This window comes from Homo sapiens, chromosome 15, assembly GCF_000001405.40.
Source record: "Homo sapiens chromosome 15, GRCh38.p14 Primary Assembly".
NCBI lineage: Eukaryota > Metazoa > Chordata > Mammalia > Primates > Hominidae > Homo > Homo sapiens.
This window is the reverse complement of record NC_000015.10, coordinates 20,382,365-20,670,722: the sequence shown is the minus strand read 5'-3', so window position 1 is coordinate 20,670,722 and position 288,358 is coordinate 20,382,365. Positions and strand designations below refer to the sequence as shown.

Below are 288,358 nucleotides of genomic sequence, written 5' to 3'. Positions count from 1 at the left end.
TCACTTAAAAATAAATATATACATGAAATAAATATTTTTCCAGATAATAACAGAAAATTCTTATTATTTTGTATACCAGAATTTAGTCTTAGTGGAAATCAATAATGAGGGATATTTTGATTTTGAGCTATCTTTTACAGTTTAATAATATCTCCCTGAGTTATTTATTATTGCCTAAGCCCAAATCTTAATTTTGAGAACTCTTTTAAGCAAGATGTCTGACATGCCATCTCTGTGCTCACATGGTCAGATTGTGAAAGCAAACTATATATATTATGGCCACAGGGGAGGAGAATTTGAAATTGCATGAACTTTTAGGATATATGACAAAAATGTATAGGTTTTCAGATAGGCTTTAGCTGACTGATGTTCTGTTGCTATGAAGAAATTTATACACTGAAAGCTACTGAAATATACTTTAAGAGCTTTAGTTGACTTTTAAAATATTTTAATCTTTTTATCAGATTAATTTCAATAAATTAATCATTTTAAAATTATTTAATTGCCACAGCTGTTAGACTACCTTATTATAATAAGTTTATTAGAAAACGTTAATTGCAGATTATATATATATATATATATATATATATATTTTTTTTTTTTTTTTTTTTTTTTTTTTTTTTTGAGACGGAGTTTCACTCTCATTGCCCAGGCTGGAGAGCAATGGCGCGATCTCGGCTCACCGCAATCTCCGCCTCCCTGGTTCAGCCCATTCTCCTCCGTCAGCCTCCCGAGTAGCTGGGATTACAGGTATGTGCCACCGTGCCTGGCTAATTTTTTTGTATTTTTAGTAGAGATGGAGTTTCTCCATGTTGGTCAGGCTGCTTTCAAACTCCCGACCTCAGGTGATGCACCCGCTTCAGCCTCCCAAAGTGCTGGGATTACAGGCCTGAGCCACCGCGCCTGGCTATATATTTTTAAAATATAAATAATATTGAAGAAGAAAGTTATTTTTAACCTCTTAATAAATGATCATTTCTTGGCCTTTACTAATTTGCGTTTAAATTAAAACAATGCATATTTATAATATAAGCACTTGAGGCATTTTAAGTTCATTTTAATGATCTGTTAATATTCTGTATTAGGTTCAACTTTCCCTATATACATATTTGTCTGCTGAATTTATTGGAACTGCTACCATCTACACCACCATATGCAGAATAGGAACAGTTATTAAAGATAATGCACACCTTAAAATATTACTACTGGGTTATTAATCCTGCTGACAGTAGTGGCATTACACCTAAAGGATTAGGTATGTATAACACTTCCACTGTATTTACATTTGCCTATGAATATTCTGTATTCTGAGTACTGTTAAAGTGTGAGCCGTGTACATGACTATGAAATCACTGAAATGTTTTCTTTCTTATGTAGCAAACTGACATATTGAGAATTGTTTGTGGTAAAGAAGTTTAGGGCTTTTCAATATTAAATTATTTTGGAATAAAATCAGGTAAAAAGCAACAATAGTCTTTATTTTAGCCTGTATGCCTTTTTCCATTCAGGAAGACACATTTATAATATTAAAAACAGTTAAATGATATTGGTAAGTGTGTTCTAGTACATCAGTTGCTTTCAACATTTTCAGATTGTTACATGTTTTCATATTTTTATTCCAGATTTATCCTTTGTTGTGACTGTAGTGGAAACTAATTTAATTCTTCACTGTGATATCTTTTTTGTTTTGAAAATATAGCCAGTTTTTCTAATTATACAAAAAAAAGAAAATAAATAATACAGAAGAAGATATATATTTATGGCCCAAACCCCAAGAATAATTACTGATACGATTTTGGCATGTTTTCTTCCAGTGTTTCTCATTGCATACATATATAAAAATATTTAAACTTCTTAATTATAAATTGAGATTTTCTCAATTTTTCTATCTTGTCCTTTTCTCAGCTCAATGTAGTAATGTAAGAGGATGTACCATTTACATTGTTTCTAAAGTTTTGATTTTATACATATTAGAGGATTCTCTCATATATATATGTGTTTACCTCCATCTTTGATTTGTTTAAAATTACTGAAAAAGGGGCTAATGACAAATATTTTAAATTTTTTTCAGGAATGTCATATTATTTTAGTTTTACCAGTAGTATGTTAGAGTACTTCCTTTAGCGTGCTCACAATAACATTGAATATTATAGTTTTATAATAATCCCTTTGATAAGGAAAAATAGCATTTTCCAATTTTTTTTTTTTTTTTTTTTTGAAATGGAGTCTCCCTCTGTAACCCGGGCTGGAGTGCAGTGGTGCTATCTGGGCTCATTGCAAGCTCTGCCTCCCGGGTTCATGCCATTCTGCTACCTCAGCCTCCCGAGTAGCTGGGACTACAGGCCCCTGCCACCACGCCTGGCTAATTTTTTGTATTTTTAGTAGAGGGGTTTCACCATATTAGCCAGGATGGTCTCGATCTCCTGACCTCGTGATCTGCCCAACTCGGCCTCCCATTTTACTATTTTAATATTTATACAAGCTTACTTTTATCTCTTTTTATTTTATTAATGGGGCTTTAGAAGTTATTTATATTCAGATCTGTTATTTTGTCCTTCTATGGCTTCTTCCATTGCTTTTAAGTTGGTAATGCCTAAAATGTATTGGATTTTTCTGCCAAGCACTCTACCTGTTAATTTGTTTAGTAATATATATATATATAAAACATAATATAATTATAGATAAATAGACATATTCATATCCATACATAAGACTGCATCTATATGTAACTTTGTTTTTGATATCATCCTCATTTTAAAGATTAGGAAACTGAAAGTTGGTGCAAACCAACCAGCACCAAAATTTGGATCATATCTATCTGACTCAGAGATCTCATTCTTAAATGCTACTCTATGATAGAGTTTTCTCTAGTCTAAACAAATCATATATTCACACATAATAATTTCTGCCTTAAAATATTAATTTCTAATTTACAGAAAAGTTACAAAGTTGCAAACATTGCACAAAGAATTCTCATATGTCCCTCAGTAGATTCTCAATATTTTACATCTTACCACTTTAGGCTTTACTATTCTCTCATGCTCTTTTTATATATATATAAACACACCTACAGACACATGCCCATATTTTTTTCTGAATCAATTGATAATAAATTGTAGACATGATACCCTCTCACCTCTAAATACTTTATTGTGTATTTCCTGAAAGGTAAAGGCACTTTGTTAAATAACCAGAGGATATCCATTAATATCAGGAAGTTAGCATTAATACAATACTATCATCTAATTCAAAGACCCCCACTCAAATTTCACTAATTACAGTAATAAGGTCCTTTCTAGGAAAAAAATTCTTTTGTCCTAAGTCTGTTGAGGACCATATGTTGTGCTTAGTTGCCTTGTTACTTTTAATGTTCTTCAATGTAGAATAGTTTTTTACTATTTCCTTGTCTTTCAGGACCTTGACATTTTTGAAGAATACAGACCAGTTATTTTTTCGAATACCCTTAAATTTGAATTTTCTATTTGTTCATGATGATGCAGGTTTTTCATTTTTACAAGAAATAACACAGAAGTCATATTGTCTGTCTCCTTGTATTATGTCAAGGAGACACATGATGTTGAGTTGTGCTTTTACAAGTGATGTCAACTTTAAACATTTGATTAAGGTATTATCTTCCAGGTTTCTTCATTATAAAAATCACTTCTTTCTCTTTGGTAGTTAAGAAGTATTTGATGGAGAAATACATTGAAACTATATAAATATCCTGTTCCTCAACAAAGTTTCACCTGCCTGTTTTAGTGTGCTGATGATTCTTACTAAAAATTATCTTTATTATGATGACTGACAAATGATGTTTTCTAAGACATTGATTAAGTTGGCATATCTACTGTAAGGAAGAACTTGTTTTACTACTCCACTCTATCTGTCTATCTATATCTATCTATCGATCTGTCTGTTTATTGATCTATCTGTCTATCATCTTTTATATCAGTATGGACTCATGTATTCAATGTGTTATATCAACAGTTGGCATACTTTCTTTGCAAAGGGCCAGGTAGTGTTTTAGGCTTACGGAGCCATAAGGTCTCTGTTGCACATAGTCAGCTCTGACATTGTATTGCAGAAATAACCACAGACTGTATGTAAATGAATAGGTGTGGCTTGTTCTAGTGAAACGTACAAAAACAAGTGGCCTGATTGGTTTAGTCCTAGGGCTGTGGTTTATCTGTCTCCTGGGTTGTATCATTATTTTGATGCTCGAGATTTGGCCAGTAGGACCCTTCACATGGATTATGGGACAAATGCCCATAAGTTTATAATACTTTCTTACTTTCTGAAACAAGATGTTTTTGACTTTTCTTACACTTTCCTTATCCCAGCCCTGAAATTAGCCATTTTTCCAAGAAGCCCTGGTTTGCTTGGTGGATATGGTTTTTAGAAACCAAGATCTGGATGTGAGGTGTGCTTCTTGGTTTTTGAATGTCATTGCTTCTACATTCTCTTAGTGGACAGATCTAGGAAATGATGTTTGAATCTATGTATATAGGTACATCTCAACTGATTTATCTATATTAAAACCATGAGTTCACAGCAGTACCTTCAATTCCAGTCACATGGCTCGACCTAGCCTCAAACTTCTTAAATGTGTAGCTTTCTTCTTCAATAGTGAGAAGTCTTGCTCCTATTGTCTTTAATATATTTATATGTTTTCTTATTCTACTTTACAAAACCAATATTTTGATACACATGCCATAACCTTCTCAGCTTTAACATTGCTAGTCATCTCTAATCATACCCTCAGATTTGACTCTGAATGGTCCTTGTTGTCTCTTCAGCCCCAGTTGTTTCTTTGGCACTGGCCATCCTCCTGACCTCTACTGTCTCCTTGGCCCTCACCCTGAAAGTCCTTCCAGACTCACTTGCCTCTGGCTCTATAAGATCCTGGGTATCACCAGGGCCTCTGCTCCCTCCATAGAACCCGTGTCCCTGAGGCCTCACTGGCTCTAGCTACATCAAAGAGAGGGAAAGGAAGAGAACCAGTAGTACATATATTTTAAGTGAAAGTGACAGGAAAGTGGAATGAGCACTTATTTTTCTTTATCATTTAAATTATTACTTTAACATTTTAATACTTTGAAATTAATTTTGTTATATAGTAGAATGTAAGGTTCTGACTTGAAGTGTATCATTTTCTAAATGACAGCATTTTTCAATACCATTTTAAACAAATGCTTTCTTTTAAGGACACTCTAAAGATAATGTGCACTACACTAGTTTTCGTAGAACTGTTCATGTGTAGGCACTCACCTTGAGAAGTAGGATTTTTTTTTTACTTAACGCTTTTGTCTCAAATTATTATTATATATAGTTAACTGTAAAAACATTGAGATATATTAAAAATATTATAGGACAGGTAATACATATTCATGGTAGCAAGTGAAATAATACAAAGGTTTATGAATAAAAAGTTACTACTCTCCTAGGTAGCCAATGTTACCAGTCTTGCATATCCTTCTGCTGCTTTTTCTCTGCTCATACAAACATGAACTTACTCATGCATACACATAGGTGTTTCAAAGTTTTATTCTGAATACATCACGAACACAAAGTGGTATAATTACATATATCAATGTAATATATAAACATGTTATAAATATGAATATAAATGTAAAATGAACCCTATTTAAACATCAGTAAGCCTAAGACACAGAACATTACCAATGAGCCTGAATATTCTCATGCGTGGCCACATCTCTTTTCTATTCCCCGTCATAGAAATCACTCCATCCCAAATTTTACGTTATTTCTTTTCTTTACTTGGGTGCTTATTATTTTTTACTATGCTTTACTCTTTTGCTATTTATGTATGTATTATTAATTTATTGTTTAGCTTCTATATTTTACATAAATAGTATTATTTTGGGATTTGTTTTTTCATTGAGTTTCATATTTGTTAGATAAATCGGTTTGTATTTTATTTTGCAGAAATGGATTTATATCATACACAAAGCACACAAATATATATATTTCTTTGCAACATGCTGTTTGTATTGTGCAGTATACAATAAAAGTAATTATTGCTAACATTTGAGTGATTATGATTAAAATGGGCCTGGTACTAGTCTAATTTCTTTACATACGCTGATCCATTTAATCCTCACAAGACATCCTATGACAAGCAGTATTATTATTCTTACCCTAACAATAAAGAAGAAAACAAATCTTAGGTACAGAGATGTTATAAAACTTGTCCAATTTTATTAAGTGGTGGCAGAAATAGTAAGATTAAGGAAATTATTACTAAGACAGAATCTGTCTTTTCTTGGATGGAGTGGGGATGTGATCAGGAACAGGAATGTGGCACAGAGCTGAGGTCTGGAGCATGGTGAGGGCTTTGGCATGCAGGGCAGGATGGGGACACAATCAGTTGTTAGATATTCAGGAATTTTATGAGCTGGTTGTTAAACCATTGGTAACTTGAACTTGAAATCAGATTATTATTAATATGATAGAAATCAGAAATACGTAAATGCTCAAAATCAGGACCTCATCCCTCCACTCTGCAGATAATTCTTTTACCAGCACACCAATAGTTGACAGGTTTCCCTGTCAGGCTACTGTCAGTGTTCAATTTCTTGGTCAAAGAACTGTTTATACAGGTGTTCATTTTATGATAATTCATTAAGTTGATCATGTATGTTTTCTGTACATAGGCAATATTTTACAATGAAAAGTTTTTTTTAAGTAATACCCAGTGTCAGTAGGAGGGGAAGAGTACTCTGTGCATCTTAGTGGGAGTGGGGCAATAAAAGGTGGAGAGCAGTCTGGGAAATAGGGAAAATATTTCTTTTATTATAATAGGCAGGATGGATTTTTTGGATAATAACTTGCTTGCAGATGTAATAATCTTCATGTAAATATTAAGTGAATAAGCAGATGGTATAGATTATACATGAAGGGATTATGCTTTTAAAACTTGTAAAGCAGTAGATAAATACTGGTTGCTACAAGAAAGGCTTAATGTTAAAGGATTTTTATGAATCTAGCTACATTTCTTAAAAGTATACTTTATTGTATATTACGCATATTATATATTATTTTATATTTTCATTTTATTAGTAATTAGATATTTTGAAATTACTTTAAAATTTGTACATTATGATAGAACTGATATGTACATTTGAATATTTTATGCTCATTTTCACTTATTGACACAGCATTTATTAAATGCCCACCATAATATGTATTTTCTTTATACAAGTGCCATAGAAGAAATAGGCTGCAAAACAAATAATTAAAATAAAACAGTGTCACTTTTTCTGAGCTTTATTAAATAATGTGTGGGGTGAAAATGGAGACAGTCCTTAAATGAAGACAAGTTTAATTGAGAATGGAAGACATATTGGGAAACCTATTAATGTAATAAAAACAGAAAAAAGTATTCAAGTATTAATGTAAATACTTGGGGATTATACATTTATAAATGGATACTAATATATTACAACTTTTTTAAAAGTTCTTTTTTCCACAAAATCAGACATTGAGTAAATAATTTGAAATTGCCAAAAATTTGAAAGTTAATTTTTGGATACCCATATATTATTAAAATTTTATAGCATTAATGTAAATATTGTAATTTTAATAAATATAATTATTCAAGAATGCCATAGTATCCCAACATAACTGCATTAAGCTTATTTAATATCTTGTATTTTTTATTTTTACTTTTTTTTCTGTTTTGTTCTTGATGGTCCCCAGCCATCACAAAAAGAAATTATATCACTGAGGGCATTTATGCTACTTTTTCTGAAACAGCTCATACTAAAAGTAAAATAATTTTATATAATTTAGAATTACAGTATATAGGTAGAAAGGAATTTCTGGCATGTTTTAAAATTATTATTGTTAAATTAGTAATAGCTACCTTTAATTAATGAATTGCTTCCAAAATTCTGCACATCTTAATATTAACTTTATTGAACTTAACTAACTTCTGGTTAAATGCTCTCTGAAATCTTCCCTATTAAGGGATGTGACAGAAATGGACAAGGAACATATGAATAAGAATTGAGCCCTTATTCTTATAGTAATTGACCATTATTCTAGAAAATGGTCTGTGTGCCAGTTTAAGAAGGCTTACATAATGTATTTTATTGTAGTAGGATTTTTTAAATGTTAAGATGAAAACAAAGTGAAAATAAATATAAATTTTGAGGTAATACACAAAAATTGATACTGTATAGTCTTGCACTTGTATTCAAGAAAGAATGATTAGAAAATAGTCATAAGAATACTTCGATGGTCAAAATAGGCTAACTTTTTATAGTGAATGTCAATCAAATATTAATGACTTAAAAATTGATAAGATTTTCTAAATATTTACTTAATTAACTTGAAATAATATAGTCTATAAATTGTGAAATGTGTGGGGATTTTAATTCAAATATCACTACATTAAACTTACTCTTATTTTCTTTTAAAATGATTATTTTGATGTCTTTTAAATTAAAATTTTAATTTTAGATGTAAAATAATAAAATATTTTTTAAAAATTAAGATCAAAGGGTCAAAGAAGATGAACTTCAGAGTATATTAAATTACCTTCTTACAATACATGAGGTAGGACATGTTATGGACCTTTTATTTTAATTATTTAAGCCAATCTTTAGAGTAAAATTTAAATCAATATTGGTGATTTATGCAGGATGAAAATATTCATGATGTGCTACAGTTACTGGTGGCTTTAATGTCAGAACACCCAGCCTCAATGATACCAGTATTTAATCAAAGAAATGGAATAAGGTATGATTATAATATTAGTATTACTATTAGACGTCAATGGAGCACAGTTGTTCCTCCTAGAATAATTCCTATTCTATGAATATTTGAATAAATATAGCATCTTACACATAAGAGAGTATAAATGGAGAATGCTGCTGTTGATCCTCCAATACTCAGGAAACTGATGAAGTGTATAAACAGTAGTCTCAGGAATCAAGAAGAGTAAATTGTTTTTGCTATAGTAAGGACATTACAAATTGTGAATAGAGCAATTTTTTTTTCAAGAAGACACGAAAAAGCAAGGTATGTTTTACCAAAAGAGGATACAATGAAATTTTATGATATTAGGCCTGAGACAGAGATTACAGCCAGTTTTGGAAGGTTCATAGGATGGTAGTAACTTTAGTGTTTCGTTTTTTTTCAGTTGGTGATGAAAATTAAAGAATTTTAAATAGGGGAAATGTGCTCAGATTGCTATTTTGTTAGATTTACAATCACCAGTGTGAAACATGAGTTGAAGGACAAACTGATGTAGCAATATCCGTAGGTAGATTATTTTATTCATCAGTATTAAAAATGATGACCTGAGACAGTAGCAGTGCAATGGAAATAATAGAGATGAAAGATGTTCTGGAGTTAAGAGGCCAAAGCCTAAAGAAATTCAAAACCAACTTTTGTTGTGGCAATTGAAAAGTAACTTGGTAGACAGGTGAAATATAATTTCTTAGTTAGTATTTTTATGAACTTAACCCTATAATTTAGCTTCTTAAGGAATTCTTCCTTTTTATTTTTCTGGAGTTTTAATTAGTGGGATGAGCAGGATATCAAGGTTATGCCATGTATAACTCAGTGAATTTCTACAGATTTATTGTGAAAAAGAGTTTGGAAAGAATATATCAGTGACTGTCAAGGGCTTTTTTAAGTGCTTTTTTTACTTGGCCATTTATATCAATGGATAACAACTTTCTAGACTTGAAGAACTCCTTTTCAAATTAGAGAAGCGATCACTATCTCTGTATGCATATCTCCCTTGTGACATCACTATTACCTTTGAGTTTATAATTCAAAGGCCTGCCAATCTATTTGAAAAAGATTATACATTTAGTGATTAAAAACTGTTATAATTTTTTACTCTTGAGTTTGAACTATATGAAACTGTTGATACTTAACTGATTTTACCAAATAATGGCAATTTCATATGGTTTGATCTAATAAGGTAGTACAATTACACTCACTCTTCTGAACTTATATTTAGATTCAATAATTAGTGTCCTTGTCCTGAGATTTTGCTTTGTTTATTATATTATCTGATAAATTTAGTGAACCAGTTGAAGATATCCCCGTTACCCTTGTGGAAGATACTAAACTTAGATTGTCTAATATGATGAAATGCAGAAATATAATTCTATTGTTTTGACACATTGGAAATACGATCCTACATATGAGAGTGCTATTTGGTAAGATCTTTAGGATTGACATACTGTTTTAAATGTATGGTATGAAAGAATTGATTAAGCACAACAGATTAAAAGGCTTTGTGCTCATGGCTGACCATGAGCAGAACATTTCAGATTGTTGCCACTATGTTAAAAACAATCACAAAGATTAAAAAACGGCCTTTCCTTGACACTTCAGCTTTTCTACTTCAAAAATGGGGAGAAAGCTGGTTCAGAATAGTATAAAAGGTGAAAAAAAAGGCTTATTAGATAGAAAATATTGAAAGTGTCTAAAGCATTTATATGTCTTTATTCTAGAAAATAGCCATTAAAGGCTAACAGTTGTATATGAAGTATTTTGGGAGGAAAATTCTGGTCTGTTCTAATTCATACAATGGAATTCAGTATAACATCTGAACAAAAAGAATGAACTGAGTTTAGTTCTGATGGTATGCTAATTCAGCTTAAGGAAGCCCTTGTGATAACACTGAACTAAGCAGCTAAAAATGTGATATTTTTATATCTTGAAATGTTTAAAGAAAAGAATAGACAACTACCTGTCTTATATAGCTTAGATCATTTGCTGGCTGAATATAGTGAGCTTAAGCAGATGAATTAGGATTATTATTAATTAGTAACAATGTATATTACAAGTAAACATTCATTAACAAATTTCTTATTCATACTGTATCACATCTTTACATATATACATGTATGATGGCCTTAGACATTTTCATGTTTCAACATTAGTCGTAATTTCTCTTGACCCAGGGTGGAGTCTAATAACTTTTTTCCTCCTACTCAAAGTTATTCCTAGGCAGTAGAAACTCTGTGAGAACTTCCAATTCTATATTTGAGTGTAACCACATTTTTAGGCTGTGAGTGTTGTGTTTTGTTTTGTTTTGCTTTGCTTTGTTTTTTTTGAGACAGAGTCTTGCTCTGTTGTCTAGGCTGGAGTGCAGTGGCACCATCTCGGCTCACGGCAGCCTCCACCTCCTGGGCTCAAGCAATTTTCATGCCTTAGCGTCCCCAGTAGCTGGCACTACAGCCATGTGCCACCACACCCGACTAATTTTTTTTGTGTCTAGCAGCGACGGGGTTTCACCCTGTTGCCCAGGCTGCTCTTGAACTTCTGCACTCAGGCAGTCTGCCACCTTGGCCTCCTAAAGTGTTAGGATTACGGGCGTGAGCCACCATGCCTGGCCCAGACTGTGAGTTTTACTTTGGTTCTCAAGACTATTTTTGCTGTTTAATGTTGCTTCTTATGATTTCTTGAATGTATTTTTTTGACATGTCTGACTTTGCTATTCTCAAACTTGTCTTTTTTCATTACTGATCTTGGTTCCTAAAAGTTTTGAAAATGGATTTCAGTGTAAACCTATACATATTTATGAATGTGGGATTTGAAAAAAAAATCTTCCAAAGGAAATAATCACTTTTCTTGTAGTTTATTCTTTAATAGATGAAATGCAAAGCATAAAAGAAAAAAAGAGAAAAAGAAACAGTACCAATAACATCTTTTCTTTTTTAATAGTATAAGCTGTTGGTAAAACTAAAAATAATGACATTATGTTTAAGCTATTTGTGCCCCCTTGTAAGTATCACTGAAATTATGAAAATTATATTGCATCTTTTACTAGATTCTCTTCTTCAGCTGAGTACTTTACCTCAAAATATACCATGGCATTTTATTTTTTAAGAAACAATATTTAATAAAATAAAGCAAACTATAATTTTATAGCCCCTAAAGAACCTTATATTCTAGAATTAGTTGCCAGTGTATATAGTTGTCATTGTCCCTTCTACTTTATGGAAACAAATAATTTTTTTAAATAGAAAAAATATGGAATAAAATTTCTAAACACTTACGAATATTATAATGAATATCGCCCTACTTTTATGTAGTACTTGAAGTGATTGTATAGGTTAGGTTGTATATTAGTGGAGGCTATTTTGCTCCAAGTAACAGAAAACTTCTCAAGCTTTTAAAGTAAAAACTGAATAATATGTTTGTTTAAAAAATCTTAGAGTAGGAACCAGGAATTGTAGGGCTATTAGGAAACAAGTTTGCTTTCTCTGCTGCTTTCTGTAAGCTGTTTAATCCTTCCTTCTGTATGTTGACTAGCCTTTCTGAGCAGAAACAAAACGTTGCTGTTCTAGTTTCTGTTTTAAACAATTTTCGAATCCAAGAGCCCAGCAAAGAGGAGATATTGTTTCTTAGACCTCATTCCAAATTCTCAAAAAAGAGCACTAACTAGGCAGGTGCCTACCTATTATCTAATCAGTCATACCAAGACAAGAGGGTTAGGGTGCAGTGGCGCACGCCTGTAATTCCAGCACTTTGGGAGTCCGAGGTGGTTGGATTGTTTGAACTCAGGAATTCCAGACTAGCCTGGGCAATATGGCAAAACCTCACCTCTATATTAAAATTAAGAACAAAAAATTTAAAAAAAAGAAAGAAAATAGGGTTATCAAGTTTAAATGTTGGGGCCAATTCTTAGAAGAGATGTGGCCTAAACAAGCATGTGTCTTAAAACTGAAAATCGTGTTTAGTATGTTGGGAGGCAGTACTTATGAATACCAGTCACATTGCCCTTTTGAGTATATGGTTGAAGGACATGTTTAAAGAAAAATTATTAAAGCATGCCAGTTTTTAATTTTTCCAAGGAATTATAATCCTGAGAATAAAATCTTCAGAGAAGTTTTATATTTCACATATGTATAATTTATTTGTAAAGTATGTAGTGTATTTTTGTTTTTAATATTAGTAAGTTTTTAAACATTATTTATATATTTTTTAGGGTGATCTACAATTTATTGGCTTCTAAAAGTGAAAGTATTTGGGTTCAAGCTTTGAAGGTTCTGGGATACTTTCTGAAGCATTTAGGTCAGAAGTAAATTGATATTTGTTGTAATGCATTCTAGAAATAACTATTGAGATTATGTTTTTATGAGTTTTATATGTAATGTAACATGAAATTTGACTTGAATAATCTAACACTGGAAAATAATAGCTTTATGTGGTAGAAGTAGTAAGAGTGTTTTATAAAATTTATTAATAGTAGATTATGGAACAAGATTACAATTTAAGTAACAAGGTTTTATTTCTATATGCTTCCTGAAAAGAAAGCATTATCTATAGATGTAATAAAATATTTTGTCAAGATATAATGATGCACATATGACTATGATTTCAAGGAAAGCTTCCTTGACAAGGAAATATCATGTATATGTTGAGGTCTTTCTGAGAGTTGATCTTATGCTTACATGCTGAGTCAGTATTTTGTTATTAGTTTCTAACAGTAGGGCTTATTAATTAATTTTGTGACTTCAAGATGCTAGAATACTTCATTTCTTTCCCCAAATACAGAATTTGAATACTTTCTAAGAACAGTTTTTGTGTAAGAAACTACTGCTGGCTTAGTGATTGCAGTTCGTACTACACTATCCAGTGTATGAATATAGTTTTAAGAGTAGATTTCCTTACAAATGAAGCCAAGGAAGTAGTGCAACTGTAATTTAAATGTTACTAGATGGGGTTCCTATGAAAACCTCAGTGTTGCCCTTTTTTTTTGGTGCTTGCTTAAATATGCAACGCGCTTATTTGTAATAATCATGAAAACTGCACAAAATTCAGACAAGACATGTCTAACAAGCTGTATAGCCTAGAAGTTTAAATATTTTTAAAATTTTGGTACCAAACAATGATTAAGGGAGACTAGATATACTATGGATATAAGGAATAGTTCAAACAAAGCCAGGATTGTAGAGAAGGATATATTTATCTATATATATATGGATCATATATATATATATAGATATATATAAGTTCACTTGGTGATAGAGTACTGGGAGTGAAGAAGCATATGCCCTTTTTATTTTAAGAGATAAAGATCACTTACTTAACTTCAGTTAATTAAAATAAATTGATTGGAGAAAGTTAAAGGATTGTAGCCCAAGATGCAACCTCCTCAAATATCAAGAAAGCACATTAAAAAATGTACAAAAAAAACGAAAACTCAGTTAATACAAAATTAAAAATACATGCAGGCAATTTCCTGTGTAAACATGGTGTTTAAGATGTCCTATTTTCCCCTTTTCCTGTAGAATGTATAAATGATACAACAAGAAGTAAAAAACTGTACTCTCTTATCAAGATAGATGCAAATGTATGAACTCCAGAATATGGGTATCAGCTGCTTAAAGTTGCTAAGGTTGGGTAAAAGCTGTTAAGGCTAAAGAGAAGAGAAAATACAAAGAGCATGGTGAGAGAGTTCAATTATAGCAAATAGGAACTGTCAGTGAAAGTACAGTTTCTGAAGATGAGAGGCCCACCTTAAATTTCAAAAATAGATCATTTCTAAAACAACCCCATCAAAAAGTGGGCGAAGGACATGAACAGACACTTCTCAAAAGAAGACATTTATGCAGCCAAAAAACACATGAAAAAATGCTCACCATCACTGGCCATCAGAGAAATGCAAATCAAAACCACAATGAGATACCATCTCACACCAGTTAGAATGGCGATCATTAAAAAGTCAGGAAACAACAGGTGCTGGAGAGGATGTGGAGAAATAGGAACACTTTTACACAGTTGGTGGGACTGTAAACTAGTTCAACCATTGTGGAAGTCAGTGTGGCGATTCCTCAGGGATCTAGAACTAGAAATACCATTTGACCCAGCCATCCCATTACTGGGTATATACCCAAAGGACTATAAATCATGCTGCTATAAAGACACATGCACACATGTTTATTGCAGCACTATTCACAATAGCAAAGACTTGGAACCAACCCAAATGTCCAACAATGATAGACTGGATTAAGAAAATGCGGCACATATACACCATGGAATACTATGCAGCCATAGAAAATGATGAGTTCATATCCTTTGTAGGGACATGGATGAAATTGGAAATCATCATTCTCAGTAAACTATCGCAAGGACAAAAAACCAAACACCGCATATTCTCACTCATAGGTGGGAATTGAACAATGAGAACACATGGACACAGGAAGGGGAACATCACACTCTGGGGACTGTTGTGGGGTGGGGGTGGGGGGAGGGATAGCATTGGGAGATATACCTAATGCTAGATGACGAGTTAGTGGGGGCAGCGCACCAGCATGGCACATGTATACATATGTAACTAACTTGCACATTGTGCACATGTACCCTAAAACTTAAAGTATAATAATAAATAAAAAAATAGATCATTTCTTTGAAATAATAGATACACATATATCATGCCTGATAGCAGAGTTTTTTTGAATCAGATTGGTTTCAGAAAAGGAGAAGATATCACAAAGAATTACACAGATGAGCTGTATTTGTGGCAAGCAGTCTATCTCTGTGGCTATAGAGAAAGAGAAAGTTTTTGGATTATGAAAGCAAAAAGGTTACCCTTGTCCCTTTTACACATATGCATGGAAGCATCCTGTAGACTGATGGGCCAGGCAGATTAGACTGTATCAAAGAATTGGCACATCATCAGTGCATGTATCAGATAAAAAACACGGAAAAAAAAAGTTAAGGTAACCAGTACATGAATAGCACTTAGCATAAAAATATTGCTATGGAATATATAGCATTTTGATTTAGAAATTTACTGTCATAAGTTAAAAATAAATAAGTAGCTTCTGAGAAAGAACCACTAAACATAATTTGGAGAAGTAATCCTACTACTCAGGAGGCTTATGCAGGAAGGTTGCTTGAGCCCAGGAGTTTGAATCCAGCCTGGACAATGTAGCAACACCCCCATCTGAAAAAAAAAAGTTGTTAGAAATGTTAACATAGTGAGATGGTTTGGTTGTGTTCCCCCACCTAAAATCTCATCTTGAATTGTAATCCCCACGTGTGAAGGGAGGGACCAGGGGAACATAATTGGATCATGGGGGCAGTTTCTTTTCTGCTGTTCTTGTAACAGTGAGTCGCATGAGATCTGATGGTTTTATAAGCATTTGGCATTTCCCCTCCTTTCCCTTATTCCGTCTTGCCACCCTGTGAAGAAGGTGGCTGCTTCTCCTTGCCTTCCACCATGATTGTAAGTTTCCTGAGGCCTCCCCAGCAATGCAGGACTGTGAGTCAATTAAACCTCTTTCCTTTATAAATTAGCCAATCTTGGGTATTTCTTCATACCAGCGTGAGAACAGACTAAAACAGATAGCATGGAAGTATTTAATTATGAGCTAATAAAACATTGGACAAGTATTGGAGGAAAAGAACTATACACAAAAAAATAAAATTGGAGATTGCTCAAAGGCAAAACCCTGGCTAGTATCATAGTGAAATACACAGAAGATAAAACTGAAAAAAGCAAATCATATGAATAGGTGAAAATGTGAGTTTAGGATTAGAAAGAAAATGAGTGACATGAGAGAAAAACAAATTACAATAATGGCATAAATCGGCTGGGTGAGGTGGCTCACACCTGTAATCCCAGCACTTTGGGAGGCTGAGGCGGGCACATCACGAGGTCAGCAGTTTGAGACCAGCCTGGCCAACATGGTGAAACCCCGTCTCTTAAAAATACAAAAATTAGCCAGGCATGGTGGCGAGCGCCTGTCATCCCAGGTACTCAGGAGGCTGAGGCAAAAGAATTGCTTGAACCCAGGAGGCGGAGGTTGCAGTGAGCTGAGACTGCACCACTGCATTCCAGAGCCTGGGCAGTAGAGGGAGACTGTTTCAAAATTAAATAAATAAATAAATAAATAAATAATGGCATAAATGGAGTTCCCAAATAAAAGCAGAACAATGGAACTAGACAAATATTTAAATCTATAATTTAATGAAGTCTTGATGTTAGATTTTGCCATTCTTATTTAGAGGACATATTGTGTGCTAGGGAAAATTGACCTAGAGTGGCTAGCATCAAGGTGTATTACTGGACTTAAATATAAGAATACTTTGTATAACAGTGCACAAAATAAGGAGAAAAATGAGTCTGGCTTTAGACTCTAAAATAACCTTCAGTACAAAAAACTACCACAATCATCAGATACTTAAATGAAGAAAGTGGGAGCCAAACTATCCTTTAAGTAAAAAAAATGCCATCAAATATTTTTTAGCCATACAGCAAATTATTTCTGTGACTAAATCTTGAGGAAATTGCTGGGGATGAAGTCCAACCAACTACGAATGACTGGAGAAACTATTGCTAAGGACAGCTGGTGAGCACTGAATAAATTTAACCATAAGACGAAGAATAAAATACACGTTCATATTACTGTGACAGACCAGAATTTACTTTTTATATATGCTAATAATGTAGAAATGACTCAACTGTAATGAATTGGGAGAGGATTGAGAAAAGAAGGAAAGTAGAGCAAGTGCAAAGAGTCAGAATTTCCATGTAAGCGGAAAGATGAAATATTACAAATGTAGGCCTGTTGACTAAAATTTGATGATGTAGATGAAAGGAAAAAATTAAGAGTAAATATGCTGACATTTACATTTCTCATAGTAAGGAAATACCCTTTTTAAGCCGATGGAAGATTACTTATTCTTTCATAGTTAAAAAGATAAGCAGTTCTATAAAATTATAGAGCTTCCAAAATATTAAAGATCTGTATGGATAAAACTAAGAACAATATATGTAATGGAACCTTAAAAAATCTGTAAAGATCAGTAAGCATAACATAAAATATGACATATCTTAAGACCAGTCATGCTGTCATAAAAAATAAATGTAGAAGCTTTTATAAATCACCTGTTAAGAAAAATATCACAATTGATCACAGTAATAAAACCCAGTTCTATATGCAAGAAACATACAAAAAAACCAAAGTGGTTTTGAAAGGTTGAAAGTAAAAGGATGAGTAAAGATTTATTATGTAAGTACAAAGAAAGCAAAAAGTAGGAATCATGATCTTAATATTGGACAAATTAGAATACAAGCCAAAAAGCAATAACCGTTAGATAAAGAAGAATTCTTCATAATGATAAAATAGAAACATTCATAAAATAGAAATTACAGGAGAAACGGACAGTCACTTAAAGTTTAAAACTTTAAGACAAACTTTAATTGACCTATTTCAGTCCACAAAAAGCCAAGAAGTATCTGAAATGGTGGGATAAATCTTCTTGTCCTTAAACTTTTGTGGGTCGGTGTGTAGGAAGATTGGAGTGCTACGATGCTGGCTTCAGGGGCTCATGGTGCAGGACTTACAGCTTGCTAAGTTTTATACTACAAGTCAGTAAGTTTAGAGGGTGCTTTGCCTGACACCACCTGTGGGGATCTCATCATTTAAAATTCACAGCCATGAGATTTGACCTTGACTCTGTGGATAGTGAAAAATAGCAACTCATCTAAAGGGGCCTACTAGCCAGAAGCAGGATGAGAGAATCATCAAACTATGTACCCAATGAAGTAGAACTATGGTAGAGGCTATTGTGGAACATTTAAATTTCATTTATACAAAGAGCTTTTGAGATTCAAATAGAGCACGAAAGATAATAATCTACTCTTTTAGCTGATGATTTTTTAACCAGTTCACCCTGATGAGTGGACTGGAAGATCTCAAAGCATGGGTGAAAAATAGAGAGTGAGAGAAAAGATAAAGCCTTACAAAATAAGAGACTTCACATGTGACTATTAAGAGTTCTTAGAAGAGAAAACTGATGGGTGTAAAAACTAGATATCCTGAAACACTTTGAACTACTAAAAACTTACAAATGTTGGATAAAAATATGTCAAAAATCCTATTAAACATATAGGTGTGCACACAAAAGTAAAGGAAATTTTCATATGCCAGAAATGAAAATCAAGCATATTAAAAGAAACAAGATTTTAAAAACAAGGTAATTTTAAAATAAACCATGTAATTTAAAAATCGTAAGTAACTTGTGGAAATGAAAAGGTAATAATTACAATGAACACCTATATGGAAACAGTAAACAGATTCAACAAAGCTTCAGAAAGAATTGGTGAACTGAGAAATAGAACTGAAGAAATTACCTAGAATTCAATGCCAATAAACAAGATTACAAACATGAAATTCAGAGAGATGGAGAAAGAAGGAAAGGAAATATGAATAATAGGAGTTACAGAAAAGAGGAAGAGAGAATGAAGAAGAGGCAATATTCAAAGTAAATTACTGAAGTTTTACAAAATTGATGAAAGAGCTGATTTCTCAGATTTTGGAAGTAAAATCAATCAGGGAAAATTAGCATGGAATCTTATCACAAAGTGAAACTCCAGAACACAAGGTCAAGGGGAACAACAAAGGGAAGTTAGCTGTATAATATTAAAAGAAATATAATATTTAATAAAAACAATATAGTACATATTTGTGAATAAACAGAGCAAAGTGCAGTCCACAGAGTGACCCAAATACTTAGCAGATTTTAGTGCTAATAAAGGTGCCATGTCTGATGAATAGAGTGATGATACACTTAAAAAAATATGCTGTCTGTTAAAGAAATGGAACAAATGATGTATTTTTATTTGCATTTAAAAAGTCAATAGGCAGTTATAACAAATATACTACTCTGGTGAGGGATGTTGACAGTGGGGAAACCTGTGTGTATGTAGGGGTAGGGACATAGGGACTCCCTGCTTTCTGCTCAGTTTTACTGTGAGCCTAAAACTGCTCTAAAAATGAAGTGCGTTTAAAAGAGAAGGGGAAAGTGGTATGGAAATGCGAAATCATAAAGTGTTCACTTGTATGGGGGAGCTGTGAGTGATGTGTAAATGTAACGGATGAGTTGTAAAATCTCTCTGTGTATCTTTTTATGTCATCATATATTTTTAACTAAGTAAATGTACTACTTATTCTAAAAATTAAATGTTAAAAGCTGGTATTGCATTATTTAAATATATAAAAATTTTAAGGCAAAAAAATTAATGAGGATGAAGGGGGCACCATATTATGAAAAAGGTATAATTCACTAGGAACGTAAAACAGTTTCAAATGCATATACACTTAGTGTAGGTGAGTTATAGAAATCTATTATTGACTAAATTTGGAAGAGTATTTTACACATTTTAACATATTTTTCTCCTTAAAAGATCAGTTACAAAAAATCTCAAAAGTATAATTTGAAAAAAAAAAATCCATTGGCTTGAGTATCATACACATTCTTTTTAAGCACACAGAACTATAGAAATTATTTAAATGAGGCCATAAAGGAGGCTTAATAAATTTAAATAAATTGTCATGCAGATGACTTTCTCTGCAAACAGTGCAATTAAACAAGAAATCAATGACAAAAATTAAAGTTAGAAAATAGAAATATGTGTCTTCTAAATAACTATAACAAGAAGTTATTCATTATGCAAATTATAAAACGCAGTAAAAATGTTAAAAAATATGTATATTTACACTTGTGAGATTAGGTCTAAATGATATTAGAGAAAATTCATAGTTGTAAACATTTATATTGAAAGCAGAAAGGTACTTAGATTTTCATTTTTCTAGGTTCTCAGTTATGCTTACCTCATTAATTGTCAGCCTAAGAAGGCAAAAGAAATAATGAAGGGCAGAAGGGAATGAAACACAAAGCGAGACTATTAAACAGAGTAACGGCAAGGCCAAAAATCTGTATTTTCACTTATAATTTCCCATGCCTAGCTAGATAAAGAAGGAATCAGCCACTGTTTCACCTAATAAAATTAGATGAAATTTTATTCACCAAAATTGGATATGGATTATCCAATTACAAGGGAATTATAAGGGAAATTTATGGTCAATCTCCCCTATGAACATGAGTCTATCGGTTACTTTTTAAAAGTATACAGCTTAACCAAGTTGAGGGTAGTGATAGAATGTAAAGGTGGTTTAACATCAGGACAACATTTCCTCTATTTATTAACAGGAGAATGGCTATATAATTATGATGTGTGCAAAAAATTTTATAAAATTCAGTATCATTCATCATAAAAATTTTTAGCAAACCACAAATAGAAAATAATTTCTTAAATCTGGTAACATACATCTACTGAAAGCTTTCCACAGTCCAGTTTAGTAATGAAATGTTAGAAGCATCCCCTTTGAATAACTAACAAATAATGAAAGCCTGGTTTCACCACCCCTGTTCGACATCCTATTGGGCAATATTTTGGCATTTATAAAACACTCCACCTCAAGCTAGCAAAATTGTTTTCAAGTGCACATGCAGCTTTCTCCAAAATGTATTATGAGTTGGGCTATAAAACATAAAACAAGTCTCAGTAAATTTAAAAACTAATAACTCAAAGTATATTACCTGACCACACAATTAAATTTGAATGAAAGAGGTTTGAGAAATTGCAAGGTATTTGGAGGTAAAGAACATAACTAATTCTTGAGTCAAAAAAGAAATAAAGAACATTAGACGTTAGTTAGAACTGAATGAAAACAAAACCACAGCACAGACTACTTATTGAATGCTTATGTATTGCTGATGGAATGCAAAATCCTGCAGCCATGTTCCAAAAGGATTTCCTAATTTCTTAAAAAGTATTACAATACTTAGGAATGTATCCAAAAGAAGTGATAACATGTTCATAGCCAGACTTTGCATGAATATTCTTAGTACTATTATTATTATTATTATTATTATTTTGAGATGGAGTCTCACTCTGTTACCCAGGCTGGAGTATGGTGGTACAATCTCCGCTCACTGAAACCTCCACCTCCAATGTTCAAGTGATTCTCCTGCCTCAGTCTCCCATGTAGCTGGGACTACAGGTGTGCGCCACCACACTCAGCTAATTTTTTTGTGTATTTAGTAGAGACGGGGTTTCACTATGTTGGTCAGGCTGGTCTCGAACTCCTGACCTCAGATGATCCGCCCACCTCAGCCTCCCACAGTGCTGGGATTACAGGCATGAGCCAGTGTGCCCAGCCAGTACTATTATTAATAATAGCTCCAAACTAGAAACAATCCAAAAGTCAATCAGCTGATGAATGGATAAACCAAATGTTTTATGGCCATACATGGAATACTATTGTGCAATTAAAAGGAAACAAACTGCCGATGCATACTGTGGCATAATGAGTCCTAAAACTATTAATGCTAAGTGAAAGAAGCCAGATGCAAAAAAACTGTATACTGTATGCTTCTGTTTATATTAAATGTCCAGAATGCAAATAAGTGGTTAAATGGGGCTAGCAATGGGAGTGGGAATTAACTGCCAGTGGGCACAGGGAACTTTTTAGGATGATAAAAATGATCTACAACTCTATTGTAATGATAGTGGCATGACTCTATGTAATTCTTTAAAGTCAATTGTTCATTTACAAAGTGTGTGAATTTTGCGGTATGTGTAGTATACCTCAGTAAAGCTAGTAAAAATGTGAAAGCAAAATTTAAAACTCTTCGAAAGTGCAGGATAATAGTATTATCACCTTGGATTAAGGAAGGATTTCTAAAACAATAAGTACACATAAATCATACAGGAAAAAGATAAATTTGACCATTAGAATAAAAAGTACTTTAAAAGATACCATAAAAAGTGAAAAGACAAGGCACAAAGTGAAAGAAGATATTTGCAGTTTATCTAGGATACAATGGATTTGTATCCTAAACATATGCAAAATCGTGCAAATAAATTAGAAAAAGAATATCTGTTAGGATCATGAAGAATATAAACAGATGATTCACTGAAGAGGAAACTTGAGTTAGCAGTAAACATATGGGTAATATACTCAACTTCAGTAGTAATCAAGAAAGTGCAAATAAAACATGCATTTAATGCTCATCAGGATGGTAAATTTTAAAACTTGACAGTATCAGGTGTTTGACAAAGAATGTACATCAGTGGAAATTCTCTCCAACCACTGGTGGAATTATATACTGGTACAATCAGATTGAAGAATAATTTACAATTTTTAAAAAGGATAAAGATACTTACACTCTATGACTAAGGAACTCTCTCCTTGACACAGAGAAACTCTCATGTGTATGAACAATGTTCAATATAACATTGTTAATATTAATTAAAAGTTGGAAACAACACAGAACAGGAGAACAGATAAATAAGATATATTCATACAGTTGGATATATTCGGAACTGAAAATGAATGATGTAAACTCCCCTTCCACAAACCAAACATAAAGCAAGTCGCAGAAGGATACATAATATTGATGCAATTTATTTAAATTTCAAAAATATGTAAAGACAAAATTGTAGATTGTGTATGAATATTCATCTAATTAATTTTCATCTTCTGTGAAAATTAACCTCTTTTTGCACTAAAATCCAAGTTTATATTAGTCATGTATCTAGAATGTAGAAATGTGTCTTAAAGTTCCTTTATTTTTTAAAAGTTTATGGGGTTTCCAGAAGATGTGAGAGCCTTCCTTCCTTATACCTCATTCCACATTGTTCAATAGTTTCCTCTTTGATTTATCTATCTCCTCTCATTATATTAAGCAAGGAGAAATCAAAACACACCATCCACACTTTGCTTAGAAATCCCCTCAGCTAAGTTTTAAGTGTCACCTACTAATTCTAATTTTATCCAATATAACCTAATTAAGATACATTCTATAACCAGGTACACATGTTTTCCAGTATCCAATACAATGTTAGTGACAGAAACAAAGCAGGTGTGCTCTCTGCAATGTGGTCATCTGAGGCCTGAGATGACAGGTCACACAGGTATTTTTCCGGTTTCTAAGGGTGGAGGCAGCAACGGTGGTTAACGATTCTGAACAGCACTGGCTCCTACCTAAAACGTTACAGATAAAGTTACTGCTGCTATTTTATATTAACACCTTATTAGAATAAAGCTCTGAGGAAGAGACCACATCCTAGGTCACACAGTGTGGAGGAGTGGAGCTGTGCTCAGCTCTCCACACTAGCTACAAGATCCCAGGCACAAGCCCATGTCCCACAGATGCATGGCATCCAGAGGGCAGGACTCGGGATGATCTCAGGGCATCTGCTTCCTGGGGTAGAGTACTTGCGACCGTCAATTGTGCACTTGCTGCTCCTGCAGGCTCTGAAGTGAGCACTTGTATTGCCATGAATTATACATGTTCTCTCCCCTAACATGGAAAGAAAACATATTTATTTAATTTTCCATTTTATTGTCTCTGAAGCACGTTGGGTGAGAGAAAGAAAGAAATCATATCCTTTATCCTCCCACACAGCCAAAGATTCCTGAAGACAGAGCTGATGCCATGTACTCAAGTGGGTCTCTGCCTCTCAGAGGTGGCCTTGATCTTCAAGTTTCAGCAATTCTGGGAAGCCAAGGACACCTCCATCTCCTCCTCCCTGATCTGCAACTCATCTGAGAGCAGCTTTCTCATTGGAATGTCTTGTGTTTAAGGAACAAGAATCCCTGTTTCCGGTTTGGGTGCCCAAGTGCACCTACTGGATCCAACCCAGGATTGGAGATACTTTGCAGAACACAACATCATCTGGCACATGACCAGCCATGGTGTTTCACTTTCACAATTTCAGCTTCCTTCACTGATTGCAGCATAATCGTGGTTCAGCAGCCTCCAAGACCAGGGCTGATGTGGGCGGCTACAGGGAGAAATTCAAGAGGAAGTTCTTGGTGGTGCCCTCCATGAGTACAAAGAAGCCTCACAGTCCCCAGGACACCCTTCCGTGCATGGTGTCACTGACATCTTTATTTCTTTTGTCACGTTCTGTAAATCACAATGAATGGGGTATTCTTCCTCTATTATATATTTGTTAAGTCTTTTTTGGCATCTTTAAAAAAAACTGGTAACTTTATCCTATGTAATATCCCTGTTAAGTCCTAAAAGTCTTTTCTGATGTCTATTTTGTCTGAAATTTGCACAGCTACTATAGCTTTATTTCGGTTCATATTTTCATAATCCATGTTTTCTCATCCTTTTATATTTGTGAATGTGTAAAGTAACTTTCTTGTGCATAGCTAAGAGTTTGGTCTTGCTTTTTTAAATCGACTATAAGTTCTATTTTTAAACTAATATTTTCTCTTATTTTTTGTTTAAGATAGCATTTCATAATGATGTTTATTTCTCCATTAACATATTACCTAATTCACTTTTTATAAATATTATATTTGTTACCATAAGGTTTGCAAAAGGAGCGATTCTTCATTTTGGAACCCTTTCTTATTTTCTGGGTACCATGAGAAATTGTAGACTTTACTCCTATATTCTCTTTCCAAGCCCTAGGATTAGCCATTTTTCCAAGAAATGTTGCATACCATTCTGCTATGAAGGGAACCAAAACTCAAATCTTGATTCTGGGTGTATTTTTTGTTAATTTGCTGTCTTTTCTTGTAGAACCTCTCAGGTAATGACTCTAGGAGGTATGTGTTGTGTATTAACCCATATATATACATACATCTAAACTATTTTTATTTAATTTTTATACCTATATTATGCTAAACTTGCAAATATATTGACACATCTGCCCTAAGTTAATACCACATGAATGTTTATTACCTACCTTCTATTCCTGTCCCTAACCTCGCACTCCAACCGTGAGGAACCCCCTCCTGCCACACCCTGTCTATTCCCTTTGTAGTCCAGTTCCAGGATTTCTGTAGAGTGGAACCAGATTGTGTATGTTTTGCTCTTTTGTGGAACATCATCAGCTGGGGTACAGTTCTGACGTGCACTTTCTTTATTCTTTTATTGACTACACTATTTCTGAAGTCACTTGGCACCTCTTCTGATTTCATACATTTGTAATGACATTAGATATTTTCTATATTGTCTGCATTCTATCCTGGAATTCCTAATCTCCTATTTATTTATATTTTTGTGAATTGGAATTAACCCTTTATGCTGTATATTCTGTTGATTTCAACAAATTCATATCACATATTTACCATTATAATATTATACATAATACTTTCATCACCCTTTTAAATCTATTTTTTACCCATTTTCATCATCTCCTTAAATTTCTCGCAAATACAGAATCACTTTATGTGTTTGGACTTCTCCAGAATATCAAATAAATAACATACTATGTAGCTTTTTCAGACTTGTTTCTTTCACTTAACAATATGCATTTAAAATTCATTTATGTATTTTTATGGTTTGATAGCTCTTGTTTATAATTGCTGAATATTATTCTATGAATTTACTGCCGACTGTTTATCTGCTCACCTACAGAACTTCTTGAGTGTTCCTAGTTTTGACAAATATGAATGAACTTACTGTGATTATTCATGTGTAGTTTTCTTTGTGGTCATACATTGAAAGTCAGATAGATAAATACCTAGGAGCATGGGTGCTGGATTGCATGCCAAAACTATGTTGAGATTTGACTGAATTTGCCTCCTAGAATTTCTGTGAAGTGGAGGCGCTCAGCTGACCCTGTCTCCTTGCTGGGAGGAAGCTCAGTGCTCAGGGTGGGGCCACCTGGGTGGATCCAGGCCAAGCTCCCTCTCAACAATTAGGGACAGCAGCCTGCCCTGTGGATGCACATCTAGGAAACAGATGCCCCAGACATGCATTGTCCAGGACCACAGAGATGCTTAGGAGTCAGACAGGAAGGGGCACACTGAGGAGCAGGTGCTGGGATAGACCAGGAGGGGAGCTTCTAGCAAAATCCTTGGTTCTCCTTTAGCGAAACTATATCTAACTCCCAGGAAAACTTCCACTCCATCATTTGTAACCCATGCCCTGAAATTTCCATGCTCAAACTCAGTAAACTCAGTGGATTTAGCTGGAAGTGTGAAAAAAAACTAAAATGAAAATGACTCGTTAATTCTGTGATAATTGGTCATTTTCTAGGGAACACCCCAATAATATTGATGATCATAATGTTAATGTCAAAAGCAACATACACCGTCAGCATGATGGCAGTGTGTCTCCTGGTAGAATATATTTATTACTTGAAAATTATGCTCAAAACAGTCTTTTCCCACAGAAAATCCCACTTTCTCTTCTCACACAGTCAATTTCAGTATCCTGATCCTCAGAGTTGGAAGCACCGTGTCCTCAGGAGATAGGAGGGAAAGTCACTAGCATGGCCCTGGAGTCTTGGTGCCAGATTCTTCATCTTTGTGGCAATCAAAAGGCAAATATTCTGTACCTACTTGAAGGACTTCATAAGCAAATTACGATTTAATTTACAAGAACACTATGTCACACGTATACACACAGGTTTTTTATATTTGTTGTCTTTTCCGTGATTATCTCTTACAGTGTTGTATATTTAATATATTCATTTTATTTTAATTTTATGTAGGTTCCTCATTCCTTCATATGTGTATTACATTTCCCTGGAACTATCACGTATTTTATATACTTAGCAATGGAAAGCTCCTGGTTTCAGTTGTCTGTGCAGCAGGCAGGGGGAGGAGAAGAAAATGGGTCACACTCCTGACCCTGCCTGCATAGCCACAGGTTCCCAAAAGCAGAGGTCCCTGCTGTGCACCTTCCCTGGGACAACTTTCTTATTGATGGGTCTTGTGTTTAATTAATGAGAGTTTGTTTTAGGGGTATGGGCCCAGGTGCAGCTACTGAATCCAGTGCAAGAGTGGAAATAAGCTTCCAAAACAGTATCACCTGAGAGAGAACTGAGTCCATCCCTGTAGTACCATCTGAGTTACAGCTTCCTGGGCAAAGGCTCAGAATCATAAAAACTTTACATATGTGTCATGTGCTGTGATTCTTCTGTGTCACTGTATGTTGAGCTATATCTGTGTGGTGCCACTTACACTTAATGAGATGAGATTCCTTCTACTTGTTTCACGTCACTCGTGATCTCTGAAGCTACTTCAGATTTCTGCTTTAATATGTAAAGAGCATGTCAATCATCACCCACATTCTTACCATAATAAAAGTCTGGAAAATTGATTATCAATGATTTCTTGGATCTATTGAAGAAATGAAATTGCAGGGAAAACCAGGACCCAAAAACTAGAAAGACATTAAAATAGAGATCATAACACTGACGGGACAAACTTTCTGTGGCAATAAGATACCCAATTATAAACAAGACCTAAGGCCATGCCAGGCAGGGATTAAGTCACTCACCCCTACACTTAAAAAATAGACTATGTTGTAACTGCCACAGGGCTTTTTGTTTTTCTCTAACAGCTAAACAAGCACTGGTCCTGAGATAAGCAATATTAAAACATTTGCAGTTCATGGAACTTCAGACATGGAGTAATTGTGACCTTGTTTCACAAGCCATAAATAGAGCTTTGATTGGACAAGAGATGGATTTCAGTAACTTTCTCCTGAAAAGAGACCACTGACCATAGACTTGGCCTCACCAATTTCCAGAGGCTGTGCACTGTGTTTTTTTCCGCCCCTGCACAAAGCCCTTTTGATGTGCAGGGCCCAACTGTAATTCAGTTAGTTCTTAAGTCCTCACCCCAAAGCAAACATGAAGTGCATGTAGCGTGTCTGTCTGATTATTAGACCTGAGAGCATGCCTGCCATGTGAATATCCACAGCTCCTATAGCCTGCTGAGTGTGTATACTTGGCCAACGCATTCACATGAATTCATTTCTCGTCTTTCCCTGTCTTGAAGTACCTGCTCAATGTCTCTGTGGGAGGCTTTGCTTCCCAGCCTGTTAAGATGGCCGTCCTGCAGCTTCAATCCTTTCTCAGAAATAAAGTCCCCTTTCTAAATCAATAAATTGGGTGATTCTTCAGTTGACAGCACAAGCTGGCGGAAACATGGTAATTCCATAAATGTCTGGAGGACAGGTGTGGACAGGGATGGGGTAAGAACTCCTGGGGGGCCACACACCCCACACTATCATGGAATTTCCCTCCAGAAAATTCTGGGTTCTCAAGATGAGAGTCCAAACAGAATCACTCGTAGCTCTGTCGTCAGGAGAACTATTCTGTGATAAATATGCCCAGAACTTTCTCCTAACAGATGCTACAGAGACAAAATACTTTTCAAGATCTTTATTCTATGTGAGAGGAAGGGATTCTTTTCCATCCCAGACAGCTTCATCTTAGCCTTCCCGTGTCATGAAAAGGGGTATAATTAATAAACAACTGGGGTCAGATTCAAGAAAATAATCTGTGGATGCTGCAGCCAGGAGGGGGAGTGGAGGATGGAGGAAAATCCGCTGTACCACTGGAGACTCCTTGTAAAGGGTGCAGCCTAGAGAAAACACAGCAAGAAAACATTGGAAGTCAATTTCCAGAACATATACTGCTCCCCTGTCCACTGCATCACCTCCCCTCCTCACCAATAGGATTAATCTGGATTAAAGAGAAAAGTGTGATAATGCACAGACTCTGTCCAAACACTACAACTTAGGGAAACCAAAGGCAGTGGGAGAGAACAAGTCAAGGACAGTGAAGTGATTCAAAGCCTCTGAGAACAACAGCTTCAGGACCAAGGTCACAGCCTCTCCCTCAATGGCCTTAGATTTACTTCTCATGGGGCATCTGCAGGGTTCCCAGGTGAGAACTGGCAAAGAGAACATGAAGGCACTTTCCAAATCTCCAGTAATACTGAGCTTGCTTTAGCTCTGTCTGGAAAAAATAACAACAACAAACACAAGCAGGACTATGGCCAGTGTTGGAAGCACTTTTCATTGACAAGACACTTGGAAGGAGGGCAAATCTGAGTCTCGTTACTGTGCAAATGTGCCACTGTGAGTGTATGTGTGTGTGTGGGGGGGGGGGTGCTTTGAGACATAGGGTCTTTGTGTAAAGTTACAATCTGATGTGATCGTCAACCACAGAATCCTAAAAAAAAATAGAGGCTGCCCCAAAGTTCCCATCGGTTCCTAGACTTGCCATGTGTCCGGACCCTATCAGTGCACCTAGAACTCCAGGGAAGGGGCTCCCTGGTGGCTTTAGTGATTCCTTGTTGCTGTGCTGAGGTCTCCCGGTAGATTATGTCGGGTGTTCTAAGGCCTATTTGCTACTGTAAGAGATGGTGGGAGAAGCAATTGCTGCCATTGAAAGAGCATTCTGAGTCAGGGCAAGGCCACTTCATACTGTGCTTGAGACGCTGGGAGGAGAATTCTCTATGAGCCCAGACAGGAACTTTCCTGCAGGGCAGGAGCTGAGCTGCAGGGGGCGCTCAGGGCGCACCCAGCACAGGATCCAGCCCTGGAGCAGGTTCACAGGAGGCTGGGGAGGGGTTTTCTCTCAGGAATTGAATGTTCTTTATTTCAAAGCAATAATAACCTAAAATCTAAATAAGAATGTAGTAAGTACTGATGTGTCTTTAAGTATTCTATTATATATGTAGCCTATACCTAACCAAATAATTGAATGCAAACAGCATTTAAAAGGAGAAATGTCTAGTCTTTTCAAATGTATTTATAGTTAGGAATTGAAGAGTGGTTTTATTAATTCAATGGGTGTTACTGTCGGAAGATACACTCATCCCAGAATTTAGATGTGCAGAGGTCAAGGCCCAGGAAAAGTTCAGGTTGTCAGGGTGCCATATGAACAAGAAATGACATTGAGGACAATGTCCTGGGAGATTCTGGTTTTCTGTAAAACGAGTTCTGTCTTCATGGACTTCTGAGCATAACAGAGGGCAAATATCATTAAACAAAGTTCAGGGCAGGGAGCTCTGCATCCCACTGTGGCGTGGTCCGTGTGTCACCTATCTTCTTCCTCAGGTTGAGGTGGCTTGAGCTATGAAATACCTGCCTCGTGAATATGCAAATGCACTGCTGTCTACCGAGGTACATACAGATCTGTCCTTGCCCAGAGAGCATCACACAACAACCACATCCCTCCCCTACAGAAGCCCCCAGAGCACAGCACCTCACCATGGACTGGACCGGGAGGATCCTCCTCTTGGTGGCAGCAGCCACAGGGAAGAGAATCCTAAGTTCCAGGGCTGATGAGGGGACTGGGTCCAGTTAAGTGGAGTCTCAACCACTTCTCTGTCCTCTCCACAGGTGCCCATTCCCAGGTCCAATCGGTGCAGTCTGGGGCTGAGGTGAGGAAACCTGGGTCCTCAGTGAAGGTGATCCCAGATACACCTTCACCTTCCACTACATACACTGGGGGCGACAGGCCCCTGGAAAAGGGCTTGAGTGGATGGAACGTGTTGATCCTGAAGATGGTGAAACAATATATGCACAGAATTCCAGGGCAGAGTCACCACGACCTGGGACATGTCTACAGACACAGCCTACATGGAGCTGAGCAGCCTGAGATCTGAGGACACAGCCGTATATTAATGTGCAAGACACGCAGTGTGAAAACCCACATCCTGAGAGTGTCAGAAACCTTGAGGAAGGAGGCAGCTGTGCTGGGGGTGAGAAGATGACAGGATTTATGAGGTTTAAACGTGTTTAGAAAATGGGTTAAGTAATTGAGGAAAAGAAGCAATAGAAAGATGTATACACTCTAATTATATAGGAAATAGTCTTTTCAACTTTCACCCTGTAAGTAAAATTCACAGAGTGGGAAAGGCAGCAATCAATCAGGCTGATGCAAACACTCCCATGGAAGCCTTGTGGGGACATAACATTTTAAAATCGAATGGATAAATCATTTGGAGCAGGATTGCTTTATCACGTGGTCAGACTAAACATAATTTCTAAGAAGTGGCCAACATTTCTTCCAAAATGTCTTTGCCACTTTTTTTACATTACATTTATTTTAAAACACTTTTAGGATCACAGCAAATTTGAGTAGAAGAAACAGAGTTCCCATGTATTCCTGCCCAAGATACGCACAGACTTCTCCGTGATCAATACCCTGCACTGAAGTAATAACTTGCAACTGACAAACCCGCATGGACACATTAATTGTTTCCTTTTCTGGCGTCCCCTAGTATAACAAGCCTAAACTATCTTGAAACACCCCGGGTTCCTCAAGCGGATTACTGGGAATGATGCCAGGTAGAGGGAAAGTGGGTGGGGACGTTCCTCTTTGCACTCTTTCCTCAAGAATCCATAAAATGTACATTGATTTGGAGCTCATCTGACTTGTTTTTCTATGCCCCTTCCCAGAGGGTAAGGTCTCCAAGCATTTACAGCAGAGGTCCCCAACCCCTAGGCAGTGAACCAGAACTGGTCAGCAGCCTGTTAGAAACCAGGCAGCACAGCAGGTGAGCGGCGGGTGAGCATCACTGCCTGAGCTCCGCCTCTTGTCAGATCAGCTGTGCACTAGATTCTCCTAGGATCCAAATTCTATTGTGAACTGGGCATGCAAAGGACCTAGTTTGAGTGCTCCCTATGAGAATCTAATGCTTGATGAATGCAGGTGGAGTAAGTTCATCCCATAATCACTCACCGCCATCATCCATGGAAAAATTGTCTGCCACGAAACCGTTCCCTGGTGCCAAAAATGTTGGGGACCACTGGTGTAGAGGAAGGTCTGTGCCTGTGAAAGGCCAGCAGCTTCTGGTGAATCCCATAATCAATGTCCTTTAATGAGAAGTGAAGACTTTGGCCATGAGGGCTTTCATGAATAATGCCCTTCAGTTGAATTCAAAACACTATAAGCTCTTGGGGGGTGTTTCTGGATAAAGGCCTTTGTGAAGAAAATACAAACACATGCATGGGATCCAGGCAGGAAAAAAGCTTCCCTTAGAAAGTGGTTTGGTACCTGGAAGGAGCTCTCAGGGTTGGGCACTGGACCCCTTGCTGGCTGCACTTTAGCCAGAGGCCTGAGCCTGATTGATCTTGCAGCGAGAGAGCCTCACTGGGGTCACAGGTTACCAAAATGCCTGTCATCTTCCAGCTGAGCAAGCCCATCTGCATGCTTGTCACTGTCAACCCCATGAGGGGTGCACTCTGGAAGATGACAAGATGCACACAAACCTCCTCCCCCCACTTATCCACTACCACACAATCGAAACCAATTTATATTCCAGAAAGGGACAGGTGCCTGCAGGGATAAACAGAATGGAAGTATTATCTTACCTGGGAAAGACACTGCCAAATACCACATGTTTCAGGAAGATCAACTCATAAGTGTTCAGGAAGTGACTGAAGGGCAACGGTGGGTGAAGTGACGTGGCAGCCTCAGGGCTGCATGTGAGGAGGGCTCCCTCCCCCATGCAGGCTTTGCCTCCAGGAGCTGCACCAGGAACTCACAGAGGATCAGGAATTATTCTGAGAACATACTTCTGAGTGCTGCCTACAGGGAGAAAATAAATTATAAAAAATAAATCAATTCTAAACAAAATATGACATTTGTTATTAGAAACTATTTCTGGAACCTGTGGGAAACAAACCAACCCTGTGGCTGACAGCAACCACCGGCAGCCACCATCCCCTCCACAGCCCTGTGTTTGGAACATCACCTGAGTGATTGTATAAGGAACTTTCTTTCAGAATCATCTTAAAAACTTATGTGTCCCATTTCACATGGAGAGGTCATCTATCCATTTTGTCTTCATAGAGAAATAGAAGGAGGTGAATACCAAATACACTTCATATCTCCGGATTATTCAAATCTAATTGCCCCTTTATCACCTTCTGATTTCTGGTCTACACAGAACAATCTGCAAATTTTTCTCACTGGTGTTATACTAAAACTTGTGAAGGGCCAGATACTGGAATAATTTCAACTTACATTATTATTCTAATAATTCTAAGAATTTAGAATTAAGATTATCCTCTTTTCATAGATGGACAAACTAACCTAGATATTTGAAAATAAACCCTTAACTGAGACTGAAAAGATCAGCCATAGATTTGGAGAATTTGCTTGCAAATCCAATATTTGGAAAAGGGCTTTTATCACAAATATATAAATTGACTTATAATTGAACAAAAACAAAACCACAAAATTTATTTTTAAAATGGGCAAAGACCTGAAGAGAAACCACATCTAAAAGTAAAGATAAAAAGTGATCAGTTTGATTTTTATTAGGTAAATGTACATTTAATATTCAAAAAATACTGCTAACCTGCTAAAATGGGTAAAATAAACAATATAGACAATACCAAATGGTGAAGAGAAAGCTGAAAATCAGGAACTTTCACTTACTGCTGTTGGGAATGCTAAAATGGTACATAGACAACTACAGTTAATAATTTATTGTATATTTGAAAATAGCTAGAAGAGAAAATTTAGAATGTCCTTAACACAAAGAAATAATCAATGATTGAGATGAAGGATATCCCGGTTATCCAGGTTTGATCACTGCACATATTATTTTATCAAAATATCACATGTACCACATAAAGGTTTTGAACTGTTATGTATCTGTATAAATTCAACATTTAAAAATCAAATGCAGGGGAATCCAGCTAATTGCAGATTCCCATTAGATGGGATGTTCTATGTAATCTGTAAACTAATCAGAATCTGTGGGTTTGTAAAAGGACTTTAGAAATCAACTAGATTACTTGTTTCTAAAGATAAGTCTTGCAAGTTTAATTATTTTCCTAATGGGGGGCAATTTTGAACACAGAAGAAATGTTAACATTTGTTTCTTGTAACTTTTCTTCTAGTATCAGGAGAGAAGGTTTGCAGGGAGGAATCTGGGACCATCTTTCATGTCTCAACTTTAAAGTGATTACCTCAATGAATATTTTCTGATACCCCTGATTAGGATAAGTCTCATATATGTCCTATAAACTAAAAATAGAATTCTAAGCAACCCAACTGGCTGAATGGACCCTTCCTCTTCAAAAAGGAGTTCCAGAGATACTTGAAAAGCTAGTTTAGGCCATGTTAGCAAGAGAGGATCAGAAATGCCTCATTATGCACTCCTGCCTTTGGAATTCAAGCACAACTAACCAGCATTTTCATTCAAACAGATCTTAAGGCTCAGAAAACAGATTCTTTGTAGCAGTAAGATACCAAATTCTAACCTGACTCAAGAATAGCATCACATGACAGCAGGCCTTGAGAGGAATCAAAGTCTTTTGCCCTAAAGTATATTTTTGACATATTTTAAATTGCCCTGCACAGTTATATTTTGTGAGAGAAATTTACATTCTGTAGAGAATCGCTTTACCTTTCCAGGTGTTTTTGTTATATGGAGGAGATTAACTGAGAGTCTAGCATCTTTTAAAGGTCTTAATAGAAAACACTTGCCATCTATTGCCTCTAAGGGTGGCCACATAAGAGACTTCATCTGCATAATAAGAATATTGTTCTCCAAAGCCCGCTCTCTAAATCTAGAAACTTTTTCAACTGATTTCAGGTCTTTAGATAAAACCTTAAGTCTTTTAATCAATTGCCAATAAGAAAAACTTTGAATCCACCTGTAAGCTGTAATCCCCTCCCCACACTGCCTCACTTCTTGCTGTTTTGTCTTTATAGACCAAATCAACACATATCTCACATGTATTGATTGATGTCAAATGTCTCTCTAAGACATTAGATATAAGAGCAATCAAACCACTTTGGGCACATGTTCTCAAGGTCTTCTAAGGTGTGTCACAGGGCATGGTCCTCACATTTGGCTCAGAATAAATCTCTCTAAATATTTTGCAAAGTTACCTTTTTTAATTATACTTTAAGTGATGGGATACATGTGCAGAACGTGCATGTTTGTTACATAGCTATACATATGCCATGGTGGTTTGCTGCACCCATCAACCCGTCATCTATATTAGGTGTTTCTCCTAATGTTATTCCTCCCCTAGCCCCTCACCCCCCAACAGGCCCTGTTGTGTGATGTTCCCCTCCCTGTGTCCATGTGTTCTCATTGTTCAACTCTCCCTCATGAGGGAGAACATGCAGTGTTTGGTTTTCTGTTCCTGTGTTAGTTTGCTGAGGATGATGGTTTCCAGATTCATCCATGTCCTTGCAAAGAACATGAACTCATTCTTTTTTATGGCTGCATAGTATTCCGTAATGTATATGTGACATATTTTCTTTATCCAGTCTATCACTGATGGGCATTCGGGTTGGTTCCAAGTCTTTGCTATTGTCAACGGTGCTGCAATAAACATACACGTGCATGTGTCTTTATAGTGGATTAATTGTTCATCCTTTGGGTATATACCCAGTAATGGGATTGCTGGGACAAATGGTATCTCTAGGCCTAGATCCTTGAGGAATTGCCACAGTGTCTTCCACAATGGTTGAACTAATTTACCCTCCCACCAATAGTGTAAAAGCATTCCTATTTCTCTACATCCTCTCCAGCATCTGTTGTTTCCTGACTTTTTAATGATTGCCATTCTAACTGGCATGAGATGGTATCTCACTGTGGTTTTGATTTGCATTTCTCTAATGACCAGCGATGATGACCTTTTTTTCATATGTTTGTTGGTCTCATAAATGTTTTCTTTTGAGAAGTGTCTGCTCATATCCTTCACCCACTTTTTGATGGTGTTGTTTGTTTTTTTTCTTTTAAATTTGTCTAAGTTCCTTAGAGATTCTGGATATTAGCTCTTTGTCAGATGGATAGATTGCAAAAATTTTCTCCCATTCTGTAGGTTGCCTGTTCACTCCAATGACAGTTTCTTTTGCTGTGCAGAAGCTCTTTAGTTTAATTAGATCCCATTTGTCAATTTTGGCTTTTGTTGCCATTGCTTTTGGTGTTTTAGTCATGAAGTCCTTGCCCATGCCTATGTCCTGAATGGTATTGCCTAGGTTTTCTTCTAGGGTTTTTATGGTTTTAGGTCTTACATTTAAGTCTTTAATCCATCTTGAGTTAATTTTTGTGTAAAGTGTAAGGAAGGGGTCCAGTTTTAGTTTTCTGCATATGTCTAGCCAGTTTTCCATACACCATTTATTAAATAGCAAATCCTTTCCCCATTGCTTGTTTTTGTCAGGTTTGTCAGAGATCAGATGTTCTAGATGTGTGGCATTATTTCTGAGGCCCCTGTTCTGTTCCATTAGTCTATATATCTGTTTTGGTGTCAGCATCATGCTGTTTTGGTTACTGTAGCCTTATAGTATAGTTTGAAATCAGGTAGCATGATGCCTCCAGCTTTGTTTGTTTGTTTGTTTTTGCTTAGGATTGTCTTCGCTTTACAGTCTCTTTTTTGGTTCCATATGAAATGTAAAGTAGTTTTTTTTCTAATTCTGAGAAGAAAGTCAATGGTAGCTTGATGGGGATAGCATTAAATCCATAAATTACTTTGGGCAGTATGGCTGTTTTTACAATATTGATTCTTCCTTTCCATGTCCATGAAATATTTTTCCATTTGTTTGTGTCCTCTCTTATTTCCTTGGGCAGTGGTTTGTAGTTCTCCTTGAAGAGATCCTTCACATCCCTTGTAAGTTGTATTCCTAGGTATTTTATTCTCTTTGTAGCAATTGTGAATGGGAGTTCACTCATTATTTGGTTCTCTGGTTGTCTATTATTGGTGTATAGGAATTGTTGTGATTTTTGCACATTGATTTTGTATCCTGAGACTTTGCTGAAGTCGCTTATCAGCTTAAGGAGATTTTGGGCTGAGAGGAGGAGGTTTTCTAAATATACAATCATGTCATCTGCAAACAGAGATAATTTGACTTCCTCTCTTTCTATTTGAATACCTTTATTTCTTTCTCTGGCCTGATTGCTCTGGCCAGAGCTTCCAATACTATGTTGAATAGGAGGAGTGGTGAGGGAGGGCATCTTTGTCTTTTGCTGGTTTTCAAAGAGAATGCTTCCAGTTTATGCCCATTCAGTATGATATTGGCCGTGGATTTGTCATGAATAGCTCTTATTATTTTGAAATATGTTCCATCAATACCTAGTTTATTGAAAGTTTTTAGCATGAAGTGGTGTTGAATTTTATTGACGGCCTTTTCTGCTTCTATTGAGATAATTGTGTGTTTTTTTCCATTGGTTCTGTTTATGTGATGGATTATGTTTATTGATTTGTGTATGTTGAACCAGCCTTGCATCCCAGGGATGAAGCCGACTTGATCATGGTGGATCAGCTTCTTTATGTGCTGCTGGATTTGGTTGGCCAGTATTTTATTGAGGATTTTTGCATCAATGTTTATCAGGGATATAGGCTTGAAATTTTTTTGGTGTTGTGTCTCTGACAGGTTTTGGTATCAGGATGATGCTGGCTTCATAAAATGAGTTAGGGTGGAGTCCCTCTTTTTCTGTTGTTTGGAATAGTTTCAGAAGGAATGGTACCAGCACCTCTTTGTACCTCTGGAAGAATTCATCTGTGAATCTGTCTTGACCTGGGCTTTTTTTGGTTGGTAGGCAATTAATTACTGCCTCAATTTCAGAACTTGTTATTGGTCTCTTCAGAGATTCGACCTCTTCCTGGTTTAGTTTTGGGAGGGTGTGTGTGTCCAGGAAGTTATCCATTTCCTCTGATTTTCTAGTTTATTTGTATAGAGGTGCTTATAGTATTCTCTAATGGTAGTTTGTATTTCTGTGGGATGAGTGACGATATGCCTTTCCTCATTTTTTATTGTGTCTATTTGATTCTTCTCTCTTTTCTTCTTTATTAGTCTGGCTAGCAGTCTATCTATTTTGTTAATCTTTTCAAAAAATCACCTACTGGATTCACTGATTTTTTGAAGGGATTTTTGTGTCTCTATCTCTTTCAGTTCTGCTCTGATCTTAGTTATTTCTTGTCTTCTGCTAGCTTTTGAATTAGTTTGCTCTCGCTTCTCTAGTTCTTTAATTGTGATGTTAGTGTGTTGATTTTAGATCTTTCATGCTTCCTCTTGTGGGCATTTAGTGCTATAAATTTCCCTCTAAACACTGCTTTAGCTGGGTCCCAGAGATTCTGGTACATTGTATCTTTGTTCTCATTGGTTTCAAAGAACTTATTTATTTCTGCCTTAATTTCATTATTTACCCAGTAGTCATTCAGGAGCAGCTTGTTCAGTTTTCATGTACTTGAGCAGTTTTGAAGAGTTTCTTAATCCTGAGTTCTAATTTGATTGTACTGTGGTCTGGGAGACTGTTTGTTCTGATTTCCATTCTTTTGTATTTGCTGAAGAGTGTTTTACTTCCAATAATATGGTCAGTTTTAGAATAAGTGTGATGTGGTGCTGAGAAGAATGTATATTCTGTTGATTTGGGGTGGAGATTTATGTAGATGTCCATTAGAGCCACTTGGTCCAGAGCTGAGTTCAAGTTCTGAATATCCTTGTTAATTTTCTGTCTCATTGATCTGTCAAATATTGACAGTGAGGTGTTAAAGTCTCCAGCTATTATTGTGCGGGAGTCTAAGTCTCTTTGTAGGTCTCTAAGAACTTGCTTTATGAATCTGGGTGCTCCTGTATTGGGTGAATATATATTTAGGATAGTTAGCTCTTCTCGTTGCATTGATACCTTTACCATTAGGTAATCCTCTTCTTTGTCTTTTTTGATGTTTGTTGGTTTAAAGTCTGTTTTATAACACACTAGGGGTGCAACCACTATTTTTTTTTCTTTCCATTTGATTGGTAAATATTCCTGCATCCCTTTATTTTGAGACCTTGGTGAGTCTTTGCACATGAGATGCGTCTCCTGACTACAGCACACCAATGGGTCTTGAGTCTTGATCTAATTTGTCAGTCTCTGTGTTTTAATTGGGGCATTTAGCCTGTTTACATTTAAGGTTAACATTGTTATGTATAAATTTGATCCTGTCATTATGATGTTAGCTGATTGTTGTGCCCATTAGTTGATGTAGTTTCTTCATACTGTTGATGATCTTTACAATTTGGTATGTTTTTGCAGTGGCTGGTACTGGTTTTTCCTTTCCATATTTAGTGCTTCCCTCAGAAGCTCTTGTAAGGCAGGCCTGGTGGTGCAAAAAATCTCAGTATTTGCTTGTCTGTAAAGGTTTTTATTTATCCTTTGCTTATGAAGTTTAGTTTGGCTGGATATGAAATTCTGGGTTGAAAATTCTTTTCTTTAAGAATATTGAATATTGGCCCCCACTCTCTTCTGGCTTGTAGGGTTTCTGCAGAGAGATCTGCTGATAGTCTGATGGGCTTCCCTTTACGGGTAAACCGACCTTTCTCTCTGGCTGCCCTTAACATTTTTTCATTCATTTCAGCCTTGGTGAATCTGAAGATTATGTGTCTTGCAGTTGCTCTTCCCGAGGAGTATCTCTGTATTTCCTGAATTTGAATGTTGGCCTGTCTTGCTAGGTTGGGAAAGTTCTCCTGGATAATATCCTGAAGAGTGTTTTCCAACTTGGTTCCATTCTCCCCATCACTTTCAGGTACACCAGTCAAACGAAGGTTTGGTCTTATCACATACTCCAATATTTCTTGGAGGCTTTGTTCATTCCTTTCATTCTTTTTTCTCTAATCTTGTGTTCACACTTTATTTCATTAAATTGGTCTTGAATCTCTGATATCCTTTCTTCCACTTGTTCAATTCAACTATTGATATTTGTGTATGCGTCACGAAGTTGTTGTGCTGTGTTTTACAGCTCCATCAGGTAATTTATGTTCTTCTTTAAACTGGTTATTCTAGTTAGCAATTCGTCTAACCTTTTTTCAAGGTTCTTAGCTTCCCTGCATTGGGTTAGAACACGCTCCTTTGCCTCAGAGGAGTTTGTTATTACCCACCTTCTGATGCCTCCTTCTGTCAGTTCGTCAAACTCATTTTCCGTCCAGTTTTGTTCCCCTTGCTGATGAGGAGTTGTGATCCTTTAGAGGAGAAGAGGTGTTCTGGTTTTGGGAATTTTAAGCCCTTTTGAACTGGTTTATCCTCATCTTTGTGGATTTATCTACCTTTGGTCTTTGATGTTGGTGACCTTCAGATGGGGTTTCTGTGTGGACGTCCTTTTTGTTGATGTTGATACTATTCCTTTCTGTTTGTTAGTTTTCCTTCTAAAAGTCAGGCCTCTCAGCTGCAGGTCTGCTGAGTTTGCTGGAGATCCACTCTAGATCCTATTTACCTGGGTATCACCAGCAGAGACTGCAGAACAGCAAAGATTGCTGCCTGCTTCTTCTTCTGATTCGTCCTAGAGGGGCACCTGCCAGATGCCTGCTGGAGCACTCCTGTATGAGGAGTCTGTCAACCCCTGTTGGGAGGTGTCTCCCAGTCAGGAGGCATGGGGGCCAGGGACCCACTGGAAGAGGCGGTCTGTCCCTTAGCAGCGTGGAGCGCTGTGTTGGGAGATCTGCTCATCTCTTCAGAGCCAGCAGGCAGGAATGTTTAAGTCTGCTGAAGCTGTGTCCACAGCCACCCCTTCCCCCAGGTGCTCTGTCCCAGGGAGATGGGGGTTTTATCTATAAGCCCCTGACTAGGACAGTTGCCTTTTTTTCCGAGATGCCCTGCATAGCAAGGAGGAATCTAGAAAGGCAGTCTAGCTACAGCAGCTTTGCTGAGCTGTGGTGGGCTCCGGCCAGTTTGAACTTCCAGGTGACTCTGTTTACACTGTGAGGGGAAAACTGCCTTCTCAAGCCTCAGTAATGGCAAACGCCCATCCGCCCACCAAGCTCGAGCATCCCAGGTCAACTTCAGACTGCTGTCCGGGCAGCAAGAATCTCAAGCCAGTGGATTTTAGCTTGCTGGGCTCCGTAGGGGGGGATCCATTGAGCTAGACCACTTGGCTCCCTGCCTTCAGCCCCCTTTCCAGGGGAGTGAAAGGTGCTCTCTCGCTGGCGTTCCAGGTGCCACAGGAGTATAAAAAAAAAAACAACTCTTGCAGCTAGCTGGGTGTCTGCCCAAATGGCCCGGTTTTGTGGTTGAAACCCAGGGTCCTGGTGGTGTAGGAACCCGAGGGAATCTCCTGGTCTGCGGGTTTTGAAGACCGTGGGAAAAGTGTAGTATCTGGGCCAGAGTGCACCTTTCCTCAGGGCACAGTCTCTCACCGGGCACAGTCCCTCACGGCCTCCCTTGGCTAGGGGAGGGAGTTCCCTGACCCACTGGACTTCCTGGGGGAGGTGACACCCCACCCTGCTTCAACTCGCCCTCCGTGGGCTGCACCCACTGTCTAACCAGTCCCAAGGAGATGACCCTCAGTTCGAAATGCTGACATCGGCGAACGCAGGAGGCCATGGCCGCCACCGCCACTGCCTCCGAGGCCGGGCGCAGAAGAGCCGCCGCTGTGAGCGGCGCAGTCCCGGCCCCCGCCGCCGCCCGAGGAGAACGGGAGGGCGGGCGAGAGAGCCGGGGAGTTGCGGAGCCCGCCCGCCGCCGGCAGCACCGCTCCCCAGGGAGGGAGTCCACAGCCTGAGGTTATATCTTAAGTGTGGTGCTGCTAACATTGCCCAGGCAACATCTGGTTCAGCTTTATCTATATTTTTTGACTGCTCTGCTTTTCTATACTGGACATCAAATTTCCAGGGACTACGTTCGGAGCGAACTGCAGTTTGCCTGTGAGGGACCAATGTATTTAGAACCTCTCTCTATGAATCGGTTTACCACAGCCTTAATAGGTCAGTTGGTGGTGTGTACTTTATGCTCCTGTGTCATGAAAACAAAGCAGATTTGGCTGTTTTCAGCTCACGTGCTTCCTCTGCTAGCACGACTCTGCCTTGTTCCTTTGGAGACAATTGTTATCATCAATAAATTTGCTATGATTTTTACTGGATTGGAAGTTCTCTATTTTCTTGGGTCTAATCTTTTGCTACCTTATAACCTTGCTAAATCTGCATACAGAGAATTGGTTCAGGTAGTGGAGGTATATGGCCTTCTCACCTTGGGAATGTCCTTGTGGAATCAACTGGTAGTCCCTGTTCTTTTCATGGTTTTCTGGCTCATCTTATTTGCTCTTCAGATTTACTCCTATTTCAGTACTCGAGATCAGCCGGCATCACGTGAGAGGCTTCTTTTCCTTTTTCTGACAAGTATTGCAGAATGCTGCAGCACTCCTTACTCTCTTTTGGGTTTGGTCTTCACGGTTTCTTTTGTTGCCTTGGGTGTTCTCACACTCTGCGAGTTTTACTTGCAGGGTTATCGAGCTTTCAGGAATGATCCTGCCATGAATTGGGGCATGACAGGAGGAGTAACGCTGTTAATCCTGGCAGTGCAGACTGGGCTGATAGAACTGCAGGTTGTTCATCGGGCATTCCTGCTCAGTATTATCCTTTTCATTGTTGCAGCTTCTATCCTACAGTCTATGTTAGAAATTGCAGATCCTATTTTTTTGGCACTGGGAGCATCCAGAGACAAGAGCTTGTGGAAACACTTCCGTGCTGTGCGACTTTGTTTATTTTTATTGGTATTCCCTGCTCATATGGCTTATATGATTTGCCAGTTTTTCCACCTGGATTTTTGGCTTCTTATCATTATTTCCAGCAGCATTCTTACCTCTCTTCAGGTTCTGGGAACACTTTTTATTTATGTCTGATTTACGGTTGAGGAATTCAGAAAAGAGCCGGTGGAAAACATGGATGATGTCATCTACTATGTGAATGGCACTTACCACCTGCTGGAGTTTCTTGCGGCCGTCTGTATGGTGGCCTATTGCGTCTCAGAGACCATCTTTGGAGAATGGACAGTGATGGGCTCAATGATCATCCATTCATTCCTACTATAACGTGTGGCTTCAGGCCCAGCTGGGGTGGAAGAGCTTTCTTCTCCACAGGGATGCTGTGAATAAGATTAAATCGTTACCCATTGCTACGAAAGAGCAGCTTGAGAAACACAATGATATTTGTGCCATCTGTTATCAGGTAACTCCTTCGATAAGAATCTGTTTGGGACATGAAATCTGCTGTGATCACGCCTTGCGTTCATTTTTTCCATGCAGGCTGTCTTAAGAAATGGCTGTATGTCCAGGAGACCTGCCCTCTGTGCCACTACCACCTGAAAAACTCCTCCCAGCTTCCAGGATTAGGAACTGAGCCAGTTCTACAGCCTCATGCTGGAGCTGAGCAAAACATCATGTTTCAGGAAGGAACTGAACCCCCAGGCCAAGAGCATACTCCAGGGACCAGGATACAGGAAGGTTCTAGGGACAATAATGAGCGCATCGCCAGACAACCAGATAGCCAGGAAGGGGCTTTTGACCCCAAAGAATATCTTCACAGTGCAAAAGATGAAGCACATCCTGTTGAATCAGCCTAGAGGAGAAGCAGCAGGAATGATGCTTTCATACTCTGGAGGAGAAGTTAACTCAAGATGGAATTCATGTTCTGATTTGAGGAATGAAAATGAGATGATCAGGCAGGAAACTGACATTCCAAGGATCTAATCCAGGAAGTACTCTCAGTGGGGACCACCTGCTTTCATCCCCTGACATTGTGGGAGAAAGACAAATAGGAAGCTCTTCTATTAGGGCAATGTAGAGCTTGTGCTTTACTTATGTGACAGATATAGATATTTTGAATATTTTAAAATTAGGTATGATATTCTACCAAACACTATATATAGTGTTTATATATATATAACAAAATAAACACTATATATATATTATATATAATAAAATAAACACTATATATACCAAACACTATATATAGTGTTTATATATATAACAAAATAAACACTATATATATTATATATAATAAACACTATATATATACCAAACACTATATATAGTGTTTATATATATATAAAACAAAATAACACTATATAATTCTATTGGTATAATTAATATATATGTAAGACAAAATAAACACTATATATAGAGTATATATATATATATGTAACAAAATTTTGTGATACCTTGAAATTTAAGGTTGAATATTTGTATACATTCCAAGATAAATCTTGGTGAACATCATAAAATTAATTCTAATATTTTTTGTGCAAGATGATCACTTTCAAACTAGGTTTAACAACAGAGACCAGATGTATCTTTCCACCAGAAATACTTGTAAAACATAGTGAAATTTCTTAAATTCAATTTTATGATGTGTGACAACAGGTAACAAGGACAGTAATTGCTGAGAGGTGGGAAATAAACAAAAGGAGTCCTCTGATGAATGCACGCTCAGATGCTTCCTTAAGGGAGTTTCCAGGCACAGTGCTGAAGTGGAACCAGGTAGAACTGAAGTTGAGGAAAAAGAGCTGAGACTGACCATGGACTTGTCCTGGCCAATTTCCGGAGGCTGTGCACTGTGTGTCTTTCTGCCCCTGCACAAAGCCGTTTTCGTGTACAGAGCCAGATTGTAATTCATCTAGTTCTCATGTCCTCACCCAAAAGCAAATATGAAATGCATGTAACGTTTGTGTTTGCTTATTACACATGAGAGCCTGCCTGTCATGTGACTATCAATAGGTCCTTCTATAGCCTGCTGAGTGTGTACGCTTGGCCAATCCATTCGCATGAATTCATTTCTTGTCTTTCCCTCTCTTGAAGTGCCTGCTCACAGTCTCTGTGGGAGGCTTTGCTTTCCAGCCTGTTAAGATGGCCGTCCTGCAGCTCCAACCCTTTTTCAGAAATAAAATCTCCTTTCTAAATTGATAGATTGGGTGATTCTTCCATTGAAAGCACAAGCTGGTGCGAAGAGTTACATGGTAATTCCATAAATGCCTGGAGGAGAAGCAGGGAAAGGGTAGGGTAAGAACTGGGGGCCACACACCTCACACTTTTATGGAATTTCCCTCCAAAAGCTTCTGGGTTCTCAAGACGAGAATTCAAACAGATGCCCTCATGGCTCTGTCATCCGGAGAACTATTTTCTGATAAATATGCCCAGAACTTTCTCCAGACAGACCCTACAAAGAAAAAATACTTTTCAAGATCTTTATTCTATGTGAGAGGAAGGGATTCTTTTCCATCCCAGACAGCTTCATCTTAGCCTTCCCGTGTCATGAAAAGGGGTATAATTAATAAACAACTGGGGTCAGATTCAAGACAATAATCTGTGTATGCTGCAGCCAGGAGGTGGAGTAGAGGACGGAGGAAAATCAGCTGTATGACTGGAGACTCCTTGTAAAGGGTACAGCCTAAAGAAAGCACAGCAAGAAATCATTGAACATATACTGCTCCCCTGCCCACCATATCACCTGCTCACTAGGATTAAGATGGATTAAAGAGAAAAGTTTTGCAAGGCACATGCTCTGTCTAAGGACTAGAACTTAGGGAAACCAAAGGCACTGGGAGAGAACAAGTCAAGTACAGTGAAGTGATTTAAAGCCTCTGAAAGCAACAGCTTCAGGACCAAGATCACGGCCCCTCCCTCAATGACCTTAGATTTTCCTCTCGTGGGGCGTCTGCAGGGCTCTCAGGTGAGAATTGGCAAAGACAATGTGAAGGCACTTTCCAAATCTCCAATAGTACTGAGCTTGCTTTAGCTCTGCTTGGAAAAAACAAACAACAAAACAACAAACATAAGCAGGACTAGGGTCAGAGTCGGAAGCACTTTTCATTGGCAAGACACTAGGAAGGAGGGCAAATTTGAGGTTTGTTACTGTGCAAATATTCCACTGTGAGTGTGGGGGCAGGGGCTTTGAGAAACAGGGTCTGTGCATAAAGTTCTAATCTGATATAATCTTCAACCACAGAATCCTAAAAAAAAGAGGCTGCCCCAAAGTCCCCATCAGTTCCTGCACTTGCCATGTGTCTGGAGGTATCAGTGCATATGGAGCTCCAGGGGAGGGGCCCCCTGGTGGCTTTAGTGATTCCTTGCTTGCTGCGCTGAAGTATCCCAATAGATTGCTGGGTTTTCTAAGGCCTATTCCTATTGTAAGAGGTGGTGTGAGGAGCAATTGCTGTCACTGAGGGAACATTCTGAGCCAGGACACGTCCACTTCATACTGGGCTTGAGATGCTTAGAGAAAAATGCTCTGTGAGCCAGCTGGGATTACAAGTGTGTGGTGTCACACCCGGCTCACTTTGTATTTTTAGTAGAGATGGGGTTTCACCATGCTGGCCAGGCTGGTTTCGAACTCCTGACCTCAGGTGATCCACCCGCCTCTGCATCCCAATGCGCTGGGATTACAGGCGTGAGCCATCAGGCCTGGCCTGGAATAGTTAATATTTGCTATGTAAACCTCCACGTGATGCAAATATAAAACAAATGCCCACGTGCAATGTCTGTCCCATAATCATTCTGTGAACACATGAATAGCACTGAGTATGCACAGGGCTTGATTCATTCTTGACCTGGGTCTGGTTTCCTTTAAGGTAACCTTGAGTCAATGAGCCATTAGTAGAGGGTGGTATTCTACAGCCGAGTAGGCAGAAAAATAGACTGATCTTCTTTTGAGTTACAAATAAATACACTTTGAAATAGTAGAAATTCTTATAAATGAGCCGTAATCATATGAAAAAATGATGTGGTAGAACTTCTTTGGTGTCTGTGGCTGTTAAAGACAACGTGATTTTTACTAAAAACCAAGATAATTTTAAAAAATCTGTGAGGGATGAATATTCTTCGCCATTCACCAAGTTTGTAATCGGACGTCTTCCATAAGCTGCCCTTGAAAAAGTCACCAGTACAATTTTGTCTTTGTCAAAGTTGATTGCAGTAGCATGCTATTTGCTTATTCATATCTAGAGTCAAAATAAAGTAGCAATTCCCAAAGTGCAACAGAAGCTCTTCTAATTTCAACATGAAAATTACTGAAGTATTTGTTTAAACTGATGTCTTCTATTGTTTTCCTTTTCCATCTTCAAAGAAGACCCAGGGCTGAAGCCAGCAGCCCTGCCTGTGCCCTGCCTGCACCCTGCCCTTCCTCATGCCCAAGGCTGACAATGCCTTTGTTTCCCAGCATCTATGTTATGTTGAGGTATTTCTATGCATATAATACCTTGTTCAGAAGCTTTTGAATTCTTTTCTATGAAAATTTCCTGGTTTTACCTTAATAATAAAAATAGTAACATGAACACCTCAAGTCTGTTGTAAGCCTCAATTAGGATAAGGTGGTCCTAGGGAAATGGAGGCTTTAGAGAAATGTGCGTATGGGTAATGTAGTCACCATCTGGGACAGTGCTTCTCAAAGTGAGGTCCTTGCATCGACAGCATCTACATCATCTAGAAATAGGTTAGACACAGAAACCAGGAACTCCGGGGGAAGGCTCAGGTGTAGGCAGCTTCACAAGCTCCTTCGGGGATTCTTTGCAGGCTCTAGTTTAAGAACCATTGATCTAAGAAAATGGAGACTGGTTTTGGTGTAATATCAGCCTTACTAGTAATTTAAGCCTTATTTGGGGCAGTGGCTCTCAACTGTGAGCAATTTTGCCCAGTAAGGGTCATGGGCAAGGACTGGAGATGAATTTGTTTGCCACAGTTGGGCAGGTGGGCAGAGGCTCCCCAAACCGAGGAGTCAAAGAATTCTCCAGCCCAAACTGTCAATAATGAGAGGGCTAAGAAACCCTGATCTAGAATAATGTGGGTGTAGGATAATTTAAGCCCCATCAGGTCCTAGGTAGGGTAAATGAGGCCGTAGTTAAGGTAACATAGGCCTCATCTAGTTTGACGTAGATTTCTTCACAGTAACTTGTGCCTTACTGTGTAGGTACTGGGTCTTCCTTCAAAGCTTATCTAGGAAGACCCCTCTTTAGGGAAATTCACAAGGTGAGAGGTTCCTGTCTAGTCTCGGTGCCCTCTGTGAGGCCTCCTCTGCTTCTGGAAGCCTGGCTGCTCCAATCTCTTTCTAGGTGGCTGGGGCAGCCGCTCGACATTCACGCCACCTTGTGGCCACCGGTGCCACAGCGGGTACATCGCCTTCTTTGGGTCCCCTCATCATAATTGTTTATCAATAATGATTGATAAGAGTAACACCCGACCCTTGTAGGATCCATGTGTTTCTTGGCAAGTGTTTTATAGAGAGTGGTTATTTATGAAAGGAAGTCACCGGTAGAATGATTTTGAGACTTTTATAAGTAAATGACCTGCCGTTGCTCCCTTTTTTAAAAATGTATAAATAGAATGATAATAAAACTCATTGCATTATATTTCCACCAGGAATGTGTGATAGTTTCCATTAAATATATGACATCCTTGCTTCTCTCATACAGAAATGTATGCTTGCCAATATTTGGTATTTTTCTGGGTGGTTATTTGGGTAATTTTGGCTATGTTAATGGGTATGTAGTAGTATCTCATTATGATTTTAATTTGCATTTCCAGAGAACTAATTATGCTGAGAATCTTTCATGTGCTTATTGGCCTTTTTTTATCTTCTTTTGTGAAATGTCTGTTCAAAAAGACTATTTTATCTAGTTTTTTACAACTAAAATTGTGTGTATAATTATAGATTCATTTCACATGCAGTTGTAAGAAATTTCCCTTTGTATAAACTTTGGACCCCTATCTCTCTCTACCTCCTTGTAAGGCCAATAACTCTTGGATTTGCCACTTGAAGGGTATTTTCTAGATCTTCTAGGCCTGCTTCATTCTATTTCATTTTTTTCCTTTTGTCTCCTTTGACTAGGAGGTATTTTCAATTAGCCTGTCTTCAAGGTCACTAAATCTTTTTTTTTTTTTTCTAAAGACAAAGTCTTGCTCTGTCACCCAGGCTAGAGAACAGTGGCCCAATCTCAGCTCACTGCAACGTCCGCCATCTGGGTTCAAGTGATTCTCGTGTTTCAGCCTCCCTAGTACCTGGGATTACAGGTGCCCATCACCATACCTGGCTAATTTTTGTATTTGTAGTAGAGATGAGGTTTCACCATGTTGGCCAGGGAAGTCTTGAACTCCTGACCTCAGGTGATCTGCTAGCCTCAGCCTCCCAAAATGCTGGTATTACATGCGTGAGTCACCAGGCCTGGCCCCAAGCTCACTAATTCCTTCTTCTTCATGATCAATTCTGCTATTAAGAGATTCAGATGCATTCTTTAGTATGTCAGTTGCATTTTTTAACTCCAGAATTTCTGCTTGATTTTTAAAAATTATTTCAATCTCTTTGTTAAATGTGTTTGCTAGGATCCTAAATTGCTTCCCTGTGTTATATTGAATTTCATTGAGTTTCCTCAAAACAGCTATTTTGAATTCTCTGAAAGATCACATACCTCTGTCTTTCTGGAATTGGCTCCTGGTGACTTATTTATTTGACGAGGCCATATTTTCCTGGAGAGTCTTGATGCTTGTGGATGTTTGGTAGTGTCTGGGCATTGAAGAGTTAGGCAGTGTCATCTTTGCAGTTGGGCTTGTTTGTACCCATCCTTTCTGGGAAAGCTTTCCAGGTATTCCAAGGGACTTGGGTGTTGCAGTCTAAGCCATATCTGTATTAGGGGGCACCCCAAACCCAGTAACACTGTGATTCTTGCAGACTCAGAGAAGTACTGCCTTGATGGTCTTGGATAAGGGCCAGAAGAATTCTCTGGATTTATATTTTGCAATTTAAACTTATCACCATTTAATTTCATATAATATGATACCCATTCACGTATATTGTAAAAACCTTGCAACAATATATTTCTATCTCCTCCTCCCATCTTTTGTGCTACTGTCATTCTTAGGAAAAACCCGAACTGTTTCTCCTCTGTGTCCACACCAACACAACAGCAATCTACACAGCAGACTTCTGAGACCCTGAGTATGTGGGGGCTTTCTCCTCACCAGCAAGCAGGCAGTCACCTCTGCAGTGGGCACCAGCTGGACGTCCTCCAGTTCAATTCCAACTCTATCTACCCAGAGCTGGCATCAGATCCCACAAAGAGAGGGCCCGTTCTGCAAGGCTGCCACTTCCCCACCCCCAGACACCAGTCATAAGTCCGGGCTTCTGGAATTTCTAATCAACTGGCTTCAAGCTGGGCTTCCCACAATCCCCTCTATGGGTTTGATTAATTTGCTGGAGTGGCTCACAGAACTCAGGGAAATGCTTATGTTGTTTACCAGTTTATTATGAAGGACATTTTAAAGGATACGGATGGACAGCCATATGAAGAGATACACACAGGATGAGGTCTGGAAGATTTTGAAGGGTCCCAGGTGCAGGAGCTTGTGTCCATGTGGATTCAGGGAGCACCACCCTCTCAGCACGTGAATGAGTTCTTCACCTTTTAGTCACCCTTCATGTGTTCAGCTCTCCAGAAGCTTCCAAACCCTGTCCTCTTGGGTCTTTATATGGGGAATTTGTTGGATAGGCCTGATTGAAGCATGGGTGACTGTGGAAATGTGATTGGACAAAATGGGTTCTAAACCCAGCAAGGCCTGTGTGTTCAGATTCTTCTTGGCCTCTCTGTGTAGCCTTCCTTCCTCCAGGTTATGAGACAAAACCCTCTTTGGAATGAGGGTCTCATGACCCACAGAATCCAGCCATGGGCAGGGGAAAGAAGGGCAGGAGAAGGTGTGAGAGAGAGATTCTGTTTACTGTCACAAGGGCTATGAGAGTTATGAACAAGGAACTGTGGATGAAAACATATATGTATATGTTTCAATGACATGCCACAGCCATACTTTCATACAGTTTGTTTCTACATACGTCCTAAACACCATCATGCTTTGTTATTTTTGCTTAAACTGTAAATTATTTCATAAAAAATTATGAAAAGCAAGATAAAAGTATTTTATATTTACCTGTATGTTTACCTTTTCCAGGATTAATTCTTTAGTGTTTGGTAACGTGTTTTCCTTGTCTAGTGATTTACATCGATTTTTGAAGGGATAAGACCAGTTGCCTGGGTAAAAATTTCACTTTCTGGATTTGCTTAATAATTTTGATATTCTTATTCCTCTATTGACTATTCTAGAGCTGGGAGAATACATCAGACATCTGTTGTACATAGAGTCATCATGAAATAGTAATTTATGTGCAAATGCCAGCTTTTCAAAAGTTGATGCCAATTTGTGTAAGTTTATGGTAGAATTTGCTAATCTATTTGTTTCAGAAAGATTTGGGAAATCAGATAGTGATCTCATTAAATCTTAGTATAGCATGACATATATTAGACCCTAAATAAATGCCGCTAAGATCAGTTTTATGATGAGAAGAAACGACGGCTTGGTTGGGCTCCATAAGGAATTTTGATTTTGTTCCCCATCATTGACATTCCCACCTGTAGAATAAGTGCTTAGCTTTCACACCTGTTTCCTTTTAGCATTCTAAATCAGAACCTCAGAAGCAAAATTAGGCTCCAGTTTTGGTTTAGACTTTATCTTAGTAAACACAAAATATTGGTGTCAACATCACCATAAAGGAACATGTTTTAATTGCCATTAACATGAGAGAATAAGATGAATTCAGTTCCTTCTTTGAACAAACTTTCCCCAGGTGTGTGCCTTGCTAGGATCTACCCCAGACAAGGAGGGCACAAAGAAGCCATGATCTCTGCCATTTCTCCTGGACACTCATAGGCCAGTGCAAAGAAAGACACTTGCAAGCAAAAGACTCCAGTATAGTGAGATGAGCTTGATTTTAGAGGTATTACAAAGAATGCTGGCTTCACCAGGAAAATAAGGATTAGCTCTGGCTGTGCCTGAGCAAGGAGGTCACCAGAGAAGAAGAGATGACTGGGTTGACTTTTGAAGCTTTGAAGATGACTGGGTTGAAGTTTCGAAGAGATGACTGGGTAGGAGTTCAGTATGAAGGGAAGGTTATTCCAGGTAAAAGGACCAGCATTTGTAAAAGCAAAGAGCAACTGCTTTCAACTGGGGATGATTTTTCAGGGCACATTTGGTAATGTCCAAAGGTGTTTTGTTATCAAAACTGGGGGGTGGGTATGCTATTGGCACGTGGTGGGTAGAGGCCAGGTTTGCTGCTAACATCCTACAGCACACAGGCCAGGCCCCTACAACACAGCTCTCCAGCCCCGAGCATAAATAATACGGAGATTGAGAGACCCCGATGGGAGGCATGAAGCAGTGTGGCTTGTTCTGAAAACTGTGTTTTGTGTGGTTGGAGTGAAGTGTGCGGTGGATTGGTGAGGAAGGAGAATCCAAGGAAAACTGGAGGACCTGAGACCCAACAAATGGACTGGATGCTGAAGCTGCTGCTCCATGGCTCGAATCTCACCCCGAAGGAGACAGGAGCCACAGCAGTCCTTTTGGAGAACCAATATCAGCAGCACTCACATACGGAAAGATTACCCTGGCAGTAATGCCCAGATGGATGGCAGAGCAGGGAGGCGGCTGCAGTAATTCAGGGCAGAAATGGGGAGGGCTTTAAAGAAGAACAGTGAGACTTAGTGATCCTCTGACTGCAAGGAAGATGAAGGCACAGATGGCCGCTGAGTTCCTCGCGTGATGGCTGGGTGACTGTCCTCACTCACTGAGGCCAGAAACACAGCACAGAGGAGCAGGCTTCTGGAGAAAGGTGCTGAGCTTGAAAGGTGAAAGACATCTTGAGAATGAATAATATATCTAAGATAGCCCATGTGTGGACAACAGGGCCAGGAGGAAAATTCAGGGCTCTGCTGTTCTCTCTGTCGCAGTAAATGACCAGAAACTTCATAACAAAAGATTCACTGGGAAAACCCAGAGGAAGTTAGAGCCAAGCAAAATGCAGCTTGCTTTCGGCTTCCTCATCCCCTTTTCAGAGACTTGCCTGGTGCTCCCAAGTCTCAACAGCGCTAGTGGGAATGCAGCCAAACAATAAGGCTATTTTTTCTATACCATGTTGTTTCATTCTTTGGCTACTGTAATCTATATTATCAATTCTCTGAATTTTTTCCGTGCAAAGGAGAAATAAGTTGTTAATAAGTCAATGGACAACAAAGTTGACATTAACTCTCTGCAAAACTACAAATGTGAGTCCACATACTCATGAGCGTTGTGGGTGGACAGGCTGTGCTGCCTCTACGGGGCCCTCCTGCTTCGGCTCAAGGGCCAAGGAAGAGTACACCCCAGGGAAGACTTCACCTGGCCCAGGGTCCAGGGTTTCAGGCATGTGGATGCGATGTAGGAGCGGTAAGACCATTCAGGTCTCACTCAACTCCACTTCTCCTTCCTCCCTGCTCTGTGACACCTTCCTGTCCTCCTCACTCCTTCCAGAACAACAGAAAATGAGAAGGTTTCAGGTGATCTGTTTAGGAACCAACCACCTTGCTTTACAATGGCTTCTGTAGGGGGGTTCAAGGTCTGTGTGTCTAAATGTAGTCCAATGGTCCAATTAACCAGAGAAAACATAGAACTGATCAATTGCAAGGCAAAGTTGGCATGTAGACATACACAGTTACTCTTGGTACAAAGCTATTTCTGAGCATAATGATAGCCAAGGCCATGAGGGATACTATGTGTTTAAATATGTGCATTGATAAGAAGCATAAACCTAACTGATTCCTCGTGAGAGAAAAAGAAAAGTGAAATCTGAAAAATGTCTTTGTGTAAGTCATGTAGCAACCACCTTGCAGTGACAACCCTGAGCTCACACAGGCTGCTGTCCCTGCTGGCTCTTCAATGGAAGAGGAAGGCAGTGTGGCAAGCCAGAGCTCAGTACTGGCTTCCAGAAGTGGAGGTCGATGTCTTTATGATGTTCTTGCCTCTGGCGGGGATAAAGTCTGGAATACCTGGAGGGAGAATGGATGTCCATTAAGATAGTAATGCTTGTGATCTGCAAGTCTCTTGACAGCTTACGATCCTGCTCTCTGCAAAATGTTTCCACGCTTATCATTCATGTTCCAAATCCCTGTTTGGTGGTGCATTTTCTCTCGTGGAAATTCCATTATCACAAATGGAAACCATTTGCCTATGGCTTCCACCCACCAGTGACTTGACTACAGACAAATACGTTACCCATGTTTTTATTTATTTCTGTGTTCTTGGTGCTCTGGCATCTGGGGCCTCTCTGGCTGGGGAAAGACTGCTCCTCCCAGGGCCAGCTAATTCTTAGAGGTGATAAACACGCCTTTCACAAGCAAATTAACTGCTCCTATAGGCTCCCCCCTCCACTACCTTCTTTATGTGGCTCTTGTCCTGCAGGAATATTGATTCCCTCACCTGGTCACCCCAGGGCCAGGCACCGGACGGCTTGGGGTGGCTCCCACATCACACCCATCCCCCTGCTCCCTGGGGACAATGTCACCCTAACCCACCCTCCCGCCCTCTCAGCTCCTGCCACATCCAGTTGGGCATTGGGTCTTTCTAGTTTTGCTGTTTTTAGGTCAAAACTATCAGTTTTTTATATCCTTTTTTTTTTTTTTTTCTGAGACGGAGTCTTACTCTGTCACCCAGGCTGGAGTGCAGTGGCATGATCTTGGCTCACTGCAACCTCTGCCATCCAAATTCAAGCAATTCTCCCGCCTCAGCCTCCCGAGTAGCTGGGATTACAGGCACCTGCACTGAGTCCGGCTAATTTTTTGTATTTTTAGTAGAGACGGGGTTTCATCATCTCAGCCAGGCTGGTCTGGAACTGCTGACCTCGTGATCCACCCGCCTTGGCCTCCCAAAGTGCTGGGATTATAGGCATGAGCCACCGCACCCGGCCAGTTTTTTATATTCTTAAATATATTTCAAAGTTTTGTTTTCTCTCCTGAACCAGGTCACCTGTCTCTTGCCCTGCTCAGCACATCTTTCGTCTGAACTCAGATAATGCCTCCTCCCTCTGGAAAGTCTGTCACCCCCTCCTTATACCGAAGTGAGTAGCTTCTCAGTACCAAATAGAGGACTTTGGGGACATGACTTCTTCCCATGTCTCCTTTTGAAACTCCTAGTGTTCTTCTATCCAACAAAGATTTCCTTATATCGACATAGTCCTCACTTCGCATAGTAGTCTGTGACTATAAGAACGACCATGCAAGCCAAAACTATAAAGTGATCTTAATAATCAGTGGAGAAAATCATGAGTGTTCTGCAACCTTTGAATTTTTTTATCCACACGTTAACATGTCTCTTACCATTGCATATTGTCTTCATATGAACACATGAAAACGAAACTCAGGAAAACTGATATTTATTTCATATATTGTAATTTAAAATCTTTAGACACACCGATAGTTCAAGCTTATTTCTTTATAAAAATGTATTAAAAGCCAGGCTTGGTGGCCCCTAGCCTGGCTTGGTGCACCTCCTGACCAGTGCAATGTCAGCACCCACAGAGGCAGCACCACAGTGCCCTTTCCTGGAGGTCTGAATGGTACTTCCGAGGCTGTCACTCTTCCTTTCTTTCCTGCACTTTCCTCTTTGTTGGCCAATCCACTCTTCCAGTTTTTATCTTTGTAACATTCCGAGTGGTTTTATTACTAGGAATCTAAGAAGCAAGATGACTACACGTGGTGTTGTCTGTACAGGAACCGAGCTGTGCATGCGGAGGGAAGGGCCCTGCAGATTCTGAAGGGAGTGGTGTGGTTGGTCACCGATCGCCACGTGCTCCTGGTGTTCATGTAGAGGCTGGTGGGCAGAGGTGCTAGGAGCGACGTGTGCACTTTGAAGGCACAGTGATAACTGGAGTTTGAACTGTTATGTAAATAAACTGTGAGCATTCAGTGCAGTGAAATCTCTCTAAGAATCCCCTTCATGTCCAACCAACAGCCCCCGGGCTGCATGCAGCCCAGGACAGCTTTGAATGAGGCCCAACAAACATTTGTAAACTTTCTTAAAACATTATGAGGTATTTTTTGTCATTTTTTTTCTTTAGCTCATCAGCTTTTGTTAGTGTTAATGTATTTTATGTGCAGTCCAAGACAGTTCTTCTTCCAGTGTGGCCCAGGAAAGCCAAAAGATTGGACACTCCTGATAAAGTGTTTTGCTGGCATCACTGGGCGCTGTGAGAATCGGAGCCTGCAGAGTGAGGACTGCCCAGGGGTGTGGCATCTGCACAGTTACAGCTGAAAATGCCGTTTCCCACAGTGGGGTTTACTGTCCACTGGGGAAAGTGATGAGAAAAGTTCACCATGTAACTTTATTCTCAGGTGCGACTAAATCCCGGACACATCCTGCTGTTCTGACACAGCTTCACCTCATGCTCTCACTGGGGCTGCATGGACCTTGAACCCTGCCCCATCAGCTTCTCCATTCCTCCTGGTTTGTCATGAGTCAAGTCTGATGGCCTCATCCACAAAACCGATCCTCTTCTCTTTCCACTTGTCCTTCCTCATCTCAGTCCTCAGAGCCCGTGCTGCCCCTGCCTCTGCACTTCGCAGATTAGTGAAAACTGCCATTTCTGGATCTTTCCAGTTAGACATAAAGTTCCACAAGGTCCAGAACTGCCGTAGAATCCTCATTTATAGACTCTGACTTTGCCATCTTTCCCTTAATACTATAGATGGCACCAGCATTGACCCAGCTACTCATTCAGGGAAGCCACTCAAGAAATGGATGACAAATTCCGTTGCGGCTTCTGCCATGGGACTAGTCCCCGATTCCTTTCCCCATTGCTGTTGCTTTAGTGAAGGCGGTCATCTCTTTTTCAGGTCTCTGGTTCTGGCTTCCCCTTCAGCCACCGTCCACTCTTCTGAAGCATTGCTTCTTTGACATAAGTCTGATACAGCACATTCAGGCCTTACATGGATCACTTTACAGACTCCCCAGTAGCCACAGCAGGATCTTCAAGGAGGGTGTGTACAGCCCAGGGAATGCCCAAGATGATCTTTTAAAGTGTGGAAAGGAAATTGTGAAAACTCTAATTACACTGATTTTCACCTAAATAAGAATTTTTTAAAACAATACTAGTGTTAGCTTAGTACATGATAGTATATGTATCTAATGCACGCTCATGTACAAATGAGTTACGATGTTCAAAATATGTTTACTGCTTGAGTTACCCCAAAAGCGTAAGGCAAAACTAGAACTAAAATAGGCATACCTTACAGTAACTTGTTTAGATTTGCAACAATAAACATAGTAGGAATCACATCCCAAATGTGTTTTCCATGTCCCTGTTTCCGTACCCCCAAAGTGCTGAGAAATGCACAATTACAGGTATCAGTGTCATTCAAGGACGTGGCTGGGGGTCCGCCAGGAGGATTGGCAGCGCTTGGGCCCTGTTCAGAGGACCCTGTACCGCGATGTGATGCTGGACAACTGGAGACACCTCATCTCGGCACGAGCGGACTTGACGGCATGCATTTTCTTTTTTTTCGAGACACAGTCTCACTCTGTCACCCAGGCTGGAGTGCAGTGGTGTGATCTCAGCTCACTGCAATCTCTGCCCCCCAGATTGAAGTGATTCTCATGCCTCAGCCTCCCGAATACCTGGGATAACAGGCATGCACCATCACACATGGCTAATTTTTTTGTGTTTTTAGTTGAGACGGGGTTTCTCCGTGTTGGCCAGGCTGGTCTCAAACTCCTGACCTCAGGTGACCCGTCCACCTCGGCCTCCCAAAGTGCTGGGATTACAGGCATGAGCTACCACACCCGGCTGCATTTCCTTTTTAATTGCAATGCATGTAGACCCTCTCCTGAGCTCAGGGCTGTTCAGTCCCGCGGATTCCCCCTGCATGGCCTGGGGTTCTCCTCCTCGGGGTATGAGTCTGTCTATGTGGCTAATAAGCCAGTGCTCATCTCCTCTGTCAAGTGTCGTGCGTGTGTGTGCAGCCATCCCCCTAGGCCTAGGGCAGAAACCCTGCTGACCCAGTGGGGTAAAGGGGAGGCACCTAAAACACTCTTCCCACAGTAGCCACAGTGAGTCTGAAAAACCTCACACCATGCGCTCTCCTGAAAGCCCTCCTGTGGCTGTTCCTCTCACACGGCAGAGACAACTCCCTCGCCCACATCCAGGGGGCTGCACACAGGCTGGCCCTGTTACCCCGACTTCAGCCCTCTCCGCTCACTTTCATTGACACTTGAGCCACAGGTCCTTCCTCCTGGGAAATAGCGGGCCACTCTGCTCTCCAGGCATTTATCCCTGCTGTCACCCCGGCCTGACATTCCCTTTCCACACACAGCCATGCTCTCCAGGCATTTATCCCTGCTGTCACCCCCGCCTGACATTCCCTTTCCACACACAGCCACGTCACCATCCTCACTCCCTTCAGAACCATATCCCAATGTCAGCCTTACATAGCTCTTGCCATCACTTTCTCGAGCCCCTAGCTGGCACTCCATGTCCCTCGTCCTGCCCTTCACCTGCTCCACTTTCCTCCATGGAACTCCCTGATGATGTGCCACGTGCTCTACTCATTCATTTTGCTTTTTTCCTCTGTCTGCCCAGCTGGAGAGAATTTTGTGCTCAGCAAAAATGTTTGTGGCTCGCAAAGGGTGTGGCCGTGTTCTAGCCTCCCTGCCCCACTGGGACCGCGTGTCTCCCTTTGCCCCTCCCCTGTCTGCTGTGGGTGCAGAAGGCTGTCCTTCATGTGTTGACTCAGTCTGCCCTGGGGCTGGGCCCAGAAAGCCCCAAGCCCAGAAGCCATTTTCACTGCCAGTGTGGACTTGGTGGATGAGCTCAGCTACCAGAACCCTGCTGGATCATCTCCAAGAGCCAATCATCTCAGGGACCCTGAAGTCGACTGTGGAACAGCTGCCAACACAGCTTTGAAATGCTCAGCAATATGAAGAGTGCTGACAGCCCCTGCCTGCTGAGGCACACGGGGCTATGGTATTTCACTTCTATTACAGTAACATGACTTTAGTTGAGGATGGGATGAAAGAATAAAGATGCAGCCTGGGCAATATAGTGAGCCCCCATTTCTACAAAGAATAAAAAATTTATCCAGGCAAGGTGCACCTGTAGTCCCAGCAACTCTGGAGACTGATGGAGGATGGCTTGAACTTGGGAGGTCAAGGATGTAGTGAGCTGTGATCATGCCACTGCACTCCAACCTGGGTGCCAGAGAAAGACTGTCTCAAAAAAAAAAAAAAGAGAAAGAGAGAATAAAAAAAGATTAATTCATCATCTTGGACATAAACAATACTTTCTTGAGTGTTACTCAGATGTGTTTTTACTTCCTGCCCTTCCAAGAAAAATACTGGTAATGGCTCTGCCTCTTTCAGCTTGGAGAAGACAGCCAGGCCAGTGAATATGGAACTGTTAGGCCTGAGCAGGCATAAAGGAAATCTCCATTGTGCAGTGTTTTCAGCATAGTTAGTTTGGGATGAGTAAAGGTGTGTGGGGTAATTGCCATGCTTTTTGGCAATCGGGCATGCAAATGGGAAGGTCACAAATCACCCAGTCATACCACTTTGGACAAAGAAATCGGGAGTGTGCATTTCTTTTTCTTCTTATTTTTGCTTTGTTAGAAGTGAGTGTTCACTTTATCTCTGAAGGCATGTGATTGTTATGAAGTCAGCAGTGATGATAGCTCTTTACCCCAAACTGCCAAGGCCAGGGATTACATCAATCATCTATATCCTGAACATGGTGCCTAGCATTCGGCTGGAGCTCAGCGAGTATTTGTTGAATGAATGAATCAATCCCATTTCACCTTCTTGCCAGCTCTGGTCTGGGTGGTCGGTACTTTCCTTTTTGAGTACTGCACGGACCCAGGTTTCTGGAGTCTGGACTCAATGGCTTATGTGGGAGCAGCCTCTTCCATTCTGCAGTGGGGATTACTATCCAGAGCCAGGTACAGGCCCCAGAGGAGGGTGCACTGGGGCCACAGGCCCAAGGCCATCCAGTTCCCTTTGCCCAGCTGGGGTCTTGTGGAAGAAGAAAGCCAGTGTCCTGAAATTATTCCTTCCTCACTGCCATCTATACTGGAAATAATCCCAAGGGATTTAGAATAAGCAAAATCAAATTCTGTCATTTCTAAATTTTCTAAGATGAACACGTATAGCTTTTATACACAGAAAAACCATATTAAAACACAAACACACGGCCGGGCGTGGTGGCTGATGCCTGTAATCCCAGCACTTTGGGAGGCCGAGGCGGGTGGATCAGGAGGTCAGGAGATCGAGACCATCCTGGCTAACACGGTAAAACCCCGTTTCTACTAAAAAATACAAAAAAGTTAGCCGGGTGTGGTGGCGGGCGCCTGTAGTCCCAGCTACTCGAGAGGCTGAGGCAGGAGAATGGCGTGAACCCAGGAGGCAGAGCTTGCAGTGAGCCGAGATGGCGCCACTGCACTCCAGCCTGGGCGACAGAGCGAGACTCCATCTCAAAACAAAAACAAAAACAAAAACAAAACACAAACACACATACAACTTCGCTGGGTCTTGAGAAAGCTTGTCACTGGGGAGGTTAATGGAAATTGTACACTTTTCTCTGTTAGCTAGTTAAAAGTCTTTAAAAATCCTGCCTCAATTTAACCTTGGGAAATGGAACTTTATAGGTGGTTCAGGAATGTGAAGATTCACACATCACAAAATATTTAAATGTATTTGACGTGTGATAAACATGTAAATATCATAGTGCTGTGACTTTGCTTATGAGTTATATATTTCTAATCATTTTAATGTTATCACGATTTTTTAAAAAGTTCTTTTATATGATAGTTATTATTTGGGGTTACTGTGTAAGAAAGCCATTTAGCCACCAGAGGGCGATGTGACACAGCAGAAAGTAGGTCTCCGTTCGGCTGAAACCTTTACTTTTCAAAACGGGAAATCACCAGCCTGGCCAACATGGTGAAACCTAAAAAAAATACAAACATTAGCCGGGCGCGGTGGCAGACGCCTGTAATCCCAGCTACTCAGGAGGCTGAGGCAAGAGAATCGCTTGAACTGGGGAGGCGAAGGTTGCAGTGAGCCGAGATTGTGCCACTGCACTCCAGCCTGGGCGACAGAGCGAGACTCCGTCTCAAAACAAACCAAAACAAAACCAAAACAAAACAAAATAAAACACAACAAAACGAGAACTCAAAATGGAATTCTAAGGAAGTGGTCACTTTTATATATGTCCATGTTAAAGTTCTAGAGCTGTTGATAAATATAAAAACAATAATGGTAAGTTATTCCAGTAGGAGATGTTCATTATTTTCTTTATTAATGCTTAATGTTTTTCAGTTCATATTTCAAATATATGTATTCTATATGAAATTTTCATAAAATGGAGAATGGCATGCTATCTAAAATGTAAAAAACACATATACATGTATATATACCCAGATATCTAGATTTTGCTGTTGCAATTATAGAAGAAAACAATGACCTCTGTGCCATTAAAAAAGCGTTTGATTTTTCCACATTTTTTTCTCTTTTCCTTAGGGACTCAGAGTTGCAATGAAGTGGTTTTTGAAGGTTCTGTCTTGTAATATTGTTCTGCTGTATAGAAACTCAAAAAGACTTTGTAACAATAGACCTTATTAGAATTAACTTACCTGTATTTTTACTTTATTTTTGCGGAAGACCAGAGTTTCATTATTATTCAAATCAGACTTCTTGAGCATTTGTTTTGTTTTGTTTTAAGATGGAGCCTCGCACTATTGCCTGGGCTGGAGTGCAATGGTGTGATCTCAGCTCACTGCAACTTCTGCCTCCAGGGTTCAAGCGATTCTCCTGCCTCAGCCTTCCAAGTAGCTGGGATTACAGGTGCCCGCCACCACGCTTAGCTGTTTTTTTGTATTTTTAGTAGAGACGGTGTTTCATTATGTTGGCCAGGCTGCTCTCCAAATCCTCACCTCGTGATCCGCCCGCCTCGGCCTCCCAAAGTGCTGGAATTACAGGCGTAAGCCACCGTGCTCAGCTTAAGTTTTTAGAGACAATTTGACGGGTAGGGGCTAGAGAAGTGGGGAGTGCTGATTGATCAAGTTGGAGATGGAATCATAGGGGGTCGAAGTGAGGTTTCCTTGCTATCTTCTGTTCCTGGGTAGGATCTCAGAACTGATTGAGCCAGATTACCAGTCTAGGCGGTGTCAGCTGATCCATCGAGTGCAGGGTCTGCAAATTCCTTCCCGAGGTTAGTTCGGCCTATGCCCAGGAATGAACAAGGACAGCTTAAAGGTTAGAAGCAAGATGGAGTCGGTTAGGTCTGATCTCTTTCACTGTCATTATTTTCTCAGTTATAATTTTTGCAAAGGCTGTTTCAATCCCTCCCTTAGGGTTTCATAGCACCTTATTCTTAAGGTGTGGGCTATGAAGATGGGAAAAGGCCGTCGATCACTCTGGATTCTTCCTGCAGACAGGGGGCATAGTGGGGTAGGTGTTGACCCCAAGGTGAGAGGAGTGGAACTGCTTTGCAGCTGTCTGAGCTGTTTGAGTGTACTCACGCAGGCCAGGCTGAGCTTCCAAGGCTTTCATGACAAAGGCATTCGTATTCTCATCTACAGTTTTAGTACGACATTTACACAAACAGTGTACAATAAGGTAAGTAATGAGTTCCGGAACAAGGAGTGCCATTCCCAGTTTTAAAAGTAAAGACTTAAAAGCATTAGTTTGAGCACTTGTAGCCTCCCAAAATTTAGGATTCAGTCTAAATGGCAGAAAAAAACATCCTCAAAAACAACTAACAACAGGTGTACTGTAGTTTTTGAAACAATTTTTTCTCTCTTCAGTTCTTATTTTTATTAAAAACAAATCCTGATAGGACCGATTTTGTTTGTGAAATAAACTTTAATTTTATTATACTTGGCATGATTATTTGCAAAGAGCACAGCAAGAATAATTATTTTTCACATGGGCCTTTTAAGTTGGCTTTGATGGAACTCTGCATAAAGAGTCTTAGATAGACTTTTTTTAAAGCCCATCCCAGCCATGGGTTTGTACCCTCAAATGCCTATGAGTTGGGTACATTCCCCTCTTCTTGAGATCCCAAGATAACTTAAGATTCCGGGGCCTTTTGGAAAGTGACATTCTTTACTTACCATACGTTAGGAACCCTGTACAGGGACTGCGTAGACAAGGTATGAGGCCAGTTTACCCTAGGGGTTTTTATTGGCTTTGTAAATCAAGTTTGATTCCTTAAACAAAAGCATGCCATCCCAGTCAAAACCTTAGTAAAATAAACAGTTTCTCCAATTGTGTCCTGTTGCAAAAGAAAACATTCTTATTGCACTTATGCAAATAATTATGTTGCCATAAATTAAGAATACTTGCAAATAGCTTCCAGATTCTTGAGAAATCAGGTAGAGAGAAACAAACATGCTCCAAATTTTGTTCACAGGAGTATATTTTTCTCAGTTGTTAAAAGCTGTAATCAAAAGAAAAGTTTTCTTGGCTCTCTGAAAAATGAAAAGGAACAGCCACATTTTAAGCAAAAAAAAAAAAAGGAAAAGATTAGTTCAGTTTTCTATTAGTTCATTCCATTCAGTAAACTCTTGTTCTGCTTAATGTTCCTGAACAAGTCAGCTCTCCATGAGAGTCCTGAACGTTTTTTCCTTTATTCTAATGTTGCAATCTCCAAAGCTATCAGAAACTTGCATTCAAGAGCACCCATCCAAGTTTCATAGCTGATTATAAAACAAGAAAATTTTTAACCTCTGTGGCACACAATAATTTAATGTATCAATTATAATTATTACTGATAACATATGCTAAGGCATATCAAACTTATAAGAATCTTATACAGTTTTGAAACACATGCTAATAACGTATTTATATGAATATAACCCAAAGAAAGTTAAACATCATTTTATATTTGGCCATGTTTTCTGCATGATTTTAATACATTAAATAAGCAGATTATATCTTTTTGGACTGTAGGGGACCTATTTTTGTTTAACTTCTAATTTGATCTTGTCAGGTTTGTCAAATATGGTTTAAAACACTGGATGTCACAAAATAGAATGCCAGGTCACCATAAGTCAGTTATTTAGCCAAAATGATAACTCACAAAGTTTTAAAAAGGAAAAAACCTTTAGTTTGATAGAAAAGAGACTCAGCTTCTCAAACTACAAGACCCAGTGAAGCCGTCCCCTGAATTGGTCACTTCTCTCTCCCCTCCCTTAAAAGGCAAACAAAATTTTTTCATTGCTTCTCAATATTACACAAGAATCTTTTTCAAAAGAGAAAACCAAATTTCATGTTTGCATTATTGCACCTTTAATGCTAAAGCTAGTTTTTATTAAAATTTTATAAATCTATCCAGTTTTAATTAGTTTGACCATAAGTTAATGTTCTTATAAACCTTTTATAACCCTTTACAATTTAGTTGTTGTTGTTACAGAGCAGAACCATGTTTTAAGAAAACTCTGTTATGCTTTTATTCCAATGTTCAACTTATGGAAACATTGACTAATACCCCTTTAACTTTAGCCAATATGTTTACACACAGAATCTCTTTTACAATTAATTTTTTATAAACTTTTCACAACTTGCTTAAACCTTTAGGCCGGGCGCGGTGGCTCACGCCTGTAATCCCAGCACTTTGGGAGGCCGAGGCGGGCGGATCACGAGGTCAGGAGATCGAGACCATCCCGGCTAAAATGGTGAAACCCCGTCTCTACTAAAAATACAAAAAATTAGCCAGGCGTAGTGGCGGGCGCCTGTAGTCCCAGCTACTTGGGAGGCTGAGGCAGGAGAATGGCGTGAACCTGGGAGGCGGAGCTTGCAGTGAGCCGAGATTGCGCCACTGCACTCCAGCCTGGGCGACAGAGCGAGACTCCATCTCAAAAAACAAAAAACAAACAAACAAAAAAAAAACCTTTAGACTTTTCCTGTCTCACTTAAAACAATAACCCTCTAAACTTGGGAAAGAAATCCATATTCCCAGGTCTTCTTATAATCTTTTACCAAAAGTACATTCTACTTTTCTTACATGCCTTGAATGTGGAAATGTTTCTTCAGTAGCCTCAATACATGTTACACTGTTAACTCTGTGCAACTTCTATTTTTGGTGAAAAACCTGGTTAGTAGGACATTTTAATTATGTACCAAGTGTGGAGCTTAGGACAGACAAAGGACAGAAGTGCAGATCAAGTCTGACTTTTTCCAGCATAGCTATGGGATGTGGCTATCTCCACATATGCCCAGCACTTACCTAGCAGTAACGCAGGTAAGTGTATAGTTAAGAGTCACAGTGGCGTTTGTGAAGCATTTAGGCAGCCTAATAACCTTTAAATTGTACAACGTTTCTTGCATAAATTCCCTTTCATGAATCCTTTCATGGCTTAGACCATCTATTACATGCTTGGACAATGGTCATTTCAACAACCAGTCATTTCACTTTAGGACAAAAATTTACCATACAAGATCCTTTCTTATACAAAATCTCTTTTCTTTTTAACCTTCTTTGAGCAGCTAGGGGGCTAATTTCACATGTCACCGGGCCTTATCTAGAAAGTAATGACTCCAAGCTAGGTAAATTGAACAATTTTTAAAAGTTAAAGAAGCAGTTTATGATCTTAAAGCATTTAGCAAACCTAACATCAGACCCAATTTAGACCAAATGTCTAAATTTTGAAGACATTTTATTTTACCAATTTTTTTTTTTAGACAAAATCTCACTCTGTCACCCGGGCTGAAGTGCAGTGGCGCAGTCTCAGCTCACTGCAAGCTCCGCCTCCAGGGTTCACGTCATTCTCCTGCCTCAGCCTCCCGAGTAGCTGGGAATACAGGTGCTCACCACCACGCCTGGCTAATTTTTTTGTATTTTTAGTAGATATGGGGTTTCACCGTGTTAGCCAGGATGGCCTTGATCTCCTGACCTCATGATCTGCCCAGCTCAGCCTCCCAAAGTGCTGGGATTACAGGTGTGAGCCACTGTGCCCAGCCTATTTTATCAATAATTTTTAATCTGTCTTTATTACCAAAAGATTACTAAAGTTAGGTGAACTAAAGGGCATTAGTTTTAATTTTACTGACAAAATATTTGACTTAAGTGCCTACTTTTCTTTAAACCAATTAATTAGAGCTTTTATGTAAACATCACACACAAAACATATATAAATACATAGACAGACAGAAGATCCAGTAGTTGTAAGATTTTTCATTTGCCAGTTCTTAAGTTTCCTAGTGGGATTACTAGATTCAGGCTGGAGCCCTTTGAAAAATAGGGCTGGGAAAGCATGCAATTTCTAGGGCCTAATAAGCAGGCACAGCTGGAAGGCAAAAACAGATCCCCCAAATTAAGGGTGCCATTTTATATGGGATCCTGGATTCCCCCCAAAAAGAGGGAAATACTACAGAAGAAGCTAGTGCAGTGCTTCTACCCTGCATTTTATTGCAAGACAATCCAAAGCCAATCAGCCCATTTTGTAATCAGCCCATCCCCCATGGGATTCTCATCTCTCAGTGGGGGATAGGGTTGTTTTCATACCTTCTAGGTGGTCAAGAGTGTGCTTCTCTGATCCAAGCATGCAAGGAGCCAAGTATTCCTCCTAATTGCCATTAGCAGTCCCTTATAGTGTATTTCCTATCTGGTTATTATAAACCATGGCTAAAAGCTCTCCCATAATGTGAAGCAATTTCTGATATACCCAAAAGTAAAAAAAAAAAACAAAAAAAGTCAGGTAACATAATGTAAAATTGAAAATTGAACCGAGACTTAGATTTTGAGGGAGATCTATCAACTTTCAGCTCCTGGGGTTTCATGAGGAAAATGGAGGTTTTTCCCAGAATGGGGTCTGTGATGCCTCCTCTGTTTTTCCCTATGAGTCCCAGGCTGTTAGAATTTATCTAGGTTCTCTCAGGTGTGCTTTAAGCATGGCAAGAAGAAAAAATGGAGAAAATCAATTCAGAAGAAAAGAACTTATTCCAGAAAGACATGAATCTAGAAGAGGAAAAGATAAAGGCCTTTTAAATAGATATAGTTTGAGTACTTTTATTTATTTATTTATTTAATTTTAAGATGTGGTCTATGTTTTCCAGGCTTGTCTCAAACTCCTGCTGAAGCAATCCTCCTGCTTTGGCCTCCTGAAGTACTGGGATTACAGGCATGAAAATAGATATCTAGGGTTACCCCACCCAACCCTGGATGTCTATTTTTAATTAAGCCACTTTTAACCATAGAGCTCTGCTGTTTAAAAAAAAAAAAAAAACTTTCAAAATCCCTTATTACCAGGCTCTAGTGAGGACACCCCACATTTCTGGCTTTTGAATTCTATACCAGGTAACCTCTCACATGAAATTAATAAGTTTTAACTAAGGTTATAACTTAACCATGAACTCATGATGTGTTTCAAAGAGATGGTAAGTAGTTTTTTTTAAACAAGAGTTAGAATTTCCCCAGGGTAGTTCACAGAAAGGAAAATTCAAGACAGGAAATCAGAAATTATCCATAGAAAGGGGGGAATCCCTCAAAAAATGGCAGTTACACAAATAACAAACAAGAAGGGAATCATTCCCAAAGCCAAGAATTGAACCTGGGGCAGCCACTGTCAAAAGACAAAAGCCTTGGTTATTGAGCTACATCATTCAGCAGGTTCTGTTGCTCTTCCCAGAAGGAGCCTAGAGGTGCCAATTTTGACCTTGCAAAAGCTTCTACCTGCTCAAGATAATTTTTAGTGCTATGACATGAATCCCCAAATTCCTGTCCGCTGAATGGCAGACACCAAGAGAAAGTATCCCCACATGGTCACAAGGTTAAGCTCTCAAGGGCATAAAACGAAAAGATGGAAACTTTATATGGCACTGGTCTTGGGGACCCCCAGCAAAGTTTGTAAATGACCAGCTGCCAGGCTGGCTTGAAAGGCAGGCTTATAGGGGTCCTAAGCCCACCTTCTCTCCTGTGATACCTCTCTCTCCATTAAAGAACAAAGCAGAAAGATAAATTCTTAGCACAAAGTGCTCCAGATTTGCTACAGCCTAAGACTAGTCTCACAAATCCTTTTTTCTATTTGTAGAAAAGAGAAAACAGAGGAGAGAAGACAAACAGTGATATTTACCATTTGCATTCACACGCACACACACAAACACACAGAGGGAGAGGGAGGGAGAGAGACAGGGAGAGAGAGAGAAATATGAGAAACTTGGTTGGTAAGAATTTCTTACCCTTTTTTCGCCAGCATACCAGGTTTCTGGGTTCCCTTTCTCTGCAGCTTTCAGAAGAACAGAGCAGCTTTGATGACCTTGCTCAGTGTAACATAGCTATGGGAGCCAAGTTCCATTACAAAATAAAATTATGCTTTTCTGTTTGATGGAACCATAGGCATAAGCTTCCCAATTTTGCAAGATGCTGTTCAACAGGCTGCATGGGGAATCAAATTAATATTTTCCATCCCAGCCAAAGCAAAATACATGTAGCAAAACAGACGCAAGTCACTTTGTTCAGCACCAGTGTTGACCTGGCAAGGCTCAAACTTTCTCCTGTTGGCCCCTGTTATCTTTGATCCACACCAGGTGGGAATGGATGATCTCCAAATGGTAATTCAGTGTGTAACCTCTAGGCAAGACAACAAACCTGACAAAAACAAGCAATGGGGAAAGGATTTCCTATTTAATAAATGGTGTGAAAACTGGCTAGCTATACACAGAAAACTGAAACTGGATCTTTTCCTTACACCCTATACAAAAACTAACTCAAGATAAAGTAAAGTCTTAAATGTAAAAGCCAAAACTATAAAAACCCTAGAAAAAAATGTAGGCAATACCATTCAGGTCATAGTCATGGGCATATATTTTATGTTGAAATCGCCAAAAGCAATTGTAATAAAAGCAAAAATTGACAAATGGGAACTAATTAAACTAAAGAGTTTCACGCAGCAAAGAAACTATCATCAGAGTGAACAGACAACCTACAGAATGGGAGAAAATTTTTGCAATGTATCCATCTGACAAAGGTCCAATATCCAGAATCTACAGGGAATTTAAGGAAATTTACAAGAAGAAAACAAAAGACCCCATTAAAAAGTGGGCAAAGGACATGAACAAACACTTCTCAAAAGAAGACATAGATGCAGCCAACAAACATAAGGAAAAAAGCTCAACATCACTGATTGTTAGACAAATGGAAATCAAAACCACAATGAGATACCATCACATGCCAGTCAAAATGGCAATTATTAAAAAGTCAAGAAACAACTGATGCTGGTGAGGTTGGGGAGAAATAGAAACAATTTTACACTGTTGGCAGGAATGTAAATTAGTTCAACCATTGTGGCAGACATTGTGGCGATTCCTCAAAGATTTAGAATGGGAAATACTATTTGACCCAGCAATCCCATTACTGGGTATGTACCCAAAGAATATAAATTATTCTGTTATAAAGATGAATGCACTTATATATTCATTGCAGCACTATTCACAGAAGCAAAGACATGGAATCAACCCAAATGCCCATCAGTGATAGACTGGATAAAGAAAATGTGGTGCATAGACAACATGGAATATTATGCAGCCATAAAAAAGAATGAGATTATGTCCTTTGCAGGGACATGAATGAAGCTGGAAGCCATTATCCTCAGCAAACTAACACAGGAACAGAAAACCAAACACCACACGTTCTCACTTATAAGTGGGAGCTGACCAAAGGGAACACATGCACACAGGTAGGGGAACAACACACTGTGGGGCCTGTCAGAAGCAGGAGAGAGCATCAGGAAAAATAACTAATGCATACGGGGCTTAATACCTATGTGATGGGTTGATAGGTACAGCAAACCACCATGGCACACATTTACCTATGTAACAAACCTGCACATCCTGCACATGTACCCCGGAAGTTAAAATAAAATAATAAAAAATACACAAAAGATGTGAACAGACATTTCTCAAAAGAAGACATATGAATGGCAAACAGGTATATGAAAAGGTGCTCAACATCAATGATATCAGAGAAAGGTAATCAAAACTACAAGGAGATCTCATCTCGCCCCAGTTAAAATGGCTTTCATCCAAAAGACAGACAATGGCAAATGCTGGCGAGGATGTGAAGGGAACCCTCATACACTGTTGGTGGAAATGTGAGTCAGTACAACTTCTAAGGAGAACAGTTAGGAGGTTCCTCAAAAACTAAAACTAGAGCTACCGCATGATCCAGCAATCCCACTGCTGGGTACACACCCAGAAGAAAGGAAATCAGTATATTGAAGGGATACTTGCACTCCCATGTTCCTTCTAGCACTGTTCACAATAGCCAAGATTAGGAATCAACCTAGTGAGTGTCCATCAACAGATGAAAGGATAAAGAAAAGGTGGTACATATAAGCAGTGGAGTGCTCTTCAGCCATAAAAAAACAATGAGAGCCTATCATTTGCAATAGCATGGATAGAACTGGAGGTCATTAAGTGAAATCAGGCAAAGAAAGACTAACAAACATCACATGTTCTCTCTTGTGAGAGCTAAAAATTAAACAGTCAAACTCATGGAGATACAGAGTAGAAGGATGGTTACTAGAGGCTGGGAAGGCACAGGGGGAGAGAGACGGGGATGGTTAATGGATAAAGAAGGTAATTAGAAAGAATGAATAAAACTGGGTATTTGTAGTATTTGACAGCAATAGAATGCCTATAGTCAATAATAATTTAATTGTTCATTTAAAAAATAAGGAGTATAATTGGATGGTTTGTAACACAAAGGAAAAAGGCTTGAGGTGATGGACACCCCATTTACCATGCTGTGATTATTACACACTGCATGCCTGTATGAAAGTATCTCATGTGCCCCATTAACATATACACCTACTGTGTGCCCACAAAAATAAATATTAAACTTTTAAAAAACTATGAAAATTGTAATCAAAATTCACAACGATCAATAAGTACAAAAAATGTAAATTCTATGTCTGAGTTGATGCAGGGCAAGAACATATTAAGGGGGAAAGTTAGAACTGCAAACAAATGAGTTCCTAAGAGCAAGAAACTGGAGAAATAACAGAAACTCCAGGGAGAAGTCTAGATTTAAAGATGCAGGAGATTGAGGGACTGGCACAGAGATCTCCACAAAACCAGGTAACATCTGTGTTCCAGGGAACAGAATAGAAAATGGACCCAGGGCTGTCTCTGACAGGGTGAGCAACTGGAGTGGGAAGGAAAGATCTGGGGGACCCAGGAGGGTGGAGGGACTGGAACTGGGACCTGAAGGAGGGGCTGCGCTTCAGCCTCCTCCTCCCACTGCCCCTCCCCTGCCCCCAGGAGCCCTTGGTGAGGAGGAGGCCCCAGCTCTGTGATGCAGGCCTGGGCTCCAGTCCCTAGTCCCAAAAGCGATGCCCAGGGCTCAGTTGCTTGAGGGCAACATTGCACTTCAGATGGAAAAAATGCTCTTTCCTCTGAAGAGCCCTAGTGCCACGTGGCTGGGCCCCAGCTCCACTCCCTGGATTGTGGATTTCATCCTCACCTCAGTGTGGAGCCTGGGCTTCCTCTTCCTATTAGCCCCCTACCTCCCCAGTGTCCCACCCTCACCCCCGCATGGGAGGAAGAGGAGCAGCAGGAAGGTGAGGAGCAGCAGGAAGGTAAGGAACCCTCAGCCCAGCCCCACAGAGAAAGATTCTCTCTTCTTTTCCTCCCCTCATTTCCACTTTTCCTAAGTAATGAGAGACTCTCCTGCGATGGGAAATCTCATCATCCCTCTAGGGAAGGGCAGAGCAGGCAGGGGTGGGAGTGGGCAGAGGATTCCATCCTCAGCTCCCAGACTATCTGTGACATGCGCGGGAGGCATCAGGGCAAAACCCAACACTGGACTCAGTGGCGAGGACCAGATCAGGAGAGGGGTGAGGTCTCTGTGGGAGGACAGGCCCCAGCTCTGGCTCATCAGCCCCTTTCCAAGGCAGGTGCCTGGGGGTCCAGGCTCCTCTGTGTGGGGTGATCTGGGAGCTGTGCTGAACCCCTGAGAGCCTCCCGCTAGAGCCTGGATTCACGTCTGGCCTCCTCTGAAGCAGAATCCTACTGGCAGCTCAGAGGTGCCTGTAGGCCTGAGCCTGGGTATGCCTTCAGCGGAGGAGAAGGGACTGGGGATATCCAGGGTGGAGTCACACAGAAAACCCCTGCTTGCATTTCCCTAAGAAGGAAAACAGAAAACATTTCATCAATGGTAAACATGAGTAAAAGAAACGCACGCAGAGCTCCCTGAGCTACAGGCAGAAAGCCGTGTCCTTCAAGAGCACTGCGTGTGTGCAGCTGGTCTGGGAAGAGGAGACTGAGAACTGGTCCCAGCCCCTCACCCTTGCTTGCCTCTCGGCATCAAAGGAAGAGATAGGGGAGGCCCAGGAGCAGGAAGAAGATCCCAGCTCTGAATTGTGAGGCCCTACTAATCCCTGAGACTCCCCAGAGGTGACTGAGCATCGTCTGTCCCTGAGGGAATCATTTGCAGAGGCCTGAGAGGGAAGCTCCTGGGAGGGAAATCAGAACCCGGGGCCTCCTCATATTCCCTGTGGGAATGAAGCCATGGGCCCGGGAACCGGTATTGCCCATAAGGGGGCGCTGTGGGGAAGGGACCAAGGCCTGCCAGGATATGGGGGGAGGTCAGGGAGACCCCAGGTCCACGTGGACAGCTGTTCTCCTCGGCCATGGCTGACTCTTCTTAGAGACCACCCCATCCACTCTCCCCACAAGATGGTTGTGACACCCATGAGGGGTTGTACATGGAAGCACTTTTTGCAAATGACAAAGTTCTGCACAATGCACACCTTGCTGTCACCATTGGGGCCATGTGGCCTTGGACACAGATGCATGGGCTTCAGGGTCTAGTTCCCCATGGTGTCCCCTAAAGAGACATCCACCACTCAGCCTCCCATGAGGTTCGCTGGCACCGCCCTCCCCGCCATAACTCTGTCTCCTTACTTCCAGCTTGCAGAATCCTCCTGAGGGAGCTGGAGGAGACTCAGGACCTGACCAACCTTCTGGAAAGATGAGATTCCCCTTCTCTCCATGTCGTCCTTTCTACCAGGGCCTCTGAGGCAGCCCCAGGGTCCAGTGTTGACCTGGGAGGGGGAGGTCCTGGGAAGAGGCGGGAGTGGACTGAAGCCCTGGGCAGGCACAGACAGAGCTCTGTGAAGCCAGCAGTGGGGGAGGTGGAGGAGCTGTGGGCACCAGGTGCCCAGCCCTCCCGACCTCCCAACCCCACCTGCCCCTGGCTGCAGCTTGTGCCTTGTGCAGCCACCTGAGAAAGCTCACTGGGGAGGGTGGCTCCCATCTGCCCTTAGGTGGAGAGCCCTGGGTGATATGTACAAACCAGCTCCTGCTAAGGCCCACCAGCCGCATAGGAAATGCATGCAAGATCCATCTCCTGACAGCTTGTCCCCAAGGACTCCCCCAGTTCCTCTGGCCTCCAACCTGTCACCAGACACAATGACCTTCTCAGAGCCTTTTGGACCACGCTCAACCCTGAGTGCCTCCAGGCCTCCAGAGCCCTTGCTTCCCCTAAAATGCCCTGCAGTCCGGCCACATATGCTTTTCCTTCTTCACCACAGCCCCATGTTCCCGTGGCCTCCTCTCCACCTCCACCCGAACACAGCCTGGCTGGACTTCAGTGTGGCTCCACAATACGCCCTGTCCCCCAGAGCTCCCCTCTACACAACCAGGGGCCACCTTCTCCAACCAGGGTGATCTCTGGCCTTGGGTGCTCCAGCGGTCCCATCCGGGACCTCTCCCGCTGGAGGGAGGCTGCCACCACCTGGGGCCTCTCCACCTGCTCACAGGGCAAATCCCAGCAACAGCATCTTCCCAACCACCCCCCAGAGGCTTCCTTCTGGGGAGACCCCACACCCAGGCAGATGGAGGCAGGTGGCCGCACATTCTTCCATCCCAACGTGCAGAAGCTGCTGGAGACTCATCTCCAAGAGAGCAGTGATGAAGATGTGGCAGGAGAAAGAATGGGGGTGGGCAGACTACCCGCAGATGACATCACTGGGGAAGGAGTGGGACATCACGACTCTAAATCCCTTCTGGAACGTGGCAAACCTACCACAGAAGCTGCCCCATCCTCAGCAGGTCTCTGACGCCATGGCCATGTGGGACCACTTAGAGCAGAAATGCAGCCATCTCTTCTGGGATCTCCCCTCTTTCAATAGCGAGTCCCTGGTGACCATGGCCTGGGTTTCTAGGAACATTTCCTCACAGAATGAGCACTCTGTACCATCGGATAAAGCCTCCACTTCCCTTCCAGGTGAAACTGAGGTTGAGACACCCTCACAGCTTTCCCAGGCACGGCCCCAGCCCCACCACGTGGCCCAGCCCCAACCTTTCACTCCAACCTGGCCCCAGTCCCAGCCCCCGCCTCTAGCTGGGATCCAGACACAGTGGGGCAAATCTCAACCCCTGTCCCAACCTCTTCTCCACCCCAGATTAGGGTCTGTGGAGCATCTTGCCCTACATCCCAGAAGAGGGCACAGTCTGTCATCCCCACTGGAAAAAAGTATCTTGAGTGGCCCTTGCAGAAATGACCAAAGTGGAAGAGGGTTTTGCCCTCTCTCCTCAAAAAGTCTCAGGCTGTCCTGAGCCAGCCCACTTCCCACCTTCCCCAGGAGAGGCCAGCCTCCCTGAACCCTAAGTCAGCCCCCATCCTTCCCGGGATTGCCACCAGCCCTGAGCTCCCAGAGCACCGGTGGCAAGGAAGGAGTGCCATCCACCAGGAGCAGTCCCGTGGCCTCCCAGCAGATTCAAGGCACCTGGAGACCTGCTGCAGCCTAAGGGGGAATTCCCAGGGAGGCCCCAGAGTCAGGCAGAAGCCACGCAGGGGGCCCTCTTGCCCTCCCGGGATTCTGAATTTGTAGGAAAGGGCACGAAGGATGTGCAGAAAGCAGGGCTCAGGAGCTCTGGAAGGTTCTCTGGGAAGGGGTGCTTAGGGTCCAAACTAGAGCCAGAACCAGGATCAAGGCTCAGGAAGGACTTCAGTGAAGGTTCTGGAGAAAGACAAGGAGGAAGCAGAAGGTGATTTCAGGAGGCCCTGGAAGTACCAATCAGTAAGTTCTGCACCCAGGGACCCAGAAAAGCAGCATCTGGAAAACAAGCCACAGGTCCATCTGGACAGGAAGGTGGGGGAGATCAAGGAGGGCTGGATCCCTGTGTCTGTGCATCGCTCCTAATTCATGGCCAAACATGCCATTCCCAAGTCTGACACCCACAGGAAATCGAGAAAGGTGACATCCTGGAGGGGTGGGAAAGCCCACGTGAACACCTCCCAGGAGCTGTCCTTCCTCCATCCCTGCACCCAGCAGATGCTGGAAGCACATCTTTTCAAGTTCTGTGTGAGGCACAGGTGGGGTCCAGAACTTCAGTCCTTAGAGCCCATAAATGTCTAGTCAGGGGAGGCTCAGCCTCCACCCCTCCCACACTCCACCATTCTCCCCTGGGCCTCCTGGGAATCTCTGGCTGAATCTGTAGCCAAGGTTGCCATTTTGTCGGGAAAACCTCCCCAGAATGGTCCAGGAGACAATAGAACAACAAGCAAGTCAGCCCCCACCATGAGTGGCCCTGTCCCTGCCCCACCAACTGAGCAGGAGGAAGTCCAGAGGGTCCCAAGAGGGTCCCAGTCAGCTGACACCCATGAGCAATCAGAGGCCTCTCTGACTGGACAGGAGGGCAGGGCATCTTCTCAGTCCCCCATATGCAACCTTGTAGGCAGAACCTGGCAGAGAGGGACTGTCCTGGGGTCCGGGAAACCCAGACTCGAGGGGAGTGTGGGTTCAGAAATGGCTGGGAATGAGGCATGGCTTGAGACTGAGAGCATGTCCCCAGGAGACCCCTGTCATAGCAGAGCCCTGCAAGAGCTCAGCATGGGGTCCCAGTGGGCAAGGGCCAGAGATGCCCTGGAGGCACTGGAGGCCAAGGAGGAAAAGCCCCCTGATTGGAAAGTCACCTTGGGAGCCAGTGTGAGGGCAAGATCAGGAAGTGTTCAGGTGGATCTGAGGAGCACAGGGACTCTGGGGACCACTAGTAACCCCTCAGTGTCTACAATCTGTGTTGCTCAGGATCCAGGGCAGCTGTGCCTGAAAGCACAGGTTGTCAGTGAGATTGCGCTCATAGTGCAGGTGGACTCAGAGGAGCAGCTGCCAGGCCGTGTTTCCAGCATCCTCCTCCAGGAGGGCGCCACAGGCCTGTGCCTTCCAGGCCGCCATGTGGACATGCTCCCAGCCACATACAGGCCACCCACTTAGGCCCTTCTGTCCACCTCCCAGAGTGTGCTCAGTAGGAGGAACACGACAGCTTCCCAGGGGCCATGTGCCCTCCTATGGAAGGGAGGGGACAGACTGGGGCAGCAGGAACCTGGGAGCCCAAAAGTGAAGGCCCCACAGAAGAGTCAGAAGATGCTGGGCTCTTTGGACAAGGGCAAGGCCCACAGGAGGCCCAGACCAGGGGAGCAGGGACACAGGTCCAAAGGACCCAGGACCTCCCAAGCCAGTGGGAGGAGCCACCCTGCCCACACGAGGGAAATAGGAGACAAACAAGAAAGGAAATACAATCAGCCTCAGCCAGAGAAGGGACAGGCACCACCAGAAAGCAACTTCCAGAGAAAGATCAGTCACCGTCCACAGGGTCTACATCCCAGGAAGAGGGGCTCAGGGCAGGAAGACGTCCTGCAGAAAGGCAAGCCTGGGCAGATGCTGTCCAGAGCTGGGGGTCTGGCCCAGCAAGGTTGTTTATGGACAGCATGGCTGATGAAGCCCAGACCATCATCAGAGTTATGGGGCAAATCCTGGTGGACAAACTGGGGATTCAGCAGGGACGTGGTCCCTCAGAGGTCAGTCGCCACAAAGGCGACCTCCACGCCCAGGAGAATGTGGCTTCCTGCTGCCACAGGAGTCACTACTACCAGGAACATAGCAGAGAGATGGGGCTGGTCTGCAGCCCCAAAGCCACCCCCAAGGGCCACAAATGTCCTGTCAAAAACAAGGGCATCAGAGACAGAGACAGCAGTTGGGCCCCCACCTCCCAGGGAGCTTGTGTCCCCAGCTGGTCCCCACCACCACAGGCCATGAGTGGCAAGCACCTCGGGCAGCCCCATCCACAGCTGCAGGAACTGAGGTCTACACAGAGGTGTCTTGCCTCCTGAACCAGACCAGGCTTCCCACACCTCTCCTGGAGGAGACAGGGGGTTCTATCCAAATAACACTGGACGCCTACACAACAAACCTGTCCTGCGTGGGTGACAACAGTCCCCATGTGTTCCTGACTTCCACGGAGAAGTTCCCAATATACCTGTTTTCCCTGCAGAGGTGGTGGCTTCTGTCTGTTCCATGCTAGGCTGCAGGCAAGGGCTCAGTGTCAGCTCCTCCTGAGTGCGGCTTCCAGAATGGCTGGGCCTAGAGGAAGCTGACAGGGACCTGGAGGACCCCCTTTTCTCCCTGTCCCCACACTGTGTCTGGTTTCCAAACTGGATCATGACCCAGAGCCTTCAGGATATGTAAGGACAGCAAACCTTACGGAGATCCCACCCGGGCTCTGGCTCACTGCATTCCCTGTTCTAAGGCGACTTCTGTGCTGCTGTAGGGGATGGGTCTACAGGGGCGTCACGGACTGGGGGGTGGTAGGCTCCCCTCAGGCTGGAGGAGTGATGGATCCCAGCAGCCTCCCTGCCTCACAGTAGCCTGGGAATGTAGGGGGTGTCTTGTGCTGGCCCTGGGTCAGAGGGGGGACTGCTCTTTCTGGGATCTCCTGGTGGGGAAGAGATGACACCCTCCCCAGACCCTTTCCTGACTGCTGAGTTCCGGATCTGGGATGGACCTGGGCCCCTCCAGCACTTGGCTCAGGCTTGATAACACCCCTGGGTTCATGTCTGGTGTCCCCTGCCTCACTCTCCAGGGCAGTCTCCCAGCCCACTAGTGTGGGGTGTCTGTTTCAGGAGGCACCTAGGGCTGCTGCCTGCCCCTCTGGAAGGACTCTGTGGTCAGGAATCACAGGAGGAGACCTTGGGGCCCAGGGTGAGAGGTGGGAGAAGAATCAGGGAAGACGAGCATAAGTTTGCAAGTGCAGGATCCACAAGCTGCCCACAGCTGTAACCAGGGTCCTTGCAGTCTGGTGACCATTACAAGCAAAAGTGGTCAGTGCCACTGCCAGGGGAGGGGGACCCAGAAGGCAAGGGCTGGCCTGGGTTACAAAGCACATCTATGGTTCCAGGCCCAGGTGCTGGCAAGGGACACATTGGGGCTCAGAGAATCTGGTCACATGGTTGGCAGGGACAGTCCCCACAGGGCCCAGTCCTGCACTCCCTTCGTCCTGGTACTGGGTCCTTCCTGGCCATCCCCAGGGAAGGCAGGAGCAAGGGCAGGGCAGGCAGGAGCCAGTTCCTCAGAGGGCTCTGCCCAGGGGCCTTCTGCCCAGGGAGAGCTCTGCACCTGCAGGGGCTGCGGAGGCTGAGGACAAGGTGTCAGGTCTGTACCCAGGCCTGGCGGGACCCACACCGGGGACCTGTTTCGAACACGCCCTGGTGTCACTTTGGGTGTCCAGGCTACTGTTGGAGCCAAGTCCTGTCTGGGGTGGTGACCTGGGCAGCTCCAGTGTGGGCCCAACATCTATGGGACCCAGGATCCTGTGACCTGCAGCAGAGGAACCCCACAGGGACCCCCAGTAGACCCCAACACGCAAAGATTCCCACAAAGACCCCACATTCATTGAGATTTCAGAGATTCCCCACAGTGACCCCCAGAGACCCCAACACTGAGACCCCCCCCATGAAGACCCCCCCAGAGGGACCCCCCCACAGAAACCTCTGACAGAGACGCACACGGAGACCCTTCAAAACCAACACAGAGATCCCCACAGAGACACTCACAGTGACTCTAACAGAGACCTGCACAGAGAAAAGATATCAAGGTCACTTTGCCACCCGCTAAAATCCCTAGCACTGCACTTGGTGAAAATGAGCAGCATCTTCCTCATTACCAGCAGCGGCTTTCTCCTGGCGGCCCTCTGCCCTCTTCTAGATAAGATTCCTTGAGATATGAGATGCCGAACAATAGAAAAGCCTCCTCTATCAGACAGCGTCCAACTTAGAGCGACCCCCCGACCCGCTGACAGACCCTTCCCAAGATCACCCAATCACAACTCCCATGCTGATGTCAAACTGTAAGTGTTCATGATAGAAACGGTGAGAGTTCCTCTGATGCCGTCCTTCGGAGACCGCGCTCAGCTCCTCAGGCCATGCTCCCCCTCAATGCCAAGGGAATCCACCCGGCTGGTCTAGGTTGGCCTTGCTCACAGGGCTCCTCCTGCAGGCCTTGTGCTGGAGCACATGGAGCGGGAAGGATCTCGGCTTGGACACAGCTTCCTCAGAAAACCTTGTCCGACTCCCCTGTGAGGGCAGGCCCCCTGTGCTGGGTTCCCCACCCTGGCCCTTCCTCCCTTGTGACAATCTCTGCATGCCTGGGTATGTTTCTCCTAGAACCCTGAAATCTTCTGGTGGGCCCAATGAGGAGGGAGGCGTGCCTGACCACCTGACCACACTCCCGGTACTGACTGTGGCCCCTGTTAAAAATTGTTTCATAAAATCTTCTTAGTTAATGGGCACAGGAAGTAAAGCTTCCTAATCTACCTCATATATAAGTTGCATCACTAAAATCATATTTTCATAAAGGGTATTAGCTCTTTCCAGTAGCCAATATAATGTTTCAAGGAAAATTTGTAAAAATAAATGTGGCATTGATACTTCAAATTTAGTGGTATAAAGAAATTTCCAAATTCAAATTATTCCATCTAAGTTACTTATTTTATAGATCAAATATGAATATTCTTGTAAGTTTTGAAATACTTCAGAGTAAAATTCTGAAGTTTAGATAATACAAATTAAAAAGCAATTTTTCTTAAAAACATTCTAATGTGCCACAAATTTATTTTTAAAAACTCTTACCAAAGAAGATGTATTTTTAAGTAATTTAAATATACAACTTGCATCAGACACATATATTGTAAATACACCCTTCCAAAAATGAGGAGCAGCTATGTGTTTACTTTAACATCTAAGATGCTGAAATATCTATATAACAGGTCACGTACTTAAAGCCACATGTAAAACAGGGGATTGAGAAATAATTCAGCATGCATATTTGTTCTGTTTGAAATTTTTTTAATTATTGAAAATAATTGAAAATCTTACAAAACATCATCTGTTTGAAAGATGTTAGAAAAGAGAGGGTAGAAAAATAGGACTGCATTCTTATTGCCTAACAGTTTAACCTCAGTTATAAATACACACATATTACACATATCTATGTGTGTATATGTGCATAGGTCTGTATACACATACAGACATGGGTGTGTTGTAACATCATTTGGTTAGTATCACTTGTCCTATTTTTTTTCTTGAATACTCCGTTTTTATTATTCTACAGAGAAGGGCACAACGCAATTGGTCTCTAGACTTGCCCAAGTAACTTTCTCTCTCCAGCAGTTTCTGTCAGTTCTTGGGTTTGGAAATTTCCTTCCTGCTCACCTCCACTGGCAGCGTGTTCACCTCACGTTAGGCCCTCTGGTTCAATGCTCCAAAAGTGTGATGAGCATAAAGAGAATTTTCCTCTCAGGAAAACAATAATGGCTGGATCACTGATACACTATGGGTTCATAAAGAAAGGTGAGTCTATTTGATTTGTCTATTAACCTGGAAGAGCACATTGAACATTTTTTCTTTTTTAGAATAAGTACACGTACACATTGATCTTTTACTGAAAATAAAAAAAAATTAAAAGATACATGTAAATAAGAACAAAGGACTTTTATCTAGCCCTAGATCCCAATAACTTCTTTAGAACTCTTTTCCTAAAAGGTTTATAGTACAACCTTTTATATTTAAGTTTGCAAACCATTTCTAGTTAATTAGTGTATAAAGTGCAAGGTTTACACTGAGATTTTGAGCCTGTGTTTATTTTCTCCAGTAACATTTGTTAAAAAGACTATTCTTTCTCTTTCAATTACTTTTGTACCATTGTCAAAAATGAGAAATGAGTTGGGCATATTTACTTGTGTCAATTTCTGAGTTCTTCATTCTGTTCTGCTGACCTATGTGTCCATCTCTCCACCAGTATCATGTGCCTTTTCATATAAACTTAAAATAGGTTTATCTATATGCATAAAAATATGTAGCTGGTGTTTTGATATGACTGTCATTAAGTCTACCCATCAATTTGAAGAGAGTTGACATATTTGCTATCGTGAGTCTTCCAAACCATTAATAAGGTATGTTTGAATTTTAGTTCTTCTCTCAATTCATGCACATTTTGTAATTTTTGCCATCTTGATTCTGCATGTCTTGTCAGATTTATGCCTAAGTATTTTCTTTAGAGCAATTGTAAAGGTATATTCAGTTTCCACACATTCATTTTTAGTTCATAGAAATATGATGAATTTTGGAGGATGGATCATTTATCCTGTGAACTTGCTAAATATTATTTCTACAAGACTTTTTTTAGTTTCTCTGAGACTTTACAAAGACAATCGTGTAATCTGCAATAGAGGCCACTTTCCTTCTTTCTCTTTTTTTTCAATCAGTATGCCTTGTTTCTTGCCCAATTGTGCCGACTAGAACTTTCGGTGCTCTGTCAAATAGCATTGTTGAGAGCAGGTGTCTCTGCCTTGTTTCCACCCTGAGGGGAAAACCATTCATTCTTTCATCATTAAGCATGACATAGCTGTTTGTTTTTGATAAATACTCTTGATAAAGTTCAGGAAGTTTCCTTGTATTTCTAGGTTTCTGAAAGTTTTTATCATAAAACTGTGCTATATTTTGGCAAATGCTCTTTCTGCATCAATTGAGATAAGTAACGTACGTATTTTTGTATCGTGTTTCCGTGTTCAGGTTGATATTCCTTGTATTTTAATTGACACATGTACACAATTTATATTTAAGATAACTGTAGGCCGGGCGCAGTGGCTCAGGCCTGTAATCCCAGCACTTTGGGAGGCTGAGGCAGGTGGATCACGAGGTCAGGAGATCGAGACCATCCTGGCTAACACGGTGAAACCCCGTCTCTACTAAAAATACAAAAACATTAGCCGGGTGTGGTGGCGGGCGCCTGTGGTCCCAGATACTCGGGACACTGAGGCAGGAGAATGGCGTGAACCCGGGAGGTGGAACTTGCAGTGAGCTGAGATCGCGCCACTGCACTCCAGGCTGGGCGACAGAGCGAGACTCCGTCTCAAAAAAAAAAAAAAAAAATGGAAATACCAGAATGCCACCTTCTTTTGCAATGTGGGAGACAGAAGATTTATCTCCCTTCTTGGCCCCACTGACACCATCCGGCAAGGGAATCAGAGCACTGCTGATTCCTTCCACTCTGTGTAAGTGAAGTGGATCATCAGCTCCACACTTGATTTCACTGAACTATGGTGTTCGCAGGGGGGGTTTCCATTGATGTTTGGCTACACTCAGGTGGGTATTCCTTGCTAGGCCATTATTTTCCAGGTTCTTTGGCTGAGACAGCTGGGGTTTTATTAGGTTTGGTTTTGTTGGGTGTGGTTTCTGGTTGGAGGCTTCTGCAGCACTCTCTCCAGGGCAGATGAGAAGAACAGGAGACCCAAGGAACATACCACTGTGTCATTCCCCAGGGAGTCTGTCTTCCTTATTATATTTTTCCAACACTTCCCATGCTCCTTTGTTGTTTTATGTGCAGACTTTCATTTAGAACACAAAGGATGTGATAGTAATGAGGCTTCTCCAACTGGGCTGAAAACACATGTGTTTTTGTCTTAAAATCATAAGTATTTTAAAATATACTTGAATAGGTTGGTGAGAATCCTGGGGAGAATTAACACATGATTGGGAAAAAAAAAAGAAACATTCTCAACACTACAAGAAAAAGTCATTTCATAACAGTAAAAACTCTAGCTCACATTATCTGCAACTTACTTACTTATTTTTTCTAGCCTGGTGTCAAAATTATCATTTGCCCCTGTGATAAACAAAATTACCAACCAAAGTGGAGTGTTTCTATGCAGCTTGTTTGGTCTTAACCTTAGAGTATCCAATCAAAATACCATTTTCCAAAGTGTCTTTGATCAGTTTCTTTTTCCTCTTGGAATCCTCTGACTTCCTGGTGGATTTTTTTATTATTATTTTTATTTTGCAAAAAATAAGAAAGAGGTTTTGTAGTGTAGCATTTGGTAGGGTTTGAGAAACCATAGAGACACGTGTCCACCCTCCAGCACTGCACAGAACAGCCGCATCACCCTAAAATTCTGTGCGTGATGCCTTTGTGATCAACCCTTCCCTTTCTCCCAATTGTGGGCAAACTCTGATCTGTTTTCTTGACCTATAATTTTGCCTTCTCCGGAATGTTATACGAATGAAATCATACAATATGTAGACATTTGGGGCTGACTTCTTTCACACAGCAAAACACATGTAAGTTCATCTGTACTGTTGTGTAAGTGAATAGTCTGTTCCTTTGTATTGCTGAATAGCAGTTGATGGTATTGATGCAATAGTCTATCTGTTCACCTGTTGTAAGATGTGTTGGTTAGGCTGGGTGCGGTGGCTCATGCCTATAATCCCAGCACTTTGGGAGGCCAAGGCAGGCAGATCATGAGGTCAGGAGTTCGAGACCAGCCTGGCCAACATAGTGAAACCCTGTCTCTATTAAAAATACAAAAAATTAGCCAGGCATGGTGGTGGGTGCCTGTATTCCCAGCTACTTGGGAAGCTGAGGCAGAAGAATTCCTTGAACCTGGGAGGCGGAGGTTGCAGTGAGCCAAGATCGTGACATTGCACTCCAGCCTGGGTGACAGTGCGAGACTCCGTCTCAAAAAAGAAAAAAAAAAAAAGAAAGATGTCTTGGTTGTTTCCAGGTTTTGGAGATTATGAGTAAAGCTGCTAAAACATTTGCCTAGACTACGGGCTTTTATGTGAATTTGTTTTCATTACACATTGATAAATACATAGGAGTGGAATGGCTGAACCTCACACTGGACATATGTTTTACTTTATAAAAAGCTGCCAAATTATCTCCTAAAGTGACCATGTCATTTTACATTCCCAACAGTAATGAAAGAGAATCTTTGTTGCTACACATCTTCAGGAGCATTTGATATTTTAATTTTTTATTTCTATTCTAATGGCATGTAGTAGTATCCCATTGTAGTTATGTTTTGCATTCCCTTATTAATAACAATAAACATGTTTTCATATGCTTATTTGCCATATGTCTGTCTTCTTTTGAGATGTACGTGCTCAAGATTTTTGCTTGTTTTAAATTGGATTGTTTGTTTTGTATTGTTGAGTTTTAAGGGTTCTTTATTCATTTTGGATAAAAGCTTGTATAAGATACGTGACTGATATGGTCTGACTGTGTCCCCACCCAAATCTCATTTTGAATTGTAGTTCTCATAATCCCTATGTGTTGTGGGAGGGACCTGGCAGAAGGTAGTAGAATCATGGAGGCAGGTTACCCCCATGCTGCTGTTCTCAGATAGTGAGTGAGTTCTCATAAAATCTGATGGTTTTATATAGGGCTTTTCTTCCTTTGCTAAGCACTTCTCTCTCCTGCCACCATGTGAAGAACAACATGTTTGTTTGCCTTCTGCCATGATTGTAAGTTTCCTGAGGCTTTGCCAGCCTCATGGAACTGTGAGTCAATTAAACCTCTTTCCTGGTAAATTACCCAGCCTCAGGCAGTTCTTTATAGCAGCAGCAGAACAGACTAATACAGTGACTTAATATTTTTCCCTGATTGTTTTAGCTTTTTGCTCTTGTAATGCTTCTTTCACAGAATGAGCATTTTTAGATATAACAAAGTCTGCTTTTTCATTTTTTCTTTTATGGATCATGTGTATGGTGTTTTATCTAAAAACTCATCAATGACCCCAAAGTCATACCTAATTTCCCCTGTTTTATGATAGTATTTTATTGCTGTATACTTTACACTTTTATATGGTCTATTTCAGTCCACTTTTGTAAAAGGTGTAAAATATGCATTAAGTTTCATTTTTTTTTTACATGGGGAGATCCCATTATTACATCCCCATTTACAGAATAGATTATACTTTCCCCTTTTCCTCTGCATCTTTTTCAAAATGCAGTTGAATATATTTGTGTGGGTCTATTTCTGGGGTCTGTATTCATTCCATTGGTCTACGTATCTAGTGTTTTAACAATATTTTAACAAAACCACAATATTTTGAGAACTGTAGCATAATAGTAAGCCTTGTAATCAGTAGTTTATGTCCTCTAACTTTTTTTCAGAAGTGTTTTGACAATTCTAGTTATTTTGTTTTCCATGTAAATTTTAGAATCTCCTTGGTGATATCTACAAAAAAAAAAAAACTTACAGGAATTTTCATTGTTAATGAAGGAACTCTACAAGCAGAAATGGAAAAGACTGGCATCTTAACTATATTGAGACTCTGAATTCATAAATATTTCATTCCCCTCTTTTTAAATTTTCTATTTATTGCATTTATATTTTGTAGTTTTCAGCATACAGATCCTGCACTTCTATTGTTACATTAATACCTAAGCACTTAATTTTTGCTTCTATTTTAAATAGTAATTTAATTTTTTCAACTGTTAATTACTCACACATAGGAAAATTATTGACATTCTATATTGACCTTTGATAATAAAACACTTAATTTCACGTATTTGTTTTAGAAGCTTTTCATAAATACTGTAGACTGTGTATATAAAGATTAGTTTTATCAGCAAATAGAGGCAGTTTTACTTCTTCCTTTGCAATATGTATGTTATTTATTTCTTATTCCTGTCTTATTGCACTTTGCAAATTTTCTAATACAATATTGAATAGGACCTGTCCCCAGTCTTAAGGAAAAATCATTCAGTCATCACCATATAGTATACAGATATAAACATATATCCTAAGTTCTTTTATTCCTAATTGTATGAGTTTTGGTCAGAAATAGATGTTGGATTTCATCGAATGCTCTTCCTGCATCTCTTGAGAAGAATATTTTAAAAATATTCTATAGCAGATTACTTGGATTGGATTTTAATAGTGAATCAGCCTTGTTTTTATTGGACATAATGAATCATCCTACATGGGGAGATGTTCAATTTGATGTCACAATATTTTGTTGATATTTTTTCATATATGTCCATGACTGATATTTGTCTATAGTCTTCTTTTCTCTCCATATCATTTTTTGGTTTTGGTGTTATTGTAATGCTGGCCTTATAAAATGAGTTGGGAGTGCTCCCATCTCATCTATTTTCTCTAAAAGATTGTGTACAGTCAAAATTATTTATCCTTCAAATATTTGATAGAAATCAGTAGTGAAAGAACATGTGACTAGATTTTTTGGTAGGTTTTATTTACAAATGCAATTTCTTAATTAATACAGGACTATTTGTTACCTGTTTCTTCTTCAGTGAGACTTGGTAGTATGTGTTGTGTCTCTAGAGGAATTTATTTTTTTCATCTCATCTATTAGATTTGTGTGCATAAAATTATTTTTAGCTTTACTTATTTATGGTATAGTGTGTATTGATAGCTTGTCTTTCAGTCCTGCTGTTAGTAATCTGTAGTCTCTCTTCTCTTTCCCTTTTTCTCTCTTTGGTTTTGAATTTCACTTATTTCTGCCCTAATTGTTATTAGCTCCTTTCTTTAGTTCCTTAGATTTAAGTTGTTGTTCTTTCTCTACGTTCCTAAAGAAGAATCTTAGGCTACTGAGGTGAGATTACTCTTTTCAAAGAACCAACTTTTAGCTACGTTTATTTCTTCTACTGCTTTCCAACCTTCTATTTTATTGATTTATGCTCTAATCTTTATTATTTCTTTACTTCTGCTAGCTTCAGATTTAGTTTTCTCTGGTTTTTATACTGCCTTTTAGGTGTAGAGTGAGGTTACTGATTTGAGCTTTTTTTAAATGTAGTTGTTTATGTCCATACATTTTCCTTCAAACTCTACTTTCACTGCAGTCACTAAGTTTTGGTATGTTTTGTTTTTATTTGTCTTAAGATACTTTATAATTTCACTTATGATTTATTCTTTCACTGGTAGTTTAAGAGTGTATTGTTTAATTTCTACATATTTGTGAATTTTTCAGGTTTCATTTTTTATTTATGTTTCCTCCATTGTGGTTGTAAATTATATTTTGTATGATTTAAAACTTTTGTAAATGATTAGGACATATTTTTGTGGACGAAGATATGACCTATCCTAGAGAAAGTTCCATATCCACTTAAAAGGAATGTATATTCTGCTGTTTTTGGGTGGACTGTTCTGTATATGTGTATTAGCTCTAAATGGCTTATACTGTTGTTCAAGTCTTCTATTTCTCATGAAGCTTCTGTCTGGTTTTTCTATCCATTAATTAAAATGAGGTATTGAAGTGTCCAACTACTATTATAGAACTGTGTGCTTATCCTTTCAATCCTGTTCATTTTTTTTCAGCTTTACTGAGGTATATTTGAGAAATAAATATTGTACATATTCAAAGTTTACAATGTGATGTTTCTATCTACATGCGCATTTTGAAATGATTACCAAAATGAAGTCAATTAACATATTAATTACCTCGCATAATAGTTACCTTTTTTGTGTGCATGCATGGGATAAGAATACTTAACCATAACCCTAGTGACTGCAGAGTGGCCATTCCAGCTGCTCCAGGCTCCGGCAGAGGAGGAGCGGGGCGGGTGGCACCACCAGGGGGGCCCTCAGGCCTGGCACGCACGCATTTCGGAGGCTGCCCAGGCCAAGGTGCAGCTGCCCTCTGCCCTGTGTGTGCAGGTAGCAGCCGCCTGTCAACTCCCGAGCCCGGTCGCGCTGCCAGCGTCGCAGAACCGGGGTCAGATGTCCCGGCGGCTGCACAGGAGTGAGAACTGAGAACCTGCCGCTCAAAGCCATCACAGGTGACTGCGGAGTCCCCATGCCAGCAGCTCCTGTCTCCCTGTGGTGGAAGAGCCGGGCGGGATGCGCGGCTTGGGGCTTCTCAGCCTGGGCGCCCTGGCGATCCGCAGGCCTCCCGGGCCAGGCCCCTCCAGCCCGCCTGGGCACCCAAGCTGCAGCCACCCTCTGTGTGCAGGCAGCAGCCTCTGGGGAACCTCTAAGCCCGCCTGCACTCGTAACATCTCAGAACCGGGGACAGATGTCCCGGTGGCTAGAGCCAAGCCAGATGGTCTGCCCGATGGCGGCTACACAGGGCCGAGAACCTGCCACTTAATCCCATCCCCGGTGGCTGCGGAGGGCCCCTGGCCAGCGGTCCTGAGCTCTGGCAGAGGCGGGGGCAGGGCCTGGCGGGCTCTCAGGCTCGGTGTACTCGCGATCCAGAGGCCGCCCAGGCCATGTTCCACTGCCTGGACACCCAAGCTGTAGCCGCCCTCCGCCTGCAAGCAGTAGCTGCCTGGCAACTCCCAAGCTCGCTCGCGCTCCCAGCATCGCAGAACCAGGGCCAAATGTCACCGTGGCTGCGGCCAAGCCAGGCGGTCTGCCCGGCGGCGGCTGCAGAGGGGCGAGAACTGAGAACCTGCCGCTCAACCCCATCTCTGTAGGCTGCGGAGTGGGGTCCGGACTCCCTCGGACGGCCTGGCCAGCAGTTCTGAGGTCCGGCAGAGGAGGAGGGCAGGAGGCACGGCGAAGGGTACGGACTCTCAGGCCGCGCGCGCTCGCAATCCCAAGACTGCCCAGGCCATGCCCCGCTAGCCCTGGGCGCCCAAGCTGCAGCTGCTTTTTTGTTTGTTTTTCTTTTTGCAGGCAGCAGCTGCCAGGCAACCTCCAAGCCCGCCAGCACCCCCAGCCTCGCAGAACTCGGGCCAGTGTCGCCGTGGCTGCAGCCAAGCCCGGCGGTCGGCCTGGCGGCGGCTGCACTAAAAACAAAAACTGGCCTCAGCCCCATCCCCGGTGGCTGCGGAGGGCCCCTGCCAGCGGCCCTATCTTTCTTCAAAGGAGGAGCAGGGCGGCCAGAGCGGCCGGGAGGGCTGCGCGCCTGCGATCCTACGGCGTCCCAGGGGAGCCCAAGAGAACCGGTGAGCCAGCGGCGCCTGCGCCCAAGCTGTAGCCGCCCCTTGCGGACCGCGCCACTTGGGAGAGGCTTCCGGAGTCCCCGCGGGCGCTGAGCTGCAAGCGTGCGCATACAGGCTTCGCTTGGCTTACTCGGTCTGAGAGGTCGGAGGCTGCCAGTGTTGCTGCTGAAGGCTGTTAAAACCAGCTACACAACCATCTGAAAGCCATTTTCCTCCCTCTGGTTAAAAACAGTCATATGTCGCTGGGCGCGGTGGCTCACGCCTGTAATCCCAGCACTCTGGGAGGCCGAGGCAGGCGGATCACGAGGTCAGGAGATCCAGACCATCCTGGCTAATACGGTGAAACTCCGTCTCTGCTAAAAAATACAAAAAATTAGCCGGCCGTGGTGGCGGGCGCCTGTAGTCCCAGCTACTCGGGAGGCTGAGGCAGGAGAATGGCGTGAATCCAGGAGGTGGAGGTTGCAGTGAGCTGAGATCACGCCACTGCACTCCAGCCTGGGCGACAGAGCGAGACTCCGTCTCAAAACAAACAAACAAACAAACAAACAAACAAAAAAAAACCAGTCATGTGTCTACTGATGATGTAGTTAAGGCTGTGTCTAGATCTCTCTCTCAGCAGGGACGTGGTTTCTCAAATGCGAATGTTTGACCGGCAAAAGTTTTGCAGCCAGAGCCTGTGCAAGTATTGGCAGATTGAAAATACAAAATCAAGGCACTTCTCACGCCTAGCTTTTTTTTTTTCTTTTTTGAGACAGAGTCTCACTGTGTTGCCCCAGGCTGCAATGCAATGGTGCGATCTTGGCTCACTGCAACCTCCGCCTCCTGGGTTCAAGCGGTTCTCCTGTCTCAGCCTCCTGAGTAGCTGGGATTACAGGCATGAGCCACCATGCCCAGCTAATTTTTGTATTTTTAGTAGAGATGGGGTTTCACCACGTTGGCCAGGCTGGTCTGGAACTCCTGACCTCAGATGATGCGCCACCTTGGACTCCCAAAGTGTTGAGATTTCAGGCGTGAACCACCGCGCCTGGCTGGAAACTATTTTTGTTTTGTTTTGAGACAAGAACTCACTCTGCCGCCCAGGCTAGAGTGTAGTGGCATGATCAAACTCACTAAAGCCTCGACCTCCTGGGCTCAAATAGTCCTCCCCCACCAGCCCCAGAGTAGCTGGGACTACAGGTGTGTGGTACCATGGCTGGTTAATTTTTTTTTTTTTTTTTAATTTTGAGACAGAGTCTCACTCTGTTGTCCAGGCTGGAGTGGAATGCTGTGATCTCGGCTCACTGCAACCTCCACCTCCTGGGTTCAAGCGATTCTCCTGTCTCAGCCTCCTGAGTAGCTGGGATTACAGGTGTGTGCCACCATGCCCGGCTAATTTTTGTATTTTCAACAGAGACGTGGTTTCACCTCGTTGGCCAGGCTGGTCTTGAACTCCTCGGCTCAAGCGATTCACCTGCCTTGGCCTCCCAAAGTGCTGGGATTACAGGTGTGAGCCACTGAGCATCTGATGTCAAAAAGATTAATAAATGGTGCCTCCTGAGTGGCTGGGATTGCAGGCATGTGCCACCATACCCCATTAGTTGTTTAGTTTTTATTTTTTTTGGTAGAGACAGGGTTTCTCCATGTTGGTCGGGGTGGTCTGGAGCTCCTCCCTCAGGTAATCCGCCGGCCTCGGCCTCCCGGGGTGCTGGGATTGCAGGCGTGAGTCACTGCGCCTGGCCCGAAACCCGGTCCCATAACGGAAAAACAAAACAAAAACCACAAAGATTAGCCGCCCCACAGGTAGTCCCAGCTGCTCCCAAGGCTGACCTAGGAGGATTGCTTGAGCCCGGGGGTGGAGGTGGCAGTGAGCCATGATGGCGCTGCTGCAGTCCAGACAGAGCAACAGAGAGGGACTGTGTCTCAGGAAACGGGAGAGGAAAAAAAAAAGTATACAAAAGTGCTAAATCAAGGAACAGCTTGACAGTATATTATTGAGAGACAAAGAGGCAAAGGTTAGCAGACACCGATGTTCGCTTAGTGGAACTGCAGGTGTCCCCCACAGGAGGGTGCCACTTTTCCAAAAGAAATGTATTATTGACAAAAAAAAAAAAGTTGTAGGTTTGTTACAATATACAAATAGCTAAACTTTATATAGCCACGACCCTCTTCTAGCACTGCTCTAAGCCTTTTCCTGCTCTGGAATAGCTACTATTGTTACCTCCATTGTAGAGAAAACAGATGGGGGAGGTTGTTGTGGAAGGACCAGGGAAACTGACTAGGAAATTGACTTGTAAGTTGAGGACTTAAAGGTTCTTCCTGCTTTGCTCCTTACATTGCCACATTTTAGTTAACATACCTCTTAAAATACTGATCCTTTCTGTATTTGGAGGGACTCCTCTTGCAGTTTGAAGTTTTTTCTTACACTAAGCATCTGGTTAGAAGATCATCTCCATTTTATGTCAGTTTAAGTTTAGACATTGTTCAGTAAGGAATGTAAATATGAGCAAACAGTTATCTGATTGAAATAGATAAACTAGAAAAAAAATCACCTATGAGAAAGTCAACAAAATGTCAACTCTGGATTTGTGGCTATTTTCAGAATATTAATTTTTTGATATTTAATGGCATTGTGAATATATTTATTTTTAAGAATTCCTTGTCTTCTACAGATACATATAAGGTAATTAAAAATGATAGGATGTATAGGTTTTACTTCAAAATAATTCAGAGGAAGAAGGAATGTATATAAATGAAGTGGGAATATAAATGAAACAAAACTGGCTGTGGCCAGGTGTGGTGGCTCACGCCTGTAGTCTCAGCACTTTGGGAGACCGAGGCAGGTGGATCACCTGAGGTCAGGAGTTCAAGACCAGCCTGGCCAACGTGGTGAAACACCATCTCTACTAAAAATACAACAATTAGCCGGATGTGGTGCCGGGTGCCTGTAATCCCAGCTACTCGGGAAGCTGAGGCAGGAGAATCGCTTGAACCTGGGAGGTGGAAGTTGCAGTGAGCCAAGATCATGCCACTGCACTCCAGCCTGGGCAACCACAGCAAAATCCCACCTTTAAAAACAAACAAACAAACAAAAAACAACCAAAAAAAAAAAACTGTCCATACCATGAATGAAAAATTGTTGATGATGTGTATATGTAGGGCAATTATATCATTTATTATATATAATATATATATTATTTTTCTCAACTTTTTTTTACATCTGAAACTTTCTATTGAACACATGGACATGTCCCTTGATAACTGGGGCTGCTTCCCCATTATTCTCTCAGCAGCCCTTCTGATTTTCACTCCATCTTCATTCTTAGAGATTCTGGATTTTATTTTTTTTTTTGGGGAAGTTCAAGTATGTCTTTGCAAGGATTATCCAGCATGTCTACCTACTCAATCATATTATCAGAAACAGAAAAAGTGTCCAGATTCTTGTCTTGTCCTGTTCAGATTTTTTAAATTCCAAGAACAGTCACCTTCTACCAGACACTCTGATGTTGGAAGACAAAGCATATTTGGTAAGTGGCATGATTTCTGGGCTCCGATTTAGAACAGTCACAGCTTTCAACAATCCAAAAATAGCTGACTGTGACTCACCATATTTAGAAAGATGGAGATTATTAAAAAAAGAAAACCTTAATTTATTGTGTGACCGCTAAGTGTCTCGGCTGAAAATTGTAAAGATAGAAAGGTAAATCAAAAGATACAGAGACTGTAATCATGCACTTAATAAAGCGCTAAATCAAAATATATTTGGCATATGTGAAAGAGTTTAATTTTATCCCATTTTCTACTGGCACTATAGGTATTTGTAAGTACATATAAAACTACAGTGTTACATATAAACTACCAAAAAGGAACTTAAGAAACGAGACTAATCTAGCAACTTTATTTAAAAGTTTATCTTAAGGGAATAATTAAGGATGTCCATACAAAAGGATTTAGCCATGACACGAGAATGTTCTTCCTGGCAAATCAATGGAAATTATTAAATGTGCAAAAGGGAACTGTTGGAATAAATTCTAATGCTTTCATATGATCCTATGTCGTAACCTTTTAAAATGATATTAAAGAGTTGCATACATTGACTTAAACAGATATTCATAACACATCACTGAATAGGAGAAATACGGGCCAGCAAAGAACATAGAGTTGGTCCAATTTCTACAAAAAAAAGAAGACTAATAGCAAGACAGCAGGGAAGGGGGAATATGTCAATGTATGTGTGTATATATATGTATGCATAGCAAGTATGAACTTGAAAGGATATATATCAAATTGTTTACACAGATTACCTCAGAGAGGTAAATAACTGGCCTTTGGTGTTCTGTGTTCCATAGATTCTGAATTTTCTTTTTTTATTTAAATAGAGATGGGATCTTAGCCAGGAGCAGTGGCTCACACCTGTAATCCCAGCACTTTGGGAGGCTGAGGAGGGCGGATTGCTTAAGGCCAGGAGTTCAAGACCAATCTGGCCAACATGGCAAAACTCTGTCTCTACTAAAAATCCAAAAATTAGCCAGGCGCAGTGGCTTATGCCTATAACCCCAGGTACTCGGGAGGCTGAGGCATAAGAATTGCTTGAACCAGGAGGCGGAGGTTGCAGTGAGCAGAGATTGCACCACTGCACTCCAGCTTAGGCAACAGACCGAGACTCTGTCAAAAAATAAAAACAAAACAAAACACCACCACCAACAACAAAACAGTAATAAAGAGAAAATCTTATGGACAGGAGCAATGTCTCATGCCTGTAACCCCAGTGCTTTGGGAGGCCAAGATGGGAGAATCGCTTGAGCCCAGGAGTTCAAGACCAGCATGGGCAACATAGCAAGACCTTTTCTCTACAAAAAATTTAAAAATTAGCCAGGCATAGTAGTGCATGCTTATACTCCCAGCTACCTGGGAGGCTGAGGTGGGAGGATCACTTGAGCATGAGAGTTGGAGGTTGCAGTGAACTGTGATCACACCACTGGGAAGCCATGACCCCATCCCTGCCTTCTTCCTCTGTCCTATGCTAGCAATAAGTAAGTTTCCCAGCCACAAATAATTATTAGAACCTCCTCCCCATGTGCCACCTCCAACCACCGCTAGGTATGATACAGGGGTGGCCCTACCCTCTGGAATATACAAAACCTTACACAGACACAATATATACACCGGGGAAGGGGGGCCACCCCAGCAGCCCATGCCTTCACCTGGTCCACAGTTAGCCCCACTGTCCTGCCTCAGCTACCTCTCTGAATAAGAAGATTCGAGCCCCCACTGAGGGAAAAGTTGCTATGGTGAGAGTAAGGAGGCCATGAGGCCTCCTCCAAACAAACCAACTCCACCAGCCTCTGGCTCTTAAATAACAATATCATCCAGAAATTTAAGGACTCAGCTCTGGTCAAGGTGGCAAAGGGTCTGTTTGTCTTTCCTCGTTAGACAGTGGTCTTGTCTTGCTACCCTAATTGTAAAGGGGTGACTGGGAAGGGGAGATAGGGACAGTGTGGTGGTGGAGAGACCCCAGCCCCACTTCTCCAGGCTTTGCTGACAGGGGCCTGCTTTTAATTTTAATTTTTATTTTTATCCCATGCCTTTTTTTTTTAATCCCATAACTTCTTTTTCATAACTTTTTTTGGTAACTTTTCATAAAACTTTCTTCTACTTTTTGGTCACAAGATTTTTTTGCCACAACTTTTTTACATTTTTTATCCCATAACTTTTTCACCCCATAACTTTTGTTAATCCCATAACTTTTTTATTTTGTGTTCTTTTAATAAACCCTTGCATAGTTATATTACAATTTTGTAAAAATGAAACATTATCTCATGCCAAGCATGCTCAGCATTTGCACAGTATCAATACCTTTAATACTATATTTTTCAAGACACACAGAATAAAATTTTAAGGCAAAAACAGCACTTTGCAACAACTTAATAATTTATTACATTACAGTATCATCACACCAGCAGTCAATAATGCCACTTTAGGCAAAAGTCTTTCAGTATTTCCGTTTTACATTCCGCTTACAAGAATTCATAAATTGGTAAAATTCATTCTAAGAAAACTTGGCAAATAAAGCTTTGGACTGGAATTGGCATTTCTTTCTCTACTTTTCCTTCCCACCATTTATTTCCTTTACAGTATTCATATTTTAAAATGTTTTAACTTATTTCAGAACATTAAGATAGCAGTTACATTGTTTAATAGTTATTTTAAAATGACTCTTTCAGATAAAGTTTTAGAGAAACTATAGTATGGATAGGGCTGATTTACATTTTCAAATTTTCTAAAAATCAGCTTTGGTTTTAGAGCTGATTTTTGTTCATTTCTGGAAAACCTATCAGATTTAATCCAATACTTTAAAAATGATTATTATATATTGCACTCTTTAAATCGGTGATTTGATTCTTCCTACAGAAATTCAAATTTATTGAATTGAACTCACATTTTAGAATTCTGTTTCTGATGAACTCTAACCTTCCAATGTTGCCTTCTAAGCAAATTGAAAGCTGCCTTATACCGAATGAGGAAGAATACCAATACTTGGCTGAATGAGGTATCGCAAAAGACTGCATGCACTTTGAAGAAAGACTTAAGTTATAGTCATGCGATTTCCATTCTTTTTAGCTTTTTCTTAAATATACGACAAATATCTACACAAAGAGTGGTATTTCTGTTAATACAGTCAATTTATTTTCCAGATTGACATTCAGCTTAAATATGCCAGTATGTGATTTAATCCATAGGCACCTGATGAACACATTATTGTCAGATTGGTTACAGATGCTCGTAGTTGTCTTTAAACTGAACTCAAAGAATGCAAAAACATCAAGTTCAGAAAATAAAAGGCAAGGACAGGACTTTAAGTGCATTTTAAAGCCACGGGCTAGAAATCGTACCACTGTTAACTAGCCGCATTATTTGGTCTAACATTTTTTCTTTATCATTCTGAAACTGGGTTTATCTAATACATTGATACATTCATACAATTTGGAAGAGTCCGTTGAAGTCACAAGGACCCGATATTTGCACTCTTTCAGTGATTGCCGGCAAATCTGTTATTCCATCGGCAAAATCGTACTGCTGCTCTCCTGTTAATGTCGTATTTATAAAAGTATCATGAGGATGCCAAATGCTAAAAATGGAGATGGTCTAGTAACTAGAAATCCCCACCCCAGGGAGCACACATACATATCTCCCTACATCCTAATAATGTGATGTGTTTTGGAACACAGACATTAGAACTTCATGAAGTTTTAACTGTTGAGTCTTTCCCAAGCATCATCAAGTTATGATTTAGGCAATGTACAACTGAAATTCATTCATTCATCATGCATAGGCACAATCACATAACTACTGCACAAAATATGCCCGTAAGTGAAACCCAGAGGTACAGAAACACATTTCACTCTTCACAAAGAAGTTTGTGAGGAAATATAACTCTGTGATTGTATAGACATGTTTCCTGATAATACACTGACATTCACCAACAGTAGATTGCACTGCAGTTTGTACACATTTTAAGTTGCATAAACTTCTCCTTGATTTTCAAAGATAGTATAATACTGTCTACTAAAACTCCTTTTTGTTTCAACTAAGCACTCTCACATATATTAGTTTATAACAATGTTTATTATTATTTCAAAGTGTTTTCCATTCAAGGAAAAGAAGTCAATTCCTATGTCAAAGTAACCAAGGTGGTTGAAGAATAGGCAGAGTGGTCTAGATGGTAAAATCAATCTTCAAGCCTCAAAGAAGCTCCATGAACAGAGGAATGCCAGGTGTCACACAGCTTTCCTTCACTCTAATTCATTCTTGACTAGAGCCTGTATGCGTGTTCCAGGGACATTTAAACTCTTAAAGGATTTCTTCTGATCTTTACTAAATACATTAAGAAGAATGCCAACCAGTGCCCTTTTGTGTACTGGGACATGCAGTCATGTGATTAAAACAGGTAACATGAACTCTGACTTTAAAATATAGATACAAATGCTCTAAGCTAGGAAAGGTTTTCCACATCCATAGTCAATGATGGGAACCTTTCATTCCTCAGAAATAAGCCCTTTTTAGGTCATCAAAAAAGAGTACAACTGCTGCAGCTCATGATGCAATATCTTCATGAGCCCAGAGCACATACAAATCCTAAAGGAACTACAATAGTACAGCACTAATTCTTGGCAACAGAACAAATGAAACACACTCTATCTTGCACATACCTGCCAGAGCAGGCAACTTTCCTCTTCTGTGAAATTTAAAAAGCTCCCCCAAAATGTTATTACTCCCATCACCAATACACAGAAAATGAGGGAAAGGCTGTTTCCAGTTCTCGGCCTTTAAACAACTCTAAATGTCAGTACTCTTGGTGGCATATTACAAAGTATTAAATAGTGCACACTTGGGGCAAACCACATATTGTGCTAATGAAGAGCTCACTGTGATTAAGATTAGATCAAACAATAGCAGAACATAGGCAAATTTTATCTGAATTCTGTAATGAATATACATGCTGCAATAACATTAAAAACACATGGCAGCCTATTCCAAACCAGCAAGAATAGTTTTGTGCAAATAGTGGGTCTTTGTGTGTTTGAACTCCCACCACGTAAGGGCAAACTCAATATGCATGCTAATAACCTACAATCATGAAATTGAAAAAGAAAATTGCGAAAGTATGCCAGAGTGAACATCAGTGAAAGCCACAGAGACCCACTCTCTTTTAACTATTTACAAATAAACTTAAACTATAAATTAGAAACACAAATAATCATAAGTGGCTATAACATTCAAACGAAGTAAATGAATTGTGTAGGAGATTAACCCCATAACTTTGTTTCTTTTTTAAAAATTTCTTGAGCAGCTCTTTGACGATGGTCATGTTTATCTCCTTCTTCTTGGCGGCCAAGCCCAGCAAAAGAATGGCACACAGCAGTTGCTGCCCAAGCCTGGGTGCTCCTGGTGGTCCTGCACGATCGGCTGTGCAGTAGGCTTGTCGTGGGGAGAACCCTCCCTGGCCTCTCCTTGCACAGGCTCCACGCTGTCAGTGAGGCTCACCTCACAAAGATCTTTGGAGAGAGGGAGGTGGGGATCTGAGCTCAGTGAGAGCCCCCCTGCTCCTGCCTGCCCACCCCGCCTGAGGGCTCTACTCACCACCATGCTTGTGGGCAGCCCCAAGCTCCTGGGGGGCTGGGGCTCCTGGACTGGGCTCATGAGCAGGGTTCTGGGCAGTCACCAAGAATTTGCTGTGTCCCTTGTAGTCGCCACCAGCTGCAACACCATCTCCTGCAGCTCCAGCAGCTTCACCTGGAGGGAGGGGTGCTCAGCTGTCACGCTGCTGCCAGCGCTCACCGTCACAGCCACCCCCACCCCCGCAGAGATGTTGCACACTCTACCTTCATCTCCTCCCTGTCCAGGGCCAGCCTGATGGTGTCCTCCTCCCGGTGCTGCATCTTTGGCACTGCCCCCTGGCTTTGTTATAGGGTGATAAACTTTCCTGCGGGAGGACAGGGCTCAGACGCTGGGGCCCCTCCAACAGCCCTGCAGCTCCCCCTGCCATGCCCTGGCCTCCCACTCACTGATGGCATCTCTCTCTGTAGTACTGGAAGAATCCAAGTTCTTCTTTCTCCACCAGCTCACTCAGGTCTGCCTTCTCCTCCAGGTGGTCCATAAAGCCGCTCTGGAGCCAAAATAATGGGGTCACATCTCGGCAGCGACCTGCCCTCAGGTGGCATTTTCAAGTCATGGAGAAGGCGGAGGTGAGTTCCGGCATGGGCCAGCTTCTCCATGACTTCCTGCAGGGCCCGGTGGGTCTCCCCACTCACAGACTCGCCCCCAGGCCCTGGGGCTGGGACCGCTGCCTCTGGCTCCTTCTGGGCCGAGGCCACCGGGTGAGCCAGGCGCTGGCAGCACACCCTCTGCTCTTTCACCTGCTCTTGTAACTGTGCCTGCTTCTCCTGGGCACTAGCTCCAGCGGACTTGAAAAATGCCACCTGAGGGCAAGATGTGAGCATTCTTCTAGGGGCATACACAGAAGAAATGGGGCAGAGAGGTGGAGCGCAGCCCCTTCCCTTGGGGCCTCAGAGAGTGCACCTGTTGGCCACAGGTGAAATGGTGTCTGACCACTGGCTCTCGGAAGGGGTGAGGGTCCAGAGAAATCAGAAGGCAGGGAAACGAAGAGCATAAAGGGGTCTTGGAGGGACCACAGAGAAAGGTGGCAAAATGGGTGCAGGGGGAGTCAGGCTCACCATGGCCTCCCTGCTCTCCAGGTCCTCTGGGACACTCGGCATGGGCCGAGGTGCCTCCTCCCCCTCACTGTCCAGATGTTCTCCTCCGTGTCCTGTTGGGGGTGGCCAGAGGGGTCTTCAGACAACTCAACAAGGGAAGTATTGTGGGCCCACCTCTGCCTCCACCCTCATTGTGTAACCCTGAGCCAGGCCCTCCCCAGAGAGGAATGAGCTGCTGTTATTTATTTTTACTTTGAAGAACCAAGATCTTGCTATACTGCCCAGGCACATTCCCACTACTGGTCGGTGTGGGAGTTCTGACCTGCTCCCTTTCTGACCTCGGCCAGTTCAGCCATCCTTAGGCAACTTGGTGGCCCCCCGCTCCCAGGAGGTCACCATATTGATGCTGAACTTAGTGCAGGCACCCGGTTAGTATAATGACCAGCTGTTCTAAAGGTCTCTTCCAACTCCTCAATCCTATGCTGCTAGCAGTCCCCCCTTCCTCCTGGGGCTCTCTCCTCTTCCTCTGAGCGGTCTCCCGTACCTTCCCCAGGGAGAGCCATGAGGCTCAACTGGGCCGTTAGCTGCTGTTTCTGCTGGCTGGCAGCTTCCAGGCGCTCCTAAGGGGCCAGGAAAGAGTGAGAAGGCACAGAGTTTGCCAGGTCGTCCCCCTCACGGCCCCATCCTCGGCAGCTCCCTCCCCTGGGCCTCCTGCAACTTTTGGCAGGCCATCTCGGCCACCGCTTTGCCCCAAGCTTCCTGCTGCTGCAGCTGGTTCATTAGCTGGGTCTGCTGCAGTCACTGCCTGTACAGCGCCTCCTTCTCACAGGTCAGCTGCTGATAGGCGGCCACCTGCTGCTGATAGGTGGCCACGTACTGCTGCAGGTGACCCAGGTAATGGTCTGGCTGCTGCTGCAGACTCTGAGCCTCTTGGCTCTTCAGCTCCACCTGCAGGAAGACCCTGGGTGTGAGGGCACGTGGTGGCTGGTTTCCAGATTCTGGGCCCATTAATAGGGTAGCGAGGGCACTGTGGGGCTCTGTCGCCTGCCCAGGCCCCTGGCCCCTTACTCCAGGCCTAAGTGACTGCCTCCCTTTCCTAGAACCCCATGCCTCCTTCCCCAGCCTCAAATCTCATGTCCTCTTCCCACCATTTCAACTGTAGGCCACAGAATGGTAGAAAAGTAGTGGGAGCCAACCACCATCTGCTAAATGTGCTACAGGCCTAATGCTTCCCATGTATTATCTCATTTAATCCTCAGCACCTCTGTAAGGAAAATGCTAACTTCCTTTTGAAGTTAAAGAAACAGAGACTTAGAGATGCGAAGTACTTGAATGGTGACCAGTGGAACTGAGGCTGGAATCCAGTTTTAATCTAAGGAGTCTTTTTGTTTTGTTTTGAGACAGAGTGTCACTCTGTGGCCCAGGCCGGAGTGCAGTGGTGCAATCTCAGCTCACTGCAACCTCCACCTCCTGGGCTCAAGCAATTCTCGTGCCTCAGCCTCCTGAGTAGGTGGGATTACAGGCATGCGCCACCACCATGCCCCACTAATTTTTCTTCCTTTTTTTGTTTTTTGTTTTTGTAATTTTAGTAGAGATGAGGTTTTACCATGTTGGCCAGGCTGATCTCAAACTCCAAACCTCAAGTGATTCTCCTGCCTCAGCCTCCCAAAGTGTTGGCACTATAGGCGTAAGCCACCGCGTCTGGCATAAGAAGACTGTTATACCACTCTGTCTCTTCCCCTGTGATTGGGGGTGCTCCATGTCTCTAGCTGGAATGATGATGTCCAGACCTGGGAGGAGCCCAGGGCTACCCACCTCTAAAATCAGAGGGCAGGAAGCAAGAAACAGCCACAGGACTGCCCTGGAGGGTGCTGGGGTCACCTGCCCCCGGGCTGGAGCTGCCTCTGGCCTGGCACCTCCCCTCCCCAGAGGCTGGTGCCCACCTCCCAGACCTTCTTGGATGGGGTGGAGGTTACCGTCTCCTTCACCTTGCCTAGCTTCTCCTGCAGCTCCTTTACTTGCTGCTCCAACTGTAGTACGCTCTTGTTCTCATTGTTCTGGACAGAGAGAAGCAATCAGCAGCCACCCACTGCAGCTGGAGACCCCAGAACTTGGTGACTGCCTCCCATGGCACCGGGAAGGGTGGAGGCAGGTTAGAAAAATCATCCCCTGTCTCCCACAGCCACCAGAGCAGGGCTCTGGCTCACAGGTGCCTTTAGGAGTAACATTTCACTTGAGGGCTACACTGCCACATTTTATAGGTGGGGAAACAAAGGCCTGGAGGGCTAGGGAGGAGGGCAGGCTCCCCAGCTGGGGCAACGCACCAGCTCCTTGAAGCTGTTCTGTGGCTCGGCCAGCTGCTGAAGCCTCTCCTCCTGCTCCCGAAGCCTCTCCTGCTGCTCCTGAAGCCTCTCCTCCTGCTCCCGAAGTCTCTCCTTTTGCCCCTCATTCAGGAGACTTATGCGCTGATTGTACTCCACCTGGGCCTGGAGCGCTCCTGCCACTCTCTCTAGTTCCTTCCTCAGGTGCTGCAGCTCCACCTCAGAGGGCACTGCTGGGGGCTCCGGGGGCAAGGGTTCAGCTGAGAAAGGAAGCAGATAATAAGGGCCTCTGGATTCTCGGAAAAGAAAAACCCTCCTCTTGGCGCACAGCTCCTCTCAGGCTCCTCAAACTTGGCCTCACTGCTAATGATTCCTCGCACCCAGATGGTAGCCAGTCTTCCAAACCACTTTCAGAGAAAGAGCACTGCGGGTGGCTGACAACGGGCCCTCTTTGCTGATGGGGACACTGAGGCTCATTGAGATGACAAGACTTGCCGTCTCCTGGCACAGACCTCTTTCCCTCTGCCTCAAAGCCCTTCCCATCCACCCACCTCGCTGGGGCACTCCAAGCCACCCTCACAGCCCTCTGATGCCAGTCCTGCTGCCAGGTCACGCCAGCCCCATCTTACCCATCTGGTGTTTGAGTTTGGACAAGCTCCTCTCCAGCGTCTCTACCCGATATTTATCATGCTTCTTCTCCTTCTTCAACGAGCAAACCTGCCCAAAGCACAGGGGGAAAGGGCCCTGGAGAGAGGGGCTGGAGGCTGGACATGCTACCATCTCCCTCTCTGCCCCCACCTCCACAAAGCCCAGTCCCAGGACCACCTCTGGCTCTACTATTCCCATTTTACAGGTGCCCAGAAAGATCCAGTGACCTATCTAATGTGGGGGGGCTGAAGGGTCAGATCTCACCTCCTGCGACATTTTTCTCATCCTCTGCTGCCACCGGGCCCTCTCTCCTTTTAGATGTTCAGCATATTCATCCCTCTCTAGCTGGACTTCTTTAAGTGACTCCTTCAACTGCAAGAATGGGCACAGAAATTAGGAAGGGCTGTCACTGGTCCTCACCTGCTCCTGGTTACCTGGGGTCATCTTCCTTCCACATCCCTCCCTCTGAACACCTCACCTGTGTCAGCTGCGCTTTCAGCAGTGCCTGCTCCCGCATGGACTGCTCTAACTTCCACTCCATACGTGCTTTACTGCGGCTGGAGAACTGCTGAAGAGTGAGAAGTTTCAATCTGGGGAGGCCGGGCCATTCCACACAGTGCCCCTTAAAAGGGCCAGGGCTAGGCCCAATATACAACTCGGTCAGTAAAGATCAAGGCATTTCCAAGCCCGTGGTTTGGTTTTTAAAGAACTCAGTAAAGTTGGAAGGGACAGGGAAAGAGATCGAATTTATAGCTGGCTAACAGAGGCCCAGAGAGATCAGATAATATTGCTATTGTTATTACTGTTATTATTACCACTGTTTGAACTTTTATGGAGTGCTTCACCAGATACCATGCTAGCAATCCCATTTAATCCTCGCAACCACCATGGGAGACAGTTACTATGATGACCTCTATTGTGTAGATGAAAAAACATGGAGTATTTGAGGTTAAGTGCTTGCCTAAGATCACTTAGGCAGAGCTGGGATTTAAACACCCAGATCTATCCAATTCTCTAAGCCCATTTTTCTTGCTGGGGGTGGGGGCACAGCTAGGAAGGGGAAAATTAATCTTTTGTTCACTTTTTGAAAGGATAATACATTCACATAGTCCCAGACTCAGAAGGTACAGAAGGGAAGTATCTCCCAGCCACCCTGTTGCTCTCTCCTGAGTTTTTATGAACACTTGCAAACATATTTTATGTATATTATCATAATATGTACACACACACACACGTTTCCTCTCTCTACAGAAATGGTAACATACTAAAGGTACTCTTCTGTACCTTCACAGTACAAGTACCCAATACCCCACTTAGGACTTGGCCAAGACCACAGCCAGGTAAAGGCATGGCAGGCACTTGGCCTCCAAGCTCTACGTCCTGTGCTCTCTCCCCAGAGTGCCCCCCCACTCACCCACAGCAGCTGACTCAGTCCCAAGCTGCCGCTAACAACCATACAAAAAAGCAGTGAGAAATGGCCATGCTGCCTTCTGGGCAGGACACTCCATCCTGCAGAAGGGACCTTTAGGCTCACTCCTCTGTCTGTGAAGCCAGGCTACCAGGGGACGCGGCAGGTGGTTGGACTCACCCTCTCCGCCTTCTTCTTCTGTGTGGCGGTGACAGCAGAGAGAGCCCGCTCTAACTCTCCTTTACGCTGCAATGAATGTTGCAGACGGACGGCCAGATCCTTGGACTCTTCTGTAATGAGAGAGTTGAGATGGGGCCCAAAGGACTCCCCCTGAAGACCTGTCAAAGTCCCAGGTTGAAGGATGACAGGGTACCCAGATTCCCACCTTCAAAGTATCTGAGAGAACGTTTCGTGTGGTACAGGTCCGTATTTAGTTTCCCTTTCTGTATGTTCAATCTCTGGATTTGAACCTTTGGGAGAAAAGCCAAGCAAGTGCTGAAAGAGAAGGAAAGAAACATTCTCCGGAGGACAGGAGAAAACTGCACACTGTCCACTCACCTCTAGCCCCCTTTCAGCTTTCTGTTTCTCGTTGTTTGCTTTCTTTTCCTGTAGGAAGAGGAAGACAGAGATCTAACCAGGCGGAGGCAGAGATGGTACTGCAAGAGACATGTCCCCAGAATGCCACCACTGCCCCTGCCCCGGGACAGGCCCACCCATGGGACCGGGTTATCAGGGACCCTGTGGGGGATGGGGTGGACTCTGGGGGGTGAGCCTTCTTCCCCAGGCTGGGAGTGGGTGAGACGAGACTCGGGGCCTCTACATCTGAGTGTCCCCCAAACCGAGCAGTCATGTCGCGAGCAAACAAAGAAATCATGTTACTTCTTCCAGCTGATGTTCCACTTGTTTCTTCTGTTGTTTCTGTGGGGAGAGTCACATTAAGGTGATGGAGGGTGGCCCCCTCAACTCTATTCCCCAGAGCAGGAAGTGGTAGGCAGGGACCAGGAATGGATTTTAAAGGCAAAGTTCTCAGACCCAGTGGGAACACGAACTGGTAAACTCTCCTCAAGCTCCCAAGGACAGAGGATTTGGGTCTTTGTTGGCTTTTGTCCACAGCCACAGAACTCAAGGTCTGAATCTGGAATCTCTTGACAGGACAGTAACATAAACCTCTAGAGATGGAGTTTGAGAAAGGCCCCCCCTTCTGCCAGCTTGTGATTTAGAAAAGTGCATTCATTCAATAAACATTTACTGAGCACGTACGGGCCAAGTACGGTTCTTCACAGCAGATTTAGGGCGGAAAAGGACAGACAGGAGCCTTTGGCCCTGAGGTTTCCATTCTAGGAGGCCTTTAAATCTCAGACTCTCAGAGCTAACAGAGACCTATGATACTCACTACTTCCTCTGGAAACACGAGCCCAAAAAGGAGAGGTGGCTTGTCCAGAATCAAAGAGCAAATTAGGGACTGAGTCATGGCAGAAATACAGGGCCCCTGACAACCAGTCAGGCTAGCACTTCCCCAAGAGGCAACAATCCCAGGGCGTGTGTAGCAAGGACTCGAGCAGGGGCGTCTGGAGAGGGGAGAGTCAGCAAACAGGGCAGCAAAAAAAGAGCCATGCTGCATGCTCCGGGGTCCCTCCAGGTGAGGCCTGGGTGCCCCAGCTCCCTATTCGCCCTTGGCACCAGGGGCCCCTGTCCCCTTTCTTCAGGGCCCCAAGGAGAAACTAGAGCCCAGGATTGGCAGCGTGGAATCAGGGGACCCCAGTGGACTCTTACCAAAGATTTGATGGTGTTCTTCAGTTGACTGACTTTTACGGACCTCGAGTCTGGGACTACTGCTAGTTCTTGGCACGGGCTCTGAGGCGCATGCAGAGAGGAGGAGGTGGAGGAGGAGTGGGGGGAGAGGTAGAGAGAGCAATCATTAGGGCTGGGGTGTGTGTGGACTGTCTCAGCTGGCAGAGGGGCACCCCGTCCCACCTGGAGGAGGAGGTTGGAGGGCTGCCCTGCAGGGTCACTGCACCTCTGCCCAGAGCCTCTTACCTCCAGATCCTTCAGGGTAGCAGATGATGTAGGGCTCTCCCCGTGGATACCTGTTGCTGACTACAAGAGATGAGAGTGCACATGAAGATGTTCTGTCCCACTCAGTATCTAAGCCCTCTGACTTCTTTTCTTCCCCATCAACTGGCACAATTTTCTTTTCTGCCTATCTTGGACCCTTTGTCCCATAACTCCTTTGTGCCAACTTCTCTCATGGTTCTTATCTCCCCACCACAGCACCCTGCGGCCCTTTCAGTGACTCCTGTGCCAAGTGACTGTTCTCATTGTCCTGGCTTCCCCTTGAGACTGGGGATGAGGAAAATCGAACAGCAATGACCATATCCTGGGTGTTCTGGGTGTTTACAGCAGGCCATGTACTAGGGATTAACATAAAAACAACAATAACAGATCTCATTTAAACTTCACAAATGGAAGTGAAACAATACCACCTCTATTATACAGATGTGAAAAGAGAGGCCCGATGAGGTCAAGCAACTTGCCCTAATTCATATCCCTAGCAGACAAAGAGGCAGGATTCAAACCCAGAATTCTTCACAGGTACCCAACAGTCCATCCACAATCTTAACAATTACCCTCTAGTGCCCCTTGGGTCCCCTGTCCCCAGGAACCTAGTCAGCCAAGACTCACATCTCCAGGTGAGTGGCAACCACCAGAAGTGGCTGTCTCATGGATGCTGCCATTTGTTTTCCTGTTCCTCTTGGCTCCTGCTGGAACACCAGGGCTGTTTCTCTGCCAATATTCTTTTAACTGTCAGAAACAAGAGCAGTAATACTCATGAGAACTATCAGCCCCTGCAGCCACATCCTCCTTTACAGTTTTTATAAAATACTCTTATACACCATCTGATTTAATGACACCAACAACTGTACAAGGTGTTGTCACAATCATTTAGTGACTCAAAGAGATTGATATCATGGCTAGAAAAAAAAAGAAGAAAAGAAAAAGGCGACAGACGAACTTTGAAACTCAGTCTTCTGACTCCAAACTCTGGGGTATTACCAAGAATCAGCAGCTGCCAGGGACCAAAACCAGAGGCAGAGGTAGAAAAGTAAACATTAAGTAGGCAGGAACTGTATGCCATGTGGTTTAGAGTCATACATCCTCACACGTCTGTTAGTGTGAAGAAGTGCACCAGTACCTCTCAAACTCTTATATCAATGTATCCTCATGGCAGAAGGCAGCCTTTCTGTTAAATCTGGGAATTTATCAGAAAGAGGACAACCCAAGCCTCATTTCAGAGAGAGGTCTGGTATACTCTTAGAAACCTATGTGACTGTCATCCCTAAGTACATTAATGTTTTTTCTCTTGATCTCAAGAGAATCAATGGAAACTGATGCTTCAGAAAGATGTCCCATATGTATCCTGTGGCACTCAAAGTACCCCAGGTTTACATAATATGAGGAAGATTCAAGCTGTCAAGTTCAGTTTCCCAAGATCTATTCCACAGAAGATGAGCAAATCTCACTTCACAGACCACTGACTGAAGGGCAGTCTGGTCCCAGAACCATGGAGAATTAGAATGTGAGGTGGAGAACTCACAAAAAATTTGTTAAAATCTCTCTGGAAAGTAGAAGCCTGGGAGAAAACCAAACCAAGTCAAACCCATTCTCCAGTTGCCATCCAGAGGTACTGTCAATGTTTTGAGCTCACAGGGGAAGTGTAGGCTTTTCCCGCTGTCAGTGTTTATGTTAAGGGAGTGAGGCAGCCTGAAACCTCTTGCTCCTAGGTCCCAATCTCCATTCCCCTTCCAGCTGGAAATTTGTGCTGTGACAAGAGGAACCAGAAATGGGGTGGCAATGCTTAGGGGACTGGGTCATAAGATCAAAGGCCAGTCTTGCAGTAATGACAGTTACTGGATGGACCGTGACATCACTACATTCCACTCTTCCTGGTGAGGGGGAGGGACCACATCAGCATGATGTCCGAGTCATCGCTCCATGATAGGGGAGGGAAAAACAGAGCTGGGACCCAGGTCCTTGGAGACACCAGTGCACACAGCCTAGGGAGGTCCACCTTGAGGCAGCAGGAGGGAAGGGAAGAGTCAGCAGCAGGGAGCCCCAGGATTCACCAGCCTAAAGTCACCCAGGGATGACTGGTGAGGGTGGGGTCTGGGGCTGTGGGACCCAGGTCCTTGGAGATGTGAGCCCAAAAAGCCCTGGGAGGTCAAGCTTGGGGTGGCAGGAGATGAGGGCCCAGTAAAGGAGCGGGGATCCCCAGGATTCACCTGCCCAAAGTCACCCTGGGGTGATTGGTGAGGGCAGAGACTGGGCTGCTTGCTGAAGGGGTGGGGCTGACTGGCAAAACTTTGGTGGGGGTAGCCCAGAGGCACCGGTGTGGGGGTCCCAGTCCGGTGAACCTCGGGAGTGGTATGGACTCTGGCAGCAGTCTTGTCGTTGGAGAGGATCTATGGCTGGGTTGGGGGTCCGTGACCTGGTGTGTTTTTACCTTTCTCTTGGCTGCTGCCAATTTACTTTGTCGAGTTTCTTCTGCCATCGCAGGGTGGGGAGGGAGGCGGGCTTGGGGCCACATCAGCAAAATCCCACCAAGCACTGATCAACACCTCCAGTCACCTACCAGGTAGCTGTGCGACTGAGCCAGAGGAGGCGTAACCAGGGATGCAGTAGAAGGCAGAATAGGGGCGTGGCCTTAATGCTCCAAGACCATTGGTTAATGAGAAAGATGAAAGGGAAAGGGGGCGTGGCCAGGCATCATGTGTCCAGAGGGACCTTTGGCTCACGAGGAAAGCTGCCCATGCAACCACTGTCCCCACCCACTCTAAGAGAGGGGAGAGGCCGCCAACTCTGGGAGAGGGGCAGGGCCGGCTTTTGCTTTAAAAGCTTTTAAAAAATATATATGTGTATACTTTATATATATGTGTGTCTGTGTGTGTGTACCTGTGTGTTCCTCCAGAGCTGTCTTCATGATCCAGCTTCTATGCAAGGTCTATGATTTTGGCCTATATTTTTCATAGAGTACAAAAATTACCAGTATTACCTTAACCGAGATACAGATCCTATGAAAATGGAAAATCCATAGCATGCTTGATGATTACTGAAGCAGACTATATTATCCAACATTCCAATAAGATAAAATAATCACAATGACTTCTCTTTTTTGGAAAAATGTTTCTCTTATTCTCCTACGTTATTGTGAAGACTTTTTTTCTTAAACAAGAAACGTGTGTAATATTTGTAAAAACACAAAGCTTTTGGGCCGGGTGCAGTGGCTTATGCGTATAATTCCAGCACTTTAGGAGCCTGAGGCTGGTGGATCATGAGGTCAGGAGATTGAGACCATCCTGACTAAAAAGGTGAAACCACATCTCTACTAAAAATACAAAAAATTAGCCAGGCGTGGTGGTGGGTGCCTGTAGTCCCAGCTACTTGGGAAGCTGAGGCAGGAGAATGGCGTGAACCCAGGAGGTGGAGCTTGCAGTGAGCTCAGATCGTGCCACTGCACTCGAGCCTGGGCTACAGAGCGAGACTCCTTCTCAAAATAAATAAATAAATAAATAAATAAAACTTCTATTTCTTTCACTTTCTAATATAATTTTAATATCTCCTCCTGGGATTTCACTAAGACACATTTTGGACCTCATTCTGATCTTCCTCTCCCCTCCAAGCCCACCAACTTCTGCCCTATCATCTATCCTCATGTCTCTCTGTGTGACATGCTGACTTACTTTTTGGAGAGAATCGTCTAAACAATTAATTCTTTCTTCTCGTGTCTAATCCATCCACTAGTTTCTTATTTCAACAATTACATTTTTATTTCCTTATTTCATTTTATTCTGAGACTGAGTCTCATTCTGTCACACAGGCTGAATTGCAGTGGTACGAACCTGCAGACTCGGCCTCCTGGGCTCAAGTGATCCTCCCACCTCAGCCTCTTGAGTAGCTGGGACTATAGGCAGGTGCCCCATACCCAGTTAATACCATACCCACACAGCAGAGACATAAAAGATTTCCATCCTCAAAGAAGGTTCCATTGAACAGCACTGCTCTAATTCAATAAAAAATACCACTGAGCACAACATAGTAATAGAAAAGATTGAAGAGGCAGTGCTGATACTTAAAAACCTGGTATTTTCAGCCAGGCATGGTGGCTCATGCCTGTAATCCTGGCACTTTGGGAGGCTGAGGTGGGAAGATCGCTTAAGCCCAGGAGTTCTAGACCAGCCTGGGCAACATGGTGAAACCCTGTCTCTACAAAAAATACAAAAAATTAGCTGGGCATGGTGGCATGTGCCTGTAGTCCCAGCTACTTGGGAGGCTGAGGTGGGAGATCACCCGAGCCTGGGAGGTCAAGGCTGCAATGAGGTGAGATGGCACCACCACACTCCAGCCTGGGTGACAGAGTGAGACCCTGTCTCAAAAACAAAAAACAAAAAACAAAACAAAAACACCTGATATTTATTTTTAAGTACACTATTTTCAAACATTCAGAAGTTATTTCATCCTACCTTCATGGTTTCCATTCTATGCCTGGTTTAGAATTGGGATCTGATAAAATAAACGTGTTCAACAGAACCACTTCTCATGGCTGTATAACAGATGATCAATATGTATTTGCTGAGGAAATCATACAATTTTCTTAAATTTTTTTAACAAAAATTGTGGTTTCAAGGGACCAAACTTGAATACTACACCTTCATGTTCTAAGAATCAGGGGACTTATATAAAACCTCAGTTGCCTGATAAGGACTACATCAAAGTGAAAAGCCATGGGAAAGAACTAGAAAGTATACTTTTGACCCTAGTTCTGTAGTTTCCTTATGCCACAGGTAATACACATCGCAATTCCTGCCAAATTCTTTCCCTCACCTCTGTTTATGGTCTCGATTCCATAAATAGGAGAAGGGCATGAATTTGCTTTAGTTAGATAGACAGATAGATGGATAGATAGATAGATGGATGGATGGATGGATGGATAGATAGATAGACAGAGATAAAGATAGAGACAAAGATGGAGACAGAGATGGACATAGAGACAGATTTGCAGAAGATAAGTTCTAGGTGAACTAGTGTCAACATTAAAGTGGTATGCCTACATCTAACTATTCTGGAGAGAAAAACATACCTCAAAGAAATTGACTTAAATATATACAGAGAAAAAGTTTAAGCTGAAAGCTACTGCCTTTTTATATGAGACACTTTAGGAAATTACTTGGGGGGCAAGAGAGAAAATGGGTGGACATAGCTCAGAGGTTACACAGTAGCAGATATGTAGGATGAACAAGCCTAGAAATATAATGTACAACGCGAGAAATATAGGTAATAAAATTGTACTGTATTGGGATTCACGCTAAATGAGATTTTAAGCTCCTCTTGCCACCAAACAAAAAGAAAACGGGTAACTATCTGAGTTGAAGGATACGTTAATTTGCTTCACTGTAGTAATTTTTTTAACCATCTATATGCATCCCACAAAATCATGTTGTATACCTTAAATACACAGAATACAATTTATTTAACATAAAAAACTACTCCAATATTTTCTGCATTTTTAATATGCTCACCCAAAGAAAGCATTAATTTGCATCTTTGATGTTAAACAGATAGCCTAATCAAGTCACTATCAAGATCAAGACTAAAAGTTACAGCTTTTTTCTTTTGATGCCTTTCAGATATATCTATTTATATATAAAAATATATATACACACACACATACATACACACACACATATATATGTAGTTATGTGTGTGTGTATATATAGTTACAGTTTTGGCCAGGTGCAATGGCTGACACCTGTAATCTCAGCCCTTTGGGAGACCAAGGCTGAAGGCTTGCTTGAGGCCAGGAGTTTGAGACCAGCCTGGGCAACGAAGCAAGACCCTATCTCTACAATTTTTTTTTTTAACAAAATTAGCCAGGGATGATGGCATGCACTTGTAGTCCCAGATACTTGGGAGGCTGAGGCGGAGGATCCCTTGAGCCCAGGAGTTCAAAGCTGCAATGGGCTGTTACTGTGCCACTGGATCCCAGTCTGAGCAACAGAGCAAGACTTTGTCTCAAAAACAAAATTTATAATTAAAGATAAATAGTTATAGTTTTATGAACCTTGACTGCAACTGAGGGAAAATCCCGTAATTGGCAAAATGAATTCTGCCTGCTTGCAAAACTTCTGACTAATACGGAATGAATAATAGGAAGCCCATATTAGAGGATCCACATCAGTTAAAAAGTTTCCAAATAAGAGTGACTCTGAGTTCTGCAGAGTGAAAAGATTGGGTTCAAACCAAACACTTGCAAGATCTTGAGTAAGATACTTAATCCCTCTGTGACTCACTGTTCTCAAATGTAAGTGAAGATAATTTGTAACTCAAAAAAAATGAAAAAGTTTTCTCTAAGATTGCAAATCCTAAGGATAATTTCATTTTAATATCAGTTATTTAGTCTGGATACACCATAATGCAGACTAATTTTCCCTCTGCTTAAAGACCACACAAAAACATTACCAATAAAATTTACTTGTGTATCAACTTTTACTCCTGAGACTTCATCGTTTGTTTGGTTAAAAAAAAAAAAAAAAAAAAAGCGCACTAGACCGGGCACAGTGGCCCATGTCTGTGATCTCACTTGCGGAGGCCAAGGCAGGTGGATGAGTTTGAGAACAACCTGGGCAACATGGAAAAACCCCGTCTCTACAAAAAAAATATATAAAAATTAGTCAGGTGTGGTGGCACATAACTGTGGTCCCAGCTACTCCAGAGAGTGAGGCGGGAGGATTGCTTGAGCCCACGCAGAGGTTGCAGTGAACCAAGATGGCACCACTGCACTCCAGCCTGGGTGACAGAGCAAGACCCTGTCTCAAAAAAAAAAAAAATCACTATAAAATTGAAATTCACAACAAAATGTGCATACTTAACCTTCTTTTTATTTATTTATTTATTTATTTTTAATATTTTGAGACAACATCTTGCTATGTTGCCTAGGCTGGTCTTGAACTCCTGGGTTCAAACCATCCTCCAGTCTTGACTTCCCAAAGTACTGGGACTACAGGTGTGAGCCACCAGCCCCGCCAGCCCTGTTACACTATTCTTGGTCCCTCAAGTGACTGTATGAATTTTAGGATCAGCCTCTCGAGTTCCACAAAAAAATTCTATTGGGATTTGTGTAGGAATTTCTTGAATTTATAGATTAATTTGTTGAGAAGTAGTATGTTTATAGCATTGAGTCCTACGATTCATAATATATATGGCATATATTTCAGTTTAGTCAGTTCTTCCTTTAAGTCCCTGGGTAATTTTTATATTTGTCTTAGTCCCTTCATAGTGCCATAACAAAACACCTGAGACTGGGTAATTTACACAGAGCAGAAGTTTATTTTCTCAGTTCTGGAGGTTGGGAAGAACAAGATCAAGACTCCAGCAGACACAGTGTCTAGTGAGGGCCTGGTCTCTGCTTCCAAGATGGTACGTTGAATGCTGCTTCCTCTGGAGCAGGCAAATGCTATGTTCTCATGAGGCAGAAGGGACAGATTTACCACCACCCACAAGCCCTTTTATAAGGAAGGCACTAATCTCATGCATGAGGGCTCACCCTTATGTCTTAATCACTTCTTAAAGGCCCCACTTCTTAGTACTATCATCTTGGGAATTAAGTTTTAATACATGAATTTTGGGAGACACATTCAGGCTATGGCAATACTCTTCATGAAAGGCCTGTGTATACTTTGCTAGATATATTCTCAGGGTTTTGTTGTTATTGTGAATAGAATCTCTTTTTTTTTTTTGCCACGGAGTCTGGCTCCTTTGCCCAGGCTGGAGTGCAGTGGCGCGATCTCGGCTCACTGCAAGCTCTGCCCCTCCAGGTTTAAGCAGCCTGTTGCCCAGGCTGGAATGCAGTAGCATAGTCATAGTTCAATACAGCCTCAAACTCCTGGGCCCAAATGATTCTCTAAGCTAATATTTTTAATTTTTTAGAGATGGAGTTTCATTCAAGGATCACTAAAGGCCAGTGATCCTCCCGCCTCAGCTTCTGAAATTGCTGGGATTACAGGTGTGATTGAGCCATGGAGCCTGGCCAGACATGGGCTATTGATTCTCGCTGTTACTCTTTTCCCTTTCCTTCTAATCCTTGTATTGGGAAGCAAACAGTATGGAAATTTTATTTCTTCATTTTATTGATACGTAGATCTCTGCTTAGAAGACAATTTTAGTTTTAAATTATAAATGTTTCGTTCATTATTCATAGAAAACTAGATTTGCCATGGGATATTTATAAGTGTTGCACGAATGAAGGGTTTTCTAGTCAAATAATTTGAAACACATTACGTTAAACAAACTTGGACAGTTTTGTTTCCGGTCATTTTTAGAGTTCTAAATTATGATTCTACTCAAGAGGATATTGTATGCGGTATTTTCAAACCAACTCATCCTGCGTCAGGTTGTGGTTACGCTTTGGGAGAGGAAGCTATAATCTTATACTGAGACTGTAATGAATGTATTAAGGTAATTTTCGTAGCTTTCTCTTTTTGGAGTTACCTGAGAAATTATGACACCCTTTTCCAAACAGGCCAACCTGCTTTGCAAACACGATTTCCATAATTTTAACAATGGTGAGGCCAGGCACGGTGGCTCATACCTGTAATTCCTTCCAGCACTTTGGGAAGCCTAGGCAGGAGGATCACTTAAGCCAGGAGTTCAATACCAGCCTGGGCAACATGGCAAAAACTCATCTCTACAAAAAATACACATATTAGCCAGGCGTGGTGGCACACACCTATAGTCTCAGCTACTCAGAGGTTGAGGTGGGAAAATTGCTTCAGCTCAGGAGCTCGAGGCTGCAGTGAACGGTGATCACGCCACTGCACTCCAGCCTGGGTGACAGAGCAAGACCCTGTCTCAAAAACAAACAAAACAAAACACAAACCAAGGGTGAGAGAGATGTTAGATGTTTTTGTCCTTGTTACAGATGTAAATGCTCAGTTGGAAAGAGGGAAGTATTTAGAGTGAAAAAGTTTCGGTGGAACACACACAAAAATAGGAAGATCAGGTATAACTGTTCCAAAAAAAAGAGTATGGCAGTATAGAAGAAAAGGTCTCCATGAAAATGCAGAAGAACAATTTCACAGCTGGTGCTGGCATTTCAGAGACCTTGAGCTGGGAATCAAAAGATGGGAATTTCAGTCTCGGATGTGCCACTCCTTAGAGGTTTAATATCTACTAAACCCGGCGGGCTCCACTTGGTGGTGTTTGCTATTTAAAAAAACAAAAACATGTGGCAATGATCTTCCACGTGATTCTGACTTGAGCCCCACGCGAGTCTGCAGACTTACCCTTCCACTGCTTTGCCCTTCAAGTTTGTGCCCATTAGCAAAGAGAAATTTTCTCTTTGGGATCACTGCTGTGTTGATCTCAGGAATATTTGGCGTTGAATTTAACATATTTTTCATATGTGTGTGCAATAGGGAGGCTGAGAAAGTTGTCTTTTTTTTAAGGTGTTCATTTTTGGGGTACAGGTAGCAGCCTGCTCTACAATCCACACAGAAGCTGGAAATAGCCTCTAGAGAATTTCCACGTTTAGAGAAGATAAATTTATACATTTGTATCTAATCAACATTTTTTAGCTAACATAGTAGTCTAATTATACTATGTATAATTATACTATGTATAATTATGGGTACTGAAATGACACCTGGCATATGCTGTATGCTGTGTTATATATACATATATATTTACACATATACATATATATTACACATATACATATATATTTACACATATATATTTACACATATACATATATATTTACACATATATATTTACACATATACATATATTTACATATTTTACATTTACATTTTACATTTATTTTACATTTTACATTTATTTTACATTTTACATTTACATTTGACATTCTACATTTATTTTACATTTACATATTTTACATTTACAAATATTTACATATTTTACATTTATATATACATATATTTACATACATATATTTACGTACATATTTTTACATACATATTTACATGTGTATATATTTACATACATTCACATACATATTTACATATATATTTACATACATATTTACATAATATTTACATACACATATTACATACATATATGTACACATATACATATATTTACACATATACATATACTATGTATAATTATGGGTACTGAAATGACACCTGGCATATGCTGTATTTAAAAATGTGAGGTTCAGTGAGAACACATGGACACAGGAAGGGAAACAACACATACTGGGACCTGTCAGGGCGGGTGGGGGAGGAGCATCAGGAAAAATAGCTAATGCGTGCTGGGCTTAACACTGAGGTGATGAGTTGATAGGTGGACCAAACCACCATGGCACACGTTTCCCTACGTAACACTCCTGCACATGTACCCTAGAACTTAAAACAAAATTTTAAAAATAATAAAAAATAAAAATGTGAAATTCAGCACATAAACTGTTGGTTTTATTATTCATATTTTCCTAATTCAGAAATTATTTTCTGAACTATGGTTTATTAGATAATTTTGACGTAACAATTTTTTAAGAGGAAATTTAAGTTTTACTTTTTAATTGGGGCTCTTGGTTCTTTTTAAGAAAGACAGAGATAAATCATTTATACATTTAATTAGAAGAGACTGGGCTTGAATTTTTAAAAAGTACTAGAAATCGTAGCCACTATATATGTTATCTTTGAAATGTTTTAGACACTAATTACCTAAACAAGGAGCAAATAAGTTAAACCTCTTGGATTTTAATAAGAACTAAAATGTACAGTTGTATTTTCTGGTTTTTTAAATTGTTACAGTCTAAATTTATTCTTCCTAATGAAGAAATGTATGTGCCGTCAATATCAGGTTCTTTGTGGGTACTCACAGTTCCCTTTGCCTTTTACGCAGTGAATGTGGGCAACATGCGTGGAACAGAAATGATGTCGTTTTCTTTCTTTTGAATATCACTATGAATCTAATAATTCAAAGATTCCTAACTTTCTGAATGCCATTATTAATTGGATTCACAATGACTTACCAGGTACAGAGTTGTCCCGTGTGTCTTGGGGTGAACTACTGAGAGTGGTATGAGGGAAGCGATTCTCAGCTAGCGCTGAGTGGGGCCACTTCCAAAGAGGTGATGGGGTAAGAAGCACACACAATGTGGCATTTTCACTGCAAAGGGAGGTTTGTGCTGCCTCTCCTCCTGTGGCAGGTCTGCTCGCAGGGGAGGCTCCAAAGTTTGGCTTTGCTGGGTTTGGCATGTGAGAACTGATGAAATATCTGTATGTAGTATCTTTCAAGGATTTATATCGGTTGGATTTCTGTGTAAATTTGCATATCCCTTTGACTGCTTTACCCCATAGAAGCTTTGTATGCTTAATAAAATCTGTAACTTTTCTGTCACTTTCTCATTTAGCATCTGCCTTTCTGGCTTTTTACTTTATCTTTTTATTATTGTTTTTAGTTTAATGAGATTATGGTTAGAGAGAAAGATGGGTGCATGATTCCGCTTCTTTGGAATTTGTTGAGATTTTCCTTATGGCTCAGTACATATGTACTTGGGGGGGTGAATGCTGTCACTTTGGAGAGATATGTTTTTTCTGTACATTAGGTCAAGCTTGTTAATTTTCTAGAGAGATGTAAATCTTCTATGTCTATGCTGATTGTTTTTTGTCTCTTTTATCAGATACTGAGATATGTATTTAAATTGCCCTCTGAGGGTTGCAATTTTGTCATATTTTGCTTTCATGTATTTTGAGTGCTAGTTATTAGATACATTAACATTTTAGATTACCTTCTCCCTTGGTTTATTAGAATTTTTATCATTATATTGTGGCCTTAAAAAATCTCCCATATTGCTTTTTGCCCAAAGCCTATTTTATCTGATAATAATATAGCTTCCAACCCTTCTTTGGGTTAGGTACATATGACAGGTGTATCTTTTTTCAATCTCTCTCAGTCTTTCTGTGACTTTATGTTTTAGATGTCTTTTCATACTGTTTATTTTCTGTTTTTGTGTTTTTTTGTGTGTGTTTTTTTTTTTGATACGGAGTCTTGCTCTGTTGCCCAGGCTGGAGTGTAATGGTGTGATCTCGGCACTGCAACCTCTGCCTCCTGGATTCAAGCGATTCTCCTGCCTCAGCCTCCTGAGTAACTGGGATTACAGATGTTCACCACCACGCCGGCTAATTTTTGTATTAGCAGAGATGGGGTTTCACCATGTTGGTCAGGCTGCTCTCGAACTCCTGACCTTGTGATCCCTCCGCCTGCCTCATCCTCCCAAAGTGCTGGGATTACAGGCATGAGCCACCACGCGTGCCCTAATTCTGTTTTATAGTCATTTTCTCTTAATTATTCAGTCTATTTACATTTATTGTGATTGTTGGCATAGTTTCTTTTATAACTTTCATCGTATTTTGTGCTATTTGTTCCATCTGTTTTTATTTCTTCATGTCTTTTTTGTTTCGTTTTTGCTAATTCCTTTTATATTCATGGTTATTCTGCTCTTGAAATGTATGCTATGTGAATATATTTGTGAGTTGACAATACTTTATTAGCAATTAAATATACTATTTCTCTTTTTTTTAGAACTTGCTCAAATGTTACATAACCTCAATATCCTTAGTATCTAAATTAAACTGACTTTCTGAACAATCATCATTTTAAGGCAGTTACCACGATCTACTAAAAAATAAAAAAAAATTAGCCGGGTGTGGTGGTGGGCGCCTGTAATCCCAGCTACTCAGGAGGCTGAGGCAGGAGAATCCCTTGACCCTGGGAGGCAGAGGCTGCAGTGAGCCGAGATAGCGCCACTGCACTCCAGCCTGGGCGACAGAGAGACTCCGTCTCAAAAAAAAAAAACAATAATAATAATAAAGGAATTTAAAAAAAGACTGGGTTTAACCATGTTGCCCAGGCCGGTCTGGAACTCCTAGGCTCAAGCAATCCCCCACGCTTGGCCAGTCCAAAGTCCTGGAATCAAAAGCGTGAACCACCACGCCAGGCCGATCACGCCTGTCATCCCAGCACTTGGGGAGGCGGAGGTGGGTGGATCACCGGAGGTCAGGAATTTGAGACCAGCCTGGCCAACATGATGAAAACCCGTCTCTACTAAAAATACAAAAAAAAAAAATTAGCCGGGTGTGGCGGCAGGCGCCTGTAATCCCAGCTACTCAGGAGGCTGAGGCAGGAGAACCACCAAAACCCGGGATGCAGAATTTGCCGCGAGCGGAGACCCAGCCACTGCACTCCAGCCTGGGCAACAAGAGGGAAACTCCGCCTCAAAAAAAAAAAATAATAATAATAAGAGACAGATTTTCACCATGTTGCCCAGGCAGGTCTGGAACTCTTAGGCTCAAGCAATTCCCCACGCTCGGTTGTCCAAAGTCCTGGGATCAAAAGCGTGAGCCACCACGCCAGGCCGATCTATTTCTTTCTGATTAATAAATTGGGCCGGGAGCGGTGGCTCACGCCTGCAGTCCCAGCACCCCGGGAGGCCGTGGCGGGCGGATCACCTGAGATCGGGAGTTTGAGACCAGCCTGACCAACATGGAGAGACCTGTCTCTACCAGAAAAAAAAAAAAAAAAAAAAAGAGCTGGGCAGGGTGGCTCCCGCCTGCAATCCCAGTCACTCGGAGGCTGAGGCAGGAGAACCACCCAAACCCAGAGGCAGAGGCCGCGGGGAGCCGACACCGCACCACTGCACTCCAGCCCTGCAACAAGAGGGAAACTACGCCTCAAAAAAAAAAAAGAGAGAGAGAGAGAGACCGGTTTTCACCATGTTGCCCAGGCTGGTCTAGAACTCCTAGGATCAAGGGATCCGCCACGCTCGGCCCGTCCAAACTCCTGGGATCAAAAGCGTGAGCCACCACGCCAGGCCGATCCTTCCTGTCATCCCAGCACTTTGGGAGGCCGAGGTGGGTTTACCTGAGGTCCGGAGTTCGAGACCAGCCTGGCCAACATGATGAAAACCCATCTCTACTAAAAATACAAAAAAAAAAAAAAAAAAAAAATTAGATGGGTGTGCTAGCGGGTGCCTGTAATCTCAGCTACTCAGGCGGCTGAGGCAGGAGAATCGCTTGAACCTGGGAGGCAGAGGTTGCAGTGAGCCGAGACAGCGCACCACTGCACTCCAGCCTGGGTGACAAAGTGAGACTCCGTCTCAAAAGTATATATATATAAAAATAAAAAATGAAATAAAAATAAATTGGGTGTGTGCGCTGGCTCACGCCTGCAATTCCAGCATCCCCGGAGGCCGAGGTGGGCGGATAACCTGAGGTCTGGAGTTTGAGATCAGCTTGCCCAGCATGGAGAAACCCCGTCTCTACCAAAAACAAATAAAAAAAAATTAGCAGAGCAATGTTGGTCAGGCCTGCAATCCCAGCCACTCCGGAGACTGAGGCAGGAGAACTACTAAAACCCTGGAGGCAGAAGTCGCTGCGAGCGGAGACCCAGCCACTGCACTCCACCCTGGGCAACAAGAGCGAAACTCCGCCTCAAAAAAAAAAGAGAGAGAGAGAGAGAGACCGGGTTTCACCATGTTGCCCAGGCAGGTCTGGAACTCCTAGGCTCAAGGGATACCCCGCGCTGGGCCATCCGAAGTACTGGGATCACAAGCGTGAGCCACCACACCAGGACGATCTATTCCTTTCTGATTAATAAGTTGGGCCGGGAGCGGTGGCTCAAGCCTGCAATCCTAGCACCTCGGGAGGCCTAGGCAGGTGGATCACCTGAGGTCGGGAGTTTGAGACCAGCCTGACCAACAGGGAGAAACCCCATCTGTACCAAAATAAAAATAAAAAAAAAATACAAAATTAGCCGGGCTTGGTGGCTTATGCCTGCAATCCCAGCCACTCTGGAGGCTGATGCAGGACAACGACCGAAACCCGGGAGGCGGAAGTCGCGGCAAGCAGAGACCCAGCCACTGCATTCCAGCCTGGGCAACAAGAGCGAAACTCCGTCTCAAAACAAGACAAAACAAAAAGACCAGGTTTCACCATGTTGCCCAGGCCTGTCTGGAACTCCAAGGCACAAGCGATCCACCCTACTTGGCCGTCCAAAGTCCTGGGATCACAAGAGTGAGCCACCACGCCAGGCAGATCAAAGCGTTGAGCTGAATAAAGAGTTATCTTTTAGCATTTTGTGGAGCCCGGGTAGATCTGTGCAGGGGGAAGCATATTACAGAAGCGAGAAACAGAGAGTTATTTAATTGAAGCACGCATTATGTTTTTTTTTTTTTTTACGTTTTTAGGAAAAATATGTTTTGTGACTTGCATTTGTTTGTTTAGTGACCTTGCAGTTGCACAGTTAGGGAATTAGGGTTTTGATAATGCCTGGGAAGGGAGCGATAAGGCTCACTAGCCATAGGAAAACAGGTAGTTTTTTTAAAGGACTAAGGCTCTTTCTCATTCTCAGGGGGAATTGGGTTTTTTTTACATACAGCTGAGTTTTTGCTTACACATTTTTTCATTTCTTTTAATTCCTGTTCCAATGCCAGCATCCTTGCGGTGCGGTTTCCCAGCGGCTCTCTTGCCTTGCAGCTTGTGTCGGGAGTTGCAGACAGCCATGGCCCATGGGCCTGGCGCTGACGGACCCTGGAGCGGTGTCTGAGGGAGGTGGGCAAAGCCACTGGCTGGCCCGAGTGCATCCTCACGTAAGTGCACAGATCCCGGGCTCGGGTGCGACTGCGGTCGCACGTGGACACGGGTTGCAGACCCCTGGCAAATTGTGGAGCTGGGGGAAGGTAAGGGGAAATGTAAATCACTTTTCCCCACATTTCAGAGGACCTAGGCTATCAAAATTTTAAAAATTGTTAAAACTTTTACAGTATGGATCTCTCAGTTGAATGTTATTGAAATCAACCTAACCTCAGTTATTCACGCCTATAAGCTCCCCTTGAGGCTTATTACGGCCCCCATCCCCCTACACACAACTGTGTTGGTTTCTCCTTCCGCCTGTGCTCCTAAAGCACTCAGTGTTTACCTGCCATCATACTTTATTGAAAGCACAAACTTGTCACTTGTCTGTCTACCCCACTAAGCTTCTTGAGAATTAGAACTTTCATGTCTCTTCCCAACACAAACGTTTTATGTGTATTTTGTTGAAGAACTTCAAATATGACCTATAAAATTATGACTCATTTATGTTTCAAACTCCAACCTCTCCCTTGAGTTCCTTGCTCACAAGCAACTCCAGACTGAGCTTAGTTGGAATTCAGTAGCGCACAACTGGGATATCCGCACCGTACGGCTTTTAACAATTTTTTAAATTTTGGTCCTCTCAGCATCACAAATTCACTGTGTCCAAAATACAGTAGAATGTTGTTTCTACCCACCTACACTCTGCCATCCGCTGAAGTCCTTTCCCCTTGCTCCACCACTCAAGCCTTGCCTATCGCAGTAAATGGCAGTTCTGTCTCTCCAGTTGCTCGCACATAAAACTAGGCTGCTATTTTGATGTCTTCACTTTTCTCTATTCTGTATCTAATTCCTTAGCAATCCTGTCAGTTCTACCTCCAAACTGTACTCAGCATATTCACTGCTCTAACTCCAGCTTAAATCACCATCATCCTTTGCCTGGAATGCTGCATCAACCTTCTAATCACTCTACTTTCCTCCTCCTCCTTCCTCCCTTTCTTCTTCCTTCGTATAAATCATCATTTCATCCTTCTGCTTAAAATCTTCTCACATTTTCTTATTACACTTAAAACGGCAAACTCTTACCCTTGAGCCCTGCAGAATTTGGCTCCCATCAGTCTCTCCAACTTCACCTTCTGCCTCCTTCACGCTATAGCCATGCTCACTTTTTTATTCCTCAGGCTTACCAAGCTCAACTGCATCTTAGAGAATTTGTTCTTGCTGTTTCTTCCGCCTGGAATACATGTTTCCCAATCTTTATAAGACTATACTTGTCTGTAAGTTTCATCTCAGATGTCACATCTAGGAGAGGTTTTCCTTGACCACTGTAGCCAAAGCAAATGTTGATCATTGAGTGAATAAGGGAATGAATGAATGGAGTGGTATATAATGTAGCAGAGTAGAAAATTTAAGGCTAATTCTCTATATATCTCCAAGCAAATAGATTTGTAATGCTTTTCCTGCCAACAATCTATACAGCTGATTCACAAATACTTGGTTGACAGGTTTTATATATCATTGTGGCTCATCAGCTTATATGTTGTTGGGGCCAGAATCTATACTTACACTTTATTCAAATTTGATTTTACAGAAGAGTTGAGGTTTTTATTTTTCTTTTAATTAAGAGGGCTGTGAAATTATTATCTATAATTCTAAATCTCATTTAATTCCTCCCAATAGGTTTCAAGATGGATTGGAACCAAAGTTCACTTCTTTAACAAAAGTGCTTTATGACTTTAATAAAACAGTAGAGAATGGTAGAATCCATGGCAGCCCTTTACAAAAACTTGTGATAGAAAGTTTTGATGATGAGCAGACTTTGCAACAACTGGAATTGCAAAATGAAGCAATTTTACAGTGCTTCCAGAATGCGGTTAGTGAAAGAAAGATGAAGATATCAGTCTTCTCCCAGAGAGTGAAGAACAGGAGCATGAAGAGGCTGGTTCAGAAACAGAGGCTGATGGCCAGGAGGACCTAGAAGATTTAGAGGAGGAGGAGGACGTGTCAGATATGGGTGGTGACAATCCTGAAATGGGTGAGAGAGCTAAAAACTCAAGCAAATTCAGGGCCAGGTGCGGTGGCTCACGCCTGTAATCCCAGCACTTTGGGAGGCCGAGGCAGGCGGATCACGAGGTCAGGAGATCGAGACCATCCTGGCTAACAAGGTGAAACCCCATCTCTACTAAACATACAAAAAATTAGCCAGGCGTGGTGGCAGGTGCCTGTAGTCCCAGCTACTCGGGAGGCTGAGGCAGGAGAATGCCATGAACCCGGGAGGTGGAGCTTGCAGTGAGCCTAGATCACGCCACTGCAGTCCAGCTGGGTGGCAGAGTGAGAGACTGCATCTCAAAAACAAAAACAACAATTACTTAACTTTAGGATGCTCCAATAATCAAAATTGATAGTGGCTTGTGAACAGATAGATTACTTGAATAGAATAGAGCCCAGAAATAAACCCAAATGCTTCTGGGGGAGTTTGGTACATTATAAACATGACATTTTAAATCAATGAGGAAAAGAAATCATTTGCAGCTCACCCCACCATGCACAGCAGGAATAGGAAGTCATTGGCAGAATAAAAAGATGGTAAGAACAGAACAGAATTGTAGAACAGTACATTTCTTGCTTCCCCACTTTTCAAAGTATTTTTTGCTTTTTCACAAATGTAAGTGTAATTTTATTTTCTAAATGTATACTAATTCTTTTCTTCTCTTTCTTAGATGAATGACAAAAATTACATCTTTAGAAAAAGAGTTGTTAGAAAAAAGCCTTGGCTGCATGTGGGGGAAGTGACAGCACAGAAGAGACCAGAGAAGAGCCTCCTGGAGGAGAGCCTGCACTTTGACCATGCTGTCCGGATGGGTGCAGTGCTCTTTTCTGCAAAGTGTTCACTTCTCTGCTTTTTCTGTGGTCCCATTTCATAGAAAGATTTGGGGTGATGTTTCTTTCCCTCAACTTTTATTTTGAAAACTTGCAAACACAGAAAAGTTGATAAAATCATACAGTGAACATCTGTATGCTATTCAACTGGATTCACTAGTTAATGTTTTGTCACACTTGTTTTCTGTCTTCTGCGTATGGAAGATTGTATATGTGCCCTTTTTCCCTCTGAATCATTTCAAAGTAAGTTGGCAGTATCAGAGCATTTCACTGTTAAGTACTTTCGCAGATATCTTCTAGGAACCAGGACTTCTCCTATATAATCACAATACCATTAATCCACCCCCAAAATTTAACATCAATACACTAATGATACCTACTGTATAGATTATAATCAGCTTCCTTGCAGCAATCTGTTTAGAAGGCTTGCATCCTGTCACTGTCCACTGATTAAATTTTGAACTCTAACTTGAAACCCTGGTCATCTCATTGCCTTCTTTCTTATACCCATTAAGTCAAAAGGAGCTCTCATTTTATTTCAACAGAAAAGAGAATGGAAAAGTGGGGAAGAGTCCCTAGTACCTTGGATAAAGTATGAGCACTTACTACCATATGTATTCTAGTTCTGTAGTTTTCAAACTTCAGGGAGCATCTCAAGGCTTATTAAAGCACAGATAGCTGTCCTTCCCCACTTTCTGATTCAGGAGGTGTGGGGCTGGCCCAGGAATTTGCATGTCTAACAAGTTCCCACGTGTTTCTGATGCTGAGGGTCTAAGGACTACAATGCATGAATCCGTGGTTTAGTGGATATCCACCTAATGAATACATGTTGTATTTCCTTTGGCACCCGTGATTACAGAGGAAACACCTTTCAACTGGAAGGTATCATTAAACAGAGGATAAGAGATCAGGTCAGTAAGAATTAAATTTCACTTAATTGAAATGTCACTCAAATGTTTAGAAATAATATGACAGGCCAGGCACAGTGGCTCATGCCTGTAATCCCAGCACTTTGGGAGGCCAAGGCAGACGGATCACTTGAGGTCAGGAGTTCGAGACCAGCCTGTCCAAGATGGTAAAACTTCCTCTCTACTAAAAATACAAAAATTAGCTGGGCATGGTGGTGCATGCCTATAGTCCCAGGTACTCGGGAGGCTGAGGCAGGGGAATCGCTTGATCTCGGGATATGGAGGTTGCAGTGAGCTGAGATGCGCCACCGCATTCCAGCCTGGGCAACAGAGTGAGACTCCATCTCAACATAAATAAATAAATAAATAAATAAATAAGATAAATAAGATAAATAAGATAAAAATAAAAATAAAGGGAAGATGGGGCAGCTTTGTGTATTGCATGTCCTGAAAATGGGCTGATTTCTCTCAAGAGGCAGGGATTTAAGCTCTGTAGCCTATGTGGGATACATACAGGAGAAAAAAGAAGAAAAAGAAAAGAAATGTAAATATAAATAAATGAAAATAACACTTTTCCATGATTATAAAGGAAATCACATTGTTTTTGTAATAATTTGGATGACAAAATGTAAAGAAAAATCTTTAATTTTGCCACTCAAAACATTCCGGTTTGTTGCTTTTCACACTTTTTATGCTGTAAACATTTTAAAAAGTAGAATCACAATACATGGTCTTTTGTCACTTACTATATTTTAAGCATGTTTCTATGGGAGAAATAAATATATCCTGGCATCATCACTTTCAACAGCTGGATGTATGTTAAGTGAATCATTGCCACCCCAGAGGTGGATTTCCTTCTATATATATTTTAATGGACTCGAGTGAGGATTTTTGCACTGAATTCATAGAAGTAGAATTTCTAGAAGAAAATAATATAAAACAGTTTTAGGATTTTTAAAACAAATGTTCAAATCATCCTATAGGAAAATTGGTTGAGTTTACGCTCCCACCAACAGGGACAGAGCTCCAGGTTCCGCCTTCCATTTGTCGTCTTCGCTGGTCTTTAAGCAGAAAATCTCATTGTTTTCATTACCTTTCTTTGATTTCTAGTGCTTTTGAATCTTTTTCATTTGCTCATTGGCCATTTTTATTCTTGTGGGAAGTGCTGGTTTCTCCATTGCCCATTTTCTGCTGCAAATCATTCATTTTTTTTTCTGAGTAATTTTAAAGATTTCTTTATAGGCTAAGGATACAAACCTTTAATCTGTCATTGAGTTTACAAAGATCTTCTCCCAGTAAGTAATTTGTCATTTCACTTTATTTATTTATTTTTTGCTAGCAAAGCACCAAAGTCAAATTTCACTTAATTTTTATCCTGCTGAATGAACACATTTTAAGTTAGTGATTTTAGTGGAAACAGGAGCAGGACAGAATGTAATAATTAGATCTCGCTCTGTCACCCCAACTGGAGTGCAGTGGCATGATCATAGCTACTGCAGCCTCAAACTTCTGGGCTCAAGTGATTTTCCCACCTCAGCCTCCCAAGTAGCTCTAGGACTACAGGTGTGTGCCGCCAAGCCCAGCTAATTTTTAAATTTTCTTTGTAGAGATATGAATTCGCTATGCTGCCCAGGCTGGTCTTTAACTCCTGACTTACCCCACCTTAGCTTGCCAATATGCTGGGAGTACGGGCGTGAACTACTGCTCCCAGCCAAGAGCTTACTTTGGTTTGCTAGCAAGGTTCTTGGTATCTTTTTATATTTGAGGCTTTCGTGCTAGTGCTGAAGTATTACACTCACCATCTGAGGTTTACAGGACTTTTGTTTTAATATTGAACCGAGGGAACTGTTTAGTTTTGCATCTTTGCAGGTATACAAAATGTGCCTACCAGGACTCTGCTTTATATCCATTGAAAAGCAAGAAGTAATACAGTAAAAGTTTGCCTGGCTACAGGCTTTGGAAGAATGGAGTATTCTGGTTTAATTCTATTAACTTGGAAGGATGAAGGTGGAAAAAATTCAAAACTTTAATTTCCTGTTGAATGCAATTTGAAAATATAGCCAATGAGTCCACTTTTCTTCTCTAGTAAGTTTGGACATTCAGATCTACTTGGTCTTTTATCATAGAACTCCTAGTGCGCCTGAGTCTTACGTTGTGAAAATCCTTTTCTAAAACTTTAGATGTAAGAGGATAGAAATGATATTGGATGAGATCAGGCTGGATGAGAACTGATACCTGTAGATATATTTTTTAGATGAAATCTCTGATTGCCACACGTTTTCTTATTGAACTCATAAAAATAAAACACACTGGCTGGAGGGTGGAAGTAGGAAGGAGATTTATGTCTTTTAATTGCATGTCATTGTTTCATATTGAGACAGAACATATAGTATCCCTGGCTTTGGACCTACAGAAGGAAACACATTTTTCTACCTGCTGTATGGCAGAGGTTCCTGAGCACCTGGAGGGATTATTGCAGCACGGATTGCTGGGCCCTACTGCAGAGTTTCTGATTCATTCATGTCTAGGGTGGGGCCTGAGAATTTACATTTATAAGAAGTTCCCAGGTGCTCCTGGTCCGGAGACTACATGTTTGAGAGCCACCCTTACATACTAACTGTAAATTGTAGAACTCTAGAAAAAAGCGTAGTTTGGACTGGGAGAAGAAGCACACAGGTAATGGAGCAAATCATGAAAAAGTCAACCCTTGATCCCAGGTAACAAGCAATACACAGTGACATAACACAATTCTTGGTTTTCATGATTGCAAGTCATAGCCAAGTATCGAGTGAGAAATTCAGTTTCATTTTCAGGGCTTAGAGGCCAGGTGATTCTAGAAAAATCGGATTTAGTGATTAACTCATGAGAGTAGGAGTTATTTATGTCCTTTTTCTCTCCCCCATCACTTAGCATTTAGCCTTACTTTAGAAGGGTCCTGTATTTGCTTTAACCTTGTAAAGAACTTTGAGTGCTTATTAAATGGAAAGCCTTGTGTGTGTGTGTGTGTGTGTGTGTGTGTGTGTGTCTGTGCGTGTGTGTGTGTGTGTGTCTGTGCGTGTGTGTGTGTGTGTGTGTATTTAGAGACAGAGTCACGTTCTGTAGCAGCCCAGGCTGAAGTGCAGTGGCATGATTTTGGCTCACTGCAACCTCTGCCTCACAGGTTCAAGGGATTCTCCTGCCTCAGCCTCCCAAGTAGCTAGGATTACAGGCACCTGCCACCATGCCCAGCTACTTTTGTATTTTTAGTAGAGACAGGATTTCATCATGTTGGCCAGGCTGGTCTTGAACTCCTGAATTCGGGTGATCCACCCGCCCCAGCCTCCCAAAGTGCTGGGATTACAGGCATGAGCCATCACGCCTGGCTCAAAGCTTTGTATTTTTAAAGATATTAGACATGTTTCTTGTTTGTTTGTTTTTTTTAAAAAAACTAAACGCTAATGTAGGAGAATAAGAGAAAGTTTTTCCAAAAAAGAGAAAACATTGTGATTATCTTATTGGAATGTTGGATAATAAAGTCTGCTTTATCAATCATCAAGCACACTATAAAATTTCCATTTTAATAGGACTTGTACCTCAATTGAGGTAATAAAGTTTTAAAGTTTTTAAAGTGAAAGCCAGCCCCGCCCCTCTCCTGGAGTGGGCGGGGACAGCGGTTGCATAGGCAGCTTTCCTTGTGACAACACAGGTCCTTCATGACACGCTGCTGTCTGGCCACACCTCCTTTTCCTTTCATCTTTCTCATTGACCAATGGGCTTCAAGCATGAAGGCCACACCCCTATTCTGCATTCTAGTGCAGCCCTGGTTACGCCTCCTCTGGCTCAGTCACACAGCGACGTAGAGGTGACTGGAGGTATATACTTGTCCTCACCTGGATCATGCTGATGTGGCCCCAACCCCACCTCCCTACCCATCCCCACCTCCCTACCCATCCCCACCTCCCTACCCATCCCCACCTCCCTACCCATCCCCACCTCCCTACCCATCCTATGATGTCCAAAGAAACCAGACAGAGCAAATTGGCCGAGGCCAAGGAACAGGTAAACGCACCAACACCCCAACCCAACCCGAGGCCCCCTCTGACAGCCGAACTGCTGCCAGAGTCTGTGCCACTCCTGAGGGACACCAGGCTGGGCCCCCCACCCCAGTGCCTCTGGGCTCCCCACACCAAAATCTTGTCAGCCAGCCCAACCCCCTCATAAGTCCTGCCCCTGCTCTGCCCGGCACACCAGGGTGACTTTGAGCAGGTGACTCCTGGGGCTTCCAACTCCATACTCCGCCCTTACCTCCTGCTACCCCAAACCCGACCTCCCTGGGCTCCTTGAGCTCACATCTCCAAGGACCTGGGTGCCCCAGAACCTGCCCTCACCAGTTGCCACAGGGTGACTTTGGGGATGTGACTCCTGGAGCTCCTTGCTCCTTAATTGGCCCTCACCTCCTGCCGCCCCAAGCCTGACCTCCCGGGGCTCTTTGGGGTCACGTCTCCAAGGACCTGGCTCCCAATTTTGTGACCCCCTCCCCAGTCTCAAAGCGGCAACTTGGGCATTGCACTCATGTGTCCCCCCCAACCACTCCACCGAGGAGTAGAATGTAGTGATGTCACAGTCCCGCTACAAACTGTCATTACTACCACAAGACCGGCCTTTGGTCTTAGGACCCAGTCCCCTAAGTGTTCTTGCCCACTTCTGTTTCCTCTGGTTGCAGCACAGGTTTCCAGCTGGAAGGGGAATGGGGACTGTGGGACCTAGAAGAGAGAGGTTTCAGGCTGCCTGACTTCCTTACCACAGACCTTGACAGTGTGAAAAGCCTACACCTCCCCCATGAGCTCAACACGTTGACAGTGTCTCTGGGTGGCAATGGGAGAATGGGTTTGGTTTGGTTTTCTCCCAGGCTTCTACTCTCCAGAGAGACTTTAACATTTTTTCTCAGTTCTGCACCTCAGATTTGAATTCTCCATTGTTCTGGGACCAGAGTGCCCCTCAGTCACTGGTTCTGGAGTGAGATCTGCTTATCTTCTGTGGAACAGATCTTGGGAAACTGAACTTAGCTTGAGTCTTCCTCATCTCATCTCAACCTGGGGTACTTTGAGTGCCACAGGATAAATATGGGGCATCTTTCTGAAGCATCAGTTTCCCTTGATTCTATTGAGAGGCAAAACATTAATGTACTTAGGGATGAAAGTCACATAGATTTATAAGCGTATACAAGACTTCTCTCTGAAATGAGGCTTGGGTTGTCCTCTTTCTGTTAAATTCCCAGATTTAGCAGAAAGGCTGCCTTCTGCCATGAGGAGACATTGATGTAAAGGTTTGAGAGGTACTGGTGTACTTTTTAACACTAACAGACGTGTGAGGGTGAATAACCCTAAACCACATAGTGCACAGTTCCTGCCTACTTAATATTTGCTTTTCTACCTCTGCCTCTGGTTTTGGTCCCTGGCAGCTGCTGATTTAGGGCAAAATCCCAGAGCTCAGAGTCAGAAGACTGAGTTTAAGTTCCATTACTGCCTTTTTTTTCAGCCATGGTATCAATCTCTCTCAGTCACTAAGTGATTGTGACAACATTTCCTACAGTTGGTGGCATTAAATCAGATGGTCTATAAGAGTATTTAGTATAAACTGTAAAGCAGGATGTGACTGTAGGAGCTTGTAGTTCTCATGAGTATCACTGCTCTTCCTTTCCACAGTTGACAGACCATCATCCCCAGACCAACCCTAGTGTTGGTACAGCAGCAAGCGACACCAAAAAGAAGAAAATAAATAATGGCACTAACCCTGAGACAACCACTTCTGGTGGTTGCCACTCGCCTGAGGATGTGAGTCTTGGCTGGCCGGGCTCCTGGGGACAGAGGGCCCAAGGGGTGGTGGAGGGTAATTGTTAAGATTGTGGAAGAACTGCCAGGTACTGGCTAAGAATTCTGGGTTTGAATCCTACCCCTCCATCTGCTAGGGATATGATTTAGCGCAAATTGCTTGAGCTCTTTGGGCCTCTCTTTTCACATCCGTAAAATACGAGTGGTATTGTTTTCCTTACGTTTGTGAAGTTTAAATGAGATTTGTCATTGTGTTTTTATGTTAATCCCTCGTCCAGGACCTGCTGTAAACTCTCCTTCTTGGGCTTGCGTTTCCTGAGGTAGAGTTAGAGAGTATCAGAGGTTTCTGTTAGCTCTGAGAGCCCGAGAGTTAAAGGCCCACTAGAATGGAAACCTCGGGGCCAAGGGCTCCTGTCTGCCTTTTCTGACCTCTATTCCCGCTGTGAAGAACCGTCCCTGGCCCGTATGTGCTCAACGTTTGCTGAGTGAATGCACCTTTCTAAATCACAAGCTGGCGGAAGGGTGGGCTTTTCTCGCACTCCACCTCTGAAGGTTTCTGTTAGTATCTTTTCAAGAGAATCTAGTTTCAGACTTTGAGTTCTGTGGCTGTGGGCAAAAACCAAAAAGACCCAAATCCTTCTTCTTTGGGAGTTGAGGAGAGTTGACCAGTTCATGTTCCCATTGGGTCTGAGAACTGTGCCTTTTAAATCCATTCCTGGCCCCTGCCTATCGCTTCCTGGCCTGGGGAATAGAGTCAAGGGGGCCACCCTCAGTCACCTTCCTTTGACTCTCCCCACAGAAACAATAGAACTGAGCTCAGCTGGAAGAAGTAGTGTGATTTCTTTGCTCACGACATGACCGCTGGGTTTGGGGGCACTCAGATGTAGAGGCCCCAGGCTCATCTCACCCACTCCCAGCCTGGGGAAGAAGGCTCACCCCCAAGATTCCACCCCATCCCCACAGGGTCCCTGATAAACTGGTCCCATGGGTGGGCCTGTTCTGGGGCAGTGGTGCCATTCTGGGGGCATGTCTCTTGCTGTGCCATCTCTGCCTCCACCTAGCAAGAGCTCTGTTTTCCTCTTTCTATAGGAACAGAAGGCAAGCCATCAACATCAGGAAGCCCTAAGGAGGGAGCTAGAGGTGAGTGGAGGGTGTGAAGTTCCCTCCTGCCCTCTGGAGAATGTTTCTTTGCTTCTCTTTCAGCATTTGCTTGTCTTTTCTCCCAAAGGCCCAGGTTCATACCATACGAATCCTTACATGTCAGAAAACTGAGCTTCAGATGGCACTCTACTACAGCCAGCATGCTGTCAAGCAGTTGGAAGGTGGGAATCTGGCACCCCATCATCCTTCAACCTGGCACTTTGACAGGCCTTTAGGGGGAGTCCTTTGGGCCACATCTGAATGTCTCTCATTCCAGGAGAGGCCAGGGATCTGATCAGCCGCCTGCATGATTCATGGAAGTTTGCAGGAGAGTTAGAGCAGGCTCTCTCTGCTGTCGCTACACAGAAGAAGAAGGCAGATAGGGTGAGTCCAAACACGGCCCCGTCCCTTGGGAGCCCAGCTTCGCAGATGGAGGAGTGAGCCTAAAGGTCCCTTCTGTAGGATGGAGTGTCCTGCCCAGAAGGCAGCATGGCCATTTCTTGCTGCTTTTGTGTGTGGTTGTTAGAGGCAGACTGGGGCTGAGTCGGCTGTTGTGGGTGAGTTGGGGAGCACTGTGGGGAGCGAGCACTGGACATAGAGCTCAGAGGCCAAGTGCCCGCCCTGCCCATACTTGGCTGTGGCCTTGGCCAAGTCCTAAGTGGCGGTTAGGGTACTTGTACCATAAAGGTACAGAAGAGTATCTTGAGTATGTTATTATTTGTGTGGAGAGAGGGGGCAGGTGTATATGTGTGTGTGTGTACGTATTATGGTAACATACATAAAACACGTTTGTAAGGATTCATTAAAAAACTCAGGATAGAGGCACAGTGTTGGGGGGAGATATTTCCCTTCTGGACTTTCTGAGTTTTGGACTATGCGAACGTATCATCCTTTCAAAAATTCAACAAAGGATTAATTTCCTCCTTCTTAACTGTGCCCCTACCTCCAGCGGAAGAATGGGCTTAGAGAATCAGATATACCTGGGTGTTGAAATCCCAGCTCCAAGTGATCTTAGGCAGCACTTAACCTTTAATACCGCATGTTTTTCATCTACACAATAGAGGTAATAATGGTAACCATCTCCTATGGAGGTTGTGAGGATTAAATGGGATTGTTAGCATAGTGCCTGGTGAAGCACTCAAGAAAGGTTCGAACAGTGGTAGTACTAACAGTAATAGCAATAACAATATTACCTGATCGCTCTGGGCCCCTGTTAGCCAGCTCTAAATTCAATCTCTTTCCCTGTCCCTTCCACATTCACTGAGTTCTTTGAAAAACAAATGAGGGCCAGGTGCTCTCGCTCACGCCTGTAATGCCAGCACTTTGGGAGGCTGAGGTGGGCGGATCACCTGCGGTCAGGAGTTCAAGACTAGACTGACCAACACGAAGAAACCCCGTCTCTACTAAAAATACAAAATTAGCCCGGTGTGGTGGCACATGCCTGTAATCCCAACTACTCGGGAAGCTGAGGCAGGAGAATTGCTTGAACCCAGGAGGTGTAGGTTGTGGTGAGCTGAGATTGTGCCATTGCACTCCAGTGAGGGCAACAAGAATGAAACTCTGCCAAAAAAAAAAAAAAAAAAGAAAGAAAGAAAGAAAGAAAAACAAATGAGACCATGGGCTTGGAAATGCCTTGAGAACATGTCAGGTGTGATTGAGAGTGAGGAAGTGTTACTGTGGAGTAGTCACTGTAGCAGTTGTTCCTGGTCGTCCAGCTACTGCTGTGCCTGCTCTATCCTGACTTAACCTTTCTCTATTTGCAGTACATTGAGGAGTTAACAAAGGAGAGGGACGCCCTGAGTCTGGAACTGTACAGGAACACGTAGGATGGGGGAAGGTGGAATGGGAGGTCTGGGGGCCCTTAGCATGGGTGGTGTGCTGGGAGGTGGGGGGTCCAGGTGAGTGTGGGGAGAGGCTCATACATGTTTTCATGTGTGCACACGGAAGCTCTAGTGCTGGCTGTGCCACTGACTCATGGGGTAGCCTCAGGCAACTCATGTCTTCTCTCTGGCCTGCCACCTGGGACTTTTAATTCCTGGGGTCCCTTCCAGCGCCACGGTTCTGTGGTTGTGGGGCGAGGGTAGGGGGTCAATCACCAAAGTGGTCTTTTATGTTCTTCATTCATTCCTTTCTCTACTGCCTCTGGCCATAGGATAACTGATGAGGAGCTGAAGGAGAAAAATGCCGAACTACAAGAAAAACTTCAACTTGTAGAATCTGAAAAGTCTGAGATCCAGCTCAACGTAAAGGAGCTAAAAAGGAAACTGGAGAGGGCCAAGCTCCTGCTGCCACAGGTGAGCAGCTGCAGCCCCGGGGGTTGTGGGAGACCCATCCAGCTGGGACCATGGTCTAGGGATCATGCAGGGTATGGGGAGGCTCCAGCCAAGAGCTGGAAAATTTGGGTCCTTGTTCTGGTCCCGCCATAGAATCCTCTAGAGTGTACTAAAAATGTACAAATTGGGGCCCTGCCTGGGGAATCAGAATCTCAAGAGTTAGGGCTTAAAAATATTTTTTTAAAGGATCATGGATGAAAACCATTATTTTATAGATTACATTTATTTATTTATTTATTTATTTATTTATTTATTTGAGAAGTAGTCTCACTCTGTCACCCAGGCCAGAGTGCAGTGGCGCAATCTCGGCTCACTGCAAGCTCCACCCCCCGGCTTCACGCCATTCTCCTGCCTCAGCCTCCCAAGTAGCTGGGACTACAGGTGCCCACCACCACACCCAGCTAATTTTTTGTATTTTTAGTAGAGACGGGGTTTCACTGTGTTAACCAGGATGGTCTCGATCTCCTGACCTCGTGATCCGCCCACCTCGGCCTCCCAAAGTGCTGGGATTACAGGCGTGAGCCACCGCACCCAGCCTATAGATTACATTTATGTGGCTAGCTCATGATTCTGCTTCCTTCTGAGGTTCAAAAAAACACTTTCACTATTCCAGCAGCAGCTGCAGGCGGAGGCTGACCACCTGGGTAAGGAGCTGCAGAGTGTGTCAGCAAAGCTCCAAGCCCAGGTGGAAGAGAACGAGTTGTGGAACCGCCTGAACCAGCAACAGGAGGAGAAGATGTGGAGGCAGGAGGAGAAGATACAGGAGTGGGAGGAGAAGATACAGGAGCAGGAGGAGAAGATACGGGAGCAGGAGGAGAAGATACGGGAGCAGGAGGAGAAGATGCGGAGGCAGGAGGAGATGATGTGGGAGAAGGAGGAGAAGATGCGGAGGCAGGAGGAGATGATGTGGGAGAAGGAGGAGAAGATGCGGAGGCAGGAGGAGATGATGTGGGAGAAGGAGGAGAAGATACGGGAGCTGGAAGAGAAGATGCACGAGCAGGAGAAGATACGGGAGCAGGAAGAGAAGAGGCAGGAGGAGGAGAAGATACGCGAGCAGGAGAAGAGGCAGGAGCAGGAGGCGAAGATGTGGAGGCAGGAGGAGAAGATACGGGAGCAGGAAGAGAAGATACGGGAGCAGGAGAAAAAGATGTGGAGGCAGGAGGAGAAGATTCATGAGCAGGAGAAGATACGGGAGGAGGAGAAGAGGCAGGAGCAGGAGGAGATGTGGAGGCAGGAGGAGAAGATAAGGGAGCAGGAGGAGATATGGAGGCAAAAGGAGAAGATGCACGAGCAGGAGGAGAAGATACGGAAGCAGGAGGAGAAGGTGTGGAGGCAGGAGGAGAAGATACGGGAGCAGGAGGAGAAGATACGGGAGCAGGAGGAGAAGATGTGGAGGCAGGAGGAGAAGATACGGGAGCAGGAGGAGATGTGGAGGGAGGAAGAGAAGATGCATGAGCAGGAGAAGATATGGGAGGAGGAGAAGAGGCAGGAGCAGGAGGATAAGATGTGGAGGCAGGAGGAGAAGATACGGGAGCAGGAGGAGAAGGTGTGGAGGCAGGAGGAGAAGATACGGGAGCAGGAGGAAAAGAGGCAGGAGCAGGAGGAGAAGATGTGGAAGCAGGAGGAGAAGATAAGGGAGCAGGAGGAGAAGATACGGGAGCAGGAGGAGAAGATACGGGAGCAGGAGGAGAAGATACGAGAGCAGGAGGAGATGACGCAGGAACAGGAAGAGAAGATGGGGGAGCAGGAGGAGAAGATGTGTGAGCAGGAAGAGAAGATGCAAGAACAGGAGGAGACGATGTGGAGGCAGGAGGAGAAGATAAGGGAGCAGGAGAAGAAGATACGGGAGCAGGAGGAGAAGATACGAGAGCAGGAGGAGATGATGCAGGAACAGGAAGAGAAGATGTGGGAGCAGGAGGAGAAGATGTGTGAGCAGGAAGAGAAGATGCAAGAACAGGAGGAGAAGATGCGGAGGCAGGAGGAGAAGATGTGGGAGCAGGAAGTGAGGCTGCGGCAGCAGGAGGAGAAGATGCAGGAACACTAGGTGAGGCTGCAGGAGCTGGAGGAGAGGCTGGGGAAGCTGGGGCAGAAGGCCGAGCTCTTGGGGGGAGCAGGCGGAGGTGTGTGCAAACCCTGGAGATCATACAGAACGACCTCACCACAACTTAGCAGATGGTGGTTGGCTCCCTCTGCTTTTCCACCAGTCTGTGGCCTACAGTTTAAATGGTGGGAAGAAGGGTGTGAGATTTGAGGCTGGGGAGGGAGGCATGGGCCTCTAGGCAAGGGAGGCAGTCATTTAGGCCTGGAGGAAGGGGCCAGGGCCAGGGGCCTGGGTAGGCGACAGAGCCCCGCAGTGCCCTCACTACCCTGTTTATGGGCCCAGAATCTGGAAGCCAGCCACTACCTACCCTGACGCCTATCCTGCAGGTGGAGCTGAAGAGCCAAGAGGCTGAGTCTGCAGCAGCAGCGAGACCATTACCTGGGTCACCTGCAGCAGTACGTGGCCGCCTATCAGCAGCTGGCCTCTGAGAAGGAGGCACTGCCCAGCTGCAGCAGCAGGAAGCTCAGGGCGAAGCGGTGGCCGAGATGGCCCACCAATAGTTGCAGGAGACCCGGTTGAGGGAGTTGATGAGGGCGGGGCCCCAAGGGGGATGATCTGGCAACCTCCGTGCCTTCTCACTCTCTTTCCTGGCCCCTTAGGAGCACCTGGAAGCTGCCATCTAATGAGCACATGACAAGAAGGCAAAGACAATAAACATGTAAAAGCCGGCAGCAAGGCCTGGAGAAGAGTAAGCCGCCATGTGACTGTTTAGAATATAGTCTGAGCACAAACCTGAAAAAAAAATTTTATTTATTTTAAATTGTGGCAAAATACTGGCCAGGCATGGTAGCTCACGCCTGTAATCCTAGCAATTTGGGAGGCCGAGGTAAATGGATGACCTGAGGTCAAGAGTTCAAGACCAGCCTGGCCAATACAAAAATTAGCCGGGCATGGTGGCGCATGCCTGTAATCCCAGCTACTTGGGAGGCTGAGGCAGGAGAATCGCTTGAACCTGGGAGGCAGAGGTTGCAGTGAGCTGAGATCGTGCCACTGCACTCAAGCCTGGTGACAGAGCGAAACTCCGTCTCAAAAAAAAAAGTTTCTTCCTTACATGTATGTTTCTATTAGTTTTCTTCTTGGTCTTTCTCATTTAGTCTTGTGTTGTCTTTTGACATTCATAGTAAACTTTTATCTGCCTCCAGAGAGTATTGACTTTGAGTTTATGGCACACAATTGGAGTAAGGGCAGATCGCCTTCATCTACTTTGGGACTAAGCTGGTTCAAAGCAGGTTTTAGGTTTTCTGATGGCTGGTCTATGTTTTATTCATTTGGACTCCCAGGGGTGGCCCTTCCAGGGTCCCCACCAAGGTCCCATCTCCTTCCTGGGACCCAAATTCTCATTAGGTCATTTCAGCCCTGTGAGAGTGCCAAACATTCAGCTAGGCTCTCCAGCCTCTTAACTACCACTTCATACTCAGTTTCTTAGCCTCTTAGCCCTCTACTGTTGACCAATCACCAAATGTGGGAAAGCACTACAGACTGTCAGGATCACCTCCTAGGCCTGGTCACTCAAGTCCTGACTGAGGTCTCCAATTACCTTCCAACAATTGTTTTTGATTGGGGGCGGGGCACATTTTTATCCAGTTTTTCTAACTGCTCTTGTGGGGAGGCGAATCCGTAACAAGCTCCTCTGCCTTTACTGAAAGTTGAAAACCTTCATCTGTCCTTTTTTTGTTGTTTTTGAGATGGAGTATTGCGCTGTTGCCCAGGCTCTAGTGCAATGGCACGATCTCTGCTCACTGTAACCTCTGCCTCCTGGGTTCAAGCAATTCTCCTGCCTCAGCTTCCCGAGTAGCGTGTGCCACCATGCCTGGCTAATTTTTTTTTATACCTTTAATAGAGGCAGGATTTCACCATGTTTTCCAGGCTGGTCTCGAGCTCCTGACTCAGGTGATCTACCTGCCTCAGCCTCCCAAAGTGCTGGGATTACAAGTATGAGCCACTGCATCTGGCCCATCTGTCTTTTAAAACATGTTTTTAATTGGAGGTATAATTTCTATTAGTGAAATGCACAGGTCTGGTTTACATTTTGATGAGTTTTAACTCATTTAACATTACTATGGAACCCACCTCCTTTGAAGATACAGAGTATTTCTATCATCCAGAAAGTTCTCCTGTGCTTTCATGCTGTCCCGCACTCCCCCAGCAGCTGATGAACATGCTGAGGACATTGGTACTGGATTCTGGCCGCCCCAAAAGAGCCGCTTTGACCAGGCTTACCCAGCACTAAATCCCTGCCTGCTCTCTCAAAATTTCCATCTTTAAACTGGTTGTACCTATAACCCTCCCTCATCAAGTCAATAGATAAACAAACCCTGAAAAATAAACAACTCTTCCTGGCCCAGCAGCCCACAGCCTAATATTTACTGTATTCCCAGGCTTTCAGAAATGTAACTCGCCTGCCGGTTCACCCTCACTAGGGCGGCAGCTGCACGGGAGCAGCTGGGCTCACCCATTAAGCAAGAAGCCAATAGCTGGACAGTGACACTCAGACCCCAGCCTGGGCGAGCCTGGCTGAAAGCCCCCTTCTTTCCATCCGACTGCGGAGAAAGGGGGCGGAGCACACACAACTCTACTGCCCTCCACATCCTTCACCTGTGCTTCCTCCTGGGAGAGGGAGCCGCTCATTAATTTGGCCAAAGCCTTCTTGAGGGCTGTAGGTTTCACAGGCTGGGTGTGTGGGGGCCACCGTGCTAGAGACAGAGGCTGGTGTGTCAGAAGGCAGCCACCTGGCCAGAGGGGGGTCAACCCCCTTGGTGACCTCCTTCCCCCGGCTGGACACAGTGCCCTGCACTCTCTACATGTGACTGTTCCCCTCAGAGCTGCTTCCAGGGGAGGGGTTCTAATCCTGTGGGTGGGGACATTGTGTTACTTTACAGTGGGCCATGGCTCCCTCTGACATCTCCAACTCAGAGGCAGTAGAGAGAAGATGAGAAATTCCCTGCCCCTCCTCCCTCAGCACCCCCACCTCTGCACACGTCCACATGTGGAGACCCTGACAATGGGCCCTGGGAGTGCTGCCATCTGTGCCTGCTTTCCATGCCTGCAGCAGCCATGCCCACTCTCCAGACCCTCACCCGCCTGGGTCAGTAGACGCTTCACTGCCTGTGGTCCTGCGCCTACACCTGGGCCTCTGTACCCGTCAGTTCCCCCAGTCTGGTTCTTATTCCCTGCAAAGAGTAGGGAGCCTATAAGGTCACCTGTTGAGCAAGCTGGGGGAGAGAGTAGGGTGGGGCTGGGAGGATGAGGAGGAGAAGCTCATGGTCGTGCTGGAGACTCAGCTGAGCAGAGTCTCTGCAGGCCCATTGGCTGCCTAGCCAGTGGTGATCTCGCTCCCACCCTCATTTCTTCTTTGTTAACAAAACCATGACCTCATTAAATACTGGACACCTATAAACCTCATGGACCCTCCTCCAGCCTCCCCACCGTGTACTGGTGAGTCTAAGTCAACTCTAGTCATTTCATTCCTCTGGACATTGACTGCTTAGGGCTTGGGCATGAGCTGCCTCTTCACCTGAGCCTGAGCCACAGGTACCCTCTGCACCTACCACGCTGATGCACTGGGCCAGGGAGAGCGCCGTCTGGATGGAGATGAGCTGTGAGGAGCTGGTGGCTGGGCGGATCAGGTTGTTGTAACAGGTTTTGTTCAGAAGGTCGTCCATCAGTTTCTGCTCGGCATGGGCCATGCGGCAGTCCCCTGGGTAAACACACAGACATGCTGGGCCCTTGTGCAGCTGTCTCCCACTGCAGCTGACAGCTATGAAGCAGGAGCTGAGAGGGCCAGGGAGCACAGACACCCTGAGAGCTGGCTGAAGCAGTGAAGGTGCTGGCCGGCCTGGCTTTCCCTGGGGACTTCAAATGACATTCACGACAGAGCTCAGCTACCTCCTCCCCATGCCATACCTCTTCCTCCTCCTCCTCCCTCCGTCAATGAACAGCATCCCACGCTCTACACATCTGATACAAAACTGGGTGTCTCTTCCTGACTCCTCCCTTGGTTCACCCAAGTGGCCACCAAGTCCTGTCTGTCCTCCCATCTCCACGGCTACAGCCATGTCCCTGCCTCCCCCGCCCTGCCCACCTTCTGTTCTCTCCACCTGCACTCTGCCCCTGCCATCCATGTGCCATACAGTGGCAGACTGATCTTTCTACAGCAAACTGGACGAGGGCCCTTCCCTACCCACAGCTCTCAGAGCTGGAGGTGGAGTTGAAGCTCATGTTTTGGCTTGGCATTCAGAGCTCTTTCCCCCTCAGCACTGGCTTATCCAGAGTGCTCACAGTGCAGGGCAGGAGCCTCGTGACTCAAATGTGGGTTTGGTGCAGAACTGGGTCTGAGGTGGTGCTTTCCCTATGAAGAGACAGGGCCGACATGGGGGAATTTTCTGGGTTCAAAGTTAGACCTAGAGAGTGCAAAGTTTCTCTGAGGCACCAAATGGAGGGGTCCAGCTAGCAGCTGGCCCCTGGTCTGGAGCTTCAAGGAGAGATCTCAGCTCAGAGCCACATTCAATAGCCAGCTTACATGTGGCCTCCTGCAGGGAGCCCCTGGAGCTTCCACAGCCTCCGTTCTGCCCCTCTGCATACCCCAGATCTCCTGCTAAGTGGCGTTTGGGTCTTCATGTCATCTCCCTCCCATGTCTGGGAGTAAAGGTGAGGTGCAGAGACTTGCACTTGTGTACTCTGGTGTCTTAAGGGAGAGTGTGTCAAGTAGAGTGGAGGCGGCTTGGAAAGAGGGAGACTCAGAGGAGAGTGAAGGACACATGACCAGGCGAGCCTGGGAGCAGGAAAAGAGAGTGAGCAGAGGCAACTGCTGGGTCAGGGGAGCGGATGGGAGGATCAGGGAATGCGGGGGGGCTGGAGAGGTAGGGGTGGGGATGTTGGCGAGGGGCTGCCTGGCTCGCCAGGCTCAGGAGTCAGTTACATCCTCCCACAAGGGCCAGCTCACCTGGTCGCCCCAAAGACCTCCCTCTGTGGGTGGGACCAGAGGGCCAAGAGCACAGATAACCCAATTGAGCAGGACTGAGGCGGACTCAGGTGGGTGCTGGGCCGGACTCCTGGCTGTGGGGAGCAGCCACCACCCTGCCTATTGCATCCACTTTCCAACTCGCTGCCTATCTGAGCAGATGCGATATTGGGCACCTTGTGAAACATGCTCCTGGTGCACCTGCTGCCTGCTGCCCCTCCTGCAGAGTGCCCGGGCTCTCCAGAGGGGATTCCTATGGAGGCTTGGCCTAGATTCTGAGTCCTGCCTCTCATACCTGGGGCTGCTACCCCAGAGGCCAGCTGCTTGAGTACCCCGGAAGCCAGTCTGTAGCCCCAGGCTACAGCTGGGTCCATCCCACAGCCCTTCTCTAATGTACCTATTTGGACTGGCTGCTCATTTCATAGAGAGGGGTGTGTCTTGCCCCAGACCATCTGGCATGTCTAAGGCAGCTGTGGGGTCAGAATCTGCAGCTCCCAGCCCTCAGCCCAGCAATAGTAGGAAAGGCTGGACCCCACATCTCTGAAGTCCCACTGGGTTGGTGCGAGCGGGCTCCCGAGTACAGGGCTGCTCTGCAGGCTGTGGGGCTCATGCGCCAGCTCTGAGCCCACCTGATGTGCTCACGTTGCTCACCTTTGGGCCTGTCCGGCCTCTCAGTCATTCGGCTGACCCTGAGGGCCTCTCCCTCATCTTGACCACCAGCTATGGGCTCTGATTTAGAGGTTCCCAGAACCTTAGACCATTTGGCCGGCCCCCCATTTCTCACCTGAGGAAACTGAGACCAGAGAGGGATAGCAACTTTCTCAAGGACCCCCAGCAATTCAGAGGCAGAACCAGGTCTAGGAGCCTCTTCTCGATAGAGGTTCCCCCTGTCCCCTGAGCCTTCGTTAGTGCCTCATTAACTTCCCTGTAAGGAAACTGCCCCGCTGAGGCTGGAAATGGTGCTGTCCAGAGTGGTGTGTGCCAGTGACTGTGCTTGTGTTTGTACTTGTGAGTGTGTATGGGGGTGGGGATGAGGGGTGGGAATAAACGGCAGGGATTCTGGGGGCTGGATGCACTCCACCTCACCCCAAAAAGGGGCGCAGGAGAGCCCAGCCAAGCACAGCACATGCTTCGACTTTCCAATCTGCTGAATGCCTGTGAGGCCGGCTGGGCCCAGAAGACAAGGGACAGGCCTTTCCCCATAGATGGCAGGGGGGGCCCAGGATGGGTGGAAGCTTCTGCCGCAGCTTTGGGGGTCACAACCCAGCCCATGGGCTGACACTTAAGCAGAAAAGCCACCTCTAGGGGTCAGTCATAATCTAGTGATTCTGATGAGGAGGGCCCCACCAACCTCTGTCCAGGGTCTTGTCTGGGAAAAACTGCTCCCTGGCAGAAAGAGGCTAATAATTTGAGAGGAAGCCATAGCTGAAACCCTAAGCTGTGTGAGTGTGTGTCCAGTTTGAGAAAGCATATCCGACTTAAACATTTGTATTGAAAAAATGGAAACATATTCCCCTTGTTTTGGAATACAAACTGCAGAAAGCAGCAGTTAACAGAATCTTATCGGAAAGGTCAGATTCTGCATCTGGAAAGGCACAGTGATTTTCAACTGTGGTGTGTGTCCTTAACTGAGGAAGGGAAGGTGAGATTTATGTTTAGTAAAAGGCAGCTATGAATTTACCTTTTATAAAGAGCTTGCTATATACTATTAGTGCTTTTCAGTCATGTCAGAATCAGCCAGATGCCTGTGGAAATGCAAATTCCCAGGCTTCATTCCCAGAGATTCTGGTCCTGTGAGCCTAGGGTGGGGCCCAGAAATCTCTATGGGGTGGTGCAGCCTGCCCCAGGACCACACCAAGAAACACTGCAACTGGCCCACACACATCCCAGTCCACAAATATGTAGGCAGGCATCTTATCTCCACAGAACAGATAGGGAAACTGAGGTCAGAGTGGGGAAAGAAACGTCATGGGGCCACCCAGCAAGTAGTAGCAGAGCCACGATACACCCACTGCCTGCAGACACCATCTCTGATGACAGCTCCACCTCCCCACAGGAATCTTGCCTACCCCCACCCCTACCTCCTGCTGCCCCTATGGTGGGTCTCTGTCCAAGGAAGATGTATCCTAGGTCCTCTAGGCTGACTGCGGCTCAGAGGAAACCTTGGCCCAGAGTGTAGGAGCTAGAGGGGTCCTTGGAATTCATGTGGGGAATTTGAGGCCCAAAGAAGGCAGTCCTCACATTTGAACTCTGTCTGGAGAAGGGCTAGGTCTTCTTCCTGAGTGGTAGTTTTGACTTCACCAGCCTGGCCCTCAGTCAAGCTGGCTGTCCAGGCCCGCCACACCTCGGGGTGGGTGACCAGAGGCGGTGGTGCCATAAAAACACGTTTCCTGGGAGATCCACCCCCAAAGCTCCAAACATTCCAGGGCTGGTGATTTGGGCAAGCCCCCTTCCCTCTCAGCCCAGTTTCCCCATCTCTGCAACAGCCGTGCTGGTGGAGACTTCTGATACTGAGCTGCAGATTTTCTCCTGGGTGCCTACACAGCCCAGGTTGCCGGCTCCTCTGTGCCCACTCTTCAAGAAAGTCAGCTCTTAGGTAAGGAAGGTGCCTTGGCCCTATCAGGAGCAGGAGCCGGTGCACCCCCAGCTTCCCAGACCAGTGGGGATGACCCAGGCTGCCTACAAAGCTGCTGCCCAGCCCAGAGACACCCGCCTGGGAGGGTGGCCCTGGCCCTTGCAGCGGCTCTGAGAAGAGTCGGCCCCCACTCCAAAACTGGCAGAGCCACCCATGCCTTCCCTCAGCCCAAAGAGGCTTTTAGGAACATGAATCGTCTCAAGTTCAAACCCATGGGGTTGCTGAAAGACAAGACAGTGCAGGGTGAGCTGGTGCGAGGGAGCGCTGCTCGGTGCAGACTTTGCAGGGAGGGCACTTAGGAAAAAGGACTGGAGTCTGGGAGGGTTAACTAGCTTAGGGTTAAAGGGAGGGGATGGAGCTGGAGTGAGCTGGCCTCGTCCTCCCCCTTGGGCCTTCCAGCCTGGGCTCAGGTGATTCAAGGGAGCAAGCACCTCCCTCTCCCAGCCAGGGAGTTCTCGCCACATTCTGCAATCAGTACCATTCCCCTGGGGGCTGGGTGACAGCCCCCACCTCTGGACCTGGCTGGAACTGCTGTCTCAATTCTAGATCCAAAAGAATCTCTGGCAGCTTCTCCATCTCCCTCTCAGTCCAGCCTCACCTCTTCGCCCGTGGAGGAGCTCCAACAGCAAATCTGGCAACTGGAGGAACAAGGCAGGAAGGGCAGGGTCTGAGGAAGGAACCACCTTCAAAAGGCAGCTCTGCCACCTTCTCTCCAGGACTCTCAGGCTTGCTTTCCTATTGCTCCCTCGACATCCTTTTGCTATAATCTGGCATGTTGACGTATAGTCTTTAAAAGCAACAATGCTGTTGACGTGGAGCAGACTTCCCATTTGGGATGGTTTGGAGAAGTTAGGTTTGAGGGCATCCTCTCTTCTGCAAACTGCAGCAGTAATAGATGAGATATACAAAGTAAATAAAGGCTGGGTGCGGTGGTCGTGCCTGTAATCCCAGCACTCTGGGAGGCTGAGGCAGGAGGATCACTTGAAGCCAGGAGTTCGAGACCAGCCTGGCCAATATGGCGACACCCTGTCTCTACTAAAAATGTAAAAATTAGCTGGGCATAGTGGTGCACACCTGTAGTCCCAGCTACTCAGGAGGCTGAGGCAGGAGAATCACTTGAACCCGGGAGGCAGAGGCTGCAGTGAAATGAGATCCCGCCACTGCATTCCAGCCTGGGCGACAGAGTGAGACTCCATCTCAAAAAATAAAAATAAAAAATAAAGTAAATAAAAAAGACATGCCCAGGCTGAAAAATAAGTTAATTATCTCCATGAACGAAAAGCAGACAAGAAATGCAAAGTGGTTGGAGGCTGAAGAGCCTGGACCCTCCTGGGCTTTGGGAACCAAAGATGGTGGCAAGTCCTTTGGGATAAAGAGGGACCAAATGACTCCTAGCTAGAAGCTGGGAGCTTGGGTGTACCCCAGTACTTGAAAGGATGCTAGCTGGGCGCGGTGGCTAATGCCTGTAATACCAGCACTTTGGGAGGCCGAGGGAAAGTAACTCTTATGTCAGTGTGAAGCAAATCAGACAGGACAGGGGAACATGGAGGGGAGGAGAGCCAAACCAGGGCCTGGTTCCAGACCCACCACACACGCCCCGTTGAGCCAGGAGCACAGGTGGCTCTCTGCACAACATCAAGAGCGAGGACATGCTTTCAGCTCCACTTTAACTCAGGTTCCTAATGTGACAGCAGGCTTGTCAATCCCACTTGCCCCCGTGGCTCACACCAGAAAACTACCAGCAGTGTGAGTAAGGACAGAAGCAGGAGACAGAGGAGCCAGGGTTGGGGAATCCCATAGCAACCCACAGGCCCTCATCACACACGGCAAGGATGCGCCTTCACTGGGCTCACCACCACCACTAGACATCACCTTCACTACATGATACCCTGCCTGGATAACACCACTGTAACACAAGAAACAGGTCTAGAATCTAACATGTATGCTACACCTGAAGGAGCAAGAGACGGTAATACAATACAATGAAATTTTTAGTTTATTTAATATAAAATTTAGAGCCATAATCAAAATGTGTAATTCTGATGGGATTCACTACTTATAAAAACTTCGCAGCACTCTATTTTCAAATGTAAATGGTATTCTGTGGCTCCTCGCCAGCATGTAAATAACGATCTACTCTGAAATACGTTTCACGGCTTATTTTTGGCAAGCAGCGATTTCTCCAACCCACGTTTTCCAAGGGAAAAAAGGACATGAAATGTCTCCAAAAGTCTCTTACGATCTTTAGATAAACTACTGTTCAACAACTGCATCTGCCAAGTCAACACATCAAGAATCCTTCACTCACAAACACTTAAGGTGAGAAAACAGTGTCTACCCATGCAGGAGAGGGACACATGATCCATGCTTATGAAGACAGCCTGGATATCGGCTACTGGAAAGCTGCGAATGCATTTTTCTTTTTCTACTTTCCAAAAGTTTTGTGAGGTGATACTTATTTCTATGTTTGTGTCTATTCTTTTTATTTTGTATTTTTTAGTAGGTACATCCTTACTATAAATCTGCTGTAGAACCAATGTCCCATACAGGACCCCACGTGCCACAGGAACCAAAAAGTCACACGCAGCGAAGACGAAGACACAGGAGACAACCTGTGTGGACAGCACAGAGCCACCTGCCCAGGACACCAATGGAGCCACAGGTGCAATTCAAAATGTTCTTAGTCGTATTAATAAACATGGCCAGGTGCGGTGGCTCACGCCTGTAATCCCAACACTTTGGGAGGCTGAGGTGGGCAGATTACCTGAGGTTGGGAGTTCAAGACCATCCTGGCCAACATGGTGAAACCCCATCTCTACTAAAAATACAAAAATTAGCCAGGTATGGTGGCATGCTTCTGTTAGTCCCAGCCACTCAGGAGGTTGAGGCAGGAGAATCATTTGAACCCAGGAGGCAGAGGCTGCAGTGAGCTGAGATCGTGCTACTGCACTCCAGTCCAGGCAACAGAGTGAGGATCCATCTCCGGGTGGGGAAAAAAAATTGTTCTTAGTCACATTAACAAAAGTAAAAAAAAAAAACAAAAAACACACCAACAAGAAAAACAACAACACATAAAATTAATTGTAATAATGGCTGGTTGCAGTGGCTCATGCCTGTAATCCCAGCACTCTGGGAAGCCAAAGCGGGCAGATTACTTGAGGTCAGGAGTTCGAGACCAGCCTGGCCAACATGGTGAAACTCTGTCTCTACAAAAATACAAAAATCAGCCAGGCGTGGTGGTAGTCCCAGCTGCTCGGGAGTCTGTAGTCCTGTAGTCCCAGCTGCTCAGGAGGCTGAGGCAGGAGAATCACTTGAACACAAGAGGCGGAGGTTGCAGTGAGCCAAGATTGCACCACTGCACTCCGGTCTGGTCAACAGAGTAAGATTCCATCTTAAAAAATAAAAATAATTTTAATAATGTATCATAGTTATTCCAACAGATCAAAAATATGACCATTTCAACATGAAATCAATCTAAGAAAAATTATTGAGATATTTTACATAGGTTATTTCATATTAAGTCCTCAAAAACCATCTGAGTAGCTTACATATGTAACACATTTCAATTTGGACCGTGAAATTTGCATTGAAAACATCTGATCTCCATTTAGACTCATAAAATACACAGTTGACAAAGTAGACTCCCAAGGCCAAGTGATTCTAAACATACTTAAGTGCTTTCTAATAACAGAATCAAATTTTCAAACCTGCATTTTAATGAATAAAAATTAAACAGATAAAATATTCAGTGTCTCAGCTATGACGGACAGACTTCAAGTGCTGATCAGCAAACGGTGTTGAGTGTAGCCAGATGGGCCAGCGCAGGCTACACAGCTGCAGCTCAAACAGCACAGCTGCAGGTCAAACAGGCCAGTCTCTCTGCGCACGGGAACAGTCTGGGCAAGCAGGAGACGGGGAAAACGGGCACTGCCCTCGTGAGAACAAAGGACCCACAACAGGAACCCTGCACTCACCCCCTGCCAAAGACCAACAGCCCCACGAAGCAGCCACTTCAGAAAAGGGAGAGGCATTCAAGAACTTAGAAAAGCACCTCTGGAAAATGCTCACTTTAAAACTTTGCATGTAACTGTACATTTTAATTACAAGGTTTTTAACATCCATTTTCTCATGTATTCTTAATTAACTCTGTGAAAGTAAACACAGCTTTTATTCTTACTCCTATAGTTACTGTGTTGGAAGTCCACCTATATGAACAAACTGTTGTAACTGAAATTTTCTGAGAACAAATCCCAAGCTCTTTCCATCGACACAAACTATATTGTTTAGTTCTCTTTATTTCCATTTGTTAAAGACCAGAATGTGTGAAATATGCATTATCAGATTAGAAAAACAAAACAAACATCAGAAAAAGGTTTTGCAAAATAGCATTTACTAAAATCTATGACAGAAACTAGCTCTAAAACTTCCTGTTTCAAAATTTCACTGTGTGTGCACTAAGTTAGTTTTTCTGGCTGTGGACAGCAGGCCCACCCCATGCCGCGGGCCCACCCCACGCCGCAGGCCCACCCCACGCCACAGGCCCACCCCACGCCACAGACCCACCATGGCCCCATGAACAGGCCAGCTGAGAGCTGCAGCCACTGCCCAGGGCTCCCTGGTCTGTACTCGGCTGCCTGACCCAAGCTGCCAGGGCTCTGCTTTCTCTATGTGTAGAAACAAAAACCAGGAGCATCAGTTGACGAAAAGCAGATTTTTATTGAACAGAGGTATAAATGTGTTTCATTTTCTAATAAATCTCTTTCACAAATCACCTTGCTGTTTCGCTCTTCTTGAATGATCATTTTTACACAACACTGTCTGACTGTTTTGGCTTCTGCCAAGGTTAGCGTCTGTTCACAGGCTGAGTCTGACTTCTTCCTCCCACCTCCTCCTAGTCTGGCCTTCCAAAATAATGCTCACCATTCTATCACATTGACTTCAGTTTTGAAAAGAAAAGTTATCTTACAAAGTAGTATGTATAACTCTGTAATATATAAAGTGAGGCAATGATACAATCAGTTTTAAAAATAACCTTCCATGATGATTTTCATTTGCATCCACCTGCTTATTAGTAAGAATCTTTTTACATGTTTACTGCACGCCCCAATTTCTCTTCAGTGAAAAACTTTTGAGTATCATCACACCCTCCAACTTCTCCTCTCACCTATATTGAAAAGGGTCTGCTCTTTATCCTAACATCTATACTAGGTAATTTTCAGAATATTCCTTCAATCATCAAACAAATTTTTGAGATCCTTGCGCTAGATTTCACTATCTTAATATGAAAACCAATAATCACCTATTAAAATACAATACAGGCCAGGCACAGTGGCTAACACCTGTAATCCCAACATTTTGAGAGGCCAAGGCAGGTGGGTCACCTGACGTCAGGAATTTGAGACCAGCCTGACCAATATGGTAAAACCCCATCTCTACTAAAAATACAAAAATCAGCCAGGTGTGGTTGCAGACGCCTGTAGTCCCAGCTACTCGGGAGGCTGAGGCAGGAGAATAGCTTGAACCCAGGAGGCGGGGGTTGCAGTGAGCCAAGATCGTGACACTGCACTCCAGCCTGGACGATAGAGCAAGACTCCATCTCAAAAAAAAAAAAAAAAAAAAAAAAAACACCATTAATAAGTAAATAAATAGGCCAGGCGTGGTGGCTAATGCCTGTAATCCCAACATTTTGATAGGCCAAAGTGGATGGACCACCTGAGGTCGGGAGTTCAAGACCGGCCTGACCAACATGACAAAACCCTGTCTCTAATAAAACTACAAAATTAGTGGGGCATGGTGGCGCATGCCTGTAATCCCAGCTGCTCGAGAGGCTGAGGCAGAGGAATTACTTGAACCTGGGAGGCGGAGGTTGCAGTGAGTCAAGATCGCACCACTGCACTCGGGCCTGGGCAACAAGAGCGAAACTCTGTCTCAAAAAACAAAAAAGTAAATAAATAAAACACAATACAATACAGCTAATATGATTTACCTAAGAAGCTGTTGTATGAGCTGAACCAGAGGCAAACACTGTTTGCCAGAAGACTCACAGATCCCCGTATTAATAAGGTCTTTATCCAATGGAGTCCTCCTTCTATGAAATGTTGAGGCATTTGCTTCCTGTTCATAAATTTCTTTTTCCTTCCGTGCTTCTTTTTTTGTATCCTGTAATTGATAAACAGAAATTGTTTACAAGTGATCTCATTACCAGGTGTGAAGGCACACAGGCTGGCTGAGCCCTGACCCCAGTGCCAAGCTATCCCAGCCTCTGTGGCTGCCACACCCATCCACCCACAGGCCCCCACCTGCCCTGTTGGAAACCCCAACTCATCTGTGCAGTTTCAAACAGTGTCTTCTTTTTACAGATCCAAGGTCTAGGCTGCCTCTGCTGATGCTCTCCAGCCTCCTTCTGTGAAGTCCCTAAAATCCTTAACCCTGCTAATGGCTCACACAAAACCCAATGTGATCGGCTCCACACACACAGCATCCAGCTGCTCTGTAAGGACAAGAAGGAGCTAGAATTCTCACACACAAAAGTCCTGGTTCAAATGCAAATGGCAAAGCCACTTTGGGAAACTATGAACACACACTAACCCCAGGACCTAACAAATTCCACTCCAAGTGTTTATCCAAAGGGAGAACATATGTTCACTAAAGTACTTGTTCACAGCACAATTGTGGCAGCTCTACACGGCCAAAAACCAGAAAGCCTGGGCGCGGTGGCTCATGCTTGTAATCCCAACACTTTGGGAGGCCAAGGTGGGGGGATCACTGGAGCCCAGGAGTTGAAGACCAGCCTTGCAACACAGTGAAACCTTGTCTCTACAAAAAAATCAAAAAACTAGCCGGGCATGGTGACATGTATGTGGTCCCTGCAACACAGGAGGCTGAGGTGGGAGGATCATTTGAACCTAGGAGTACAAGGCTGCAGTGAGCCAACATCAGGTCACTGTATACAGCCTGGGTGACAGAGCAAGACCCTGTCTCAAAAAAAAAAAAAAAAAAAGAAAACAAAAACCAAAAACAATTACATGTCCTTCAATAGGAGAATGAACTAACAAACAGTACTACACCTATAAAATGGAAAACTTCCCAATAATAAAAACGAAGTCGCAATACACACAACAGTGAGTGAATCTGAAAATCATTCTCCAAGGCAAAGCAGGAAAGAGTGCATACTATACAGTTATATTGCTGCGACACTCAGAGCAGGAAAAATGAATCTAATCTCAGGGCAGGGGAGTATCCTGGCTGCAAGTGCCAAGGAGCACAGGGATCTTTCCGGGTGACGGGAATGGTCTACATGAGGAACAGGTTACCTGTTAACTTCACTGAAACAGACAACATGCAGTATTTTATCACAAATCATCTCAATAATTTTTAAAATTAGCACATAAAAGAATTTTAATTTAAAAAAATACTTGGATATAAGTTTAGTGTTTTACTGTTTTCAGTTATTCTTCACATGTGTGAGTGTGGTATTTCTGATCTCAGCCCACCACCAGGTCACGTGTGCCTCCAAGGCCATACCTGGATCTCTGCAGTAATGGCTGCGTGTAAGGCTGACTCCAACCCTCCATCAGCCATCAGGCTGCCCACCAGAAGATCAATCACCAATCGATGACCTGGACTTATGCTCACTTCATTGCCTGAAACTGAAATAGAAAGTGTGTGCCAATTTGAGTGAAACGCCATCCCCTCCCAGCACCCTGACCCATGCCCTCTCCTGTTCCTTCCCCGAGCCCACCTCCGCAGGACAGGAGAGCAGAGTGCCCGGGCCTGCTTCTCAGCGGTGGGCAACAGCATGGACCAGCCGCTCTGCAGCATGGCCTGGGAGGCCGACTGCACGGTGCTCAGCACGTCTGCGCTGCTTGCCAGGGTCACCACCTTCTGCTTCAGGCTGTTCAGGAAGACGCTGCCCAGACCTAAACCAAGGAATTCCAGGTCAACCTGGTGACTAATGGCAGCATGCAACTGAAAGGAGAAAAACAATTTTCACTTAGAACCCCTAAAAATGAGTGAATTTCAAAGTCTTATTAAACACTGAATAAAAGTCAATTTGAAGTATTATCTAAATAGACAAAATAACTTCTCAGTTTACGTATTTTTAAAAACTGGACTAAAAAAACTCTTACCCACAATAGTTGAAGTATTTTCTAGAGGAATTTTTTTTAACCCCACTATGAACACATATATGGAAAAGCTCAAGATGAGCAGAAGAGCTAAACAACTAGCAACAGCAACCTCCACCCGCCCCAACAATCTGCACCAAACACAGAAATAATGGCTACAATGTAACCACAAAAGCTGCCACAGGCGGTGGCTCATGCCTGTAATCCCAGCACTTTGGGAGGCCGACGTGGAAAGCTCACTTGAGATCAGGAGTTCAAGATCAGCCTGGCCAACATGATGAAACCCCATCTCTATAAAAAAATCAGCCGGGTGTGATGGTACACACCTGTAGTCCCAGCTACTTGGGAGGCTGAGGCAGGAGAATCACTTGAACCTGGCAGGCCAAGACTGTACCACTGCATTCCAGCCTGGGTGACAAAGTGACACCCTGTCTAAAAAAAAAAAGAGCTGCTAAAAATTAGACTGCGGAGCTGAGAGTACACAGGGAAACTCCTCAAGTGCAAAACCAAAATTCACGTGGGCACACACAGCAGGAGTCAAGAGGTTCCGGGCTCTGAAAGCAGAGCCAAGCCGCCAGGCTTCAGCACAACCTCCCACACGGGAATGCACACAAGGACCCACTGAACCCGAGCTTCCTGCAGAAGGCTGGGAGCCACTCAGGATCACCTGCCTGCCAGCCAACCGCAGCCAGGGGGCAACACACTGCCCGTCCCAGGCTTTGGGTAGCAAGAGGCCCCATGAGAAATCAGAGACCCGGCCTTGCCCTGTGAGTAGAAGTGAAATCAAAAGCACACCACTCATCTAGGTATAGATATCACAGGTCAGGAAATGACCACCGAAACTCACCTGGAGTCTGTGAAACCTACAGAACCCTCAGGACCCCGGAGAGGCAAATGCAAAACCATACGCTGGGACACCTCGACAGCCTAAGACATACACAAGGCCACGCCCCACAGCACTGACCAGAACAGACACATCACCGCAAACCAGGAGGGGCAGCAAACACCTGGGGCGCAACCATGCAAATGCCAGGATGCCACAGATATGGTGATAAATGAGTGCTACAGAGGACTAGAGGAGAAGCATGCTCCAGACCTCTGCTCAGTTCATTACTGCAACTAAACACTACACTCAGTTCTGTACATTCTAGAAGCAGGGCAAAAAGGGGAGGGGCTGGAAGAGGGACATGATGGGTTGTTACAAGAAACCACTGTAATAAAAGGGAAAAATTACTATGTCGAGAAAACCGTGGTTCTTGTCATTAAGTTAGAGGGTTTTATTAGAAAGACAAAAGATGATGATCAAACACTTCAGCTTTAGTTTTGCTAGGGAGGAAGGCTTTTGTAGCTTTTATTTTGACCCTAACCACAGCCTTCATGGTGAGGAAAGGAAGGTATTGCTTTGGGAGCCGAGCTTACTGAGTAGATCAAGCTTGTTCAACCCACGGCCCGAGGGCAGCATGTGGCCCAGGGCAGCTTTGAATGTGGCCCAAAGTAAAATTTCTTAAAACATCATGAGATATTTTTGGGATTCTTTTTTTAAGCTCATCAGCTATCATAAGTGTATTTTATGTGTAGCCCAAGACAATTCTTCTTCCAGTGTGGCCCAGGGAAACCAAAAGACTGGACCCTCCTGGAGCAGGGTTTTCACAGGACAGAGGAGAGACAGGCCAGCACTGGTCTCTCAGCTGAGCGCTGTCTCTCTCCATCACCTGTGATCTCACCCAGTCATTTCTCCACACGCAACAACAGTAAAACAGTAAGAATACCAACAAACTAATGATTATAGCAAAAATAACACAATCCATATACACTCTTCCTGCATGCCGAGGCTGACTTCCAGGACAAACATAAAATAAACAGATCAAGTTTTTTAAGCCTTGCGTCCATTATTAGTGCATTACAATCTTACTTTAAAATACTTCCCCCAGCAGGCTAAAACCTATGTCCTTCAAAATACATAAACCTTCTTACAAATCGCTAAGACACTTATAAAAGGAGCAAGAGGAAGGGAAATCACGAATACCTGAAGTCGGGGAAGATTCAGCGTTGCCACGGCCACGCACTCTTTCTCCTGGGGCGGGGGCCAGTCCGTGGAGCCATCCATCCCCTCACTCACCTGCCGAAGCAGGAGATCCAGCTGCTCAAAAGTCACTGAGCAAATATCCACCCCAAAAGGGACATGGAGGCCAATGGACCACTCAGAACACGATGACCAAGCAATGCTCTAAGAGGAAACGCAACAATCGGAAATGAATCTCCAAATGCAGCTCTTGGTCTGTCGCACAGGAGTCACCAGCTTGTGTGATGGAGCTGCCTTATATTATTACCTATCATCCCTCTAACTGCCCAGTGGAAAAGCATTCATGGGTGTCTAGCTCACACACTATCAGCTTCCAATTCTCCCACCCATTTCACTAGCCCCATCTCACTTGGCCATACCTAAAAAAGTAAAAACATTTTAAAAAATCTTTTCACTCTCAAAATGATTAATGCACATTAATGGATGGCAGTGAGGCTCTCCATCCACTTGAAGTGGTATAATAGCAACTCTAACTAGACAATGAATTGTTAGACACATATAACACACACAATATCTTTCATAGTGAGAGAACAAGTAATCGGCAAAAATCTAGGAGAACTGTAGAACACCTTCAATAAACTGGATCTAATTTATAGAACACTTCACCCAACAACAGCAAAATACATATACTTTTTTTTTTTTTTGAGACAGAGTCTCGCTCTGTCGCCCAGGCTAGAGTGCAGTGGCGGGATCTCAGCCCACTGCAAGCTCTGCCTCCTGGGTTCACGCCATTCTCCTACCTCAGCCTCCTGAGTAGCTGGGACTACAGGTGCTCACCACCACGCCTGGCTAATTATTATTATTTTTTTAATTTTTATTTTTAGTAGAGATGGGGTTTCACCATGTCAGCCAGGATGGTCTTGATTTCCTGACCTCGTGATCCACCTGCCTTGGCCTCCCAAAGTGCTGGGATTACAGGCGTGAGCCACCGTGCCCGGCCATACATACACTTTACATATACTTTTTTTAAATTTTATTTTTTTTGAGATGGAGTCTAGCTCTGTCGCCCAGGCTGGAGTGCAGTCGCATGATCTCAGTTCACTGCAAGCTCTGCTTCCCAGGCTCAAGCCAGTCTCCTGCCTCAGCCTCCCAAGTAGCTGGGACTACAGGCACCCGCCATCATGCCCGGGTAATTTTTTTTGTATTTTTAGTAGAGACGGAGTTTCACCCTGTTAGCCAGGATGGTCTCGATCTCCTGACCTTGTGATCTGCCTGCCTCGGCCTCCCAAAGTGCTGGACCATACATATACTTTTTAAGCACATACAGACCATACATATACTTTTTACACATATATGTATACATATATGTATATACAGACCATACATATACAGACCATACATATACTTTTTAAGCACATACAGAATGTTCACTGAGAACATAACCTGACACATAAATCTTAACAAATTTAAAAGAAATGAAATCATATGCAGTTTGTTCTCCAATCACAATGGTATTAAACTAGAAATCATTAACAAAACAATCTGCAAACACTTCAAAATAAAACAACATACTTAATAATCCATGGGTCAGGCCGGGCGCACTGGCTCACGCGTGTAATCCCAACACTGTGGGAGGCCAAGTTGGGGGGATCACCTGAGGCCAGGAGTTGAAGATCAGCCTGGCCAACATGGAGAAACCCCATCTCTACTGAAAATACAAAACAATTAGCCGGGCATGGTGGCGGGTGCCCGTAGTCCCAGCTAATCAGGAGGCTGAGGCAGGAGAATCGCTTGAACCCAGGAGACAGAGGTTGCAGTGAGCCGAGATCATGTCATTGCACTCCAGCCTGGGCAACAACAGTGAAACTCCGTATTGAAGAAAAATAATAATAATAATAATCATCATCATCATCATCCATGGGTCAAAGAACAATTCTCAAAAGAAATTAGAAAATATTTTGAACATAAATGAAAATGCACCAAAATTTGTGGGGTTAATTAAAGCACTGCTTAGAGGAAAATTTATAGCATCAAATCATTATATATTACAAAAAAGATAGGTCTAAATCAGCAATCTAAGTTTCCACCTTAAGAAACCAGAAAAAGAGCAAAGTGAACGCAAAACAAGCCAAAGGAACAAATGCCAAGATAAAAGCAGAAACTAATGAGATTGAAAGCAAAAAAAGAAGGGAAAAATTAATGAAACTTAAAGATCATTCTTTGAAAAGATCAACAAAATTGAAAAACTCTAGGAAAACTGACAAAGAAAAAAACAGAAAAGATACAAATTATCAGTATCAGGAATGAATGAAGGGACATCACTGCAGGCCCCACAGACTTCAGACGGTTAGCAAGAGAACACTAAGGAAAACTTGACACTTAAAAATCAGACAACTTAGATGAAATAAAGCAATGTCCGAGTGCCACAAACCAGGAAAATCCTCCTAGAAACAAACAGGTTACCTGAATAGTTCTGTATCTGTTAAATAAATTGAATTTGTAAAAAAATTTTTTTTTTTTTTGAGCCTGAGTCTCACTCTGTCACCCAGGCTGGAGTGCATTGGTGCAATCTCAGCTCTCTGCAATCTCTGCCTCCCAGGTTCAAGTGATTCTCCTGCCTTAGCCTCCTGAGTAGCTGGGATTACAGGCGCACGTCACCAAGCTCGACTAATTTTTTGTATTTTTAGTAGAAACGGGGTTTCACCATGTTAGCCAGGCTGGTCTCAAACTCCTGACCTCAGGTGATCCACCTGCCTCGGCCTCCCAACGTGCTGGGATTATAGGCACGAGCCACCGTGCCCGGCGTAAAATCTTTTAGAAAGAAATCTCCAGGTTCAGATGGATTCAAAAACATTTAAAGAAGAAATAACACTAATTCTACACAATCCCTTAGAGAAAATGGAAAAGGAGGGAACACATGCCAATACTTTGTATAAGGTCAGCTTTCCCCTGACAGAAAGCCAGACGAGATAGTGTAATACAAAGAAAGAAAACTGCAAACCAACATCCCTGATGAGCATCAACAGAAAAATCCTCAAAAACGTGTTAGCAAGTCAAATTTAGCAATATAGAAACAGAATAGGGCCGGGCGCAGTGGCTCACGCCTGTAATCATAGGAATATTGGGATGCCAAGGAGGGTGGATCACTTGAGGTCAGGAGTTGGAGACCAGGCTGGCCAACATGGTGAAACCCCATCTCTACTAAAAACAAACAACAAACAAACAAAATTAGCCAGGTGTGGTGGTGCACACCTCTAATCCCAGCTACTCAGGAAGCTGAGGCAGGAGAATTGCTTGAACCCAGGAGGCAGAGGTTGCAGAGAGCTGAGATTGCACCAATGCACTCCAGCCTGGGTGACAGAGTGAGATTCTGTCTCAAAAAAAAAAAAAAAAAAAAAAGAAAGAGAGTAGTAAATTGTGGCCAAGTGATGCCTATCCCAGTAACACAAGGCTTGGTCAGTATTTAAAAATCAGGCTGGTATAGTGTCTCACACCTGTAATCCCAGCACTTTGGGAGCTCACTGCAACCTCAAACTCTTAAGCTCAAGCAATCCTCCTGCCTCAGCCTCCTGAGTAGCTGAGACTACAGGTGCACACCAGCATGCCACGCTAATTTTTAATTTTTTTGTAGAGATGGGATCTCGCTGTGTTGCCCAAGCTGGTCTCTAACTCCTGGGCTCAAGTGACCCTCTCGCCTATGCCTCCCGAAGTGCTGGTGTGAGCTGTTGCACCCAGCCAAAATACGGCAGATTTGTAGTACCCCAGAAGGCTCCTTCCTGACCTACACTTTCCCACAAAGGAAACTACTCTTCTGACTTCAATCATCGTCAGTTCTGCCTTCCTGCGCTTCATCTAGGTGGGCTGGTACTGTGCACTGTCTCTCATACCTGGCTCCCTCTATTCACCCATGTCGTTGAGTGTTCCTACCACTTCATTTTTCTTTTTTGGCTGTGTAGTATTCCATGATGTGACTGTATCACCATTTATTCACTCTCCTGTTGATGGACACTTAGGTTGTTTTCATTTGGGGCTCTTATGAATAAAAATGGCAGTGAACATTCTTATATAAGTCTTTTTGTGGACATATGCACTCGTTTCTCTTGTGTACATGCTTAGGATGGAATTTCTGAACGTAGGCATAGATATAGCTTTAGTAGAAGCTGCCAAACAGGTTTCCAATGTGCTTATACAATTTTATGCTACTGCCAGCTTGACAGTTCTTGTAGCTCTACATCTTTACCAATACTCTGTATAACACAGCATTTAACTTTAAATAGAGATAAAACGATGGTAAGATCCAAAGAAGTGTGCATGTTCCTGAAGAACATCCAGTAAAGGGCCTATTTTATTCATCTGTTTCGGGCACTGAAAACCACTGCATGGCCGGATGAGGAAGGAGGCCTGGTACAACTCCCAAGAAGGCATGTGTCCCTCGGGTGGGCTTTGTTTCCCAGAAACTCTGGGGAAGGGGTGGAGAGGCACCTTCTGGGCCAGCTGGTCTCCTCTGGCTTTTCTTGTACCCTAGGGCTCCCTCCAAAGAGACAGAGAACAGCCTGGCCGGGGAGCAGTATCTCCTACTGCGCTTGCTGTGAGCCAGCCACTCTGCCTTCTTTCAGGAATTACAAAATCCACAGGTCCCCGGCATCCTTATTTATGTATTTATTCATTTATGAGGCATGGTTTTCCTCAGCTCTGTTGGATGGGTCTCTGTGAAGGGAGCTTGGTGGGGGCGAGTGGCCCCTCCCTGGAGGAGGCAGGCCCCTGGTCAGGATCTTTGGGGCTCCAGGTCTCATAAGTGGGGGGCCAGGCTCCCTAGAGAAACCCTTCTTGGCTAGGGCTGGGGAGCCCACCAGAGTGACCCAATCAGTTCTCAGGGCCTGTGATGGGGCCAAGTGGTTTTGAGAAGCCAGTGTTCAGCTCCATCCTAAAGAGCACTCATGCACGTTGGGGAGGAGGGCCGGGGTGCACAGCTCTGACCTGAGTCAGACCCACCTCAGGACTTAGCCCAGCAGGAGGCCCAGAGTCACTGACCATAAAACGAGCAGATGCCTCCCCCGTGCTGATGGAGATGAGTCTTGGGCATCAACTCTAATAATTTCTAACTGCACCCAGAAATACTGATTCACACAGCAACTAGTGAATAATAGCCTTTTAGAGCTAAAAAAGCCTCATATATTATAAATTAACATATGCATTTTACACAAACTAGAGGCACCGTGGTGGGCCAGCAGCAGCCTGTTCAGGGGCCACAACAAGGGAGATTGGATTTCCTTAAGTGCAATGGGAGTTACTGGCAAGGCTTTAAGGTTTTAGCCACAGGAAAGATGAAAGTATTTTAGAGCAATGTGGGTGGATTCAAAGTGAGGTTTTGAACTAGATCAGTTTTTTTTTTTTTTTTTTTTTTTTTAGACAGAGTCTGACTCTTATTGCCCAGGCTGGAGTGCAGTGGTGCTATCTTGGCTCCCTGCAACCTCTGCCACCCAGGTTCAAGCAATTCTCCTGCCTCAGCCTCCTGAATAGCTGGGATTACAGGCACCTGCCACCAAGCCCGGCAAATTTTTGTATTTTTACGGGGTTTCACCATCTTGGCCAGGCAGTTCTTGAACAACTCCTGACCTCGTGATCCACCTGCCTTGGCATCCCAAAGCATTAATTTTTTTTTTTTTTTTTGAGACGAAGTCTTGCTGTGTCGCCCAGGCTGGAGTGCAGTGGCCCGATGTCGGCTCACTGCAAGCTCCGCCTCCCAGGTTCACGCCAGTCTCCTGACTCAGCCTCCCGAGTAGCTGGGACTACAGGCGCCCGCCACGATGCCCAGCTAATTTTTTGTATTTTTTTTAGTAGAGATGGGGTTTCACCGTGTTAGCCAGGGTGGTCTCAATCTCCTGACTTCCTGATCTGTCCGCCTTGGCCTCCCAAAGTGCTGGGATTACAGGGGTAAGCCACCACGCCCCTCCAAGTATTAAATTTTTTATTTAAAAAATCTCCCCTCTCCAAAGATCTCCCAGCATTTCTGCAGAGGTCTCTACCTAGGTAAGGAGAAGAAACTATTCTTGGCCGGGTACAGTGGCTCACGCCTGTAATACCAGCACTTTGGAAAGCCAAGGTTGGAGGATTCCTTGATCCCAGAAGTTCGAGACCAGCCTGGCCAACATGGTGAAACCCCATCTTTACCAAAAATACAAAAATTAGGTGGGTGTGGTGGAGTGTGCCTGTAGTCCCAGCTACTCAGGAGGCTGAGGTAGAAGGATCGCTTGGGCCTGGGAGGTCAAGTCTGCAGTGAACCAAGGTGGTGCCACTGCACTCCAGCCTGGGTAACAGAGTGAGATCCTGTCTCAAAAAAAAAAAATTATTTGTGAGGGTGAAATTTAAATACCTTTGTGCATAGCTATCAGTTATTCTTTGTTTTAATATTTAGTTTATTGTGAAATATAACACATATAGAAACATACATAAAACAACACACAGGGCCAGGCCCGGTGGGTCACGCCTTGTAATCCCAGCACTTTGGGAGGCCGAGGCGGACGGATTACTTGAGGTGAGGAGTTTGAGACCAGCCTGGCCAACATGGTGAAACCCCATCTCTACTAAAAATACAAAAATTAGTCAGATGTGGTGGTGCATGCCTGTAATCCCAGCTACTTGGGAGGCTGAGGCAGGAGAATCGCTTGAACCTGGGAGGCAGAAGTTACAGTGAACCAAGATTGTGCTACTGCACTCCAGCCTGGGCAACGGAGTCAGACTGTGTCTAAAAAAAAAGAAAAAAAATAAAGGCTGGGTGTGGTGGCTCACGCCTGTAATCCCAGCACTTTGGGAGGCCGAGGCGGGCAGATCCCTTGAGGTCAGGAGTTCGAGACCAGCCTGACCAACATGGAGAAACCCCATCCCTACTAAAAGTACAAAATTAGCCGGGCATGGTGTTGCATGACTGAAATCCCAGCTACTTTGGAGGCTGAGGCAGGAGAATCGCTTGAATCTGGGAGGTAGAGGTTGTTTTGAGCTGAGATCACGCCATTGTACTCCAGCCTGGGCAACAAGAGCGAAACTCCGTCTCAAACAAACAAAAAACAAAACAAAAACAAAAAACACAGTGTAACATGTTATTATAAAGTCACTGCTCAGGGACCAACTTGGCCGCTCCTGTGCCTCTAGAGGGAAGCTCCTTCCCACTGTTCTTTAGAGTTTTATATGTTAAGTACAGGAGTCAACAAACTAGGCCTATGCACCACATCTGGCACCCAGCCTTTATTTATTTTTTGAGATGGCGTCTCACTCTGTCACCCTGGCTGCAGTGTGGTAGCACAATCTCGGCTCACTGCATCCTCCACCTCCCAGATTCAAGCAATTCTCCTGCCTCAGCCTCCTGAGTAGCTGGGATTACAGGTGTGTGCCACCACACCCGGCTAATTTTTATATTTTTGGTAGAGACGGGGTTTCACCATGTTGGTCAGTCTGGTCTCGAACTCCTGACGTCAGGTGATCCGCCTGCGTTGCCCTCTCAAAGTGCTGGGATTACAGGCATGAGGCATGATGCCTGACCCAGCCTTTTTTAAAATGAAGGTTTCGGCTGGCGCGGTGGCTCATGTCTGTAGTCCCAGCATTTTGGGAGGCCAAGGCAGGTGGATCACCTGAGGTCAGTAGTTGGAGACCACCCTGGCCAACATGGTGAAACCCCGTCTGTATCAAAATACAAAAATTAGCTGGGCGTGATGGCAGGCACATGTAATGCCAGCTACTCGGGAGCCTGAGGCACGACAATCACTTGAACCCGGGAGGCGGAGGTTGCAGTGAGCCAAGATCACATGATTGCACTCCAGCCTGGGCAACGAGCGAAACTCCATTTCAAAATACAATAATAAAAAAAAGGATGTCCTTTTTTGTCTCTCAACCCCGTTTTTTATTTTTTTTTATTTTCAGACAGGGTCTCGCTCTGTTGCCCAGGGTGGAGTGCAGGGGCCCGATCTTAGCTCACTGCGGCCTCAACTTCCCCAGCTCACATGATCCTCCCACCTCAGCCTCCCAAATAGCTGGGACCACAGGTGGGTACCACCATGCCCGCCTAATTTTTGTATTTTTTGTAGAGATGGGATTATGCCATGTTGCTCAGGCTGATCTCGAACTTCTGGGCTCAAGTGTCTCTCTGCCTCCACCTCCCAAAGTGCTGGGATTGCAGGCCTGAGCTACCATGCCCAGCCCTGCTTTAATTTAAAGTGTATTACATTTGATATTAGTACAGCCCCTTCAGCTCTTTTTTGGTTACTATTTTAATTGTATCTTTGTATCCCTTTACTTTCAATCTGTTTCTGTATTTAAAATGTTTATCTTGTAGATAGCACATTGGTGGATCATATTTTGTTCTTCAATCCTTTCAGCCAGTCTGCTTTTCTTTCTTTCTTTTTGAGACAGAGTTTTCCTTTTGTCACCCAGGCTGGAGCGCTATGGTGCGATCTCAGCTCACTGCAACCTCTGCCTCCTGGGTTCAAGCGATTCTCCAGCCTCAGCCTCCTGAGTAGCTGGGATTACAGGTGCGTGCCACCAGGCCTGACTAATTTTTGTATTTTTAGTAGAGACAGGGGTTTCTTCATGTCGGTCAGGCTGGTCTTGAACTCCTCACCTCAGGTGATCCACCGCCTCAGCCTCCCAAAGTGCAGGCATTACACGCGTAAACCACTGCGCCCGGCCAAAGTGGTGGATTTTTTTTCTCAGAAAATCTATTCCATTCTTTTTCCAGAAACCAAATTTGTACAAGTTAACTAAAATAAATATTTATACTCTAATTTTTTTGTTCTGAGGTCTGAGTTTTTAGAATTTTATCTTTACATGTTTAGAAAAATTAGAAAATATAGATAGAACATAACCAAGAAAATAATAACAACTTTCCTTCTGTTCAAAGTTCATTACTATTAGCCGAGTGCAGTGACTCACACCTGTAATCCTAGCACTTTGGGAGACTGAGGCGGGCGGATCACTTGAGCCCAGGAGTTCGAGACCAGCCTGGGCAACATGGCAAAATCCCGTCTACAAAAACTACAAAAATTAGCCAGGTGTGGTTCCATGTGCCTGCAGTCCCAGCTAGTGGCAAGGCTGAGGTGGAGAACCACCTGAACCCGGTAAGTCAAGGCTGCAGTGGTGCAGCCTCTGTCCCCCAGGCTGGAGTGCAGTGGTGCAATGTCGGCTCACTGCAACCTCCGCCTCCCGGGTTCAAGCGATTCTCCTGCCTCGGCCTCCCGAGTAGCTGGGATTACAGTCACGTGCCACCACACCTGGCTAATCTTTGTATTTTCAGTAGAGAAGGGGTCTCATCATGTTGGCCAGGCTGGTTTTGAACTCCTGACCTCAAATGATCCACCTGCTCTGGCCTCCCAAAGTGCTGGGATTACAGGCCTGAGCCACCACGCCCGGCCGTTATTTTTCTTTCTTAGAGGCAGGATCTCACTCTGTCGCCCAGGCTGGAGTGCAGTGGCACGATCTAAGCTCACTGTAGCATTGATCTCCCAGGCTCAGGCGATTCTCCTGTCTCAGCCTCCCGAGCAGCTGGGATCACAGGTGTGTGCCACCACACCTGACTAATTGTTAAATTTTTTTATTTTTATTTTTTAGAGATGGGGTCTTGCTATGTTGCCCAGTCTGGCAACATGGGATCCTCCAACTCCTGGCTTCGAGGGATCCTCCCGCTTCGGCCTCCCAAAGCGCTGAGAATTACATACGTGAGCCACCACGCCCGGCCTATATTGTTTTATAGTTCTTCAATTTTGTTTTGTGGTCGCTGGAGGTGTTTCCTTCTTCGATTCCCTGCACAGTGCTTCCACAGCTGCTCCATGGAATCTGCCCAAGACTTTTGCTGCGTTCAGTTGAACACACAGGAGGAAGCTCTTCAGGCCCCAGCCAGCCGACCGCACAAAGATGCGTTCTCATACCCAGGGGAGCTGGTCTCGCCACTCGACCCGCGCCCTGGATAGCTATAGTTAGTGTGAGCGCCACCACCCGCCGCGGCGCTCCGGGCCAAGCAGTCTCCCGTGGGAGTGCGGGAGTGCGTGCGTGCGGCGGAAATCCCGCCTTCCGGCGCCCGCTGTTGGCCTTGGCCGCAGCCAGGGCGCTCCAAGTAGGAAGATAAGCGGGATTGCTGGAAGCGGGAGAGTCGGGAGGAGCGGCGAAGGGCTCCTCTTCCCCATTGGCTGCGCCCACGGAGCAGCCTCGTTGCGATTGGCCGTACGCGGGGGGCGGCAGTCCCGCGTCGGCCCGCCCCTCGGGCCGCGAGAGGCGCCGGGATCGCGGGCGCCGGCTGAGCCAGCGGCTCTTGGGAGGCTGCGTCCGCGCGCCGGCGGGGCGGGGCGGCCGGGCCCTGCGCGTCAGGTCCTGGCCTGGGGCACCTGGGCGGCCGGTGGCGGGGGCGGTACGGGCGCGGGGCTGGCGGGCGGCCGAGCCCGGGAGGCGGGCGTGGGCGCGGCGGCCGCACCGGGGCCTGCGCGGACCACCCGCGGGGCAGCCTCGGGCCTCTCTCCATCTCTTAAGTGGTGGTGGCTGTGGGTTTTTCTGCAGGCGATCCTTTTGAGTAATTTGTTTCACGCACGCGCCCTGCTGTGGGGTAAAGCGGCAGATTCATGCTGCTGTCATTTGTCGTTAAAACGATGGGCTCCCTGTTATGTGTGTGTACTTCTTGGATTTGAGGGCAGGGGGATGACATTGTAACTTGGCTTCCTGTGACCGTCCATTCTCAAGGTCTCGTCAGCGTGGTGCAGAAACTCGGCACACCCTGCCTACCTTGGAAGGAGGCTTTCCCTTCCCCACCTCCCTCTCTCTCCATCTCTTCCCTCTTTCCCTCTCTCCCCTTCTCTCCCCTCCACCAGCTCTTCTCTCCCCCCTTTCTGTTCTCTCTCTCTTTTTTCTTTTCTGCATTGAACCTTTCGGGAGTGTCTTTGTAAACTATTAAAAAGCATTAGGTCTTCAGCGTATGTGTTTACTTGCAGGCCTGAGACCTGGGAGGAAGCTGGAGAAAAGATGCCCTCTGAATCTTTGTGTTTGGCTGCCCAGGCTCGCCTCGACTCCAAATGGTTGAAAACAGATATACAGGTGGGGTTTGACATGTCTTTTTCTTGGTGTGTTTCTGCTTCCATGTTTAAATTTCCCGTGTAAGGCTTTTTTTTAGGGTATGTAAGGGGAAGTCAGTTGTATCTTGCTGAATTAGAGGAGCAGGTTTATTTCCTGTAACTTAAAATGTAACAGTCTTATGGCTGTTTTTGTAGATCGTGCGCGGCTGCCTTTTAATTAGTTTCTTGCAAGTGCACGAAACTTGAGATCTATTAATAGAGAAAATTTTTTTCCTATTTATTATTACTGGTTAAGAAATCTGCCACACTCCTAACCATATCATGGTGACTGTTGTTTGTTACTGATCGTTTTTGAGCTGTTGAGTTAACTGTGGAGGGGAAAATTGGAGAAGTAAGTTGCAGTAATTATGGCCTATAGAAACTCACTCATTTTATGAGGTCTTGTGTTTGTGTTTCTGGAGAGACAAGAGTTAGTTCAGTTGAGCTGTTTGTTTTGTCTTTGTAACTCCTTATTAAGAGGAGTGCTCAGATTTTCACATCAAGAATATGAGGAAACAATGTTGGCCTTAGATCCTAATTTTTTGATTTAATGAGATAATTGCAAGCTTGTCAGGACATTATTAAATAAATAATAACGGTAATATTTCGATAGACAGTTCTTTACACCCAATCTACTTTTATTTGGAAATGGCTTGGAAAAACTACTTTTGGAACTCCTTATCAGCAGCAAAAAGAAGTGTTTGAAATATTTTGTGTGTGTCTGTATTTTCCTACTCCCTAAGGTTAACCATTTTAAGTATTAAGTAATGTGCCTTGACTGTTCATCAAAAGTCGTGTAGGCTGTTAAGCAGTAGTTGATCATGGATACTTACACTGAAGTGTTATTGCCCCTTCCTAATTTTTTTTTTCTTTTTAAACAGGTATTGAGTGTTGGTAGATATGAGAGTCCAGTGTTTAGAGCTGTGTTGTGTGGCTGGGCGCAGTGGCTCACGCCTGTAATCCCGGCAGTTTGGGAGGCCGAGGCGGGTGGATGCCCTGAGGTCAGGAGTTGGAGACCAGCCTGACCAACATGGTGAAACCCCGTCTCTACTAAAAATACAAAATGAGCCAGGCGTGGTGGTGTATGCCTGTAATCCCAGCCACTCGGGAGGCTGAGGCAGGAGAATCGCTTGAACCCGGGAGGTGGAGGTTGCAGTGGGTCAAGATTGTGCCGTTGCACTCCAGCCTGGACAATGAGAGCTTTTTTTTCAAAAAAAAAAAAAAAAAGCTGTTGTGGATGATGGGATTGTTATTCATAGTGTAATGTTACATAAGACAGAGTACAGAGAATTGGGTCAAGAATTGGTGTAGTTACTCTTTGGGTTTGTTTCTCTTTAAACATTTCCTTTGATTTAGCTATAATGATCTGTTTTGTCATTTTAAGTGGATGGGAGACGTGAGAGATGAGTACTTTCATATTTCTGAAATCCTGAGATTCAGGCAAAGTTTTAATAGTTGTTTTTATATTAGTGTTTATGTATTTTGAGAAACTTTTTGGAGTAAAGGACTTTACGTAATGAAGTTTTTTTCTTAATAATTGTAATTTAATAACTGCTAAACATGAGTTCTAGTGTCTTGATCTAAAACCAGTTTAATGCTGAATTGAGTTCCTATGATGGGTTGGGCAGATAAACATACAGTGAAGCACCATTTATATCTTAGAGGGCCTGTTGTTTTGATTTATTAAGTTTAATACACAGTACTTGGTCCTTGTTACACATTTCCAATATGATTAGAAAGTCTTTTTTTTTTTTTTTTTTTTTTTTGAGACGCAGTCTTGCTCTGTCGCCCAGGCTGGCGTGCAGTGGCGCAATCTTGGCTCACTGCAACTTCCGCCTCCCGAATGCAAGTGATTCTCCTACCTCAGCCTTCCGAGTAGCTGGGATTACAAGTGTGTGCCACCATGCATGCCCGACTAATTTTTGTATTTTTAGTAGAGATGGGGTTTCACTGTGTTGGCCTGGCTGGTCTCCTGACCTCAAAGCGATCTGCCTGCCTCGGCCTCCCAAATTGCTGGGATTACAGGCGTGAGCCACTGCACCTGGCCAAAAAAAAAAGTCATCTAAATTCCTCCTAGGAGTAAGGGAAATGACTAGGTTTTGGATAGTGTGCACCAGAGGAAAAATGTGTTACAGGTCTAAGTAGCATGAAAAAAGTGATTGCTAAGTTTTGTTTTATGTTCCACCAGCATTGGTTGTTAAACACAAGGAATGAATGGTGGTGTTTTACCGTAAGGAATAAGACATGGTTTCCCTCTTTGGGGAGCTTCCCTGCAGACAGGAATTGCAGATGGAAGCCTTGTGCTCACAGGTTTTACCCTTATCTTGTTGAGGATGGCTCTCCCAGCTGGAGTGGGAAGCGCTTCACTGCTTGAGACTTTTGTATTGGAAACAGAATTGACACCTGGGTAATGAATAATACATGGGATAGGAAGATGTTTCTTAGCCATAGGATTTAACCGATCTGTTTTCCACAGCTGTTTTTGTTTGAAATGCCCTTAAAAGTTTTAGTAACTTTAGAAAGGAAGAGTTTTTGGAGTGTGAAAACTTATAATGCTTGTGTGTTATAGAGAGCACTTATTGACTTCTTTATCATAGACATTATTTGGATACGTCAGGCCTAGGACCCTACATCCAGCAACCTCTAATGCAGGGCTCATTTTATGCCAGGCATATATATCTGGTTATTACATATAAACAGTTTAATTGTTCAACACTTTTTTTTTTTTTTTTTGAGACGGAGTCTCACTCTGTCTCCCAGGCTGGAGTGCAGTGGTGCCATCTTGGCTCACTGCAAGCCTCCTGGGTTCATGCCATTCTCCTGCCTCAGCCTCCCGAGTAGCTGGGACTACAGGTGTCCACCACCACGCCTGGCTAATTTTGTGTACTTTTAGTAGAGACAGGGTTCCACCATGTGGGCCAGGCTGGTTTTGAACTCCTGACCTCAAGTGATCCACCCGCCTCGGCCTCCCAAAGTGCTGGGATTACAGGCGTGAGCCACCGCGCCCGGCCTGTTCAACACTCTTTTCTGCTTGATGTGTGGAGTGATTGAATCACCATGTTTTCCTTCACTGCTCTCGTGAAGAGTAATACATTACAGAGGTAAGAGGTGTCAGTCACATCACTTTTTATTTTTACCGTGAAAGTACTTCTAATCTGATGTGATTGGTAGTTTTTTAGCAAACCAAAAAGTCAGTTAAGCAAAGGAATCATAAAAACCAATATATGAGACCTTAAAAGCTTTTTATTCTTAAAACACATGCCTGTTCGCCAGTTTTGTTGTAAGGTAAAGGTGCATGTCTTTGAGCATAGGTCCAGAATGGAGTTATCCTGCCCCTTCTTGCATAAGCTGCACTCAGATGAATTTCCTACAGTTTCTATTTTTGGGTTCTTTTTTAAGTGGCACATGAAACTAGATATGCATGAAGCAATTTTTAAAAAAACTTTTTATTTTGAAATAATAATAGACTCTCAGGAAGTTGTAAAGAAACTAGAGAGGTCATTGTATATTTGCGCATACTGCCCCAGTGGTTACATTTTATGTAACCATAATAGAGTATAAAAACCCAGAAATTGAAGTTGGTACAATGTGTGTGCGTAGTTCTGTGCCATTCTATCAAGTGTCTGTAAATATAACTACTACTACAATTTCCTATGCAGAACTGTTTCATCACCAGAAAGATCTCTCTCCTGCCTCTCTTCTGCCACCATCTCTAACTCCTGCCAACCACTGATCTGTTCTCCATCTCTATAATTTTGTTACTGTGAGATTACCAAGTGATATGTGACCTTCGGAAATGATTTTCTTTACTCAGCATAATGCCCTCAGGTCCGTCAAGGTTTGTTGAGTATATCAGTAGCTAAACTGGGACCATTTATTTGTCTCTTCATCTAATCATCAATTAAAAATGACCACGCATAAATGTAAGCTTTTACAGTTAAACTTATTGTATATAAATATTGTCACTTCGGCTGGGCGCGGTGGCTCACGCCTGTAATCACAGCACTTTGGGAGGCCGAGGAGGGCGGATCACTTGAGGTCAGGAGTTCAAAACCAACCTGGCCCCCATGGTGAAACCCTGTCTCTACTAAAAATACAAATGAGCCAGGTGTGGTGGTGTGCGCTTGTAATCCCAGCTACTTGGGAGGTTGAGGCAGGAGAACTGCTTGAACCCAGAAGGTGGAGGTTGCAGTGAGCCGAGATCATGCCATTGCACTCCAGCCTGGCCAACACAGCAAGACTCCTTCTCAAAAAAAAAAAAATGTCACTTCATGCTTAGAAATATCAGTAGATGGCCGGGTGTGGTGGCTTAGCCTGTAATCCTAACAGTTTGGGAGGCTGAGGTCAGGAGATCGAGGTCATCCTGGCCAACATGGTGAAACCCCATCTCTACTAAAAATACAAAAATTAGCTGGGTGTGGTGGCACGTGCCTGTAGTCCCAGCTACTTAGGAGGCTGAGGCAGGAGAATCGCTTGAACCCAGGTGGCGGAGGTTGTAGTGAGCTGAGATCGCGCCACTGCACTACAGCCTGGTGAGAGAGCGAGAATCTGTCTCAAAAAAAATAAAAAAGGGCAGTAGATAAAAAAAGTACAAACATGAGTATCTTGATAAATTCTATTCTCAGGCTTTCAGGTTCATAATCCTGTTGATAGATGACATGTAGAAATAGAAGAATTTGTAAATATAGGAATATTCATTGATGTTTTTAGGACTGGATTCTAAGGGTGGTTTTTACCTCTAATATCCAAATACTGCTGCCTCAAGAGAACAATTTTTGTTTTCAAAATTCCATGATAAAAAAGATGCAGTAACCCTGTATGTGGCATTTTGTCAGGTTAATTAAGAGCATTTTGCAGCAAAAAAAAAAGTTTTTTGTAGAGGCAGGGTCTTGCTTTGTTGTCCAGGCTGGTCTAGAACTTCTGCATTCAAGTGATCCTCCTGCCTTGGCCTCCCAAAGTGCTGTGATTAGATGTGTGAGCCACTGTGCCTGGCCTGGTGTTTTAAAGAACTAACTTTTAACTTTGGTTCTTGGAAAAGACTAGCAATACTTGTTATAAAAAAAAGGAAAAGGGTTTAGCCGTAGGACTTTGATGACAATTCCTTTTTTTTTTTTTTTTTTTTGAGACAGAGTCTCACTCTGTTGCCCAGGTTGGAGTACAGTGGCACTATCTCAGCTCACTGCAACCTCCACCTCCCAGGTTCAAGCCATTCTCGTGCCTCAGCCTCCTAAGTGGCTGGAATTCCAAGTGTGCACCACCACACCCAGATAATTTTTTATATTTTTAGTAGAGATGGGGTTTCACCATGTTGCCCAGGCTGGTCTTGAACTCCTGAGCTCAGGCAGTCCACCTGCCTTGGCCTCCCAGAGTGGTGGGATTACAGCAGTGAGCCACTGAGCCCAGCAGATGACAATTCTTTATGAAGAAGAAATTGAGTATCCTGTTTAAGGCACTCAAGAAAAGAAAATGTGAGTAAAGCATTTTTTGTTCCAGCAAAACCGACTTTTCAGATGAAAAACACACAAACTTCTCAGTGAGCTGTAACTTAGGAAGTATTGTTCTCATGAGCCCTTCCTTAGGAATGGAGTGGAGAAAGATCTTTAGACAACTGGATGACTGTAGATCAACCTGCAACTGATGATGGGCATGAAACAGTTATTTTTTAAACCTAGACTGCATGAGTGTTAAGGGAGAGAGCATGGCATAGCCATGTGCTTAGACATTGTAGATTATGGTTGTAACTGTTATGCAGTTCTGTTAATCTCATCCATCCATTTTGTATTTTCATTTCTAGAGATTCCATTTGAGTCCTTTTTATATCTTCTGTTTCACTCCTTATAACATTCATGCTTTCCTTCTATTAGTATAGGGAGCATTTCTGTAAGAGAGCTTTTAATGTCCTTGTCTGTGAATTCTGTAATCTCTGATCACTTCTAGATCCATCTCTGTTGATTGATTCTGTCATTTCTATTGATTGATTGCCCTAGTTATGGGGGCATGGTTGTATGCCTGCTAATTTTTGATTGAATGCTAGGCATTAATTTTATCTTCTGTGCAGGATTTTATTTTTTTAAAGAGCCTTAGTTTTCTTCTGCCATACATGTAAGTTACATGGGGTCAGTTTGATCTTTTCAAAGCTTGATTCTGAGGTTTGTTAGGCTGATCCACACAGGCTTTACTCTTGGGCTCATTTATCCATACAACGAAGGCAATACTGTTCTCAGGACTCCACCTGATGCTTGGTGTATGAGAAGATCTTTCTGTCCTTGTTTGTGGAAACACAGGCTTTTCCCAGACTGTGCATCATGGCAATGCTCCTTATTACTTTCTAGTGCTGCTTTCCCCAGTATTCCATAGTTTTCTTAACCTATGCTCAGAGTAGTACTCAGACAGATACTCAAGGGGCCCCTCCACTCATCTCTGGAGCTTGCTGTATTCTTGTCATTTGGCCTACGTATAGCTGATCTGTCTCCTGAGCTCAGCAAGTTCTTTGGGCTCTATTTGGGTTCCCCTTTCCTGTGCTGCAGCCTGGAAGCTGCTTCTGGGCAGTGTTTCCCTTCTCTCAGGGATCCCAGCTCTGGGCTGTCTGTTGTCCAGTTTTTGGTAACAGCTTTTCGGTATATTCTGTCTGGTTTTCTAGTTGATTATAGCAAGGAAGTGATTTCTACAGAATTCATCCTTTATAGGTGGAGGAAGCACAGGCCTTCCCAATCTGTTTTTAATCAAATCCATTGAGTTTTAAATTTTACTATTATATTTTTCTATTCCAGAATTTCCATTTTTTAAACATATCAACTTTATTGAGGTATAATTATATTAAACACATCCCTTTAAAATGTTTAGTTTGAAATGTTTGACAGTTTCTTTAACTGCCACTTTAGGTACTTTTTTCTAGTTTCAACTTCTGTGTTGAAATTGTTAATGTGATCTTTTTTTTTTTTTTTTTTTTTTGACAAGGAGTCTCGCTCTGTCGCTCAGGCTGTAGTGCAGTGGCACAATCTCGGCTCACTGCAACCTGCATCTCCTGGGTTCAAGTGATTCTCCTGCCTCAGCCTCCCAAGTAGCTGGGACTGCAGGTGCCCGCCACCACACCTGGCTAATTTTTGTATTTTTAATAGAGACGGGGTTTCACCAGATTGGCCAGGCTGGTCTTGAACTCGTGACCTCGTGATCCGCCTGCCTTGGCCTCCCAAAGTGCTGGGATTACAAGCATGAACCGTGCCCGGCTGTTAATAGGATCTTTTAATTGCTTGACTCTATTAAAGGTAGTTATTTTAAAAGTGTGTTTATAAACCTTGTCCGACCCCATAGATTCCTTAGCCGCCTCTCTCTGTCCCTCTTGGCTGACTCATGCCTGTGAGCCGCCCTTCAGCTCCAGTCTCCGCTGTGATGTCACGCAAGAGAGTTGGAATATGGCTTCCTGACTGCCTACCAAGGAGCCAGTGACACAGCCTGGAAGGTGTGGCGAGTGTGTGTGGGTGTGAATTCCTTGTGGTATGAACGTTCACCACTTTACAAGGAGAGATGAGGGAACTCAGTGTTTTTATTCCTCCCTTTTTTCTTTCCTCTTTGGACTATTTTATGGTGTAGTTTCTTCTTGCAAACCTTCTGGAAAAGCCACATATGCCTAGTGAATGTGCTGGCTGAACAGTTGGTTGTATTTGCAGCTCATTGAGAAGAGGTGGCACTAACATAGGGGTCAGCACATTTTTTCTGTAAAGCACCAGATAGTAAATGTTTATGTGGGCCGTACGTGCTCTTTTAGAACAGCTCACCTTGGCCATTGTCCTGCGAGAAGCTGCCAAACATGTGTATGGCTATATTCCAGGAAAACTTTGTGGATACCAGAATTTGAATGTCATATAATTTTCATTTGTTGACATATGATTTTTTTTTTTTTTTTTTTTTTCTGAGAGGGAGTCTTGCTCTGTTGCCCAGGCTGGAGTGCAGTGGCGCGATCTTGGCTCACTGCAACCTCCACCTCCTGGGTTTAAGCAATTGTTCTGCCTCAGACTCTGGAGTAGCTGGGATTACAGGCGTGTACCATCATGCCTCACTAATTTTTTTTTTTGTATTTTTAGTAGAGATGGGGTTTCATCATGTTGGCCAGGCTGGTCGTGAACTCCTTACCTCGTGATCCGCCTGCCTTGGCCTCCCAAAGTCTGAGATGACAGGTGTGAGCCACCGTGCTTGGCTGACATATGATTCTTTTGATTATGTGGCAACCATTGAAAAATATAAAATCACTCTTTTTTAATATATATTTTTCTTTTTTTAGGAAATTAAAGGAAATAAGAATGGCTCCTACATAGGCAGAGTAGGCTAAAATCACACTTAGCTGACTGTGAAGTCATATACTGCATATCGTTACTTCATTGATCTCCTTGTCTCGCTTTCCCACTTCCCTCACCCCATTGCCCCGAGCTGACATCTGCTGAGCAGAGTGTCAACACTTCAGTTCATTCCTCAGGCTCTTCTTTCATGACAGAAGTCTTTATGTTTCTGTTTTCAGGATCTACTCGGTCTGTTCTAATGACTTCTATTTTTTTTTCATTTTTCAATGATGTGGTCTTGTATCTTTGTCATTATTATATTTGCTTGACTTTCAGATATTGTATATGCAATATTGTAGCAATAAATCGAGGCTCTAGGTAACAATATCTTCCTCCAGAGAGGATGTTCTAGGCAATCTCAGGTCACTGCAGTCCCTTTGGAAATTGAGAGAATGCGAAACTGGGCTGGTTTTCCGTGAAGGCTGGTCTACTTCTAACTCACCTGTATTTCTGGTGTGTGGCCCTTTGAGGTTCCAGCTCAGAGCATGGGATCTGCCAGGCCTCTTTCTCCTGTATGAGGGCCCTGGGAGTCTCTCAGAAGCTCCGTTTTGCTTCTCAGTCTCATCCCTGCGTGCTTAGGTTCTCTGGGCCTCTTTCCTCCTCTCGTGGGTCTTAGACTTTAGGAAGACCTCACTCCCTTGCTGCTTCTAGGATGTCTTCAAATCGACGTACTTAATGTTCCTGTCTGACCTTTCTAATTGTTCTAGGAACCTGTTCTTAACATTTTTTCATATGTTGTCCTACGTTCAGTAGGTGTTTAGTATTTTTCTGTAGGTTTAAGAAAAAAAGCCGTATACCTTTACTCATCTGCAAATATTTGAAGATTACTTTTCTGTCAAATTGTAAGGACATGAAAAAGAAACATTTTCTAACCTATACATTAATCAGATATTCATTTGTTATATTATTCAGTTTTGGATTTTATTGCCTGACTCTATAGTTCTGAAGTCACTTTAATAAATGCCTTAACGGGCTGGGTGCGGTGGCTCCCGCCTGTAATCCCAGGCCGAGGCGGGTGGATCACAAGGTCAGGAGATCGAGACCATCCAGGCTAACACGGTGAAACCCTGTCTCTACTAAAAATACACAAAAAATTAGCCGGGTGTGGTGGCGTGCGCCTGTAGTCCCAGCTACTCGGGAGGCTGAGGCAGGAGAATGGCATGAACCCGGGGAGCCAAGATGGCGCCACTGCACTCCAGCCTGGGCGACAGAGCAAGACTCTGTCTCAAAAAAAAAAAAAAAAAAAAAAAAAAAAAAGCCTTAACTGTTTGCTTGCCTAGTCCTGATTGGTATTAAAATATTGGTGGCCTATGTATGGGAGCGTGAAGGCTTGCCCTGGCTGCCGTGCTGCAGGTGTGGGTGCATGTTATGGTGTTGGTGGGAAGCGAATAAGCCTTGGAGTTGGGCCTCTTCCCAAATCCCGCCTCTCACAGCCTCAGTGTTGTGTGGCCTTTGGTCAAGTCATTGGCCTTCTGAGCTTCAGTTTAGTAACTTACAAAAAGTGAGCCTGTTACTGCCTCTTTTGCTGGGGTCTTTTGATGATGAAAGTGCCTTTACTTGCCATGTCATTTCAGAGGTGTAAGATAGGAATGTGAGATTGGAAAAGATTGGAAAAGAGTTCTTAGCCCAAATAACCTAATTAGAAGCTTCTGGGATCTGAACCAAAAAAGTCAAAAGTTGAAAAGCTACTGGGCACGTTTAGGTAAGTCAGCTACTAATAAAAAGCTAATTGGAGACAGTTGTAGAAATAAATACTCTCACTTTACAAATGGAAAGTCCCATTCATTTTTTTCTTTTTCTTTCTTTTTTTTTTTTTTTTAAATGAATAGGGCCTCTGTCACCCAGGTTGGAATGCTGTGGTGTGATCAGAGCTTACTGTAACCTCAAACTCCTGGGTGCAGGTGACCGTCCTGCTGTAGCCTCCTGAGTAGCTGGGATTACAGGCACGTGCCATGCACTTGGGTAATTTTTACATTTCTGTAGAGACACGGTCTTACCATGTTGCCCAGGCTGATCTTGAACTCTTGGCCTCAAGCAGTTCTTCTGTCTTGGCCTCCCAAAGCTCTGGGATTACGGCGTGGGCCACCATGCCCTGCCTGTAGTCTCCATTCTTCTCAGTGCCACGGCTGTCTTCCAGTTGTTCCCAGGCTGCTGCTTCCTCAGTCAGGATCCTGTACTGTCTGTGATCTGGAGAGCTCTTCTCCTGGGCTTCACTTTTGCTTGTTCACAGTCTAACTCTCTGGAGACCTCCTCCAGTGAGGCTTGCTTTATTGCTTTAGTAATGTTCCACCTTTAAGGTGCCCAAATAGTTTTTTGAATGGTGCTTACCATTTATTTGGGTCATCAGTTCCTAGGAGGCTTCCACAGTGCATGTCCTTCCAGGAGTCCAGTGTCTACCTTCCAAAAAAGAATTCCTTGTTACTCAGAAGGACAAGGTCTGGCCTATCCTCTTCCTTCCCAGTGCTACCCAGGTAATAATCGAAAGGTGGTGGTAATTATTCTTGTTTCCATGTAAACTGGGCTTCCTCCTTGGCTTAGTCTTTAAATGTTCCATCTTTTGGCTTTTTTTTTTTAAATGGTACCTCTGTAACACTAATGTTTCTCAATCTAGGCTGTACCGCAGAACACTGATGTGTGGAGCCCAGCCAGTCTGGGGCGATCTTAGAGTGCTTTCAGGGCTGGGCAGGGGTCTCCCCTCTCTGCTTGGGTGTTGGCATCTTCTCCAGGACATCACCTACAGTCCATTTGTTGACTACTCCCAGATTTGAGTCTCTAGCCCTGAACACTCTGCTAAGATCTGGATCTATATTTACTGAGGGTTGGTGGAGTGGGGAGGAGCTCCATGTTTATGTTCAGTAGTTAGTGCAAATCTTAGTGGTTAAAACGGAACTAATTCTCATTCCTCTTCTGTTCCCTCCCTTATTTTCCCTTTCACATTTGATTTAACTTACGTGATTTGAAATAGTTTCTTTTTTTGTTTTTTAAGTCAGGGTCTCACTCTGTTGCCCAGGCTGGAATGCAGTGGCACCGTCACGGCTCACTGCAGCCTTAACCTCCCCGGGCTCAGATGATCCTCCCACCTCAGCCCCCTGAGTAGTGGGACTACAGGTGCGTACCACCACGCCTGGTTAATTTTTGTATTTTTTGTAGAGACCGGGTTTCACCATGTTGCTCTGGCTGGTCTCGAACTCCTGGGCTCAAGCAGTCTGCCCACCTCGGCCTCCCAGACTGCTGGGATTACAAATGTGAGCCACCGTGCCCTGCCTGAAATAATCTTAAAGACTGTACTTCCCTGTGTTGACTTCTGCTGTCATCCTTTCTTTTTTGGACCCTTGGTAATAGCCTTTTTTTTTTTTTTTTTTTTTGAGATGCAGTCCCACTCTGTCACCCAGGCTGGAGTGCAGTGGTGCGATCTCCACTCACTGCAACGTCCGCCTCCCAGGTTCAAGCAATTCCCTTGCTTCAGCCTCCCGAGTAGCTGGGACTATAGGTGCGTGCCACCACATCTGGCTAATTTTTTGTATTTTTAGTAGAGATGGGTTTTCGCTGTGTTAGCCAGGATGGTCTTTATCTCCTGACTTCATGATCCACCCGCTTCGGCCTCCCAAAGTGCTGGGATTACAGGCGTCAGCCACCGTGCCTGGCCAGTAATAGCTTCTTAGTTCACCTTCTCTGTTTCTGTTTTCTGAAACACTTTAAGACATGGGTCAAATGTCATATTCCCTTGAGTGCCTAAAGATAGTCTGAAACTCCTGGAGCACGGCCCACATGGAGCTGTGAGTTCTGACCACTGTTAGCCTCTTATCATGTGCATTGTGGTAGGGTTTGGACTGAACCCCAGTGCACGTATTCACTGCTCTCCTCTGACTGAAGACTAGAAGAGTCAAAGCTTTCCATTCACTCGTTAAACTTCAGGGGCCCTGAATGTTTTTGGCTCACTTTTTAATTTTATTTTTTATATTATTTTAATTTTTTAAATTTAAATTAAAAATTTTTTTTGACAGGGTCTTGCTCTATTGCCCAGGCTGGAGTACAGTGGAGTGATCTCAACTCACTGCAGCCTCTACCTCCTGGTCTCAAGCAGTTCTCCCACCTCAGCCTCCCAAGTAGCTGGGAGTACAGGCGCGCCACCACCTCTGGCTAATTTTTTGTATTTTTGGTAGAAATGCGGTTTTGCCATGTTGTTCAGGCTGGTCTTGTACTCCTGAGCTCAAACAATTCACCTGCCGTGGCCTCCCAAGTGCTGGGATTACAGGTGTGAGCCACCATGCCCAGCTTTCTGGCTAATTTTACAATTTTTTTGTAGAGACAGGGTCTTGCTATGTTGCTTAGATTGGTTTTGAACTCCTGGGCACAAGTGATTCTCTTGCCTCAGTCTTCCAAGGTGCTGGGATTAGAGATGTGAGTCACTCTACCTGGCCAGGGCTCACTTTTTAGGAAGGAGTTTACCTCTCCCCCACCAGCTGATATTTTTACCAAAAGTCATATGTTTTGGTTCCAAGTATGTTTATGGCAGTTATCCTGTTAGTGATGTGAACAGAAAAAATAACAGTGCTGAGAGAAAGCTGTTCCTTCTACAAAAACTGAAGGATGCTGGCTTGGTTTCTGTCGCTACAGAACAAGTTACCAAACACAAATTTGGCAGCTTGTAACAACAAGCATTTACACTCTCACAGTTTCTGTGGGTCAGGAGTCTGGCCATAGCTTAGTTCTATCCTCTACTTCAGGTGTCACAGGCTGTAGTCAAGGTGTTGGCTAGGGCACGCTGTCATCTGGAGCTCAGGTCCTCATTGGTAGAATTGAATCCATTGTGGTTGTGGGACTGAAACCCTGGGCTCTTGGAGGCTGCCCCTCCCCACGGGCAGTTCATTGGCTGCTTGCTTCTTCAGATTGGAGACCATCTCTTCAGGACGGTGCAGAGGGATGGAAAAAGGGAGAGGCAAATGGAAATCACAAAAGAGCATAGCGGTTATATCAGACCAAATAGATTTCAAGACCAAAACTATAAAAGGAGACCAAAAAAGTCATTATGTAATGATAAAGGGGCCAATTCAGCAAGAGGCTATAACTATTATAAATATATGTATATATGCACTCAACACTAGAGCACCCAGATACATAAAACAAATATTACAGCTAAAGAGAGAGAGAGGCGTTAATACATTAATAGATGGAGGCTTCAACACTCCACTTCAGCATTGGACAGATCAGATCATCCAGACAAAATTAACGAAGAAACATCAAACTTAATCTGCACTGTAGACCAAATGGATTTAATAGATATTTCTAGAACATTTCATCTGATGGCTGCAGAATTTACATTGTTCTCTTTAGCACATGGATCGTCCTCAAGGTTAGACCATATGTTAGGCCACAAAATAAGTCATTAAAAATTGAAACCTTGATACTAAAAGCAGACAAAGACACGTCAAAGAAAGAATACTACAGGCCAATGTCTCTGATGAATATTGATGCAAATATCCTCAACAAAATACTAGCAAACCAAATTCAGCAATACGTTAGAAAGATCGTTCATTGTGATGAAGTGGGGTTTATCCCTGGGGTACAAGGATGGTTCAACATATGCAAATCAATCGATGTGACACATCATGTCAAGGATAAAAACCATGTGATTATTTCAGTCGATGCTGAAAAGGCATTTGATAAAATTCAACATCCTTTCATGATAAAATCTCTTAAAACTGATTATGGAAGAAACATACCTCAACATAATAAAAGCCGTATATGACAGACCCACAGCTAGTATCATACTGAATGGTGAAAAACTGAAAGTCTTTCCTCTAAGATCTGGAACATGACAAGGATGCTCAGTGTGGCCACCGTTATTCAACATAGTACTGGAAGTTCTTGCTAGAGCAATCAGACAAGAGAAAGAAATAAAAGGCCTCCACATTGGAAAGGAAGAAGTCAAATTATCCTTGTTTGCAGATGATATGATCTTATATGTGGAAAAACCTAAAGACTCCACAAGAAAATGATTAGAGCTGATAAATTCAGTACAGTTGCAGTATACGAAATCAACATACAAAAATCAGTAGCATTTCTGTGTGCCAACAGTAAACAATATGAAAAAAATTAGAAAACTAATCCCATTTATAGTAGCCACACATGAAATTAAGTACCTGGGAAGTAACCAAAGAAGATAATTACAAAGATCTCTGTAATGAAAACTCTAAAACCCTGATGAAAGACATTAAAGAGGACACAAAAGATGGAAAAATATTTCATCTTCATGGATCGGAAGAATCAATATTGTTAAAATGTCCATACTACCCAAAGCAATCTACCGATTGAGTGCAATCCCTAGCAAAATACCAATGACATTCTTCACAGAAACAGAAAAAAAAAAAATCCTAAAATTCATGTTGAACCACAAAAGACCCAGAATAGCCGAAGCTCTCGTAATTAAAAAGAAACAAACTGGAGGAATCAGATTACCTGACTTCAAATTATACTACAGAGCTATAGTAACCAAAACAGCATAGTACTAGCATAAAACAGACACAGACCAACGGAACAGAATAGAGAATCCAGAAACAAATCCGCACATCTACGGTGAACTCATTTTCGACAAAGGTACCAAGAACAAACACTGGGGAAAAGACAATCTCTTCAATAAATGGTGTTGGGAAAACTTGATATTCATATGCAGAAGAATGAAGCTAGATTCCTCTTTTGCCATATTAAAGTTAAAAAAATTATGTTAAGTATCTTCTCTGATCACAATGGACTATAACTAAAAATCAATAACGAGGAATTTTGGAAACTCCACCAACACATGGGAATTAAACAATATGCTCCTGAATGACCAACAGGTCAGTGAAGAAATTAAGAATGAAATTAAACAATTTCTTGAAGCAAATGGCAATGGCAGCACAGCATACGAAACCTGTGGGATATAGTGAAAGCAATACTAAGAGGAAAATCAAAAAAGTAGAAAAACTTCAAATAAATAACCTAATGATACATCTTAAAGAACTAGAAATGAAGGAGCTAACCAAACCCATAATTTTAAGGACAGAAATAATAAAAATTAGAGCAGAAATAAAATGGAGTTGAAATGAAGAAAATAATACAAAAGATCAATGAAATGAAAAGTTGGTTTTTCTAAAAGATAAATTGACAAGCTTTCAGGCAGGCTAAGAGAAAAAGAAGACCCAAATCAGAGGTGAAAAAGTAGGCATTACAACTGATATTGCAGAAATTCAAAGGGTCATTAGAGACTATGAACAGCTATATGTCAATAAATTGGGAAACATGGAAGAAATAGATAAGTTTGCAGGCTGGGCGTGGTGGCTCATACCTGTAATCCCAGCACCTTGGGAGGCTGAGGCGGGTGGATCGCTTGAGGTCAGGAGTTTGAGAGCAGTCTGGCCAACATGGTGAAACTCCATCTCTACTAAAAATACAAAAATTAACCAGGTGTGGTTTTGCGTGCCTGTAATTCCAGCCACTTGGAAGGCTGAGGCACGAGAGTCACTTGAGCCCTGGGAGGGGGAGGTTGCAGTGTGCTGAGATCATGTTACTGCACTCCACCCTGGGTGAAAGAGTGAGACTGTGTCTTCAAAAAAAGAAGGAAAAAGAAATGGATAATTTCACAGGCACATACAGCCTTCCAAGTTTGAACCATGAAGAAATCCAGAACCTGAACATACCAATAACAGGTAATGAGATTGAAACTGTAATAATAAAAAGTCTTCCAGCAAAGAAAAACCCCAGGACCCAGTGACTTCACTGCTGAATTTTACCAAACATTTAAAGAAGAACTATTACCAATCCTAGTGAAACTATTCTGAAAAATAGAGGAGGAGGGAATACTTCCAAACTTATTGTAGAAGGCCAATATTACCCTGATACCAAAACCAGACAAAGACATAATCAAAAAAACAAAACAGGCCAGTATCCCAGATGAACATTGATGCAGAAATACCCAACAAAATATCAGCAAACCGAATTCAACAACACATTAGAAACGTCGTTCATCATGACCAAAGTGGGGTTTATCCCAGGGATGCCAGGATGGTTCACCATATCCAAATCAATCAGTTTGATACATCATATCAATAGAATGAAGGATAAAAAACCATATGATCATTTAAATTCATGCTGAACAGGCATTTGATAAAATTCAACATCCTTTCATGATAAAAACCCCAAAAAACTGGTTATAGAAGGAACACACCTCAACGCAATAAAAGCCATATACAACTGACACACAGCTAGTATCATACTGAAAGGTGAAAAACTGAAAGCCTTTCCTCTAAGATCTGGAACAAGACACGGATGCCCACTGTCACCACTGTTATTCAATATAATAATGGAAGCCCTTGCTAGAGGAGTCAGATAAGAGAGAGAAAGGCCGGGTGCAGTGGCTCACACCTGTAATCCCAGCACTTTGGGAGGCTGAGGTGAGTGGATCACTTGAGGTCAGGAGTTTGAAGCCTGGCCAACATGGTGATACCCTATCTCTACTAAAAATATAAAAATTAGCTAGGCGTGGTGGCGGGTGTCTGTTGTCCCAGCTACTCGGGAGGCTGAGGCAGGGAAATCACTTGAACCCCAGAGGTGGAGATTGCAGTGAGCTGAGATTGTGCCGCTATATTCCAGCCTGGGCTATGGAGCAAGACTCCATCTCAGAAAAAAAAAAAAAGAAGAAGAAATAAAGGGCATCCAAATTGGAAATGAAGATGCCAAGTTACTCTTGTTTGCAGATGATTGTTATATTTGGAAAAACCTAAAAACTCCACCAAAAAATGATTAGAACTGATAAATTCAGTAAAATTGCAGGATACTAAATTAACATACAAAAATCAGTAGCATTTCTCTCTCTCTCTCTTTTTTTTTTTTTTTTTTTTTTTTTTTTTTTTTTTTTTGAGATGGAGTCTCACTCTGTGGCCCAGGCTGGAAAGCAATGGCACAATCTCGGCTCACTGCAACCTCTGCCTCCTGGGTTCAAGCGATCCGCCTGTGTTAGCCGCCTGAGTAGCTGGGATTACAGGCGCCTGCCACCAGGCCTGGCTAATTTTTGTATTTTTAGTAGAGACAGGGTTTCACCACATTGGCCAGGCTGGTCTCGAACTCCTGACCTCAGGTGATCCGCCTGCCTCGGCCTCCCAAAGTGCTGGGATTACAGGTATGAGCCACTTTGCCCAGCCAAATCAGTAGCATTTCTATATGTCAACAGTGAACAATATGAAAAATAAATCAAGAAAAATAATTCCATTTATAATAGCTACAAATAAAGTAAAATACGTAGGAATAAACCTAACCCAAGAAGTGAAAAGATCTCTACCACGAAAACTGTAAAACATTGATGCAGAAAATTGAAGAAGACACACAGAAAAGGAAAAGATACTCTGTGTTCATGGATTGGAAGAATCAATACTGTTAAAATGTCTGTACTACCCAAAGCAATCTACAGGTTCAATGTAATCCTTATCAAAATACCAATGACATTCTTCACAGAAATAGAAAAAAAAATCCTGAAATTTGTATGGAATCACAAGAGACAGAATAGCCAAAGCCATCCTGAGCAAAAAACAAAACTGGAGAAATTGCATTACCTGACTTAAAATTATACTACAGTCACTTCCTGGTCTTTTTTGGCTTAGATCAAGTGCAAAGTTTACTAGAAAGGTATACCAAAACAGCATGGTACTGGTATAAAAACAGACACCTAGACCAATGGAACAGAATAGAGAACCCAGAAACAGATCTATACATCTACAGTGAACTCACCTTTGACAGAGGTGCCCGGAGGATACATGAGGGAAAGGATAGCCTCATTGATAAATGGTGCTGGGAAAATGGGGCACCCATATGCAGAAAAATGAAACTAGACCACTATCTCTCACCATATACGAAAATCACATCAAAATGGAGTAAAGACTTAAACCTAAGACTTCAGACTATGAAAGTGCTAAAAGAAAACATTGGGGAGACTCTCCAGGACATTGCACTGGGTAATGATTTCTTGAGTAATAGTTCGTAAACACAGGCAACCAAAGCTAAAATGGACAAGTGGGATCACATTGAGTTAAAAAGCTGCACAGCAAAGGAAACAATCAACAAAATGAAGAGACAACCCACAGAATGGGAGAAAATATTTGCAAACTACCCATCTGACAAAGGATTAATAACCAGAATATATAATTAGCTTAAGCAACTCTATAGGAAAAAAATCTAATAATCCAATAAGAATGGGCAAAAGATTTGAATAGACATTTCTCAAAAGAAGATATACAAATGACAAACAGGCAATACGAACAGGTGCTCAACATGGTTGGTCATCAGAGACATGCAAATCAAAACTATAATGAGATATTATCTCACCCTAATTAAAATGGCTTATATCCAAAAGACAAGAACAAATGCTGGCAAGAATATAGAGAAAAGGGAACCCTTGTGCACTGTTGGTGGGAATGTAAATTAGCACAGCCATTATGGAGATTAGCTTGGAGGTTCCTCAAAAAACTAAAAATAGGACTATCATATGATTCAGCAATCCCACTGGTAGGTATATACCCAGAGGAAAGAATATCAGTATGTTGAAGAAATATGTACACTCTCATGTTTATTGCAGCACTATTCTCAATAGCCAAGATTTGGAAGCAACCTAAGTGTTCCCAGCAGATGAATGGATGAAGAAAATGTGGTATATATACTCAACGGAGTACTATTCAACCATGAAAAAGAATGGGATACTGCCGTTTGCAACAACATGGATAGAACTGGAGGTCGTTATGTTAAGTCAGGAACAGAATGTCATGAGCCAGACCCAGAAAATCGAACTTTGCATGTTCTCACTTATTTGTAGGTGCTAAGCAAATGAAAGTAATTGAACTCATGGAGATAGAGTAGAATGATGGTTATCAGAGACTGGGAAGGATAAAGTGGGGGTGAAGTGCGGATGGTTAATGGGTATAAAAATGGAGTTAGATAGGGCTGGGCACAGTGGCTTACGCCTGTAATCCCAGCTCTTTGGGAGGCCAAGGCAGGTGGATCATGAGGTCAAGAGACCCAGACCATCCTGGCCAACACGGTGAAACCCCATCTCTACCAAAAATACAAAAATTAGCTGGGTGTGGTGGTGTGAGCCTGTAGTCCCAGCTACTCGGGAGGCTGAGGCAGGAGAAACCCTTGAACCCAGAAGGCAAAGGTTGCAGTGAGCTGAGATCGCACAACTGCACTCCAGCTTAGTGCCAGAACGAGATCCGTCTCCAAAAAAAAAAAGAGTTAGATAGAATATATAACCCATATATATATACATACAACTAGTGTGTATCCACAGAAGTTAAAAAAAAAAAAAGATGGGCAAACATCTGTCTCTTTTAATTAAAAATGGCTTTTGTTTTGCCAGACAAGGGAGCTTCTGTCACATACGCAGTTTTCAGAATGGATGCCTTCCCCCAGTGTCTGAAATGCTCCCTTTTCCTGTTCTGGGAAGCCTTTTCTGACTCACAAATGTTGACAAGCAAAGGCGTTTTTGATTTTGATGCTCACAGTTATTATAATTATTATAAATTTGGCCAGGAGTCCCTATCGTCTTTGAACAGCTGCTTTTTTTTTTTTTTTTTTTTTTTTTTTTGAGATAAAGTCTTGCTCTGTCACCCAGGCTGGAGTGCAGTGGCACAGTCTTGGCCCACTGTAACCTCCGCCTCCTGGGTTCAGGCTATTCTCCTGCCTCAGCCTCCCAAGTAGCTGGGATTATGGGCGCCTGCCACCATGCCCAGCTAATTTTTGTATTTTTAGAAGAGATGGGGTTTCGGCATGTTGGCTAGGCTGGTCTCGAACTCCTGACCTCAAGTGATCTGCCCGCCTCAGCCTCCCAAAATGCTAGGATTATAGGCGTGAGCCACCGCACCTGGCCATGTTTGAGGAAACAGCTTTTTCTTTGAGGAAACAGGCTCATCTTTGTCTGCCCTGGCCCTTGAATCTACTTATTTTCCCAAGAGCCCTAGCGTCTTTTATCGGGAAATGGTTCTAAGAGACCAAAATCTGGGTGCCGCTGTCAGATTGCCTTTGATTCTAGTCCTTTAAAAAACAGAGTAAGCAAATATATTCAAAAATAAAGTTCATAGATTTCCAATTTAAGTTGTTTTTCAAAATTTCTTTGATTTTTTTTCCTCCTTTCCACTGAAAACCTTAATTTTTTTTTTTTTTTTTTTTTTTTTTTTTTTTTTTTTTTTTTTTTTGAGATGGAGTCTCGTTCTGTTTACCCAGGCTGGAGCACAGTGACATAATCTCGGCTCACTGAAACCTCTGCCTCCTGGGTTCATGCTAGTCTTCTGCTTCAGCCTCCCGAGTGACTGGGATTACAGGCATGCACCAGCACACCCGGCTAATTTTTCATATTTTTAGTAGAGATGGGGTTTCACCATGTTGGCCAGGCTGGTCATGAACTCCTGATCTCAAGTGATTTACCTGCCTTGGCCTGCCAAATGCTGGGATTACGGGTGTGAGCCACCATGGCCGGCCTAAAACCTTAATTTCTAAGAACATTTAATACTTTATCATAAACATGTTTTATTGTATTTACACTGCTTTATTGTGCAACATGAAGTAGTTCTAAAATTGTGAGAGTGTTATCAATACCGATAAATATTTTATTTTTCATTATAGTATATTCTATTAATGATATGTAGTTCAAAAGTCCCTTGACATACTTTTCTTTGTATATGCATGGGTTAATTTGCTTGTTGCCAGTTGTAGGTTTTGCTTTTTTATGATTTAATTTTAATTTTTGAGGATGAAAGTCATGTATGTTTCAGAAGTAAAGACATCTAAAGTATACTCACAATGTTGTTGCTTTTTCTGGTCCTGCTGCCTTTGTCCATGTCCCCTCCCCATTTCCCCGTAGGTAGTCATTGGTACTTGCTTTCGGTTTATCTTTTCAGAGCATATGCACGTGTGTGTGTTTGTGTGTGTGTCTTTTTTTTCTTTTTTCTTTTTTTTTTTTTTCTTTTTTTTTTTTTTTTAACACCGAGTCTCGCTCTTATCAACTCAGGCTGAGTGCTGTGGCGCGATCTTGGCTCACTGCAACCTCTGCCTCCTGGGTTCAAGCAATTCTCTTGCCTCGGCTTCGTGAGTAGCTGGGATTATAGGCGCCCGCCACCACGCCTGGCTAATTTTTTGTATTTTTAGTTGGGACGGCGTTTCACCGTGTTGGCCAGGCTGGTCTCAAATTCCTGATCCCCCGTGATGTGCCCCGCTCGGCCTCCCAAAGTGCTGGGATGACAAGCATGAGCCACCTCGCCCGACCACGTGTCATTTTTCTTGTATGTTACATAAGAGGTAGAATAGTATTTATACTATTATGCACCTTTTCATTTATATTTCTTGGATGACTTTCATGAAATGTAAAATGATTAAGTCACTAATTCAGTAAATCATTGATTTTATTACCGAATGATCGAATACATAAGGGGGATTGAGATTTTTTCCCATATCATTCTTTAAAAATTGCAGTGTGAGTGTGAGCTTATCTCGTTTATCATTGCCAGCTTGCATTCACAAGAGATGGGCTCTGTGGTCTGTGGAATGAAATGGTTAAAGATGGAGAAATTGTATACACTGGAACAGAATCAACCCAGAACGGATAGCTCCCTCCTGGAAAAGGTAAGGGCCTTTAACTAGTGTTTTTTATTTGGTAAAGACCATTATAAAATGCATTTTATAGAAATTTTGTAATGTGCTATAGGAACAGGAGCTTTGAGCTTAACTCTTTGAAGTTTTGCTTTTTACTTTGGAGATTGTTGTCTAAAATGGTAGTTAATACAAGCTGCCCGGATTTTATTGTTTTACGTGAATTGAAGGCATTTTTATTGCAAAACCGTCTTGCTGCATTTGTGGTGTTCTTTGGGGGTGTATTAAACACTTATTGGAAGCCTTTGGCCTGCAAGGAAATGCCATTGAACAATCTTATTTAGCGTTGTAGTTTTGCATGCTCAATAGGACTATCATTGGGTTGTTCATAACAGTGGCTGTGTTTCAGAGTCCCCATTGAGGTTTAAAAAAATGGATGCTTGTATACACCCTAAACTTGTTGAATCTGAAAAGATCCTTGGTTGAGAACCACTGTTGAAGTTCGTTGGTCCCCCTGCTTGAGAGTCATCAACGTGGATAAAGCTACCACTTTAGAAAGTATTTATTCTAAGTTGAAATAGCTCAGTTGGGAGAGCATTAGTCTGAAGAAAGTATTTCTTCTTCTTTTTTTTTTTTTTGGGAAGGAGTCTTGCTCTGTCGCTGAGGCCGGAGTGCAGTGGCGCGATCTCAGCTCACTGCAAGCTCCACCTCCTGGGTTCATGCCATTCTCCTGCCTCAGCCTCCCAAGTAGCTGGGACTGCAGGTGTCCACCACCACGCCCGGCTAATTTTTTGTATTTTTTAGTAGAGACAGGGTTTCACCGTGTTAGCCAGGATGGTCTCAATCTCCTGACCTCGTGATCCGCCCGCCTCAGCCTCCCAAAGTGCTGGGATTATAGGCGTGAGCCACCGTGCCTGGCAAGTATTTATTCTTCTTTTGTGGAATGAATTGGGATGGTGTCCACTTGAAAATACTTGGGGACCGGGCGCGGTGGATCGTGCCTGTAATTCCAGCACTTTGGGAGGCTGAGGCGGGCAGATCATTTGAGGTTGGGAGTTTGAGACCAGCCTGGCCAACATGGTGAAACCCCGTCTCTACTAAAAAATACAAAAATTAGCCAGGCATAGTGGCGGGCGCCTGTAATCCCAGCTACTTGGGAGGGCACGGCAGGAGAATTGCTTGGAGCCGGGAGGTGGAGGTTGCAGTGAGCAGATATTGTGCTACTGCACTCCAGCCTGGGTGACAGAGTGAGACTCCATCTCAAAAAAAAAAAAACAAAAAACACAAAACAAACCATGGGAAAAAGTATTAGTCTCCCTCTTCAGTTTCAGTGTCAAGCAGAGTTACCTGTGTTTTTATTTTAATTTATTTTTTATATTTGTTTGAAAATATTCACACACACACACACACACACAATAACTGACAGACGTGTACAGTGAGTGGCTGCAGACCCACCTCCATGTTCTACCACCGTATTTGGCTCCACATCCTGCTGTCTGTCCATCCACCGTTTGTCTCACCTAGCTCCTTAGACACTCATGTATGTAATTGATTCTAGTTCAACTTTGTTTTTGACTTTCAGGTAAAATTTATATATAATGAAATGTATCTATTTTGAGTTTACCATTTCACAAGTTTTGACAAATGTAACCCGTGTAACCCACATCTTTATCATGACTCTTGCTCAGAAAGTTCTCTGGTGTCCTGCCCCTTCTTCCCAGAGGCAATAGCTGGCCTGATGTTTCTCCAGCATTGACAAATTGCGCCTGTTCTAGAACTCCATACATGGAATCATGTAGTCGGGTTCTTCTGTGTCTTGGCTTCTTTCACTCTGTTTAGTGCTTTTGATTTTCATGTTTTTTTTTTTTTAAACAACATAATGGGTTTATATTTAATATAGCACTTCTCATCAGGAGGTGTTACTCAGTTAATATAAAGTTTTTATTAACATTAAATCTCTTTTCCATGTCAATGTCTATAGTGTTTTTTTTTTTCTTTAACATTAAGTCTTTTCTCCATTTCAGTATTAGATACACTGAATACATTTTTCTAAATGATTTTTTTTCTTTCCAGAGATAAAAGTTTCCCTTTTTGGCTGACTATTGGATATCTGAATTTGGGAGATGACAAAAGTCTAATAAAAATACAGAGAACAGACTCAGTGATTTAGGAGGCAGTGATTACGACTGAACAGTGGCGATTTCCTAGGATTCTGGGCAAAATCCATTTATGTACCAATTTGTTCCCATTTCATGGAATCAACTCAGAAAGTAAAACTCTCCTACTTACTAATTCTTGGAAACTTTCAGACACCAAAGCTTACATTTAGTTTCAGTAGCACAAAGGTTTTCAGGGTGAGGTTTCATTCATTAGGCCCTTCAAAGTCACATCTGTTCATTTTTATCTTTCGTGCGTATACCCGCAAGCAAGTACGAACACCTGTAATACTGAGAACCACACCTTTTAACGAGAGAGCAGTTGCATCACTGGCTTCCACTGCCTTGACAGCAGGCAGCACCAAAAGCAGTGACATAAGGACTAAGGACAATTGTGTTGAAACTGAGGTCATGATGTTGGGATTTTGAGGGCTGAATGTTCCAAGTAAGTGGTATATATAGAATTCTCTCTGACTTGAAATTTTCCCTTTCTGGACCTCTGGATGCTGAGGCTAAGAGTGTCCATATGACAGTGTCTTCCAAGACAGGAATCAGCAACCTTTTTTTGTTTTTCTGTATCAGTAATTCATTCTGTATATTTTAAAAAGTTTTAACCTCTTCTTCCTAGCCCTCCAGTATTTGTTTATAAATTAAAACATTTCCCAAAGTGTTTTCTGTGAAACAATAGTTCTAAAAGGTGCTCTAAGAAAAGCTAAGTACATGGCAAAATCCAAAGTATATGTTTTATTCATTACATTTGATGAATTTTTTTTGTTTTTTCCTCTCGAGAGGGAGTCTTGTTCTGTCGCTCAGGCTGGGGTGCAGCGGCATGATTTTGGCTCACTGCAACCCCTTCCTCTCGGGTTCAAGCAGTTCTCTGCCTCAGCCTCCTGAGTACTCAGCTAGGATTACAGGCGCCCTCCACCATGCCCAGCTAATTGTTGAATTTTTAGTAAAGACGGAGTTTCACCATCTTGGTCAGGCTGGTCTTGAACTCCTGACCTCATAATCTGCCCACCTCGGCCTCCCAAAGTGCTGGGTTTACAGGTGTGAGCCACCATGCCCAGCCCACATTTGATGAATTTTTTTGTCTTTTGTTCTTTTAAAAATCATGGTTGGAAAGCAGAGCATAATTGTTCTTTATGTAGATCCCAACTGATTGGGATTGTTAGGGAGATGTTTTGGCATTCAGTAAATGTTTTTGTTTTCCATTATTAAGACTATGAATATTTTATTTTATTTTCTGAGACAGGGTCTCAGAATTTGTCAAATTTGTAAAATTTATAGCCAGATGTAGGGTAGGGGTGGCCTACTTTCTGTAAAGGGCCAGATAGTAAATATTTTAAGCTCTCAATGGACCCTATGGTCTCTGTCATAGCCATGGGACCTTGCAGCTGTAGTGCCAGAGTAGCCACAGACAATACTACGTCAGCGGGCTGGGGACGTTCATTCTGTAAACTTTATTTATGGACACGAAAAGATGAAGTCCACAGAATGTTTGCAAGTCACAAAATACTGTTTTTCTTTTGATTATTTTTCAATTATTAAAAACTATAAAATACGGTGGCTGGGCGTGGTGGCTCACACCTGTAATCCCAGCACTTTTGGAGGCTGAGGCAGGCGGATCACCTGAGGTCAGGAGTTCGAGACCAGCCTGGCCAACATGGTGAAACCCCATCTCTACTGAAAACAAAAAATTAGCCGGGCATGGTGATGCACCCCTGTAATCCCAGCTCCTCGGAGGTTGAGGCATGAGAATCACTTGAACCTGGGAGAATCGCTTGAGCCTGGGAGGCAGAGGTTGTGGTGAGCCAAGACTCCATCTCAAAAGAACAACAAAACTAAAATACTTTCTCTGTGTTCAGACCATACACAAAAAGGCTGTGGGCTGGGTTTGTCCTGTGGGCTGTGGTTAGTGACCACACACACACACACACACACACACACACACACACGGCAGAGTCTGGCATTCAGAGCCAGCACCTGTGTTCTCACCTGAGCCGTGTTCCTGGCTGGGTTCTACTCTGTATTCTGTGACTCGAGGTGTCTACCTTGGTAAACTGGAGGCTGTTTTAGTTTGCATTCCCGCTGACAATCTGTCACGTTTCTGTTGCTCTGTGTCTTTGTTAGCACTTGGTGTTATCAGTGATTTTTAGTTGAGCCATTCTAACAAGTCTAGTGGGATCTCATTGTGGTTTTAATTTGCAATTCTGTAATGGCTAACAATGCTGAATATCATGTTCTTTTTTGCCACTCTTGTATCCTCTGTGAGTTTCTGTTCAGATCTTTTGCACAGAAAAAGCTGTATCATGGAACCAGTAAAATAACCAAGGAGAGGTTGATTAAAGTTCTGTTTATAACCCTAGAAGATTCCTGCCCTAGGGATATGGGATGGCTGAACGTAGGACACCGACACTGGACAGATGAAATAGCAGTTTATTAGTCACGCATGCTCACAGCCCTGGGGTGGGGGACACCGCATGCCACACGGGGGCTGCACTTGGGAACAGAGCGAACCACGAGGGGCTGTGGGAGGCACATTTTGTAGTAACAGGAGGGTGAGATGACCTTGCTTCCATGGGAAGATGTGACTGGCTTGTTTGAATAACTCTGGGCCGGCAGGGATGAGCAGGCTGGGGTCGGGTTTCCGCGATAAGGAGGTTGTTTGGCTTTGGGATCTTATCCGTGAGAGCAGAGCTCAGGGGAGACCTTGTGGTTAGGCTATTTGAGGCCTTCTTGATTTTACCAATGTCAAGGCAGCACGTAATATTTAGTCTTAATTTCAGGCCACACGAGAAATTCTTCTGTATCTACTTTCCGTGGCACTTTTCAAAAGGTTTTGTCCTTAGTGTTTAGCAGTTGATTATGATGTGCCTCGTCATGGCTTCCTTTGGATTTATCTTGTGTGGGCTTTGTGCAGATTCTTCAGTCTGCCTGGGTTTATGTCATTTGCTGAACCTAGGAAGTTTTCAGCCATTAGTTCTTTGGATATTTTTTTCAGCATTCACCTTTTCTCTCTTGTTATTAACCTGTGGGGTCTGTGCTAATTCTAGGTAGTTAGTTTCAGAATTGAATTGCACTGTGGGACACAAAGCTGGGTGTCGCAGAGAACTGGAGAATTGCTTGGTGCAAAAGTCCATACATTTGGTGTCAGAAGTGTTGTAAACAGAGGAACTGTTTCCTTCGAGATTTTTAGATAGTCATTATTTGTAATCTGGATGGGATATCATGTCTTTCCCCGATTGAGATACATTTTTCTAATTATGTTGTTAGACATTTAGTCACAGCCTTCTGTGATGGAGTGTGTTTACACTTCAAGGTTAAGGTTAGTTCTCTCTTCTCTTCGCTTACTGTGTAAGGAGTTTTATGACAGTTGTTTTTGACTGAAACTTGACATTGTCAGTGGCCTAAAGTGATTTTTCTCAGCTTTTCCTTTGTGTCCCAGTGCTCTTGAATTATGCCAGCAGTGACAGTGCCCCTGCATAGCAGTGCTTCCCAGTTGGCAGTGGAGTAGGGCCTTGTAAAGAGTTAAAAGATTTTTGAATCATACTCTTGTTCTACACCCTCCCTTTTCCCATGGATACACAAGCACTGAGACTCACTGGATAAAAGCAATTGGTGTGAAATTGAAGTAGGTAAATATGAAAGACTTAAGTTTCTCAGTTAAGAAATGTACTAGGAAGTAGATGGAATATCATTTTGGAAGACATCCTTTAAATAATTTGTTGTATTGGTTTCTTTTTTTTTTTTTTTGAGATGGAGTCTCGCTCTGTCACCCAGGCTGGAGTGCAGTGGCATGATCTCAGCACACTGCAAGCTCTGCCTCCCAGGTTCACACCATTCTCCTGCCTCAGCCTCCCGAGTAGCTGGGAATACAGGCGCCTGCCATCATGCTCAGCTAATTTTTTGTATTTTTAGTAGAGACGAGGTTTCACCGTGTTAGCCAGGATGGTGTCGATATCCTGACCTCCTGATCCACCCGCCATGGCTTCCCAAAGTGCTGGGATTACAGGCATGAGCCACCACGCCCGGCCAATATATTGGTTTCTTTATGAAAATTATACTGGATCTGTTACAGGTATGATTGATGTATTTTATTTTTAAGTTGTCAAGCATTCAGTTAATCATGTGTGTTGTAACATTTCGGGGAGGGACATTTGCAGAGGCTAACGGTATGACATTCTGAAAAGCGGTGACAGATTAAAAAATTTTTAATTCTGCAGATGATAGTGTCGAACCAAGTGGGACAAAGAAAGATCTGAATGACAAAGAGAAAAAAGATGAAGAAGAAACTCCTGCACCTATATATAGGGCCAAGTCAATTCTGGACAGCTGGGTATGGGGCAAGCAACCAGGTGATCTTGCGAATTTTGGCACTTTGGAAAGGTTGATCTGACACTCCCTTTCTAAATAACTTGAATGGATTCTTAGTATTTTTTTGGTAACAATTTTTTAAAAACTAATTAAAAAATTTAAATATTGTGGTAAAATATACATACCATGTAACTTACCGTTTTAACCAGTTTTATGTGTACAGTTCATTGGCATTAAATATATTGACATTGTTGCCCAGCCATCACGCTTGACTAATTAGAGACAGAATCTCACTGTGTTGCCCAGGCCGGTCTTATACTCCTGGCTTCACGGGATCTTCCTGCCTCAGACTCCTGAGTTGCTGAGATTTCAGATGTGAGCCATCGCACCTGGCACTATGTGTAACTTTTTGAGGAAGCAGTAAACTGTTTTCCACAGTGGCTACATTGTTTTACATTCTTGCAGCAGTATACTAAGGTTCCAATTTCTCCACACCCTCACCAACACTTTTTGTTTTCTGATGATAACCATCCTAATTTGTGTGAGTAGGTACAGCATCTCATTGTTTTGATTTGTATTTCCCTGTTGATTAGTCATGCTGAGCATCTTTTTACATGCTTATTGGCCATTTGTATACATTCACTGGAGAAATGTCTATTCAAATCCTTTGCCCGTTTTTTGTTTTTTTTTTTTTTTGGGGAGATGGAGTTTGGCTCTTGTTGCCCAGGCTGGAGTGCAGTGGTGCAATCTTGGCTCATTGCAACCTCCTCCTCCCAGGTTCAAGTGATTCTCCTGCCTCATCCTCCCGAGTAGCTGGGATTACAGGTGTCCGCCACCGTGCCTGGCTAATTTTTTGTATTTTTAGTAGAGACGAAGTTTCACTATGTTAGCCAGGCTGGTCTTGAACTCCTGACTTCAGGTGATCCACCCACCTTGGCCTCCTAAAGTGCTGTATTACAGGTATGAGCCACTGTGCCTGGCCCTTTTGCCCTTTCTTTTTTTTTTTTTTTTTTTTTAGAGACAGAGTCTTGTTCTGTCACCCAGGCTGGAGTACAGTGGCATGATCTTGGCTTACTGCAACCTCCACCTTCCGGGTTCACGCCATTCTCCTGCCTCAGCCTCCCGAGTAGCTGGGACTACAGGCGGGCACCACCACACCCAGCTAATTCCATTTTTTAATTGAGTTTTTTGTTTTGGGTTATAGGAGTTCCTTATCATGGATGGACTTTCATAATCTCTTCCCTTTCTCCAACCCAGTAAAACCCATATATTTATTCTTTGCTTACTTTTTTGTGTGTAATTGAATTTTTTAAAATGTCTGATGCATTTTCGTTCCAATTAAAAATATACATCAAATAAATGTTTTCTTATAAAAATGTATCGATTATAAAAGCAGAAATTTCACCTGGCTGCCCACCCCAATTTCAGTTTTCCTCTAAGAGTTAGCCACTATTATCCCTTCAGAGTGGATATTCAGGCTTTTCTTTCCTGGCATGGACATACATATGTAAATGTACATATATAAAAATAATTAGTGACACCATGCATGGTAGCTCACGCCTGTAATCCCAGCACTTTGGGACGCTGAGGTGAGAGAATTGCTTGAGGCCATCAGTTTGAAGCTGCAGTGATCTATGATTGTGCCTCTACACTCCAGCCTGGGTGACAGGGTGAGACCCTGTCTCTTAAAAAAAAATTCGTATTTGGGGTTAGTAGTAGTACCTACCTCATAGGTTATTATGGGATCAGTACAGTAGGCCAGACAAAGTGCGTATGCTATTATTTTGCATGTAGTAAGTACCAGCATATACTACCTGTTATCCAGAAATTTGCTGAAATGTGCCTTGTATTTTCTCTCTTTCGATTTTGATCAGTCTTTCTAGAAGTCATCAGTTTGAGTTTTTTCAAAGAACCAGTTGTTGGTTTTATTGATTTTGTTTGTTTTCTTTTTCATTGATTTCTGCTTTACTCTTTATTATTTCCTTTTTTCTGCTGGCTTTGGGTTCCATTTGTTCTTCTGTCTCTTCTAGTTTCTTAAGGTAAAGGCTTAGATCATTGACTTCAGATTTTTTGTCTTTTCTAACAAGTGTTCAAAACTATAATATAAATTTCCCTCTAAGCATTGTTTAGCCACATTTCACAAATTTGGAAATGTTTATTCATTTTCATCTTCATTCAGTTGAAAATATTTTCTAATTTCCCTTTTAATTTCTTCTTTTACTCACTTATTATTTGGAAATGTGTTATTTCATTTCCAAATATTTGGGGATTTTCAAATATCTCCTGTTAACAATTTCTAAATTAGTTGTAGTCAGAGAACATATTCTGTGATTTCAATGCTGAGGCTTGTCTGAAGCCCCAGAATATGGTGCATTCTGTGGAATGTTTCATGCACATGTAATAAGAATGTGGCTGGGTGCAGTGGCTCCTGCCTGTAATCTCAACACTTTGGGAGGCTGAGGTGGGTGGATTACTTGAGGTCAGGAGTTCGAGACCAGCCTGGCCAACATAGTGAAACCCTGTCTCTACGAAACATACAAAAATTAGCTGGGTGTGGTGGTGGGTGCCTGTAATCTCGATTGCACCCCTGCACTTTAGTCTGGGTGACAAAGCAAGACTACATCTCAAAAAAAAAAAAAAGTGTATTTTGCTGCTCTGTAAAGCTTAGTGAGATCAAGTTGATAGTGTTCAGGTATCCTTGACTTGAAATAGTTTTCTGCCTGCTTGTTCTAGTCACTGTTAGGAGAGGAGTTGAACTAACACACAAGGTTGGCTTACCACATTAGTTTGACATGAATCTCAGAGATGTTACCCGTAGCTGATTACTTAGTAACTTTAAAGATACAAGTAATATCCTCACTTGTGTGCTCAGGCAAAGTGGGGAGAGATGTGGGAGAGTCTGTGCAACCCCCGCAGGTCCATCCTCTTTGAGCCCGGCCTGCGAGATGAGACCTCTCACTGAGGCGTGTGGTCCTCTCACTGAGGTGTGTCGTCATCTCACTGCACAAGGAGCATTAAGGATGTGCAGTGTTCCCGTTTTGTAGTCAGATAGTTTATACACCTTAGGGAACCTTTTCCAGGGAGCCATGTCCCATAAGTCCATGGATTTTAGGTATGTTTACCAAACACAATCCTAAACTAACCACATCTTGCTAAAAACATTTCATAGATAAGGACACTTCTCCTAGCAAATACCAGTCATTTATTTACAGAGAAGCCAGTCTCAGTGTTCTGGGAGATCAGCCCCAGTGACTGGCTTTATTTCCCAGGAGTATCTCCATTGTGCTGGGGAGGCATGAAGAGCAATTTCACTGCTTAGTTCCTCTTTCTTCTGAGGAGAATTGAAATCTCTCATGCTAATTATGGATTATTTTCTTTCAGCTCTGCAGGTTTTGCTTCATGTATTTGAGAATGTTATAAGGTGCATGCACTTTTAGGATTTTTACGCCATATTCATAAATTTGACCCCCTTAATCTCCGGTGACATTCTTTGTTGTGAAGTCACCTTGGTCTGACTACTCTCCTTTCTTCTGATTTGGTGTTTGCGTGGTGTGTTTGCCAGGTTTAGCTTTTTTCACTTTCAAACTTTGTGTATGTGTAAAGTAGATTTCTTTCAGGTATCATTTAATTAGGTCTTGCTTCTTTATTCACCCTGACAACCTCTGTTTTTTATTTGGAATCTTTAGACTACTTGGGTTTAAATCTATCATCTCTGGCGTTTTCAGTTACATCTTTCACTTGTCACTGCCCACTCTCAAATGGTATTACACTGCCTGAGCCGCGGGGCAGTGCTCTGACTGTAGCTTCCTGCTTCTGACATGTTCTTGGTTGGTAGTGTTGCTGTGTCATGTCCAAGTGAAACATGGTATAAACCCCACAATATGATGTTTTTGTTTTTGCTTTAAATAGGCAATTACATTTTTTCCCCTCAAATTTGAAAAGAGAAAAAAAAGTCTTTTTTTTTTTTGAGACGGAGTTTTGCTGTTGTTGCCCAGACTGGAGTGTAATGGCACAATCTCAGCTCACTGCAACCTCCGCCACCCAGGTTCAAGCGAGTCTCCTGCCTCAGCCTCCCTAGTAGCTGGGATTACAGACACACACCACCGTGCCTGGCTAACGTTTTTGTATTTTTAGTAGAGACAGGGTTTCACTATGTTTGCCAGGTTCGCCTCGAACTCCTGACCTTAGGTGATCCACGTGCCTCAGCCACCCTTAAGTGCTGGGATTATAGGATTATAGGTGTGAGCCACCACACCTGGCCTCTTTTTTTTTTTTTTTTTGAGGCGGAGTTTTGGTCTTGTTGCCCAGGCTGCCAGGATGGAGTGCAATGGCATGATCTTGGCTCACTGCAGCCTCTGCCTCCTGGGTTCAAACGATTCTGGCTCAGCCTCCCGAGTAGCTGGGATTACAGGCATACGCCACCACACCTGGCTAATTTTGTATTTTTGAGTAGAGACATGGTTTCGTCATGTTGGTCAGGCTGGTTTCGAACTCCTGACCTCAGGTGATCCACCCACCTCGGCCTCCCAAAGAGCCACCATGGCTGGCCAAAAAAAAGTTTTTTATGTTAACTTTCATTTTACCATTATGGGCCCTTAAGGTTTTGTTTCTGTCCCAGCTACCTTGTGTTATCATGTTCCTTCAGTTTGAAGATCTCCCTTTACCATTTCTAGATTTTCTGACAGAGAAGTTTTTCAGTCTGTCTGGGTATCAATTTTGGCTTTATCTCTGACTCTACACAAATCACTTTGTCTCACCTTGGGCCTCTCATGTATAAAACAGGAATAAGTGGCCGGGTGCAGAGGCTCATGCCTGTAATCTCAGCACTTTGGGAGGCTGAGACGGGCGGATCATGAGGTCAGGAGATCGAGACCATCCTGGCTAACGTGGTGAAACCCTGTCTCTACTAAAGATACAAAAAAATTAGCTGGGCGTGGTGGTGGGCACCTGTAGTCCCAGCTACTCGGGAAGCTCAGGCAGGAGAATGGCATGAACCCAGGAGGCGGAGCTTGCAGTGAGCCAAGATTGCACCACCACTCTAGCCTGGGTGACAGGGTGAGACTCCATCTCAAAACAAAAAAAACAAACAAAAAAAAGGAATAAGTATAATATAATGTAAATAATTAAAATTATATATAAAATAAGTGAAAGTACTTACTCAGAGAGTTGCTGTGCAAATGACATGAAATAATGCATTTGAAGCTCTTAAGTCAGTGCCTGGCACAAATGTTTGATAAAGATTTGTTGTGATTTTAAAAATCTGTTATTTTGCCTTTCTCCATGTTTCCCCTCACCTAGGTATCAAAGTACCTACAGTTATGGGTGGGTAACTAGACTAAAAATGTACCTTTCTTGCTCAGATTAAAGCCCGGCTTATTGACTCAGGGCAGCTTTAATCGGTTTATTTGGAAGCTCTGCTTGTTCACAGGTACAGAGCTTTTGCAGAACCGACTCTGTACCTGGCAGCCTTGAAGGGGCTTGGATTCAAAGCATATTCTTGAGCCACGCCATCTTTAATCAAACTGCAGGTGGAATTTGTAGCTGTTAGAATAGCTCCTATTCCTTTCATTTCTTTTTCTGTTTTTTTACTCTTCCATCTCAGCCTAAAAAGAAAAACACGTTAATTTGAGCCATAGGAATTTAGAATTTGTTTTGTCTTTTGCTTAGATATGTTTGACTAAAGCTTCCTTTTTCACAGGTTTATTTTTTCCAACATTTTATTATGAAAAAAATATATACAGAAAAGTTGAAAGAATTTTACAGCGCGCACCCACATATTCACCACCTAAGATTGTGCCGCTGGCATCATCCCACGTGCTTTATCACCGTTCTCTCCACCTTTTCATCCTTCTATTCATCCATCAGTCCCTCACATTTTTTTTGCAATGTTTCCAAGGAGACCTCTGGACACTTGCTTCTCAACATTGCAGCGTGTAGGCCCTCAGCAGGAGTTCAGAAGTGCACATTTCACAGTGAACCTTCTGAGAGTGTTGACAGATCACAGCTTTTCTTTTTGTCTAATGAAAAGGGCTTGCTGGCCATTGGGTGTTGTAATCTCTTAGGAGAGTAAACTCTTAGTAACTATCTAAATCATTCTTAATGATTCTCTCTGCTGTATAAATAGGTCTGGGAGGACCCTTTCTGACATTCTTGTTGGCATAGGTTTTAGCTTAAGGTGTTGTAAATGCTGTTTATCAAGATGATGAAGTTCCCATTTGTTGCTATTTTCTGAGAATTTTTATCATTCACGAGTATTGAATTTTGTCATTTGCTTTTTCTAAATCAATTGATATGTAATTATGTGATTTTTGTTCTTTAGTCTATTAATAGGGTGGGTTACATTGATATTTGACTGTTGAACCAGCTTTGCATTCCTGGAATGAAACTACTTGGCGATGATGTGGAATTCTTTTTATATATTGTTTACTTCTACTTGCTAATAATTCACTGAATATTTTTGTGTCTATATATATATTAAGGTATATTGTTCTGTAGTTTGTACTGTCTTTAGGTACGGTACCTAATATTAGCTTCTTAAAATGCTAATATTAGCTCTAATATTAGCTTCTTAAAATGCTAATATTAGCTCTAATATTAGCTTCTTAATATGAATTGGGAAGTTTTTCCTTTTCTAGTTTCCAGAAGAGATTGTTTTGAGTCTGTGTTAATTCTTTTTTAATGTTTGATGGAATTATCCAGTGAGTTCATTTGGATCTGGTAATTTCTTTTTTTTTTTGGGATTCTTTGAATTATGAATTCAGTTTTCTTGATAGTGGTAGAGCTATTCAAATGATCTATTTTATATTTGGTGAGTTGTGGTAATTTGCATTATTTGAGGAATAAGTCTATTTTGCCCAAGTTGTCAAAGTTATGTGTGTAGAGTTGTTCCTAGTAATTCCTAATTATCTTTTTTCATATCTTTAGAGCCTGTTTCATCACTAATGTTGGGTAATTTATGTCTTTTTTTTTTTTTTCAGTCTTGCTTAGAGAGGTGTGTCAGTTTTATTGATCTTTTCAAAGAACCAGCTTTTTGCTTTACTGTTTATTGTTTTTCTGTTTTCACTTTGTTTCTACTCTTACCTTAATTATTTCTTCCTTTCTGCTTACTTTTGGGTTGATTTTGCTATTTTTAATTTTCTTTTAGGTTGTCAACGTGGGCACTTATATTATTGATTTGTTTCCAAGTTTCTAATGTACCATTCATTTAGTGCTGTAAATTTGTCTCTCGTCACCCACTGTAGCTCTTTCCCATACATTTTGATGTATTGTACTTGCATTTTCTCTCAGTTCACAATATATTTTAAAATTTCCCTTGAGACTTTCTCTTTGATCCATGGGTTATGTAAAAGTTTATTGTTTAGTTTCTGAGAGTTAGGCAATTTTCCTGTAATTGTTCTCTTGTTGACTTCAGATTTGTTCCCATTGTTTGAGGGAACATATGCTGTGTGATTTTAATTTCAAAAAATTTGTTAGGTTTGTTTTATGCCTCAGAATATGTTCTAACTTAGTATTTGTTTTGTGGATACTTGAAAAGATTATGTATTCTGTTATTATTGGCTGGAGTGTTCTATAAATTTTGATTGGCTCTAGTTGATGGATGGTGATGTTGCGTTCTATATCCTGGCAGCTTTTCTGTCTCCTAATTTTATCAGCTGTAGAGAGAGATTTTGAGGTCTCCAACTATAAAAGTATAAATGTCTTTTTCTCCTTTCGGTTCTATTCATTGTTTTTTTGTTTGTTTGGTGTCTGCACGTTTCGAATTGCTGTGTCTTAATGGTGGATTGACCAAGTTCTCATTTTGTAATGTTGCCGTTGGTTCCTGGTAATTATCTTTTTTTTTTTTTTGAGACGGAGTTTCGCTCCTTTTGCCCAGGCAGGAGTGAAGTGGCATGATCTCAGCTCACTGCAACTTCCGACCCTACCAGGTTCAAGTGATTCTCCTGCCTCAGCCTCCTGAGAAGCTGGGATTATAGGCTTCTGCCATCACACCCAGCTAATTTTTGTATTTTTAGTAGAGATGGGGTTTTGCCATATTGGCCAGGCTGGTCTCAAACTCCTGAGATCCACCCACCTTGGCCTCCCAAAGTGCTAGGAGTACAGGCGTGAGCCACTGTGCCCGGCCCTCCTGGTAATTATCTTTGTTCTGAAGTTTACTTTATTTGATATAAATATAGCCAACTCCTGCTGTCCTTTCAGTAATGTTTGCATGATCTTTTTTTTTCTATACTTCTATTTTCAGTTTGCCTGTTTGAAGTCACTTTCTTATGGACAACATATAGTTGGATCATGTTCTCTAGTCTACTCTCCTAGTGTCTTTTAATTGATGTATTTAGATTGTTTACATTTAATTTAATGTCATTGATAAATTGAGGCTTAACACTGCCATTTTGTTTTGCATTTTCTATTTCTTCTGTTTTTCATTTTTTCGGTTTGGTTCTTCCTGGCTCTCTGTGGTTTACTTGACCATTTTTAGCATTCTATTTCATCTGTAGTGTTTTAGAGTGTATCTTTTTGTATAGCTTTTTTAGTGGCTTTTCTAGGTAATATATTACATACAGATTGAGCATCTGTAAACCCAAAATCCAAAATCTGAAATGCCCCAAAATTCGAAACTTTATGGCACTCCAGCATGACGCCCCCAAATTGAAAATTCCATTCATAAGTACTTAGCATGAACTTTGTTTCATGCACAAAATTACTAAGCATGCTATATAAAATTACCTTCAGGCTCTGTGTATAAGTTATATATAAAACATAAATGAATGTATTTAGACTTGGGTCCTATCCCCAAAATATCTCATTATTTATATGCAGATATTCCTAAATCTGATAAAAATCTGAAATTTGGAACACTTGTGCTCCTGAGCATTTTATAAGGGACACTCAGCCTGTGTATGTATGAACACTTATCAGATTTTACCTGATGTTGTCATTTACCAGCTTCAGGGATATAGAAACTACCTCCCTTGATGTTCCTTTATGTTCTTCTGTTCATAATATACTTGCCTTAAATATTTCATTTACTTACATTGATAACCACATATGACAATGTTATAATTTTTGGTTGAACCTTCAGACATAATTTAGCAAAGTCAAGAGGTGAGGGAAAAGTCTATTGTATTTATGCGTTGGTGTGCTTGTCATCTCCTCCTTCCAGAAGTTCCAGGGTTTTCTTCTTTGATGGTTGCCATTCTGCTTAGAGAACTTCCATTAGCCTTTCTTTTGGTGTGGGTCTTCTGGTGACAAATTCTGTTTCACTTCCTCTGAGAATGTTTTGCTTTCCTTTTCATTCCTGAAGGACATTTTTGCTGGATATAAGAATTCTGGGTTAATGGTTCTTTTCATCGCTTGAAAAATATTTTGTACTTTCAGCTGGGCTCCATGGTTTCTGATGAGAAATTCGCTGTCATTTGACTTGTTAATCTACGATAGTTAAGGCACTGTTTTTGTTTAGTGGCTTTTGAAATGTTTTGTCTTTTGTTTTTTGGAGTTTGATTATTATATGTCTTAGTTTGGATTTCTTTGGGTTCATCCTGTTTAGGGTTTGCTTACCTTAGATCTGTAGATTTATGTCTCTTGCCAAATTTGGGAACTTGTAAGCCATCACTTCATAGAGTACAGTTTCAGCCCCACCTTCTTTCTCCTGTCCCTTCGTGAGTTCAGTGACCGGAGTTGTTATAGTCCCATAGGTCCCCGAGACTGTTTTTTTGTTTGTTTGTTTGTTTTGCGGGTACATTGCTTTCTTTCTCCCTTCCCGTCCCGTCCTATCCCATCCCGTCCTGTCCTATCCCGTCCCATCCCGTCCCTTCCCGTCTTCGGAGTCTCTGCCTGTTTCCCAGGCTGGAGTGCAGTGCACGTTCTCGGCTCACTGCAACTGCCGCCTCCCTAGTTCGAATGATTCTCCTGTCTGAGCCTCTCGAGTAGCTGGGATTATAGGTACCCGCCACCATGCCCAGCTCAGTTTTATATTTTTAATAGAGATGAGGTTTCACCATGTTGGCCAGGGTGGTCTCAAAGTCCTAACCTTGTGATCTGCCTGCCTCGGCCTCCCAAAGTGCTGGGATTACAGATGTGAGCCACCATGCCCAGCCTATTATTTGGCAGTCTTTAAACTAATGATAATAGGGGTCTTCTGCCTTTAGAAGAATTAGAACTGTGATTTAATTTGCAAATGAAAGTAGGTGTTCTCCAGAGTGGGCAACATTTAGATTAAAATAAAGGTTTTGGTTTTAGATTTCAAGGCCAGCTTGAGATGCTGTGCTGGGTTCCCACAGAGGTGGTTCTGCCTTTCTCCAGGGGTCCTAGGCTTGTAGAGTGGTTTGGTCATGTTAGTAATCTGTGTGGATTCAACTTACCTATGGTATCATAAATGTATACATGCACAGTCAATGTTGTGTACATGTATACAGCAGATTTAGAGATTTATACAGTTTATATGCTGCATAAATATATAGACGTATAGTATAACTGTATCATCAACATTGTCATTTGATGGGTCAAATGAGTCAATACCAAAATATAAAGCGTGGGTAAAAAACTGTGTTACTTTAGTTTTTCCCACCATTTCTGAATTTTTGTTTACTTTTCCTTTCTAGCTTTTGTCTGGTCCTCTGAGCCCCAGTGAGAGTTTCCTGAGGTACCTCACCCTTCCACAAGACAACAGGCTTGCCATTGATCTGCAACAAACGGCGGTTGTTGTCATGGCCCATTTAGACCGTCTGGCTACACCCTGTAGATGCCTCCTCTGTGTAGCTCTCCGACGTCTCATAAGGTGTGTGCAAGAACCGTGTTCTCCATGTGTTTTGTAGCTAGTACCACTTGTAGGTTCTCATCCTGGGCCCGTGTGGAGACTTGTTTTTTCTGGTATTGGTAGGGGGAGCTGGCCTGTGGTTTTTAAACGTGTTTGCAGTTGAAGGTGTTATCCGTGTTGAGAGTGAGTGATGAGCAAGCTGAGGCGCACAGGCCTGGCGACCCAACCTGGGGGCCCGGGTTCCAGGTTCAGGTGGCACAGCCCCAGAGAGCTCCCCTTTATCCACAGCCCCAGGCCCTCCCACCTTCTGCAGGGGGTTCCACAGCCTTCTTCATACTCTGAACGCAGGCTGTCTTAGTATGTCATGCTGGTTATAGTAGTGACAGTATAATTATGTATTATATCTCTTATGTAATAGTAATGGTAGTGATTTGCATGTGTGGAGCACCTGTAGGGTGCAGGCCCGCTGAGGACCTCATGCACGCTGTTGTATCTCATTATGTCAATGAGAAAACTGCCTTTGGGAATGGTAGTGAACTTTGCCAGTGCAGAACAGTAATCCTAGTTTTGAATCCAGATTTTTCTAACATTTTATTTCTAGTATAAAGAGTATTTATTTTGTTTTACAGTCATTAAAAAAAAAAATACAGTCACATGGTTCAAAAATCAAACCTAGGCAGAGACACACTGTCGCTTCCCCTGCCCACCCCTTCCACCCATTTTCCCACCTGCTCCCTCTGACTTTCCAGTCTCCTCTGTAACCTCCTTGTTCTCTGGCATGAGTACGTTCATGGTAGCATGCTTCATTACTTGTGTTGCTTGTTTTTTGTTTTTTTTTTTAACTAACCATATATACTGGAGTACCTTATCAGAGTGTCCCTCTTTGTTTTTATAAATCAGCTTAGTCTTCAGTGTGTGGATGTGTCTTTTATCTATCTTTCTTTAGTGAGTCTCTTATTGGTGGACACTTGGGCTTATTGCCACAATGTTGCTATACAAATAGTGCTGAGGGTCGGGTGTAGTGGCTCACGCCTGTAATCCCAGCACTTTGGGAGGTCGAGGTGGGTGGATCACCTGAGGTTGGGAGTTTGAGATCAGCCTGGCCAACTTGGAGAAACCCCGTCTCTACTAAAAAATACAAAAATTAGCGGGGCGTGGTGACGGGTGCCTGTAATCCCAGCTACTTGGGAGGCTGAGGCAGGAGAATCGCTTGAACCTGGGAGGCAGAGGTTGCAGTGAGCCGAGATCGCGCCACTGCACTCCAGGCTGGGCAACAAGAGTGAAACTCCATCTCAAACAACAACAACAGAAAACACAAATAGTACTGCAAGGCCTGGCCTGGAACACGTGTCCTCCATGTGTGCACGCGTGTGTGCCTGTGCACATGCACAGGTGGGGATGGACCTCGTGTGGGCTGGTTGTCACCAGATTGCTCCTGTACATCTTGATTTCTCTCACCACCAATAGGGATGCTGGTCTCCCAGCCTTGTGTGTGGGCTTTTGGGATTTTGCCTGCTAAAGCACAAAGTGGTGACCCCGACATAGTTTGAGCATTTTAAAATATATTAGTATTTAAGGGCCATTTATACTACTTTTTAATGGGCTCTGTTGAAATGCAATGGAAATGGAAAAATAGCCTGTTCAGTTGCTTCATCATACCTGTTAAATGCAGTAATATGGCATGGTACGAGATGGGGTTTCACTGTGTTAGCCAGGATGGTCTCGATCTCCTGACTTCATGATCTGCCCGCCTCGGCCTCCCAAAGTGCTGGGATTATAGGCATGAGCCACCGCGCCCGGCTGATTGGATTATTTTAAAGCATAACTCTGTCTTTAAAACATTTTAAGGTATTTTACCTCTTAATGATAAGGATTTTAAAAAAACCCTACAATATCATTATCCTGTCTATAAGATTAACAGTGATTCCTTAATCTAACATGCAGTCCATGTTACATTTTCCTGGACTATCTCAAAAATGCCTTTTTTAGGTGGTAATTTTGAATTAAGACCTGAGCATGTTCTGCGTATTGGCATTGCTTGACATATGCTTCTAGTCTCTTTCCCCAAACAACATGGCTCCAGGCCCTCTTCTCCCTGTCTCTGATCATACCGTTTTCTTTTTCAAAGAAGCAGGTTGGTTATTTTGGAGAACTTCACATTTTCTGAACTTGGTTGATTGCATTCTCTTATTCTAGACCAACATGTTCTTCTGTTAGTTACATTAATCTGCTGGTTAGATCTAGAGGTTTGGTTGGATTTGAATTCAGTCTCGTTGGGGCGGTGTTATGTCTGGGGTCATGCTGCATGCTTTCTGTTGGCTCAGGAGGCCTGTAATGCTCGGTGGCTCCCCGCTTTAGTTCTGTGAAGCTAGACCAGGGAATTCATGTGTTGCGTATCCTCTATAAAATCCCCTACCAACCTTGCCCTCTGCTGTCTGGTTAGCAGGAGGTACAATTTGTACAGCAAGGACATAATCTAAGCTTGACTTCTTGAACTGCCACCTCCCTTTAACTATTTTTCATAATATTGAGTTGGTATCCTAGCACTTGCATAGGTGACCACCACTCAGGTTTTCTTTTTTTTGAGTATTTTTATGAACTAACAGACTTTTATTGATTTGGTGTTTCTTTTCTTTTTTAGCTTTTTCCCCCTTTAATGTGTAAATATATACATTTAAAGGCATAAATGCCCTCAAGCATGCATTTAGTTGTATGTCACCAATTTCGATCTGCAGTATTTTGATTATTAACTGAACACATTTTCTAATTTTCATAGTCATTTTTTCTTAGAATTTTGGGTTACTTATAAGTGTATCTTGTAATTTTCAAATATGTGGATGAATATTTTTATTTTCTGTGTATACAGAGTCATTTTTATTTTATTTTGAATGAATTTTTGAAAACCTATTTGTAATTTAACTGCATTGTAGTCAGCACACATGCTCTGTAAGTTTATTTCTTTGAAATCTGTTGAGATTTACTCTATGGCCTGGCATGGCCCGATTTGGTATTCATGCTGCCTAGACTTTTTTTTAAAGCATTCTATATTTAACAGAATTTGTATGTGTGGTATTAGTTTCAGAGCTAGGTATGTATTTCTCCCATTGTGATTGTGGATTTGTTTATTTCTGCTTGTAGTTCTTTCACACAGTTTGTTCTTTTCATTTTACCTGTTGATTGATCAATGGACTGATTCTGGTTTCTGTATATACAGAGTCATTTTTTACAGGTCAGAACTGTAGAAATAATGAGAAAGTGACACTTGTACGCATAGCTGATTTGGAGAACCATAATAACGATGGAGGCTTCTGGACTGTGATTGACGGGAAAGTGTATGATATAAAGGACTTCCAGACACAGTCGTTAACAGAAAATAGTATTCTTGGTAAGATTACACTTGTTATTTCCTGGTTAAAAGTTACAGCCTGTATCATTTTAAGCAGAGTATTTGGCTTATAAATGATTCCTTTAGTTTTGTGCCAGCCCCCGCATATTTTAATGTATCTGTGGCTTTGGTGTCTGTCTTATCAACAAATTCAGCACATTCGAAGAATTTCCTTTCATTATGTATCTTTTGTTTTAATACTTGGAACTCATTTCAAGTTCCGAGTTGGCCCAGGCAACCCTGGGAGACAGTGGGAGGTCATTATATTCTGGTAACCCTCACTTTTGAGTTAAGAGCCTAACTTATTTCCTACTCACTATTTCTCCTGTAGCTCTTCAGGCAAGCTGAATTGAACTCATGTTGCTTTTTCCCTTTTTGTTTCAGCTCAGTTTGCAGGGGAAGACCCAGTGGTAGCTTTGGAAGCTGCTTTGCAGTTTGAAGACACCCGGGAATCCATGCACGCATTTTGTGTTGGCCAGTATTTGGAGGTGAGGCTGTATGCCTTGAGTGATGCAGAGGATGGCAGGGGATACCCTCTGTGTGTTTGTGATAGGAATATTTGGATCTAGAAGTACTGATATCTGGGTCTTTTGCGGGGCATTAGGGATAAATATAAAGATCCTTTAGAAGTTTTGTCATAAATGAATTTACATTTATTCATGTTAAGATCTGTGATGTACTGGTCTTGAAAGATTGTTTTTTAAATGATCAATTTGTGAGAAATATAGGCAGTGTTCCACAAGAAAAGAGGTTAAACTTTGGTCTTATGTAGAAATTTGGAATGGCTTATAATCTTGAGGTATGTATTTTTTGGGAAGAACTATGTAGAAGTGTAATTCTTTACAATAGAAATATGTCCTTCCTATGTATTCACGAACACATAGAATTTATATATTGGGATTAGCTTACTAGGTATCGACAAGTAATAAGATGTATTAAATGCCATTAGGGCAGGGCTTAAAACAGTTTATGAAGGGGAGAATTAACTTTGCTGTAAATATCTTCTGTGACTGAAAAAGTTGAACTCTTGCTTTTTTCAGAGTTTGATTTTTGTTAGAATAAATTTCATTTCCTCTACATGTGTGGTCACAGTCCACTAATACTTGTCATCGAATACTTGTCATAGTTTTGTTGCCCAGTGGGTTCTTTATGCATGTAACAATTCATTATACTTTCTGAAGCATGGTGTACAGTCACTTTGGAAACTGATTCCTAAGGAATATTCTAGCCAAATCATGTATCTGTGGTTTAGTTTTTCTACAGTAGGGCTGTGCGGTTGCTGCCTGCTTTATAGGGCATGTGGGTTTATATGGTATCTGCTGTTACTTGGGCACAGCAGCACCAACTCATTACAGGATGGAGGGGCAGAACGCCCAGAGCACCCCTGGGCTCACGTGCGGTACAGCTGCAGGAGAGAGCTGTCCTTTTGGTTTTATGTTTTTAATTAATTCTGTTTCCTCAGATTGATGATTAAATTTATTTTTCCAGCCTGACCAAGAAGGCGTCACCATACCAGATCTGGGGAGTCTCTCCTCACCTCTGATAGACACAGAGAGGAATCTGGGCCTGCTTCTCGGATTACACGCTTCCTATTTAGCAATGAGCACACCGCTGTCTCCTGTCGAGATTGAATGTGCCAGTAAGAAAATCTTTACTTTTTGCTAATTAGCAGATTTTTTTTTTTTTGAACTGTAAGTGCCATTAAGAGTGGGAGAGGGCCAGGCACAGTGGTTCATGCCTGTAATCCCAGCACTTTGGGAGGTTGTGGCACGTGGATTGCTTGAGATCAAGATTTTGAGACCAGCCTGGGCAACATGGCAAAACCCCATCTCTACAAAAAACACAAAAATTAGCCAGGCATGTTGGCACGTATTTGTAGTCCCAGATACTCAGGAGGCTGAGGTAGGAGGATTGCTTGAGCCTGGGAGGTTGAGGCTGCAGTGAGTCATGATCATACCACTGCACTCCAGCCTGGGTGACAGAGCAAGACTCTCTTTAAAAAAGCAGGAGATGGCCAGGCAGTGGCTCATGCCTGTAATCCCAGCACTTTGGGAGGCTGCGGCGGGTGGATCACCTGAGGTCAGGAGTTCAAGACCAGCCTGGCCAATGTGGTGAAACCCCATGTCTACTAAAAATGCAAAAATTAGCTGGGTGTGGTGACGGGTGCCTGTAATCCTAGGTACTCGGGAGGCTGAGGTAGGAGAATTGCTTGAACCCAGGAGACGGAGGTTGCAGTGAGCTGAGATCACGCCACTGCACTCCAGCCTGGGTGACAAGAGCGAGACTCGGTCTCAAAAAAAAAAAGGAGAGGAGGATTCAACACAGTTGATGATGACAAAAAAAAAAATAATAAGGATAGTGAGACTCAATCAGGTAGAAACAGCTGTGAGTGGTTGTCATTTGCCCTCATGGTCTGTTGCTGCAGAGGAAGCTAAAAAGTGTGCAGGAATGTCTACCCGTCTGCCCTTGGTGGTCTCACGTATTGCAGCCTCTGCCTGATGGGCCCAGCATGGCTTTTGTCTCCCTGCATGCCCAGAAATTGCACAGAATGTGGATCAGCTGTCCTCTCAGGGAAGAGCATACTATTTGAGCACTGCGTTTTTACCAGACCAGGCTCAAGTCAGTTATATTTCAGGATGGCAGCCTTTGTAACCACCTAAAATAATAAGCTTCTTTCTGTCTCCTAAGATGTGTTTCCATTTTCCTTCATGTAGTTGTGCATTTCCCATCTGTCTGTCTGTCCATCCATGTGAGCAGCTTCTGTTGAGCATTTGCCTGGTGCCGTTACCATACGAGGTGTTCAGGATACAGTGATAGATAGGACACACCTCTGCTTTCTGGTGCCGTTACCATGCGAGGTGTTCAGGATGCAGTGATGGGTAGGACACGCCTCTGCTTTCAGCTGCTGCTTGTTGATGAGCCACCATTCTAAGCAGGTCACATTACAAGGTGGTGAATGGTGAAATGGAGATGTTCATACATGGTTCTGGGAGAAGAAAGGCTTCACATTGGCAGCAGTCCTGAAATTGCGTGAGAGAGCATTCTGGGCAGAAAACACAGGAGTGTCAAGGGCACTGCTGAGAGGAGCAGGGCTTTCCTGCTGCTTGCAGGAGTGGGTGTGGCAGAGGCTTGCAGGGAAGGAGGATCTTGGTGTCCATACAGCCCCCCGTTGGGCGGACCTTTGTGCAGTGCTAGGTGCTGGGCTGCCTGTGGTGCCCTCTGAGGTGTCTGCTTCCTTCCCTCCTCCTCAAGGCTCATTGCTTGCCAGAAGATGGGCTTTGTTTAAATTGGCAAGGAGGGCAGGGCTGGCGAACTCCAGGGCAGAGGGTGCCATGGGCCCTGGCAGGTGGGTCCGATCCACAGGAGGATCAGAGGCTTATCTTGGAGCAGTAAGGAGGGGCTGTCCTGTGCTTAAAGAGAGGGGGCCAGAGAGAGTCGGCATTGGATTAGTGTTTCAGAAGAACGAATGTGGTGTGTTGGGGAATGCTCCTGAGTGCTCTAAAATCTAAATGTCCAGTAAAAGAACACTAAGTGCATCCCGCTTTGATTGCTTGGATTTGGAGCAGTATTTGATAACACAGATCGTTAATAGAGATCTGTAGTGGTGCACTCCCTCAAGTTGCCATAAGCAGTTGTAATTAACATTCGCACTGGTTGATCCCATGCCTTGCACCACGCACAGGTCTCCTTTCCAGTCCATCGGCCCTCCCATCTCCAAGGATCTATCCTTCATTACAGATTGTGTGTTTCTTAAATATTTTCTCCTTTTCATTCCTTTATAAGTGCTCTAGGAATACATAGCCTACCCTGAGGATGTAATTCTTTGTAGAAACCCTTCAGATGTGCTGTTCCCTGCCTGGATACTCAGCGTCTGGGTCTTATTCCTCATCTTAGCTCAGTTGTTGCTTCCACAAGTCCCTCACTGACCCTCAGAATAGCGGTGGTCTGTCTTCCAGTCTCCCTGGTACCCCCATAGTCATCTGTTGCACAGTTTTGGACTTGAAATCCTGTGATTAATTGTGTCAGCGGTGCCCTTTGCTGCCTTCCCTGTTAGAATGTGCACCTCAGTCTTCACACGGTACCTGTGGAACCAGGCAGCTGCAGGCAGAGCACAGGTATCCAGAGAATGTTGGACTGGAACTACGATCCTGAGTTCTGATGCCATGCCTGAGGCGTGTGGAATCACCAGAAAGTGTGTTCACGTAGATAGAGGAATTATAAGTCAACCTGTGTAAACATGTTAGGTGGAGCTCTTTCATATGAATGATGCTGAATTTCACCTTCTAAATTGAGTGTTCAGTTGAGCATCTTTTTTTTTTTTTAGTATTTATTTTGAGTTGTGCACTTGAGTTTCTCTTTCATGTTTGCGTGTGCATTTTCTAGAATGGCTTCAGTCATCCATCTTCTCTGGAGGCCTGCAGACCAGCCAGATCCACTACAGCTACAACGAGGAGAAAGACGAGGACCACTGCAGCTCCCCAGGGGGCACACCTGCCAGCAAATCTCGACTCTGCTCCCACAGACGGGCCCTGGGGGACCATTCCCAGGCATTTCTGCAAGCCATTGCAGACAACAACATTCAGGATCACAACGTGAAGGTGAGCTAGGCCTGCCCCCACTGCCACCTCAGTGCTCTGTTTATCTGAGGACTTTGACATAGGAATACTTATGTGCTCTTTGGTTAACACAGCACAGACTTTGTTTCATGTATTATTTGGAGGGTTTTGAGGTGAGAACCTGATTGTGTTAACATGCTAGCGAGGCTTCAGAAGCATTAGTGATTGCAAGTGTGTCAGAAGCTGTGGCATGTTTAAGATTTGTGAAGACTCACTGGGTTTCCCTGAAGTTACTTCCAGCTGTTCCTGTTGCAGGACTTTTTGTGTCAAATAGAAAGGTACTGTAGGCAGTGCCATTTGACCACACCGATCATGTTTCCCCCCGAGCATCCCGTGGAAGAGGTCGGTCGCTTGCTGTTATGTTGCCTCTTAAAACATGAAGATTTAGGTAAGGAGCTCAATATCTTTGTACTTTAGCTACACTGCGATTCCTCGACTAACCTGTGGTACGTATTCATTCCTTCACTGCCCTTCTTTTAAATGTCTTTTTACAGGTCATGTGGCATTATCTTTAGTTCATGCAGGTGCACTTGGTATTGAGCAAGTAAAGCACAGAACGTTGCCTAAGTCAGTGGTGGATGTTTGTAGAGTTGTCTACCAAGCAAAATGTTCGCTCATTAAGGTGATAGATTTTAATTCTTTTTATTCTGTGCTTTGCAGACAGTTGCTGAAATATTTGTTGTTAAAGTTGTCTTTTCCTGGTTAACTTTGCAGACTCATCAAGAACAGGGCCGTTCTTACAAGGAGGTCTGCGCTCCTGTCATCGAACGTTTGAGATTCCTCTTTAATGAATTGAGACCTGCTGTTTGTAATGACCTCTCTATAATGTCTAAGTTTAAATTGTTAAGTTCTTTGCCCCATTGGAGGAGGATAGCTCAGAAGATAATTCGAGAACCAAGGAAAAAGAGAGGTAAGAATGTAAAAGGACAGAAGATACTATTAAAGCTTGTGCTTCACCCTGCCACGTTGGATCTGTGATTTCAGAGTGAAGTTTCTCTACTGTTGATTCCATGTAACATTTCTACCTGCTGCCATCATTTTTATTATAGTTAGGATTAAATACAGACATCTCGCTTATTTTTCCAAATGATCAGACAATGAGGCAGTTTAGGAATTGAGTGTGGTATGATTTGATTACTAGTAAATTGATGTTGAAAACGTAAATAATCTTTGCTAAATTGATGGGAACAAGGAAGTACTTTTATTAGTTATCCTGGTAATGAGATATAATGGGAACATTTAAACTTATTGCCATTCTTCTAAAGAAATGTTTTTTGTTTGGAAATATTGAGTATTCTGATACATGAAGAACTATAAAGGGAAGCTAAAAGAGTTACTGACATTTTCCTGGAAGTAGCTGTGTAAGGGTACAGAAAAGTCTTTTTGCATTAAATCCAAATTTGAATAAAAATGCTTAGAAATTATAAAATAGTTTAGAATTTAGTCACTTGTGATTATAAATAAACTACAGAAATTTCTGATTATATCCTTTTTTTTTTTTCTTTGAGATGGAGTCTTGGTCTGTTGCCAGGCTGGAGTGCAGTGGTGCGATCTCAGCTCACTGCAACCTCCGCCTCCCAGGTTCAAACGATTCCCCTGCCTCAGCCTTCCAAGTAGCTGGGATTACAGGCACGCGCCACCACTCCTGGCTAATTTTTATATTTTAGTAGAGACGGAGTTTCACCATGTTGGCCAAGATGGTCTTGATCTCCTGACCTCGTGATCTGCCTGCCTCGGCCTCCCAAAGTGCTGGGATTACGGGCGTGAGCCACCGCGCCTGGCCTCTGATCATATTATGACTTATACTGATTTACTCACAAACCTGCTTATTGAACAGTATTGATTACTGACTTTCTGATGGGCATTTTGAACAATAAGCTTATGAAAGACTAAAGTGTGTTAGAAGCCATCCTAATTTGATTGTTCCTGAACAAACCCTACACCATAACAGCCTGTCTGAATGCGAGGGGTGCTCTGGATCAGGAAGTCACAGCAGTCACACTGCTGCGATTCCTTTAACCCAGGCATGCAGGAACTCAGCCTGGGCCCAGGAGACAGGCTGCCTCGGAATGAGGGAGAGAGACTCCACATTTGCCATCTCATATCCGTGGGTTCTGAGCCCACACTGTCACTTTTAGAGTTTCTTGTGGGTTTATAGATTTATCGTGTGGTGTTTCAAGCTGGTTTTCTTTTTTTTTTGGAAATTAAGTAACTTGAAAAGATTAAGTGATTAATATTCCTGTTGCTGTGTCAGGGATCCCCGAGCCTTCTCTCAGGCTTGATGATTCACTAAAAGGACTCAGAAGAGCTGTTATAGTCACAGCTGTGTTTTTACTGCAAAAAGGATACAGATTAAAATTAGCAGAGGGAAGGGTGCATGGAGGGAAGTCCAGAGGAAACTAGGCACACGCTTTGGTGTCTCTCCCCAGTGGCATCACGTGGATGTGCTTAGCTCTCCCAGCAATAGTGTCACATCATGTGTGAAGAATTGTTAACCAGGCCAGCGCACCTGAGCCTCGAGTCTAGAGATTTTGTTGGGGGCCAGTCACATACGCAGGCAGTGCCCCTGTGACTGACCTCACTCAGGCTCCAGTGCCCCAGTGCAAAAACAAGTGGTCCCTCGCAAGTCCCATCATTAGCATAAACTACCTGGCCAGACCACTGCCACAAGGTCCTGGGTGTCAGGTATACCAAAAAACTTCTCAGGCAGGATGTTCCAAGGGCTCAGAGCTCAGCTCCTAGAAGAAGGACCAATCCTGAAGGGACAGACCTTCCTTGGGAATTTGCAGGGTTTGAGCAACCCCGGCCTGCTATGTTAGCTCTTTACTGCCCAGATGTATTATCATGTTGCTTATTTTTTATATTATATGCTGAGGAGACTTAGACCAAAAATTTTAAAAGAGATAAAGTATAGGGAGGAGATTCCACATATCACAGTGAATTCAGTTGATTCAGTTACACAGTAACAGAACCACTGAACTGGACCAGGGTGGACAAGCCAGGAACTATGGGCCAAATTCTACCTCTTGCTGGCTTTGGGTTGCCCATGGACTAAGACCTTTTTTTTTTTTTCCAGTTTGAAATTGTTATTTAAAAATTAAAAGAAGTATATTATTTTGGCACATGAAAATTACATGAAGCTAAAATTGTAGCACCATAAATAAAGTTTTACAGGAGCACAGCCACACCTGTTGCTTTATCTGTGGTTACTTTTTGTGCTACAGCAGCAGAGTTGAGTATTTGCGACAGACAGCATGGCCTGAAAGACTCAAATGTTCACTCTCTGGCACTTGAGGAAGAGCTTGCTGGCTGCCGGGCTTCCCCTGCTTCGGGGCTTCTCCCCTCGTCGCACTCTCACTTTGTCTTTTTGTTCTGCCAGGGTGATCATTTCACTCTTGTTGTTGAGCATTGCAATTTATAATGTTGTTCAGATGTTTATTTGAATGAAATATTTGTCCTTCATGTAAATCTAAATATGTCTTAATTTAAAATTAATATTTAAGTGTATGATTTTTATAGTGAATGATGTTTTAAAACACAGTTCCTAAGAAGCCAGAATCTACGGATGATGAAGAAAAAATTGGAAACGAAGAGAGTGATTTAGAAGAAGCTTGCATTTTGCCTCATAGTCCAATAAATGTGGACAAGAGACCCATTGCAATTAAATCACCCAAGGTGCGGTATTTTCTGTGATTCTGAGGTTGGCTGAATAGAATCGTAGCATGTAGCACAGGAATCCACAGTCTTGTACCTCTGTACCTGAGCATCTGGAGGGAGGGACGGGCGGTTGTTAGAAATACGGCCCCAGTGATGCTTCATGAACTTGACTTATGATGTCCTGGTCAGAGCTGTAGCTGGAGAAGGGTTTCCTTTTATTTTTGGTATTAGATTGTATCATTAATTATTCACCATTCATTCCTTAAATATATTCTTTGTTCCAGAAACAGTGCTGGGCCCTGTGGCTGTTAATATGAACCATAACTTAACTTAGTATGCCAAGCTAGCCTGTTCCAACATATAGTATAGAGATTATAAATTCACTTATATTTATAGCATAGTTTTAAAAACATGTATTACTAAATTTAACGTATTTTAACCAATTTAAACCCATAAGCATTATTTATATTTTACTTGAATAACTTTTAGAGCACAGTTTATTATTAAATAGGGTAGACTAATGATGAAAATTGTTTTCCTTTGTTAGGACAAATGGCAGCCGCTGTTGAGTACTGTTACAGGTGTTCACAAATACAAGTGGTTGAAGCAGAATGTGCAGGGTCTTTATCCGCAGTCTCCACTCCTCAGTACAATTGCTGAATTTGCCCTTAAAGAAGAGCCAGTGGATGTGGAAAAGAGAAAGTGCCTACTAAAACAGGTAACATTTGATGAGAAATGCTTCTCTGCATTGGGTAATATACATAACACTTAACTGTATGCATTGATATTTTGCAGTTGGAGAGAGCAGAGGTTCGCCTGGAAGGGATAGATACAATTTTAAAATTGTATCTGGTGAGCAAGAATTTCTTACTTCCATCTGTGCCGTATGCGATGTTTTGTGGATGGCAAAGACTTATTCCTGAGGGAATCGATATAGGGTAAAATGTTAGCATATTTTTTTCTTAATTAAGGAAGCTGTGGCAACAGAATGTTTTTCTGTAACAGTTAGAAGTCTGGCAGTGTCCCGAGTCAAATTCTTTATCTTTATTTGAAAGGGAACCTCTTACTGATTGTTTAAAGGATGTTGATTTGATCCCGCCTTTTAATCGGATGCTGCTGGAAGTCACCTTTGGCAAGCTGTACGCTTGGGCTGTTCAGAACATTCGAAATGTTTTGGTGGATGCCAGTGCCAAATTTAAAGAGCTTGGTGAGTCAATAATTGTATCAATGTTATTTTATAGTTTGCCTTTAATTATATGTTGTGGAAACTTGCAAATGCCAATTTTTGCTTTTGAGAAGACTTTAATAAGTTTGTACTTTGTACTTGTATAGTCTATGCTGCTGTCAGCTTTCTCAGATTTTAAACAAAACTTTAAAATTTAGCAGGAGACACAATGTTGAAGTACTCTAGTATAACATTTTTACATTTTGACATTTTTATGTGTATCACCACATATCCTAAAGTGTCTGTGTCCTATATTGATATTTATTTCCTGGATAGTTTGAGCATCTACAGAGAGTTGATTGGATTGGTTTTGTGGAGGAAAAGTGAGACATAACTTTTATATTTGAAATGGAAGGAATGGAATAGGGCACCGGTGTATTCAGAGAGCAACATACTAAGTCCTGTAGACAGATGGAACGACCTGTGCATAGAATGCAGGGGGTAGGCCCATCGTGCAGCATGACAGAGCTGCCCACTCTGTGGAAACCACTGAAAAATAGTCAGATGTTTAGAGTAATCGCCCGTGCCTTCTGCATTACGTTTATGCTTGTATCCATGCGAGAGAAATGTCAGTGGGTGTCAAAATAGTCAGATGATTAGAGTAATTGCCCATGCTTTCTGCGTTACGTTTATTCTTGTATCCACGCACAAGAAATGTCAGTGGGTGTCAGTGCTTATTAGTCAGATGTTTAGAGTAATTGCCCGTGCTTTCTGCATTACATTTATTCTTGTATCCATTACAAGAAATGTCAGTGGGTGCCAATGCTCACTAGGTATCCAGCCGGTTCCCCTGCAAACCATCACCAATGAGAACCCATCGGGACCGAGCTTGGGGACCATCCCGCAAGCCCACTTCCTCCTGGTGATGCTCAGCATGCTCACCCTGCAGCACAGCGCAAACAACCTTGACCTCCTGCTCAATTCCGGCACGCTGGCCCTCGCTCAGACGGCACTGCGCCTGATTGGTAGGTCTGCACTGGCTTGAGAGCCTTTGGGAAAACGTCAAGATTTTGCTTTGATTTATTTTCTTTCTTTTTTTTAAAAAAAGCTTTTTGTAAATTATGGTAAGACACAAATAGCAGAAAGTGTAGCATTTTAACGTCGCAATTCAGCGGTATTAAATACATTCACAATTTTCTAGAGTCATCACCACTGTCTAGTTGTAGAACTTTTTCATCACTATAAATGCACCCCATTTAGCCATCAGTCCTGACTCCCCTGCTCTCCAGCCCCTGGTAGTTACAAATCTGCTTTCTCTGTCTATGGATTTGCATATCCCGGATATTTCATATAAATGGAATCATACCATTTGTGGCCTTTGTGTCTGGGTTATTTCATTTGGTATATATCAGTACTTTATTTTTATGGCTGAAAAAGATTTCATTGTATGAATATATAACATTTTGTTTACTCATTTATCTGTTGATGGACATTTGGGTTGGTTTTGCCTTTTGACTTTTGTGAATAGTGCTGCTAGGAACATTTATATACAAGTACTTGTTTGAACACTTGTTTCTAGTTCTTTTGATTATACACCTAGGACTGGAATTACAGGGTCATATGGTACAACTATGTGTAACTTACTGAGAAACTACCAAAGTTTTCCACAGTGCCATATCATTTTTACATTCCCATCACCAGTGGGCAGGATTCCAGGGTTCCAGTTTCTCTGCTTCCCTGCCAACACTATTTTTTGTGGTTTTCTTTTTTTTTTTGGATTAAGGCCATCCTAGCGGGTGTGAAGTGGTATCTCATTGTGATTTTGGTTTGCATTTCACTAATGATGAATGACATTGAGCTTCTTTACATGTTTGTGCTTGTTGGCCATTTGTATATCTTCTTTGGAGAAGTGTCTATTCAAGTCCCTTTCTCTTTATTTTTTATTTTATTTTTTTGAGACGGAGTCTCACTCTGTCGCCCAAGCTGGAGCGCAGTGGCACGATCTCGGCTCACTGCAACCTCCGCCTCCCGGGTTCAAGCACTTCTTGTGCCTCAGCCTCCCAAGTAGCTGGGATTACAGTCACACACCACCACACCTGGCTAACTTTTGTATTTTTAGTAGAGATGGGATTTCGCCATGTTGGCCAGGCTGGTCTGGAACTCCTGACCTCAGGTGATCTGCCTGCCTTGGCCTCCCAGAGTGCTGGGATAACAGGCGTGAGCCACTGCGCCCAGCCCCTTTCTCCTTTTTAAATAGGGTTATTTGTCGTCATCTTGTTGTACCAATAAATGCACTATATAAGTGTATCAAACCTTTAAAGAAGAATTAACACCAGTCCTCAGACTCTTTAAAAAGTTCGTGTATACTAGACCTTCACAGATCTGTAGACCTTTATCAGGTATATCATTTGAGGGTATTTTCTCCTGTTCTCTGGATTGTATTCCCTTAGATAGAGAAGTTTTTTATTTTGATGAAGTTCAATTTATCTGTTTCTCTTTTGTCGTCTATGCTTTTGATATCATATCCAAAAAGCCATTTCCAAACACAAGGTTGATGAAGATTATCCTCATGTTTTCTTCTGTAAGTTTTATAGTTTCAGCTCTTATATTTAGATCTTTGGTCCATTTTTAGGTAATTTCTTTTACACAGTGTGAGGTAAGAGTCCAGCCTTTTTCTTTTGTTGATCTGATTGTTTCAATACCACTTGTTGAGGACTGTTCTTTCCCTGAAGTTCTGGGTACCCTTGGCAAAAATCAGTTGGCTGTGGATATTTAGGTTTATTTCTGGACTCTCAATTACATTATCACATTCTATATGTTGATAATTGTGCAGGTACCGCCCTGTTTTGAACATTGTAGTTTTGTACTGTTTTAAAATTGAGAAGTGTGTTTTCTTTCTCAAGATGATTTTGGCTACTTTGGGTCCCTTGCATTTTCACATGAACTTCAAGGCTGGCTTTTCCATATCTGCAAAAAAAGACCATTGGGATTTTTGCTAGGGATTGAATCTGTAGATTGTTTTGGGGAATAGTGCCATTTTAACAATGTTAACATCCATTCTCTGAATGTGGAATGTCTTTCCATTTATTTCTGTCCTCTTTAATTTCTTTCAGCAATATTTTATTGTTTTACAGTTATCAGGGTAATAATGGCCTCATAGAATGAACTAGGTAGTGTTCCCATATATTCTGTTTTTAGAAGAGTTTGAGGATTGGTGTCAGTTCAGCTTTAAATGTTTGGTAGAGTTGACCACCTAAGCTTTTCTTTGTTGAAAGATTTTTTTTTTTTTTTCTTTGAGACGGAGTCTCACACTGTTGCCCGGGCTGGACTGCAGTGGCGTGATCTCGGCCCACTGCAAGCTCCGCCTCCCGGGTTCACGCCATTCTCCTTCCTTAGCCTCCTGAGTAGCTGGGATTATAGTCGCCAGCCACCACGCCCGGCTAATTTTTTGTATTTTTAGTAGAGACGGGGTTTCACTGTGTTAGCCAGGATGCTCTCGATTTCCTGACCTCGTGATCCACCCGCCTCGGCCTCCCAAAGTGCTGGGATTACAGGCGTGAGCCACGGCGCCTGGCCTGAAAGATTTTTAATTACCGATTCAATCTCTTTACTTGTTATGGCTCTATTCAGATTTTCTATTTCTTCTTGAGTCAGTTTGGGTAATTTATGTTTCTAGGAATGTGTCCATTTTATCTAGGCTATTTTATTTGTTGGCATACAGTTGTTCACAGTGTTCTTTTATAATCTTTTTTATTTTTATGTTGGTAGTACTGTCTCCACTTACATTTCTGATGTTAGTTATTTGCATCTTTTCTCTTTTTTTTCTTTTTTTTTTTTTTTTTTTTTTTTGAGATGGAGTCTCACTCTGTTGCCAGGCCAGAGTGCAGTGACACAGTCTTGGCTCACTGCAACCTCCGCCTCCCGGATTCAAGTGATTCTCCTGCCTCAGCCTCCCAAGTAAGCTGGGACTACAGGCGCCTGCCGCCAGGCCTGGCTAATTTTTTTTGTATTTTTAGTGGAGATGGGGTTTCACCATGTTGACCAGGATGATCTAAATCTCTTGACCTTGTGATCCGCCCACCTCAGCTTCCCAAAGTGCTGGGATTAGAGGCGTGAGCCACCTTGACTGACCTCTTTTTTTCTTAATTTACCAAAAGTTTGTCAGATTTTTTGTTCTTGCCAGAAACCGAACTTTTGGTTTTGTAGATTATTTTTCTATTCTCTATTTAATTTATGGCTGCTCTAATCTCTATCGTTTCCTTCTTTCTGCTTTGTATTTTTTTGTTTTTGTTTTTGTCTTTGTTTTGAGACAGGGTCTTACTTTGTCCCTCAGGCCCAAGTACAGTGGCGCACTCATGGCTCACTGCAGCCTCAACCTCCTGGGCTCAAGTTATCTACCTGCCTCAGCCTCCCAAAGTGCTGGGATTACAGGTGTGAGGCACGACACCTGGCCTAACTTTGGTTTTTATTGTGTTCTTATTTTTTTAGTTCTTCCAGATGTAGAGTTATTGATTTGAGATCATCTTTTGTAAATGCAGACTTTTATAGTATAATTGCCCCTTTTAGCCCTGCTTTTGGCCCAGCACAGAAGTTTTGGTGTGTTGTGTTTTCATTCATCTCATAGTATTTTCTAATTTCCCTTGTGATTTCTTCTTTGACCCACTGATTGTTTACCATGTGTTGTTTAATTTTCATATACTTGTGAATTTTCCACTTTTCCTTTTGTTATTAATTTCTCATCATTTCCTTTTGGTTGGAGAAGGTAACTTGTATGATTTTCGTCTGTTTAAATTTGAGACTTTGTGGCCTAACATATGGTTTGGTCAGTCTAAGAGAGTAGTCCTGTGGTATACTTGAGAAGAACGTGTATTCTGCTCTTTTTGGTGAAATGTTCTGTATATGTCTATTAGGTCTGATTGGTTTATGGTGGTGTTCTTTGGCTAAAACTGAGATGCTGCAGGGCCAGTTGTCAAAGTCACAGTGAAAAAGCAAGGTTTTCCCAAGCTCTTATAATCACATCAGTTTTAGAGTTCACATTAATCCATTCAAAAATATGTATCAGGCCAGGCTGTAATTGTAGCACTTTGGGAGGCTCAGGCGGGTGGATTGCTTGAGCTCAGGAGTTTGAGACCAACTTGGGCAACATAGCGAAACCCTCTCTCTACAAAAAATACGAAAATTAGCTGGGCATAGTGGTGTGTGCCTGTGGTCCCAGCTACCTGGGAGGCTGAGGTGGGAGGATTGCTTGAGCCAGGGATGCAGAGGTTGCAGTGAGCGGAGATCAAGCCACTGCACTCCAGCCTGGGCTCCAGCCTTGGTGACAGAGTGAAATCCTGTCTTGGGGGTGGGTGGAATCTTTCTATCTATCTGTCTGTCTGTCTGTCTCTCTCTCTCTCTATATATATATATATATAATTATTTTTTAATTTATATATTATGTTTATATGTTGTATTATGTTAAATATATATTTTAATATGTGTATTACAGCTGAAAAGAATCATCTAGTAAGGGTTATATCTGATTTCCTGAGGCCTCATTAGCAACCAAAAGTTGCATTTAAAAATTACAAAAGCATATCTCCATCGAGAAATGGCCTTTTTATGTTGTCTACTTTTCCCCCAGAGGTTCCAATAAGTAAAAATCACAGCACAAATCATTAAGTATGGGGACTTGTTCTGTTGATAATATTCATGTGTTTAAATTTCATCTGGCCCACTGGCTGCAAAAAGCAAGGAAGTTGTGTCTCATGAATATCCGTCTATATTTGCAGCTTGCCCTGATCAGGGTATCCTTCTTATCATTTAAGAAATTATAAACATATAATATTTTATACCAGCTTAATGTATACATCCACATGTAACAGCCACAAAACATAAAGCTATGTAAAATAAAAAAAAATTCCCCCCGGTTTTGGTTGCAAATTTATTCAAGCCCTTAGCAATAAATTCAGTCTTTACAGAGTTAACAGTATAGCTGCCCAGGGGATCCTGGGAGATCCACCTGGAATGCAACTCCTGTCCCTTCCTTGGGGCCCCTTCCTGGGGGCCCTAAAGTAGCGGCTAGGCTAAAGGAAAGGCTGTTTCTCCTGCTAGTTTATCTAAAGTTTTGCTCCAGCCCTGGGAATTGAATATCCTTTTTTGTTCTCTTGGAAGAGAGAGAAACACAAACTTTTTACATTTTTTGGTCCACCCCAGCCCACCTTTGGGACTGTTTGGATCTTTTTCCCTCCCACCTGGAGGAGAAAACTAAAATCAAGGGAGTTACCAGAACCACACTCCTACCCCCTCTCAGTTTAGCAAGTGGGAAAAGGGGGGTTAAAAATCTAGCCTACTCTCCTAGGGTTAGCGCTCCTATTTTCAGATCCATTGGGAAGTTTTACTTCTCTCAGGTGACAGCAGCTCGGCTTCTGTTTTGTGCTATGGATGACTCTGTAGCCACCCAGGGCACCAATTGTCAGGGGTCTCCAAGACCACCCCCAGGTTTGATGGTTGGCCAGGAGGACTCACAAGACTCAGCATGTAGTTGTACTCAGGGCTATAGTTTATTACAGTGAAGGGACACAGAGCAAAATCATGAAAAAGGACATGGGTAAAGTCCAGAGGAAAGCAGGTACAAGCTTCCACAGGATCCACACAGGACGAGCTTAACTGCCCTGGCACCGAGCCGTGTCAAGTGCTGTCTGCCGGGAAGCTGGGTAGAGACTCCAGGCCCATGGTTTCCATCAGGACTGATCACACGGGCACCCCCTGCCTGGCGTGTACCAAGTTCCAGACTAAGGAAAGCAGGTTTCAGCACAGACCACATTGTTTGTACAGACAGTTCAGGCACAGGGAACCACACCTACCACCTAGGGAATGGGGGAGCCCTCCTGAGATCCAGACTCCAGCTGAGGGCCAGCCTGCAGCAACCCTGTCTGAGGTTGTATCTCGGGCCAGCTGTTAGCTGTCTTCTGCACAGAACCATGATTAAAGTTTGTTAGTTTCCCACTGTTAGATATTTAGGTAGTTATCTTTGTTTTTCTATTAATAAAAAATGTGATGAGGATCTTTCTAACTCAGTTATTTTGCTTTTTTCAGGGGAGTAATTCCTAGAAGTAGAGAAAGTAGCTTTACTGAGCATTTTAATATCTTTTATATCTTCCTAGGATATTTATGTATTTCATCCTTCCGTTTATCTTCTTTTTATCCTATATCAGTAAAATATTCATAATATTATATTGATAAAACATATAGTATGGATTGTTCAAAATTACGATCTTCATTAGTACTTTGTGAATGTTTTGTGTGTATTAAGGGGACACTGTAGCTACTTGTTGGCTCAGCTATTGTTTTTGATGCTCCGTCAGGCCCCAGTTGTGACAGCGTTGAGGAAGATATGAATGCTTCTGCTCAAGGTGCTTCTGCCACAGTTTTGGAAGAAACAAGGAAGGAAACGGCTCCTGTGCAGCTCCCTGTTTCAGGGCCAGAACTGGCTGCCATGATGAAGATTGGAACAAGGGTCATGAGAGGTGTGGACTGGAAATGGGGCGATCAGGTACTCAGAGATTTGATGTGAACACATTAGCCACACATTAGTTATCTTCTGCATAGTTCTGTACGATATTGGTGGGTGGAAATTGGAATAATCCAGGATGTGTCAGTTGATCGATGACACAGGTGTTGGTTCCCGAGCAGCTGAAGGGAGTGAACACAAACAGGGAATCATAAGTAGGGCATCTGAGCAGAATCAAGTCTGGAAAGAGAGGCAGCTCTTTTCAGGAAACTCACTGGCATGAGGCTCAGTTTGATGGGTCACTGGAACAAGAGTGTGAGAGTGAGCAAGAGAGTAAATCTCATTCTGAAAGTTGGTGTAGTGAAGGCTCTGAGGCAGGAAGCCCAGATGCTGCCCCTGTGGGCTGATGGCCATGTGCTGCGAAGTGCCCTGAAGCCAGTAGTTAGGGATCTACTTCATGGGCCTGTGGCCACGTTTCCATCTTCCCTCATCGCAGATCTCTTCTAAATCTCTGCCAGGTGCCCCCAGGTGGAAGTCACTTACCACAGCCCTAGCTAAGTTAGGGCAGTGTTCACCTTCCCATGGTCTGTCTGGCTTTTCTCAGCCACGCTGGTAAGCCCTGGCTTTGTCACAGTCATCTTAGAAATAGCAGTGTCTGGAGACAGCATCCATCCTAGAAACAGCTTTCTCCTGCAGAAGTGAGAGACAGAGCTTCCCCCTGGGGCCCAGGGGAAACTGAAGCAAAGGGAATGTGGAGGTGCTGGTGCTTGTTTCAGGTTTCCGCTCTTGCAAGGCCCGTGAGGGATTGTGGGGACAGGACTTGCTGCAAAGCCCTGTCTCTGCATTGACTCAGAGGATCCTCATTGAGATGAGATTTCCCCGACTTCCTTGGTAAAGCAGCATGAGCACGTTATTTTATGCCATTTAATTTAAAATGATGCAAGCACACATTTTGTAGGAGAGGTGAAATCTGTGTCTGGGGACAGCCCCTGACAGACAGGGTGGCATATGGCGACATCTGTGTGGCAGGTCTGGTGGGAGCCATGGAAGGACCAGGGCAGGGCACGCACCCTCCTAACTGAGGTCTGGTGGGAGCCATGGAAGGACCAGGGCAGGGCACGCACCCTCCTAACTGAGGTCTGGTGGGAGCCATGGAAGGACCAGGTCAGGGCAGGCACCCTCCTAACTGAGGTCTGCTGGGAGCCATGGAAGGACCAGGGCAGGGCACGCACCCTCCTAACTGAGGTCTGGTGGGAGCTATGGAAGGACCAGGGCAGGGCACACACCCTCCTAACTGAGGTCTGCTGGGAGCCATGGAAGGACCAGGGCAGGGCACGCACCCTCCTAACTGAGGTCTGCTGGGAGCCATGGAAGGACCAGGGCAGGGCACACACCCTCCTAACTGAGGTCTGCTGGGAGCCATGGAAGGACCAGGGCAGGTTACGCACCCTCCTAACTGATCTCTACTTTGGCTTTCTCAGGATAGGCCTCCTCCAGGCCTAGGCCGAGTGATTGGTGAGCTGGGAGAGGACGGGTGGATAAGAGTCCAGTGGGACACAGGCAGCACCAACTCCTACAGGATGGGGAAAGAAGGAAATTACGACCTCAAGCTGGCAGAGCTGCCAGCCCCTGCACAGCCCTCAGCAGAGGATTCGGACACAGAGGACGACTCTGGTGGGTGACTCAGGAAGGTGTTTAGTCCAAGGCAGCCTACAAACTGTCCAGTTGCTGGGTGCTGCCACTGCCATCTGGGCCTTAGAATGGGATGTCAGGACACACCTGCAGCTGGCGCTCTGTCCTCGGAACCTGTAATTTAAATAAGCTCCCAGGCACCTCCGATGCAGGTGTGTGGAGTGACTGTGGGATCCGGCGATCTGGCTGGAACTGACTTTCTGCATTTTCCTCTCATGTGTGCACCCGCCCCTCTTTGAGAATGTGGTGGCCAGGTGGGGGCAGCTGCATCACCAGTGAGTCTCATGTGGTTGGTGCTGAGCCTGCATCTGAGCGAGTGAGCCGAGGCCTGGTGGAATTGCCCTGCGGTCTCGGTCCATCGCGTCCTCCTCCAGTGAGAGCCCCTGCCCAAGCACACCCCACCTGCCACCTGCCTTTACCTTTCCTCTGTGGTCCCTGACTCTGAACTCTTCATGTAATGTGGAGTTAGTCAGCACTTTATCGCTTCTAGGGAAGCAGAGGTGAGAATTTAGGGGTGGACCAAGAAAGCTAGATCCTATCTGTGGAGATCCAGGTTGTGGGAGGAGGTTTCGTGACATTTCTTAGCTGTTCCTAAAACACGTGAAGCTTCACATGGTTGGGCTTGGTAAGACCATCCAAGAGGCTGGGGCTGCCAATATAATTTGTAATTTTGATTATTTTTTTTAGAAGCCGAACAAACTGAAAGGAACATTCACCCCACTGCAATGATGTTTACCAGCACTATTAACTTACTGCAGACTCTTTGTCTGTCTGCTGGAGTTCATGCTGAGATCATGCAGAGTGAAGCCACCAAGACTTTATGCGGACTGCTGCAAATGTTAGTGGAAAGCGGAATGACGGACAAGACATGTATGGAATGAGAGATCGAGGGCCCAGGGAGTCAGCGCTGGGGGCCGCACGCTTGTCGTGTCTGGGTGTGCATGTGGGTGGGTGTGGATGTGTGTGGATTCCTTTCCTGTGGCTGCTGTAACAAAGTATACAAACTTGGGGACTTACACAGTAGAAATTCTCACGGTTCTGGTGGCTGGAAGGCTGAGATCAAGGGTAGTTCCTTCTGGGGCTGTGAGGGAGAAGCTGCTTCAGGGCTCTGCCCCAGCTTCTGGAGTTTACTGGTCTCTTTAGCGTTCCTCGGCTTGTAGAGGTGTCACCCCTATCTCTGCCGTCATCTTCACATGGCATTCTCCCTGTGTGTGAGTCGCCTCCAAATCTCCCCTTTTCATGAGGACATCATTCAACCTCATCAAACTGATTACATCTGCAGCGACCCTATTTCCAAACAAGGTCACCTGCCGAGGTACGGTAGGGGTTAGGGCTTCAACATACGAATTTTGCAATTCTGAATTCAACCCGTAACACTGGCTTCAAACAACAAATTTGTTCTCTCAGAGTTCTGGAGACCAGAAGTCCCAAATCCAGGTGCGGGCAGGGCCATGCTTCTTCCACAGGCTCTAGGGGAAGGTCCTTCCTTACTTTGTCCAGCTTCTGGGAGCTCCAGGCTTCCTTGGTGTTGGGACGCATTGTGCCAGTCTCTGCCTGCGTCTTCACATGGCCCCTGCCCCTGTGTTCTGCATGTCCTTTTCTGTCTCTGAAAGGACTCTTTCATTGAGTTTCTTTGACTCTAATCCAACATGATGTCACCTAAATTCTTACCTTAATGACGTCTACAGAGACCTCATTAAATAAGATCATATTCTGAGGTTCCGAATGTATGTGAAGTTGGAGGACAGGCACAGTTTAATCCATAAAGTGTTTGTGTGTGTGGAGAGTAAGTATGAGAAATGTGAGCTGAGGGAGTGGGGTGAGTGTGCATGTGACTGAGAGTGAGCACATGTGAGTGTGGGTGGGTATGTGGGCGTCCTCCAGTGTGTGTGAGAGCATGCGTGTATTAGTGGTGTGCTGGAGCGTCCGCACATATTGATGAGAGTGAGTGTGTTAGCGGTCGATGGGCAAGTGGCTGAGCGTTTGTGTTGCAAGTGTGATGGTGTGTTTGTAGCATGTGGTTGTGTGGGTGTGTGTATGTCCATGAGAGCATGTGAGTGGGCAGGTGACTACATTCAGGTGAAGTGGGAGTGAAAGCGTCGGTGCATTGAGCCAATGTGTGTGTGTGAGGGTGAGCACGAGGGAGGCATGAGTGTGAGTGTGAGGGGATTACTGGGTGTGCAAATGAGACACCCAGTGTAAGTGTAAGTCAGTGAGGGTTGGTGAGTGTGAGGAAGTATGAGTGGGTGGCAGGCACAAGTGTAAGTGTGCGATTGAGTGTGAGCATTTGTGTAAATGTATGAGTGCCTTGTGTCAGTGTGAGCACGAGTGATGTTATTGTGAATGCGTGTGAGTGAATGTGAGCATTTTGCTTGTGTCAGTGAATGGGAGGTTATAACAGTATAGGTGTGAGTGTAAAGTGAGAAAGTGTGTGGGTAAAGGTGTGAGTGGGTGAGTAATCGGTCATTACTAGTGTTGAGGAGTGTGAGTGCATATGTGAGTTTTTGTATGCATTGGGAGGGGTAAGTGTATGTGAGAGTGCATGGGAGTGTGTGTCAGCTTGCATCTGTTTGTGCATACGTGTGACTGGGATTGTGTGTGTGTGATTGCGACAGTGGTGTGAGTGCACCTGAAAGTGTGAGGGTGGGTGTATGAGTGCCCATGAGTGTGTCTGAATAACTTAGTATCAGTGTGAGTGTGAGGATGCATATGAGGGTGTGAGAGTGAGTGTGTGTGTGTGTGAGCGCATGTGAGTGTGCTGAAGGAAGGCAGTTGTCCTCATAAGCTTGGATAGCTGAGGGCAGGGTGGGGGAGGTGGGAGGGAGAGCAGGTCCTGTGGGGCTGTGGGCGGGGTCCCTCAGGGGGCCCAGCCTCCAAGCCTCAGCTTCCATTCAGGGAGTAGTGGAGTCCTGGAGCCAGGCGGAGCAGAGGTGGGCCCACTGGTGCCAGAATCCAGTGGTGTAAACCTAGTGAAAAACTCATTTTGTTAATGCAGATGCATTAAACTTGGATTGGAAACTGTCTCTACTAAAATTACAAAAAGAGTATTTAAGTGGTGCAGATTAAATATAACCAAGATTGTGGAGATATTTAAAACACGAAATTAAAAATATAATAGATGCACTGTTGCAAATTACTATTTGAATTATAGATCATTTTCCTATTGCCTAGAAACAATACATAGCTAAAATTCCCTAACTACTTTTACGACACATATTTAGAAGGTTTTAAAAATGTCTGTAGTCCCAGCTATTCGGCAGGGCAAGGCAGGAGAATCACTTGAGCCCAGGAGTTTTAGACCAGCCTGGGCAACATAGTGAGGGCCCATCTCTAAAAAAAACAAAAAAAAAGAAAACTTCGGAAATGTTTCTTGAACTAACTTAAAAGCCGCCTTCCACTTCTCACTTTGAATTAGTTTGAATTAATTTACAAACTGCAATATATTTTAAAGGAGCTTATTGTAGAAAATAAGTTGATAAAAAAATAAGGATATATCTTTAGGGATTTGTCTTTAGGGACTTGTTACCAAGCATGTCTATTTTCCCTCCCGCCGCTTCTCCAAACAGGCTGGTGTACAGGGAGCAACACCGGAGCTGGTGCACGCTGGGGTTTGTGCAGAGCATCGCTCTCACGCTGCAGGTGTGCGGCACCCTCAGCTCCCTGCAGTGGATCACGCTGCTCATGAAGGTCGTGGAAGGGCACGCACCCTTCACTGCCACCTCGCTGCAGAGGCAGGTAATGTGCTGCCAGGCAAAACCAGTTCCCTGAGAGAGGCCTCCATGTACTGAAGTTCCCTGCCCTCAGAGTCAGGGGCCTTTATTCCGTAACGAGTGCAGAAAGGGTCTAGAAGTGACAGGGTAGATTTTCTGGAGGCAAGGGGCAGAGGTCCTTGATAATTGGTAAGTTGCTAACCTTCAGTTTACCTGCTTTTCTCTTAAGTGGTAAATCCTGCAACTACTTACTCATCTGCTTCACAGAATTTGTAGTGTAATTGTCTTAAGAATTAAACTAAAAATAATTCTTTTTTAATTAAACACATGCATCTGTAATGTTGCTTTTTTCTAAAGTCCCTGACAATCCTAATCACTAATCAACTTGAGTGTAATTACCTGGCTGTAAAATAATGAATCTCAAAATTTTCACATGATTACTTGCATTATGAGAACAGAAAATAAAGAGAGGCTGGGCGCAGTGGCTCATGCCTGTAATCCCAGCACTTTGGGAGGCAGAGGCAGGTGTATCATGAGGTCAGGAGTTTGAGACCAGCCTGGCCAACATAGTGAAATCCTGTCTCTACTGAAAATCCAAAAAAAATGAGCCGGGCTTGGTGGTGAGTGCCTATAATCCCAGCTACTCAGGAAGCTGAAGCAAGGAGAATCGCTTGAACCTGGGAGGTGGTGGTTGTAGTGAGCCAAGACCGTGCCACTGCACTCCAGCCTGGGCGACAGTGCGAGACTCTGTCTCAAAAAAAAAAAAAAAAAAGAAAATAACAATCTGTAGTTTCCTCATCAGATTTTTTTTAATGCTTGTCATTTTAAATTTTCTTTTATCAGATCTTAGCTGTGCATTTGTTGCAAGCAGTCCTTCCGTCATGGGACAAGACCGAAAGGGCGAGGGACATGAAATGCCTCATGGAGAAGCTGTTTGACTTCTTGGGGAGCTTGCTCACTATGTGCTCCTCTGACGTGCCGTTACTCAGAGGTGGGTGGCCGTCTCCCTTCCCTGTACCCTGGTGAAGAGCGGTGCAGTGCCGTCACTCAGAGGTGGGTGGCCGTCTCCCTTCCCTGTGTCCTGGTGAAGAGCCGTGTAGTGCCATCACTCAGAGGTGGGTGGCCGTCTCCCTTCCCTGTACCCTGGTGAAGAGCGGTGCAGTGCCGTCACTCAGAGGTGGGTGGCCGTCTCCCTTCCCTGTGTCCTGGTGAAGAGCCGTGTAGTGCCATCACTCAGAGGTGGGTGGCCATCTCCCTTCCCTGTGTCCTGGTGAAGAGCGGCGCAGTGCCGTCACTCAGAGGTGAGTGGCCGTCTCCCTTCCCTGTGCCCTGGTGAAGAGTGGTGCAGCAGCTTCTCCCCTGGTTTCCTCCTCAGAGTCCACGCTGAGGCGGCGCAGGGTGTGCCCGCAGGCCTCGCTGACTGCCACCCACAGCAGCACACTGGCGGAGGAGGTGGTGGCACTGCTGCACACGCTGCACTCCCTGACTCAGTGGAATGGGCTCATCAACAAGTACATCAACTCCCAGCTCCGCTCCATCACCCACAGCTTTGCGGGAAGGCCTTCCAAAGGGGTGGGTTTGTGTTCTCAGAATTAATTTAGTTGAACAGTAAACCTGTAGGGATTGGGCAGCTCCGTGAGTGTCCCCGGTCGAGCTCGCTGTTTGGTCTGCACTAGGCCCAGTTAGAGGACTACTTCCCTGATTCCGAGAACCCTGAAGTGGGGGGCCTCATGGCGGTCCTGGCTGTGGTTGGAGGCATCGATGGTCGCCTGTGCCTGGGCGGCCAAGTTGTGCACGATGACTTTGGAGAAGTCACCATGACTCGCATCACCCTGAAGGGCAAAATCACCGTGCAGTTCTCTGACATGCGGACGTGTCACGTTTGCCCATTGAATCAGCTGAAACCAGTAGGTGAACTTGTGCTTAGTTACTGCATGATAAGGGAAATTGACTTTACACTAGAACCGAGCACCAACATCAGCACTTGAAAGAACTTGATTCTGGTACTTGAAGTTTGCCTTCCAGGAAGCTGTGTGAGCTTGTGCTTCTGTGGTAAGCAGGGCCTGTCTCACAGGGCACTTAAAGCAGTGGTTCGTGTGTATTTCAGCCTCAGAGACACGAAGAGGGCTTTAGCAACCTAGAAGGTACCGTGCATCTATGAGGTAGTTCTAATTATTTTAAAATGTGAATTTATGAAGTTTACTTTTTATTCAACAACTCAAGTTTTAAAAAAACAAACATGTTTAAACACCTTTAAAAAAACAGCCTTTCTTCATGTAGAAAATGCTTAGTAGTTTTGAGTGACGTGACTTAATGTAGCAGCTACTGTCATCTTAATCTGTGAATCAAGGATGCACAGGGAGAAGGAGCCATTTACATTATTTTCATGTAGCCCAAGTGCAATCTTACTATATATTCTTTTTCTTTTTTATTTTGAGATGGAGTCTTGCTCTTGTCACCCAGGCTGGAGTGCAATGGCACAATGTTGTCGGCCCTCTGCAACCTTTGCCTCCCGGGTTCAAGCGATTCTCCTGCCTCAGCCTCCTGAGTGGCTGGGATTACGGTGTGTGCCACCACGCCTGGCTAATTTTGTATTTTTAGTAGAGATGGGGTTTCACTATGTTGGCCGGGCTGGTCTCAAACTCCTGACCTCAGGTGATCCGCCCGCCTTGGCCTCCCAAAGTGCTGGGATTACAGGCGTGAGCCACCGTGCCCGGCCTGACTATATTTTCTATAAAGTACTCTTTTTTATTATTATAGGAATATATACATGTTGTAGAAAACTTGAAGTATATAGAAAATATCTGAGAAGATAGTAACCACCACACTGATGTAATTATTGTTGACAGGTTTGTAAAGAAAAATTAATATAGATTATACTTATTATATGTGTAAATCTCTATCCTGCCTTTAATGTCATTTTAAAAAATGATTATTCTCAGCTATAAAAAGGCTTACGGGTATGTGTGGCATTTCAGGATTAAGCCCATGGTTTTGATGACTTTCAGAACGTTTCATTTGTTAGTCATATTGGCCACACTCTGACAGCTTCTGTGTCCTCTCCAGCTCCCTGCCGTGGCCTTTAATGTGAACAACCTGCCCTTCACAGAGCCCATGCTGTCTGTCTGGGCTCAGTTGGTGAACCTCGCTGGAAGCAAGTTAGAAAAGCACAAAATAAAGAAATCGACTAAACAGGCCTTTGCAGGTCAGTACATGGCGCTTCTTGATGAAATAGCTGCCGTCTTAAACTCGTGTCGTTTGTACAGTGTTCTTTTATGAGTGAATTCACGGACGTACTAAAGTCCTGGGGTTCACGTGGGCTCACCATTTGTTGAGTTGCGGTTGGGAATGTAACCCTGTGTTCGTGGTAATGAGTATTTTCGAGTCAGCCTTTGTCGCCATGTTCGGAGCCACACTTGAAGAACCCCATGGCTCACACCCTCTTCTCCGTGTCACCCTTTATCCCGGAAGAGAAGTCTGTTCACCTCTTCCCTCCTCCCCTCCATCCCAGGGCCCTGTGGCCCCGTCACCCTGTTGGACCATGGCTCACAGCCTGTTCTCTGCCGGATCCAGGGGCCTCTGTCCCGGAAGCGCCTGGCTTGCCTGTGACATTCAGGATGGCTAAGACTGTGACTGTAGCCTGGCTTGGCTTTGCCTTCCTTCAGGTCTAGAATGCGGCTCTCCTGAGTTTGTTTCCATGTTTCTAGGGAGCTCTTCTCTCTGCTCATTCTTTATGTCCTGGAAGTCTGTGTGGTTTCACCCATAACTATGGCATATTCTGCCCAGTCTTCTTGAGTTTTCTCCCCTCTTGCTCCCACAGACCTACGATTGCTGCTTCAGCATATATGATGTAAGCACTTTCAACTCTGGATCTCCCATTCACATCTCTGGTTGGAGGTGCAGTGCATGCAAATCATCAGATGTCCGAAATTCAGCTGGCTGGCTTTCTCTAGTAGCTGCCGTTTCCCATCGTGGTGAATAAAACTGTCTGCCAGTTAGTTGAGCCAGTGTCCGAGCAGCACCTGCGGCCCTCCTTCCTTCCCACCCCATGCTCTCTGTGCTGCTTCTGCGGCCTCTGCTATCAGATAAGCCTTGGGCATTGCTGCGATCTTCATCAGTTAAAGAGCTAGTGGGGCTGACAGATTCTCTCAGAGGAGTCTTAGAAGAAGAGTGGAAGCGGCTGAAACTTCAGCAACTTGGGGAACATTTGATCATATTAATAGTAGCTAACATGGTTCTAACCGTGTTAAACCCATTGAATCCTGCGTCCTATCAAGTTAGGTGCCTGGAGAGCAGGGAAGGAAGACCCAGGAGGCAGAAGATGCTTACCCAGAAGCACCGAGTGTAACTCTGGGAAAGGCAAGCCCTTCGTCACGGACAGTGTGTGCGGTCGGCAGATTCCTGAAGGGCAGAGCGTTACTCGTCGCCATGTGGCGGAGGCTTGCTGCTGGCGAGGAGGGAGTCTGAGCAGGGCACGCCCTTCTCACTGAGTCTTTCCTTCCGCAGGACAAGTGGACCTGGACCTGCTGCGGTGCCAGCAGTTGAAGCTATACATCCTGAAAGCAGGTCGGGCGCTGTTCTCCCACCAGGATAAACTGCGGCAGATCCTGTCTCAGCCAGCTGTTCAGGAGACTGGAACTGTTCACACAGGTGTCTTTTTAAAAAGTTCTTAAATCTTTATAAGAAGGGCAGTAGAAAGTAGACAAAGGAAGTGAATAATCAGTTCATAAAAATGGACATAGGTGGCTTATAAATGTACAAAACAGACACGTGGCCTGCCCAGCAACCACCAACTGTGAATAAAATTGTCATCGTCATCTTATAAGACAAGACTGAGGGCATCTGGTGGGTGGGGAGGGAAAAAGGTATTTTCATGCCTTCCCATTTAAAGTTTGCTGCATGGGTCAGCAAGATTGGTGGCACACAGGTATGTGTTAGAAATGCAGACTCCCAGGCCGCACCCCAGACCAAAGAAATAGAGCCTGTATTGTAACAAGATGAACCTAAGCTGGTTCTTCAAATGCGCGTAAAGCCGCACTCCATGAACACGCTGCTGCTGGGAATTTCAGTTGGTGTAGCCATCTAATGGGCGTCTGAGGAAATGAGTTGGACTTTGAAATGCATAGATGTATGTATGTATTTATATACTTTGGCCCAGCAAGTCATTCTGTGGGACTTTATCACACGAAAAGGCATGTAAAGATAATGTATTCACCACCTGGGCACAGTGGCTCATGCCTGTAATCCCAGCACTTTGGGAGGCCGAGGCGGGCGGATCACGAGGTCAGGAGATAGAGACCATCCTGGCTAACACGGTGAAACCCCATCTCTGCTAAAAATACAAAACATTAGCTGGGCAAGGTGGCAGACGCCTGCAGTTCTAGCTACTTGGGAGGGTGAGGCAGGAGAATGGCATGAATCTGTGAGGCGGAGCTTGCAGTGAGCCGAGATGGCGCCACTGCACTCCAGCCTGGGCAACAGAGCAAGACTCTGTCTCAAAAAAAAAAAAAAAAAAAAATTGGCGGGGCATAGTGGTGGCTGCATGTAATGCCAGCTACTTGGGAGGCTGAGGCAGGAGAATCACTTGAACCGGGGGGTGCGGAGGTTGCCGTGTGTGCGGATTGCAGGGTGCAGATTGTGCCACTGCACTCCAGCCTGGGTGACAGAGTGAGACTTCGTCTCAAAAAAAATAATAAATAAAAATAATGTATTCAACAGTGTCGTTATGGCCTCCTTTTTGGTATTGTTTTTGTATTGAAAAACTGTAGACACCAAAATACCCATTCTTATGTTGTGTATCCGTACAGTGTGATATCATGGTGCCATTCAAAATGATGGTACATGTATAGTCTTCCCTCAATATCCATGGGGATGAGTTCCAAGACCCCCAGTTATACCAGAATTCACTAATGCTTAAGGCCCTTCTATAAAATGGTGTAGTATTTGCATATAACCTATGCACATCCTCCGAAATACTTTAAAAATATAAATGATATATAGGCTGGGTGCGGTGGCTCACGCCTGTAATCCCAGCACTTTGGGAGGCTGAGGTGGGCAGATCACGAGGTCAGGAGATTGAGACCATCCTGGCTAACACAGTGAAACTCCATCTCTACTAAAAATACAAAAAATTAGCTGGGCGTGGTGACGGGTGCCAGTAGTCCCAGCTACTTGGGAGGCTGAGGCAGGAGAATGGCATGAACCCAGGAGGCGGAGCTTGCAGTGAGCCGAGATCGTGCCACTGCACTCCAGCCTGGGTGACAGAGCGAGACTCTGTCTCAAAAAAATAAATAAATAAATAAAAATAAAATAAAATAAATGATATGTAAATAGTTGTTATTGCTATTCTTTTTAAAATTATATTTTAAAAAATTGTTTTATTCTGAATATTTTTGATGTGTGGTTTGTTGAATCTTTGGATGCAGAACCCATGGATACGGAGGGCTAGCTGTATATGTTTATTGCTGTGGAAACATGAAAACAATAAGTGAACAGAAAAGCACACTGCTATGTATATCCGTTTATAGATATGCCATAGTTATCTGTTTAGCAAAACAGTGACCCAGTAATCTTTGGTGGAATTTTGGCTGTCTTTATTTTCTTTATATTTCTCTATATTTAGTTTTCTAGAATGAGCTTGTGTTACTTTTAATAGAAAAAAACATTTTTTGATCTCCAACTATTGAAAGACATTATGCTAAGTCTTTTGCGGAGAAGTCCTTTTCTATGATCATTGCTCTCTAGGGTTTGGATGAGGAGAGGAAGTGAATGCAGATGGCTCTCTTTGTTCTCTGGGGCCAGGGGGCGGTGAGGCATGTGAGTGGTTCCACAGGCGTCTGGAGCCAGTGGCAGCTGAGCACTGGACGGGCAGCCTTTGAAGGCTGTGGCAGACAGATGCCAGCAGACAAGCACTCTGCTGGTGGTGGAGGCAGGAGGAGAGGAGTGAACGTGGTGAGTCTTTGGAAGCACGTTGAGCAGCTCTCCTCTTCTTGGAGCTCAGGGTTTTTCGATGAGTGGTGGGGCTGAAGCTAGATGGGCAGCTGACATCCTGTTACAGAGTACCTGGGAGACCAGGGTGAAACTTGAGGCCCACTTGGAAAGCTGTGGTAGGGGCCACATGGTAAGCATTGACCTTCGGGTGATACACCTGCTAGGAAGGTATAGGAGTATCTGAAACAGGAGATGACAGAGATGGAGAATTGCTCCTGCGTCAGGTGATGAGGGGGAAGGCATGAAAAGGGAAAGAAGGTTCTGGTGGAAGGAAGGTGCCATCCACTGTGATGGTGTAGTCTTGTAGATGATAACTTTATGGGGAACCAGCAAAAAGTGGAAGGTGACTGCTGTTTCAAGCTTGAGTTGAGGGAGGAATATTGAGTAGTGTGTTTGAAACAAATAAGTCCAGTAGAATGTGGAGTGTGTGCGTTTGCTTCTTAAGAGGAGAGGATGCTATGAAATTAATTTTAAACCTGCTGAGGATGAAAGAAATCAATTGAAAGTATAGAATCAATTAATAGTAGAGGTCGTAGGGAACATGAAGATTTCCCAGTTGTAGAGATTGGGAGATTGGAGCCTGGGAATTGGATTGGCTGTTCTGTTCTGCACTCAGCCCGATGAGCAATTACAGCAGACCTGAATCAGGATGATCAAGTCTGTGCTTTGGGCCGAGCAGGGACTCCGAACAGAGCTAGATTGACAAAACTGCCGTGCACCTGTTTTTGTAAATTTTTATGGGAACACAGGCACACCACTTGTTTACACATCGTCTCTGGATGCTTTTGCTCTGCAATGGCAGAGCTGAGTAGTTGGGACAGAGACTGTACAGCCCATCAGCCTAAACTATTTACTCTCTGGCCCTTTAAGAGAAAGATTTCCAGCTCCTGGTCTAGTTAGTTGAAATTGTCACTGAAGAAAACCAGCACATGCAAATGCTGTGAGTACCTGGATGAGTACCTAGATGTGTGAAGTGGGCTTGAGCGCAGTGGATCTCCCTGGGGCTGTGTCAAACAGAGTCCTAAAGGCTGCACCTAAAGCTACTCATAACAGACAAAAAGCCATCACCCTGAGCACATGACACATTTGGAATTGGGGTCACTTAATGATCTCAACAAGGCTTAGCTGGAAAAGCTACAGCTAGAAATATGCACGTGGGATGTGTCTGTGTCAGGGGTTACTGAAGCCGTGAGTGAACATGAAAGAGAGTGTGTAGGTCAGGCATGGTGGCTTACGCCTGTAATCCCAACACTTTGGGATGCCGAGGCGGGTGGATCAGGAGTTGGAGACCAGCCTGGCCAACATGGTGAAATCTAATCAACAGCCTGGCCCCATCTATACTAAAAATACAAAAATTAGCTAGGCGTGGTAGCATGTGCCTGTAGTCCCAGCTACAGGGAAGGCTGATGCAGGAGAATCACTTGAGCCAGGAGGCAGAGGTTGCAGTTTGCCAAGATTGTGCCACTGCACTCCAGCCTGGGCAACAGAGTGAGACTCCATCTCAAGAAAAAGAGAAAGAATCAGACCAAGTGCAGAAATCTGGGAAGGAGCATTTGCTGGCTCTAAGAGACAGATGCACTAATGAAGGACAGAGACCAAAAGCAGGCAGTGAAAGTGGTTTAGAGTCTAGTTCCTTTTTTTTTTTTTTTTTGAGATGGAGTCTCGCTCTGTTGCCAGGCTGGAGTGCAGTGGCGTGATCTTGGCTCACTGCAACCTCCAACTCCCTGGTTCAAGCAATTCTCCTGCCTTAGCCTTGCGAGTAGCTGGGATTACAGGCACGCACCACCATGCCCAGCTAATTTTTTTTTTTTTTTTTTTTTTTGAGACCGAGTCTTGGTCTGTCGCCCAGGCTGGAGTGCAGTGGCGTGATCTCGGCTCACTGCAAGCTACGCCTCCCAGGTTCATGCCATTCTTCTGTGTCAGCCTCCCAAGTAGCTGGGACTACAGGTGCCCACCACCATGCCCGGCTAATTTTTTTGTGTTTTTAATAAAGATGAGGTTTCACTGTGTTAGCCAGGATGGTCTCGATCTCCTGACCTCGTGATCCACCCGCCTTGGCCTCCCAAAGTGCAGGGATTACACGCGTGAGCCACCGCACCCAACCTAGAGTCTAGTTTTTGTTCGATGTCTGAACCTTGAAGATTTTGGTTTTCTATCACATAATGAGGCAGAAGTCATACCTGATTTAACATGCTTAATGCATTTTCTTTAATAGTAAAGTGGTGTTCACAGTTGAAAATAGAATCTTACACATATTTTGTTTTTAAATTCAGATGATGGAGCAGTGGTATCACCTGACCTTGGGGACATGTCTCCTGAAGGGCCGCAGCCCCCCATGATCCTCTTGCAGCAGCTGCTGGCCTCGGCCACCCAGCCGTCTCCTGTGAAGGCCATATTTGATAAACAGGAACTTGAGGTACAGCCATGCAGCCTTGACAGTTTTTAATCCACAGCACTAAATTGTGAACACTTTTTTTCTAGATGTATATTTTCTTAAGGATCTATTCTGAATGTTAAATGATAGTACGCAAATAATTCTAATGATTCATTGGGGTTTAACCATGTTTGTGCATAGTCTGCAGAACATTATAATACTAAAGACTGAGAGGGTTGAAGTTTAACCTTATTTTGGGTTTGTGTAAATTGTGAAAAAATATTAACTAGATGCAGCATGGGTTAAACGCTCACATCTTCATGAAGGGATCTTTTTCCAGGAAGTAGAATTATTCAAAGAGGCTCGTCAGGACTCTGGCAGCCGTTTGTCTGTTTCATTCACTCAGGAGCCTCTTGGGGGTGCTCTGGTGCCGCCAGCCTCTCCGCTCTCTCCATGCTGTGGAGCAGGTGAGGGCAGCAGCGAGGCACAGGGTCAGGGCTACGGGACGTTCGCATAGAGGAGGCGACGTGATTGAGTGTAAGAGGGATGGGAGCTTTCATGGCTGGCAACATAGAGGATTAGAGATGTTCATTCCAAAATCTTTCTTGCTGTGTAATACATTAAAAATCTGGACAAAATATCAGAGACAAAAATAAAACTATCAGTACTCAGTTTGGCAATCAGAAATTACTCTAACAGAAACCCTCAGATAGCAGGGCCCTTCTTGGGAGCAAGGGTCCAGATGAGGCAGCCACTGCCTTGGACAGGTGGGAGGCCTCCCCCAGTCCTAGAACGAGCTGGAAAGATGGTGGGGGTGCAAAGGGAGAAAGCAAGAAACGGGTGTGGGCAGGAAGGGAGGAGGTTGGCCGTGAGCTCTTCTGAACTCCAGCTTCTTCTCAGGTCTGGGAACCTCTGAGGTGAAGGTTCATTTTAAAGGGCCTGGTTGTGTTTCCAGTCTCCCTGGCAGAGATCAAAAGACGCTGAGCAACTTGAGAGCACGTGGGGCGGTGCACGTGCTCCCTGCAGTCATGCTGGGAGATGCCGAGTGTGAACACCTAGAAGGCCGTGTAGAGTTGTTCTTCAGGAACTGAGAAGGACTGTTGTACAAAAAAAGACCTTCCGCTGTTTTGTCTCCATGGATTCCGATGGAGAGTCGTTGTTCTCATCTCTTCTTTTGTATGAAATGTCTGTTTTCTCTGGTTGCTTTTCGTATTTTGTGTTATCTTTGGTTTTCTGCAGTTTCCCTAAGCTGGGCTCATGTATGCAATGGTGGCCCACCCCGCCCACCCCACCATCCTCCTTGAAATTTATTTAAGCTGCTTGCATCTTTGGCTTGATTTTTGTTCCCCTACCAAATTTGGAAACTTTTGACTGCTGTTTTTTTCCCCGTCTTGCTCTTTTTGTTCTTTTCTGGAAATACTATTATACATCTGTTACACGGTTAGTGAGTTTCCTTTTATGACTTTAATAGAAAGTCTTTCTTCTCCTTGTTAGTAGCTTGGTTAGTTTGTCTTGATCTGTTTGAAAGGTCAAGATGCTTTGCTTTGTTGGGCCTGATCTGTTGTTATATCCATCCAAGACATACTTTATTTTATATTTCTCACATCTCTTATTTCCATTTGGCTCTCATTTAATAGTTTTATATCTCTTCTGACAGTTCCTTTCTTCATCCTTTAAGTCTATCTTTATTTTATTTTATTTTTTTTTTTGATGGAGTCTTGCTCTGTCACCAGGCTGGAGTGCAGTGGTGTGATCTCAGCTCACTGCAACCTCTGACTCCTGGGTTCAGGTGATTCTCCTGCCTCAGCCTCCCGAGTAGCTAGGACTACAGGTGCCTGCCACCATGCCTGGCTAATTTTTGTATATTTAGTAGAGATGGGGTTTTACCATGTTGGCCAGGCTGGTCTCGAACTCCTGACCTCATGATCTGCCCGCCTCAGCCTCCCAAAGTGCTGGGATTACAGGTGTGAGCCACCGTGCCTGGCCAAATCTATCTTTTGCTGTACATTTTAAAACATATTTCTGATAGTTATGTTGAATTTCTTGTTTTCTAATTCTAACATCTGCCCACCTGTTGGTCTGCTGCTCTTTGCAGTTTTTTTCCCTTGATTATAGTCAGTTATTGGTTGTTGTCCTTCACATATGAGAATTTTTATTTCATTCTGGATTCTTTGGACGTTACATTGTATTGGCTCTGGGTTCTGCCTCCTGTCTATATACTGTCTGACACTGTCTATATACTGTATTCCCCTTGCCCCTGTGGTTTTCCACGTATGAATTGAGTTTACATTGCTTGGACTATAATTGCTCATCCCTACCACAGTTACTTTATTAGTTTAGCTATACTATTGGGAAGATGATTTTTCATCATGGTTATACAAATTTGTTTATAAGCCTATTTAACTCAAATTTAAATTATGCTGCTGTGGGTAAAAATAGTAACAAGTACTTTTTCATGGATTTCTTCAGAGACTAACTAAAATGATCAATCAGCGTGTCCAAGAAAATATGAGAAAATTTATCTTTCAGAAATGTTTTGTATGAAATTCTCAAATGCTTCAAAGGCTTACAACTTTACATGAAATGATTAAAGACAGATTTAAAAACAAGAACAAAATCCACAATTATTATCCACATTACTTTTGAGTACTGTTAATACAGCCATTACAGAGACCTCCAGATAGAAGGAATGATAGTATCTAAATAATAGAAATAGGATGATTAAGTTGCATTTATTTAAAAACAAGTCTTTTTGGTTGGAAATAGGATGTATAAAAAAGCTCAATACCAAAATTTAGATGAGATGTACATTTATTGGAGAGAATAAAATTGTTGAGATAGTTTTTAACAACAACAAAAAACCCGGAAAGCATACAAAACAAACAAATAAAAACCTGAATTAGAGCTTTGGACTTCCTCAAATCACATTATTTGTAGTGGATTGGTTGACTCCATTTTAAGATAGAGGAGACGAACAAGATGGCCGACTAGACACAGCCAGGAAGTGCCACTCCTCTCAAGAGAGGCCAAATTATTAGGTAAACCACCATAATTTGAACAGGTATTCAAGGAGAAAATGCTGAAAGTGGATGGAGAGGCAAGGTCGAAGCCAAGACTGAAGAGGCAGGAAGCTGGAAACCCTGAGTTAGCTACCCAAATGCCAGGGCTAATTCCTGGCCCCAAACAATTCCAGTAAAGGACTGAATGAAGGAACTGAGGGATGGTTCACTCTTGCCATGAGCATTTGATTTTCTAGCTACAAGGGACCTTACGCGACCATGGATGTGTGAGCTGGCAGGGGGATCTCCCTAGGGAGCAGGCAGAGACAGACTTTGGACAGCACAGAGCCCAGGAGCTTTTGTGTGCTGGACTGCTGCAGGCAAGAGCAGCCATAGATGCCCATTCCCCAGGGATTTCCATTCTCCTCTGGGAGGCATGGACCCCTACTGACCTCCAAGCCAGGAGAGAGTTGGGCCAGCTTTCCTGCACGACTGGGGTGCATCTACTCTGCAAGCCCTTCTGCCTACCAGCCCTTCCCAGGGTCCATGCCTAGCTGCCCTGTAGGAGCAGGTGCATAGTGCAGCCCTGGAAGGTCAGCCTGAGTGTGTAGTTGCACCCACATATTTTCTTCATGACCCTGGAGCACACTGTATCCCCCAGTGCAGCAAGAACCCAAACCCAAGCCATGGGATATCCCAGTGTCCCCAGGGCTGTAGTGTGCAGCTTGGGAGTATGGAACCAAGATTTGTGGCTGGCACTCAAACAGAGAAAGAGGCCCCAATCTCAGAGCCGTGAGAGGGGTGAGATGCACGGATTCCTGAGCTGGGGTAAGAGTGGAACATGCCTCCCTTCTCAGGTCCAGTCCAAAAAGCATGTGGCATATCTCCCTGCCACAGCTTCTGCCCAAGAAGACCATGTGGCTCAGAAAAACTAACAAAAGAAATGTGGGCACAGCACCAGCTATCAGAGGGAGCTCTCTCAAGTTTTACAAGCAGATCTGTTGAGGGAACCGTATCACTCCATATCACTGCAGAGCATATCTGTGAACTCAAGAAGTACAAAAAAGCCCTGTGACCAGGTATTAACCTAGCTACCAGTCATTACTGTTAAACCTCATTCACTGGATTGCCACCCAAACTACAACACCTAAATTTTATTCTGCTAATATATACAGCTGTGAAACCAAGTCAAAAATTTACCCACACATAAAGATTCTGTAAGAGCCCTGGGCCTCTAAAAGCATTCAGAAATTAAGCCAACTGACTATTCTCAACTTACACCACAGTTAAAGAAATGCCAACCCTCCCAGATGAGAAAGAATTAGCACAAGAACTCTGGCAATCCAAAAAGTCAGAGTGTACCCTCACTTCCAAATGATCCACTAGCTCCCCAGCAATGGTTTCTAACCAGTCTGAAATGACTGACATAACAGACACAGAATGCAGAATCTGTGGCCAGGAAACCCATTGAGATTCAGGAGAAAGTGAAATTCAGTGCAAGGAATTCAAATAATTTAGTAAAGCAATCCAAGAGCTGAATGATAAAATAGCCATTTTCAGAAATAACCAAACTTAAATTCTAGAGCTGAAAAACTCATTATCAGAATTTTATCAAATAATCAGTAGTATTAGCAGCAGAATAGACCAAGCTGAGGAAATAATCTCAAAACTTGAAGACTTGTTCTTTAAGTCAACTCAGACAAAAATAAGGAAAAAAATGGGAAAAAAAAGTGAAACCTCCAAGAATATGGGATTTTGTAAAGCGAAAAAATCTATGACTCATTGTCATTCCTGAGAGAGGAGAGAGAATACGCAACTTGGAAAATATATTTGAAGATACACTTCATGAAAATTCCTCTTATCTCTTTAGGGAGATTTACATACAAATCCAAGAAACACGCAGAACCCCAGATAGATATGACATGAAATGACTACCTCCAAGGCACATAGTACAATATTCATCAAGGTCAACACTAAAGAAAAAAGTCTTAAAGGCAGGGTAAAGTCACATACAAGGAACTTCATCAGGCTAGCAGCAGACCTCTCAGCAGGTATCTTACAAGTCAGAAGAGATTGGTAGCTTATTTTCAGCATCCTTAAAGAAAATAAATTTTAACCAATAATTTCATATCCCACCAAACTAAGCTTAAAAGTGAAGTGAAGCAAATGCTAAGGGAATATGTTTCAACTAGACTAGCCATACAAGAGGTCCTTAAGGGAGTGCTAAACATGGAAAAGAAAGAATGACAGTCATACCACAAAAGCTCATTTAACCACATAGCACACAGGCGCCATAAAGCAACCACATAATCAAGTCTACATAACAATCAGCTAGCAACATGATGACAGAATTAAAATCACAGATACCAATACTAACCTTGAATGTAAATGGGCTAAATGCTCCACTTAAGAGACACAGAGTGGCAGGCTGGATAAATGACCCAACCATCTGTTATCTTCAAGAGACCTATTTCACATTAAGAACAACCACAGGCTCACAGCAAAAGAATGGAGAAAGAGCTACCATGTGAACAGAAAGCAAAAAAGAGCAGAAGTTGCTATTCTTATATAAAATAGACTTTAAACCAATAAAAATTAAGAACAATGAAGGGCATTACATAATGATAAAGGGTACAATCAAACAAGAAACCTTAACTGTACTAAATATATATACACTCAATATTGGAGCACCCAGATTCATAAAACAAGTTCTTCATTGCCCATGAAAACACTTAGACAACCAAACAATAACAGCAGGAGACTTCACCACCCCACTGACAGCACTAAACAGATCATTAAGGAAGAAAACTAACAAACTCTGGACATAAACTCAACACTTTAACAATTGGACCTAATAGACATCTACAAAATACCCCAGGTAATATCCACAGAATATATATTCTTCCCAGCTGCACATGGAACATATTCTAAGATCAACCACGTGCTTAATCATAAAGCAAGTCTCAATAAATTCAAAAAATTGAAATTATACCAAGCAAACTCTTGGACCACAGTGAAATAAAAATAGAAATCAAAATCAAGAAGACCTCTCAAAACTACACAAATATAGGGAAATTAAACAACTTACTCCTGAATAACTCTTAGGTGAACATCAAAATAAAGGTAGATTTAAGAAAAATTCTTTGAAATATTGAAAACAGGAATATGACTTACCAAAATCTTTGAGATGCAGCCAAAGCAGTGTTAAGAGGAAAGTTTATTTCCCTAAATACAGTAATCGAGAAGTTAGAAAGATCTCAATTTAGCAATCTAACTTTGCACCTAAAGGAACTAGAAAAGAAAAAGCTAGCAGAAGAAAAAAATAACTAAAATTAGAGAACTTACTGAAATTGAGATAGAAAAATCCGTAGAAAAAATAATAAAAAAGCAAGAGTTTGTTCTTTGAAAAGATGAATAGACTGCTATTTAACGGCTAGATTTACAATGAAAAAAAGAGAAGATAAGTATAGTCAGAAATAACAAAGATAATATAACTGATCCCACAGAATTACAAAAGTTTCCCATAGAATACCATGAACAACTCTATGCATACAAATTAGAAAATCTGTAGATGAAATTGATAAATTCTTAGAAACACACAGTCTCTAATTGAATCAGGAAAAGATTGAAGCATTGAATAGTGAAATATCTCACTCTGAAATTGAATCATATGTAATAAAAAAAAACTACCACCAACCAAAAAAGTCCTAGACCAGATGGATTCACAGTCAAATTCTACCAGATATACAAAGAAAAACTGGTACCAATTCTACTGAAGCTATTACAAAAAAAGGAGGGAATCCTTTCAAACTCAATCTCTGGCAGAAACACAATGAAGAAAGAAAACTTGAGGCCAATGTCCATGATGAACACAGACAAAAAATTCTCAACAAAATATTGATAAACTGAATCCAGCAGCATATAAAACAGTTAATTCACCACGATAAAGTAGGCTTTATTCCTGGGATGCAAGGTTGGATCAACATATGCAAATCAATAAATATGATTCGCCACATAAGCAGATTTAAACACAAAAACTATCTGATCATCTCAAAAAATGCAGAAAAACTTCAATAAAATTCAACATCACTTCATGATAAAAACCCTCAACAAACTAGACATCAAAATAATATGACTCAAAATAATAAGAGTCGTCTATAGCAAACCCAGAGCCAACATTATACTGAATGGGCAAAAGCTGGAAACATTCCCCTGGAGAACTGAAAAAAAGGCAAGCACTCTGACCATTTCATATTCAACGTAGTAGTGGAAGTCAGAGCCAGAGCAATCAAGCAGGAGAAAGGCTACTGGAACTAATAAATGATTTTAGCAAAGTTCCATGATACAAAATCAATGTAGAAAACATCAGTACCATTTATATGTGCCAATAACATCCAGGCTGAGAGTCATATTAAGAACACAATCACATTTACAATAACCACAAAGAAAATGAAACAGCTGAGAGTACAGGTAACCAAGAAGGTGAAAAATCTCTACAAGGAGAACTAGAAAACAATGCTGAAAGAAATCAGGTGACATAAATAAGTGGGAAAACATTCCATACTCATGGGATGTTTTAATGTTTCATAGAAATGAAAAATCAATATCACTGAAATGGCCATACTGCCCAAAGCAATTTACAGATGCAATGCTATTCCTATCAACCTATCATAGAATTAGAAAAACTATTCTAAAATTTATGTGGAACCAAAAAAGAGCCCAAATAGCCAATGCAAACCTAAGCAAAAAGAACAAAGCTGGAGGCCTTACACTATCAACTTCAAACAATAAGGCTACAGTGAAAAAACAGCATAGTGCTGATACAAAAACAGACACATAGACTAATGGAACAGAATAGAAAGCTAAAATATAAAGCTGCTCACTTACAACCATCTGATTTTCGACAAGGTCAATGAAAACAAGCAATAGGGAAAGGATTTGCCATTTGATAAATGTTTCAGGTTAACTGGCTTGCCATAAGCAGAAAAATGAAACCAAATTCTTATCTTTCACTAATACAAATATTTACTCAAGATGGATTAAATATTTAAATGTAAGATCTCAAACTATAAAAGCACTAGAGTAAAACCTAGGAAATACTCATGTCAACACTGGCCTTGGCAAATAATTTTTGGCTAAGTCCCCAAGCAATTGCAACAAAAACAAAAATTGACAAGTGATACCTAATTAAACTAAACAGCTTCTGCACAGCAACAGAATAAGCAGACAACCTATGGAATGGGAGAAAATATTCATTAACTATGTATCTGTATTAGTCTGTTTTTACACTGCTTATAAAGCATTACTTGAGACTGAGTAATTTATTTAAAAAAAAAAAAAGATGAGGTTTAATTGACTCCCAGTTCCCCATGGCTGGATAGGACTCAGGAAACTTACAGTTATGGCAAAAGGTCAAGGGGAAGAAGGCACTTCTTACCTGGTGGTAGGAGACAGAGAGCAAGAAAACAAGGAAGTGCCACACTTTAAAACCATCAGCTGTTGTGAGAATTCACCCACTGTCATGAGAACATCATGGGGGAAACTGCCCCCATAATCCAATCACCTTCCACCAGGTCCCTCCTGGGACATGTGGGGATTACATTTTGAGATGAGATTTGCGAGTGTCACAGAGCAAAACCATATCAGCATCCAACAAAGGTCTAATATTCATAATCTACTTAAATCAACAGATTAAAAGCAAATAACTCCATTAAAAAATGGACAAAGGACATGGACAGGCACTCCTCAATAGAAGACATATAAATGGTCAACAAGCATGAAAAAAACGCTCATCATCGCTAATCATCAGAGAAATGCAAATCAAAACCACAATGAGGTACCATCTTACACCAGTCAGAATGACTATTATTAAAGAGTCAAAAAACAACAGATGGTAAAGGGAATCCTCATTTGTAGTTTGTAGGAATGTAAATTAGTTCAGCCACTGTAAAAGGCAGTCTGGAGATTTCTCAAAGAACTTAAAACAAGGCTACCATTGAACCCAGTCATCCTATTTCTTGGTATGTACTCAAAGGAACATAGATCATTCTACCAAAAGACACATGCATATAGATGTGCATCACAGCTCTATTCACAATAGCAAAGACATGGATTAACCTAGGTGCCCATCAACAATGAATTGCATAAAGAAAATGTGATACATATACATCATGGAATACCATGCAGCATAAAGTATAATGAAATCATGTCCCATGCAGCAACATAGATGGACCTGGAGGCCATAGTCCTAAGCAAATTAATACAGGAACAAAAAGCAAAACTCCACATATTCCCATGTATATGTTGGAGCTAAACATTAAGCACACATGAAAATTAACATGGGAACAATAGATACTGCACACAACTAGACAGAAAAGGGAGGAAAGTGGCACAGGTTAAAAAACTACCTACTGAGTACTATGCTCACTACTTGGGACCAATATACCCATGTAACAATCCTACACATGTGTCTCCTGTATCTAAAATAAAAGAGTAATTTAAAAAAATAGGCAAATGACTGAAGGAAGTGAGAAGACATATTCTGAAATCCTGAGAGTGAAAGTTGGGGAAAGGGGTGGAGAGAGAAGCGTGATTGATGGTGGTGATGAGGAGAGGATGATAATCAATAGGTTAATGAAGAGCACACATTCTAAAGGAAATCACTCAAGAAACGAAGGAAGATTTCATACAAATACTCCCTTATGATTGAAAACGAATGATATTATTACAACAATTTAAGTTGGAAAAAAAGACATAGGGTTTAAAAAGCCATGCAATTTGAAAAAATAAAAAGTAAATTTGAGAAGCTTACAACAAAAGTAAAATATTATAACCATTACGGAAATTAAAGTCACATGAGTAGGCTGCCTCAGAGCATATAGTACATTCCATTGGAAAGATGGTCCTGCCATAACATATAGCATCAAGTTAAAGCAGGAGAATAAAATTATATGATCAAGTGTGGTAGTAGTTTTCCATTGCTACATAACCCATCACCACATACGTAGTTGCTTAAAACAAGACAACACAAAACAACACGGAAATTACTATTTCTGTGGGTCCAGAGCCCAGCCCTGAGTTATGTAGGTCTTCTGCTAAGGAGCCCATCATTCTGCCATTAAGGCACTGGCTTCCTGTAGTTCTCATCCAGTTGCTGGCAAAGTTCAGTTCATTACAGGTGTAAGACTGAGGTCTCTGTGTTGTTGCAGGCTGTTGGCCACGCCCTGTGACAACATGGCTGCTTACTCAAAACCAGCAGAAGCATCTCTCTCCAGTGGGCTAGGAAGAAGTCTTATGTAGCTTTATATACTCATGAGAGTAACTATCCCTCATAGTCACAGGTCTGCTCATCCTTGATGTTGGAATTACATGGGACATACACACCAGGGGGTGAAACTCTTAGAGGTCATCTTAGAATTCTGCATACACAAATTACAAAATGGAGAGAAATGACAAGAAAAGCAATATGTACTATAAATTTGATGTTTCCGAAGAAAAGAGCAAAACAAATAAAATATGAATTTTTGACTTTATGATGATAGAGAACTTTTGACTTCTTTCTCCTTCAAAAAACACACAGAACAAGAAGGAGACACAGTAAAGAATTAGCTGAAGTCTCATTCTCTAACTTGTGAGTGAAAAAGCCTCAAACAATTGCAGAAACTAGTAAGAAACAAGCAATTCAACTTTGCAGAACAAATGAATTTAGGAATGAGCACTAGTACTACTGTAGTTGGTGGTGGCTGGTGTGAAAGTTCACAGAAGAAACAAAGAGCTTCCATTTCCCAATTACATCCCACGGAGTCCAGTACCTGTTCTTTCTAGAATGAGGCATAAGGCTAGATATTTATTCTCTGGAGAAATATGTCAAGAGAAGGGCCAGGTGTAGGGACACAATTCACAAAACAAGAGAATAAGGTCTACCAAACAGAAGGGTAAAATCTCACTGTACTTACATTAATTGTAAATCACTCTCATAACTTCTTCTGTTCAGATCCATACACTGGTAGTAATAAGTATAGAGAAATTCACAAGCAGACATGTAACATCACCCAAATACCATCTCCAATAAGTTTTACAGTTCCTCTATCTTAAAAATGAATAGACAACCGAGATTTGACAGTAACCTCAAACATGAAAGGCAGGGATCAAGGTAAAAATAATAATAATAATAATTACAAGTAAATCTATAATAAAAGATACAATACAGGCCTGGGAAAAAACTTTTAAAAATGATATGCAGTTATGTTCAGAGAGAGAAAATCTATAACACCTATACATCTCAAAGGTAGAGGAAGCTGTAACAAGTAAAAAAATTCAAAAAATAAAATACATAAAAGCTTTTGAAAATTAAGAAATACAATTGCTAAAGGAAAACAAATCAGTAAGAAGAATTGAAGTCCAGTATATTTTTGGAATAAATAGCCAAAACTGATCAAAATGGAGGCCTCTAGGGTGGAAGACTTTCCACAGAAATGCTCCATGCTGGATGGAAGGCAGTGAGGCAGTGACGGCTAAATTCTGACAGAAAGGAATGTGACCCTAGAATTCTGAAGCCAGTCATGTGTTCTTGCAAGTGTAATGGAAGAAAACACCGAGGAGCTTTACTTCTCACTCTTGACTTGAAAACACGTCAAGCCAGACAGAAATTAAAATAACAGACTCAAGAATGTGAAGATTCAGTGAAATGAATGATGCTGAAAATTACCCTCTATTTAAATATTGAAATTAAATTAGAATGAAACAAAATCTTTGTCAATCATGGTTAAAGGAGAATAACTGTTTAAAGCATTGGCAATGTAAACTTAACAATATAACAAAATAAATCGATCCATATGGAGAATAGAGGTACAAATATTATATCCTCTTCTATTAAATATGAATATGAAGTCACTATTTCAAGTTGAATTGTAGAAAAAATGACACAATACTCTTATTTTTATCTTCTGTTTTTGTTGCTTTTGCTGTTTTTAATTTAGAACTACATTTTAGAATTAAATTTTTTTGTGCCAGAATAATTTTTGCTATAATTTTACTTCTGCTTTATTATATTCATTAAATTAAATATTATAAAAGTAAAAATAACGTAGTGTGGTACAGAATCTCATTTGTGGGATTGTATGAATTGATCTATTACTCTGTTTATTTACATGTCTATTCATATGTCTGTCTCCACAGAGAAATATGAAGAATGCTGTTCACTAAATAATAACAATGTGTGTATTTTGGTTTCATTTCTGAGTAGCAGGATTTTGGTAATTGTTTAGTGGCCTTTTATTACTCTTCTATAGAAAGCTTGCCCTAATGTTGTAACAACAACACGTGACGGGTTTTTTTTTTGTTTTGTTTTTTGAGGCAAGTCTTGCTCTTGTCCCCCAGGCTGGAGTGCGATGGTGCTATCTTGGCTCACTGCACCCTGCGCCTCCCAGGTTCAAGCGATTTTCCTGCCTCAGCCTGGGATTACAGGCACGTGCCACCATGCCCAGCTAATTTTTGTATTTTTAGTGGAGATGGGGTTTCTCCATGTTGGCCAGGCTGGTCACGAACTCCTGACCTCAGGTGATCCTCCCACCTCAGCCTCCCAAAGTGCCGGGATTACAGGCATGAACCACCATGCCAGGCCAAACATGAAATTTTTACTTTTATTTTTGAAAAAGACATGTTGATTGAACTCCTTTACAATCAGTCTTAGCAATTGCAAGAGCTAGCTGATTCAAGAGTAATGAAACAATCAGATTATTTAAATGGGGTGGAAGCATGATGCCCTGGAATATGAGCATTTGCTAATCCTGCCACACTAGTGTTTATCCCAGGTAATCTCTAGAAAGACATTTGTCTATCCTTATGCCCTAAAAATGTTATGAATAGAGAACACATAAAAACTTCGTAGATGTCAAATTTTTAGTGATAATACCATTTTTACAGCCTAACTCATTATGTGGTAGGTGTTCTGGCCCACTTAGGTAGCCTCTGCTTCTCTTTTCGACAGTAATAAACCTGAAGTTGGAAGAGTCTACAGCACTGCAGAGCTGAGTAGAGGAGACTAATTATTTTACCTCCTCTTGGGCCATATTGGACTCTTATCTAGGATTGTATGTATCAATAAGCTTTTCCACTTCTACCACTGTATTCTTTTCTTTAGATGACCTTCATCTTTGTTTTGGTATAAAGTCTCCTCATACTATGCAAGCAGCCACTTTCTGCTGAATGCTCCCCACTTACTCAGTCAACTGCCCCCCTCACTCCCAGTTTGTGTTAGATAGTGCCTTCTCTCATTACACCCTGTGTTTAAGTTGACTACTTCTTATATGAAAATATACATCAGCTGCCTTTTTCATGTCTTTCTGCTCAATTAGATTTTGAAATCCCAGAGAAAAATAAGTCATATTCTCAACTTTCGCCTGTGTTTATTGCCCTAGTCTATACATCTGACTGCTTCATTGTGTGCCCAACACACAATCCAAACTAACCTAATAATAGACGTGGAATTCTACTACACAACCAGTGAGTTTAATGAGCTGCAAATAAAAGGACCATGTTGCTTCTTCCCCCCATTAAATTTCATCCTTTATAGCTGTTTTGGCTATCACTGATTTTCATGTGTTCAAATTCAGATGTTTGCATAGTAAAATGAAAATGTTCCATAAAAGGATTACTTTATTCTTAATTGGTTGTTTCCATTTTAGTCAGAGATGAGTGAAGAGGCAATGCCCACTAAACTTTCTCTGCTACTGAAGAAGACAACTAGGCTGAGGTGGCAGGATTGTTGGGTCCAGAAGTTTGAGGCTGCAGTGAGCCAGATTACACCACTGCACTCCAGCCTAGGAGACAAAGCAAGACCTTGTCTCAAAAAAAAAAAAAAAAGTCTTTTTATATATCAACATGTATGTTAATTTTTGCAAAAGGTTTATTAAACCACATTATTCTTATTTTATGGATAAGAAAACTGATAGAGAGTTTAGATAACTTCTAAGTATCCTCCCATTCATAGATTGGGACGCTACTATCTGAATTTAGATCTTTTGATACAAAGTTTATTTCTTCAGTCATATTCTGGAATAGTTATTATATAAAAAGTAGACAAAATGGCAGATTTAACTTTCACCTTCAGTAATTTTTGAAAAGATTATGGAAGTGTGAGAGTAGTGGTTCTCCCAGCACGCAGCTGGAGATCTGAGAACAGGCAGACTGCCTCCTCAAGTGGGTCCCTGACCCCCGAGCAGCCTAACTGGGAGGCACCCCCCAGTAGGGGCAGACTGACACCTCACACGGCCAGGTACTCCTCTGAGACAAAACTTCTAGAGGAACGATCAGGCAGCAGCATTCGCGGTTCAAGTAAAACCGCTGTTCTGCAGCCACCACTGCTGATACCCAGGCAAACAGTGTCTGGAGTGGACCTCTAGCAAACTCCAACAGACCTGCAGCTGAGGGTCCTGTCTGTTAGAAGGAAAACTAACAAACAGAAAGGACATCCACACCAAAAACCCATCTGTACATCACCATCATCAAAGACCAAAAGTAGATAAAACCACAAAGATGGGGAAAAAACAGAGCAGAAAAACTGGAAACTCTAAAAAACAGAGCGCCTCTCCTCCTCCAAAGGAACGCAGTTCCTCACCAGCAGTGGAACAAAGCTGGATGGAGAATGACTTTGATGAGTTGAGAGAAGAAGGCTTCAGATGATCAAACTACTCCGAGCTACAGGAGGAAATTCAAGCCAAAGGCAAAGAAGTTAAAAACTTTGAAAAAGAATTAGATGAATGTATAACTAAAATAACCAATACGGAGAAGTGCTTAAAGGAGCTGATGGAGCTGAAAGCCAAGGCTCGAGAACTTCGTGAAGAATGCAGAAGCCTCAGGAGCCGACGCAATCAACTGGAAGAAAGGGTATCAGCAATGGAAGATGAAATGAATGAAATGAAGCGAGAAGGGAAGTTTAGAGAAAAAAGAATAAAAAGAAATGAGCAAAGCCTCCAAGAAATATGGGACTACGTGAAAAGACCAAATCTACGTCTGATTGGTGTACCTGAAAGTGATGGGGAGAATGGAACCAAGTTGGAAAACACTCTGCAGGATATTATCCAGGAGAACTTCCCCAATCTAGCAAGGCAGGCCAACATTCAGATTCAGGAAATACAGAGAATGCCACAAAGATACTCCTCGAGAAGAGCAACTCCAAGACACATAATTATCAGATTCACCAAAGTTGAAATGAAGAAAAAAATGTTAAGGGCAGCCAGAGAGAAAGGTTGGGTTACCCACAAAGTGAAGCCCATCAGACTAACAGCGGATCTCTAGGCAGAAACTCTACAAGCCAGAAGAGAGTGGGGGCCAATATTCAACATTCTTAAAGACAAGAATTTTCAACCCAGAATTTCATATCCAGCCAAACTAAGCTTCATAAGTGAAGGAGAAATAAAATCCTTTACAGACAAGCAAATGCTGAGAGATTTTGTCACTACCAGGCCTGCCCTAAAAGAGCTCTTGAAGGAAGCACTAAACGTGGAAAGGAAAAACTGGTACCAGCCACTGTAAAATCATGCCAAATTGTAAAGACCATCGAGGCTAGGAAGAAACTGCATCAACTAACGAGCAAAATAACCAGCTAACATCATAATGACATGATCAAATTCACACATAACAATATTAACTTTAAATGTAAATGGACTAAATGCTCCAATTAAAAGACACAGACTGGCAAATTGGATAAAGAGTCAAGACCCATCAGTGTGCTGTATTCAGGAAACCCATCTCACATGCAGAGACACACATAGGCTCAAAATAAAGGGATGCGGGAAGATCTACCAAGCAAATAGAAAACAAAAAAAGGCAGGAGTTGCAATCCTAGTCTCTGATAAAACAGACTTTAAACCAACAAAGATCAAAAGAGACAAAGAAGGCCATTACATAATGGTAAAGGGATCAATTCAAAAAGAAGAGCTAAGTATCCTAAATATGTATGCACCCAATACAGGAGCATCCAGATTCATAAAGCAAGTCCTGAGTGACCTACAAAGAGACTTAGACTCCCACACAATAATAATGGGAGACTTTAACACCCCACTGTCAACATTAGACAGATCAACGAGATAGAAAGTTAACAAGGATACCCAGGAACTGAACTCAGCTCTGCACCAAGTGGACCTAATAGACATCTACAGAACTCTCCACCCCAAATCAACAGAATATACATTTTTTTCAGCACCACACCACACCTATTCCAAGATTGACCACATAGTTGGAAGTAAAGCTCTCCTCAGCAAATGTAAAAGAACAGAAATTACAACAAACTGTCTCTCAGACCACAGTGCAATCAAACTAGAACTCAGGATTAAGAAACTCACTCAAAACCACTCAACTACATGGAAACAGAACAACCTGCTCCTGAACGACTACTGGGTACATAACGAAATGAAGGTGGAAATAAAGATGTTCTTTGAAACCAACGAGAACAAAGACACAACATACCAGAATCTCTGGGACACATTCAAAGCAGTGTGTAGAGGGAAATTTATAGCACTAAATGCTCACAAGAGAAAGCAGGAAATATCCAAAATTGACACCCTAACAGCACAATTAAAAGAACTAGAAAAGCAAGAGCAAACACATTTAAAACCTAGCAGAAGGCAAGAAATAACTAAAATCAGAGCAGAACTGAAGGAAATAGAGACACAAAAAACCCTTCCAAAAATTAATGAATCCAGGAGCTGGTTTTTTTTGAAAAGATCAACCAAATTGATAGACCGCTAGCAGGACTAATAAGAAGAATCAAATAGATGCAATAAAAAATGATAAAGGGGATATCACCACCGATCCCACAGAAATACAAACTACCATCGGAGAATACTACAAATACCTCTACGCAAATAAACTAGAAAATCTAGAAGAAATGGATAAATTCCTCGACACATACACCCTTCCAAGACTAAACCAGGAAGAAGTTGAATCTCTGAATAGACCAATAACAGGAGCTGAAATTGTGGCAATAATCAATAGCTTACCAACCAAAAAGAGTCCAGGACCAGATGGATTCACAGCCAAATTCTACCAGAGGTACAAGGAAGAACTGGTACTATTCCTTCTGAAACTATTCCAATCTATAGAAAAAGAGGGAATCCTCCCTAACTCATTTTATGAGGCCAGCATCATCCTGATACCAAAGCCGGGCAGAGACACAACCAAAAAAGAGAATTTTAGACCAATATCCTTGATGAACATCGATGCAACAATCCTCAATAAAATACTGGCAAACCGAATCCAGCAGCACATCAAAAAGCTTATCCACCATGATCAAGTGGGCTTCATCCCTGGGATGCAAGGCTGGTTCAACATACACAAATCAATAAATGTAATCCAGCATATAAACAGAACCAAAGACAAAAACCACATGATCATCTAAATAGATGCAGAAAAGGCCTTTGACAAAATTCAACAACCCTTCATGTTAAAAACTCTCAATAAATTAGGTATTGATGGGACGTATCTCAAAATAGTAAGAGCTATCTATGACAAACCCACAGCCAATATCATACTGAATGGGCAAAAACTGGAAGCATTCCCTGTGAAAACTGGCACAAGACAGGGATGCCCTCTCTCACCACTCCTATTCAACATAGTGTTGGAAGTTCTGGCCAGGGCAATTAGGCAGGAGAAGGAAATAAATGGTATTCAACTAGGAAAAGAGGAAGTCAAATTTTCCCTGTTTGCAGATGACATGATTGTATATCTAGAAAACCCCATTGTCTCAGCCCAAAATCTCCTTAAGCTGATAAGCAACTTCAGCAAAGTCTCAGGATACAAAATCAATGTACAAAAATCACAAGCATTGTTATACACCAATAACAGAGAGCCAAATCAGGAGTGAACTCCCATTCACAATTGCTTCAAAGAGAATAAAATACTTAGGAATCCAACTTACAAAGGACATGAAGGACTTCTTCAAGGAGAACTACAAACCACTGCTCAATGAAATAAAAGAGGATACAAACAAATGGAAGAACATTCCATGCTCTTGGGTTGGAAGAATCAATATCATGAAAATGGCCATACTGCCCAAGGTAATTTATAGATTCAATGCCATCCCCATCAAGCTACCAATGACTTTCTTCACAGAATTGGAAAAAACGACTTTAAAGTTCATATGGAACCAAAAAAGAGCCTGCATCGCCAAGTCAATCTTAAGCCAAAAGAACAAATCTGGAGGCATCACGCTACCTGACTTCAAACTATACTACAACGCTACAGTAACCAAAACAGCATGGTACTGGTACCAAAACAGAGATATAGGTCAATGGAACAGAACAGAGCTCTCAGAAATAATGCCGCATATCTACAACTATCTGATCTTTGACAAACCTGACAAAAACAAGAAATGGGGAAACGATTCCCTATTTAATAAATGGCGCTGGGAAAACTGGCTAGCCATATGTAGAAAGCTGAAACTGGATCCCTTCCTTACACCTTATACAAAAATCAATTCAAGATGGATTAAAGATTTAAACGTTAGACCTAAAACCATAAAAACCCTAGAAGACAACGTAGGCATTACCATTCAGGACATAGGCATGGGCAAGGACTTCATGTCTAAAACACCAAAAGCAGTGGCAACAAAAGCCAAAATTGACGAACGGGATCTAATTAAACTAAAGAGCTTCTGCACAGCAAAAGAAACTACCATCAGAATGAACAGGCAACCTACAAAATGGGAGAAAATTTTCGCAACCTACTCATCTGACAAAGGGCTAATATCCAGAATCTACAATGAACTCAAACAAATTTACAAGAAAAAAACAAACAACCCCATCAAAAAGTGGGCGAAGGACATGAACAGACACTTCTCAAAAGAAGACATTTGTGCAGCCAAAAAACACATGAAAAAATGCTCGTCATCACTGGCCATCAGAGAAATGCAAATGAAAACCACAATGCGATACCATCTCACACCAGTTAGAATGGCCATCATTAAAAAGTCAGGAAACAACAGGTGCTGGAGAGGATGTGGAGAAATAGGAACACTTTTACACTGCTGGTGGGACTGTAAACTAGTTCAACCATTGTGGAAGTCAGTGTGGCAATTCCTCAGGGATCTAGAACTAGAAATACCATTTGACCCAGCCATCCCATTACTGAGTATATACCCAAAGGACTATAAATCATGCTGCTATAAAGACACATGCACACGTATGTTTATTGTGGTACTATTCACAATAGCAAAGACTTGGAACCAACCCAAATGTCCAACAACGATAGACTGGATTAAGAAAATGTGGCACATATACACCACGGAATACTATGCAGCCATAAAAAATGGTGAGTTCATGTCCTTTGTAGGGACATGGATGAAATTGGAAATCATCATTCTCAGTAAACTATCGCAAGGACAAAAAACCAAACACCACATGTTCTCACTCATAGGTGGGAATTGAACAATGAGAACGCATGGACACAGGAAGGGGAACATCACACTCCGGGGACTGTTGTGGGGTGGGGGGAGGGGGGAGGGACAGCATTAGGAGATACACCTAATGCTAAATGATGAGTTAATGGGTGCAGCACACCAACATGGCACATGGATACATATGTAACAAACCTGCACATTGTGCACATGTACCATAAAACTTAAAGTACAATAAAAAAAAAACGAAAGGATTATGGAAGTGTCATGGTTACCTATGCGTTTAATGGCTTAAAATTAGAATAATTAGAATCTAGAGAATCAAGTGCGCAATTTATAACATTATTTTAAAGAATGACTTAAGTGCTGATATGAAAACTTGTTTCAGGGGATTCCTGGAGTCTAGTTTGCTGGTCACTGTTCTCACACTGTTTTTTTTTTGTTTTGTTTTGTTTTTGTTTTTTGTTTTTTTCCTGATGGCATGCTCCTGAAGGTTCTTATGCAGATATGTGGTAGTCTCATTTTCAATAAATACCTAGAAAGTGTAGTTGTGGTCACACCAGAACACGTATCTTAGGCATTCAGATTCAAGAATTAGGCCTTGTCTGATTACATGGCCTTATAAGATATTAACAAATGATGGATGTTCACTTAGAAACACTCAACTGAGTGAATTATCATATATATGAAGAAAAATATAAACCGAAAAGTGTTAAACCTGTCTGCTGATCACACACAAATAGATACATCAGTGAGCAATGCAGTTTAGATTTAAAACTATAGAATTTAATAGCTTTTCAAAATGTAAATACACCTATAGGTATCAAGTTTTTGTTTTTGTTATTATTGTTATTGGTCTCATATTTTTTTATAAAATTGCCCTCAGTGGATAATGGAGTTAGTGGCTCATTTCAAACAATACTTTTGGAATCTGTAATTATATCTAAAACCTATCAATTTTTTCATTATATTCTATAAAATATTCGTGATCAATTTACTATAAATCTATCTTAATGTCTTAAAATTATACAACTGTTGCTTCATGAAGATGTTGTTGATTTATACTCTTGCTATAAGCAACTAGCACACTTCTCCTCTGAAGATACATGTACTCATTTATCAAAAAACAAAGGAGCAGTACATCTGTTAGCATCCAGGAAAATCCAGAATACCGTCGTGACCAAATGCTGGAGTGGAGCTTTCATTTGTTGCTGGCGGAAATGCAAAATGGTACAGCTTCTTTAGAAGAGAGTTTGGCAGTTTCTTACAAAACTAAACATACTCTTACCATACTAACCAGTAATCACATTCCTTGGTATTTACCCAAAGAAATGGAAAATATTTGTTCACACAAAAGCCTGCGTGTGAATGCTTAAAGCACCTTTATTGCTAATTGCCCAAACTTGGAAAGCAACCAAGATATCCATCCTTCAGAAGGTGAAAGGATAAATAGCCTGCATTACATCCAAACAATAGAATGTTATTCAGCACTAAAAAGAAATGAGCTATCAAGCTATGAAAAAACATGTCAGAATCTTAAGTGCATGTTCCTTAGTCGCAGAAGCCGATCTGTAAATTTCCAATGATACAACATTCCGGAAAAGGCAAAATTATGAAAACAGTAAAAAGATCAGTGGTTGCCAGGAGTTGGGGGTGAAGAGGTTGAATACATAGAGCAGAGACTATTTTTAGAGCAGGGAAAATACTCTGCATGGTACCTTAATGGTGGCACATATCATTATAAATTTTTCCAACTTATGTAATGTACAGCAGTGAGGGTAAACCCTAATGTAAACTATGGAGTTTGGTGATTATGATATGTCAATGTAGGTTCATCATTTGTAACAACTGTCCCATGCTGGTAGGGGATATTGATAATGAAAGGCTCTGCATGTGAGGGGGCAGAGGACTTATGGGAAATCCCTGTTACATCCTTTCAGTTTTGCTATGAACCGAAAACTGCTCTAAAGTAATTAAGTCCTTAAAAATAAACAAACAAATAAGTGAGGGATTAGACCAATGATGATCATGGCAGAGATAATGCAGATAGCCAATCTTAAAATAATCAGAAAGCTGCAGTGCCCACAACCTCTCCTGACTTTAATGAATTAAGTAGATATCCAGGGATTTTCAATGGAGAGTGGAAGATAAAGCTATAGGAAAAAAAAGACAAAGACACAGTGGTTAAATGCTGAACCTTGGCCAAATGCTCTGGTGTGAAAAATAAGACTTTGAAAGACTCTAGAATAAGAGCTAGCTATCCCAAGTGACAGAGCATGAGAGAGGTCATAGGAACCATAGACAGAACACAGAAAAACAGTGTCACTCAGCATAGACCTATCTCTACGGCCACTATGGGTAACAATCATTGTTTATTTCTTAATGTGGAGGAACCAGGAATTGTGATCAGAACTCATTTTGATCACTTAAGTCATTCAATTTATGGAAAGAATATGTATGTATTAAACTATGTATCTCTAGTTCCAGAGAGTGAATTCAGTTATTCCCCAAAATCCTTTTGTTGTTTTAATGAAATCCTGAGTCAAAGAGCCCCTGCTGCTCTTTAGTAGACAGATAACTCAGGTTTATGAAGTCTACCTGTGTGGTACCCACAGTAGGCAAATGAGAAAAGTAGCCCAATTCAGAAAACCATCTTAACTGGGGCTTAACTCCGGCTGAGTGTTACATATATCTCATTATTGAGAGATATTTCCCTTTTAGATGACTTTTTCATTTCTTTTTAAAAGAAAGAATGGATCCGTATGTGGTCAATTCACTTTTCAACAATTCTTTCTCTACTGACAGGCTGAAGTGATTTCACATTAAGAGAAAATGAGTTTTGCTGCTTTTCATAAATTGGTAATGAGCTTTTTGAACAATCATAGCCATAACCTGATTCACAAAAGAACCTTCTCAGATTTGCCACTAACATGTCTGTAACAATAAGCTGAGAAAAAAATACCAAATAAGTTGATGCCACTTGCTGAGAACTATTTTCCTGTCTTCATTTCAGCCCTTTAGATTATTTCTCCCTGTGACGCTATCAAGCAGCCTGGGTTCAGTTTGACAGTTAAGCATTGAGATATCTCTATCACTACCCTGTCTCACTTTGCAAAAGGAAGAGAACTTCAATGCTGTGCAGCAGGAAGGATGCCAGGAAAATTAGATTTTATTTTCAGCTCTGCTTCTCACCAGCTTGTGTGATATTGGGAAATTTATTCTTCTGCTCTGGATCAGTTTTCAATATTTCAAATATGCGTGGACCTGTTTCCAAAGAGCTAAAAGACCTCCAGAGGTCCTCTCATTATTAAGATATGATGATGCTAATAAAAGCGTAACATCCGAAATGCTACCTATTACTTCTGTGGAATGATTTCTCCCTGGATGCCTTCTTGTTGCTTACTTTCATTTCCTTCAGAGAAACCAACAACCCATAGAATGTTGCCTTTACAGTACTAGAATGGATTGAGGGCATATCGAGAAAAAAAAATTCCAGCAATTCCTCTTTTAGCTCATCTCACTTCTCACATTCTTTATTGTAGGCAATTAAAGGAACCACTTGGTGCATTCACCACTCTGCACGGAAATTTTATTAGCCAGATTTGCAAGTTTATTAGCCACATTTGCTATCTTCCACATAAGAAGGTGGCAGCTTCACTGATTTTTGTGCCAATATCATTAAGGTCCATTTGTTTTTTGCTCTTTCTAACAGTTTCCTCAAGGTTTTTAGTCCATAACTTCCACCTGATCATAAAGCCAGTGCTGCATATTTTGATATTTTGTTGCTGAAGCACCCCTCTTCTGGTGTCATTCTATCTTTTGTTAATCTTCTTCCATGGAGCAAACTACCTTTCAAATATTGTGGCTTAAAACAGCAATCACTTGTTATTTCTCATGATTCTGAGGGTCAGGATTTTACAGAGGCAGTGGGCTTATCTACGCTCGCTTCAGTGCCTGCTGTCACTGGAAAGGCTGCAACAGCTTCGTTAGCTTTTTGGTGCCTCAGCAAGGGAGATTTGGGCGGTGGAGGGCTGGCTAGAAGAGCTAGATTCGAGGAATGTCTGGATTCTTCAGTTCTCAAGGTTCTCTCTCCACATGACCTCTTCATATTTTCTCTTTACACAGTTTCATCTAGAATTCTCATGTGAAACTTTAGGACTTCTAAGAGTTCGTAAGTAGAAGTTTTATACTTTGTTAAAGCCTAGGCTAGGATTGCACAGCAATATTTTTGCTATATTCTATTCTAAAGTCTTTGAGTTATAAGCTAAGCTTGGATTCAGGAGGAAATAACTACAAAAAGGCATAAACACTGAAGCATAACCCATGGGTCCTACTAGTGTTAACTAACTACCACGATGACAGAGGAAAAAGTAACACAAGAAAAGAATTACTTTTTAAAAAGTTAGGAAAATGGACAAACACCCCGGAAGTTGAATTTGCGTACTTTTTAATGTATTTATTTTTATTTATTTTTTCAAGATGGAGTCTCACTTTTTCACCTAGGCTGGGGTGCAGTGGCACGATCTTGGCTCACTGCAACCTCTGCCTCCAGATTCAAGTGATTCTCATGAGTAGCTGGGATTACAGGCATGTGCCACCACTCCCAGAATCCCAGCTTCTTGGGAGGCTGAGGCAGGAGAATTGCTTGAACCTGGGAGGCAGAGGTTCCAGTGAGCTGAGATCATGCCACTGTACTCTAGCTACAGCTTGGGCAACAGAGTGAGTGAGACTCTGCCAAAAAAAAAAAAAAAAACACACAAACATATGTATAAATGAAATCATAAGATTCATGGGATTTAATTCAAAATAATATGGACAATGCAGTTTCAAAATGGGTGGGAGTATAGATAAAATAACAAGATTGATCATGACTTGATAATTATTATAGTAGATTCCTGGATATATACAAAATTACCATTTTTTTATGTTTGAAAGGACTATAAATCATGCTGCTATAAAGACACATGCACACGTATGTTTATTGCGGCATTATTCACAATAGCAAAGACTTGGAACCAACCCAAATGTCCAACAATGATAGACTGGATTAAGAAAATGTGGCACATATACACCATGGAATACTATGCAGCCATAAAAAATGATGAGTTCATGTCCTTTGTAGGGACATGGATGAAATTGGAAAACATCATTCTCAGTAAACTATCACAAGAACAAAAAACCAAACACCGCATATTCTCACTCATAGGTGGGAACTGAACAATGAGATCACATGGACACAGGAAGGGGAATATCACACTCTGGGGACTGTGGTGGGGTGGGGGGAGGGGGGAGGGATAGCATTGGGAGATATACCTAATGCTAGATGACGAGTTAGTGGGTGCAGGGCACCAGCATGGCACATGTATACATATGTAACCTGCACAATGTGCACATGTACCCTAAAACTTAAAGTATAATAAAAAAAAAAAGAAAAAGTAAAATCAAATAAAGAAATACATTCTAATATCACTAATGAAAACTGGATAATTACTATAGGTCTTTCTTACAAATTAAAGAGAAGAAGATTAAAAATATTTCAGGCCAATATATTTGATACTTTATATGACATATGCATATATCACAAAAGAAAAACTTGTTGAAACAGACTCAAGAAGAAATAGAAAGCCTAAATAGTCCTATATATATGTAAAACAATGAATTCATTAATACCCTCAACACAATTTGAGGTACACAGGATGTGCCCTATGAATTATTTCTAATTTTTAGAAAATAAATAGCACTGATATTACAAAAAGTATTTTAGGGAACATAAAAAGCATGAGAACACTTCACATGTCCTGTTTTAAAGCTATCATATTCTTTATAGTAAACTTTGGCAAGAACATCAGTAGAAAAAAAATCACAGAATAATGTATTACCAACACTGATGAAATCATTTTACAACTGACCCTTGAACAATGTGAAGGTTAGGGATGCTGACCTATCCATGCAATTGAAAATTTGTGCGTAACTTTTGACTCCCCCAAAATGTAACTACTCATAGCATACTGTTGACTAGAAGCCTTACTGATAATATAAACAGTTGATTAACACATATTTTGTATGTTGTATGTATTATATACTGTATTCTTACAATAAATCAAGCTAGAGAAAAGAAAATTTTATTAAAAAAATAAGGAACATAAAATATATTTATTATTAATCAAGTGGAAGTGGAATCGTTTGAAAGGTCTTTATCCTCATTGTCTTCATATTGACTAGGCTGAGGAGGAAAAGGCAGAGGAGGGTTTGGTTTTGCTGTCTCAGGTGTGGCAGTGGCAAAAAGAAAATCTGTATATAAGTGGACCCATGCAGCTCAAACCTATGTTGTTAAAGGGTCAACTGTATTCATATATTTATGAAAACTGATAATATATCACAAAGCCAATTAAGGTTTATTACAGGAATGTGAGAGCAGCTTAATATTTTTCAATCAATGAATAGAATTTATTACATATTAATAAAAAGAAAACATATTATTGATATATTTAGGAAGAATATTTGATAAAATTAAGCAACCATCAATATGTTTCATGATAATATGTAAGTAGATGGAAATTTATACAATATGACGAAGAATATTAACCAAAAACATACTGTAAATTTTATAGTTACAGTGAATTGTTGAATGTATTTCCTTTGGCATCAGAAATGCCATGTGTCCCTGATCTTACAAATTCTATTAATGATATTACAAGTTCTACTTAGTGTAGTAATAAAAGAAAAAGAAATAAAGACCACAAGATTACAAAGGAAGAAATAACTCTCATTATTCAGAGATCATACAATTACATATATAGAAAATCCAAAAGCATCCATTGGCAAACTATAGGAATCAATAAATAAATTTAGCATGTTGGTTGTATAAAAGTCAATATATAGATTAATTTTTCTTATATGCAATAAAAATTAGAAAATAAAAGTTTAAAATATTCATAATAAAATTAAGAATATCAAATAACTGAGAATAATTATAATAAATTATATTTAAATTGACACCAAATGCTGCAAAACTGTGCTGTAAGAAATAGCAGAATATATTTTTGTGTATATACATACACGACATACATATGTACAACAAACCTGTACAAGTACAGGTATACAATGTGATTTTATGAAAATACATAACATTATACAAATCACAATTCTTTCTAAATATTTAGATCCAATGTGATATCGATCAAAACTAGGTACAATTTTCTGTTGTTTTGTTGAGGTTGGCAAATTCTTTCCAATATTAGTTTAGAAATATGAAGGGTCTTACATAGCCAAACAATGTTAAGAGGAAAAAGAAAGCTAAATGACTCATTCCAATTTATATCAAGATTTATTGCAACGCTCTAGTAATTAGCACAGTGTAAAATTGGTAAAAGTATAGACAAGCTGATCAAAAAAATGTAAAGTACAATAAGAGAAAAATGGCCTTTTCAATAATTGCTGCTGGGCCACTTATATGTTTATTGATATTTTCAAAAAAGAATCTATTAATAGATTCCTATATTATACTATATACAAAATAAATACAAATTGAGTGGAAATATAAATGTACAAATTAACACTGCTAGAAGACAGTACAGAAAAATATCTTTATGAATTTGGGCTAGCAAAAAAATTTAACACCGAAAAGGATTAATCACAATGAAAAGAGATGAAAAATTTTATTATAATACAACTAAGAATTTCAAAAGTCACCATTAAGAGAATAAGAAATTAAGCCACAAAAGCCTCTTATCCAACATATATAAACAAATTAGCATTTCACATTTGAAAAGTGAGACAAATGCTAGAACATGCACTTTATAAAATAGGACATCCAAATGTCCAATAAACATATGAAAGGGTACTGACCTTCACAGTAAATATAATTGTACATTTAAATACAAATTATAACCAAAGTATAAAACCCTTACATAACAGAAAAATAGAAGCACAGAGAACACTACATCTTTATGAGAATGTGGAATAATTGAAACACTCATAATTACCGCTGGCTTCAACAAATGATGCTACAGTAACTGAATTTCCACATGCAGAAAAAAAAAGTTAAGCTGTATTAAAAAATGAACTCAAAATGGGTCAAGGACTTAAATATAAGAGACAAAATCATAAAATTCTTAAAGGAAATCATGCAGATAAATATTCTTAACCTTAGATTTGTCAAGGAAATCTTAGATATGACACCAAAAGTACAAGAAACAAAAGAATTAACAAATTATTTAACAAAATTAGAATCTTTTGTGCAACAAAGGACATTATCAAGAAAGTGAAAAGACTACCTACAAGATGGGAGAAAATATTTGAAAATCATATATCTGATAAATATTCAATATCCAGAATATATAAAGAATTACAATTCAACAACAAAGGGACAATCCAATAAAATTTTTGTAATTGGCTTAAGTTTACATTTCTTCAAATAATATTTATAAATGCGCAATAAGCATATGAAAAGATGCTCAACATCATTAATCATTTGGGAAATGGAAATCATAATCAATGAGATATTACTTCATGCCTACTAATATGGTTATAATAAAAAATATTTAATTAATTAAGAAACTAACAAATTTCCAGGATGTGCCGAAATTAGAACACTCATAAATTTCAGATGGAAGTGTAAATAGTGCAGTTGCTGTGAAAAATAGCTTGATGGTGTCTCAAAAAGCTAAATACCTCTACACAATTACCATAGAACTTGGTAATTCCACTTTCAGATATATACCCAGGGACTCAGATACTTTTATACCAATGTTCATTGCAGCATTATTTACAATAGCCAAAAGATTGAAATAACCCAAATGTCCGTCAACAGAAGAATGTATAAAGAAAATGTGGTATATGAATGCAATGGAATATTATTCAGTCCGAGAAAGAAATGATGTTCTGATACATGCTACCGCATGAATGAACCTTGAAAATACTGTGCTAAGTGATTTAAGTTGCCTGGGAAAATATTACATGATACCACTTACATGAATTATCCAGACAAGGCAAATTCATTGAAAAAGAATGTACAAGAGATTACCAGGGGAAAGGCAGAAATGGAAAGATATTGCTTAATGGGTACAGTGTTTCTGTTTAGGTGAGGAAATTTTTGGAAAAAGATAGTAGTAATGGTTGCACAACATTATGTTGTAATTGATGCCAATAAATTGTACACATAAAAATAGTTGAATATAACAAATTTTATATTAAGTATATTTTACCACAATTAAAAAAATTAAATCTGCCGAGAGTTTCATTAAAAAAAAACCACATTGGAACACTTTTTGATAGTATCTATTGAACATATTTATACCATATGTCTCATATTTGCAATCATACCAAACATAAATGTGTACATACCTTCAACAAAGGACATTTTCTAGAATTATCACTTACGCTCTGTATGCAATAAAATGAGTTTATGAATTGTGGTATATTTGTATTCTGTGGAACTGAAAACAAACAAAATACAACTATGCACATAAATTTGTATAAAATTCACAAAGATTTTGATGAAATAAGCCAGAGGCAAAAAACATGCATATCTTATAATTCCAGTAATATAATATCAAGGACAAGCAAAATCTATCTATCGTTTCAGGTAAGAATGTGGTTGTCATCGGAGTTAATTGCCTAAAAGGATCATGGGGTCGGGCAGATTGTGATTTACTGTGATTCTATGTCCTGGTGTTTGAGAATTTTTCCAAATTCTTTTTATGCTTCAATAAAAAAAGTTACAAAGATAAAGAACTAAAAACTAAAAGTACATTGTAAGTGACCAAAACTATTTGTCTCATTCTTTTAAATGTTACACTAGAGAGGCAAATGTGATTACATTGGTAAGTAGCAACTATATAAATTACTGACAGATTCCTTGGTAATATTATAGTCAACTAATTGCAAACCTAGTATAAAGTTTTTTTTTTTTTAAATGCTGACAAGAGAGAAATGGGATTATGGAGTAACTAGTAAATAGCTGAGCTTATGGGGAGGCTGAAAGGCATGAATGTCTTTGGCTAATAACCGACTGATGGGCACCAGGTCCATGATGAAGCTGCTACCTCCTCAGCACAAAATAATGCACATTTCACAAAACCCTCTCTTGGAGTTTAATCCCCAAGTCATGGACAGTGTAGTATCCTATTCACTGTATAATCATTTACAAAAGATTTTTCTATCTAATAATATCCAGAAGTGCTCTGGGTCTTTAGGAAGGCCCCGTCACAATGTCAAAATTTTAATTCTTCCCATAATAAAAAAACTCATTAATATTAGGGCAGTAAGAATGCCAAGTAGAAATTGTACATCTTTCTGAGCACAGTGGCTTATGCCTGTAATCCCAGCACTTTGTGGGGCCCAGGTGAGCAGATCACTTGAATTGAAGAGTTCAAGACCAGCCTGTACAACATAGCAAGACCCCATCTCTACTGAAAGTACAAAAATTTGCTGGGCATATTACATGTGCCTGTAGCTCCAGCTACTTGGCAGGCTGAGGATCGCTTGAGCCTGACAGGTCGAGGCTGCTGTGAGCCGTGATTGTGCCACTGCACTCAGCCTGGGTGACAGAGTGAGATCCTGTCTTAAGAAAAAAAAAAAAAATCTTGTTATCATGATGCTAGTTGGTTATTTTGCAGATTTGTTTATGTAGTTGCTTCATAGTGTCACTGGTCTGTGTACTTCAGTGTGTTTTTGTAGTGACTGGTAACAGTTTTTCCTGTCCATATTTAGTGCTTCCTTCAGGAGCTCTGATAAGGCAGGTCTGGTGGTAATAAATTCCTTCAGCATTTGCTTGTCTGAAAAGGATCTTATTTCTCCTTTGCTTATGAAGCTTAGTTTGGCCATATGTGAAATTCTAGGTTGAAAATTCTTTCTTTAAGAATGTTGAATATTGGCCCCCCTATCTCTTCTAGTTTATAGGGTTTCCCCCGAGAGGTCCTCTGTAGTCTGATGGGTTTTCATTTGTAGGTGACCTGGCCTTTCTCTCTGGCTGCCATTTTTTCTTTCATGTCGACCTTGGAGAATCTGATGATTATGTATCTTGGGGATGATCTTCTCATGGAGCATCTTACTGGGGTTTGTTGCATTTTCTGAAGTTGAATGTTGGCTTGTCTTGCTAGGTGGGGAAGATGTCCTTGATGGTATCCTGAAGTACATTTTCCAAATCGCTTCCATTCTCCCTGTCTCGTTCAAGTACCGCAATTAGTTGTAGATTCCATCTCTTTACATAATCCCATATTTTCCAAACGTTTTGTTCATTCCGTTTTATTCTTATCTCTCTATTCTTGTCTGCCTGTCTTATTTCAGACAGAGAGTCTTCAACCTCTAATATTCTTGGTCTAGTCTGCTATTAATACTGTGATTGCACTATGAAGTTCTTGTAGTGTGTCTTTCAGCTCTGTCAGGTTGGTCATGTTCCTCTGTATTGCACCTATTTTGGCTTTCAGTTCCTCCATTGTTTTATCATGATTCTTAGCTTTTTTGCACTGGGTTACAACAGATACCTTTAGCTCAGCAAAGTTTGTTTTTATCCACATTCTGAAGCCTGCTTCTGTCATTTCAGCCATCTCAGCCTCAGTCCAGTTCTGAGCCCTTGCTGGAAAGGTGTTGTGGTCATTTGGAGGAAAGGAGCCACTCTGGCTTTAAAGGTCAACATTGCTAATCATTAGAGAAATGCATATCAAAACCATAATAAAATACCATCTCATACCAGTCACAATGGCGATTATTGAAAAGTCAAGAAACAACATATGCTGCCGTGGTCTGAAGAAAAAGGAATGCTTTTACACTGTTTATGGGAGTGTAAATTAGTTCAACCATTGTGGAAGACAATATAGTGATTCCTCAAAGACCTAGAAGCAGAAATGCCGTTCAATCAAGCAGTCTCATTACTGGGTATATACCCAAAAGAATATAAGTTATTCTTACATTCTTATTCAAATGCCCATCAATAATAGACTGGATAAAGAAAATATGGTACATATACACCACAGAATACTATGCAGCAATGAAAAGGAATGGGATTGTGTCCTTTGCAGAAACATGGATGGAGCTGGAGGCCATTATCCTTAGCAAACTAATTCAGGAACAGAAAACAAAATAAGTGTTCTCACTTATAAGTGGGAGCTGAATGATGAGAACACATGGACACATGATAAGAAAAAACACAAACTAGGGCTTGTCAGAGGATGGGGCTGGGAGGAGGAGGAGCATCAGGAGGAATAGCTAATGCATGCTGGGCTTAATACCTGGTTGATGGGATGATCTGTGCAGCAAACCACCATGGCACATGTTTATCTATGTAATAAACATGCACATCCTGCACATGTATCCCTGAACTTAAAATAAACATTGGAAAGAAAAAAGAGAAAAAAAAGAGAAATTATACATCTTCATAATTGAGATAGAAAGTAAATTATCATTAATCAATGCACCTTAATACAAAAATACTGAATTATAAATAAGAAAAATATACTTACAAAAATTTGTTATAATAATATAGAAAATGTCTTATTTACAGTATTCACTGTAAATAAAGCTGGAGTTTCTTTCAGATTCAGTACTTAAGCTCCTTGATAACTACTTCATCTGCACCTGCAATTTACTGTAACTAACTTGCCTTGTGATATAAAATATGTTTGCTCTTATTTTATCATATATACATATTTTTTGAGTTGGAGTCTCGCTTTGCTGCCCAGGCTGGAGTGCAGTGGTGAGATCTCGGCTCACTGCAACGTCTGCTTCCTGGGTTCAAGTGATTTTCCTGCCTCAGCCTCCCAAGTAGCTGGAATTACAGCTGCATACCACAACACCTGGCTAATTTTTGTATTTTTTTAAATAGAGATGGGGTTTCACCATGTTGGCCAGGTTAGTCTCAAACTCCAGACCTCAAGTGGTCCACCCGCTTTGGCCTCCCAAAGTGCTGAGAATACAGGCGTGAGCCATTGCACCTGGCCTATTTTACTATAATTGTCCTGCCATTTTAGGAACAACTTTACATTCTGACTTGCCCTTGATTTGTGTGTTTTTCTCTCTAATATATTTCAGCTCAATTAAGAAAGTACCCTCTAAGCTAAATATCAACAGGGCTGTCATTAGAGGTGACTAGAAGAGCAAACAAATTAGGACTCAGAGTTTTTGGACAATAGAGAATAAATGTCCCTTGAGCAAGTAATTCCTTAATACTTAACAAAATTTGTTTACCCTAGAAGACACATAAAAAAAATGACAAGTTGATGGCTGAACTAAGTTTCTTGGTCTACGAAAGTGAGTGTTCTAGCTGAGTGGTGAAAGAATTTGTGGAAATATAAAAAGGAGGAAGGAAATTCCAGGGTTGTGGAAACAATTGTCAGGGAAAGTAGAGCGATATCAATCCCTGAAAATAGTAGTGAATATGGATTTCTTATTTTAGTCTGTTGAAAAGTGAATGGGAATTGAATAAGATGACGATAATGTATGTATCATTCCTTCGAGAATCAGCTTCTGATGAAAATAGAAGAGAAGGTATTTAGCATATTAAGGGGTATTTATATTGAGAGACAATAAAGGAAGTAAGGAAAACACTAAATATTCTAGCAGACACATTGGAAAGCACTGTAAAAGGATAAATTGATGGAATAGTCTAAACAATTGTAAATAATAAGACTCAGCTAACTAATTGTTATTTTCAAATAGGAGGTCATTTATAGTTATTTACTACTCAAAAGGGTCTGGACTTTGAAACAAGACTGTTAAGAGCATCTTTTGTACACCTACTATTGTCTCTCTCTGTACCTTTTATTATTCCATAGAGACACATTTATGAACAACTTATTGCACTAAATTTACCATATCTCAGGCTTATTACTGGTAGTGTTGTATGCATATCTCATTATATTATTTCTTGTAACTTAAAAGAATGTAGATTCATGATTCCGTCTGTCTGAGACATTAGATTTTTAATTGAAAATGATCCATCATTATCTTCAGTGCTATATGAAAAAAATGTATTGACAAGAGCTATTTGCATGAGAACATCCTAGGTGCTTGAAAGTAAAAGTCAGTGAGATCACTCTAAGTTAATTTAAATGTTTTCTCATCTCCTTCACACACTGCAAATATCTATATAAATATAATTGCTAACCATTTTTTATATTGAAGTTTGAAAACGTAGAGCAGCATCAGAAAGATGTAGAATAGATGGAACAGGTTTGGTTATCACCTCTGCAGTATATGAGCTCTTTAACTGAGGGAAATGTAACCAACCTTTTTGAGCCTATTTTTTCACATGTAAAATGGGTTTATAAATATTTTCTTGCAAGTATTTTTTGTGAAGTAGAGAGTACATACATGTAATATACACAGTATGTGTGTGTATTTGTGTATATGCATATGTAATGCTTAGCCTGGCAAAAATTGGTGTTCAATAAAGCAGTTCTCATGATTTTTGTTAACCTGAGAAAAGGTAAAAAACAGTATTTCAAATCATAAATGATTCAATGAATTACTCCATCTTTGAGGTAAAATTTGGCAGATGTCTCAATTTGTATTTCAACTTATATGAAATAATATACTTTGAATTCCTAACAAATTATTTTGAAATGCAAATCGCAATTGTTAGCTGACTCCAAATCTAATTTTAAATTTATTTTGCTAAGGTAATTCGACTGCAGATCAATTGTTTTCTTCTAAAGATAACCAAAATATATTTTTCTCAGAAAGTCACAAATGATTCATTTTACTCTTGCATAATTTTTTCAGTTGTAATGATGCTGCTTTATTAATAAGATATGATTATTTGATAGAGTATCAATTTACTATTAAAGCATTGGGAAATTTGACTTAATTTATAGTTTAGTAGCTCTTTGAATGTTGGCTTCCCAGACACTGTCTTCCTAATCATTGTCTTATTTGACTCTTACTCATCTAGTGCTAGACTAACTTTTTCACACTGTAATGTAAGTAGAAAAAGAAACACTTTAGTATTTGTGGCCACTTATGTCCTACCCATATTTTATGTCTAAAAAATATCCATACCTCTTTATTTTCATATTGGGATACAATTATCTCCATATGTCATTTTCTCAAGTAATGGTAGGGATATATTAATATACTTTTAAACTATTAAATGATAAATATTGTATTATTTCTTTAGAAAATAAATATAAAAAGTCATCTGACTTGAAAACACTCATTTAGATCAAGAACACTTTCATCTCTGTACAGGCAATGGCAGAACTGCTATTCCTTACATGCATAAGTTAAACCATAGAGGAGATATAGTCAATACAAATAGGAAAGCAAGATTTGTGTGATCAAGTGGAATTAAGATTGCAGCTAAAGATGGTAAAGTTATGTTTCACGTAGCATCTTCCTCCAAGAACTCATAACTTGAAAAACTAATCTTTGATGGAGAGTGAGAACCAAAAAAGCACACCAGAAGCAATCAACAAAAAAGGCAATCACCTGCATAGGCAGAAATATCCAGGTGTTCCCAAGATTTAGATTTTTGCAAACACATGTGGCACTTAGCTAAACCCTGAAGAGAAGTGCTAAAAAGAGGCAAAGGGAGAAAAGAGTGAGTGAGGGCAAGTGGAAGTGATAAAAGTGTTCACAAGTAAAAGACAAGCTCCAACTTAGAAAGAAAATTAAGAGTGGATACAAATGAGTAATGATATCACACTCTGGGGTGTAGAGAAAAAACTTTCCATTCTAGTGAAATTCCCCTCAATAAAAATCTATATAACATCAGATACAGAAATCATTACTGGGGTTAGCTATTTTTGTGAAAATTTGAATTTAGTTTTTGGTTTTCAGTAAGATGACATTTAGCCAAGCAAATACTAAAGAGATAACTTAAAAAGAGAAATATCTATTAGAAAGCAAGCTTCATATAATTTAAAAAAAAGGAGGACACCAACATAAAAATTTAGCCATGAGTAGTAAATTAATATTGTTTTTTTCTGGTAAACTGAAATAAAATGAACATCATAATGAAAAAGGTATTGTATATGTCTCATAAAGAAGATAGAGTTGAACTACAAAACTATGGGTATAAAAGATTTTTACTTCACATTAAATCTTGGAGGAAAAGGAGAAAAGGAGGAAGAAGAGTTGACTGGTAAAGTTCATTATAGCTAATAGTAGGGAACCGATACACCGTATCCAAATTTGGGGGACAGAGATGAGAACATTACATACAAAAGTAAGTATAAAAATTTGAGCATTTGAACGAAAGTATAAAACTTAAATAATAAAAAGTGATAGAAAAAAATAAAATAGAAATGAAACGACCACAAGAGAACTGAAGCCAAACGTATTGATAATATTTAAAAAGTTAGAGAGGCTTACTCACCCTATCCAGAACACTCGAGACAAACCTAAAACAATGAAATCCAGAAAGCCTAAACATAAAAACGTGACAATGATGAACTATGGAGAAGTAGGAAGAGAGTGAAGAATAAAATATTAGTGTCTAGCATGATTACTTTCAGAATAAAATCATAATAGATTCTAGTTCACTTTATAATATTAAAAGTTTTAATACTCAAAGAAAACACCAGATATTAATGTCTATAGCCTCAATAATGCAGCAAAAATCTTCATGAGGAAGAAAATACAGAGCTTCAAGAAAAAATAAAAATAAGTTTGTAAGAGAAAATAAAACTAAAAAATGCTTTAGAGAAAAATACACTAAAATGAAGAATCTAAAACACAGATTCTCAATCCAGGACAAATAAAATCAACAAAAATTAGTAAAGATATAGAAAATGAAAAGAGCATGATTAAGAAGGTAATAAACACACACACAGTCTTTTCAAATAAAAATAGAATATTCATAAAATTTGTTGTAGTTGACTACAAGGAAAAACTTGACACATTACAAGAAAATGAATAATACAAATGTATTAATCAGAAATCACATATAAGTAGAAATTAATGACAAAATTTAAAAAATACTTTACATTTAATAGTATTAAAATATTTTAAATACTGTGATCAAACAGGAAATATAAAAGAAACATATACAATCTCAAAAAATACAATAAAACCTATTGTCTAGATTTATCATATATTGGAGGAATTTTTTATCATTAAAATCAGTATCAACTTCAGCTGATAAACAACTTCAGCAATGTTGCAGGCTATAAAATCAATGTACAAAAAGCACTAGCATTTGTATACACCAACAACAACTAAACTGAGAGCTAAATCAAAAAGGAAATCCCATTCACAATTGCCACACACACACACACACACACACACACACACACACACTACCCAGGAATACAGCTAACCAGGAAGGTGAAAGATCTCTACAATGAGAATTACAAAACACTGCTCAAAGAAATCAGAGAAGACACAAACAAATGGAAAAACATCCCATGCTCATTAATAGGAAAAATCAATGTCATTAAAATGGCTATACTGCCCAAAGTGATTTACAGTTTCAATGCTATTCCTATCAAACCGCCAATGATATTCTTCACAGAACTAGAAAAAATATTTTAAAATTTATATGGAACCAAAAAAGAGCCCAAATACCCATGGCATTGGTTTAGGCAGTGATTTATTCGATATGACCACAAAGGCACAGGCAACAAAAACAAAAATAGACAAATGGGATTACATCAAACTAAACAGCATCAGCACAGCAAAGGAAAAAAATCAGTAGAATGAAGAGACAACCCATAGATTGGGAAAAAAAAATTACATATAACCCATCTCATGAGGAGTTAATATCTAAAATATATAAGAGACTCAAATTACTCAATAACAAGAAAGCAAATAACCCTATTTAAAAATAAACAAAGTACATGAATAGACAGTTCTCAAGAAAAGACATACAAATGGCAAATAGATATATAAAAAATGCTTAAGTACAAAAATTATCAGGGAAATGCAATTTATAAAAACAATAATGACACCTGTTAGAATGCCTATTACCAAAAAGATGAAAGATGGCAAGTGTTGGCAAGGATGTGAAGCAAAGGGAACCCTTGCACTCTGTTGATGAGAATATAAGTCATTACAGCCATTTTGGAAAACATTATGAAGATTTCTCAAACAAATAGAAATGAATTACCATATAATCCAGCAATCCCACTTCTGGGTATATATCCCAACAAAATGAAATCAGTATGCTGAAGAGTTATGTGCACTCCCATGTCCATTGCAGCATTATTCACAATAGCCAAGATACAGAAACAACCTAAGTGTTCAATATGGATGAAGGGGTAAATACACACACACACACACACACACACAATGGAACATTATTCAGCCCAAAAAGGACAGGAAATTCTGTCATTTGCATCAACATAAATGAATCTAGAGGACATTACACTAAGTAAAATAAGACAGGCACAGAAAGACAAATACCACATGGTCTCACTTGTATCTGGAATATAAAAAAGTTGAACTCATAGAAGTTGAGAGTAGAATGATGGTTACCAGGGGTGGGGGGAGTGGGGTGAAAAGCAAAGGGGAGACATTGGTAAATGGGTGCAAAGTTTTAGTTAGACTGGAGGAATAAGTACTGCTGATCGATTGCACAGCATGGTGACTGTAGTTAATAATAATGTATATTTGAAAATGTGAAGGGAATAGATTTTAAGTTTTCTCACCACAAATGAGTATGTGAGGTGATAGACGTTAATTAGCTTGATTTGATCATTCCACAATGTACACGTGTATATAGACATCACAGTGTATGTGATGTACACAATCATTTTTACTTATTGTCAATTAAATATAAAATTCTAAAAAATGAAATAAATCATATAACCATCTTAAGAAAATCTGAAAAAGCCTTAAACAGACAATTCCTGTAAAAAGCACTTAAATACTTCCTTGACACAGTAGATGTAGACGTAGATGTAGATTAGATAGAGATGTAACCCTCCAGCAAACAAGAGTTCTGATTTAATTGTAACACACCAGCAGCTTCTTTATTACTTTTTCTGTTATTTTCCTTTGTCTGGAACTAGACAAGGAAGGCCACCATCTCTATGACAATTCAACGCCATTGTAGAGAAGTTAGCCAATGTGATTAGGCACCAGAAATGGAGTATAAAAATTGGAAAGGAAGAAGTAATGTCACCTTTGATGTAAATGGTATAAACATGCACATAAATGTGCCAATAAAACTCAACAAAATTGGCAGATTTATGGGAAAAAATAAGGGAATCTAGTAAATTCACTAGAGATGTAAATAATATTCAAAAGATCAGTATCTTTTTATGCACATTCAAAAAATAAATACATAAGGAAAGAAAATGACCCACTTAAGATAGAATAGAGATAAATAAAAGAACCACATATAAATTTAACAAGAAACAGCTTTAACAACCAAAAATCTTAAAAATATTCCTGAAAAAAAGGTGGTCTTGAACAAATGTCAACACATATCAAGAAAAACTCAACATGTTAAATGTAATTTTTCCTAAATTAATTTAAAATTGTTAGAATTTCAATTAAAATACCATGCATTTTTATGGAAAAAAAGTAAAACAATGTATAGACAAATTGATTACAGAATACATTTGGAAGTACAAATAAGTGCTTTCTATATTCAATTGAAATTGGAGTGTGTTAATTCTAAGAAGACTATAAAAGTTTAGTTTGTAAATTTTAATCCCCAGGACAACAAATTAGTGTGAAAAGACTAGTGTAAATAAATGAATAAATAATCTTGAAACTAGATAAATTATAGTGAAATGCTTTGTACACATGTTTAAATAACCCAAACAGAAGGCAGAAAAAGGAAGGGAAAAAAGAGAGATAAAAAGCAGAGGGAACTAACAGAAGGTAAATAAGAAAAAATAGACTGAAATCCAAATATATCATTCATTACATTAAATGTAAGTGGTCTTAAAACACTAATGAAAGAGACTAGATTTGGATAATGTATTAAAAGGTAATAAACCAACGCCATCTAAAGTAAACCCACTTTAAGAACAATGATATAGATAGGCTACAGTTAGAAACATGGAAAAAAGTTATACCATGCAAAAACAAATCAGTAGTAAGCTGGAGACAAAACAGAGGTTAGAACAAAGAAAACTAACAAAACAAAAAGAGATAGTATATAAAGATAAAATGATCAATTCACCTAAAAGACACAACAATCTCAAATGGGGATATGTCTAACGAAGTGTTTTATAAATGGAAAAATCTGACAGAAGAGAAAGAAGAAACATACAGATTCACAATAGAGAACTTCAACATTTATCTGTAAATGATAAATGGATAGAAAACCGCAAGAATTTAGAACAACATTATCAAGCAACTGGATCTAATGGATGTTTATAGAACATTCTACTCAAACACATGAATGGCATATTTTTTTCAAGTATATGGGGAACATTCACCAAAACAGACATATTGTAAAGGAAACTTTAACAAATTTGAGTGATTCAAATTAATGTAATATATTATTTATGTACATAGTGTAATTAAACGAGAAATCAAGAGAGACGGGAAATATCCAAATTCTTAGGTATTAAATAGCACATTTCTAAATAATCTAATAAATCCACAATAAAACACAAATACATAGAAAGATACTCAGTATTGTACAGGTGTTCTTGCCATTATTGTAAGGCAAATCTATTAATGAAACAATCAATACATCCATCAGAGCAAACATTAATGTCATTCTACCAAGAAAGGAAGATGTAAAACTGTTTTTATTCCCTGAGGACATCATTTTGTAGAATATCCTAACAAATCTGCATTAAAAACTACTAGAACTAATAAAGAAGTTTAGCAAGGTTGTAAGATGTAAGATCAATAAATTGTATTTTTATGTACTAACAACAAATAATTAAATATGAAATTATGAAAATAATTTATTTTATAATAACATAATATAGAATACTTAGGAATACATTTAATAAAATAACTTCAAGACATATTCAACTAAAACTACAAAGTATTGGTGAGATAATTGTTCCAAATAAATGAAGGCCATTCCATTTTCATTGATTGGAAGACTCAATATTATAAAGACGGCAATTCACCCCAAAATTGATCTATAGATTCAATTCAATGTCAAAATCCAAGCAGAATTTTTTTGTTGTTAAATTTCATAAACTCACCTAAAATTTACCTGAAGATGTAAAGGCCTTTAAGTAGCCAGAAAAACTCGGGAAAAAAAGTAATGCTAGAGGACTTACATTACTTGATTTTAAAACTCACTATAAAGTTACAGTAATCAGTAGGGTATGGTATTGGTATAACTATAAGTATCTGGATCAATAGAAAAAATTGAATATCAATCCAGAAATAAACTTTTCCATTTATGATAAATTAATTTTCAAAACAAAGTTAAGATATTTGCTGTGGAAAGGATAATGTTTGCAAAAAATTGTGCAAGGACATTGGATATCAGTTTTAAGTTGAGGTACATTTTTTATTGTCAACCCAAAACTTCAAAATGGTGTTTTATTAATCTAAAAGGTATAAGAATAGGCATACCTGACTCCCAAACTAGAAATGTGGCTAATCAACCTCACAGGCATGAAATAAAGATGGCTGTGTGAGCACTTGTACTTCATCAATGACAACAGTGTTAATTCCCAGTGCCTTTACTCTTAGAAACATCTGTTAGATTTTGGCCAGTGATACAAACTGACAGAGGAAAATTATGCATAGTACTGTAGCTGGACTCCTGACAAGATCCGGATTAGCAATATGCTGCAACAATTTTTGTAAGTATACATGCAAATACATGTATCCCTCATGCACAAGCACACAGAGACATACATGCAGTAGTTTGAATCAGATAGCTATGTGTATTGATTCAATTTATCTCATTTATTAGCTGTAATTTACAATGAACTGATAGGAAATACAATCCTTCCCATTGTTGTGAATTTTAAATTAGTTGATACATGTCAACCACTTCCCACAATCAACATGTGAACAAGCATGTTTGGATATGCACACTCACACATGCACACAGGCACAATCCTAAACAGCATACCCTTTTCTAGGGAAGAAAAATAAAGTATTTTCCATTTAAAAGGTAAGAGGGGGTATCTGTGTTATATTTCAAGAATTCAAGATCTATTGTTGGTGTCTGTCATTGACAGGCAATAAATCAGAAAAATAACAACCATGACAACCTCATTTGTAATTAGGACAATCAAATTTTCACTTTCATGAATATGGTTAGAGGCTGATGCACAGTAAGATTAACTCCTCCTTGATGCTTCCCACCCCAAGGAAGTCGGGATAAAACCTCCTTAATCTTGAAATCATGTGTATTTATATGATTCATACTCTGTTTTGGATTTCCAACCCAGAAATGGGTCACCACAGAGTGTGTGAATATAAGATTGTGGCAGTAATTGTCATGATCAGGAAATTCATGCTTCAGTGATACTTTCATATATCATACTCTTAATGAAATTGTAGAAATACATAGGAATTCATTTACACAGTCATTCAGGTTTCATTAAGACTAAAGATATTCAGTTTTAAAGTTGTGTAAAGTTTTTAGGACAAAGGCCTAGAACCCAGACTTTCTAGATAGGAAAACAAATCTAAATAACCAATTGGGATGAAAAAATTACTTACTTGCAATGTTGTGAGGCTCCACAAAAATTATGCTTTCTACAGCCATGTGCAGATTATGTGGTAGAGGATGTTTCAAGTTTATATCTGTTTATTAATCTAATTTGATAACTTCAATTTTCTTAATAGACTTATTTTTAATCTTTTAAAAATAACACGGTTTAGAAAATTTTGCACAGGAAATACAAAAAAGCTAATTTTGTGTTGGGCCCAAATGAATATCTGGGAGTCATTATACTAGAGAGCAGAGAATGTTGGGTGAAGTAACTGGGAAAATTACATTAAAAAAAATAGCCAACCAACCACTGAAATTCATATCTGTGGTTAATATTTAAAAAGATCTTACCCTTTGGATATCATAACACATACACATATAATTTTCATAGATTTGACAAGGACTATACTGTAGTATTCCTCAACTAACATTCACAAATCAATGGTTATGCTATGTTACTTTATCATTTTTACAGTGCTTTAACATATCGCACTATGTTTTACACATTTTATCGATATGGTAAGTGAAGTTCGTGGAATTAGGGGAAAGAATTCCATTGCCAGAGCGTAAAGAAGCTTGTCTCAAATCCAGCTTCCCTAATTCTTTTTACTATGCCTATGGTGCTTCATGCAGCTATTAGTATGAAAAGAAGATTTATTGACAAGCATTAAAATTATTAATGGTCATAGAAATAGTACCATCAACATCCTAAAAACAGTAGCGTAAGCCTTGGAATAGCTGTTCTCCTGTTCTCCTGTTAACACTAGCCACATTATCACAAGTGTATTTCTAAATATTATAAATTATGAATTTGTCTACAGCTTCCTTCTGGAGGAAATAACCTCAACATGTGCACTGAGAGGAAACCATAAATCAGTCACGGCAGCAAATGATTGTTTTCTACTTTCTAATCAACACTACCTAAATATCCACCCTCATTTTTCTTATACTATAATTGTACAGAATCATTACTCTTTTTTTAATTCTTAGCCCGTTGAAAGATTTATATTTTCTTGCCATACACCTTGATACTGATATTATTTCCCAGGAAAAATGATATTTTAGCATGGCTATAATGCTCTGCATGGCACTAATATTACAGAGTCTATCTGTAAAATGCCTATGTGATAAACAGGATAATTCCATTTAAATAAGAATAGTGTGGGAGACATAAACCAGGGGATAGATTCGACGAGACATCTTACTCTTCTGCGAGGACTGTAGATAACACCTTATGCCTGGTAACTTATGGAAGAAAAGCACTTAAATATTACTAAGGCTGAGAAATAAGGAAGGGGCTCATTGAACATTGATCATGGACCAGTACCTATCTCATACACTTTGCTTATATGTTATAATGTTTATGAAACTGGCCCAATTGTCCTATAGAACTGATGTTTATGGTTTCTTTTGAAAAAATAAAAATAAAAAGTTGACCCTCCCAGTATTAAAACTGAAGAAACTTACACTTTTCTTATCTGAGTTCCTTTCTCAGGAAACCAACTATCAGCCCTCCAAGATAGTTTCAAGGAACTGCAACTCACCAGATAACTGCACCTGGACAATGAGATGCCAGACCCAGACCCCTTGCCAATTATGGTTGCCTAAGTAACCTGCTGCTGCCTGTTGACCACCTTCTCTTCTTAATCCTCTCCTAATTCCTATTTTTCCATACTTAGTTACATTTCTTCCCTTATTTTTCTACCTCTAATTTTAGTCCATTGAGAAGATGGATTTTTGAGTGATGTCCCATTCTCCTTGGCTGCAGCATCCAAATAAAGCCCCTTTCCCTGGCAATACTCATTGTTTCAGTGACTGGCTTTCTGTGAAGCAAGCAACAGGACCTAGACTGAACTCTTGATGTTTCAGTAACATTTAGTTACACTCCTAGAAAATATGGTATGTAAGTTATATAGATTGTAAAATAGAAAGATAGAATCTGGACTGGGATTTACATAATTATGGTATTATTGTTATTTTACAAAAACCATGTAAAGTAACAGACTAGAATAGAACAAAACCCACAGATTTATCATTTCATAAAGGTAGAACCTGAGACCAAGTGAGTTTGAATGACTTACCCGATGTCATACAAGCAAGCAGAGGAGAAATATAGACTCCTATCCCTGAATGATTTAAATTATGGTCTAGCTGGCTTGATGTAATGGGCTTCAAGTGTTTCATTCATACAGATTACACCCTAGTTTATGCAAAAAATAGGACTGATAAGCTACTTTAGGCTATAGTCTAAACTTTAGACAAGTACATTCAATCAGGAAATATTTAGAGTACCTCTATTGGCAAGACATTGAGTGCTGAGGATAAATAGGTGAATTACAACAGCAAAATCTAATTTCTATCCTCATTGAACTTCAACTCTAGTTGAACTCTCTTGCCCACTCCTGTAAGAGTGCATGAAATTGCTCCATACAAGACATTTTCCGTGGGTTTGAAGAGGCTGCTGCTCAAGCGATCCAGGCTGAAAATATTCCAGAACATCTTCCCCATACTCACTTCTCCACGTGCAGTAAATAACACCAACATTAGCTAATTTTTACTGGACTTGTGTAAGTGCTCTGTTCTTGTGCTTTAGATGTACTGACACATTAAATTGCCAGAGCTTCCTGTTTTTTTTACATTTCAGTAATCAGAGGCACAAAGGGTTTGAATAATGACCCTAAACTGCCAACCTCTGGAAGTTGTGGAACCAGGCAATCCAAAGCCTTCTGGCTCCAGCATCACCCTTGTGGCCACTAAGTGGTGTCACCAGCAGCTGCTCTGGGCTGCTCCTAATGTCTTATCCTGAACACAACTTGAACAGCCTGGAGTGCCCTTTCTGTGCTGTGTCCACATGTGTGAACCTTTCCCTTCATACAAGGCCAATGTCAGCTCTAACACCCCCAAGAAATACCATCACAGTTCTCAACACACATTTGGTGCTTATGCCTTATTACATTCTTCATCAGCATGCAAAATGATTATCTCTGCCATAGTGCATTTATTTCACTTTGACTGTGTACGATGGCCTTTAGCAGATCATTTAGTGTTCATGGTGCCCCTGCAAAGTGTATGTTATGGTCTCCATTAAACAGATAAAAACATTCAGTACAGTTTTGTGATTTGCCCAAGGTCACAAATGTGTTGGGCTAGGAATCAGAGCCATGCAATCTCTAAACTCAATGAATTTTCATTACTAAACTTCCAAGAAGTACATTCAATCAGGAAATATTATGGTTATACTTCTTCTGACATTGAGAGATCCTGCCCATGACTTCACCATTGGCACCAGCAGAAAAGGAGGAAACAAACAAAAAAGCCTATATTACGGTATCTATACTGGTTTTCTATTGCTGCTGTAGCAAATTACCACAAATTTGGGTATAACAACACAAAGTGGGCCAGGAGCGGTGGCTCACGCCTGTAATTCCAGCACTTTGGGAGACTGAGGCGGGCGGATTATGAGGTCAGGAGATCAAGACCATCCTGGCCAACATGGTGAAACCCTGTCTCTAGTAAAAATACAAAAATTAGCCTGTAGGCCCAGCTATTTGGGAGACTGAGGCAGGAGAATCAGTTGAACCTGGGAGGTAGAGGTTGCAGTGAGATGAGATCACGGGCCACTGTACTCCAGCCTGGTGACACAGTGAGACTGTCTCAAAAAAATAATTAATTATCTCAACAATTCTAGAGAGCAGAAGCCTGAAACAGATCTCACTGGGCTAAAATCAAGATGTTAGAAGGGCAGCATTGCTTTTGCAAAACAAACAAAATGTTTCCTTGTCTTTTGCAGCTCCTAGAAGGTGCCCTCATTCCTTGGCTCCTGCCCCTCTTCCATTTTCTAAGCCAGTAACAGCCAGTAGGGCCTTTTGCATGCTGCATCATCACACTCTCTTATGTCTTTCTTTTACTTATAAAACCCTTGAGATTACATTGGGTTCATACATAATCAGAGGCAATATCGCCATTTCAGGGTCATCTGAAGAGAAACCTTAATTCCACCTGCATTATTATTTCCCCCTTGCCATGCAAACTAGCATGTTTACAGATTCTGGAGATTAGGATATAGACATACTGAGGAGGCATTATTCTGTCTACCACAGTGTTGTAAGCCCAATTCATTCATTTAACATATCAAAATTGCCTACCATATGCCAAGAACTATGCTAGGTATGAAAAATCATCAGATGAAGAACGGAAATATAAAGGGAGGGAATCATGGAAAGATTCCTATAAGATGTGACCTTTGGCTTCAGTTTAAAGAAATAAGCAGTGATCAGTCAGTATGATATATGGCAGTTGGGTTCTAAGGCAAAACAGAGACAGAGTTGACTAAAAAGAAGAGCATTTCCATTTAATTTGTATGCTTCATTTGCTTACATTCTAGTTGCTATTTGTTATTTGTTGGAAAAATTCAGCTCTGGCGTCCGAGTTTAAAGCAACACCATGTGCTTCCCAGTCTGGGAGATCAAACTATGATATTCAATCCTACTCTTTTTTTTTATTACACTTTAACTTTTAGGTTACATGTGCGCAATGTGCAGGTTAGTTACATATGTATACATGTGCCATGCTGGTGTGCTGCACCCATTAACTCGTCATTTAGCATTAGGTGTATCTCCTAGTGCTATCCCTCCTCCCTCCCCGCACCCCACAACAGTACCCAGAGTGTGATGTTCCCCTTCCTGTGTCCATGTGTTCTCATTGTTCAATTCCCATCTATGAGTGAGAACATGCGGTGTTTGGTTTTTTGTCCTTGCGATAGTTTACTGAGAATGGTGATTTCCGATTTCATCCATGTCCCTACAAAGGACATGAACTCATCCTTTCTTATGGCTGCATAGTATTCCATGGTGTATATGTACCACATTTTCTTAATCCAGTCTATCATTGTTGGACATTTGGGTTGGTTCCAAGTCTTTGCTATTGTGAATAGTGCCGCAATAAACATACGTGTGCATGTGTCTTTATAGCAGCATGATTTATAGTCCTTTGGATATATACCCAGTAATGGGATGGCTGGGTCAAATGGTATTTCTAGTTCTAGATCCTTGAGGAATTGCCACACTGTCTTCCACAATGGTTGAACTAATTTACACTCCCACCAACAGTGTAAAAGCATTCCTATTTCTCCACATCCTCTCCAGTACCTGTTGTTACCTGACTTTTTAATGATCGCCATTCTAACTGGTGTGAGATGGTATCTCATTGTGGTTTTCATTTGCATTTATCTGATGGCCAGTGATGATGAGCATTTTTTCATGTCTGTTGGCTGCATAAATGTCTTCTTTTGAGAAGTGTCTGTTCATATCCTTTGCCCACTTTTTGATGGGATTGTTTGTTTTTTTCTTGTAAATTTGTTTGAGTTCATTGTAGATTCTGGATATTAGCCATTTGTCAGATGAGTAGGTTGCGAAAATTTTCTCCCATTTTGTAGGTTGCCTGTTCACTCTGATGGTAGTTTCTTTTGCTGTGCAGAAGCTCTTTAGTTTAATTAGATCCCATTTGTCAATTTTGGCTTTTGTTGCCATTGCTTTTGGTGTTTTAGACATGAAGTCCTTGCCCATGCCTATGTCCTGACTGGTAATGCCTAGGTTTTCTTCTATGGTTTTTGTGGTTTTATGTCTAACGTTTAAGTCTTTAATCCATCTTGAATTAATATTCAATCCTACTCTTTAATTTTACCTGATTTAAAACATTACATTTTTAGATGAAAAATATTCTCAGGAGAGGTATGCTGTGTATTTTTCAGGAAAGAATGTCCAGATGTTGTTTTTGGAGAAGAAGAACTACAAAGTTAGAGCAAATACTCTTATTTATAAGAAGAATGAACTCAGTGTGTGAGAAGGAGAATACAAATGCAACAGCCTCAAATTAGCAGTGGATGCCTACTGGGCTTCTGCAACCGCTTTCCACGGGTGAGCAAACTCTCAAAGCTTGAGCTGTTGCTCAGGTTTTCCCTAGGGAAGTGTTGATGGTGTCCTGGGGACACTGCACTGCAGTCATGGCCAGCAAGCCTTGTAAATACAAAGCATGGTACAGGATATGCATGATAAAATCACCTTGCTCAAATAAATGCAGCAGGAAAAATGGATTTCATCTTCTGATTCCTTTAGGTTCCACCAGATGGCTAGCTGGTAATGACCCAGACACCTCTGAGTAAACTCCCAGAAAGCCTGACAAATATGTTGCAAACTTAGCCATATGTAGAGTGGCTACACCACATTTGCAACGCTCTCTTAACAGCATGACCTTCTTTAATAGTGATCACTTCCATTTTTAGGCCCTTTATGCATTACTTTTGTCATTTTATATTGCTTCTTTTTTTCTGATCCTTGCAAAAACCCTGCCAAGAAAGCAAGAAAATATGTTTCCCCCTCAGGACCTGGACAACATCAGATAGAATGTGTCACATAAATATGTATTCATAATGAAAGTTTTATAGGTATTAAAAATGAAAGCTCAAAATGGCTAGGTGATATTCCTCAATTCATATGAACATAGATCTCTTACCTTTTTTCTTGATATTATATTGAATATGTAAAGATATTTGAAATAGTTTATATATGAGTAATTAAACCAGCTCATCTTTTTCTCTGTTATCTTCTTTATTGCTTTAAATCTTACAAACCCGTTTACCAACCAAAACTAAAGAACCAACTATATTGCTTTAAATTGTAAAAATATGTAAGTATCCACACATAGACATACAGGAGTTAGAATCCCAAAGGGAAATACTTTTTACCAGACATAGAGGGAACCAGAATAGACATAAAGCCATAAGGACACCCTGAGTGTCAAAAAGAGATCTCAGAGTTCTCTACAGTTTTATTACTGTTTTTAG

General features: G+C 42.0%; 1 protein-coding gene and 9 pseudogenes across 4 annotated transcripts in view, besides 6 other annotated features; 7 read left to right on the top strand and 3 right to left on the bottom strand.

Annotated features, from left to right (window-relative positions):
* Positions 1–1,255, top strand: part of NBEAP1 (neurobeachin pseudogene 1) — an 86,684-nt pseudogene extending 85,429 nt beyond the window's left edge. Inside the window, exon 3 of the transcript NR_027992.1 lies at positions 1,086–1,255. The product of NR_027992.1 is annotated as a neurobeachin pseudogene 1 (transcript). The remainder of the gene's footprint in view (positions 1–1,085) is intronic.
* Positions 24,485–24,534: an enhancer, noted in NCBI's record as "active region_9153". NCBI's record gives its function as "activates an Ori minimal core promoter by ATAC-STARR-seq in GM12878 lymphoblastoid cells {active_cell/tissue: GM12878}" and the evidence as "EXISTENCE:reporter gene assay evidence [ECO:0000049][PMID:35858748]".
* IGHV1OR15-6 (immunoglobulin heavy variable 1/OR15-6 (pseudogene)) lies at positions 31,009–31,257 on the top strand (annotated as a pseudogene).
* LOC401805 (ring finger protein 145 pseudogene) lies at positions 42,069–44,090 on the top strand (annotated as a pseudogene).
* SPATA31E2P (SPATA31 subfamily E member 2, pseudogene) lies at positions 73,375–77,360 on the top strand (annotated as a pseudogene).
* Positions 88,063–88,650: an enhancer, noted in NCBI's record as "H3K27ac-H3K4me1 hESC enhancer chr15:20787397-20787984 (GRCh37/hg19 assembly coordinates)". NCBI's record gives its function as "activates a minimal SCP1, AML or CMV promoter by ChIP-STARR-seq in primed H9 embryonic stem cells {active_cell/tissue: H9 hESC(primed)}" and the evidence as "EXISTENCE:reporter gene assay evidence [ECO:0000049][PMID:30033119]".
* GOLGA8CP (golgin A8 family member C, pseudogene) lies at positions 95,020–108,374 on the bottom strand (annotated as a pseudogene). Its single transcript, NR_027411.2, has 18 exons — positions 108,203–108,374; positions 106,384–106,503; positions 105,739–105,798; positions 105,475–105,555; positions 104,260–104,619; positions 104,087–104,171; positions 103,882–103,991; positions 102,772–102,861; positions 102,558–102,665; positions 102,275–102,362; positions 101,649–101,905; positions 101,301–101,381; positions 99,869–99,944; positions 99,346–99,437; positions 98,677–98,777; positions 98,494–98,594; positions 98,252–98,404; positions 95,020–98,166 (listed from the first exon to the last, which is right to left on the bottom strand). The product of NR_027411.2 is annotated as a golgin A8 family member C, pseudogene (transcript).
* Positions 99,548–99,837, bottom strand: RN7SL759P (RNA, 7SL, cytoplasmic 759, pseudogene; annotated as a pseudogene).
* Positions 99,677–100,177: an enhancer, noted in NCBI's record as "H3K4me1 hESC enhancer chr15:20775869-20776369 (GRCh37/hg19 assembly coordinates)". NCBI's record gives its function as "activates a minimal SCP1, AML or CMV promoter by ChIP-STARR-seq in primed H9 embryonic stem cells {active_cell/tissue: H9 hESC(primed)}" and the evidence as "EXISTENCE:reporter gene assay evidence [ECO:0000049][PMID:30033119]".
* MPHOSPH10P4 (MPHOSPH10 pseudogene 4) lies at positions 123,017–123,497 on the top strand (annotated as a pseudogene).
* GOLGA6L6 (golgin A6 family like 6 (gene/pseudogene)) lies at positions 128,923–138,867 on the top strand. The gene is made up of 9 exons (NM_001145004.2): positions 128,923–129,175; positions 130,822–130,950; positions 132,037–132,087; positions 132,176–132,269; positions 132,365–132,471; positions 133,851–133,909; positions 134,240–134,381; positions 135,034–136,464; positions 137,121–138,867. Exons 1-8 carry the CDS (start codon positions 129,014–129,016, stop codon positions 136,462–136,464), a joined length of 2,175 nt encoding a protein of 724 aa, NP_001138476.2. The 5' UTR covers positions 128,923–129,013; the 3' UTR covers positions 137,121–138,867.
* Positions 136,851–137,352: an enhancer, noted in NCBI's record as "H3K4me1 hESC enhancer chr15:20738609-20739110 (GRCh37/hg19 assembly coordinates)". NCBI's record gives its function as "activates a minimal SCP1, AML or CMV promoter by ChIP-STARR-seq in primed H9 embryonic stem cells {active_cell/tissue: H9 hESC(primed)}" and the evidence as "EXISTENCE:reporter gene assay evidence [ECO:0000049][PMID:30033119]".
* Positions 139,010–139,510: an enhancer, noted in NCBI's record as "H3K4me1 hESC enhancer chr15:20736451-20736951 (GRCh37/hg19 assembly coordinates)". NCBI's record gives its function as "activates a minimal SCP1, AML or CMV promoter by ChIP-STARR-seq in primed H9 embryonic stem cells {active_cell/tissue: H9 hESC(primed)}" and the evidence as "EXISTENCE:reporter gene assay evidence [ECO:0000049][PMID:30033119]".
* LOC100996379 (E3 ubiquitin-protein ligase HERC2) lies at positions 150,010–154,978 on the bottom strand (annotated as a pseudogene).
* A 9,564-nt stretch (positions 154,979–164,542) lies between these two features.
* HERC2P3 (HERC2 pseudogene 3) lies at positions 164,543–262,327 on the top strand (annotated as a pseudogene). Its single transcript, NR_036432.1, has 26 exons — positions 164,543–164,615; positions 165,230–165,332; positions 204,353–204,528; positions 207,722–207,892; positions 208,277–208,380; positions 209,381–209,531; positions 212,276–212,490; positions 212,764–212,896; positions 213,003–213,130; positions 213,223–213,418; positions 216,050–216,183; positions 216,713–216,883; positions 216,961–217,103; positions 217,221–217,372; positions 218,164–218,355; positions 224,677–224,864; positions 226,304–226,496; positions 227,202–227,352; positions 230,081–230,249; positions 231,068–231,215; positions 231,600–231,796; positions 231,901–232,131; positions 233,291–233,429; positions 234,731–234,874; positions 239,488–239,630; positions 261,994–262,327. The product of NR_036432.1 is annotated as an HERC2 pseudogene 3 (transcript).
* Positions 167,382–168,056: an enhancer, noted in NCBI's record as "OCT4-NANOG hESC enhancer chr15:20707920-20708594 (GRCh37/hg19 assembly coordinates)". NCBI's record gives its function as "activates a minimal SCP1, AML or CMV promoter by ChIP-STARR-seq in naive and primed H9 embryonic stem cells {active_cell/tissue: H9 hESC(naive and primed)}" and the evidence as "EXISTENCE:reporter gene assay evidence [ECO:0000049][PMID:30033119]".
* Positions 262,328–288,358: the final 26,031 nt, after the last annotated feature.

Bases quoted from the DNA above. Each gene is read 5' to 3' on its own strand.
- GOLGA6L6 (NM_001145004.2), top strand. From the start codon at position 129,014: ATGCTGATGTGGCCCCAACCCCACCTCCCTACCCATCCCCACCTCCCT. The intron at 129,176-130,821 runs GTAAACGCACCA...TCCTTTCCACAG, and splicing joins TGGCCGAGGCCAAGGAACAG to TTGACAGACCATCATCCCCA. The intron at 132,472-133,850 runs GTGAGTCCAAAC...CTCTATTTGCAG, and splicing joins AGAAGAAGAAGGCAGATAGG to TACATTGAGGAGTTAACAAA.